The 271,053-nt window shown below is 44.2% G+C and overlaps 5 protein-coding genes across 16 annotated transcripts; 2 read left to right on the top strand and 3 right to left on the bottom strand.

The window, feature by feature from the left end:
• Positions 1-40,978: 40,978 nt before the first annotated feature.
• On the bottom strand, positions 40,979-45,140 carry WFIKKN2 (WAP, follistatin/kazal, immunoglobulin, kunitz and netrin domain containing 2). Its single transcript, XM_075014583.1, has 2 exons — positions 44,940-45,140; positions 40,979-42,490 (listed from the first exon to the last, which is right to left on the bottom strand). The coding sequence occupies exons 1-2, from the start codon at positions 45,138-45,140 to the stop codon at positions 40,979-40,981; spliced, it is 1,713 nt and encodes a 570-aa protein (XP_074870684.1).
• Positions 45,141-73,821: 28,681 nt separating this feature from the next.
• Positions 73,822-89,525, top strand: LOC142023586 (ankyrin repeat domain-containing protein 40-like). 2 transcript variants are annotated; one of them, XM_075014698.1, is made up of 5 exons: positions 73,822-74,074; positions 76,157-76,305; positions 78,584-79,075; positions 81,616-81,782; positions 86,155-89,525. In XM_075014698.1, exons 1-5 carry the CDS (start codon positions 73,941-73,943, stop codon positions 86,296-86,298), a joined length of 1,086 nt encoding a protein of 361 aa, XP_074870799.1. In that variant the 5' UTR covers positions 73,822-73,940; the 3' UTR covers positions 86,299-89,525. The 2 variants fall into 2 exon arrangements, with proteins under 2 accessions (XP_074870799.1, XP_074870798.1); XM_075014697.1 differs by having other exon boundaries at positions 73,830-74,074; positions 81,616-81,791.
• Positions 89,526-95,772: 6,247 nt separating this feature from the next.
• LUC7L3 (LUC7 like 3 pre-mRNA splicing factor) lies at positions 95,773-133,803 on the bottom strand. Of its 5 annotated transcripts, XM_075014357.1 has the most exons (13): positions 133,589-133,803; positions 119,158-119,224; positions 117,671-117,710; positions 117,109-117,253; positions 115,382-115,456; positions 115,198-115,302; positions 110,892-111,053; positions 107,306-107,589; positions 105,058-105,218; positions 98,713-98,853; positions 98,502-98,607; positions 98,015-98,080; positions 95,774-97,169 (listed from the first exon to the last, which is right to left on the bottom strand). In XM_075014357.1, the coding sequence occupies exons 1-12, from the start codon at positions 133,685-133,687 to the stop codon at positions 98,056-98,058; spliced, it is 1,410 nt and encodes a 469-aa protein (XP_074870458.1). In that variant the 5' UTR covers positions 133,688-133,803; the 3' UTR covers positions 95,774-97,169; positions 98,015-98,055. The 5 variants fall into 5 exon arrangements, with proteins under 5 accessions (XP_074870455.1, XP_074870458.1, XP_074870457.1 ...); XM_075014356.1 differs by having other exon boundaries at positions 95,774-98,080; XM_075014358.1 differs by lacking the exon at positions 98,015-98,080 and having other exon boundaries at positions 95,776-97,169.
• An 8,857-nt stretch (positions 133,804-142,660) lies between these two features.
• Positions 142,661-157,574, top strand: LOC142023436 (ankyrin repeat domain-containing protein 40-like). 3 transcript variants are annotated; one of them, XM_075014352.1, is made up of 5 exons: positions 142,661-143,067; positions 148,514-148,662; positions 150,617-150,853; positions 152,460-152,641; positions 155,106-157,574. In XM_075014352.1, exons 1-5 carry the CDS (start codon positions 142,934-142,936, stop codon positions 155,253-155,255), a joined length of 852 nt encoding a protein of 283 aa, XP_074870453.1. In that variant the 5' UTR covers positions 142,661-142,933; the 3' UTR covers positions 155,256-157,574. The 3 variants fall into 3 exon arrangements, with proteins under 3 accessions (XP_074870453.1, XP_074870452.1, XP_074870454.1); XM_075014351.1 differs by having other exon boundaries at positions 150,365-150,853; XM_075014353.1 differs by lacking the exon at positions 150,617-150,853.
• Positions 157,575-160,678: 3,104 nt separating this feature from the next.
• On the bottom strand, positions 160,679-257,996 carry ABCC3 (ATP binding cassette subfamily C member 3). 5 transcript variants are annotated; one of them, XM_075014150.1, is made up of 32 exons: positions 257,593-257,981; positions 236,066-236,242; positions 233,691-233,816; positions 232,085-232,222; positions 229,929-230,054; positions 228,811-228,872; positions 227,239-227,370; positions 220,959-221,174; positions 215,457-215,634; positions 214,786-214,947; positions 210,862-210,954; positions 207,037-207,240; positions 204,949-205,095; positions 204,468-204,555; positions 202,285-202,351; positions 200,135-200,261; positions 199,572-199,748; positions 198,173-198,340; positions 191,272-191,455; positions 189,699-189,804; positions 188,320-188,467; positions 184,606-184,813; positions 182,816-183,126; positions 177,195-177,394; positions 176,965-177,091; positions 175,968-176,069; positions 174,330-174,476; positions 173,085-173,243; positions 169,075-169,241; positions 166,972-167,166; positions 161,358-161,494; positions 160,679-160,954 (listed from the first exon to the last, which is right to left on the bottom strand). In XM_075014150.1, exons 1-31 carry the CDS (start codon positions 257,620-257,622, stop codon positions 161,386-161,388), a joined length of 4,581 nt encoding a protein of 1,526 aa, XP_074870251.1. In that variant the 5' UTR covers positions 257,623-257,981; the 3' UTR covers positions 160,679-160,954; positions 161,358-161,385. The 5 variants fall into 5 exon arrangements, 4 of the variants coding, with proteins under 4 accessions (XP_074870251.1, XP_074870250.1, XP_074870252.1 ...); XM_075014149.1 differs by lacking the exon at positions 160,679-160,954 and having other exon boundaries at positions 161,268-161,494; positions 257,593-257,980; XM_075014151.1 differs by lacking the exons at positions 160,679-160,954; positions 207,037-207,240 and having other exon boundaries at positions 161,268-161,494; positions 257,593-257,980.
• Between the last annotated feature and the right edge of the window lie 13,057 nt (positions 257,997-271,053).

The raw sequence follows: 271,053 nt of genomic DNA, 5'->3' as shown, positions 1-271,053 counted from the left end.
CTCTAGGGATGGCAATTCTACCACCTCTTTTGGTAATGCTTTCCAGTCTTTCACCACCCACCAGGTGAAATAGTTTTTCCTAATATCTAACCCCCACCTCTCTGTTACAGCAGAACAAGGAGGAATGGTCTGAAATCTGACACCACTGAGAACAGTCTCTCTCCATCCTCTTTAGAGGAAGCCCAAATCTCTCAGCCTCTCCTTATAGGTCATGTTCTCTAGATCCCTAATAAGTTTCGTTGCCTTTAGTACTGCTTTTGAATGGACTTTTGTTTTATTTGCACTCTTTTTGTCGATCTTACTTTTTAATCACTTATTCATTAAAAATATCTAGCATTTTTATTTTCCATTGCTTAACATGGTGTTTACAGGGTAAATATGTAGTTTAAATATAGTTTAGAGTTCAGAATAACAAAGTGCTGAACTACAACTATAGTTGCAGAACACACAACAGTGTTAAGCAAATCCAGTCCCAGCATCTGGTAGACCCAGACAGATTTTCCATGATTTCCTAGTGGATGGGTTTTGGGGATGGAGTAGGTTGTGGCTGTTATCAGAGGGTTTCCTCTTGTCCTAAAGTCTCTCCCAGCTCAGTTACTTGGTCTGGGCAGAGTATTTTCTCCTTGTAATGTGAACCCGTTCCTGTTAATCAGTTGCAAAACCTCACATTTTACTTGTTTGCACAATAACACAAAATGAGAAAAGGAGTGACACCTTCATTTTATTAAACGGATCTTGGTTAATAAGTTTTATCTGCATGTTTTTTAAACGAGATTCTGAGGAGAAACTTACTATTTCAAAGTTTATAGTGGAACTTCTGGAATAAACTTCAGCACTGTACAGAATTCCATAAAGAAACCACATTCTAGTGGGAAAATCATTTTCAGGACAGAATTTCACCCCAGTTGATAGTTCTGCAAAACAGAGAAATTTTGAGGGCATTTTAAGGGCTAATTATATAAAAAAAAAGTTGCACCATTTGTGCAACATTTTTGATTTTTATTAAATATTTTCTTATGTAACAAGTTAGATTCTAAAAATTGGAAAAGAGCATTACGATTTATTCTCATGTGCATAATATAAGCCCAAGAACCTCATCCTGTAATTACTCCATCTGTTGAATCTCTTGAGTATACAACTATCTTATTCAAGTGATTTTGCTTTTTTGCAAAATTGATACTTACTAGTATCTTTTCCTTTCACAATACAGTCAATATCAAGTGTATTCCTATTTTATTGGTATAGCATAGGATCAGATGATAATACGTATCAAACATCAGAAAACAGACTAAATTTGCAGTAAATGTGTCACAAAGCATTTGTATAACTTGAACTTGGACAGCTGCACGAGGGCAATGAACTGTTTTTGACTGAGATAGGGTAGTCTGACCAATACTGTAGCAAAATTTTAAAAATTAAATCAATGCATTTAAAGTCAGGTAAATGTGTAGCTAATATTTTAGGACCTGGTAATGGCAGACATAAGCTTTCATGTGCAAGTCTGTCTTGGTCTGGAATGATAGCATTTGAAAAGTCACATCTGGAGCATTTGTGAAATGAGTTGAGAGGCCTATTGCCCCAGCAGAGTGCATAAGATCTCACAGCTGATGCCTAGTTTATGCCACTTCTGTGGCTAAAGGTTCTTACTCTTTTTGCTTGAAATCCTGCATCTTTCACCAGCACAATTCTCCTGATTCTTAATTCTGCTAAGAAAATTTCAGCTCACTAGCTAATCATACAACTACTGTTCTGGAACAATTTTTATTGAGGGGGTGGGAGTGGGGTGCTGGAGGCAAAATATGTATTTGGGTTATTGATATTTCAAGCCGGGGGGTATGCTAGTACCCTTAGTTCCAGTATCCATGCAGCAACTTAGACAAGAAGCTACCAGGAGGTATATCACATGACTTCTTAGCACTCTAGCTATTGGTTCAGTATCTTCCAATCTATTCTACAATCAACAGTGTAAACCAAGGGAGTCGATGGCGGTCTGAATAAAGAGGGAATTGAGTGGCATAGTGGATACGGCAGACAAGAGCCTCAGCTACTGCAAATTTGTTGTAGCTCCACTGACGACAACAATAATTTACAAGTTGAGGATCAGTGTATGTTCCCTTTCAATTTATTTCACATAACAATCTTAGGCCACTGCCAAAAATAACTTTCACATGTGGCCAGATGGCCATGGTAGATGATTACCCCAGACTGCTAGAGGAAAGTCACATGGCTGGCAGTCTAGTACTTTGTCTGTGCCACTGCTTTGATTGAAATGTTTTTGAAAAACCTGTGACTAGCAAACCATCCAGTTGCATTTTTGAACTCTCAAATAACCAAACAACTAGTTGTTAAATCAGCTGTTTGCACCAACAGGGGATCAAATCGGAGTTCACTTTAACGCTCTGATACCCTAGACTGTTCTATTAATGTTTCAGTAATAAATACCTCAGAGTTTGTGTTCCTAGTTTTGAAGCAGATGTAGCAAACAGACAGTTCAGCACTCTTTTTGATACCATCAGCAAGTTGATTTAAATTGAGTATACAGTGTTGGCTGCGTTCCTCTCATGAGTAGTACAAAAAGTTTGTTAAATTGATGTGCTGGAACTGTAAAATCCTGCTGAAGCGATTGTTTCCAGAAAATGGTAATGGAAATAGTTAACATTGTTACTGTGGCAGTGTGTGTGGCTTTTGTCCTTCTGGCTTTATTTTAGTGCAGGTAGTAAGGAGATTTGCACTACAGAAAGGAAAAACAGTTAAGACTTTAATGGATAAACTGCATTCCTTTTGGCGTTTTGACTTTTTTCCCCCACTGATAAAATATGATCGATGTGCACAACTGCGAACAGGTGTAAAATATTTTTTGAAAAACCTTGGCATATAATGCAGGTAGCCAGTCCTTTTTCCCTGTAGTCTTTTTATTTAAAAATAATTCTTTGAATATTGTTGATGGTAGCTCTCATGCAACTGGCTATGTTTTTTGTGTATATTTGATATGTCACTTTGATGGAGTAACTGAGATGGGGGTGACCTCCTCCTCCTCCAGTGATTCACCATGGCTATGTTAAAGTGATCTTGTTTTCTACATGCCTTCATACTGTTTACGTAACTGCCTTTTCTTTCCTCCATTCCCAGGAAGAAAGCTAAAGGAGAACAGTGGCATCGTAGGTGGCAGCTAATTGTTGGTGCTAGCTGGGCATCCATGTTAGTGTCTGTGAGTGGGTTGTGATGTCAACAGATCTGGCCACTGCATTTAAATTCCTCAACCTCACAGATTTTGAGTCTAGAAGGGGCCTTTGTGATCATCTAGTTCTGATCTCTGGTACATGGTAGGCCACAGAACCTCTTACCTGCTCCTGTAATCATGGAATCACTAGAACTGGATGGGACCTCGAGTGGTCACCAAATCCAGTCTTCTACACTCACAGCAGGACCAAGGACCAAGCACCATCTAGATCTCCCTGACAGCTGTTTATCTAACCTGCTCTGAAATATCTCCAAAGATGGTGAGTCCACAACCTCTCTAGGCAATTTACTCCAGTGCTTTACCACCCTGACGGGAAGTTTTATTTCTAACGTCCAGCCTAGACCTGTGGAGGGAGTTACAGAAATCCTCAAATCATCATTTAAAGACCTCAAGTTACAGAAATTTCACCATTTAGTGTAGTGTAAGTGAGGACTGTTGATTAATTGCAGTTAACTCATGCAATTAACTTTAAAAATTGTTGCAGGTTCTAAGACTCTCTCAAAATCAGACATCTGAAGTGTCTCAGATTGGATATCCCAAAATCATGACATGAAAAATCAGAGGCTAGATTTTAAAATCTTACTTATCTGGAGGGGATGCCTGATTTGTGAATCTCATGCTACACAGTCAGAGAATTTAATGCCAAAATTAGACCAAAGTATTATAGTCCACAAGCAGAAAACAAGAGGGACAAAGTGCACCAATACCTAAGGCCTAGGCAAAGGCAGGAATTGATAGAAGTCCAATATATCCAGATGATCCTGGCAAGTGACCAGGATTGTACAACAGAGGAAGCTGAAAAAAATCCTAAGGTCATTGCCATTCTGACCCAGGAGAAAATGTCTTCTCAAACTCACACCAGTGAGCGAGATCCAGCCAATTAAACACCTCACAGAGAAACTAATTGAATGCCACTGCAGAGCCTTGGTTCACCCTTTCCAGTAACCCATCTCCAGCTGTGACCATATCTAATGCTTCAGAGGAAGAAGGGTAGGAAACCTCCTGACCTCCATTGGTGGCAAGCTGAAGCCCTGAAGCATAAGATTTGTAAAATGTCTTGAGCTTCTTGGATGAAAGGGGCTGTTTAGCTTAAGAACAATTTCTTTAGTGTGCAACACATGATGATTATGGCTGCATGTTTGTCAGGGCAGGGAAAAAGGCTTCAGACAGCCTGATTTTCCCATTAGTTCTGGCTTTTTTATGGGTCCCTGAGTCACCCGCAAAGCAGCAGCTCCTGAGATTCCTGTCATGGGCCTGCGCCTGGCTGCCTGTTCCAGGAGTTGCAACCATGCATGTGGGATTGCATGGCCACTCGAGTTTTGCCCATCTAACAAGGGGGGGAAGATCTTATGCAACAGTGCCACCTCACACCCAAGGTCTCAGTGGCCAAAATGGAGAACCAGCCCCACCCTGCGGTATGCAATGGCTATTGCTGTCCATGCTCAGAGTAAGTGGGGGGTGGGCTCACTCTCCATCTGTGGCCCCTCACACCAGCCAGGTTGGGATGCAGGTTGCAATGCTGTGGCAAAAGGGTGGGGTGGGGCTAAAGAAAAAGTCGTGGAGCTGTCTCTGAGCCTGTGACTTTTACAACATTTACTATGACTGCTCATGATAGTTAATAGATTTGTTACAAATCTGCCACCCTAGTGATATTCCCTGTCAGTTAATTATGCCTTTGTAGTGCTGCCCTTCAAGACTTATCATTTCAATATTGCCAACCAGAGCCAATCAAAAATCATGCTTCAGTCTCTGCAAAATCTTGAAATTTGTTTAAAAATTAAGACATTAAAAAAAAAACTTTGGCATATTTCAGAGTTCTAACCTTCAGGCCTTTCAGACCTTGTTTTTCTGATATTTTTACATGCTTAATGGTTTTGTCCTATCTGGTTATTCTTGTATGTTTCAGACAATCGGCGCACCCTCCCTTTACCACAAATACTTTCCTGTTTCTCACATCTTTTACTTGCATTTCCAAACTAAACCCCTCTTCCCTTACCACCTCAGTTACATGATTTGTGTCTGACATGGTTTATAGTTTGTACTGGTTTTTGTCTGAGCTGGACTGTAAACTCCTCAGAGCAGAGACCTTCCTCTTAGTTCCCAGAGTCCTGTGTACACCTCTGCTGGTCTGTTGGGGTAGCAATAGAGAAGTGAACAAACACTCCTCAAAAATCTCTGTTCTTGTAACATCATTCCAGGTGCAAATGTTGCAAGAATCACTGTTTTGAATTATACCTTTTTAATGATATAAGGAATCACACAACCATGCTCTTGTATTTATACAGCCCGTTCCATCCAAGAGCATCCCCAGGCACTTTACAAACTGATTCACAAGCTATATATATATATGGGGATTACGATTCTGGCAACTGAAATGTAGCTGTCCCATGGATGGAATGTACCAATATGCAGAAACATGATACGACAGATTCTGACAGGCCATGAAGCCAATAAACTGTGTCTACTTAAAACTTCCATGGTGAATTTAGAGAGTCAAAATATAGCTATTCAGTTTGGTATTTGTCCAGAACACTTCAGTTAATGTCTCTCCTCTTAAGATAAGGTGTGGTGCAATATTTTTTAATAAGAGGTCAGGGCCTTACTAGTGTGAGATCTCATCTGAATTTGGTATTTGGATTGGTGCACAAGCTGCTTTCTCGTGCTTTAACTTCTGACTGTGATTTCTGTGCTGAAATAGAAGATGAATTTTGCATGAGTGGAGTGGGAATGATATGTTGACTTGATTCTGGTGTTCCCCCAAATTCAGGGTGTTTGGATTTAATATCCTCATGTTGCCCCCTGTAGAGCTAGGGGTGAGCCATGTCTTTCTGATTCAAATCCAACATTCCTGGGCTTTGGCTCTGGAATCCCAGGCTGGACCATTCACTTTAGTGATATCTGCATTTGCTTGAACAAAAGGGTTCATTTTAGCAAGGAGGGGCTCTCTTTTCACTTTATTCTCAGTTGCTGTTCTGGAAACAGCTAGCTGTGTGAGAGTACTCAGCGTTGAATAACTTTGGAGAGGGTCCTTCTACAGGACAATGTGGTGTCAGGTGTTTTTGTCTTTTGATGGACGTAAATAGCTGTATTTGCTAGCAGCATGTCATCCAATGGTTGGAACAGAATTGTTTTTTGGAATGAGGTCAGAATCATATAACTCTTTTATAGACAGAGGGGAAATACCCATAGCTGTTTGCATTCATCATGTTACTGCTGTAATTATCTGTTGGAGCCATAGACTCTTTCACTCCCAACTTGTGCTCTGGGACCACTTCTTTCTTTACTTATATTTCATTTAGTCATGTAATTAATCTTTCTCTGAATTCAGGACTGCTACTTAGGGATGAAAGGCTATGGCCTATTGATAGGTATCAGCTACTCTCCTGGAGTACCTCACTCTGCCTCAGTTTCCCAATCATTACAACAATATTTACTAATATTTACCTCTGCTTCACAGAGATGTAGTGGGGTCCACTTAATGTCTGAGATTCTCAAGTGAATTCTATCTATATAAGCATTTATATAGCCTCCATCATCATACTATCTGAGCACCTCACAAGCATTAATGGATTTTATCTTTATGGCAACATCATGAAGTAGCATCAGTCTCCCCATTTAAAGATGAGATGCTGAGAAGCAGGGTAACGTGAGCCAAAGATCATCTAGGAAGTTGGAGACTTAGTTACGTGTTGAACCTTGGCATGGTGCGTCCCATCCCATGTCCTATAGTAAACATCTCATCGTTCCAAAAGTGGCTATAGAAATGACACTATTAATTTATTTTCAACTGCTCTGTATACTTCACTTAATCAGGAAGAGCTTAATTGGGACAGCTGCTTAATTGGGACAGCTTCAAGGGAACCCATGTAGCGCTTACTGGCAATGATTGCTGCTGAACTCAGACAATAATAACATAAATTCTTCTCAACGGGGACATATTTGGCTGCATGGTGCCAAGGACTGATGTAATATTTCATCGGGTGTTAAATTGGTATGTAATTCTAACCGCCAGCTTTACAATGTAAAGGTCTATAAGTAAAGATTAAATGAGGAAGAGATGAAAGAAAACCGGAATTCTGCTAATATTATTTTCAACTAGTTAAAGTCCTTTTCTGACAGCTTTTAAATGGTGTCTTATAAATGGCCATTCCATTAGTGCAGTCAGCTGTCTCAGTTAAAGGCATTCTCTTATGTATCTGGTTAGTTCTCATGTTGCCAGCCAGCACTGACCCTTTGCTGTTTGTGGCATAAGAGCTGTTTGTTTTTACGTACATCAGGCGCAGTGATGCTAAGCAAAGCACTAAGAGCAGTGCAAGCCTTGATGACCGTATGTCACTCAGATTTACATTTGCACAAACAGATTTTATTTTTAGACAAACTAGTATACCTTGCATGAAAACTAAGTGAACTGAAACTCCAAGCCAGTAGCAGTTTTGGGTGAATGCAGGTTCTGACCTGAATATATTATCTAAACAAACTGGCAGGTTTGAAAGCAAAACCAACAGAGTTTGTAAATTCATTTATTTTAGCCCATCTGCTACTACCAATAATGGATTCACAAACAGATTGTGTGCTACTCAGTCCACAGTCCGATGAGTTCTGCATAAACCACTATTCATGTAAATAAATACACAGCTCTCTCACACACACACACACACACACACACACACACACACACACACACACACACACACACACACACACACACACACACCAGTGTTAGGGGTTTGCATTTTCACCTGTTCTGCATCTCATGCTGTTTGGATTTTAGAGCAGATATAAAAAGGTTTTTTTAAGCCATGTGTTATTTTAATAGGCAGTGTATGTAGGCAGTCCCTCGTGTCCGATGATGACGTCTTGAGCTTGCACAGGGTCATCAGTTGTGGACTTGCGTGTGGCTGAGGAGTCCAAGCTTTGAACGGCATGGGCATTCACAGTGGGGGCAAGGGAATTGTCCTGGCTCTGTTAGTGCAGCTGCTGCTGCTGTTTTCTTCCTCTCACAAGCATCAATGAGGCGTACGTGTCATTGCTCTTCAAAGTTGTCATACTTTTTTAAGTACTGAAGGCAGTGTATAAAGCTATAACTATGCATACTTAGTTTCAGGGGGCTAGCCATGTTAATCTGTTGCAGCAATAACCAGGGAGTACCATGGCACCTTAAAAGCTAACAAATTTATTTGGGCATAAGCTTCCATGGAACCAGATTCTAGTCCATGAAAACTTATGCCCAAATAAATTGATTAATGAAAACTTAACCATTTTGTGCAACCCCTGAAGAATGGTGCTTCTGTCAGTCCCAGTCCTGGACCTACTTCCTAGTAAGCTACAACCTACAAGTGAAGGAAAACTCCAAGGCTACGTCTATATTACACACACAAGTTGACTACCGATACACAAGTTTAGCTATGACAATTATCTAGCTAAAATTGACTTATCAGCAATCGACTTCAATGTCTGTCTACACGGAGGAAGGTTGACAGGAGCATTTCTCCTGTTGACCTTCCTTAATCCTCGCCGCTCTTGAGGATTGACCCCCGAAAGCGCCATGTGAAACGAAACCCTGGAAGATTGCAGGGTCGATCTTCTGTAGTAGTGTGGCTCTAGCCCAAGTTTCAAATGAGCCTAGGCCAACTAAAACTCTGCGTGGCATAAAATGACTATAGATCAGAGACGGGCAACCACCCATTGTGATTGGACCCCAGGAGTGGCTTTCCTTCACCTCAGTGGCCGACAATGAATCAGGGCGAATCAGCCCTCTGGGGTTCCATCTGCTGCACTGTGGCTCCCCCATCTGCATATGTCTTTTGTGTAGCAGGCACCAGAGCTCCACACTTACCTTTCAGGTTGCACAGATCTCCTGATTCGCCCCCATCCGTGCTTCTCCTCTTCCCTCCCAGAACTGGAACAGCCGCAAACAGCTGATTCACAGCATTCCAGCTTTGGAAGGGAGAGGGAGGAGTGGGGACGGGGTGTGAATCAGGTAATTCGTGGCACTTGGAAAGTCCTGGGAGGGAGGGAGGCAGAGGAGCTGGAACTGCGGAACTCCAGAGCCCCAGTGTGCAAGAAGTGTGTGGGGGAGAGGAGCAGCCGGGAGGTCCATGGGCTGCAGGTGGGGCCCCAGGGGGGCACATGTGGCATGCAAGCTGTGGATTGCCCATCACTGTCATTGATGCCTTTCTTCTCTAGCTATGTATGGAGTGAAGGAGACGCTTTAGAGGGAAGGAGAGAATATTTGGCTACAATATGAGAGAAATAGCAAAACAAAAAGCAGTCAAGCAGCACTTTAAAGACTAGCAAAATAATTTATTAGTTGAGCTTTCATGGGACAGACCCACTGAAGAAGTGAGTCTGTCCCACAAAAACTCAACTAATAAATTATTTTGCTAGTCTTTAAAGCTCTACTTGACTGCTTTTTGTTTTGATAGTATATAGACTAGCATGGCTCCCTCTCTGTTACTATTCAACATAAGAAACATAGTGTGACTTAAATTACTTAGAGAGAACTTTTAGAGCCTAATCCAGCAATGAGCTGAGTGCACTGTCAGTGGGATTTGAACCAAAAAGTCACATTCTATGAAAGCACAGACCTGGCAAGTACTATACATGGCAGCTGCAGGAGACTTATCCAGCCACCAGATGGAACGTTTTGTCCCCTGCAGCGGTAACATCAGTTACTCTGAGGCCAGGTCTACATTAGGAGGTAAAATCAATTTCAGATATACAAATCCAGTGACGAGATTTGTGTAGCTAGAGTCGATGTACCTTAAATCAATTTTTGCCTCTGTCCACACAGTGGGAGACATTCTCCCATCTACTTCCCTTACTCCTCACGACTGCCCAGAGTACCAGGATCAACAGCGATGCCCACCACGAGCACTAAATGGAACCCCGGAATATTGACCATAAGCATGTCAATCTTCCTGTAAGGGTACACGTACCTAAGCTCGTGCCCCCTCAGCCTGAACTGGCTTAGAGCAAAGGGTGCAAAATAGTGTTTGCAGAGGTTTGGCTGGCTCTTTAAGCAAACTCACCTGCATCTCTTAGTGCTCTTCTGGCACTGGCTTTCCACAGATATTCTGGGAAACTCGTTTCCTGGCAGGACAGTTTGTAGAACCAACACATTTTTCTGTTTGTTTCAGCATGTTTCTGGAAATCAGATTTCAAATTCACAGTTGTGACCATTTGTGTGGAAATGTGGTTCAAAGAGCTATCTCATCCTGACTGCTGAAGCCAGTCTGGTCACAACTGCAGGTAAAGTGACTGTCAAACACTTGAAACAGTTTTCATACTGGATGTTATGATTATTTTATTCTTTACAATCTAGTAGTGTCCACAGGCTCAAATTAGGGATTAGAGTTTCATTGTGCTTGACACTGTAGGGGTCTATAATACAAGACAGTCTCTGTCACGGTGTGTGTCCAGTATAAACAGCCCAAGAGTGAGCTCATAGACGCAAATATATCTACAGAAAACATGCACAGTACTGTAAAATACATCAATACAAAATAAAACAAATAAATAAAAAAGCTTTAAAAAAAACAAACAAATCTCCCTTCCCCCCCCCCCCCGGCCAAATCCATGGACTCTGAATAAGAATACAGACTAAATTGGTCAAATACTGTATTTGTTACAAATCATTTGCTAGTGAGCAAATTTCAGAGCCCAACTGCAGTCATACCAGCAACCACTCCTGCACATTTCCACCCTTTGCCTGCTTAAAAAGTGGTAAAGCTAAACAAGAAAAATAAATAAGGAGCTGGTGTTCAGGTGCATTTTGGGATGAATAAATTACACTAGCCCATCAATGAATGACTCTGTGTGTGAGACAGGGTGTGTGTTTGTGTCAGCTGTCTAAATGTATGTGTGGGTTTGAGAATGTCATACAGGACTAGACCACATAAGCTTATAATTTTGCAGGATAAAAGCCAGATCAGGAAAACCCTGCCCAAAGGATGAAGAGGGGAAAAAAGGCACACAGGATCTTAAATTAAATCTTTTTTTAAAAAAATTAAAGTCCAGATGGATAGAGGAAAGCACGATGTTGCCAACCCTTGTGATTTTTATCAGGTGTCTTGTGATATTTGGTTGTGGGGGTTAAAATCTCTGGCTGCTAGAGTCATGTCTAGCTGAGAATCTCAGCTTTCATCGGAAAAAAAAAAAGTTTGTAGCACCTGTGGTTGCAAAGACAACCTTGAAAATGTGACACTCCCTGTCAGTGGTCCAGTTGTCTTAGCAGAACAGTGTTGACATCCTGTTTTGTGCCATAAAACAAATCACCAAATGAGATCTGATCAGTCAGACATTTGTTTGTCTGTGATCTCCATATGTGATAGCTGCATGAATATTCAAGTACTGGAGCTTTGCTTACATTAATAGCTTACCCTCTTACCTTGAGTGACAAAACAAAAGGGAGAGTTTTAACTTTGCTGTTTACCTGGTGCTATTAGGTACAACAGACACAAGATTAGAGGACTTTTTTAATGCACTAAAACACTAAAACAGTGCAAATTGTGCATTGTAAATATTACAAACTAATATAGGTTGAACCTCTCTTGTCCTGCATTCTCTGGTCCGCCAACATGGTAATCTGGCATGATTTTAGTTAGCTGGAGGAATACTTATTGTGGGTATAGCCACGTTTCCCATAAGCCCATAAAGTTTATTTATAGCCATCAGTCCTGGCTCTCAGTGTTCTATGTGTTATTTAGCTGTAAGTTACCCCTAAATGCCTCCAAGTTACCAGTAAGCCGTGGAAGTGTTGATAATGCTGCTAAACAATATTGACCTCCCATGATTCAGCAAATTTTCTGGTTCTGCACCGATCAGGCCCCAAGGGTGCCAGACCAGAGAGATTCAAACGACAAAATTTCAACAGTATGGTGTGAGGTAATTTACCTGAGTCAGACCCCTGTGTTAGCTACAGTGAGTGGCTGCAGGACTTGTGAATATGATGCAATATTCATCTTCCACAGAAGTGATCTGTGAATAATTAGACCAATACCAGTAGATATTTTGCTACTTGTTTGCAGAAAATTTAATAATTTTTCCTCCCTCTCTGTTCAAAAATAAATTACTCATTGAGTGTTTTCCTCAGCTCTAGAAATATTTGGCTCATTGTACTCTCTGAGTGTTTTCACAGCACACTCCAAATCTCCTCTTACATATCATAGAGCAGCTAAAAATAGTCAATGGAATGGAAGTTTTGTCAATGATTTCAGTGGGGTCAGGATTTTGCCCTGCATGTTTAAATAATTCAGAAGAGTGTCTAAATATCAGGTTGGTCCATTAGAGCAAGACAACTTTATTCATAATACAAAAGAATTCCTCACTTTAAAGGGTTAAATAAATAAAACAAAACAAAGTCAAGAATTTTAAAATCTGGCTAACAATGCATGTTGTGATGTCAAGCCCCACCTGGTGTTAGTTTTAGGGACAGCAACAGGATATTGCCTTTTCTGAGCACCATAGGGGTTTTCACTGGTGGTTTAATACCCCTACAGCCAGCTCCTCATAGGCCCAGTGTCTATCTCCAGAGCTGAAGAAGTGGGTCTGCCCCACGAAAGCTCATCACCTAATACATTATTTTGTTAGTCTTTAAAGTGCTACCTGACTGTATTTTTTTGTTTTGTTAGGGTGTCTACAGACAGCAGTGTGATGCTAGGGCCAGACTATCATGGGATTGAATCATCACTCTATCACCTCTCAGTGATCTCTGGGGATTACAATAAACTAAAACCCCAATCTGACCTCCCTCCCGAGCCCCAGGTTTGGGTTTTGTTTCGCCAAAAAGAGTTCAGCAGGGGAGATTTGTTGCAAAACTAAAACGATGGGTGACAGGTATAAGAGGCAAAGAGAGGTGATGGCTCCCTTGGGACTTAGTGCTCAACCACTCCCCTCTTCCTATCCCTATTTTGACAGTTCCCAAAGGCCCCCATAGCAAGTGGTTGCAGTTTGCAGACAGGTGCCTCTTCCCAGGAAATATATCAGTTAAATCAAAAGAGCCTTTCAGCTTGCCAGACCTATTAGCATAACAATGACTCTGTGAAAGAGCCATGAAGTAGTAATTAAAATAATTTAGCAGGCATTTGCCCACCCTGAATTTACTGACAAAACCAGTTGTGCATTACTATGTCTACAGCTTGAAATTTGCTTTAAATATTTCATTAGTTTGTGGTTGAATCTTATAAAATCACACCTCTAAAAATATTTGCCTATATATTGAGATGTATAATCTGAGTATTCAGCTTTAGCCTTAAATGTCTGGATGTTCAGACATAGTTTTTAATAAATTCTTCAAACGCCCATCCTTACATAAAATACACATTTTATTTTCAGTTACTATACCGGAAAAATCATGTTTCTCAAGTCTTCCTGTCCTTTCTATCCATTGCTACTCCCGTTCCACCCATCACCCTTTATTGAAGAGAGGTCTTAGACAACATTCCTTTTTTTCTAGCTGGACAAATGAATTTCCCTTTTACTTCTGACTATTTGATGTAGTGGATTTAAGAGAACCCTCCACCAAAAAGCAATACCTTGCTAAGGTATATAATCCTTTGATGTGCCTAAAACATTTCATCATCATCATCATCATCAACTTTGGAAACATATCAATATAAAGATATAGTGAATTTCATAAATGTCTTGTTATGAAAATCACACTAAATTTGTGCTGCTTTTTTTCTGAAAGCAATGAACTTTGTTATGAACATACTAAACAGCTCTGCCTGATTAGTTTAAAATAGTGTCTTTGTTTCAGTGAGTTTAAATATGCAGTAATCTGGAATGATTAATTTATGAAGGTTTAAGAGTATATTTAAACTATAAATTCATCTTGGAAATACTGATGAGGAAAACATAAAACAGAGAAGGGCTGCACCAAATATTCCATAATACTTAATGTTGTATTCTGCAGAACAACTGCCTTGTCCTTGCTACAAAGTTTTTGCAAATAAATCTCTGACTAACTTCAGGGTATATCAAAATCCTTGTGACTCATTTTTTTTTACTCCCATTATTATTTCCATTTCATTATTTAGTGCTTTCAATTAGATCCTCTCTGCATATCCAGTCTTCACAGTCTGGCCAACAGTGGAAATCATGCTCCATTTTCTTTAGAAAGACATTTTAGAAGAGTGTTTTTAATGTCATTTGCTACATTTGGGTTCAAGGGTTTGGTTGGAATGGGTGAACAGAAAGAAGAGACAGACAGTGGGGAAGGTGTGGGACAGTAGGGAGGGGGCAGAGCCAAGGAGGAGGAGGGTTGAACTATGTGCAGGGCCACAGGCTGGGGTTCTTTCCTCCCCAAGCAGCAGCTTCTCCCACTGCCCATGACCACAGCCTTCCCCCATTTTGCTCTTCTCAGGTCCCCTCCTGCACTGTTGTGAGCGACCCCTGCAATTCAGGTGGTATCTTTGTCCACAGGAGACCTGGTATTCCCTCCAACCTCCTTCCCAAGGTTTGAGTCACTGCTACTGATTTCACCTTTGGAGACACTTTCTCCCTGCAAGGAGAACCGGGCCTGGATGGCTTTTGGGAGGCTGGATTTCCAGACATTTGAGACTCAAAACCAGCAATGCCATCTGCATGCCCTGTGGTTTGGGAAGTGGACACAAGTGATGGTGATAGACAGGCAGCAGGAGCCAGAGGTTAAATAAAAATGTACAACTTTAGTGTGTTTCTGGTCTCCCTCCTTTTCTCATCCCCACCCCCAGCTGTGTGCTACTGATTCTGACTCTGCCCCCTCTTCGTTTTCCCAGAGCACCTGCAAGGGGATGTACAGACGCTACACTGAGTAACACAGGGTGAAGGAGCTCTTGGAAGCTGAACCAGAACTTCCCTGAGAGGGGCCCAGCCTGGAAAGAGGAGGGCACAGTACAGCTGGGGCTGGCTGGCGAGGAGAGCTGGCTTCTGGGCCCCAGCTCCCGGGAAAGGGCTGTCTGAAGGCAAGAGCTTCTTGGATGTCCACAGTACAATGGCTCCCTTGGGAGCAAGGGGCAGCTGATGCTGAATTCAATGCCAGCCTCTAAGCCTGGGCAGGGCACTCAGGAAGCAGTGGCTCCACCATGCCAATGGCACTGGTGCTTGGGGTTCACTGACCACCCCTTCCAGAGCTTCCAGTCTGAGGTGTGCCCAGAGGGGTTCTTACGACCACAGCAGCATGGCACAATGCTTGGACATGGCAGACCAAAGTCTCTGCCCTGGTCCCAAGGGACATCCTGGGAGAGGGCCATGGCAACAGTGCCTCTGTTCTTCCTGCATTCCCATGCCCTGGCGTGCCTGGCCATTTCCCCTCCATCCCTGGGGGCTGTGCACGTGGCTTGTCCCTCTTTGGGGATGGCAGGTGATTCTCTCCTGCTGGAGTGTGGGAAAAACACAGAGGACCAGGCTGGTGCTGGGAGTGGGAAGGGTAGTGTACCCAGGCAGAACTCCACGCTGCTGCATGGCTGGGAGCCTGGCCATGGTGGAGGGCCCCAGGGTGGGTCTGTAGAAAATGCAAAAGAAGAAAGGAAACAAGTCATTTTTACAGATTTTATTGTGCGTTTCTAAGTGGCCCAAAGGGCTGGTCCTTGCTCAATGCTCCAGAGGAAGGCGAAAAACCTCCAGAGTCTCTGGCCAATCTGCCCTGGAGGAAAATTCCTTCCTGACCCCAAATGTGGCGATCAGTTTCACCCTGTGCATTCGAGCAAGGACACAGTGGTTGCTATACTTACTTACCCTGTCCTAATCAGTCCCTGGAGACATTATTGTCTATGTTCTAGTATTAGCCAATCTCCAGAACTTGTCCCACACAGACCCCTTCTGCTTGCGTCCCAGCAGATGGAGCCAGCTGTTGTTCCTAGCCCAACAGGCAACTCTGCAAACTCTGAACATTGTTTCTTGAATACTGTTCACACTGGCTGTGTTTTCAAAACCACTGAATTGCACTCGAAAGTGGTGATAAGCAGGTTCCTCACCACCTGAAAAAGATGAATCCCTTCATGTCTGCCATCACTCTTGTCTCCTCCTAGACCTGGAGACGTGTGATTACCTGTAACAAACTCTGACACAACGTAAGTTAGCAATTTTAGTTAGATTGTAGGTTCATTTGTTAGACTTACCAAATGGTTCCCTTACCTCTCCTCACAGCCAATTCTGTTGGAGTGTCTATAGCTTCATATCTATCTAAAGAGAGCCAATTGTGACAGGCATTGCCTGGAAAGGAACCATTCAATTTGTACTCAGTAACTCTGGACATTTACAATCCCGACTTCCTGAAAAGGCAAATCAGTGTCATTAGTTGTTGAACACCACCGCCCTGCCTGTAGGGATCAAAGTATGACAAATAATTTGGTTGCTCGTCAATTTATAAATGTCACCAAAGGGAATAGGTTGTGGTTCTGTTGTACAAGATGCTCCACAAATGCTCACCTCCTATTCAGTCTGCTGCATTGTAGATTGAAAACTTGATAGCGATAGGTGACTGTTTTCAATGTCTTCCAATTCTAGTCAGGGTTGGCCACTTTTCTTTCCTTTCTTCAGGTTTGGCCATGTCTTACTTTATTCATAATGATGTAACTGCTTACACCTTTCAACCCCTGTGAGGTCAGATCAGCTGAATTTCTGTCACCTGAAAAGGAAACCAGATCTCTTAATTCCTTCTCCATTGTTCTGAGGTGAGTTTCTTACCTCTTGGCAGCCGTGAAAGATGTTTTAAGAACTTTCTGAAGTTTTCTCACCCTCAAAGTTCCGATCGGCTGCATTTCCCACATCTGCAAGTGAGAGGATCCATTAATTTCCACTTCAGTGCTTTAAAAAAGTGATTATTTTGTTTTTTGCTTACCAACTGAGATGCTCGGTTCAGCTAATCTCTTCTAGAACACAATGACCCTCTGGTCTCCTTCCATCTGGAGATGAGTGATCTGCTATAACAATCAGTGTGTGCCAGAATTCTTTGATTTTGTCTAACTGTTGCTTTATCACCAATTTCACCTGACAACCAGGGAAACTTGAATACTCACTTGTCTCTGATCTTCTGCTGAATTGCTTCAAATTTGGATTTGCACCTAGCAGAGCTATTTGAAGTAACTGTCCCTCATTTTCTAGATTCTGATTACAAGATACTGTTATTTCCTCACTGGATTGAGAGGCTGACAAATCCATGTTGCTTTGAGTTTTGCATCTGCCTTTACATTCTCCTCTTGGCTAGTAAGCTCAACAGCAGTTCTTCTACCTGAAAGTAAAATTGACACAGTTTGAGATGCACCTGGATATCAGGAGTCTGATATTTCTTACCTCTTGCCAAGGATGGCCACTTTCCCTCACTTCTTCCTGGTAGGAATGGCCACTTAGCCTATTCACATTTTGAATTAGGAAAACCTGCAATCGTCAATATTGGACAGAATTTTATTTATTATTATTACTCATTACCTGCTTTGAAGAGTTATTGATGGAGATGGTTCCTTAGCAGCCAGCTCAATAGGCTTCTAGAGACTTGTCTGTGTTCACCTTGTTCTGGTGTTCTACAGCCCAACTTGGATGCTTACAAGTATGGCCAGTGAAACAGGTTAAAACGTGAAGCACAAAATTGTCTGTCTGTTTTTCTTCTTCTGATCTAGAAGGAAAAGATGCTTCTCTTTCCTCTGGGCAGGTGTAGTTACCCGTCAGATTTTATACTTCAATTCCTCTCTTATCTTCCTCCCTTGAATGATAAGACCTTCATTTCCCCTGAAAATAGAAACGGAGACTTTTATTCTTGGCTCTGGGCTATGAGGAGGTGGATTCCTTACCTCTTGATGGAAATTATCAGCTCCACTTATTTCCTCTTGACCTTTGATAAAAAAGCAACAACGATCAGTCCTGCAAAACTACAATCGGTGGAGTAACTCATCTCTGGAAATGTAACAGAAGGTTAAAGTGCCTCTTCATGCTGTAATTAGTTTCACTTTTTCTTTGAAATAGCACCGCTGCTACCTCCTTATAGGAACAACCAACAGCATTATCTGGAAAGGAAAAATGAGGAGATATCATGATCACTGGTTAGAATTACCAGTTGCTTTTTCCTTATGTGCAAACATACAGCTCCCAATTTTTGTTGCTTTATTCAGTATCACAAATTCTTGTGCTCTTTGGAGAGATGCAGATTTCATCAGTTACCATTTCTTCCATCTGAGAATGTGACCAGAATCACAGAGTGTTCTGGGAATGTGTATTGTATTTCTTACTTCCTTAAAAGGATGGATCAGGTAGATCAGGTAATTCCTTCCTTCAAAGTGCAGCCAGCTGTCATCCTTGCCACTCAAAATATGACCTGCTGCAAAGATCTATATTTGACAGACAGTATTTCGTCGGGCAACAAATGTAAGCAATTTGTCACTGGATTAATTTTGTAACAGTGAGTAAAATGCATATTTGCTGTATGATGAACTACTGAGTTGGTTGATTTTTTTTTCTTACCATACAATCAGCTGTACTGTTTAAAACGAGTAGGTAGAAATCACTGTTTTCTTACCCTTGCCTAGAGCAAGTAGACAATTCTCTAACCTTCCAGCAGCTTTATTTATGTATCTTGCTGTATTCTTATGAAACTCGCTAGTAACCTTTGACTTGCTAGTAGCTACTTCCTTCACCTGAAAGTACAGTTAAATTTGTTAGTTTCCACTCAATTGCTTTGAGAAGGTGAATTCTTTCCCTCCTGACAGAAAAACTTCCCTTTCTTTTTTTACTCCTTAATTGGTATGAGCTTCTGACAGATGAGCTGCAATGATCAAATCAACAGAAATAGATCTTTGCAATGTAATTGATGAAAACAGATGCCACTCCTCAGCTCTGGCCAATTGTACAAATGCCTATGTTGTTAAACCCAAGTTACAATAGGCTGATTTCTTTATATCTTGACAAAGGCAATCAGGATTCTACCTGATGCTAAAGAAATTAGACAAGTTTCTCACCTCCCCATCCAGTCCTCTTGTTCTTCTCCTTTCTCTTTGGCTGAGGCTAGAGTTGCCCCCAACTTCGAAGGGGGCATGTTAATCAGGGCAGTGGGAGATTACTAATGAAGTGCTGCAGTGAATAGGCAGCAGCATTTCATTTGGCTAATTCTCCCCCATGACAACTTCAAAGCATCAAACTTCCAAGTGCCGGCATGTATGTCGCCAGGGGCACTTTACAGTGCCCGCGCTACTTTGACGCCCCTTTACTCCTCAAAATTCTGCGGGGAAGAATTAGCCTAATGAAGTGCTGCCTATTCACTGCAGCACTTCATTAGTAATCTCCCACTGCCCGATTAACATGCCCCTTCGAAGCTGGGGGCAAGTGTAGACAAGCCCTTTCTCTTGCAGCCTCCTTGCCCAGTCCTTTTTTCTTATCTCCCTCTTGCCTTGCCTCGCAGTCCCTTACTCAGTTCTCTAGTGTTTCTTTCTCACTCTCCCCCTTCCTCCCTTACTGATACCTCACTCTACCCACCAGCCTTTCCTTCCTCCTTACAAGAATTCTTCCCTTTATCCTCTGAGACTCACCTTCCCTTCTTTAGCATGGAAGCAGGTGGGTCCCAGAAGACCCTACTCCTTCACCCTGGTCACTGTCCTCAGACCCAGAGGCAGGAGCCGTGTGCAGTGCTGCAGCCCCCGGTGACTGACCCAACAATCACTGCATCACAGCTGAGTCGTGGGTCATTGTCACCATCTCCTCATTTGGGCAGAGTCAGCAGCCCCAAGGGGAGCTGTAGGGGGAGGGGTCTGTCTGGCTCTAACATGCTACCAAACGAGTCAAATTACACTTCAGATCTAGAATCGCCCATTGGGCTCTGTCTGTCCCAAGGTCATGGCTGGCTCCTTCCCTGTGACATGGATGCAGTGGGACTTCTGTAGCCCTCACCTGTGAGAGCTGACGTCAGGGCTCCCTCCCCGATCATCTCTGTCTCCGTTTGCCTCGGTCGCCGCCCTTCGGGCAGAACGTTCTGCTTCTGTCACAATGAGCCCATTCTGAGCACTGCTGGGTTCCAGCATCTCCCTCAGAAACCAGCAGGAGCTGCAGGGGCCCAGCCCCTCTCAGGGCTAATCACACTGGCTGTGTCTCACAGCTTTGTGCCATCAGTCCCATGCAGTACCCTCCCTCTCAGGTTATAGGCCAACCACTGCAGGATATGCCACCCACCAGGCGTTTCACTGTTAGCTGGAGATGGGTGGATGCCAGGACCATCACACCATCCTTCCGTGGCTGCCAGGGGCGCAGACACAATGACACCCGTGGTTGGGTGGTGTTGTCATGGCTCTGGCCAGGTCATTGCCCAGCTGATCAAATTGCTAGAAGGATGACAGCTTTGGTTACGTGGGCAAAGGCCCTTGGCCAGGTTGATTGCTGACAAGCACAGTTCTAGTGCACATAGACTGCAAGGACACTAAGACATACGCCCACGACAATGGACCAGCTCAGTCTGCAGCTGGACTCTGTCTGTCTGAGGGGGCAGTGGAAAGATGGACTTTCTGCGACCCCTCTTTTATACACCGATATGAGCAAGTTACATATTGCGCTAGGCCTTGCACCTGATGGTTGAAATAAAACATCTCCAGCCTTCTTCTGCTCTCCAGACCTTATCTCCAGGAGACAGTGTGCCCCTTTGCCCTTTCCAGGGAGTGTCTGTTTGTTTATACCAGAGCTCTGTATCAGCACATTCTTGTACCACTCTGCTGGGATTTGTTTAGTGAATACCTAGTGCCTAGGACTACTTAGAAGTGCCTTTGTTTTCAAAACTCAGGCCATATTCTTCCAAGTCTGCATCCTGGAGAGGGGAGTTGTAAGCTAGCATTTGCTTTGCAGCAGGGCCAAACTCTCTTTGTGGTTTTTTGGTTCCAGGCCAATGTTTCAGACTCTGTCCTACTGCTATCCCTTTCCCTGTGCGTTACTGCCTGAAGAAACAGTAATCAGTGAATCACATTTTGTGATCCCTCCAGGATGCTTTACTTTTGTTCTTTCTTTGTCGACTTTCTTAAAATGGATCACTCAGACAAACTCACCCTTTGAAAACATCATCCAGTGCATTGAGCAGACACTGGAGTGGTACAGAGCCTGGGCCTGTGCTCAAGGAACTGTTTCGGTAGCAATGTCTGTCTCCCTCCTACTCTCTCCCTGTTTGGCTGTGCCTTACTGTGGCACTGCAGGCACCTTCTGGAATAAGGGGGTTGGGGAAAGCTAATAATGTACTTGGTTTATCACCAACCCTTTGGAGCCACCCCTAGAGATTCTCTAGCTCCCCATGTCCTTATTTAAATTGGGATCCCCGGGGGGCCCCCAGTCAAAGAAAGGGATTTAGATAAATCACATGGATTTAAACTGGCTCAGGGCACTCTTCCAGCTAGTGAGCCTGGTCCCAGGCCCACAGAAGGCTTCAATCCTTAGGGAAGAGATGCAAGGACAGGATGAAAATGTGGTGAACAGGCAACCACAAGAACATCCCTGGGTTGGGGTATTGTAATGACCGCTCCTGCCAGAGCCTGTTAGAGTTGGGCTGGTCTCTGGGAAGCCCATTAGCATGTGCTGGTGCTGGTGCTGGTGCTGGTGCTGGTGGGGTTCTTACATTAAGTATATTGTTTTTTCTCCATGGTGCTCTCACACAGGAACAAAGTAGGTTTGCACCAGGTGACAGCCCCCAGGGTATACGCCAGACTGTGGCATCTGCTGAAGTGGGTTTCGGCCCATGCAAAGTTATGCCCAAATAAATGGGTTAGGCTATGAGGGAGCACAGGACTCTGCCTTGTTTTTAGTGAAGGCAAGAAACTGCCTGTACCTTTCTGCAAGCTTTGTAATAGTTGCTGTGTTCTCTATGGTTGTGCTTTGTGTCATGAGCTTTGATTTGTGGTAGCTGCTGTGTCTATATTAATGACTGCACTGCATGGGAAGGGTTGTTTAGGATAAGGGTCCATATTCCTCTACTTGTTGGTATTTCTCACACCCTCCTCAGGCAGCACTTTCTTCGCACAGTGATAATAATACATTGTGTTTCTAGAATGCCTTTCATCCAAGGATCTCCAGAAATGGACTAAAATTCAGACCCCCGCTTTCAGGAGGTAAGTAACTCCACTAATGGTGAAAAGGTGAAGTGACTTCACTTGCTGCGTGACTCCAGTCAGGGGCAGAACTGGAAGAAAACCTAAGTCTTCCAATGGCTAGTTCTAGCTCTAACCATTGTAACACATGTCCCCTGGTATGATCTGAGCAGGTTAGATATACTCATCCCTCATTTGACGAGTACTTGGCTTACAGTACGCCCTAAGACGAGGGGCGTACATACATACCTTTGTTCACTAAAAGATTGAACTTCCCCCACTTATACGAGCCAGCCACAGGGTCCCTGGCTGGGATGCAGGGAGACCCACAGCCCTGCCCAGCCTGCTCCCAACACCCCGGCCCGCAACTCCCCGTGCAGCCCTGCCCCAGCCCTGCCCACTCCCAACACCCACCCAGGCCCAGTCCCAAACCCTCCAGCCCACTGCACCCCCCACATGTACTGCTTCTGCAGCCCCAGAAACCAGCCGCCACTTCCTCCACCAGAGCCGCTGCCAGGTTTTAACCCTCCCTTCTGCTCATGGCCCCAAACTGGCCCCAGCCTTTAACCTTTTCCAACAGCCCGCCCCTCTCAGGGTTCGCTTACTTTTCAAAAGCAGCTGCGTGCTGCCACTCCTTCCCCCAGTTAGGAGCACTAGGAACCAATCAGAGACTTAAACATGTATTTAATGGTAATTTAGTGTCCCTCTTACAAGTTTTCGCCTACAAGCAGAAAGTGGGGAATCAATTGTGCTTGCATAGCGAGGGATGCGTATATTAGGCTCTGGCATTTGAAGCTTGTGTGATGGTAGCTATTTGTGACTCCTCAGTGGTTCTCAAACTTTTCACTAGTGTGGACCCCCATCAGCTCCACAAACCATATGTGGACCCCCTTCAAAGCCAATTCTAGGAACTATGTACACATCATTAAATGAAAAAGGAAGCCACAACATAGATTTCTGGGCAGCAATTAATAACACTATTGGAAACTATTTAATTTAAAAATAATTGTTGATTGAATTTTGTAATTTATTTAAAACTTATTTTCTGGGATGGTTTTTATTTATCTTTTAATTTTTTCATGGACCCCCTGCAATGCCTTCACAGACCCCCAGGGGTTCCTGGACCCCAAGCTGGGAACCACTGCTGTACTTGTATTGTGTGTACTCTATTTTGGAGGACAGGGAGGACAGCGTGGTGGGAGATTTCCTCTTTAGCAGGATTGAACTTTTGGGGGAATCTACCAGATAAAGCAGCCCCCAATTTTTAAGTAATCCCATGTGGCTGGACAGCCCTCAACTACCTGTGGGACTGAAGTCTCCAGCTGTCTGCTAAGGATGGTCTCCACGTATCACGATCCTCCTCCTGGATGGAACAGGAATCAGCCAATCCAGCTGTGCAGGAGATCTACCTACTGTAGCAGAGGAGAAAAGATTTGAGAAGGGAAAGAGAGCATGGAGATGAGCGGCATCACAAAAGTGACTTTATTGGGAGTGCCCACATTCCTAAAGCTGGGCCCGCTTTCATACATCTATAGTTGTTGTATCATTGTCTTCAGTCTGCATGGAGACCAGCTTTCCCACTGTTCCTGTGAATATCAGTGTTGGGCCAGCAGAGAGCATACAATCCGCATTCTTCTTCCTCTGCCACATGTTCCCCTTCAGTGTGATTTGACTCAGTCCATCCTTTCTGTGAAAAGTTTGGTCTTCATCAGGTACAACAGCGGTCATCCCTACTTCCTAGTCACTCTCATAGGAGGGCAGACTACCAGGAAGATTGGCCCGGTCAAGTTGGATCTTCTGGAGTTTGATTTTGCTCACCTGGTAGAGAGAGACAAAATTGAACTATCAGGAATCAGCAATTGACCCCTATAATCCTTGATATTGCACGGAGTAAGGGAGGTCAATGGGAGAGTTTCTTCTGTCAACCTCCCTCTGTGTGAACAGCCAGGGAAGTCGGTGGCAGATAAGTTGTTTCTAGTTATGAAATTGCCATAGCTAGAATTGCATATCTGTAATCAACGTAACTCTCTAGTGTAGACCAAGCCTTACTGTAGATTAACAGAGAATTGAAGAGCTGATAGTCCAATATCTTCCACTAGCTCTGAATTTGCTCTCTCACTCACTCACACACACACACACACACACACACACACAGAGTCTCACATTTTATTCTCAGAACACATGGATTGTATGTGTCGATATGTACATAGAGTTCTCAGTAAAGCTGGCATGAGATGCAGGATCAACTGTGCTTTTCCAAGAGAAGTTGCATGTATGGATGACATCAGAGAGTACAGCAGCTGGTAAAACTACCCAACAGCCTAGTGCAGCCAAAGCCTTGAGAGGGGAAGTTGAGGGATAAAGCAAAACCATATGAGACTGGTTTTTTTCTTCTTCTATGACAACGCGTCATCTCTGCAAATAGCCCAGCTACAGAAAAATGCACATGGACTCCACAGGCTGAACCATCTCTGACACAATAGGTTCCCCCCCTTTGCACGCCTGCACAGACTGTGTTGCAGCAGACATGCAGGGAAGCACTTACACTTTGCAAATTCATTTTCTGGTATGTAAGCTTGTAGGAAGTTTGTAGCTTCATTCTGTATGAAACTCCAGCAGACACTTTAATTTTCCTGAAGTGCAGGATAGTTGTTGCAAGTTATTTGCACATCGTCTCACCTTGTCTTTGTTCTCATGCTTTCTGAGAAATCCGGCTCCCAGCTGAAGTGTGCAAAGCATAACGTGGCTGTGTAAGTTTCACAGAGGGGTAAGAGAGGGAAAAGAAACAGCATCTGCCCTTAGGTTAAGCTATGATAAACAGCATGGGTCAGATTCAGCACTCATGAAACTTCTTAGACTGCAGTGGACCTACAGCAATGGATGGATTTAAATAATTTTGCCTTCTTAGATGATGCTAAAATGGTCTCAACATCCCTTCGCTTAGAGAGGCAGGACAATGAACTGCAATGTCTGACATGGGAGCCCTGAAGAGAAGTGCAGACAAAAGACTCCAGGGCAAGTTTTACAAAGATGTTTAGGTGCTGAAAGATGAAGATAAATGTCAAGTGAAAATCAATGGGAGCTGGGTATTTCATGGGCACATACGCTGCTGAAAATTCCACTAGGCACCTCTATGCACATTTAGATGTGTAAACACCTTTGAAAATCTGGACTCCGGTGACTTGAAAAACTTCAGAAAACATGAGTCCAATTCTGGTCTTGGTTATTCTGATGTTGATCTGGTCTGACTCCAAATTAGCCTATAGAATTCAGGCTTTGAGTAAGTCATGTATGAATCTAGGTGTGATCTTTGTGGCTCCCATCCATCTAAAAAAGATGGAGCCACACCAGAACTACAGTCCAGGGCTTTTTCTCTGTTGGAACACCAGGTAATCCCAGTCCACCACACCCCTGTAATTCAACCCGACTCACCGGAGCCGACACTGTTGCTGGGGATGAAGGCGTTGTTGTGCCAGGCTTCTGGGGCAGTTCTGGCACCTTTTTTCCCAGTGCCTCCTTTTTGGCAGGTGGCTGGGCTATGCTCTCCATTAAGGGTAGGTGTAAGGGGCGGGTGGCAAAATGTGGTTCAGTAGAGCCACACACATGCATGGGTCCAGCGGGGAACCACATGGCTCTCTGGTCCTCTCATGGCTACTGCGCTCCACCTGGGAGCCACATAGCTGCTGCCACCTGCTGCTGCCCCAGCAGCTGTGGCCTGACATGGTGAGTGCTACCTCAGTGCCTGTGACTGGGTGCAGCCTCAGGGCCTGGCAAAGCTTTGGTGTGTGGTGCGGCACCTGTGGCTTGGCCTGGCCCGGGGGGCCCAGTGCTGCCCCAGAGGCTGGCACAACGCCTTCATCCCTGGCTCCATTGGCGGCTCTGGTGAGTTGGGTTGAATTACAGGGGTGGGGTGGCCTGGGATTGCCCAGTTTTGGGGGAGTCTGGCCGAGGGGGAGGGCACTTGTTTAGAGCAGGGAGGGGAGCTGGGGGTTTATGGGGTGACATTTGAAGGCAGTCTGGGGCTGCAGGAGGGTTAAGCCACCTGAGGGTGAGAGGGGCGCAGATTGGAGCTGGGGGGGAGTAAGGCAGGGGGTGGGGTGAAGGTGTGGGACTTGAGTTCTGGTGGGGGTGGGCTGGGGCTTGAGTTCTGGTGTGGGGACAAGGGAGCGAGCAGTTTGGGCTTTGAGTTCAGCCACCTTTATTCTAGAAGAAGAAGAAAGAAAAGAAAAGCACTGCCCAGATCCAAACCAGAACAGACACTGTGGAAAGTCGGTTCGAGTCTAATTCAGATTTCATGGCTTAGGCAGGGTCTACACTAGGCAGGCAAGCCAATTGCAGATATGCAATTCTAGCTACAGCAATCACGCAGCTGGAATTGACTTCTCTGCAATCAACTTACCTGACCATTCTCATTAAGGAAGGTGGATGGGAGATATGCAAGGAGTATAGGGTCAGCTGCTGACACCTGATAGGTAGATTTTGTGTCCCTCTACCAGACATGCAAAATCTAAGGCCGGAAGATTGACTTTGAGCTGGTTGATCTTCCGGGTAAAGTGGACGTGGCCTCAGTGTCATCAACTACAGTCTTTGAAGCCACCAAACTCCAAAACCAAGCAACTGCTTTTTAGCGATCAAGAATGGTATGTTTGAGACTGTGTGGGTGATGCGCATGAGTTTTTATTTTTAACAAAGTAGCTAAATTTCTATGCATGCTAATTGCAACCTTTGAGCTCTCAGGCTGAATCTACTGAACACTGCTTGATTATATTCTATCTAGTAGAGGGTAGAAATGCACAGAGACAGCCCATTACGAACTGAATCCCACTGGAATATGGTAATCCAGTCAGCAGCTACTTTTTCATTCAGAGCACTGGGCCGTTTACGATTCAGGTCTTGTATGCTTGGGCTGAGAGAGAACAGGCCCGAAACTCTCTGTCCAAGTTCCTTTTCCTGCTGCACGTAGTCAGCTTAGCCTGACTAAAGCGCTTTGCCAAGTCTGTCCGCAATGAGTAACTGGAAAACCTGAGACTTCTCTCAGGATAGATCTCTTCCTCATTCTTTCCTGCTCCCAACCCTTTCCCCTTCCTCCTGCATTGCTTTGTGTTTTCAGTTAAATCAGGCACCAATAAGAGTATCAAAATTACTAGACCAGACCCATGGTCTTGACAGTCCCTGTAGGCTGTCTCTGACAGTGACCACCCCCTTATGCATCAGAGGAAGGTTGCAAGATGCCCAGCAAGGAAAATTATACAATAAACTGACCAACAGAGGAAGCTTCTTCCTACTCCCAAGCAGGGAGTGGCTGACCTATGCTCTGAAGCAAGAGAGGTTATGTCCATTCCCTTTCTGTCCCTTTTGCTGTGGCCCCTGCAGAAAGGAAACCATGAGTTTTGGAGGAAATCCTCCAAAATCCTGAGACTTGGGCCAAAGGACTGGTCGCTCAGCGTGCTTTTGTGACAAACAAAGTTCTTCTGTGGGATTAATGATCTAGGGGCAGGTTCAGGGTCCAGCTGAAGCCAGAAATTTTGCTTGATAAAGGACCCAGAGTCTCACCTACAGGGCAGCCTTCAATGACTTTCAACTGGTCCCTTAACTCTCAGGTTTGAATGACACATCATTTATCCAACCATAAATAGCTGTGAACCAAACAGGCAGCCCTGTAGCACTTTAAAGACTAACAAAATGATTTATTAGGGGATGAGCTTTCATGGGACAGACCCACTTCATCAGAGCTGAAAAATTCTGATCAGCAAATTTGCTGATCAGAATTTTTCAGCTCTGATGAAGTGGGTCTGTCCCATGAAAGCTCATCCCCTAATAAATCATTTTGTTAGTCTCTAAAGTGCTACAAGACTGCTCTTGTGTTTTGTGAAGATACAGACTAACATGGCGACCTGTCTGTGATCAAACTGGCTGTGCTGTTTTTGGCTAGCAGCTCTATATGCAGTAACATTGTGGTGTTATCTTCCTATCCCACTGCTGTTTGAATTCGTAAGTCAGGGGCCAGCGCTGATGTCTTGGATGGGATTTATAAAGTGGGCAGAACATTGACTCAGCTGTATCTTTTCCGTTCAGCCCTTTTCTCAGCAGCCAGCCCTGGGTCTCATTTTTTTCTCTGACAACGACAATAAATCAATAAGGCAGTTGGAGGTCAGGTGTAGCCAATCATTAACCACAACCTGCTCTGGGGGAAAATTAAATATTTGACTTTAAAACCCAGGGCCTAGCTCTGAAGTTCTCACCGATGGGGCCTTGTCTCCATTAGAAAAGCTGTGCTGGCTTAGCTATGCCAGTTTATTTATATTGGCAAATACAGTTTATACAGACATAAAAATGTTCTTGCCAGCAGAGCTTACAGCAGTTCCCTGAAGGTTTGCCGACACTACAGACCCTTGGCCAGCATTTTTACAGCATCAGAGCTGCTGTGTAGCCAACAGAAGTTCTTTGCAAACATCTGATGAAGTGAGCCTGTGCTCACGAAACCTCATGCTCAAAACTTTTCTGTTAGTCTATAAGGTGCCACAGGACCCTTCTTTGCTTTTGCAAACATAGCGAACCCACCGTCCCACAATAATTTTCGCTATGCCAACAGGAGCACTCTTCAGCTGTCATAACTGCATCTCCTCTGTGGCTTCTAATGGCACCATTCTTCCATGTAGTGTTCTGTTTTTGGCATTTTTTTTCCCCCACGCTCCTAGCCAACACAGGCATGTCAGCTGAGTTTGGTGATGTTAATCTGGCCCAAGAGACATACCAGATAAACCACTCTTTAAGATGGTGTAAGTGCGTTAATTCTCATGCTTGTGCCAGCATAGTATGTCACCTAAAAAAAAATCACACTGTACAGGCTTGTCTTCACTATGCTGTAGATCACAGAGTCACAGGGCTGGAAGGGACCTCCGGAGGTCGTCTAGTCCAGCCCCCTGCTTCAAGCAGGATCAACCCCCACTAAGTCATCCCAGCCAGGACCTTGTCCAGCCAGGACTTAAAAACCTCAAGGGATGGAGAATCCACCACATCTCTAGGCAGCACATTCCAATGCTTCACCAGCCTCCTGGTGAAGTAGTTTTTCCTAATATCTAATCTACACCTCTCCCTCTTCAACTTCAGACCATTACTCCTTGTTCTGCCATCTGACAGCACTGAGAACAGTTTCTCACCCTCCTTTTTAGAGCTCCTCTTCAGGAAGTTGAAGGCTGCTATTAAATCACCTCTGAGTCTTCTCTTCTGTAAACTAAACAAGCCCCTAACCCTCAGCCTATCCTCATAGGTCTTGTGCGCAAGACCCTTAATAATTTTTGTTGCCCTTCGCTGAACCTGCTCCAGCAAATCCACATCCTTTTTGTACTGGGGGGCCCAAAACTGGACACAATATTCCAGATGTGGCCTCACCAGTGCCGAACAGAGAGGAATAACTAGATCTGCAGCAGTCAATCCACGGCTGGTCAATCTATCGTGTCTGCTTAGACATGATAAATGAATCTCCGAGTGCTCTCCCATTGACTGTGGTACTCCACCAGGATGAGAAGAGGAGATGGAGTGGAAGGGAGAGTAGCCCCCTGCCAACCTTACCCCACAGAAGACACCGTGGTAACTATATCAGCTTCAGCTATGCTATTAATGTACACAAGGCCTTAGTAACGTAGCTAAGGCAGTATTTTAAGTGTGGACCAAACCTCGGGTCAGGTTCTCCCATTCACACTCAAACTGAATAGCGTGGTGCTCAGGGAGTAGACACGCGGAAAGCAATTCTTGACACTACTTGTAGAGTGAAATAGTTTAGTGTGACAGGCATCTTGGCCTCTGTTTTTACTCAAACACAGTCCCACTGAGCTCTCTGAAAGATTTGATCTGTATAATAACTCAAGATTTTAGAGGATTGGGTCCACAAATTTTCAAACTGGGACACCCAGAGATAGGCACCTAAGGTGGGATTTTCAAATTTATCTCAGGTAGTTAACTTCCCAAATCCCACTAAAAGTCCATGAGAATCTCACCCAAACTTCATCTTTAGGTGTCTGGTTAAGTGTCTCATTTTTAGAAACTGCTGTCATTTGACTTTGGAGGTAGATCTGGGATCTCTGTACCTTTGAAAATCATGCTGCATCAAGTCTGGCCTTAAGCAGCCGTCTAGAAATGCTGGACAAATTCACACTACATGTACTGCAAGCTCCAACGGCCCCATCAGCTCTGATGTGCTCATCCCAGTGTCACCTTGCGAGACCACCTCTTTCTGCAGATGTTTGTTCATGTACCCGCTGAATTCCTTCATGTTCTTTGTTTCAAACACCTTTCCTAAAACTTTATTTCGTAGGTCTAATGCATTCTGGGTGATGTATGCTCTTTATACCTACTTTAGATTGCATCCCCTTGAAATCCTTGCCCTGAGCTCACCTAAAAGTCCTTTTATAGGTTGGTGGGGCAGGGGTTGAAGCAGGCTGGAGGGAGCCTGTGCAGAGCCCCAAACAGTTGGAGTGAGGCTCATAAATAGTCAATGAGAGGGTGGGTTTCAGGGGCAGTCCTATATTTAAAGAGCTGCTCAGCAGAGCAGGGTAAGTTGGGGCCTGACCAGGAAAGGGGCAGGACCAGCTCCCAGTAAGAAGAAACATCTTGGACAGAGCAGTGCTGGGCACCCTAAAAGGAGCTAGAGAAAGGCATCTGCCAAACTGCTGGCCTTGATTGCAGGGCCAAAGAGGGTAAAGAGGTCACAGGGGAAGTGACCCAGTGAGTGAGACGTATCAGAGCAGCAGAGGAGGTGGAGAGCAGAACAACGCTGCCATGGGAGGGTCCCTAGGTCAGGACCCAGAGTAGTGTGTGGGCCTGGGTCCCTCCCCTTCCTCCTTGCACTGCGCCTTGCCACAATTAGGAGCGGCTGTTATGGATTTTAGGTTGCTCCGGAGGTGAGGGGCTAGACTGAAGCTACAGTTGACCACAGTGGTGGATGTACAGAAGCAGGACTGCTGACACCACACGCTCTCCCGAAAGGGAGCAAAAGGTTGTAGTGGGCACTGCTGGAGGACAGCGTCCAGAAGAGAACGCCATGATGCTGGAAGCCAGGTGAGTCAAGACCAGAGTGTGGTGTGGGCGTGGAGTGACAACGGGCAAGAAACCAGCCAGAACGGTGCACCCAGCTGACAAGTGAGCTAATTCCAGAGTGACCAGCAGGAGGCACTGAAGTAGTGAGTCGCGTGCCCCATTACATATCATGAGAATAATTCCAATCTGACTGTCCTTTGGACTTTAGCAATCTGACCTAGTCCCGTTGTTTGAGACGCTGCAATGCTCTATCCTTCTAAACAATTACGTATCTATTTATCCATCCCATGCTCATTCCCCAGTATCTCAGCACCTCTGTGTTGTCTACTGATCATACTGTACTCCATGGGTCTGGATAGAGTCTAACAATTACCATATAGACTAGCAGCAGGATTGTATTTTGTCCCCTGCTAATATAGCCACACTGTGCAGATGGTTTGCACAATAACTTGTGAATAATTTTTTGAGTCACAAACTGGATGACTTCCATTTAACTGTAGGCTCTTATGTGATATATAATGGATTGCCCTCCTTATCTTTGCAACAGAGTAGGAGCTGGGTAAATATCATTGGCTTTCATTCCTTGGCTTTTGGTTCTCCTACCTCTATAATTGTTCCTTCTCATATCTTCTGGAGAGTCCCCTTCAGGCCGCCTACCAACTGTCAGTAGAGATTCCACACAACCCTGCCCTTGGTCCTATTCTGTTCTCCCTCTGTACATACATAGGGTTGACACCTGGCCAGTTTTTGTACATGCTGGGGGCTTTGTTTCACTGGGGACACGTCATAGTGTTGTACAGTTCATACCCCCATTGTCCCAACTGTGGTGCCATAAGTAGTGAAATGTAAAAAAAATTATAAAATAACATGAGGACTCTCTCTGTCTCGCTCTCTGTGTGTGTGTGTGTGTGTAAAATAGCTACACTGTAGTAGTAATTAGCCATTACTGGCCGTAGGATCCTTTTTCTTGTGAGGGGGAGGGACTAGTGTGAGGCCAGTGAGTAGTTTTGGTTGGTGGAGGGTTGGCCAGTGAGTAGTTTTTCCTGCATCTTGGAAGTAGCAATCATATAGAAACTGCCAGCTCACTAGAGTTCTATGCTAGGTGTCCTGTTCTTTTGTACTTAGAGGTGGGAACCCTAACAATTGTGTGCATGCTTGGGGTTGTATCAGTTAAAAAAGATACACCTAACCAATGTAACTACACCAGAACAAAAACTGTGTGGTGTAGATGAAGCTTTAGCTGGGTGTGGTACTCCTCCTCATGACTTGGCCTAAACTGTTATCTAAGGGTATGTCTCCACTACAGGGTAGATCAATACTACAGCAATTGATCCACTAGGGGTTGATTTAGCAGGTCTAGTGAAGACCTGCTAAATCAACCTCCAATCACTCTCCTGTTGACTCCAGTACTCAAACAGAACAAGAAGAGTAAGGGAAGTCAATGGGAAAGTTTCTACTTTCAACCAGCGTGGTGTGGACTCTGTGGTAAGTAAATGTAAGTTACTTCAATTTGGGTTAAGCTACAACCATAACTCAAATTGCAAAACTTAGGTTGGCTTGTCCCCGTAGCACAGACCTGCCCAAATAGCAAATAGAAACATTAAACAGCTTCCAAATGTCCCCTCAGAGTGGTCAGCACTTTGTTGGCAGGAAATCTGATCTTGATCTATTCCTTATGTACGCACAGGGGACTGTTACGAAGTTCAGTTAACTAATGTTTGGGCTGGGCTTTGAGCTCCTCAGATGAGAGGCAATTGTTTATTCTAGTATGATGTATCTTTAATGGACTGCGGGGCAACTCTTATGGGATCCACAGGATGTCATAATGACATTCTCTTCATGCCCAAATATGGGATAGCCAGGAGACATCAACTTTTTTTTTTTTTTAAGTTGTCAGAAAGGGGCATAATCTTGAGAGAAAAAGTGGGTGTATTCCATTTGGTATATCTCCAGTTCTGCCCAGTGCCAGTAGGTTTGTAATTTTGTTTTTCAAATCTCCACAGATGAACGATAAAAAACCCTGCAGTGCAGCCTCCCTCATATTTTGGTCATGGTAGCTCCTGTTACTTTGTAATGAGAGGTTGATGTTGCTCTTGATTTCAATTTATTTTTTATCATCACCTGGGTCTTGTAGGGACTTGGTTTTAATTCTGTCTCATTCAGAATTTTGGCCACTCCTTTTGGCCTGGCGGGCCTGTGGGTGCACAGCTGGGGAAGCATTTCGAGAAGAATTTCCCTGTTTCACCTAGTGCAAGGGTTAGCATCTGTCACAGTCTCTGTGCAGGGGCAGAACAGGATCTTTGCTTGTTCTCTGCACCACCATCCCCGCCCCGCCTAAGTGGCACTTTGTCCCACGGTGTGACAGGAGGAGGTGAGCCACACCAAAGGTTCCTCTAATTTTTTCCATCCACGGTGGAATACATTTGGTTATGTTCACCAAGGCATGTGAGGCTGTGCACCGCTAATAGAAACACAGGCCGCCTGCTGTGGGCAGCTATGGACACTCTGCTAATCAGCTAGGTGGCACGTGAATCTCTCCTGGGTGGCTGCCCAAGTGCTCAGCTTACAGGGAGCACCAGCCACCACCCCGTCTCCACCCTGACCAGTAGAGGTAGTGGGTAGGCCATAGCATACCAAGGGATGGGTAAACCAGCACACTGCCACATGTTGGCATAGGGCCTGAGCCACCTACGCTCACACTGGTGCAATGCACCTTGACAATCGGATCTACTCACACAGTCTGGCCCTAAGCAACCAGAAACTGCATTTTCCCATGATACACATGTGTATAAGGAGGAGGGTTAGAAACAATTAGAATAGATACTGGATGGCGTGTTACTTTTAATACCAATGATTTTGCTCGATTTGATTTCAGTGGAGCTATTTGTGGCATAAGGTAATCATGGTTATCATTTTTATTATCCTGATTCATCAGTACACTGCTATCCAGCAGAGTACCCTTGGCATACATGCTTTTGTGCCTGTACTTAACTAGAGGCATGTGCTGAAGTCCCATTGACTTCACTGTGACCTAAAGTTAAGCACATATTAAAGTGCTTTCCTGAATACTGAGCCTGTGAATAAGGCGGGCACCAGATTTCAGAGTTTCAATTTACTACCCAAAGGCAGAAGCAATTGCCTGGTATTTGCTACTCTGTACATTTTCACCCTTCTGAGTATGTCTTCAGAATTATTTGATCACTCCCCTATTTGCAAAGCTATCCTGTAAACTCTTGGAGAACATAACTGTAGAAACCTGGCCTTTATTAAACATTCACACTTAGATTCCTTTATGTCAGAAAAGGAGACTCAGTCTGGGAGAAATATGTCAAACCTTATTTCCTGGCTGCCTGAAAAATGAAAAACGATTGCAATAGCGTTGATGAATGACACCTAGCAGAATTACCTACAGTAGGTGAAGACCTCCAGTGGAATGCAAAAAAAAAGTATGACCAGCACTGGCCCAGGCCCTTATGTGGGTATTGCAAGAATGTATGGCAATGTCATTAAGTTTTTATTTTCATTCTTCTTACAGACATTTCTGAAAGAGACAACAACAATCAAACAGTTACTGTGCTGCTGGGGAGACTAATAGCACACTTAGTCTTTTTAAAAAATTGGGACAGTAAGGTGACCACATTGCCGTGTGGCAAATACGGGACACCTCCCTCTGGGGATCGTAAAATTATAGAATCCTAAAGCTGGAAGGGACCTTAAGAGATCATCTTGTCCAGCCCCCTGCCCAAAGCAGGATCAACCCCAACTAAAGCATCCCATCCAGGACTTTGTCATGCTGGGACTTAAAAACCTCTAAGAATGGAGGTTCCACCACCTCTCTAGGTAATGCATTTCAGTGCTTCACCACCCTCCTGGTGAAATAGTTTTTCCTAATATCCAACCTCCACCTCTCCCTCTGTAACTTCAGACCATTGCTTCTTGCTCTGCCTTCCATCACTACAGAGAACAGCCTCTGTCCATCCTCTTTAGAGCCCCCTTTCAGGAAGTTGAAGGCTGCTATCAAATTGCCCCTCACGCTTCTCTTCTGCAAACTAAATAACCCCAAATCCCTCAGCCTCTCTTCATCGGTCATGTGCTCTAGCCCCCTAATCATTTTCATTGCCCTGTGCTGAATCTGTTCCATTGCATCCACATGGGATGGGGGCTGCTGTCCCAAGTCATGGCTCCTTGGTGATGGGGTCTGCTGCCCCATGGTGAGGCACCAGGGATGGGGGCTCTGCTGTCTGCTGATGCGGGGGGAGCAGAGGATGGTCCCTCCTCACAGCCCCAGGTTTACAGCCTCATGCTGCCTTTTAGAAACAGGCTCACTGATTTAGTGAAGCCACCGTGTCCTCAGGGCTGCTACCGAGAGCCACTGCTGGATTCCCCAGGCCCTGCACTATCCACTGCTGCCTCTGTCCCAAAGCCATCTGCATGCTCTAGGCTGCTTGGGGGCTCCCACCCAGGCCCAGCTCTGAAGCTTCTGTTTGCCTGTAGCTTCCAGCAGGGCTGAATTCCCCAGAGCTGCACTAGCTTCTCCAAAGCCCAGAACCTGCCCTTCACTCCCTGGCACCAACACACTGAAATTCCTGATGCTGCAACCTGGAGATAGCGCCCCTGTGCTGCTTGTTCTTTGCTCCGTGAGTTGTGCTGCTCAGATGATCCTATCCTCTTCGTCAGCCTCTGGGCCCATCTTCAAATACATTGGATAGGCTTGTCACCCGTGGGGTGGGGGCGACAAGTTCAGTCAGCGAGAGACCTCTTTGGGACTGTTATTTGGTGTGCTGAAATACCACTGAGCCCATCTTCCCACCCTCCTGGGGGCCCCTTAGCCCCTCTGGCCTTATCCTGCGCTGATAGAGCTGGGGTCACAGCCCTTAGCAGTGTAATACAGATGCTGAGATCAGCTCAGCTCTGGGAAGCCGCAGCTCAGCCCAAGGGACTTGACTCAGCACGTAAGTCCACAGCCCCAGTGAGACCTGAACCCAGATAGATCCATTTTATACTGTACAAAGTCTTATACAAGGCAAGCTCATAGTCTCAGACAGTAGCCATTAGTTGGCAGCTTCACAAACAGCAAGCAGTCCTGTGGCAGCTTAGCAAATAACAAATTTGTTAGGTCATGAGCTTTCGTGGGCAAAACAAAACTGCAGCAAGGGAGGTTTAGGTTGGACATTAGGAAGAACTTCCTATAACGTCCGGGTGGTTAAACACTGGGACAAATTGCCTAAGGAAGCTGTGGAGTCTCCATCACTGGAGATATTTAGAAGCAGGTTAGACAGACACCTATGAAGGATGGTCTAACAGTGCTGGGTCCTGCCACGAGGGCAGGGGACTGGACTCAATCACCTCTCGAGGTCCTGTCCAGTTCTAGTGTTCTGTGATTCTATGGGGGCTCTGAAACCTTCTGCCAGGGTGGGTGGGTGGGTGGGTGTGCGCATGCGCACATGCACCGAGAATAGAGGCTTTGCAGCCTTTAGGGAGGGAAGCTGAGGAACAGGGCAGCAGCCCTACAAAGGAGGTCCCTGCAGCAAGACCTGCCTCCCTGGCATCCCGTGCCTTTGGGAATGAGGCAGCTGCCCTGTGGAGGGACTTCCTACAAGTGGGAGCTGCATCCCCTAGGAGCGGGTGCCAGGAAACAAGGCAACCATCCCATGCTGGAGTTCACAGGCAGCAAGGGCTGCTGCTGTGGGATGCTGGGGAACAGGTCAGTTGCCCCATGAAGAGCTCCCCTGCAGCAGGCGGTCCTGCTCCGAGGCACAAGGCCCTCAGGAACTGGGCAGCTGCTCTGCAGCAGGGCTCCCCAGCAGCGAAGGCTGCCACCCTGAGGCACCACATGCCAGGGAACAGAAGCCCCACAAAATAAACAACAATTTGCCTATTTTCTTTTAAAAGGTGTGAGACAGCTTAAATGAGAGACTGGCCTGGTTAAAAACAGGACAGAAGGTCACCCTAAGCTAAGGCTACGTCTACACTAGCCCAGAAGATTGGCCTGCTCAGGGTCAGTCTTCTGGGGTTCAGTTGCATGCATCTGGTAGGAACCTGCTAAATCAATGTCTCAGGGGATGCAGTTAAACTCTCCTGTTGACCTTCTTCCGTAAGAACAGCCAAGTAAGCCGAGCACAGATACATCGATTCTATCTACACAATTGCCTAGTGTAGACAGAGCCTAAGAAAAGCTTTAATACTGACTTTGGGTTTTTTGAATCTCTTCTCTCAGGCTTTGCTTGAAATGGGCGAGTTTGTGAATTGTAGCCCAGACAAGGGATGAACAAAAGGACTTGATTCTCTACACTAAAGCCCCTAGCATAAAGGGGCCCTACTATAAATGAGTGAGGCCCTATATTTCAAAGTTGGCACAGGCCATACTTAAACCTTTCTAATTGTCCATTAAATTTCACCCCGGTCACTGCTTTTTTTGTGCTGGTACTGGCACCCCAGCAGCCGCAGACAGAATTTTTTTCCAAAAAAGACACTGGTTGGAATACATACCATATATGAGCCCCGTAGAGATTTGGAGTCTCCAGTGAAAGGTTAAGCCCTGTAGTTAGCCAGTTTACCTTTTTTCACAAATTTCCTCTTGTTTCATCATAATCAAACCACCTACGGAGCGAGCTGTCTCAGCATCTCTTACCATCTTCAATGCAAGGCTTTTGCTACTTCCTGCTAATGTTCGGATTAGCCAGTAGATGGCACCACACAGTAATATTAACAAGGCCTTCCTTACCTTTAAGCTACATCTTTCCACCCACTTGCATGTTTGAACTGCTCATTTGCACAACAGTCGACACTAATGTTGCAGAGCATTTAAACAGCTAAATATAGTAACAATGATCAGAACAGCGTATATAAGCACATACACTCATAATCACAGCACAGTGACATTCCTTAACAAAGGCCAGGTCATCCTTTTCCTTATTTAAAAATTGTGCATATGCAAATTTTACCTTTTAGTCACATAAATATTAGTAATGAGCAATAGTGTTTGTACACAGCAGGAGCGATTTCTTTCTCTTGCTGTGCATGTACATGTGTACGCACGCGTGCGCGCGCGCGTGTGTGTGTGTGTGTGTAAATATGTATAAATATATGTATGTACAGTGGCCACACTTAGGACATGTTTACACAGCAGCCTTATTTTGAAGTAAGCTGTCCTGGAAGAGCTATTTCAGAATAGCTTATTTCAAAATAACACTCCTACACATAAAATGTCTTTTGAAAGAGCACTTAGCTATTTTGAAACATAGCATCTACACACAATAGCACCTGTTTCGAAATAGAGCCTTTGGCTGCATTATGGCTTATTTTGAAATAGGGTCAATTGTCTGTGGCTGTGGCTACATATGCCCCCTCCTTTCAGAGGGGTCAAGTTAATGAAGCAGTTCAGAAGATGATAATGAGGTGGTGACATGAATATGCAGCACCTCATTAACATAATGGTGGCTGTGCACAATTTGAAAGTACAGCTTTTGGGATGCACGCTGCCCATATAGACGGGGGCCTTTCAAAAGGACCCCCCTGACTTCGAAAACCCCTTCTTCCTGTTTGGTTTTAGGAAGAAGGGGCTTTCGAAGTCAGGAGGGTCCAAACACCCAATAGAAAGAATGGGCTTTTGATGTCACAGGGGTCCTTTCACATCCCATCTAAACAGCCCATACACAACCATCTAAATTGCCCCTATTTTGAAATACTTTAACAGTTTGAAATAAGCCAACCGCTATTTGAAATTTCAAAATAGTGGCTATGGTGTGCAGACGCTAGGACAGTTATTTCGAAATAACTTTGCTATTTAGACCTACCCTTACAATATTTTAAGTGGTTTGAGAGCTATTTCCTATATTTATAAGGGGAGTAGTATTTAAAGTGAGGGGAGGTCAGATGAAGTGAAGCTTTTAAAGTGCATCCACTGTGTGTTTATACATGTGTGTATAACATGTGTACGCCACGCTATGTTTCTCTGCATGTGTATGTGTTTGTGTGTGTGTATCATATAATCGCTAGAATGTGTATTGCACTTTTCTATCTTTATTTTTATTCTGACTGCTATAGTTCTGCTCTATTATCTGGAAAATCAAGCAGATTAACAATTAAGCAATAGATCACCACACTCACTCAGCTGCAATGGCCTTCCAAAATCAAGATGGCAGATGTCCCTCTTCCAAAGACTCTTCACATTAGCTTTATATCATGTTTATTTGAAACAAAAATGGGAACATGCAATGACATGAGTGCTGTTAATACTAGGCTCCAAACATTGGGAAATTGTGGTTTTGGCTTTGGACATGTGTTTGTTTTCTTGGTTATTAGATCCCAGCTGACTGCCCAGTTTACTTCAATTTTTGATCCCTTGAGTAAGGAATTCAGGATTCATATTCATTGTATTAAAAACTGGCACAATCCAGAGAAAATTACTGTGTCTGTTGCTATGAAAAGGTGAGCAAATTCATAATGCATAGCTTGACTTGACGTGTAATTATAGACAATAATTTACAGTTTCTTCTCTTGTCCTTAGTATACTTAGTGTAACCATGAGGAAACAAAAAGAGTGTGGCTTACTTTTAATGATTTACTATAACATTTCCTTTCTGCAAGACAGATTAAATTGACAGTATATGCAATTTAGTTGTGTATCAATTAGCTACAGAAATGTTATGAACTGGGTCATTTATGTTGGAAACTAAACAAGAATTAGCTCATTACTGCCAGACATCTGCTAGTTAAATGGCAATTCTATACAAACAAGTTGATTTCCATGTAAGATTAATAGCCATTCATTGATATTTTATGTGCTTGCCAAACAGCATGCTACATTATTGCTAAGCATCATTAATGGATTAAAATAAGGGTTCTGCATATTAAAATACATTGTATCTTCAGACAGTAGCTTGTCTTTAGGTGCAGCACTAACCTTGCTTTTGTTAGCCCTATATGGCTACGTCTACACGTGAAGCCAACATCAAAATAGCTTATTTCGATGTAGCAACATCAAAATAGGCTATTTCGATGAATAACGTCTACACGTCCTCCAGGGCTGGCAACGTCGATGTTCAACTTCGATGTTGCGCGGCACCACATCGAAATAGGTGCTGCGAGGGTACGTCTACACGCCAAAGTAGCACACATCGAAATAAGGGTGCCAGGCACAGCTGCACACAGGGTCACAGGGCGGACTCAACAGCAAGCCGCTCCCTTAAAGGGCCCCTCCCAGACACAGTTGCACTAAACAACACAAGATACACAGAGCTGACAACTGGTTGCAGACCCTGTGCCTGCAGCATGGATCCCCAGCTGCCATAGAAGCAGCCAGAAGCCCTGGGCTAAGGGCTGCTGCCCATGGTGACCATAGAGCCCCGCAGGGGCTGGAGAGAGAGCATCTCTCAACCCCCCAGCTGATGGCCGCCATGGAGGACCCAGCAATTTCGACGTTGCGGGACGCGGATCGTCTACACGGTCCCTACTTCGACGTTGAACGTCGAAGTAGGGCGCTATTCCGATCCCCTCATGAGGTTAGCGACTTCGACGTCTCGCCGCCTAACGTCGAAGTTAACTTCGAAATAGCGCCCGATGCGTGTAGCCGCGACGGGCGCTATTTCGAAGTTAGTGCCGCTACTTCGAAGTAGCGTGCACGTGTAGACACAGCTTATAAGACACAGATCTGAAAGGCTGACATACATGAGTAAGGTTAGTGTAGTCCTAAGAACTCTTTCAAAAGCTCACAGGTTTTCTTGTGGACAACTTCTCGAAGCTTTCGGACACGTCGGACACTGGAGATGCCCACAAAGCTGTCTGGCTGCAGGACAGCCATCCCATTGTGGACGTCACCCATGATGATAAGCTGGCCATCCACCGTGGTCATATTGGGGCATGGGCAGCTCCAGTCCATATTTAAAAGGGTGATTTCTAGAGGTTCCTTCCCCAGGAATTTTAATCCCATTTTTTCATCCTTCAGAATTTCCTCCACCATCACCAACGCGTGCCCCGAGTCTTGATCTTCGGTTAGTTCCGTGATGCGGCCCAGGATGACAAAGTCGCTTTTGCAGAAGCTTGTCACCAGCTTTTGGCGTGGCTTGCAGGCTTTGCAGTGTGTATTCTTAGGGAATGGGCACATCTCGTCACAGGCCTCTTTGCTCTTAAAGTTATTCTCATTGCCCCCACAGCCCCCGTAGATGAAAGATTGGCATTGCTTGGTCAGACTGTTGTATGCCCATCTGGGCTCGTAAGCTTTGCAATGACCCTGCAGGGCTGGCAAGTTGCAGATGTTGATTGGGCCATTCATACATGTTAGCATACAGTTCTCGTAGGTCTCAAAGTGGTTCAGGTTGCTATTACAGTTCCCATAGATGAATGTAAAGCAGTTGTTTTTCTTTGCATCGTAATACCACCGCGTCTGCTCTTCCCCACAGTCTTCGCTGTCCGGCTGCTTCAGACACTCGTCGGTTGGGAAATGGGTTTTGTTTTGGGACGCTTCTTTTGAGACAGGTTCTCCTTTGACCACTGACAATGGGAAATCGATCCGGAGCAGGCCACCTATGTTTTTTGCAGTGCATGTGTAAATGCCCGCATCTTGCAGCTGGGTATTGTAGATGACCAGCTGGGCGATGTTGGTGACCACAACATTCCCCCTGACATGATTCGGCCTCATAATGATTTTTTCCTTACCCTCAGTTTGCTTCTCCCAAGTAATTTCTGGTTTGGGCCTGCCTGTGACGTCGCACAGAAAGCTAACGGTCTCTCCCACGTAGACGGACTGATGGACTGGATTGTTAACTAGAGCTGGTGGCAGAATATCAATAATGGTTGTCTCCGAATAGGCCGTAGTGGGGCGCACTGTAGTCTCCGGTGGGATAGGGCTGGTATTTGGCCAGGTGAGATGGTAACGACAAGTGACCACATTAAGAGTAATGCCTTTGGTACATGCTTCTGCATCCATATAGCACTTGTTGTAATAGGTGAGTCCATCAGAGGCACAGGTAAAGCTGGGCTCTTTTTCGCACCTATCTTTGCATTTGCAGACCGGTTGCCCATCCCAGATATCACACTCTGAGCCTTGCTGGGTACACATGAAACGGTCACAAGTTGCCTCTTTGGGCATCCCGATGGGCCCTTTCTTCCCCTTGGTGTCCATGTACCGAGCTGCCACGCAACTCTTTGTCCCACAGACGTTAGGACAGCACTTCTCGAAAGTCTCACATTCCTACAACCAAACAAAGCAACCAAACAGTTATTGGGGTGGCTCACCATTTGAGGAATGCAGACAGGTGGAGAGTTTCCTTCTTGTGGTTAAAACAAAGGCCTAGGCTTCAGGAGACAGGAGTTCTTGTATGACATAAGGTACGTCCCTCCACTTTTCTGAGGGTATGTCTACATTACTCTGGGGATCAGCGCTGCAGCAATCAATCCACTGGCCATCAATTTATCGTGTCTTCTTAAACACAATAAATCGATATCCCAGCACTCTCCCATCGACACTGATACTTCACCAATACAAGAAGAGAAGCCAGCATCGACGGGAAAGCAGCCCCCATCACCCTTACGACATGCAAGATGCTGAGGCAAGTACATTGACATCAGCTACCCAAATAGCATGTCTGAAATAGATTGACAGCACCACATAATGTAGACTAGGCCTAAATCTCAGCTAGCCCATCAGGATTATGGGATCACCTCACTTCCCTGTCTCAGAGGGGATGCAGTGAAGCTAAATTAATTGGGGTTGTCAAGTGTTTTGAGATCTTTGAATGTAAAGTGCTAGAAAAGGTCATCATTTCTTAGCACCAAAAGGCAGAGTAAATCTTTCACAAAACCATATCTAATATTTGGTCACAGAAGTAACAGCAGTCCCCACTCAAACCCATTGTCTTTCAGTACTAAAGGACAAGCTTCCTGAAGTAACAACAGGTGGAAAGTCTTATCAAATGATTACAGTCAGTAATCCCTTTTATTTTCCTCAGAGGAATGTGAAGTATTATTTGAATTCCCTGTGGAAACTGCCAAGGATATGTAATTGTACACGACGTATTATGAATAGAATAGCTCGGATTGAAGGTTTTTGCTCCAGAATTATTTTGTTTTCCATGGAGTTAAAAAGTATGGGCTAGCCATCATTTATGTGTCCGTGTCTTATTTTTAACTGCAGCATCAGTACCACACACACATAATGTTTTATCCAGTGTTGGTTTCAGTCATTTTCTAAACTGTGGTTAATTATAATAGTAGTTTGCCTTTCTAAACCGAAGGTCTTTTGTTGTTGGTTTGTAGAACTGTACACAATACATTGTTCAGGGACTATTTTAATGAAACATGAACACTATTAACATATACAGAATAGGCCAAATTTTGCTTTTAGTCACACAATTTTGATCTCGTTGAAGTGGGCATCTCTGTAAAATGTAGTCATGCTGCCATTTAATATCACCAAACTAAATGGTGGGGTGACCATTATTCCATACAATACCTTTTCATTAGCGGGAACTAGGGGATCTACTGTTGTAGCTCCTTTCCTATTTTTAACAACTAAGTACTATGGTCCAAAAGCAAGTCCAGAAACCATAATGGACTAAACGTAATGCCAATGTAGCTCTAATGAAGCCATCAAAGCTTCTCTGATTTATACCTGCTGAGGATCTGGCCCAAAGTCTCAGAATCTGAAAGGGACTCTGCTGCCACATTGCAAACCTGATTTTTTTCTCCCATGTGGCTTCTGGATTTTCATTTTTTAACTGGAAACCTACAAAAGAATTGCTCACAACCTAAAGTGGTATAATTCTTTTATGCCCCTGATGGCTGGATTTAAAGGCAGCTTAATATACCATTGTAATCAGAAGAGTAATAGAAAAATACCATCTTACTGTATCAGCTTATTTTTTGTCTTTAAACAACGTTGACTTAACTGCCTGCCAAATATAAGTTTTTCCTACTTTTAGTCCCTAAAATTGCATATCAACCATTGACTGCTGTATGTAGTGTAGATACAGCCTAAGTGTGGGTTTTCAGACGTCATGATGAGTTGGCTGTGCTGGAAGTTTTAAAAATGACCGACTGACTTGCAAGCTGTGTGCATCCTGCCCTGGAGGCTATGTGCATCCTGCCCTGGTGGCATCATACAAGATAGCCCCTACTATTATTATTTTACCACCTCGGTTTTTTTTCAAACTGCAGTCAAACTTTGCATTTAAAGGGTAGCAAAAGCTGGAGATCTGTGTACCAACCAATGGGCATCATAAAGAACTCTCTCTTGGGCAATGTAACACTTGATGATGGGAACAAAGAAAGACAAGATTGATGCAAACGCTAAAATTCAGTGAGCTGACCCAAAAACATGCAAAATTCCTAAGTCGTTAAGGTTCTCCTTGAGGCAGTGAGTGAGAAGGATGAACTACAAAAGCCAGGTAGTCAGAAAGTCATATGTTCAGTTAAAGAAATGAGTCCATTAAATTTCCTCTTGCTTAAAAAAAAATCATCAAATATTTGTATCTATACAATGTCAGTTAAACACATGAGTTTTCTGGATTGCATCATGTATATATTAGCAATAGAAATAGACTGCAACACAACGGATTAAATGAATTCAGAAACCAACGAAGCATCCAAAAAAAAAAAAACTATTACTCACGACAAAGCACATAAAAATGTTTAGCACTCACCAGGTCTGTATCACATTCTCTCTTGCAGGTGCTCTGGGCATCTACCCACAGGTTGGGGTTCATATCATTTGGACATATCCCAGCATGAGAATACCTTACGGGAGGTAAAGAATTACCCTCTAGAGGTACCTCCAGAAGCAACAGGACAGTGGTCTTCCCCAGCAAGATCCATATCCACCGAGTGAAAAACACCAATAACATCTCAGAGCTTCTCCAGAGAAACGTCAACACTTGGGTTGGATTGGATTTTGTCTTTCTTTTTTTTTTTTTTTTGCACGTCTAATATTTTCAAAGAAGTCTGAATCCACCTGCCCACTATCAAACTTCCACAGCCTTCCTTCCTATCTGGGTTGGTAAATGCAATCTGGTCTAGACCGCACTGGATTAAAGGCCTTAGGAAGTAACCCCCTTATTTTAAGAGAAGTGCTAATAGTCCACACAGAGTTAGTGGTATTTATACTCTGCCTCCGTTTAACAAGTCAGAAAAGGTAAACTTGATTTCTTTGACAGGCACACGCTTCCTATGTCCTGGTGGCAGTGAGACAGATTTGTTGCAAGAAAAAAAAAGCTGGAAAGAGTTTAAAAGGCTGGAACTGGCACGGTGGGACCCCTGCATGTTTCTGAATGCAAGGAGGCCTTCTTAACCCCTTTAGACCTAAAGTACTTCCCTACGCTAAGAATGGCATTTAGTACTGAAAGAGTGCTTGTCTAAATAATATGAAGCCACAATCAGAGGGATTTTTGTACACCAAAGGAATACACAATCACGTGTTTAAAAGAACAACTAATAGGATTGAGGCAATTAAAGCTAGACTATCACATTTTAACAATAGAAGCGCGGGGAAAAGAAATTTAAACTTAGGATCTGCAAAGCAATATGTCTATGCAAATTGCCCCGGACGCCTCGGCTTCTTTCTTCTCTGCAGCACTGGGATTTCCAACATACTTTTTATACTTCTCTGCAATCCCGCCATCTAGCCCTGAAAAGTTTCTCTGAATTCCTCCACATTTCATGAAAGCGAAATCCCATTATATAGAGCTTTGCTGATCTCTTTAACGAGAGAAAAAAAAAAGAGTAACAGTTCAACTCTATGGAAACCTATGTAAAGGAATGTACAGCATTATTGCATAGGGAAAAAAAATGCAATTCAGCTACGGTCATAGTTCTCCAGTTAGTACAGTAAAGGGCTGATCCTGCAAAGTGCTGAACACCTGCTGAGAACAAGTGGGAAGTCATAGTAATGCATGGAGGATGAAGTTGCTCAGCACTTTGCAGGATTAGACCCATTTGGAACAAGTTTCTTCTATCATTAAGGGCCTGATTCTGCAAGGTGCTGGGTACTTGGAAGGCCCTTAATTCTCATTTGATTTCAGTGGCTGAGTAGGGTTTTCAGGACTATGCAAGATTGTGCCTTTCTATCAGACTTATACTGGTGTACCCATTGCTTTCAGTCCAGTTACTCCTGTTTTATATTGCTACTAATAAGAGCCGGATAAGGTCCTGTGCCACATGTTTTTATTATCACTCTGATGGAGTTTTTCAGTGTACAGTTGTGTCTGATTCTCCACTTTCCAGACTTGCTTTCACACCAATTTACCATGATCTCTGTGGTGTTTCTCCCATACAGGTCCCGTTTGTCAGCTGTTGCACATCAGTTACAGTACAGTATATCTGTTGTCTTGAAGGGGGTCACTCGCTGAGGAGCTGGCTTAATTTTGTCTTCTTAAAAGGAGAGGGGAGAAAAAGCAAACTGGAAAAAATAAACCGGGACACTTCACACAGCTGTGAAAGGCTGGTTCTTCCCCACTCCAAATAAACAGTTCTATCTGCTAGGGATCATGCAAAAACCATTTGCTGATATGGGTAAGATTTTAATTTCAGGTACATATTTATAAAGGAATTTGTTTCTAAAATAGATCTTCACAAATAACTAAGTCAACTTCCATGCAATCTTTTATTCCTTATAAAACGTTATAAACCTAGTTGACACTTGTACAAAATGTGGCTGAGATCAAACTGTGTTATTCACTAGTTGTTTATAAAGACAAGTACCCTGTGGTGTCTAGAAAACCTAACTAAAAATGACACATTTCCAAGAGAGAAGTACAGAAGTATTTAAAATTCTTACTGCTCTATTAACAACAAAATCACATGTATTATTGCTTCTTGTGACTGAACAAAGGCACTTTATATTGTAAACCTGAGTCAGGAAGAAAACATTGTGAGCTTTGGGACTGACATTATATGCAGGACTAGGAAGAACTATAAGCATTATTATTTCTGTTACAGGACAGGGCTGCCTCGGTGAGCCAAATAAGATTGATGCTCTCTTCTAGCCCTACAACCACACAGCAGTGGGGACTTCAGAACAGTTTGAAGATAGAGCAATAGACTATAAAATTTGAGGCTTCTTGGCTATGCCCTGATGTGTTAACCTTTCGTAAGTTACCTCCCCTTTCTAGGCTCAGTTTTCTCTGTCACTCCTGGACTTTTGTCTGTTTAACCTGTAGCCTCTTTGGGGAATAAACTGTCTCTGGCAATGTGTCTTTACCATTCCGAGCATAACAGGGCTCTTGTAATACAGAGAATGACAGTAAATGCCTAGACCTAGCGTTGGCCTTTTGCACAGGAGTGAATTTCACCTTGTGTCTTCCAGATGCTATATGTAGCTTCTCTGGTGCCCAGCTGTTCCACTCCAAGGTACAAACTGATCATACTCTGGGAGTTGGAATAACACACACCAGGAAGGACTAAATTTCTCCCATATACAGTCCTTCCCTACCCTCAGGTTATACCCTTGGGTAATTGGGCAGAGGCAGAAAGTATAGTGTCCTCTGAAAAAGCAGAGGTTGGCTAGTGGATGGCAGACTTGGTTGATCAATAGGTTACTTTGTTGTGGTATATCCTAAACCTCCCACAGAGTTGCTGAAAACACCCTAATGTCATCATGAAATATAGCTATGGAAAATTTGTCATTCTTTGCAGAGGTGCCAACAAGTGTTAAAAGACTAAACCGAGTGAGCTATATCACGAGAAAGGTTAGGTGGAACTCCCTAACACAAAAAGAGTCCTATGGAATGTTTTGGGAGAGACTTGATAAAATTTCAAAAGATGGATGACTCCATTTGATGAGGCGATTGGATCCAATGTCTAACCCAGCTGACTGAGCTGATTGTCTTTTGCAAGTCTATTGAAATGTTCAAGAAAAGTCCATTAAAATGTCCACATCTGATGTATTTGTGCCCATGATCTTGTGGGCCACAGCACTGAGATTATAAATAAAGTACAGAAAACAGGCAGGGTTCTCAGCAAACATCTTTCTTTGAAAGCTTTTACACTGGGAACCTCTGAGAGAATCAGCTCCCAGCCCAGTCCTCTCAGAAATGTTGAGCAAACTCAGCTCCCACTAACTTCAGATGGAATTGCTCAGCACCTTGCAGGATCAATTGTTTGCCACAGGAGCTGAATTGGAAAGAGGTGGGTGGGTGAGTAACAGCACCATGAACTGATGTAGGCAGCTGCTGAGGTTCAGGGAGACAGTGGGAACTTTGAGTAACTTTCGACTTTTCAGGGGGCAGGGCAGGGGAAAGGAAGCAGAAGAACTCTCTATTATATCAATAACTGGCAAAGGTTCCATTGCTTGACATGTATATAGTAGAATGAAACGATGAAGTTGCTTATGGTCCAGAAACAATGACCATTTCATTGGTAGAAATGGAAAAAATATTTATAAAGTGCTTGGCAAAGACTGTGCCAAAGGAGCTTGAAAATCTGGGGACAAAATTCTTAATTAACCCAGGCTGGTAAAGATCGACTAAAGCCTTTGGAGTCCATTGAACTGTATGGAGCTACACCGATTTACATCAGCTGAGAAACTAGCCCTATTTAAAAAAAAAACAAAATAAACCCATTCAAGCCAGGGCAGTAGTTGGCTGGCACACAGGGAAAATACAATGCTTGAAAAGACGTTTGCGTCATGTCCTGTCTTACTAGATGTTTCCATTCAATCTGATAATGAAGGTTTCGTGATGGTGTGTCATGACGTGAATGAAGGCCAAATAACCCTTCTCATCCCAAAAACGTCCCTTCTGATCAATGCACTTGAGATCTGTTGGAGTGTAGAGGTCGGGGAGCTGGGGGTAGGGTTTACTCCACCACTTAGACTTACATAGCCAAGGGCTATCAGCTCATGTAGCTCAGCTGGAATGGTGCAATAACAGAAGGGCATTAACAGCATGAGCCAAAGCCCATTGACATCAATAGTATGTCTCCTGTTGTCTTTCTTGGGCTTTGGATCAAGCCCTTAGGCTCAGTGTCAGAGTAGTGTTGAGTTCTGTTGATCAAGTCTGCACTACTATAGCATCTATCCAGCACTGATTAACCCCCTCCCAGCCCAAGTCCCCATCCCAGCATGCCCCAGTCTTGTGTTAAAAAATGTGGAGGGTCATATGTGGCACACAGGCTCTTCTTTCGATGGTCAGGAATCTAGAAAGGGATTTACGCAAGACATTTCATGCTGGAGCATCAAAGCTCCCTACTCTTTATTTCCTCCATTGCTGTAGGGACCACCTTTCCTAGTGATGGTAGCTAGTCAACAGACGCGTTCTTCAATCAAACTAGCTGTGAGTACTCCGTGAATTTGATCAATGTAGTTAAGGTGCTCAGTGATGTGGGTTTTTCATATCTTTGTGTGCTGTAGCTATGTTGACATTAAACTTAAGGGTAGACTGGAACTGTAATGTAATGGCTGTCAAAGACAGGAAGGGGAAAAAAGCTGAGGAAGGAGAACAGGCCAATCCTCAGGGTCCCATCACAACAAAAATTATTTCTCTATGTTGTTTGGTAACAAGCTGCCACTCGTGACTCTGTTCCAGCCAGAAAAGCTGCTTTCAGGCTCCTGATGTAGCAACAGATTTATTCTGACCAAAATTCTAGGTTACTCCCAGTGCCACGGCTTCTTACATCACTCCATAATCCTCACCCGCCCCAGCTCCCTGGTATAACTCAGTCCTGGCCCCCCGAGCCAGCCCCCCCTCAGCCCCCCCCCTTGCGCTAACTCAGTGCCCTCCCCAAGAGCCAGGCACCTGCAGCTCCCTGGTATAACTCAATCCTGGCCCCCACAGCCAGGGTCCCCCAGCACCCCCCTGCTCTAACTCAGTGCTGTCCTCCTATCCCAGAGCTAGGAACCCCCAGCCCCTTTCAGCCCCCCTGCTCTGATTCAACGTCCTCCCCTCGAGCCATGCACCCCCACTCCCCGGCTCATACTTGATGCTGGCAACTCACCAGAGCTGCTACTGCCACCCCATGGGTCTCCCACCAAGCGCTGGGGCATGTGCGCAGAGCGGTGAATGGGACTCCTGGCAAGCAGCTCTGAGCAGGAGCTGCATTTAATTGCTCAAAGAGCCGCATACAGCTCGAGAGCTACAGTTTGGCCATCCCTGCTCTGGGGAGTAAGAGGGTGGAAGAAGACCCAGGTGAAGCCTCTCTCTCTATCCCATCTGGGCAAGACCAGGGGAAGGTGAGAAACTAGAATCTCCAAGACTGGTAGGTGAGATGAGCAATTGGTTGGATGGTCCCTGGGGATATAACCAGCCAGCACTGGGGTGTGACTGAGTCTTCCTGCACCTGCCTTCTCAGCAGGCACTTCTTGTTCTTGTGAGGAAGGCCTGAAACATTTCCCTCTTGGCTCTGGGGATCCACCTTCTCATTGCCCAAGCCAGAGACCCCAGGGACCCCTCAGGTCTCCACCACAGTGTGGGTGCCCTCCCCTCAAGATTTTGCCCTTCAGTGGTGGTCCAGTTTAGAGCACAGTGAGAATGAAGAGCAGAGAAAAGTGTAAGGCCTAAACAAACCCTGGAGAAAAAAACAAAACATTTCCAAAAAATCTCTTCGGCTCATTTAAAAATTAAACACTTTCTGTTTTATAGGTCGTTTGTTGCATGTTAATGTTGAATCTGATCGCTCAGAAGCTCACAGAAAATGACTCTGCTGCAGATCTCCTGGGGCACAGCACTGCTGAAGGTGCGACCAGTTGCTTATCTGTACATTAGAGATTAATCTGAGCAGCAACCTTGGATCCCAGAATGCCCTGCATTTGGCAGGAGCTGAACGTCAGAGCCAAACTCTGTGGGTTTGGTTTGTAATCCTTTTGTAGACCATCTGGGGCCAAATGCTCTCCTCGGAGGCATGTGCAGTTCCTCCTGACTTTGCTGGAAGATGCCCAGAGTCTAGGAAAGCTGGGATGTCAGGGAATACCTGTTGACGTGTGGTCAACACCCCATGAAAGCCTGGCTTCTGGCCTGCTCTGAGGTCCTGGCCACCATTTCACAGTGTGACAGCTCATGAACCCCAAGAGGTAGAATATCATGTTATAAACCAGTGGAGAGGCAGGAATCCTAGTTTCTGAATAAGGTGGACTGCTCTTGTGAAGCCTGGATCATGCACAGATCAGCTTGTCCACTCACTTGAAATGGATTATATTCTTGCCTGTCCACCACTGACAGACAGCTGCAAAGAGAGACCAAAGTTGGAATAACATATACCAGTCTCTGTCCTGCCCTCTCTGATACTCCACAGACAGTCATATAACTTGGAAGACCACATCTAGGCTATGCCTACACAGCCACGTTATCTTGAAATAACAGCAGGTTTTTTAAATAACTTACTCAGTGTCTAAATGACACTCACGCTATTTCAAAATACATTCAGAATAACGGGTGGGTCATTTCGATTCTGGTAAATCTCGTTTCCTGCGGAATAATGCCTATTTCGAAATAGCACCATGGACCCAGAAATGCCATTTCAAAATGCATTATGTGTCTGGTTGTGTTTCTTCAAAATAAGATGTTTTGAAATGGCAATTTTGAAATGCCTCATTTCAAAAGAGGGCTGCCATACAGATGTACCCTATTGTGCTTACAATGTGCTTGCAGATTAACTGAACAAACAAGATTCTCTATGCCACGAGAAGCACATTGAGTCAGATCAAATCCAGAGTCTTGACCTGATTCATGCATTGTTTATCTATATTTCTGTAGCTCCCAGAGCCCTTGTCATAGATCAGCATCCCATTGTTCTAAGCACTCAAAGGAAGAAAAAGATGGTCCTGGCTCCTTGGGGCTTTCTACTTAAAGAGAAGACAAGAGACAACAGATCAGTGATGGACAAGCTAGGCTGCAGGAATGGCCCTCCTTCAGTTCAGTGGGCTGCAGCATTGCTGTGACCAGGACGGTCTCCTGGGATAGGGTAATTTTGATAACTGTGCTTGTATACCTAGAATTTGCAGAAAATGCTGATTGAACCATGTCAGCGCTTTGATTGGCTGCAGAGGAGGTGCATAGCCTTCACAGTCTATGATGTGTGCAATCAACATAAACCTCACTTCGTGGGCCCTGGGTTTACCTGTGTGTCACTTTAGTAATACTGGTAGGAAAACAACTAAGCAGATGGAAACCAGAGGAATCTGTCATTCCTGCGCGTGGGTAACAGTAACCAAAACGGCGTCTGGGCCACACACAGAACCCTGGGGGGCCCCCACGTGGCCCATGGGCTGCAGGTTCTCCATCACCCCAACGGACGGATACAGACCAACAGGGGAGTACAAGTGAGCAATGAAACCGTACTGGCAGCGTGATGGTGGGTTTTGCAAGGCAACAACCTAACAATTGTCTCTTTGTTAGTAGGCCTCACAGCAAAGAAGAGTTTTGAGGAGGGAGTTGAAGATGGATAGCGAAGCAGCTTTTTAAGTGGTGCCAGGGCACCTTCTCCCACATGGGGGCAGCATGGGAGACACACACAGGTGCGTGACTGAAATGTCAGAAGTGGTTGCCAGGATAGGCTGATCAGAGGTGAGCATCAAAAGTTTGCGGATAAGCGAGAACTAGTAGGTACCATGGGGGTGTAACTATGAAGGGTCTTGAAAGTGAGTATAACCCCCTGAAATGGCACATTTGTAACTGAGGACAGATTGGGTCCCAACACATGCAATAGGAATAGTGTCTCTGGGCCATATTTCCAAGGCTATTTGAATGTGCAATGATCAACAGAAACATATTTCAAAATCCCCACTTTTCAGATTTTGCAAGTGTTCACTGTTAGTGCCCAGCGCTGCTAATAATTGTTTTCTGAATTTTAAAATAACTAATCGCAGCAGATAATGGTGTATGAGGACAACTGGGGAATGGGGATGTGTTTTATAGCAGCAATAACTCACTGAAATGAGGCTGATGTTTGTGCATGATCTGCCCCATGCAGATGCTAAGTAAGCAGAAGATAACAGAGTTAGACATCAGGGCTCAGTTTGGGGGAAAAATCAATAATGTCTGGGAATTTATCACAGGGTTATGGGCCACCTGCTAGAACTCAGTGTTAGGCCTGCATTATGTTACATTTCAGCAGGAGCTATTAATGTTGCAGTAAATCAAGGCTACTGCTAGAATTATTATTTTATGTTTCAGCAGATGGCTTCTGTTGGGGACACAGGGGTTATCTTTAAGTGCAGACATAGGACTAATCATCATTTGCTTTCTCTTTCTCTGCTAACACAAGTGGGGCAGGAAGCAGTTGCCACTCTGATGGTGGTTCATTATTGCTGGGTTTATTCTGTCTGAAACAGCACAGCAAAAGGTGAAGAGAATACAAACAAAGAAAATCAACCACTTTCCAGTGAGATAGGGGCAAGCTAGGCTCAGAAGAATGCCATCATCTCTTTGTTTTGTTTAGAGCTGGTCAAAAATGAATAATTTATTTCCTGAAAAGCCCACTTTTGGGTCAAATTCTGAGAATAGTTCCGACTGGGAAGATAATTCTGACAACAAAACATCTCATTTCAGTGTTTTCAAACCAAAAATGTTATGACCTTTTTGTTCAAAATGACCTTTCTTAAGAAAAGTAGCAAGAGTTCACTGAAGCAAAAGAAAAACGGTGCATGAAACAGTCCAAAAGAAGGGAATAAAAATGTTTTATTTGTTTGACTGCCATTTTGGACTGACCCACAATGAATTTTATTTTATTGTATGGTCACCGAACTGAAACTTCAGTTATTTGCCATAGGCTAGTACAAAATTAATCGTGAAGGGTCTCAGACTGGTTCCTCCCAGAGAAAGGCCTCCAGGAGATGGTATGAGGGATGTGGGTATTCCATAACGTTGGCTTGTCTTTGTAGCCTTTCTCCAGTGATTGTTGCTTCAGGTGGTGGGGGGGACACAGTTTCACCCTGTAGGAAATCAGCAGGAAAGGGAGGCAGAAGGTAGTGTTCCTTTCCGACACATCTTCCTCTCTTCTCCCTTTCCCGGCCCCAACAGCAGCAAACGTCTTTAAAGAAATTGTTGCACAGTGCGAACTATTAGCTGCACATTGGATTTGCAGAAGGAAATCTTTGAGGTGACCAGTGGACTATACCGTGGAGAATGTCTGGTCCCCTGACCCACTCCCTATCACCCTCACCCTTAAAAAATCCTACAGCCCTCAAATAGAGAATAGGAGCTTCTGTGGAGTTATCACTTTTCCCTTCTGCTTGTCCTCTGAGGAGGCTAAGGGAATAATCAATTGAATTTATAGTGTTTTAAATAACAGTAACCATCAGGAAATTGCTTTGTTCCTTGAGATGTCAAATGGCTTAACAAAGAAATCTTCATTTCACAGGTGGGAAGCTCAAATCAGGCATGCATGATATGACTTGCCAACATAGCTAGTGAAGGAGCCAAGGAGGGAATTGACATCTCCTATCTTTGGCCCAGTGTCCTAGTCTTCAAACCCTGCTGCCTTTGAAGAGGAAAGGGGCTTACTTTGCTTGGGTAAGGTGTTATCTAACTGCTAAGTTTTATTATTTGATTAACTGACAATTAATGCTGAGCAAATCATGGTAAATGTGTTACTTGAATGCCTGGTTTATGCCTTTACCCGAGTTGGTTTCAGTCTTGATCTTGCCCTGTCTGTGTTTCAAGTTTTCATGTGCGAGTATTCATGACAGCAATTTCCAACTAGCACAAACAGGTTTATGCTCCAGAGGCACTTTTTTACTTGCCCAGTCAGGAAACAGAGATGATATCATGTGCTGGATGTCACCAATTTTTACGAAACAACATGTTACAAATTTCAAAGACGAGATAAATTCAAATTTAAGGCAGTTAGCTCGATTGTACCAAGCGACTCTCTTCACTGTAAATACCATTAGCTCGATTTAGACAGCACTAATATCAATATCATATCGTCGGAACCGGGTGGGTGTAGCATCAAGGTCAAATGTAACAGTTCGAAGGAAGGCTGGTGTGGAAGCACCATGTCGTCAAATTAAATTCATTAGCCTCCAGAGGTGGACTGATGCTGCTGCACCTGGCCTCTGGCTCCCTGCCATTTGTGGGAGCCAGGAAACTGACCAGCGCAGCAGCCCTGGTCAGTTTCCTGACTCCTGCAAGTGGTGGGGAGCTGGGAAATGCATGGCACTGCTGCAGCTGGCTCCCAGCTGGCTCCCAGCTTCCAGCCCGTAGTGGAAGCTAGGAAACTGACCCATGGAGCACCTGGCTCCCTGCTGCACCTCGATCCTGGCTCCCGCAAGGCAGGCGCAGCAGTGCTGATCGGTTTCCTGGCTCTCCCAGACTGCGGGGATCCAGGAACCAGGCAGCAGGCCAGCACTGCCAGCAGTGAGGGTGCAGCAGGGCCTGCAGGGAGGGCACAGAATGCAGGGCTGAGGGAACTGTGGGATAGGTTCCCACAATGCACTGCTGCAACAGTTGATGTTTGGCCACTCTCGTGAGGCAGCACTAACTTGACTTTGTGTGGACTTTGTGGGAAATGCGGATACTCAAAATCGAATTTATAAAACCCAGAGTTATAAAACTGAATTTAATAAAACTGAATTTACCTGGTAGTGTAGACGTAGCCTCAAACTCCTGCCTTTCCTCCCTTTTCTCGTTAAAAACCCACAATGTCACCTCATTTTGCATTGTAACTGAGAATTTCATATAATTTAGATACAATAACCATAAATCATCCCAGATTCGCTCCAGATGGGGGCCCCTTGTTCCCCTGAAAGGTTTCTGGAGCTTTTAATGAATGTGGTCTGGGCGTATGTTGGTCATGAAAAACAACACTGGGAGATTTTTGCTTGGTTTTGTGTTTCACTGCAGCCTCAACTCCAGTGGGAACTAGAGACAGGCTTGAACCAAACCACTGGACCCAAACTCCCCTGGGCTTCAGAAGAGTTGAGAACCAGATTTGGATTGGGACGCTGCAGTTTGGGCACCGTATAGGCACCAATCATTCTGAGTGATTGGGCTTAGTCACAAAAGGCGAAGAGCGAGCACATATTTGTATGTAGCTAGGCTGAGGTTTTCAAAGCAGCTTGGGAGCTGGGTACCCTAGTACAAGCCTTAAACACTAACTAGTTTGTTTCAAAAGGAAATATTTCAGCTGCTGCAAATGTCATGGGATCCTTTTAGGTAATGTTCCATGCTCTTGGATTTAAATATAAATGTGGTCAAAACCTTTTTTCACTGAAGAGCTATTGCATTCCCTTAGGCTTTCCTGGTTGTTAGTATTTCTGTATCAGTTGCACAACAAACTCACCCCGCTCTCTGCTTCTGATCATGCTCACAGTATGTACACTGAGAGTAACGAGCCCCATGGCTGGTGAGTTGAACATGTTCACAGCCTTTCCAAGAGATGTCTTCATCCTCAAAGCTGTTTTGTTTCAGCTGCAAGAGCTCTGCACACCTTTTACCATCAGAACCAGGACTTCACATTCTCAGCATAGCACAAACACATAGGAAAGCTGTCAGAAACCGTTAGAAAAATCCGCTCAGGCTCTGCAAGTCCCGTAGAGCAATAATAAAGAATAAATTCAAATTTACTGTGTCTCCACTGATACCAGATCGGAATGCAGCCTGGGAGTTTAACATGGAGTGCCTGCCAGTCAGTTTTGATCTGTTTTGACTGACCACTACATTAGTGAGAGGATCCTAAATGCTCTGGTTAGAGGATCTTTATCAGCTGTCTAGCATTTAATGGCCCTTAACAAAGTTGCTGTTTTCAATTTTCAGCTAATTAAACTGACATTTTATTTTAATAGTGTATTATTTGGAGCATATCTAGGCAGTTTTCAGAGAGGATTGCAGCTGTTTTGAATGAGCTGTTGCTTTCAGCACTTTCTTCTAACCTGGTAAGTTCCAAGAAAACAGACCTTGACGTCATGAGGTCACAGTAAGTATAAGGAGAAGCCATTTTAGATCATATTTTAAAGGCTCTTACCCTTTATCAGTTATAATTTTGGTCTGTGTCCACAGCCTGTCCAGTGGGCTCCTGGTATTAATTAACTTAATCAATTGGTAGCCTTGTATTCTGATGATCCGAGCAGCAATTCTTTGGGAGTGGAGAGCAGTGTTCCCTCTGATGTCTTCCATCCATGTGCAGAGTAAGTTTTGTTATAGGCACCAAGGCATGTGCCAATGTGCACCACCAAGAGGAGCCCCTGCTGCCAGCTATGGGCACTGTGAGCACTCTGCTCTTTAGCCGGGTGGCCCAAATGCTCAGTTTGCAGGGACGCTGGTAGAGAGAGACAAAAACAGCATCATCAGAGAGTGGGTTTTGCAAGAAGCACCCTGTATTCACCTCAGTGAGGCTGACAGCTGTCACAGGGGCTGGACAGGCCAACGGCATTCAGCCCTCTGTGTTTTCTGGACTGCAACTCTGTCCTCCTCCCGACTGCCTCGCAGCCGGTCCCAAACAGGCCCAGATCTCAGAGCCCCTTTGAAAGGCCGGGTCTGGGGGCAACTCCCCCTGCCGCCTTCCCATCACCAGTGGGCCTATCAGCCCAATTCTGTCCCCATTTAAGTCAAATGATAAAACTCCCCTTGACATGAATGAGGGGGTGTTACACTCATGTTGAGCAGGCCTGAAAATCCCACACATACCACTTGATTCTCCTTTATACAAAGGCCACAGTACAGTAATCGAGGGCCTTAAATGTGTCCCATTACACTGCCATAGCGGTCTGGAGATAAAATGAAATTCAGGCTCAGAAGGTGTTAAAATCTCTACTTTTCTGACTCATATGGATTGCGCATGCTGTGGTGTGGTATAAACATTTCAGCTGCCCTCCATAAATCATTCCTGCGTTTCTCACACCTCCTGAACACAAGTCCATAAAACCCTACACGAGTCCATCATGGATTTGCTTTCTGTGTCTGACATGATTTGCCTTGTCATCCATCTTCCTTCCCCTTGTAAGCCTTGACTTCAAGCTAGGTCTATCTCTGTCAAAGACAAACACATAGAGTAATCAGAAGTTTGGGTATTTGAAGAACCACCCAATTTTATTCAGGGAAATTAGACCGATTTTACTCACTAAATGCTGTGTGTTAAAAAATGTGATGATATAAAAATACGAAAAAGAACAGTCCATGCTCCCCACAAAGTCATGAGCCCTGCAAACCACTATTAGAAAGAGAAGGGATGCAGATGGGACCAAAAGTAGCCTAGAGCTCAAAATCAGTGTGTTAGACTACCATCAATTTGTCCTTCGTTCTTAGCATGCCCTGCACCCCAGCCTCCTGAGTGATGTGTAATCTGGGCAGTCACTTGATATTAGTGGCATTGGTTATAGTGCCCAACTGGGTGACAGGACCCCAGAGTCCATTTCCATCTCTGCCATTGACTCAGTCTGTGACCTTAGACAGGCCACTTCTTCTCTGCGCTGCAGTTTTCTCCTCTGTAAAATGAAGATGGCGCATTCTCACACGATTTGTAAAGACGCAGTGATAAGATTTGGCATTTTAAATTCTTTCATATAGCATTTACATTCCACAGTTCCCAGCACCTTCACAACAATTAGCATCTGCATCACAACCCTCCCTTCTCATTCTGTTTTTTAACTCAAGCAATACTTGTCAAGCTCTGGGAAGCTAAGGAGGCAGCACTTTGACTCTAGGGGTACATCTACATTGTAATTCAACACTGGTGGCTGGCCTGTGTCAGCTGGAGCTAACTATGGGACTGTTTAATTACCATGTAGATGTTGGACTTGGGCTGAAGCAGGCTCCAGGCTCCCACAGTTTGGGTGGGGAGGCTCTGAATCCAGGCTCCAGCTTGCTCTTCAATATCTACACTGCCATTAAACAGTCCCTTAGTCCAAGCCAGCTGACATGGGCCAGCTGCCTGAGCACAACTGCAGTGTAGACATATGCTCAAGAATGTACACTTAGTTTCTTAGTTTCCTGATTTCTTTGAGGAATTTCTGCTGCACCAGTGGGGTGACACATAAAACCAGGTTAACACACAGTAGAAGCTTTCATGGCCTCTAATCTTGATGACAAAACTACTCAAACAAACATGTCTTGTGTCACCCATATACGTTATGTAAAACCTTGTGACTTTGATTATGGGTCTATAATACAGATTAGTCTGTTTGGTGCTGCCCTCTGATAAGCTCCTAAAGTATTAGCAAGAATTTGCAAGTGACAGGCAGGCAGAGGTGCTACTCTGTCTAATCCCGTCCTAGGAAAGCCACTCAGATTGTTCTAAACAGGTTGTTTCTCTCCTTACGGCATTGCATTATTTCTACTCACTTCCCTCCTTGCACACTGCAACCTTGAGGTGCAACAGGTATGGAAAGATTTTGCTAACGTTAGGGACTCAAGCCAGGGTGACAACAAAACCAAATTTGAAGTAGGACACAAAGACTGTACCAACAGAAAGGTACTATGGTCACTCACTAGGGCAAGTACAAGCTGCCTTTTTGTGCTCATCTACTCCAGGGCTTTTTTTCTAGAAAAAAAAAAAAAACTTTAAAAAAAATCAAAAAAACCAAAGCATTCACACAACCAAGCGGGATAATTTGAACTGAGAGGGCTTTTTCCTCCAAATAACTACTTCAGCTCTACAGACAACTTTTCCAACCCACCCTCTCCTTTCAAGGTCGGAAAAGGCATGCCTGTGAACAAAGCACAGATATGATCAGCTCACCTGAAGGCTCCTTTTGCAATGCCATGGCTGTGAACTATGGCTGTAAATAAGAACACTCCCTTTTGCAATCACGGTAGCTGTGTGAGTGCACTTTTCCAACATTACTTATTTAGACATTAGAATGTTGAAATAAATAACATTGAAAAAACCTTACAGTGGAGACATAGCCTTAGTTACAGCTCTGTGGATTAATGTTGAATGTTTGCTCCAAAGCCCATTCTCACCAATGGAAAGACTCCTCTTGAGTTCACCGGCCATGCATTGGGAACATGGAGAGGCATATCAGACGCAGAAACATATGCCAGAAATTTAAAACACTGTGATTCACATTAGTGCCAGTTGTGCACCCTCACCAGAAAAGGTTAAATGCTCTTTACTCTATGCAGGCAAATAAGCCAAGAGGTGCATGAATTCCACCCAACCTTCTCCACAGATGTCAATTTCCTGTACAGAAAATAAAGCAACTGAACCAATGTTAGGCCTCAGCTCAGCACAGTACTTAAGCAAGTGCTTAACGTTAGACTCATGCGGAAGTGCTTTGCTGAGTTGGGAGCCTGATCTTGTTATAAGCAGCTCCAATGCCCAGTGTGATCGGAAGGCAGGGATGGATTTAGCTCTTAGTTATTTGTTACCCCGATGGCTGTCATAGTTTGTTTGAGAGAGAGCAATCAGCAAAGGCACCCAGGGGTGGCAAGGGAGATAAAATAATAATAGGCTTAATGAGGGGACCGTGCCAATCTCTTCCCCCATCCATGAATTCATGGTCTCCCTTTTTATTGTGTGTGTGTATGTAATGTCAATGGACTCTGGACATCTGTGGCAGAACTGGGACCTCTGCAGCTTAGAATATGTCTCTAAAACCCAACTGCCTATAAAGCAGCTTCATTATTCTCTCCATAAGTGGTCTCAGTGCCACTAGACTGGACAGTGCACCACCCCCAGAAGGCATGTGGGCTACATGTACAGCACCTAGCATAAGGGGCTTCTGGTCCATCACTGGGGCTTCTGGGTGCTATTGCCATATTAATAAATAATAATCATAGAAACTCAGAGAGAGGAAGTTTGGATCTGTACGTTGCAGCTGAGGCTTGCCATGGGTCTGCGCCAGCCCAGTTTTAGCCATTAATCCACTAAACAATTTTCAGTTGTTATCCAGACTTGTTAGACTTCTTAACATGAGCCTCTGAGCTGATGTACCACTACCCCCGGGTTCCAAATTCCCTGCCTTGGCTGTTTGGCAATTATCTGTGCGCACTGCGCTAGGAGGAGCAGCGCTACACGACCCATTCCACCACGCTTAGCACAAACATTTCAGAGTTCAGGTGGAACACTGATGCACAGGAGACAATAATAAAATCACAGGGTCAACTGAGAATATGATTGAAGGACTGACTGAGACAAATTGGAAGACTGGGCTGCAAGAAATCTGATGAGGTTCAATAAGGGCAAGTGCTGAGTCCTGCACTTGGGCCAGAAGAATCCCAAGCACTGTTACAGGCTGGGATCCGACTGGCTCGGTGGTAGTTTTGCAGAAAAGGATCTGGGAGTTGTAGCAGACGAGAAGCTGGACATGAGTCAACAGTGTGCCATTGTAGCCAAGAAAGCTAATGGCATATTAGGTTGCATGAAGAGGAGCGTTGCCAGTAGATCCAGAGAAGTGATTATTCCTCTTTATATGGCTTTGGTGAGGCCGCATCTGGAATACTGTGTCCAGTTCTGGGCCCCCATTTATAGGAAGAATGTGGATACACTGGAGAGGGTCCAGCGGAGGGCGACCGAAATAATTAGGGGGCTGGAGCACATGACTTATGAAGAAAGGTTGAGGGAATTGGGACTGTTTAGTCTGCAGAAGAGAAGACTGAGGGGGTCTTGATAACAGCCTTCAGCTTACTGAAGGGAGGCTGCAAAGAGGCTGGAGAGAGGCTGTTCACAATGGTCACAGATGGCAGAACACAGAACAATGGTCTCAAGTTGTGGTTGGAAAGGTCCAGTTTGAACATTAGGAAAAACTCTTTCACTAGGAGGGTGGTAAAGCATTGGAATGGTCTACCCAGGGAAGTAGTGGAGTCTCCATCCCTGCAGGTGTTTAAGTCTCGCCTCAACAAAGCCCTGGTGGGGCTGATCTGATGGGTTTGGTCCTGCTTAGAGCAGGGGGCTGGACTCAATGGCTTTTTTAGGTCTCTTCCAGCTCTATTGTTCTGTGATTCTATGACATACACATATATTCATAGTAATTACTTGTGTGGTGATGTCCTTCTTGATATTACAGTCTTTAAATAAGCAAAAGTCCCATTAAAAATCAATGGAGATTTTATCTGTATAAAGACTATAGAACCTAGCTTCTGTTACATGGGCCAATGTGAGATATGTCAGTTTCATGAGAGTATCAGGTGACTGGCTGTGGCTGTGACAGCAGAGCTATGAAATAAGACAAGTTTGAATTGTAAGCAAAATCCCAAATGACTCTCACGTTTTAGTCCAAGTTCCATATACAAATGAACTGCGATCAATTGAGTGCTGATTGGCTGAGTCACATATGATGTTGCAATTCAACTAAACAAAACTTTGGAAAATAATACTGAAAAAAATTATACATATATACAGGAAAAAAATCAAATGGTTTTATTTAGAACACTTTGCAAGGAAAAAAAAAGACATCAAAATTTTGATTCCCCTTCTCACTCAAAACAGGTTTTTGACCAGTTTTATTCAAATTTCTGTAAGCAGGAACAACTTATACTGTGGTGATATTTAGGTTGAACATAAGAACATAAGAACATAAGAATGGCCATACTGGGTCAGACCAAAGGTCCATCAAGCCCAGCATCCCATCTGCCGACGGTGGCCAATGCCAGGTGCCCCAGAGAAGGAGAACAGAAGACAAGTGATTTATCTCCTGCCATCCATCTCCTGCCCTTGTTATGAAGGCTAGGGCACCATACTTTATCCCTGGCTAATAGCCATTTATGGACCTGACCTGCAAAAATTTATCAAGCTCTTTTTTAAACCCTAATAGAGTCCTGGCCTTCACAGCCTCCTCGGGCAAGGAGTTCCACAGGTTGACTGTGCGCTGTGTGAAGAAAAATTTCCTTTTATTAGTTTTGAACCTACTACCCATCAATTTCATTTGGTGTCCCCTAGTTCTTGTATTATGGGAAAAGGTAAATAATTTTTCTATATTCACTTTCTCCACACCATTCATGATTTTATATACCTCTATCATATCGCCCCTCAATCGCCTCTTTTCCAAACTGAAAAGTCCCAGTCTCTCTAGCCTCTCCCCATATGGGACCCTTTCCAAGCCCCTAATCATCTTAGTCGCCCTTTTCTGAACCTTTTCTAATGCCAATATATCTTTTTTGAGGTGAGGAGACCACATCTGCACGCAGTACTCGAGATGTGGGCGTACCATAGTTTTATATAGGGGAAGTATGATATCTTTTGTCTTATTATCGATCCCTTTTTTAATAATTCCTAACATCCTATTTGCCTTACTAACTGCCGCTGCACACTGCGTGGATGTCTTCAGAGAACTATCCACTATAACTCCAAGATCCCTTTCCTGATCTGTCGTAGCTAAATTTGACCCCATCATGTAGTACGTGTAATTTGGATTATTTTTTCCAACATGCATTACCTTACACTTACCCACATTAAATTTCATTTGCCATTTTGCTGCCCAATCACTCAGTTTGCTGAGATCTCCTTGTAGTTCTTCACAATCCCTTTTGCTTTTGACTGTCCTGAACAACTTGGTGTCATCTGCAAACTTTGCCACCTCACTGCTTACCTCATTTTCTAGATCATTGATGAACAAGTTGAACAGGATCGGTCCCAGGACTGAGCCCTGGGGAACACCACTAGTTACCCCCCTCCATTGTGAAAATTTACCATTTATTCCAACCCTTTGTTTTCTGTCTTTTAACCAATTTCCGATCCATGAAAGGACCTTTCCTCCTATCCCATGACCACCTAATTTACATAAAAGCCTTTGGTGTGGGACCGTGTCAAAGGCTTTCTGGAAATCTAGGTATATTATGTCCACTGGGTGCCCCTTGTCCGCATGTTTATTAACCCCTTCAAAGAATTCTAATAGATTAGACAGACACGACTTCCCTCTGCAGAAACCATGCTGACTTTTGCCCAACAATTCGTGCTCTTCTATGTGCCTTGCAATTTTACTCTTTACTAGTGTTTCTACTAATTTACCTGGTACTGATGTTAAACTTATCGGTCTATAATTGCCAGGATCTCCTCTAGAGCCTTTTTTAAATATTGGTGTTATATTGGCCATCTTCCAGTCATTTGGTACCAAAGTGGATTTAAAGGATAGGTTACAAACCACTGTTAATAACTCCGCAATTTCACATTTGAGTTCTTTCAGAACCCTTGGGTGAATGCCATCTGGTCCTGGAGACTTGTTACTATTCAGCTTATCAATTAATTCCAAAACCTCCTCTAATGTCACTTCAATCTGAGTGAGTTCCTCAGATTTGTCGCCTAAAAAGGCTGGCTCAGATTTAGGAACCTCTGTAACATCTTCAGCCGTGAAGACTGAAGCAAAGAAATCATTTAATCGCTCCGCAATGGCACTGTCTTCCTTGATCGCTCCTTTTATATCTTTATCATCCAAGGGCCCCACTGCTTTTTTAGCAGGCTTCCTGCTTCTAATGTATTTAAAAAACATTTTACTATTGTTTTTTGAATTTTTGGCTAGCTGTTCCTCAAACTCTTTTTTGGCTTTTCTTACTACATTATGACAGTTAATTTGGGAGTGTTTATGTTCCTTTCTATTTTCCTCACTAGGATTTGACTTCCACTTTTTAAAAGCTGCCCTTTTCTCTCTCACTGCCTTTTTAACATGGCTGTTTAGCCATGGTGGTTCTTTGTTAGGTCTCTTACTGTGTTTTTTTATTTGGGGTATACATTTAAGTTGGGCCTCTAGTATGGTGTCTTTAAACAGTTTCCATGCAGCTTCCAGGGATTTTAGTTTAATTACTCTACCTTTTAGTTTCTGTTTAACTAGCTTCCTCATTTTAGTGTAATTCCCCTTTTTGAAATTAAATGCCAGAGTGTTTGACCGCTGCGGTGTTCTTCCCAACACAGGAATATTAAAAGTTATTATATTGTGGTCACTATTTCCAAGCGGTCCAGTAACAGTTACCTCTTGGACCAGATCCTGCGTTCCAGTTAAGACTAGATCGAGAACCGACTCTCCCCTTGTGGGTTCCTGTACTAGCTGCTCCAAGAAGCAGTCATTTAAGGCATCAAGAAATTTAATCTCTGAATCCCGTCCTGAGGTGACATGCACCCAATCAATATGGGGATAATTGAAATCTCCTATTATTACTGTGTTTTTTATTTTGATAGCCTCTCTAATCTCCCTTAACATTTCAGCATCACTATCACTGTCCTGGTTAGGTGGTCGGTAATATATTCCTAATGCCATATTCATATTAGAGAAATGAATTGTTATCCATAATGATTCTATGGAACATTTTGATTCCTTTAGGATTTTTACTTCATTTGATTCTATATTATCCTTCACATATAGTACCACTCCGCCACCCGCACGACCTGTTCTGTCTTTCCGATATAATTTATATCCCGGTATGATAGTGTCCCACTGATTGTCCTCATTCCACCATGTTTCTGAGATGCCTATTATGTCAACTTCCTCCTTTGATATGAGGTACTCCAGTTCACCCATCTTATTAGACAGACTCCTAGCATTAGTGTAAAAGCATGTTAGAAAACTACCACTATTTATATGTCCGCCTTTCACAGACACGGTGGATTTTTTTATGCATGATTGTTTTACATCTGATCTTGCCCATATATTATTTCCCACGTTCCCTATCTGACTAACTTCTAGGGAATCCCTGTCTATGGAGCCTCGTGTAAGAGAAGTCTCCGTCCGATCCAGGTGCTCCCCCGCACCAATCGGCTTTCCCCCACCTCTTAGTTTAAAAACTGCTCTATGTCCTTTTTAATGTTTAATGCCAGCAGTCTGGATCCACCTTGATTTAGGTGGAGCCCATCCTTCCTAAGTCAGCAAACCATAGATAACATCATGAAACTTGGAGGACACTACTCAATGCCATTTTAGAGCCTCCCATCTGAGCTTGAGGAAGTGGGTCTTACCCACAAAAGCTCATTATCTACTAAATAAATGTGTTAGTCTTTAAGGTGCTGCAGTCCTGTTTGTTACTGATAAATACTGTATCACTTCCAAGGCAAACTTTGGGGATTTACGGGTTTATTTTAGACCTGATTGTACCGGCTAGAAGTCATGACAGGATTTTTTTTTCTTGGATTTGTTTGCGTGCATGGATTAAAAAAACAACATAAAAATGATGGTGAATGACCAGCATTTGTACCTCATGTTAGAAATGCTGCCTCAAGTCCAAGGCCCTCTGAGAACAAGCAAGGGAGTAGCAGTCATTAGTGGGAAATAGCATGTCACACATGGAAAGTGAGGGCATGAGAAGTGAGCTGGGTACTGATTGCACACATCATTGACTGTAAGAGCTGTGTGCTCCCTCTGCATGCAATGAAAGTGCTGCACACTTTTGGTGCACACTGCAAATTCCAGGTACACAAGCGCAGTTAACAAAACTGCCCTGTCCGGGGAACCATCTTGGTTACAATAATTGTGAGGCCCATTGAGCTGAAGGAGGGCCACTCACTTGCTTAGATTGCCCATCACTGCTATAAAGATTTACGTGCCTGACTGTACGCACTGAAGTTCCTGGGACTGTTCCCAGTATGCAAAGTTCAGCATACGTCTAATTCTTTGGCATTTACATTGGCTTTGTCACTTATTAAATTTTAACGAAGCTCCCCAACAGGGGTTTAGATTTTCATGCAGAACTCCACAAGAGTAATGGGGCTAGGGAAGTTTCTTGTCTTGCTCTGACCCCTCCTGATTCAAACCCTCCAGCTGGAAGCAGCGCTCGGGTTTATATGCATGCACATATATGCACCAATGTTTAGCTCCTCTCCCCACCAGACACTTCATCCCCCAGCCTTAAGCAGGGCAGCTGTCAGGATTGGCAATGTGTGCGTGGTGGGGGAGGTGGCTCTATGCTACTGGAAGGGATGGGGCCTCGGGTGTAAGAGGTGGGGCTGAGACAGCCAACCCTCACCACTGCCTGGATCTGGCCAGCCTTCAGAGCCAGCAGAAAGGGTGGCGTGCGGCTCCGGAGTGTGATGCCTGGCGCTCTGGCAGCAATTCAAATGGTCCTGGGAAGAGCAACGTGTGGGGGGGCACACCGGGGTTACATGCACCCCCCCCCTTGAGCTGCAGTACTCTGGGGGAGGGATGGGCTCACCTCTCACTCACCAGAAGCAGTGGGCAGGGGCAGGGCAGGGGCACAGCTAAGTCAGGGAGGGACTTGGGCAGAGCAGTGATCGGGGGCGGGGGGGGGGCGGGCCATATGGCCGGTGTCTCTCTGGAGCTCCCCTCACCAGTTGCCACTGAGTCCCAGGGCTCCAGCCACCACCACAGCCACAGCAGCTGTGGCAGTATCTAGAGCTCAGGCCCCTCAGAATCACTGGGTCCCAGGCAGCTGCCCTCTTTGCCCCCCGCAATCCCCTTTCTCCTGTCAGTAGGCCTGATTTTAAGGCCCCCCCACTCCACCCAAATCATATTTCTAATTGCCTTAGCCAAGCCTGGGGTGTGTTCAAAGTGTTACTTACAAATCTCATTTTGGATTATATGTGACAGCACTAAAGACGTTCACGGTGTAATCAGAAATAAAACTATTGTACTCCTCAAAAAGATGTTTAACAACAATTCTAAACCAGGGAGGTTTTGATTAAGGGTGCTGAAGAACTAGAACTGAGATGGGGGAAGGGAAAAGATTTCAAATGCCATTTTAAAAGCAATAGGCCATAGGTTCCCATGGAAGGCTTATACACGAGCAGCAAATGATTCTGTGAGGCTGCTTCATTTTTAAAGCAATTGATCCGGCGTGTGAGGTGTATGAAGTAATTCACACAGGACGTGAAAGTAAGAAACCACAAATCACAGCAGTCTTGAGCTCAGAGAAAGCACAAACTAGCATAGACCCGAATTCTGAACTCAGGCAGTTGGGTAACTGCTCTGTGCCACAACTTTCCCCGTTTTTTTTCAAATGTTGTGCAATGTGCTTGGCATTGTGAAATGTTTCGAAATCTGCTCTGGAAACGGCTAAGGTCATTGGATTTTTTTTGGTTTTTTGCATTAAAGGCATATGGCCGAGTATTACACCTGTGGTTCTCAACCAGGGGCCTGAGACCTCCCAGTGGGAGGGGGCCCTGAGCAGCTTTCAGGGGGTCTGGCAGCTGAAGCACTTCTGCATGAGCTAAAAGCTGGGCAGGACCTCTGATGGTTGCAGGGAGGGGACAAAAGTGGGGAGCTGCCCTGGGACACAGCAATTTAAAACAGCCCAGAGCTCCCGGCAGCCTTTAAGTTACTGCCAGAGCCCCACACAGTGAATTCTGGGCTCCCTTGAAGGGCTGCCTGGGGGAGGCTAGCTCTCACCCCAAGTGAGGCTCTGTCCCATCTGGGGTTACGGAGCCAGGCCCCCTCTCACCTTGCCAAGTCTCTTCGCAGCCCTGAGCCTGAGGCACCGAGCCCTGGGACCTGAAGCCTGAGTGCCATCGCTTTATGGAGCCCTCTCTGTAATGGGGCCCAGGGCAGTTGTCCTGCTTGTTACCCCTCAACACTGCCCCTAGATTTTATACACAGAAAAAACACCTGTGACACAAGCAGGCTGTGGAGTTTTTATAGCATGGTTGGAGGGGGAGAGGCTCACAAAGAAAAATTACACTCCTAAGTGCAAAACTGGGCTCTAAAATTCTTCCTGTTGTTCCATTGTGACCCCTAGTGGCACAATAAACTTTTACTAATAAAGCTGATTATTTGGGGCCCAATCCTGCAAGCCTTCCACACACTGAATGTTCCACAGGTCCTATTAATGACAGGTGACTTCCCCCAACCTTTTATCCTCCTTCTTCCTCCCCACCCTCCAGCTATATAAACCCTGGATCCTAATATATGCTCCAAAGCTGATGAAGTGGGTCTGTCCCACGAAAGAGGATTGCCTCATACGTAAAAGTCTTTGTGGTGCTACAGGGCTGCTGGTTTTTTTTTGTGAATCCCCCTTGACCAATAGGAATAACACAAACTTTTAGAATAGGGTCGGCTGTGTTTTTTTTCCTTTTTGTGTGGAGCAGTAATTCTCCCCTCGTCTTTATGGATTTTCCAGGATCCTATGTGTTCAGAGTTCTTACTCTTTTGATAAAGCCCGGGCAGGTATTTGATGTCAGGAATTAACACTAATTTCCACCATTGCCTTAAATTTTGATGTCATTTTGTGTATCTATTGTAGCGAATTATGTCAGAGACACTCAGGGTTTGACAAATTGTTGGAGTTGTGGAATTTAATCACTGGGGACATATGGAAGCCAAACTTTAGTCCACAAACCTTGGAGAAAGAATACAGATATTTGTGGTGATGAAGTCCGCTGCAAGGGGTACAGGAGTAGGTGATTTAGGTTCTGTTCCAGAACCGATCTGTTGCATAGCCTTGGGCAAGTCACTTAACAGTATGATAATAATACCCACTTTTGTAGAGTGCTTTGAGCTGGTTGGGTGTAAAGCACTCACTAAGTGCAAAGCACTATTAGTGTTACATTTGGCACCAACCAGTGTTCCCTGTAAGCTGCGTACTTGAGCAGCCACCCAAGAGAGAGTCAGATGCCACCCAGCTGATTAGCAGAGCTCCCACAGCTGGTAGCATGTGCATCTATTGGTGGTGCACATTTGCAAGTGCCTTGGTGCACATAAAAATGTATTCCACACATGGATGAAAAAATTAGAGTGAACACTGCCACCAACACTGTAATATACGTACAAACAAGAAAAAAATGTGTGAGAAGTGGGGCTTGGGCTTGAACTTGATACAAAGGACATCTGGCGATCTGATGTCTAGTGGCTGCCATTGAGTTTCTGTGTAACTTAGGAAAGTTGTTTAGGACAAAATTTTCAAAAGCAATTTCTGGTTTTGGGTGCTCAGTTTGAGATTCTATTAGCCTAATGTCAGAACAGATGAGCATCCACATTGCCCATAGGGCCTTATTGAGAAGCCCAGGGGCACAAATCACTTTTTAAAATGTTGACCCTGAACGCTCTCTGTCCGATTTCCCCCACTTGTAAAATAACACTTCACAGCCATGAATATTGGGAGGTTTAATTCATGTTTGCAGCCTGTTCTGAAATGTTTTGATGAAAGGAGCCAGAGCAGCACAAAGGATGCTAAGAACAGGTCATCTTAAATTACTTGAACATTTTAATTTCAGGATAAATGGGAACCAAACGCAATACCAACAAATCCCCAAGCAAATAAAAGTGTCTGAAATGAAGGAAGTAAGTCACAGACAATAGTTCTAGAAACTAGCGATGAAATGAAGAAGCCTAGTGACAGTATTTCAGAGCTGGCAGGAGCTAGCACAAGAATAGAAATCAGTTAAACAGTGTTCTCAGAGGAGAACTGCAGTGATTTAATTAAGAGAGAGCAATGCTTCAAAGAACCGACAACTGGAAATTAAAATGGCTGTCAGAATGGGATGGAGCCAGTGTTCCCTCTAATTTTCTCCATCCATGGGCAGAATAAATTTTGTTATGTGCACCAAGGGATGTAGGGATGTGCACTGCCAAGGACACATGCTGCTGGATATGAGTGCCCTGCTAATAAGTTAGGCAGCACCTGGATTTCTTCTGGGCAGCCGCCTAACTGCTTAGCTTACAGAGAATGCTGCAGGGAGCACATACGGAAGTACAAGAGAGTTTTTAATGGTGTAACTAAAATTCCCCAAGTAAATTTCTCTCTCCCAAGGAGGAGCTTTTACAAATTTCTGTGACTGCCTTATTCTGGCTAGGCTTTAGGGAAACCTTGAGTCTGATTTTTCAGCATTTTGCCCTCAATGGGCCTGGGTATAGATGACTATGTAGGGTGCAAGCTGTGGAGAAACAGGATTTGTGGTTAGCTAGTTCTCCTGTGCAAACAGTCAGATGCAGACAGACCCACCCCCCATGTCTGTGCGGAGCCTAAATAAACTCAATTTTCAGGGTTCTCTAGGAATGAGAGCCACTTCCTGTCTAAGTTTCCAACCCTCTTGGTTTGCCAGGACTCTCCCGGAATCAGGCTCTATCTTCTGAAGGCTACTGAAGCCAAACCCAGAGAGTATATGTGTCATGAACGAATGCCTGTAAAGGGTTTAACCCAGACAGAATGGGGTCTATGTTGGCAAGCAGCCCAGTGAGTCAATGGGAAAAGGGGGATCTTTTGAATTGAAGCAGTTAGCTGTTGGGGCGGGGGGGGGGCGGTTTCTTTTGTCTGGCTTCAGGAGAGGGATGTTTTAAGCCTAAGCAGGGCTTCAAGAATCCAGTAAATATTCAGGGCAAAATGCAAGCTGGGCATACGGATATGTAAGCAGAAGGAGAAGGTTTAGTCAGGCACAATCAGGCTGTTTTTTATTTAGGATTTGGTGTGGGACTGGCTCATGTACCCCTCTGTACACTGTAATTTTTAAATTGAACAAAAAAGCAGTCATATAGCACTTTAAAGACTAGCAAAATACTTTATTAGACGATGAGCTTTTATGGGGCAGACTCACTTCTTCAGATCTGGATAGTGCTGTACTGGAAATAGTACTGAAAGATTGGCATGACGATTATATAACAGAGACATAAAAATAATTGAAATGAAAACTAACAAATCAGGTACTTAGGACAGAAAAGAGGGTGAAGGGTAGGGAGGAGGGGAGAGAAAATTACTTACTGCAAGTGTCTGTTAAGTTAAGCAACTTGCCTGAGATCAATATCAGAGATGGGGAAGCTGTCTTTGTAATGTGTAAGGTATTTTCTATCTCTGCCAAGGCCAATGAGCAAAGTGTCAAATTTGATCATAAATGCCAGCTCAGATGTTTCCTTGAACTGGAATTTATGCTCACCTTTGATACGTTGCTCCTTGGCCTCAATAGAGATAGCAATTACCTTGCTTATGTACCTGATTTGTCAGTTTTCTTTTCAATTTTTTTGGTTCATATCTCTGTTATAGTCAGCACTATTTCCAGTGCAGCACAGTCTCCAGATCTGAAGAAGTGGGTCTGCTCCATGAAAGCTCATCGCCTAATAAATTATAGTGCTACATGACAGCTTTTTCGTTTTGTTAAGATACAGACTAACACGGCTGCCTCTCTGTTTGGTGTCGATACGTTGCAATTACGGGATTGTAGCTGGATACGTACTTGTTTATACCCATGTATAAAAGTGTGTATAACGGGGCTGTGTCGAGTGACCTAGGGGATGATGGAGCCCCCTTGTGGTCAACTGAGTCACGTCCATTGTCACGGTGTATGCCCATACCAGTGTAAACTGTTGAGTCCTATTGGAGACTCATGAGGTTGTTGGAGCCCATGTGCTATTGACAATAAATCTGGCTCCAGTGCCTTCGTACCTCACTTGATTTCCGGTTCTTGGGGGCTGTCCGAGGTCAGCAGTGTTGGCTAACTGCCGAGTTTGCACGGCTGTCCGAAGAGAGCACACACACGCAGCAAAGGTGATTAACATCAAAGGGAGCAGACTGGACATCCGAGCACCATTCCAGTAAAGATGCCTGGCTACACGGCCAATGGGAATGGCAAGAGCTGTTCCTGCAGGCAGGGGCAGTGTGCACAGCTACCTGGCCCCTCCAGGGGCCACAGGGACATGGCAGCCCCTTACAGGGGTGATGAGGGGCCAGGTCAGGCCACTGTCCAACTGGAACCCATATCCCTCACCCCCTCATGCACCTCAACCTCCTGTTCAAGCCCTGAGCCCCAGAGCCTGCACCACAAATCTCCTCCCACACCCGAAGCCCCACCCCAGCCCCAGCCCCAGCCCCGAGCCCCCTACCAGAGCCAACACCCTGCCCCAGCCCTGTGCAAGTGAGTGAGCGAGGGGAAAAGTGAACAATGGAGGCGGATGGGGACAGGGTTTGACAGGCCCTTGGAGAATGGGTGGAGCCTCAAGGTAATGGGGCTGGTGACGAGAGAAGTGTGTTTGTATGATTAGACAGCTGGGAACCCTAGTTCCTGTCAGGTCCAGTGACCTCACAAATGAGCCCCCTTTATAGCCCGTACAGTCCTGTTCCATTTCCTCTCTACCATGATGATTAACTAGACGCTCCAGATGAGATGTCCTGGGGTACTGTCTCCTATTGCATCTCCCAAGCCTCATGCATTTGGATGGTTTTCAACACAGCTTTAATGGCACCTCCTTCATAGAAGGAAGAGTGAAGTCCTCCGTAGAAGTGAGGTGCCCAAACGTCTTTGAGGTTCTGGGTAGGAATTTTTAAAACCTCCCTCCCTTTCAAATACCACGGCCCTGGGGGGAGATAAAGAGAGCTTTGGAGGGGCAGAGAGGGGTGTTTCCTCTAACATTTTCCACCCCTAAGTGGAAAAAAATGTATGTGCACCAAGGCAGATATGGATGTGCACCACCAGTAAAAACACAGGCTGCTGGCTGTGGGTGCTCATCAGGGCAGCATTTGAATCTCTCTTGGGCCCCCAGCTATTGGGGAACCCTGGCAGAGGCTCATTGCCATCTCAGGCCACGTGTGGTTTTCCTCCTCCAGCGCCTGAGGCTCTGGTCAGGCTGGGCACCTCTCGACCCTGCTGGTGGAAATGTGACTGCCGCTGGCTCCCCCACCCGGGCAGGAATACAAAGAGCCCAAAGCTTTTCTTGGCAATACATCGCAGGCTTGGAATAGCCGAGCTCAGGACTTCGGGGTGTGCCTGCGGCCGGCGAGTGACTTGTGAGAGCCGAAGGCTGGGCCCTGGCACGCTGGGGCATCGCACGCGGCAGACGCCGAGCCGGGCCCGGCCCGGAACCAAAGGGCCCGGCGCGGGTGTCTCGGAGAATAGGGCCCGGCGGAGGGAGCTGGGTTGGCTGCCGCCGGGCGGTGTGTGAGGGGCCCCGGCCCGGCCAGGCCTGGCCCGCCCCCCCGGAGGCGATGAGCGAGCCCGGGGAGGAGCGGGAGCTGGCGGAGAGGCTGCGGGAAGCGGCCGCTCTGGGGGACCTGGAGGAGGTGCGGAGCCTGCTGCGGCGCGGGGCGGACGTCAACTCCCCAAATGAGGTGAACGGCTGGTAAGTGCCGGCCCGGCCCCAACAGCCGGTCCCCGCCCCACCCTGGGCCAGGGACCTGCGGGCGGGGAGCGGCTGCCCCAGGCCGCGTCACGCTGCTGGGGTGTCCGGGTGTGGTGTGGGGCTGGCAGGGGTATCTGGGTGTGGTGTGGGCGTGATTGGGGGAGTGACTGTATTGGGTGTCTGAGGTGTACTGTCTGTGGGGAGTGTGTGTGCGCACGGGGCCTGGCTGGGGGTGTGTCAGGATGCCTCCTTTTTTTCATCCACGAGCAGAATAAATATTATTTGCACCACCCCATAGAAACCCATGCTGCTGACAGTGGGTGCTCTTGTAATCAGCTGGGTGGCACCTGAATCTCTTCTGGGTGGCTGTCCACATGTTCACCTTGCAGAGGTGTCTGTGTGTGTCTCGTGGGAGTGTGTTGTGTGTCAGTGTGTAGCCTGCATCCCTTTTGGTACAAAATTTATGCGGGTGCCCTTTTCAAAGTGTTCCCAGCCACCCTGCTCTTCCATCCCAAAAGGGGCTGCACAACTCCTGCCAGCATTTGTATAGTGTGTGGGAATCATCAGGGAGGAAAGGCTGGACACAGCGTATGTAGACTTACTCATTCTCCAGGCCTGGTCCAGAGTTTCCTGCAGTCGACATCAATCTCCCCGTGGCTGTTGAAAGCTATCCTGGAGGCTTTAATAGGATAATTTAAGAAAATGATATTGTCATGATGGGAAAAATTGCTTAATTGAGTTGGCAACCCTGTGTGTAAGGAGGCAAGCAGAGTCTAGTGGATAGAGCATTAAACTTGAACTAAGGAGACTTGATTTTGTTCCTAGCCCTGCTGGAGTGATCTGGGCACTTGACATCTGCGCACTGTACCTCAGTTTCCTGAACTGTAAAATGGGATAATTATATTCTCCTTTATGAAGTGTTTTGCAACCTATGCATGGAAAATGCTATTTAAGAGCTAAGCATTGTTAACAAAAGTGTGAATGCATGTAGACTGGAAGCTTGGCACCATACTTTATTTACTGTGATTGTATTAACTTGATAATACTCTGATTTGTAATATCGGAGCTTGAATTTGTCTATGTAGACGGGTCCAAACTGAGTTATAAGCCTGTTACTGATGCATGATAAATACCTGCGCCAAGATTTTTGAAAGTATATCTCTAAAATGGAGTCCCTGAATTCTTGTTTAGATGTTCAAATCAATAACTGGATTTTTCAAAAGTGCTCAGTACCCTGCATCTCCCATTGACTTTGTTGGGAGCTGCTTGATGCATGCTGGGTGGGTGTGTTGTGTTTTGTTTTTTTTTTGTGGTGGGGGCAAGGGGAAGGTGCAGCATAGTGAAGGGCATAAGAAGGCACAATAGTTGGGCACTGAAATACAATTATTTTTAACAGTGCAGGTGTTTAACAGCTGACACAGACTACTCAGGACAATAGTAGGTTCTCCATCTCTTGATGTCTTCAACTTTGAATGCCTTTTTGGAAGATTTGCATTAATCAAATTAATTTTGGGCTCTGTACCTGGCTGAAATTGAATGGCCTGTGAAACACCAAAGGTCAGACTTGGTTGTCAATGGTCTCTTCTAGTCTGAAAAAATCTATGAATATATAGATTTGGGTTTTTCATTTATAAATATGGACTTAGAAGTTTAACTTTAAATCCACATTTTTGAAGACTAATTTGGTGCAAGTCTTCACAGAAGCCTGGTAAGTCTCTTTTCCTCTTCAATTTCTGTTACACTTTATTGTGTACCAGTTAACATTGCTCAGGGACATAGGCTACCAACAGTGTTATTTTATTAACACTGCATAAAGCAGTGTTGTTATTTTTGTTTTTTTTAGCATTGACAATTTGCTCAATCAGTGTGCACTGACTGATCAAGGTAAAGTAGTATCTGTCCCAAGGAATTTAAATGTGGAATTAACTCCAGTGTCTCCCATGTCACTCTTATTTTTAATGAAACTTCAAGTAAATGGGTTATTGTTGTTGGCACATAATGGTTTAGAACTCTGAATTTTGTGGTCAGAGTATATAGTTCATTGGAACTATAAAGTCATTACTATATTTTCTTTACACACAGGACCTGCTTGCACTGGGCATGCAAACGGAACCATGCTGAAGTGGTCTCTTGTCTGATTGATGCTGGTGCTGATAAGGAGATTGTTACAGCTAAGGGAGAACTGGCAGCCCAGTTAACATCAAGGAAAGAAATCCACAAGATTATGGGAGGTACAGTTTATATATTTTGACATTTATTCTTAAATAACTGGTCTTAGTATTTAGTGGTTTTACTAATTCAATAGACTGACAGCATTACTATTATAAAGACAAGGTCCAGTCTGTAAATTACACCAATAATACACCAATAATCTACCCCCTACTCTCTGATGTGCTCACCTTGATCATTTTTTTCTGATTTGTCCTCCTTGATTACTGTTTTTGGTTCTCTGTGCCTTAAATATTGAGTCTGTTCTGGTATGTCTATGGTCTGAAGAAGTGGGTCTGTCCCACGAAAGCTCACCTAATAAATTATTTTGTTAGTCTTTAAAGTGCTACTTGACTGCTTTTTTGTTTTGATAGTATATAGACTAGCACGGCTCCCTCTCTGTTACTATTGAGTAATGCTTGCTCATTCAAGTAGTTTCATTGTCCTAGGTGCACAATTTGCGCAAGGAAGCATTGCGGGTTTATGTCTTGCTGTGAACATGTTTTGTGCCAAGATGAAATTTGTTGTGTTAGATATCACCTTGGTAGAGAATTTTGTGATTTTTTCATTTTTAGTCACTTTCAGAAAAGTTTTGCTCTTCCAATTCAGTTATCTGTTTCTAAACTTTTTTTAGATAGTGTGCCTTTCCATTACGAATAATTCCTTATCTATGTATGAGTTTAAATGATTATTATTTAACAACTTTTGATTTCCCATTTGCACGTACTTTGTACCATGTAGCTATTTGTAAATACATCTAATATGTTGTAATATAGTGTTGGGATCTGGACTCCTGAATTCTACTCCTGGTTCTGATACTGATTCACTCTGGGAAAGTTACTTAAGCCTTAGTCATGCTCTGTGGAAATCAGAAAAAATATATGTGCAAAAAAGATATGTCAAACAAAACCTGAGTGAAACAGATCAGGGTGAGATGAATCTTGCTATGGAGAGGAGACAGAAAGTAAGAGGGTGTATGCCATTTGACGCATTCAGGATTAAAGGCGATTGTTGCTTTATTTCCTCATTTGATCTTCAGATTTGTTTAGTGTGGTTATTATTCCACTAGTAGATAAACCTCTTTTACTTTTTTAATATATTATCAACTGAGGGTTGCCAACTGTAGTCCAAAAACTCCATTCTTATAAAGAAAATGAATTCTTAAGGTTTGTTTACATGGGAAAATTTACTGCACAAATTATACCACTTTAGTGAAAGTGACATGAGCAAAACTAGAAAAAGTATTCTGGAATAAAAAACATGTGCATGCAGGGAGTTATACAGGTATAATTATAGCAATATAATTATACTCGTATATCACTAAATTTTGCTATGTAGATAAGTTCAATCCACTTTTAGCTACAGAACTCAGAATGAAGCAGTTTTCCAACTCTCATTGAAGTGGTTCCATTCATTTAAAGGTAGCTGAATCAAGACTCAAGTGAAAGCCTTTTATGTGGATAAATAAATAGGTCTGGTCAAGCTGAACCAAAAGTCTTACGAACCCATTGCGTATAGCAACAACGGCTACATTATAGGAGTGTTGGCCTCTCGGAATTTCATAGCTTTCATGACTTCTGGGCAGTAAAACGTAGCTATCTGCATACACACTGCGAAATGCACTGGTATATTTAAAAAGGTTACATCACACACGTGCTGAGAAGCAAGCCAAAAATAGATTGGTGACAGTCTTAGAAATAGTGGAAATGGGTCCAATGTTTCTTTACCATAGAAGTTTCACCTTTTATCAGAGAGGTAGCCGAGTTAGTCTGTATCTTCAAAAACAGTAATTCCTCTGGCACCTTATAGACTAATATATTTTGGAGCATAAGCTTTCATGGGCAAAGACCCACTTAGTCAGATGTAACTCACTGAACATGCTTCTGTATGTTAATCATAGTTGTATGGGGAATGAGCCTCTTAGATTCAAGTTGGTAAATTTGACAATCCACAGAAAGCGTGTAATAGCTGTGTTACTGCTATGAAAATGCATGTGCAGCTAAGTACAGGCTACCATTACTATTTTCACAGTAATTTGTGTGAGGGGCATAACCTTGGAAAACTTCCCACACAGTCTGTACAAAAATTCCTTTCCCCTTTGATTTTTATTCTTCCTTTTCACATTCCCAGCATTTTGCCATGTTTTCAAGTGGCCATAAGCACCAGCTACATTGATGCCATTCTTGTGATTTTTCCAAGATGGTGTAACTTTGTGAGACATGGTAGGAAAACTCTAATTTTGTATTTGAATTGGAGAAGACAATACTATCTATCTAACAGGTTCTCTCTCTTTTCCTAAAGTGGAGGAAGATGAATTTCAAGAAGTGGAAGACTTAAATTTGCCAATTGTTGCAAACTATTTGGCCAATCCTGGCTTTGCTTATGGTTACACTAAAGAAAGCAACAGCATTCCAGCCAGCTCATCAGCATCCCAGAATGAAAGCACTCCCCTCTCTTCTGCTTCAGTGTGCGAAACCAGCCCTTGTTCTTCAGCAACTCAGGTTGAAAGCATATGTACACCAACATCGTCACAGAGCAAACATGGTTTTCCTGCAGTGCACTCTAAGGAAGGCCAGCCCTCCCCATCAGCGGCCATCACGGTGCCAGAATATCCAAATCTCAGAGACCATAGTGGCCCCATTTATCAGCCATCCATGTCTCATAACAGAGGCCTAATTTCTCCAGGAGCACCTACTCAGCCTGTACCTCAGCAGCAGAATGGCTCTCGTGCTGGGGCTGCAACAGCATTTCAGCCACTCTTCTTCACTGGAAATTTTCCATATAATATGCAAGGTAACTTGTAATTTTCCAAGATCATGCATCTTGCTGCTACACTGCTGGTGCTTGTATGCAACACTAGTTGGGAGCTAATCTGAGGGTGTGTTTTATGTTTCTCTCATTCTGCCTTTTTTCATCCCATCCTTCCCTTGGAGGAGAGGTAGAAATGTTAACGGACATGTCAAAGGGACAATATGGTAGCAGAGAGAGAGAGTGGCCTATCCCAGCTCTGCTTAAAATGCTTTCCACACCTTGCTAAAGAGAATCATTGTTGTATTGTTTATATAGTACCATAAGTGTGTTACAGACAACTGAATTTGCTTTTCTGCGGCTGGAAATATTCCAGTCTATAAACCTAAGCAATTAAAAAATTACAAACCCTACCTAATATGATACAAAGTGTAATAACTTTCTTGCAAACCAATACACCTTATAGGGCTGATCTTTAGAGGGAGTACATCTGAAATACCTGAAATAAGAGTTAATCCTTTTCAGATTCACACCCTGCTTTATTCTAGATTATTTTGTGTGTAGACAAGCCTTGAATTATAAAATATAGCTTCTTTTTCTGAGGTTCCTTTAGATTTCCTAATTTTTTTTTTATTTAATTGCTGTTGAAATGAAATCCTTTTTTAGTGAAACTGAGGCTATTCTGTTACACCAGAAAAATTTTCTTCAAATCAGTGGAGTTAATCTCAATTTCCTCTGGTGTAATTGACCAGAATGTGACAAATTGCATGCATGGAACAGATTTGATGTGATATTACAACATGCTTGTGAAGATGTACTGCTGTTTTTCAGTCTGAAAAATCTGTTTTAATTCTCTTTTCAGTCATATACTGAAGTATTATACCTCCCAAATAGAAATTGTATTCCGAACAAGTCATCTTGTCCTGTTTCCTTTCGCCATCTCTTTACAAGGTCCCACTGCTCACTGTACACCCAAATATACAACAAACTCCTAACATTGCGCTCTCATACAGCGCATGCACACTGAGCATTTCTGATAAGTATGAGGTCTCAGATAAAGGTATATACCTACCCATATTTTCTTCGTTTGAGTTGCTCAGTCAGATTCAGATTGAAGTGCTAATCCTGCAGGTACTCCACACTGGAGGACCCCTGGACCTGTGCACTGTGGTATCAGTGAAGCTCCAAGTTGCCACAGGTGTGAGAAACAGTCTGAGATTGCACTTTGTGGATGTTCTTCTGCTATTTACTATTCAGACTCATTCTTCTAAGGCTCTGCAAAATTCTGTCTGGTGGACAGGTGTCCATATCACAAAACTAGCATTATTGTCCCTCTTGGGCTGTGTCTACACTAGCCCCAAACTTCGAAATGGCCATTTCGAAGTTTACTAATGAAGCTCTGAAATACATATTCAGCGCTTCCTTAGCATGCGGGCAGCCGCAGCACTTTGAAATTGACGCGCCTCGCTGCCACGCAGCTCGTCCTGATGGAGCTCCTTTTCGAAAGGACCCTGCCTACTTCGAAGTCCACTTATTCCTATCTGCTCACGGGAATAAGGGGACTTCAAAGTAGGTGGGGTCCTCTTGAAAAGGAGCCCCGCTGGGACGAGCCGCGCGGTGGTGAGTCACGTCAATTTCGAAGTGCTGCGGCCGCCCGCATGCTAAGGAAGCGCTGAATATGTATTTCAGCGCTTCATTAGTAAACTTCGAAATGGCCATCTGCATGGCCATTTCGAGGTTTGGGGCTAGTGTAGACATGGCCTTGATGTCAGAAATGTTGGACTGACTAGGCCATGGATTCTCAATTGCAGGGTGAACCTCTCTAATCCAGAACTCTCTTCTTCAGCAAATTCCGTAAACTGGCATGATTTTAGTTTGCTGGATGACCACTTCTCATGGGTGTTGCCAAGTTTCCCATGGTCCCATAAAGATTTTTTTACAGCCACCAGCCCTGTCTCTGTGATCTGCAGTGTTATTTAGCTGTACTTAACCCCTAAATGTCTTCTAAGAGCCCAGTAAGCAATGGAAGTGTCATAATGTGCTAGCAAATATTCACCTCTCATCATCATGCAAATTCTTGTCTGGCATTGGTTGGGTCCTGAGGGTGCAGGACAAGAGAGGTTCAACCTGTACTTCCATGAGTACTAATAAGTTTGCATTGCACTTGTCTATGTTGTACCTGATCTGTGTGGAAGGAGTCCAGAAACTATGGTATTCATCCAGCCCCCATGACAGCAGTATCTCTGCAGATGTGTAATATCACAAGCCCTAAATTCACACAGGAAAAAAAAAGAGGAATCAATTCTTATAGAGGCTTTAGAATACTGCATGTTTTTTTTTTTAATATAGCCACATACTTTTACAGTTTCTTCTGCAGTTTTGGGCTGTTTGCTTTATTGTGGAGATGTTACTGGATTTTTCTATGGGTACCTCAGGTTTAAATCCTTGTAAGGTTTTATACGAACAAAATCTGTATTTAAATAATAAAATGTAAATTCTCCCTCAGTTTTGATCTATTATGCTGATTTATTTTTCTTTGTAAGATTATATTTCAGACCTCCTTCAACATTTTTTTTTTAAACTAGAACTGGTGCTTAAGGTGAGAATTCAGAACTTCAGGGAAAATGACTTCATTGAGATTGAATTAGACAGACAAGAACTGACCTATCAGGATCTGCTCAGAGTCAGTTGCTGTGAATTGGGAGTTAATCAAGAGCAAGTGGAGAAGATCAGAAAATTACCAAATACATTGGTAAGAAAGGTAAGGGGAACGTTCATATTTGTTAATCGATTTCTCTGTTATCTTGAACTCTGGAGTCCAGTGACCTTAGAACCAAAAGAGTTACACTATGTTCAAGAACTGACTACCATGTAATTTTTTTATTAAGTATTCAGGCACAAAGAAATATTGCATCGGTGGGAAATAATGTAGCTTTGTCTGATCTAGTAAAAATATTTTTTATCAAAGTAGATATATTATTTTTAAATTCCCCCAAAGCTGGTCAAGTCACAGGCACCTACAGTTGCCAAAAATTTGAAACATAAGAATCATATGACTGGAAGGAACCTCAAGAGGTCATTGTCTAATCCGTTGCACTTATGGCAGGACCAAGCATCATCTAGATCATCTCTAACAGGTGTTTCTCTAAGCTGCTCTGAAAATGTACAGTGTACCAATGTACCACAATCTCTCTACACATTTTATTCCAGGGCCTAACCACCTTGATAAATGAGGAAGCTTTTCTTAATGTCCATCCCAAACCTTCCCTTGCTCCAATTTAAGACCATTGCTACTTGTTTTATTAGCAAAGGTTAAAGAGAAAATGTTCTTTCTCCTTGTAACAATCTTGTAGGCATTTGAAATATGTTATCTGTCCTCAGTGTTTTCTCTTTTATCTGAAGAACGGATGTAGGGGATTTTTTTTGGGTCTGGGGCCACAGACAGCTCAGTTGGGGCCCACACAAGTGAGATGGGGAAAAAAGTGATCCCTTACTTAAAAGAAATAAAAAGACACTCACTTCATTCCCCTCACACAAGCCCCAGAGCCTCATGGGGCCAGAGCCAGATTTTGTTAGATCCCCTAAGCTGGGTGGTAAGGCTAAAAATGAGGTCAGTGTGGGAGGGGGCTGCCAAGAAGTGGGTTTGGTTTATTTGGTCTGGGCCAGTGGGGACTTACCTCATGCAGCTCCCTGGGGGGACACACATGGCTCCTGCTGCTCTCAGTTATTGCTCCTGTTGATCTGATTTGGCTCGCATTCCAGACCATCAGGGCAGTGGGGAAAAAGCCTCTCTAGGCTGTAGTTCTTAGTGCTGCCATTTTCCCAGCTGGGGGCAGCATTGGCAGCATGCGGAGCTGCTTCTTGCCCCTGCCAGGCACAGCATGTGAGCTAGATCCAACTCCAGCCTGCCTGACTCTGGCCCTCGAGGCATGTGGCACCACATCCCCCAACCTGCAGGCCATATGCTGGGGAGCAGTCCTGAGCCTCAGGACCAGATCCATGCCAAACGGGGGCTAGATCTGGACTGTGCACTGGGGGGGTGGGGGGTTACCCACTCCTGTTCCAAACTAAACAAACCCATTTCTTTTAAGTCTTCCCTCATATGTCATGCTTTTTAGACCGTTAATCGTACTTATTTCTTTTCTTTGGACTTTTTCCTTTTAATTTGTCCATATCTTTCCTGAAATGTCAGTACTCCAGTTGAGGCCTAGTTAGCATGGAGTAGAGTAGAAGAAATACTTCTAGTTTCTTACACCACTCCTGCTACCACATCCCAGAATGGCATTTACCCTTTTTTTTTTTTTTTTGGGGGGGGGGGGGGGGCGGCGCGGCAGTAATATCACACCCTTGCCTCATATTTTTACCTTGTGGTCCACTAGGGCTGCCAGGTCCCTTTCCTCAGTACTCCTTCCTAGACAGTCATTTTCCATTTTGTGTGAGTGCAACTGATTGTTCTTTCCTAAGTGGAGTATTTAGTATTTGTCCTCAGTAGATTTCATCCTGTTACCAAAGACTGTTTGTCCAGATCATTCTGAATTATAATTCCATCCTCTGAAGTACTTGCAACCCTTCCCAGCTTGCTATCATGTACAAATTGTAAAAAGCATACTCTCTACGCCACCATCTCTATCATCGATGAAAATATTGAGCAGAACCAAAACCAGAATTGATCCCTGGTCATTATGCCCTTATAGTATGACTGAATCATAGATAACTACCTCCTAGGAATGGTTATCCAACCATTTACACACATACCGTATAGTAGCTCCAGTTGGGTTGTATTTCCCAAATTTGTTCATGAGAAGATTGTGAGAGACTGTATCAAACACTTTACTAAAATCTAGCTCTACCACTTCTTTCCCCACACCATCCACAAATCTTGTTACCCTGTCAAAGAAAGCTATCAGGTTGATTTGACGTGATTTATTCTTGGAAAATATTGTGCCTTTTCTTATTACCTTATCTTCTAGCTGTTTTCAAATGGATTATATCAATTATTTTCTCCATTATCTTTCCTGGTACAGAAGTTAAGCTGACTAGTCTGTAGTTTCCCAGGTAATCCTTATTACCCTTTTTATGGATTGGCACTCTATTTACCTTTTTCTAATCTTTCAGAATCTCTCTCCTTTTCCATGGCTTTTTCAAAGATAATAGCTTATAGCTCAGCTATCGCCTTAGTGAGCTCTTTGAATATTCAAGGATGCCTTCCAGTAGAATTTTTAATTTTTTGTTTCCCTATTTTAATTTCTCTTACCTCATTTTCTCTGGTATTTGCTATATGTTCAGTCACCACTGACCTTCTTTGTGAAGACAAACTAGTCATGAAGCACCTGTCATTTACACTTTGTCACCTTTTTCCCCTCTTCCTTGAATAACAGGTCTATCCTGTCCTTGGTCTTCATCTTGCTTCTAATGTATCTGTAGCATGTTTTCTTGTTACCCTTTGTATCTCTAGCTTGTTTGACCTTGATTTGTGCCTTGGCTTCTTTGCATATGCAGGAGCAAAATTATCCTTTGTAATTAAGCCTGGTTTCCCCTTTTTTGTAGGACTCCTTTTTAAATGTTTTAGTTTTAAATCATTGAAGATCTGGTTATGCCATGGTGGTATCTTGCCATACTGCCTCTTTCCTCTATATTGGAATAGTTTGTGCTTGTGATCCTAATAATGTGTCTCTGAAAAACTGCCAACTGTCACCTTTTTCCTCTGAGACTTGCTTCCCGTGGGATCTTACCAACTCCCTGATTTTGCTTAAAATTCTGCTTTCTTGAAATCCATTGTCATTATTTTACTGTTCTTTCTTTTCCTATAATTCCGTAGAATCATGAACTCTACCATTTATGGTCCCAAGAGGCCTTCACCTTTCAAGTTGTCAACTAGTTACCCCCATTTGTCAAAATCAAACCTAGAATAGCCTCTCTCTCCTAGTAGCTTTCTGCACCTTCTGAATTTAAAAATCTAATACATTCCAAGAACTTGTTGCATAATCCTCCTATATTGTTTTCAGCTGACATCTTGGTACTTGAAGTCCCTCATCACCTAAGTCCTGTGATTTGGATGATTTTGTTAGTGTATTCAAAAAAAAAAAAAAAAGCCTAATCCACCTCTTCTTCCTGATTTGGTAGTTTGTAGTGGACACCTATCATGAAATCACCTTTGCTTTTCTCTTTTATCCTGACTCAGACTTTCAACAGATCTGACTGCTATTTCCATTGACCCTCAGCCCAAGTGTATAGATTTTTGTAAGGCAACATCTCCTGCCTTTTTTCCCCGTGCTTGTACTTTCTGAGCAAGATGTTACTTTCCTACATCAGTATTCCAGTGGTGTATTATCCCACCATGTTGCTGTGGTGTCAACTATGTCACAGTTTTGCATGAGGGTGGTGGTGTGGCGGGCAGGAAGAACGTACCGCACCTCAGCCTTGTTGATGTAAATACTGTACAATAAACTTTCATATCTGGCAGCCCTGGGACCAGGAGGCTGCCAGATATTCAAATATTCTGGATAATAGAGAGGTATACCTACCAATGCATAAACACTAAAAAAAAAAAAAAAATTAAAGAAACAAATGTATGCAGAGTACTTTATTTACAAACACCAGTAGTACTGTAAACTTATACTGTATTTATTTGTATTTACTTTCACTATACAGTATGCATAGAAAGCATAACTAAAATTTACTTATTTACTTAAAATGCTGGTTATTTGAGATTTCCAGATAATAAAATGCCAGATATGGAAGAGTTTCCTGTATATAGGTACTCCATCAGCTATGGAACTATTCCTTTGAGTTCAGGTAGCACACATATCATATTTCTATGTATAAAATCAACTGGCATTGTCTATGTGACTTCTAGTTAATCTGACACATGCACTACCCTCCACAGCATGTTTTAGTCAGAGCCTTTTACTGTTCAGTTCACTAAGTAAAAATAGTGGGTATTTGAAGAATGGAAAAGTAAACTATATTGGCAGATTCTGTCATAGAGCAAAACAAATTGTAACACATTAACTAGAAAAAGTAGTAGTTGGTGATGTTTGCTTTCACAGGCCTGGCTGTGTTTATATGTATTAATGGTAACTATGTTTATTGACATTTGCTTTTTTTTCCCCTCCACTCTTAAGGACAAAGATGTTGCAAGACTTCAGGATTTTCAAGAACTGGAGTTGGTTCTTGTGAAAACTGACAACTCTCCTTTTAGACATGCTGCATCAGCGTTGACAGAGAAGTCTTGCTACAACAGTAGAGCATCAAAGCTGACTTACTGAACATTCTAGCATGAGAGAAATGAATTATATGCTGCTGTTTTCTGAAGCAGTCGTTCATGTATGAAACCTTAAATTATTGTTAGGGCTAATATTTTAACTAATAATAGTATATCTTTGATACTTGCTACCCCCCATTACTTTTTCTTAATATTGTATTCAGATAAAGGGTACCTCATGTCTATTAAGCCCGTATGCTTCAGATACAAGTCCATGATGTTTACTGGTTGCATCTGGCATTAGAAGACTGTTGGTCATCTGTTGGCTAAAAAGTAAAAACTTCTTGAATGTGCTCTTATCACCCCATTTTCCTGGGGAAATCAGGCGGAGTTAAGTATCTATTTTTTAAATAAGTTATAAATGTGGGCTTCTGTGCTTTGTTGCCCTCTGAATTTCTCAGATCCTCAGGGTGCAGGCTCTCTGCTGTCACCAAAACTTTTAAATGACTTGATGAGGATAAGAGGATTTGTATCAAAGTCTTCAAGAATTTGGTTTTGTACTGCTTTTTCCTTCCTCAAACTATTCATTCTACCTTTGTCTACACATGCATTCATCTTTCAAGAGGAATGTAAATGAAGGTAATTGAAAATTTACGTATCTGGCACTTCATTTGCCATCTCCTTTTGAAAGAAAGAGATCAGTGTAGACAGGGCTCTTTGGAAAGTTAACCCCATCTTCTAAAGAACCTTTCTTCCTGAAACAAAAATAGGAAGACGGGTTCTTTTGAATAGGGGGTTTACTCTTTTTCTTTTGAAAGGAGAACATGCAAGTGAGGTGACAGACATGTAAAGCAGTGCCTCATTTGCATGCCCTCTTTTGAAAAAGGAATGTAAATGTAGACAATGCAAATGTAGACAACTTCTATTTCAGACAACTTCAGTTTTGGGAGTGGAGTTTAGCTGTCGGATTACTGTACACAGTATGAAGCCCTCTGAGTATCTTACAACTGCTTGAAGTAGTATGCTATGTCTGTTAGAGCAGTGGCATTTATTGCTCAAAACAATCTGCAGAAATCACCCATCATAACTACCACATAGGTAAAACATGCTAAAATCAGCTTAACATTTGGAAACCTGTCATTGATGTTTGTTAAACATCATTTCTCTTCCCCAAACTATGACCCAACTGAACAAAAAGGGATATCTTTTAATGTCACTCAAACAGATTTTTTTTAAATGTAAATCTTAGCTGCCCTGTTGATTAGATCAAAGCAAATGAAAAGTTACATATGCCATAGTGTTTAAAAATAAAATGCTATTTTTGGCATTTTTTGAGGGGGGGGTACCTATTTCTTTTAAAGCCTATATACTCATAATTCACTTTCTAACAATTGTTCACTTAGCTACCATTAATTATTCCCTTTGATTTTAATAGTTCTTTAATTTTAAAAAATTTCTTGTAGGAAGCACCCTTGATGTTAACAGTTCAGGGAAGCTGAGTTAAATTTGGCTACAGGGGGACAGTTGAGAAGTGAAAATATCTGAACTCCAGAGAAGTTCACCTGCTCTTGCTTAGCCAAACTAATTAAGGGACCATGCGAATGGAAGTAGATGCATCATCAGATCCAATTAACATCTGCACCTAGAGCTGTTTTTAAAATGATTCTGTCTGACACATTCTTCCTGCAACTTTCATTATATTATATGAGCAGGTGTTACTGTCAAAAGCTTCAGCCAACTGATTAACTCAAATAGCTTCATGTTCTTGGATGATTTATAGCAATGTGTTAAAAACTTGAATCTAACCCAGTTTTTAATCTCTCAATTTTTGTCAGAGCAAGATGGCTTATCCTGGATGGTGTTTAATTTGAAACATGTATCAAATTTACTATCAAATACCATAGTGCAAGTAGCTTTTTCCCCTAGACTAGCTGAGGCTAATGGACTTTTGTTGCTGGGTCTACTGATCTTCAGTAATTACCAAACTACTGGGCTACCCTGAGTATGATGAAGGCTGGGGACATGCGCAGAAAAACTAAAAGTGGCCAAGGCCAGCCTGAGTAGGCCTTTCTTATCTCTTAGGCTACAAAACCTGCAGAGCGTTCACATACTCAAGGGGTTCTGTTGACTTACTGTTAAGGCAGAAAGTCGATCTCGACGTTCCGCAACGCCCTCTTGACAGAGAGGGCTTCTGGGCGGCCATTCTGTTGAAAGTGCAGCCAGGAGGTCATACTTTCAATCCACTTGGCGTCTGATATCTTCCAAAAGAAACTTCTGTCAACAGATCACTCTAGTGTAGACAGAGCCTTAGATAAAACACCTCCTACCTGTTTTATAAGCACTCCAATATTGAGCCCATTTCTAACTCCATTTCTTTCTTGGGGTATACTAGACCAGCTGCCTTTAATTAGCTTCTTCCTGCACCCCTACTCCAGGAAAAGCTCGATTTGTATTACTTAAAAATCACATGTACGACAGTAGGGCTTTTTTTTTTTATGTGGCTTGCAATGTATATTGAAAATGATTTAGTTACACATTTTATAGGAGATAGCCACAGCTCTTACAAGGGGAAGCTTTTTTAGCCAGAATATTTTCACACACTGTACAGCATGTATTATGTTCAGTAGGCATTTCTGAATTTGACAAATTAGATTGTCCCATTTTCTGCAAAATGACATAAAATCCAAACCTAAAGAGAAGTTAAAACTCCTTTTCCTCACTGGGATTTTGCTTAACTGGTTCAGAATTGATTACTGCTTTCTAGATCCTTTCCTGCACCCTACAATGAAACCGGCTACAAACATGCAGCTGTGGTCTAATCCTTTTGTCCCCTGCCCTCCCGCCCCACATCCCCAAACCTGAGTCTGGATTTGGTTTACATATGTGGCACACTTACTACGGTAGTGGAGGGGTTATTTCAAGGTATAGGCTTTAACTGGGGGGAAAACAAACAGTTCCTATGTATCTCAAAATTAGGAGTATTTACAGCCAGTTTTGTATAGCCTGTAGTTAAGAGGTGTAGGAAAGTGTCCTAGTTACATAAAAAATTAATAGTGTTGCATAATTAATGGAAGCAATTCTATTTTAAAAAAACTTCAGTTCCTCTAATTCACAACTGTTAACTTGATAAGCAGCACCAACTTTGCTAAAAACACTACCGACAGCAAAAATACAGTGCTGGTAACTGAGCAAATCTATGCATTCAGAGAACTATTTTTGTATATTTTATGAAGCTTGATAAAATTTAAAGCACACTAACTCTTATTAGTGAATTTATTTCTGTTCATTCAATAAAGACCATCATTGTGAAAAGAGGTTAAACTTCTTCCATACACTTTGGGGGGGGGGGGGGCGGAAATGGATGGGGACACACAACGTTGACATGACAAGGCACCACCTTGTTTTTAACACTAAATGAGTACGGTTGCTGTCAATAGCTGAGGGATTGTGGCTGCTTAAAAACCCATTCAGCTTATCTTTTGTGTATGGTGTCAGCTAGTCAAGCACAGGCAGAGCCATCTTGCTTATTACAAGGTCAGGCTTGTGTACCGTTGGGGGTGGGGGCATGTAAAAAATGCAGCTTGCTAAACAAGTGTCATTTGCCTTTGTGCAAGAACACAATGCTACTATAGAAAAGGAATCTGGAGGCAGTAAATAAGGTGCTAAACGAATTAATCAAAAAGCCTTCAAAATCGGATTAAAAAGGCTACGCTCATTTCTTCCTACAGGCCCTAAGAATAGCTATGCTGGGTCAGAGCAATGGGCTCCGTAGCCCAAAGAATGAACAGACCAGGCACTTGGCTAGTGAGCCAGACCCTGGTCACTCAGCTTCTGGCAATCTAAAGCTAGAGACAGTCAGAGCATTGGGGACTGGATCTCTATCTTAGCTCTGATCCATCAATGGCTATATCTGCTATGAACACACCGAATTCTTTTTGGCCTTCACAACATCCCTTGGCCATGTGTTTCACTGTACAAAGATGTACAGTACAAGCTCTGGGACACTGATCTGTGGCTCCAGCCAGTCATGCTAGTTAACAACGTGCCCGTTAGAGTGCTACATAACCAGGCTTCTTCTGTACTTCCTTTGAAACTTGCTGCCTAGTAACTTCAATGAGGCACACCTCCAAGTCATGGGTTAGGTGAATTTAATAAAAACACTCTTCACCCCTGTTACAATTTTATAGACATCTGTCATCCAATCACAGTTTCCCACACTTTTTAATCTGTTATGGCAGCTGCTTCATGCCTTAACTTTTATTACTGGTCTCTCTTTTCTAATTCAAACTGACTCAAAGTGTGGGCATACCATGGACTTTCATAATGGAATACTGTTTATTCCTGTCCTAATAGTTGCTAACATTCAGCTTCATTGACTGCTACTGCACCCTGAGCAAATGCTTCCAGAGAATTAGGTTTGATTCCCCAATCTCCTTCTGACATGGTAACTGCTACATCAGTCCCATCATTTTGTTTGTTTTTCCCAGGTGCATTTCTCAACCTTGAATTTCCATCTGCCATTTTATTGCACTCAGTTTGGTGAAATCCCCTTTATAATTTTGCAGGCTGCTTTGGTCCTAAGTAATTCTGTATCATCTGAGAACTTTGTCAGCATTTTTTCTAGCTTCTTGTAAGTATGCTGAATGTCACCAGACTCAGAACACATAGGGGGTGGCAGGGCAGGGGAAAGAGCTTCACTACTCTTCTTTATGAAAATTTATTTATTCCTGCCCTTTGTTTGTGCTCTTTTATCTCGTGATTGATTATAAGGCTTAAAAGCTTTTGGTAAGAGACTTTATCAAAGGCATTCTGAACATCAAACATGGAGATATTACAGAGGGCACATCAACTCATCTAGCTTTATAATGGGCTACATAAAAAGCACAAGTGAAGTCACTACAAACTCAAATTTCGTCCACACAAAATAACATCAGCTATTTTTGAGTAATCATATGCAATGACACTTTTGTGTTTTTATAATTGTGTAAGCAAGAGTTAAATGAGGTGAAAGTTGGATGTAGATAAGATAAATCTGACTCCTGAAAGGGGCAGTATAGTCTGGAAGAATTGGAAACTACAGTACACCCTCAAAAGGCACAACTCAAAATCCCGCACCCCCTGGCCCAAATCTTCTGCAGCGCAGCTCACAAACCCCGCCCTGGTTCAAACCCCCATGGTCCAGCTCAACACCCCCATCCTGGTTCAACCTCCTCATCCCTGGTTGGAACCCTACTCCCTGCACAGCCCTGGTTCATCTCCACCTCTCCACCCCCTTCAGCTCTAACCCACCCTAGGTTTAACATCCCCTGCCCTCCTCCCACAGCTCCAACCTTTCAAAAGGAGCTCCAGGTGCTCCTGCTACTTCGCCAGGCACAGAACATGCTTTCCGCTGGGACAACAAGCCACCCCACAACATACGTGAAATTCGAGTTACAAGAGGGTGCATAGGAACGTAACCCTTGCATAACTCAAGAAACTACTGTATTATAAAACTGGAACCCCTCCCCCGCCCCCAGGAGGGGCATGGGAGTTCCACTCAGCGGTTAAAACAGGGCAGTGGGAGTGAGACTAGTGGTTAGAGTGGAGGGAGGCTAAGATCCAGGACTTCTGGATCTCCCCCCACCGGTTATCCTAGTGGTTAAACACGGACAATGGTTGTCACGCTCTATTACATTCTCTGAGACAAACAGATTGTAAAGAAAATCATGATTCACCAAACACCATCCTGACTCTTCTGCCGACAAATCTCATTCACCTATACATCTTAGTATCCTTTCAACCTATTTACCCAGTACCCAAATTAAGTTTCCACTTTGAAACTGGCAATATCTCCTTGGAGATTTTTTTTTAAAAAAGATGTAACACTAACTATACTCCAGTCATCTGACTCAAAAGAAAGGTTACATAGTCACAGAAGTGCAACAATTAACATCTGAGTTCCTTCCGAACTCCTGGGAAGACTATCCACTCCTTGACTCCTTCACAGCAACCGATAACTTTTCAATGAAGGTTTATACCTGCTAATGTAAGCCACTACTTCCATTCTACAACTGAAAAAATACCCAGCTTCTGCCTAGCTCTTTGGCCAACTGAACCTGTAGCATTTGGACTGCCTCTACTGACATTAATCAGAATCTAAAATAGGTGCTGACATGTTTTTACTGTGTATCTTTTCGATTAATGTTGGTTATCAGCTCTTCGTTGAACACACTGACTTTGAAAAGCTACCTCCCTTTTGTGGCAAAATCACAAAAGGTAGAAGGCAGGCACTCAGCAAATTTTACGCAATTTCTGGTAACATCTTGTAAAATATTGGTATGTGAGTATGCATACTGCAACAGAATTCTTCACCTTTTGCAAGAAAATAGTCCTAAATGAATTTTTTGTTCTACTCAGAAAAATGACCTGATTGTTTTAACTTACCACATCAAGCTGCTTAACCCGCCTTTTGTCGACTCATGTTTTAGAAGATATTAGATCAAGTTAGCAGGCACAATTTAACTCACACTTCAAATCTTAGGCAAGACAAGACCTAAGCTCAGCCAGGGCCTGAGACTCCACTGCTTTGCCTCCAAAGCTTATATATGGAGATACACATATCTCACAGAGCTGGAAGGGACCTTGAGAGGTCAGAGTGTCCAGTCCCCTGCATAGCCCCGCTATCACTGTCCATGACTTTTTTTTTTTTTTTTTTTTTAAATCTAACCTGCCCCAGACCCTTAAAAGGTCCCCCTCAAGGACTGAATCCACAACCCCGGGTTTACAAGGCCAGTGCACTAACCACTGAACTATCCCTTCCCCACTTATTTAGTCATTTATACCTATGCAAAATAAAACGTATAAAGAGCAAAATGTAAAATGTTATTACTTAACAGAGAAGTCATGTGCACTGACTAGGCAGGACAGAAAGACAGAAAAACGGGTAAAACAGTGAAGTGGCAAAATATTCTTATAGTAAACTGCTCAAGACAGTAAAGAACAAAGCAGACTGTGAAGAGCTTCAAAGGCATCTCACAAAACTAAATGATTGGGCAACAAAATGGCAAATGAATTCTAATGTTGATAAATGTATCAAATGGGAAAAAATAATCCCAGCCATACATAACAAAATGACGGGGACTACTTCAGCTATAACTACTCAAGAGAGACCTTGGAGTCATTGTGGATAATTCTATGAAAACATCAACTCAATATGCTGCTGCTGCAGCAGTCAGAAAGGCAAACAGAATACTCATTAAAAAAGGGATAGAGAATAAAACAGACTATCCTACTGACTTTATATGGATCCATGATATGCCCAAATCTGGATTATTCCATCAGATGTGGTCGCTTGATCTTAAAAAAAGAAATATTGGCATTGGAAAAGGTTTGGAAAGGAGAACAAAAGTGATTAAGGATTTGGAACAGGTGCCATATGAAGAAAGATTAAAAGACTGGGACTTTTCAGCTTAGGAAAAAAAGGAGACAAGGGGATACATTATAGAGGTCTATAGAATCATAGGGCTGGAAGGGATCTCAGGAGGTCATCCACTCCCGCCCCATGCTTCAAGCAGGATCGACCCTAACTAAGTTATCCCAGCCAGGACCTTGCCAAACTGGGACTTAAAAGCCTCTAGGGATGGAGAAGCCACCACCTCTCTAGGCAACACATTCCTGTACTTCACCAACCTCCTGATGAAGTAATTTTTCCTAATATCCAACCTACACCTCTCCCTCTAACTTCACTTTAACTTGCTCCTTGTTCTCCTATCTGACACCACTGAGAACAGTTTCTCACCATCCTCTTTAGAGCTCCCCTTCAGGAAATTGAAGGCTGATATTAAATTACCCCTCACTCTTCTCTTCTATAAACTAAATAACCCCAAATCCCTCAGCCTCTCATAGTTCATGTGCTCCAGCCCCTTAATAATTTTTGTTGCCCTCCGCTGAACCTGCTCCAGAACATCCACATCCTCTTTATACTGTGGGGCCCCAAACTGGACCCAGATGTGGCCTCACCAGTGCCAAATAATGGGAAACAACCACTTATCTAGACCTGCTTCAAATGCTCCCCTTAGTGCACCCTAATATGCCACTAGTCTTCTTGGCTACAAGGGCACACATTTACTCATATCTAGTCTTTCATACGCCATGACCCCTAGGCCCTTTTCCACTGTACTGCTTCTTAGGCAGTCGGTCCCTGGCCTATAACCATTATTTGGGATTCTTCCATCCCAAGTGCAGGACTCTACACTTCTCCTTGTTGAACCGCATCAGATTTCTTTTGGCCCAATCCTCCAATTTATCCAGGTCACTCTGGATCCTATCTACCTTTCCCCTTAGCTTTGTGTCATCTGCAAACTCACTGAAGGTGCAATCCAGTCCATCATCCAGGTCATTAATAAAGATGCTGAGCAACACATGCCCCAAAACCGAGCCTTGGGGCACTCTGCTTGAAACCAACCTCCATCGAGATATTGAGCCATTGACCACTACCCGTTGGTCCCACTTTCTATCCCTCTTATAGCCCATGGATCCAATCCATACTTCAATTTGTGAGCAAGAACGTTGTGGGAGACCGTATCAAAGGCTTTGCTGAAGTCAAGGTATATCACATCCACTGACTTCCCCATGTCCACAGAGCCGGTTACCTCATCATAGAAGCTAATCAGATTGGTCAGGCACAACTTGCCCTTGGTGAATCCATGCTGACTATTCTTGATCACTTCCCCCTCTTCCAAGTGCTCCAAAATGAATTCCTTGAGGATCCCCTCCATTATTTTCCCAGGGATTTAGGTAAGACTGACCAGTCTATAGTCCCCTGGATTGTCCTGCGTTCCTTTTTTAAAGATGGGCACTACATTTGCCTTCTTCCAATCATCTGGGATCTCTCCCGATCTCCAAGAGTCTTCAAAGATAATGGCCAAAGGCTCAGCAATGACATCTGCCAATTCCCTCAGTACCCTTGGGTGCATTAAATCCAGACCCAAAGTTATTTACTTGCTCCCATAACCAAAGAATTAGGGGGTCACCAAGTGAAATTAATGGGTAGCAGGTTTAAAACTAACAAAAGAAGTTTTTCAGACCAAGACTTTAAAAGTGTTCGAAAGAGAACTAGATAAATTCATGGAAGTTAGGTCCATCAATATATATTATCCAGGATAGGTAGGAATGGTGTGTCCCTAGCTTTTGTTTGTCAGAGGTTGGAAATGGATGTCAGGAGAGGGATAGTTTTTTGTGATTACCTGTTCTGTTCATTCCCTCTGTAGCATCAGGTATTGGCCTCTGTTTGAAGACAAGATTCCTGGCTAGATGGACCTCTGGTCTGATCCAGTATGGTCATTAAGATTTGATCCACAGACTCAAAATACAGTGCACAAATCACAATCAGCAATTAGAACTCTTTTGCTACCATTTCACACAAACCCCACCCACACACAGACAAACACACAAGCAGATTTGACATCATTTTTGTGAATTTTCCCTCTTAAAAAAGAGGTAGCATGTGCTTAAAATAGTATGAAATCAGCTGAAACTGTGAAAGGAAAAGGCAACCATATTAACAGCTTATCTTAAGCCAGAAGTTTTAATAAAAACATTTATCGTACCTTCATAATCTTTGTTCAAGTCCAGGTTATATACAGCTAACATGAAGGAAATCTTTGATAATAGCCACAGCCACCACATTACCTTCCTGTCACTTCATTTTGACGAGTGTAATGCTGCAAAATCTTTAATTTCAACACTGTTCTTTCAAAATGCACCCTCATTATTTAACCAGTTAAGTTACCCTTTAATACAATAAAAAGTATCGCAAGAAAACTTGAGGAGAGGGGAAATGAACATGTTTACAGTTGCTTTAATATACAAATTACATGCACTTGTTAGTTACAACCACTCCCAAATGAGCTATTTCAACTGCTATTAGGATACAAATCTGAAGTCAGCGTGGTGCCTTAGACTAGGACAAACATCTGCACCAACATCTCTACTTGACACTGCTCTAACAATTTAAAGAAATTCTAGGACTTAACTCTCCAAACAGGATGAAAGACAGATCCAGCCCGAGTTCTTCATTGATTCTATTCTCCAGTTTAGGTAACCCGTCCCCTCCCAGTTTGTATTCTCTATTATGAACGGCTGGTGCCAAGACTACGTACATTAAGATGAAAATTCGAAGACTTCCCAAAAATATTGGATATTAACTTTATTAGAGGGAGAACTGCAGCTGTATCTTTGTTCTGTTTGATTGTTATGAAATTTATTGTGGCAAAAATTATGCCACTTGTGATGATAATGTGCATCTGTTCAATAAAGGACAAGGAGTTTGATGAAGGTGGCTGGTTCAGTTTTAAAACATGAGAATAACTGGAGGAATCAAAAGCCAACAACATCTGAATAAACCAAACAAAATCCATAAAAGCGAAATTAATGGATTACGCCTAAAGATGAATGGATTTATTAGGAAAAAAGTGTATTTAATACTAAACGTTTAATGACAGACAATCAAATGTGTAACAGAAATTCAAAGATACTTTATTTCCATTTTTGATATATCAAGCAGCTATATATAGCCTAGTTGTAAAAATGGGATTCAATTTAGTTTAATTCACACAAATACTAAACATTTATTCTTGTGTTTCAAAGTCCAAAAATGAAACCTTGCAAATAAACACTGAGCAAGCCATGGTTTCAAGTTATGTTTGTTTCTTATCTTAAAAAGTCTTAAAGAAAAAAAATGATACAGGACTTATATTCTCAGTGGCATGGATGCTATTAACTCATACCCTCAGTACTCTGGGAGGTAACATCAGTTCTTATTTAATTTTATTAAAAAAAATCTAACTGAATGTTATATTTTTCTATGCCACTACAGCTTTCTTTCACCTCATTTTAAAGCAGATCTTCATTGCAAGCTGTCTTCCGAATTCTTCGCAGATTCTTCACATGGCAGTCCTATAATGCAAAATTTTGAAAAAGCAAACAATTAGACAATGTAAACCAAGGTTAGTTTGCCACTTCTAAACACTGGCCCAGTTCTTAGCTGTCATCTTATTCTACTAAAGCCTCATCATGGAAAATGAGAGGCTCCAGAAGCAATAATGCAATCTTGCAATAATGGTCTAATGATCAGACCTTAAGTGTTTAAGAGTTCATAGCATAAATACTGAAACTACACTAATACTTTAAATTGCACGTGGCAAATATATCAGCTGTCTTCTCCAATATTAGCTCCTTATATCAGGAATACATCAAAAACAATTTATGTATGCTTAGGTTAGGTCAAGAATGGAGAAACTTTTAAAGTTTTTAAAACAATATTTATATATCACAATGTTTAGCTTCCTCATAATAATGAGAATTGTCAGCATACATCCTTGCCATGTAGTATTAAAATTTTAGGTTCCTGCCATTGTATTTACATTTGCCTTACAAGTCTGGAATCAGCCATTATACTGCTCTGTACTATGGCTGACTGCAAATTCTCCTACACAGTAGGAAATATTAAACACATACCTCTTAAAGACTTGAATTGCATTGAATGTAACAAGGCGATTATTATGTAGTATTTATTGCATTTAAAACTCTTAAAGATATCTAATTCTGGGCAGCACTGCATCCCTACACACAGTTGAAAGAAAATCCATTCTGTTAACATCAGATTTATAGTTTACACACAATACACAAAAAATCCTTTTCACTTTTCTTGTAAATAAAAACACAACAGTAAGCTTAAAGATTACAGGAAACAGCATTCAAACATGGATGTGGGTAGAGAAAGGAGTACCTGGCATGAGTACCTGCTTAGTTTGACTGAATCCTTGATTTTTAATTTGGCTTTTCATGGGCCGCTCACAACACCAACGCTGTGTGAGGTATGGTAGTCAGCTGCAATAATTCATAAACCCTACACTTCCATCAATCCAATGCTACTGGCTCTCGAGTTACAGAACAAACTGCATTAGAATGCAAGGCAATAAAGCAAAAAAACTAGAAACATCCTTGACAAAGAAATACTAGCAGTTTATATAAAAACAAAGTAGTCCAACATGTGCCTCAGAAATATTAAGTATTAAAGCAAATGTCTCTGCTGATGTACCAACACAATATGGACTTAAATACAAAAACAATTCAAATTTCTTTTTAAAAAAACGACAAAATCCCTAAAAATTAAAAAAAAAAGGATAATTAAATTTTCTATGGAGACTATATTACAAATATGTTCCAAAGAGGCACACTAATGGGGGCACGAGTCTGCTACAAAATAGCTGATACAAAACAATGTACCTCAAAATGTTTTGCAGGACTACACTGTCTTTTCCTTCAGAAGGTGCTTTAGTAAATCTTCTTACTTGGCTTAGTTCCATCTTCATCTGTGCATACTTACGCTGCACTGTTAAACAGTAACAAAAAGCCCTAATCAAAGTTTGAAATAATGCACTTACCTCTGTCTGATCTGAGGTCATATCAGATCAGTTTTAATTGGACTGAGTGTCACCTTCAGATTTAATGTCTTCATTGGTTCCATTGACCTCATTCTTAGTATCACTGTCCTTCAAGTCTGTATTTCTGTCTTCACTCTGTTTTTCTCGACTACTGGACTTCATACTACTTTTTTTATCATCAGATGCCCTCTTTTCTGCCATGAAAGAAGACATTAACCATGGATTTCAAAGTAAAACACACTGCACTTGTGAGAAGTGGAAAGCAGGAGGAGGAACAAAGCACAAATTGGATACAGTAACAAAGTCACAGGCTTTAGAGTGACACACTGAATATACATGGAAAAAAGGGTAACAAAGTCAGTGATGCATGTGGATGCACTTCATGACTGCTTGGGCTTCCTTACTAACCCTTAGACTCAGTGTCACATTATGAATAGATTTTGCTTGTGTGTAATATGTGTATCAAGGGAAGCCACACACCTGTTATTAATCTTGGTTCCTGAAAAGGGAACCAAAAAAGGAACGAAGGCATAAGACGAGATTACTAATTAGTCTGCTATTAACTATTATTGCAGAGGGAAGAAAATAAATGAACATCCAGGAAAAACAAGCAACCATAGCTAGTTACTTTAAAACAAGGATCATGAGGAATACCAAAGTCATCTTTGATTAGATCAAATGCAATGGTGCTTGTCTGAAGTATGTGATTAATCCCTCATCTTTAAATGATAAAAGACGGGGAAGAATGACGGCTAGAGATATAAAGGCACTATTAACAAAACAAGTAAGCTACAGACTGACGGGACCCCAGCTTCTTCAAGAACTGAGTGGGCAAATAGTGAATATAAAATAGACTATATACGGCTGAAAAACTGATAAATGTAACAGAAGCAGCAAAATTTTCCAAGAAAAGTGGGGGGGGGAACATCACCCAGTTACAGCTGAGGGTTAAAATCTGTATTGTCTGTAAAACCGAATAATCATACATTTTAAAACAGAAAACACTAGTTTATCCTTTATCACTTCAAACCACGGGGCTAACCTTCTTTCCAGTAGGTGGAGACTGAAAAAACAAACTCTTGGAATCAGTATACAGACAAGAACACTGGCTCTCCCTCAGATGGATTAGTATGCCAATAGCTGAGAACCAAATATATAAAACAAGTTAAAACTTCCAAGAAATCTATTTGCAAGGTGGAGCATCTGAATTGGAATAACAATTCTACACTTTAAAAAACAGAAGGCAAAAAGTCAAGGTTTGAGAGAAAAGTAACATCTACATATAGAAAGCGTACACAACTGTTTTATTAGGACAGATCACCAAACAGCAAGGAAAAAAACAGCCAAAACCACACCCATAAGAGGAAAGACAAGTGCCTAAAAGCCACAGGAACTGACGAAGCACATCCTGCCTATAACAGCAACGAAGGGTCCTGTGGCACCTTATAGACTAACAGAAAAGTTTTGAGCATGAGCTTTCGTGAGCACGGACTCACTTCATCAGATGCTGGTCTTGGAAATCTGCAGGGCCAGGTATAAATAAGCCAGAGCAAGGGTGGGGATAACAAGGTTAGCTCAGTCAGCAAGTGTGAGGCTGACTACCAGTGGTTGACCTGGAGGTGTGAACACCAGGGGAAGGGAAGCTGCTTCTGTATTTACCCAGCCATTTGCAGTCTTTGTTTAAGCCTGAGCCGAGGGCGTCGAATTTGCAGATGAATTGTAGCTCAGAAATTTCTCTTCGGAGTCTGGTCCTGAAATTCCTTTGCTGTAGGATAGCTACTTTTAAGTCTGCTACTTTGTGGCCTGGGAGATTGAAGTGCTCTCCTACGGGTTTTTGTATATTGCCATTTCTGATATCTGATTTGTGTGCGTTTATTCTTTTATGTAGAGACTGTCCAGTTTGTCCGATGTATACAGCAGAGGGGCATTGCTGGCACACGATGGCATAAACTACATTGGTAGATGTGCAGCTATTTGTTTACATCTAGTTATTCTAGATGTGCAGCTGCACATCTACCAATGTAGTTTATGCCATCATGGGCCAGCAATGCCCCTCTGCTGTATACATCGGACAAACTGGACAGTCTCTACATAAAAGAATAAACGCACACAAATCAGATATCAGAAATGGCAATATACAAAAACCCGTAGGAGAGCACTTCAATCTCCCAGGCCACAAAGTAGCAGACTTAAAAGTAGCTATCCTACAGCAAAGGAATTTCAGGACCAGACTCCGAAGAGAAATTTCTGAGCTACAATTCATCTGCAAATTCGACGCCCTCGGCTCAGGCTTAAACAAAGACTGCAAATGGCTGGGTAAATACAGAAGCAGCTTCCCCTCCCCTGGTGTTCACACCTCCAGGTCAACCGCTGGTAGTCAGCCTCACACTTGCTGACTGAGCTAACCTTGTTATCCCCACCCTTGCTCTGGCTTATTTATACCTGGCCCTGCAGATTTCCAAGACCAGCATCTGATGAAGTGAGTCTGTGCTCACGAAAGCTCATGCTCAAAACGTTTCTGTTAGTTTATAAGATGCCACAGGACCCTTCGTCGCTGTTACAGATCCAGACTAACACGGCTACCCCTCCGATACTATCCTGCCTATAGTGCTTGAAAAAAAAAAACAAAAACCATTTACTCATGTCCAAATAGCTAACTGGAGAAGTCTTCTGATAGTGTGGCCTATCTGTCTGCCCTCAGTGTTGTGCTGCTCAGGTGGGTTGCACTCTACTGATCTTGTTGAAAAATCTTCTCTTTGTGCCTTAAAGGGATCTCCAGTGCACACATAGATCCACTGAGAAACAGAAGTCTATCTTCCCTGCAGAAGACTAGTATTCAGTACAATAATTTGATCTTCTAGGATATACAATAGACTATAATAGCCCTGTGGATGTGCTGAGTATGTGTTTTTTGGGCTTTGGACAGATAGGAAAGAACTTTTCTGGAAGATATAAACATTAACCTGTGACATGAAAGATGAAGCTATACAAAGAACTCCCATCTTCATAGACCTGAAGAACAAGATCATTACATCTTAGCTTCTCCAGTTTGCTAACCGGAACTGAGCAGATATTTGTAATAATGTGAAATGAATTTATCTTCCTTCTGCATCAGTGATACCTGCAAGCAGATGGCAAGTTCCTTCAATATAGTAATTCAAAATTATCTCAGAGTTGTATGTGTTATTGTGGATGGATGAAAAAGAGGTCTCTGTAGACATTTTATAGGCTATCTATATGATTTATGTTGATTAGTTGTGTTTCATCATTATCTAATATTGGTTGTTGCTTGACTCAATGGATGCACAAATATTTCTGGACGAATATCTGCAATGGCAACTGAACCATGCCTTCCAATGTAAATCTCACCATAACTCAAGTTACTTGATGTTCATGGAAAGCACACCCAATGAAATCTGCTCATTAGTAGAGGCCTGGAAAGACACAAAAATGGAATCTGCATCTGCAAAAATGATCCACAGATGTGGATATAAAATGGATATCCAAGTTTGCAGAGTTCTAAATACAAAATTTGTAGATATAGTTCCAAAAATGTGCTGTGGGTATCCGCATCCACATCTGAGGATTTGCAGGCCTCTTTTTACTCATTAGTCATTTTTAGCAGTAAGTAACTGAGCTCTGTTGCTAACTTTGAACATCAGACAAAAGAGTATCCTGGATGCAGTTTTTTTTTTTTTTAAGTGTGTGAACCAGACCAAAGTAAATAGTAGCAGGTGTTTCAATATCAATGCCTTCTGATGAAGGCTGAATTTGAAACAGAAGAACCTCAGAAAAACATGAACAACTTTGTGGAAACAAATTTCTAGATCAGCTCCATCTATCTCTATCAATTAGCTTAATTTCTTAAATGTAAGTCATAGTTTAAAGAAATCAATAGCTTAACCTAATTAATGTCACATATTTTAGAGGACCAAGGAAGGATGTAACTTGGATTTGTTGGACCACGAAGAACCAGTTATCTTAAATTAGTCTTAGTAACTAAATGGAACAGAAATTAAGGAAATGGAAGTCAGGAGTTCTGGATACTTGTCCAAACTCAGGCACTGACTCTCTGTAGAATGCTTGGTAAAAGTCTGTCAACTTGTGCCTCTTCATTCATCTTCAAAAACTATCATTGGTGTGGAGCTTAATTCATGTTTGCAAAGCTATTTGAGACTTCCAGAGTAAGGGCACCACCTAAGTATAATTTTCAGGCAACTTTTGCTGCTCACTTTAAAATCCTAACCCACCCTGACTACGAACGCTACTGCAAAGTCCCAAGACAGAGCACGAATTCAGACTGCAGGAGTCTTAGTGTGCACACGCACACACACAACTAAAGCCATGTCTGAACTAAATCCTTTGGTTGACAAAAGTTGCGCAGTGATCACACGTTAACAGTGTGTCTATTTCAGCACTGTTAGAGATTCAACGCTAACGACCCTACCCATAATGCCCAACTTAGTGCACGTCTTACAAAATTGGGAGTGGAGAGAAATTTAGAAATTTTTACCTTGAAGCAAAATAAACTTCCCTGCTCTCTGCAGAGGACACAGAATCCATTCTAGATTTCAGAGTTCATGTATGCCTCTACTTGAAAAACACACATCTCATTAGCATTATAGCCTTGTTCCACAACCCCATTCTGTTTAATACTACTATGATGATTTACTAAATAGACCTTTTATCTCCCCAGTCTGGTATTAAACCACTAAGATTAGCTGCAGCTGAAAAGACCTTGAGCTTAGTTTTGAGGGGAAGGAGATAATAAGTATCAAACGAAGAGCTGGCTAGGGAAAAAAAAAAAAAAAGAAAAAGAGTTCACTGAAATCATACACCCCTATTCATAAAACTAATCAAAAGAAATGGAAAGCTGTAAACCTATAAATCTCAATCGAGAAACCAATCTGAGCAACATGCATGAAGTTGTAAGTATGTCTGCACACGCACACGCGAACGAACACACACACACACACTCTCTCTCTCTAAGTGAAGGATGAAAGAGGACTCGCACAATTGAATACCAAATATCTGCTTCATAACCAAGATCAAAGAAGTAGCAAGCAGATTTATCACATGGTAAGAAAATTAAAGTGGGTATGCATAGGCCTAGCATTAGACCCGACCTTGAGCAACAGTGAGCAAGCAAGCAAGCAGTAAAGCATAAAGGCTTGCAGAGTGCTCACAACTAAGCAGAACAGACTGGAAAGGAAACCAAATATTGAAAAGCGTTTGAGTATAAATTTTAAAAAAAGTTTTATTGGCCTAGAAAAAGTCAAGTAAGAAAATATTTGAAGTGTTATCCAAATTTTGAGTAACAGTCCTCAGAGTTTACTGAAGAAATGGAAATATAAGAGCAGGGCAACCAGGCAATCATATAATCCACATTTATATGCAGCACCATTCATCCGTGAGGCACTCCAAGTACTTTACAGATATACAGATATCATTTTACCCATCTTTCATCATTGCCCACCATTTTACCCCCAACTGAAATGACACCACTCTACAGTGAAATGTGCCAGCTGTTTGAAAGCACACAGCAACCCAAAAGGGTTTATAAAAGGAAGTGTATGCAAATGAAGTATAAGAGAAATTTAAAAACAGGCATTCAGCCAGGATATGGGGATTAACACAGAAGTACCATGGGTCTTTCATATTCACAGGTGGCCATGACCACTTTTTTTACATCTTTTATGAATGATGGAATCTAGCAGCACAATTTGACAAGAGATTATGCTGGAGCATTGGAGCAATATTGATTCAAAGGGAAAAGAGCCACCTTCTGAACTTTAGCTTTATTATTAGACATTGCAGTGGTGGGCAACTTGCAGCCAATGGCCTGCATGCAGCCTATCGTGGTTATTCTATGTGTGGACTGTGCACCCCTCCTTTGCCATCTTGCTCTGAGCATCTTTCATGCTGGGGCCGTTAGACAGAGAAGACGAAAAGGGTATGATTGAAACATACAGAAAATAAAGATCTTGTAAGATTGCCCCTCTAAACCCCAATCAGGGAAGCTAATTAAAGGTCTTACTGAAGTGCCTAAAGGCAATAAGGATAACTCACGTCTAAGTACAACAGTAGAAGATGTAGTCAGATATACTGAGCAGCGTGCGGGGTTTTCCAAAGCCAAATATCCAGATGTCAATGGCCTAAAACCCTCATGAATGTTTTGAAAACTTACAGTAATGTGCTTGTTGTTGAGAAGTATTATACTGGGTAAAGTACATGAAACATATTTTACAAGGAGGAAATGAAAAGAAAAGTGCCTCAAAATTAAGCAATAATGACATACAGGGTGCTTAAAATCTCTGAAGGGATCCCTTGACTGAACAAATAGGACGTATCTGGGATAGTAACAGTTCTGCTCATCTTGAGATCTCACACAAACTAACCTTTTTCTTTAGATTTCCTGTCTTGTTCTCGATCTCTGCTTTTGCTTCTGTGCTTGTAGGATTTTCGATCCCGACTTTTTGATCGTCTCCTGTCCCGACTGCGAGACCTATGTTTTCTTTCTGATCTGTCATGGCTTCTGCTTCTTCGGCGATCTCGACTCCTTACATTTAGTAATTGAAAGAGACAGAAAATAAAAGCTATTGTTTACAACTTCATTAGTTTGTTACAAGATTATCATTCTGCTTTAATAATGTCAGCTTATAAGAAAAGTTTAAATATTTATCTGGAATATCAAGTGATTCTTATATACTCTTTTCTTACAGAAACATTTGTCAATATTTAACAAGTCCTCTGTCCACCCATCTCTGCCTTCAGTTACTCAACATTCATAGGTACACAAAATAATTCTCAGGTAGAGCTTAAATATTGATTAAAAATATTTAAAAATAATTAGTACATAAACTTTATGATGGAAGTGTATGTCAATCATCTTGCTTAAAATCATCAACATTTATAAAATCACAATGTTTTCATCCACTTCCAATACACAAGTGAGTTTTAATACTTGGCGGTTTCACTTTTCATTCATCCTTTGAAACAGAAAAAACTCCCCACCTCTGGAGAGATTATATCGGACCTGACAAGCAAGCAGTTTGACCCAGAGTAACAACTCCCACAGCTTCTGCTAACCGATTACATAATTTTAGATCAACTGTCCAAAGTCATGCTCTATTCTCCTGTTTGAATGCATCTCCAATTTTGGCTCTTTTAGTGCTTAATATTTAATGGCACAAAATAGGGTCTCTTTTTAGTAAAGTCTCTACTTGGTGTTGAACATGAATTGCAATAAAATATTTTCTGGTTCTCAATGAGACTGTATTGTTACAGTACAAAACCAGAACAGATATCAATGTAAAGAAATGTCATCAGGATTTACAGAATTCAGCCCATTATGTTACAGAGTTAACACTTTCTGATCAAATGAGAGGAACTGAAACGTACATGAGTGAAGAAGCATTCATCATCATCAACCATGGGTTCAGCATTGTTCAGTGATTATAGAGTAACTCATAACTGGGGAGGCCTCATGTTAAACATTCTACCCTACTACAAATTTCCTGCGTGACCAATGCGTTTCATAAATCAGGGCTACACATTCTGCAGTTACATACTACTACAGAACTATAAAACTTTAGACATATTTACTCTTATGTGGCGTTGCATGCACATGGTATAAACTGCAGTGTAGTTAGGTACAGCTGAGTTGAGCAGAGCACCCTACATACTCAAACCTGAGGGTATACATAACACATGGTGGTTCTCTGCATGCCCAAGTAGTGCCTCCTGTACCTAGACTTCTATTTTGGCAGTATAGATTTTCTCTGCCACAATAAAAATCTTTTTTGGGAGAGAAAGAGTGGAGAAAAGCTCCAGCAGCTACGTGCTGCTTGACATGTAGTGCCTATAACCTTCACACTGCCATAAAAGTGTACACCAGGACTTTGTTGGGTCAGTAGGTCAAATACATTATAAACACTGGGGCTCTCTGCATTCTGTCATTTTCCCCCACAAGCTCCCTTTATGATATCCTTTCAAATTCTCTTTCAGAAGCTCCACGGGACACCATGAAGGAGCCCAATACTCTCCTCCTCCTACCATCGTCACTCCCCTAATGCCTTTGTCCCACATTCTTCCCCCATACCAAGTGCTCTGGGTGCCCCCATTTTCCATACCAATCTTATTTCTTTTCTGTGAATATGGTAAATATCTAGAACACTCCCTGAATTTTTGATTGTTAACTAGATGCAGTATTTATTTATGATGATAGACTAAGACTCTGCTATAAGTTATGGAGGTTTGCCTAGGGGTTGGTTACTTACTAAGTATAAATCACATAACATATGTATCCAGAGCAAGGCGGGCTACAATGTATACTTGTTAACCATGTTCAGTGCGTGTTATTCCTATAACCCACCTCTGCGCCGTGGATGAATTATATGTGCTTTCTTTCTTATCCTGTGTAATTTGGCTTTGTTTGGTTTTGTTCAAAATTGTTACAAACAGCTAAACAGAGAAATGCAATTGAGTTAAGGTAAGGGTTCTTGTCCTAATCAGTCAACAAAACTCTTGACAGCAGCCACTCCTTTACAAGTCTGGAAGTTTGGAATCATACAGCTTAGAGGTCCTCACAAGCACAGAAGCACCTGTAAGTTCACTTGAAAAGTCAATGGCACCTAATTAAATTACCTGCTTCGCCTTCTCTCTCTGCTTCTTGATCTTTTGTGGTCCCGTGACCGGCTGCATCTTCTGTCAGATGTTCTGCTTGAATGTCTGCTACGGGAACGACTCCTCTTACGTCTTTCTCTGTCACGAGCCCTCTCTTTTTCCTTTTCTTCTTCCTCACGTCTTCTCTTCCTTTCCCTCTCTTCTCTTTCACGTTCCCTCTCTTTCTCTCTCTCTTCTCGCTCTTGTTTCTCTTTTTTTAACTTGTCTTCACGTTCAGGTTCTTCAGTTCTTTTCCTTAATTTTTCCTTACAAAAAGGAAATGCCCACAGCAAGTATTTAATGAAGATAAAATGTATTCAAAAGACACTACTGAGCATCGTTAAACCTAACTGATCATTTAAAAGGGTGAAGAGGCATGCTAGATTTAAACGAGCTACACAAGTGTCAAACCAAAGCATAACCCACTTAGCAGCTGTACAGCTAGGTCAGCTGTGCAAGTCATTTGATTATCAGGGTAACTAATTCACTTACACAGTATCTAAAATTTCAGATAAAAAAGATTTGGAGGCCCTTACAAAGCAATCCTTGTAGACAGAAAATCCCTATGATTTGTGGAGGAAATCCAAACTGGAAAATAAATCTATTTTGTAGTTCTGACAAGAGAAGACTTAAGATGTCACTATAAATTCATCTGAAATTAATTCTTAAAAGCTATTTTTATTAAAGCAGATATGTTTAATATATAAAGTATAATGATAGTACAAAAATTCACAAGTTAAAGGCAATCTACACGTAACACCATAGTAGTGCAGCTGCAAGGCTTCAGTAAAAATGCTGCCACAGTGATTTAAGAAACTTCTTGTCAGTGCAGTTAATTCAGACATATGAGAAGTGGTGGTCTCACTGAAGGGAGAAGCCCTCCGATTGACATAGTGCTGTCTATAAAGGGATTATGGGCAGTATAACAGCATCGCTCAAGGGTATGGATTTCTGCACAGGATGATGCTAAACTCTGTTCGAGTTCATAAACTCAGAGTTCTATTGCACTAGAACTTAGCTTCAGTTCTCAGTCCTACCATTTTGCGATGCAGCCCCAACTGCCTGGCATTACATCTCAAAACTGGGATTCTCTAGTCCGGTAACATTCTCTGGTCCCACTAATAAGCAACCAGGGAGCTCACTTAGTCAACAGCAGCAGCTAAAAGGGAGTTTTGTGTAGCAGTTTGAAGGAGGCTAGACACACTTGGCATTCTTTAAAATGTCTTTGAACTAAACTAAAAACAAAACTACCCAATTTAAATAAAAACCCTAACACGAATCTAATTATGTAATCTAATGTAGGAGGAAATGCAGGAAGAAGCCCACCAGCAGAGAGGGAATTATCTTGTTTATTGCACCTGATGCAGCATATATTATTACTTGCTCCGTACACAGGAGGCATATATGTGCATTTGCTGCAGGGAGCTTCTGGGTCCTCAGAGATACCATATGGGCTTTGGAAGCCACAGAGCAGAAAGGGAGGTAGATATGTACATGAAGCTTTCCGGGACACTGTATAACTGTCCCACCTCCATTCAGACATCCCCTGTGTTGTTGAGGAGGGTGAAAAACTTCAGGAAAGAGAAATTTCAGCTGGAGCAGAGGGAAAGTATTCCCCAGTTGGGACTCTGGTATCCTCTTGCAGCGATGATACATCTCTGGGGGAAGGAACTCCAGTCATGAGGAAAAGGCAGGTGTTAGTAATGGAGGATTCAACCATTAGAAACAGACAGGTGGGTTTATGATGACTGGGAGAACCATATTGTGATTTGCCTGCCTGGAGCAAAGGTTGTAGACCTCTTGAGACATCTAGGTAGACTAATGTGTAGTGCTCGGGAGAAGCCACTGGTCATGGTACAAAGGGAAGGGTAGGAGAGAGGTTCTGGAGGCCAAATTTAGGCTGCTAGGAAAGAGACTGAAATCCAAGACTTTCATTGTAGCGTTCTCTGAAATGCTTCCAGTTCAACATGCAGGGCCGGGTAGGCAGAGACTCAACGCATGGATAAGATAACAGTGTAGGGAGGAGAGGTTTGGATTCATTAGGAACTGGGGAAACTTTTGGGAAAGGGTGAGCTTATAAAGGATGGATAGGCTTCACCTAAACCAAAGGAGAACCAGATTGCTAACACTTAAAATTAAGAAGGTCATAGAGCAGTTTTTAAACTAAGGACTGGGGGAATGCTGATGGGCGCAAAGGAGCACATGGATCAGACACACACATCTCTTAGAGAAGGGTCTATTAATAGGGATTTTGCATGGTCTAGTAAGGAGGAGAGGATTGAAGATGATAAAATATGGGTAAGATCAGATGAGAAACATTCAAATGAAAAAGATTAACATCAGGAAATGGCAGACAGATAAATAGAGACAAATTTTTCAAGTGCTTATGCACAAATGCTAGAAATCTAAATAATAAGATGGGTGAACTAGAGTGACTCATATTAAAGGAAGATATTGACACAATGGCACCACAGAAACTTGATGGAATGTGGAAAATCAATGGAACAGTCATACCAGGTTACAAAATATACTTGAAGCACAGAACAGGTCATGCTGGTGGGGGAGTGGGACTGTACGTGAAAGAAAATGTAGACTCAAATGAAGTAAAAATCTTGAATGAACCAGAATGTTCTACAGAATCTCTATGGCTAGTAATTCCATGCTCTAATAAGAATATAGCAGTATGGATATATTATCGACTACCTGCCCAGAATAGTGATAGTGACTATGAAATGCTAAGGGAGATTAGAGAGGCTATTAAAATAACTCCCTCAGTTTGGCAAACTCCCTCATTTAGGACCAGTCAGGTCCTGAGGGTGCTGGAACAGTGAGGTGAAACCTTTGTATTGATTTCAAATTTAAGATAAAACCCTGATAATGTCAGAAGTTCTATATTTGTGTGACAGCATATTTCCATTAAACTGAAAACACACAAGCATGTCTCTTTTTAAACTGAATACTGTGCACAGAAGATTCATGAAAATTCCCTTATTATTTTATATCAATTCCAAATATGTCCTTATAGTGCTTCCCTGAGAAGATGTAAGATACTTGTACTTGTAAAGCATTTGCTGGTCACAATCTTGTCTATGGGGAAGTGTATGAAACTGTCCTGGGCTGTCAAATAAATACAGAATATTTTAATTAACTTATTGCTATGAATATTTTAATCAATGTATTTGTAATATTCAGGATGGTGCCCGTTTGGATATGCCCCTGTGAACCAGGAAAGAGCATTTCACCAGTGGAGGGATTCAGCACAAAAATCCAGGCATAATTTTATTGATTGGTATTTGAGTAAAATTTTCAAAAGCACATAAGTAATTTAGATGTCTGAGTCCCATTCACAACAGCGACATAGGACATTTTGGAATCTAAAGTTCAACTGCTAAAATTACTTTTCACGTTTTAATACCAAACAAGTCAAAGCTGTCAATGTCTGACTGCCAAAAGATGGATTTTGAGAACCTGAATTTATATACATAAGTGTTCTGCTGATGATCTGGTTCTGAAACAGTTTATACAGAAAGAATTTCAGTTTACCTTTAACTACAGAAGTTATACTCACTTTTAATTCTTCTACAGTAGCTTTAATTTTGGCATAACCCATGTGCTGTTTTCCCATCAAGTGATCATCTACCCTGGATTGTGCATCTCCTACTATTAAAAAGGCTCCACAGACTTCACAAACTTCCATTTGCTTTTCTTGAGCAGCAAAGCTTTCAATTGTCTGGGAAAGAAGATAGTGGTTATTAGAAAGAACAACAGAAAAGTTTAAACTTGAGCCAAACTTTATCAACTGCACTTCTACTGTTGTGAAATTATGAATTTCAGTTTCAAAAAGCTTACAATTACTTGCTTTAACTTTCGGAGGGGTAGCCGTGCTAGTCTGGATCTGTAACAGCAATGAAGGGTCCTGTGGCACCTTATAGACTAACAGAAGAGTTTTGAGCATGAGCTTTCGTGAGCACAGACTCACTTCATCAGATGCTGGTCTTGGAAATCTGCAGGGCCAGGTATAAATAAGCCAGAGCAAGGGTGGGGATAACAAGGTTAGCTCAGTCAGCAAGGGTGAGGGTTACTACCAGCAGTTGATCTGGAGATGTGAACACCAAGGGAGTTCTGAGCTACAATTCAGCTGCAAATTCGACGCCCTCGGCTCAGGCTTAAACAAAGACTGAGAACGGCTGGCTAAATACAAAAGCAGCTTCCCCTCCCTTGGTGTTCACACATCCAGATCAACTACTGGTAGTAAGCCTCACACTTGCTGACTGAGCTAACCTTGTTATCCCCACCCTTGCTCTGGCTTATTTATACCTGGCCCTGCAGGTTTCCAAGACCAGCATCTGATGAAGAGAGTCTGTGCTCACGAAAGCTCATGCTCAAAACTTTTCTGTTAGTCTATAAGGTGCCACAGGACCCTTCGTTGCTGTTGCTTTAACTTGGCACTACTGTGAAATAGCCTACATGTTTATGCTATTTTGAACAATAAGTCAAAAGAACACAAAACTCCCACGAGCTGCAAAATTAATCATGTTAATTCAATGATTTGAACGGATTAAAAGCAGTTTTCACCTTATAGTAAGTACTTAACCGTGGAACTTGGGAAATAAATGCTTCTTCACTATCAAGCATATAATGCCTATTATCTGCTGCTAGAGCTGGTTTCATAGCAATAGTCAATGTCTGTTCTACCCTGCAAAGGAAGAAACCAGACTATATGACAAAAGCTTTGGAGACTTCCAATGGAATACCCAAGAAGAAACATCTACAGTGACACAGAAAGAAAGGTGGGTTTGATGCTTTCATGGCGGACTTTCATTTTTAAGAGGATAATGGTGAAAATATAACTCAAAGTAGACATACGGCAATATAAACTTACCCAAATGTCACTACACTACATTTGCAGCCCAAATCCAAGAGATCATTCCCGTATAGCATTAATACATACTCCTGTGTACATTCTGGTTTGAGCACAGTTCCAGAGCAAGGGACTAGTGAGCTCTAATTTAACTTTGAACTTCACTGCTGCCAGACCACACAACAGAAATGTTCCCTGTAAGCTGAGCACCTGGGTGGCCAACCATGAGATTCAGATGCCACCTAGCTAATCTGCAGAAGTACCCAGAGCCAGCAGCATGTACTTCTGCTGGTGACACACATCTGCACATGACTCAGTACTAATAAAATTTATTCCACATACAGATGGAAAAAAATAAAGAGAACATTGCCTGGCAGTAGATGTTTAACCTTTTTATTTCAATTTTCCCCAACAGTAAAATCTATAGAGATGAATGTTTGCTTAGCTCTCAGGAACATGGCAAGGAGCTGTTAATATTTGCAAAACATTCTGAAGATGATGTCAAATTCAAGCCTGGTAAGCAGATGTACTGCCACTGATTGCAATGACATCACATTGACTCCACCACTTCTAAACATGAGCCATATCATTTAATTTCTTAAAAAGAGAAATTTATGAGAATATATCATCTTGATATGTTAATACTCAGTATGGCAAAGTTCAACACTGGAGGGTGCGAAATAGTAGAACAAGTCTAGGAAACAACTAGAGCTGGATGAGAGGTTTGGACAAACAAAAATGAAAACTATCAGGAAAAGTCTCAATACGTATTATGAATTTCAAGATCGATGTTTCATTTATAGATCTGGAAAATCATTAGTTAAGACTGCTGTTCCCTTTAATTTTTTCCATCCATGGGCAGAACAAAGTTTATTATGTGCACCAAGGCATGTGCTGATGTGTACCACCAGCAAAAACAAATGCTGCTTGCTGGCCGTGGGCACTCTGCTATTCAGCTGGGTGGCATACGAATCTCTACTGGGTGGTTACCCAAGTGCTCACCTTACAGAGAACACTGGTTAAGGCCCTAAAATATTCCAGGACATGCTACTTCCAAACCACAAGAACAGGACTTTCTGCAATATTCTCAGATTGTCTGATATATAAGAGAAATATATACTGTACATACATTTCTAAGGGTACTATCAATTCTTCTGGACAATGACCTCTAATGAGTAAAATTAATACCATATCCACTTTACAGTAATGAGTTTTTAGAATCACACTAGATTTTGAAGATTTCCATATCCTCCTAAATTAGCCTCACTGAACTATATTATGGTTTTACTTAAGAATGGCCATAATGGATCAGGAACAACAGTGACCAATGCAAGGTGCCCCAGAGGGAATGAACAGAACAGATAATCATCAAATGATCCATCCCCTGTCACCCATTCCCAGTTGCTGGCAAACAAACGCTAGAGCAGAGGTTGGCAAGATAAGGCCCATGGGCTGGATCCTGCCTCCCAAGCCTTTTAATCTGGCCTCTGGCCAGCCCATGTAGCTGCAAAAGCAAAAGGTGGAGTGTGTGCGAGAGAGAGAGAGAGAGAGAGAGAGAGAGAGAGAGAGAGAGTGTGTATGTGCGCGCGCACGCGCGTGAGAGAGATTGAGATCTAGATCTTTTCTTGAGTGATGGCAGCTCCTCTGACCTCTGCATACAAGAGCATTAGAATTAAAGAAAGTGATTTAGGAATTAGTGCGAATGCAACATCAAATAATAAAGACTTAATGAGGTCCAACTTTAAACATGTAACCTTCAAGGAATCAAGTAGGCTAGTAGTTTAGAAGAAAATTACAGAAAAGCAAGAGATTATCTACTATGATACACTCCGTGAGAAGTGACAGATGTGGGGGAGATTTAAAGAAGAGAAGCTGCTGACAGCCAGATTCTCGAACACACTCTGGTTTGTTAAACATTGCTAGAGTTAAGCGTCTATCACAATAAAATCTGTATTCACATTTCTATTTTTAGCTGTATTTCTGACTTTCCTCTAAAAATCTTTAAAATGATTTGCTTCACATTGGAGGGGTCCAAAGAACTAATGGGGCATGGAAGGGTGAGAGACAGCAACAGATAGATGTCAAACTTCAACTACTTTATGGTCTCCTTTTTCACTACAAAAAATAAAGTCTCTTAACCGTTACAAATCACGTGATGTCAGAATGACTTTTCAGAGTGCCACTACAACAGCTATGAGAGGGGACTTCCTCAATTCATTTCAGTGGGTGCAAAGCCAACTCAAATGTTTGTACTTTAAATTACTCTGTGCTCCTTGAGGCATGCAGGAAAGGTTACGTATCATATCAAGATCTCAACTAGCATTTCCCCACATGGGGGTACAGAAAAAAGATGACTAGCCTATCAACAATATGTGATCAAGCTGAAGACACATGCAACTGTTTATCTCTTTCAGAAGAATGCTTGATATTTTCAACTCTAAGACATTTTGGCCCAAGCAATGCTGAGAGAGAAAGGTAAAAGTTAAATATATTAGAAACTTGCAAAAAAGGGAACACTTCATTTTCTGTGGTTTTGAATTTTTTCAATTTCCAATTCAGTTTTTATTTCAGGTTTTTCCATTAACTTAGAATACATTTCCTTTCTAATTCTTTAGCTATGAAAATATCCTTGATGTTTCACCATCTGTAAATTATTAATACGTATTCAAATCTCCCAACTCCAACTTAGTTTTGGTAAGGAAAACGAACCTATATGAGTTTACAAATTAAATACAAGACTTAATTACCTAATGAAGTACAATATATTGAATAAACCTAACTGGAGTTTTAAATTAATAAATGTACTATATGAAATACAAGCTGGGTTTTCAGAAGGGGCAGTAATTCAGTCTGTTAATGAAAACCAGAAATTTGAAAAGAAAGTGATAACTGAAGTGTTGTAACTTTTCAAGCCTCAGATTACATGAAATGATAAACCTATTTGGTCATGTTCTGCTGTTGCACTGAGCTTTGAAATAAGCCTAATATGCCAACAGATACAACGTATACTCACTGAAGTTGTAGACCTCAGTAACTCCCTCTCTTCTTTCAACTGTTCAACAAGTTTCATCATTCCCTGGGCCTCTTCCACTTTTCCTTCAGAACCCAATTCTTCAATCTAATGGAGAATAAAAACCCCATCAGGCTCTTTTAATCTGAACATTTGATTAGAAGTTATTTTAGAAGGTGACATTTACCTGTTGTAGAAGTACATCAATTTTGTCAGTTAAGACCTGAATTTTCTCTTCATTTTTGCCCGTAGGTCCAGCTGCCTGTTAACCAAAAAAAAAAAAAAAAATCAGTTCCTACTCAAAGGATATTTTAAATATAGTTTCTTAAAAGAAACACACACACACACCCTATTAATATTTCTTCTCTTGAATTACATATCTGATATCAGATAAATAAGTAGATCCAACTACAAATTAGTTCAAGAGCTAGAACGTGCTGTATTATAACAGTGTTGGGGGAAAAAAAATTTACTCCCCTGTAAGCCTGCTTCTCTGAAGGAACCATACATGATTGTAACTCCCGAGTTTTAACTTGATAGCACAAAAATGGAAGAATACCCCAATTCTTAACAGTCAACCCTGAGAACAGCAACAACAGGGTAGAGTATGAACTAGGCCCCTGACAACCATGCATGATCTTCTGCAGAGGTCATTCAAATACTTCTTTGCTCTGCTTAGTTCTTTTTAGCACAACAGTTCCCAGAAGATAGACTGAGAAGTCTAATCAAACCATCACCCTCAAAAAATACGCATCACAACTAGATGTCAAGTTCACAGAACAGTGCTGTGTCAATACATGGCCTAAACTCCAATTAACAGCCTGACACCCCTCTAAGACAAAAATGCTAGAGGCATACCATTGACATTGCCTTGAGCCCAAGAGAAAATGTTGCAAGCCACTTAAGAGTACTATTAGCCTAGCTAACGTAATGTAAAACAGAGGGCAATACATTTAGACATAAGATGAATTACATTCCCTTTACACTGATTTGTCAACTCTATAAAAAAAACTAATAGTAAATCTATGGCACAGGGGCTGCAACAAGACAGCAGTAGTGCTCCGATATACCACCGCAGTATAGATATTTGCTGCAACAGACAAATATGAATTTTCTCTTGCGGTAGAAAATTCATCCCCAAAAGGCAGTGTCAGGTTGATGGAAGAATATCTAGGGTCATCCAGAGAGGGGGCTGGGTCAACCTAATGTTGCACAGCCCATGAAATTTTTCAAAGCCATAAGCAACGTAGTTAGGTCAAATAAGTTTTAGGTGTAGACTAGGCCTAATTGATTTTCTAAACTCTGTCCACGTGGGAATGCAAACATCCCCAGACCCCGTGTGCTGAATTCAGCTTCCCTTGGTTGAGAGTAGTTTGTGAAGAATATTACAAAATTAACAGTCTTATCAAAGCAGAACTCTAACTTCCCTTTTGGAATTAATTTGACAGGATGTAGGACGACACTCTGGAATACAGAGACAGGAAGTTCACCCATTAAAATCTGCATTTCACTCTTGTCCTTACAAATGCAATTAAAAATGCTATTTTTAACAGGAAGAGCCTTCCATCAGGCAAGTCCACCTTCATCAGGCAAGTCCATCATCCCTGTCAAATAACTTCCCTGCTAATTACTTATTTTGCTACATAATAAAACCAAAAGCTAAGTGGAAACTATGTGTGTTATTGGAGATTGCTCTGAACACAGAGGACAAAAAGCTGCAGCTATCTACAGAAAAGGGAAGCACAGTTGCTTGGGTCACAGTAGCCTTTTATACCATTGGCTCCTGATGGTCAGAGGTCATGTAAATCACAAGAGCCTCTGGAAAGCAGCAAATTCATCCTGTAGTGAACATTTCACATTCAGAGTCCACTTTGAAGAACAATTCTTTTCTCCAATACATGCTTTTGAACTTACACCTGATGACTGCTGGTTCTGGGACAGGGCCAAACGAGCATGGCCTCTTCGTATCCTCCGTTCTACCTCTGCAAGTAAGCTCTGTAAATACCGCAAGAAGTCTCTTTCATAGCCCACTTTCATAAAACGAGAGCTCTTCTCATACCTGATTAAAGATACACAAAAAAACATTTTTTAAAAACTGTATGATCCAGAGTCTTTCTGTAATATACACAGGTGTGACAAACATGTGAAACTACTATGTTTTAACAGCTCTGGCAAAGATTACAACTTTCTAAATTATACTGGGGCTGCCTCAGAGCAGGGGAATGGACTAAATGATCTCGAAGTCCTGTCAAGCCCCAGATTCCTAAGTTTTTTTAAAACTGTGTGATTTATTTACATTAATTTCCATAGAAAAATCAACAAGGAAAAATACAATCTCATATATGAAGCTACTCTTAATAATAAATTTTCCTCTTCTCTGATTGGTTTTATGTACTCTAACTTGACCAAATTAAAGCACCATTATTATTATTATTACTACTGTATTAACATATTCTAAAACAACTTAAACACTCACTGTTTACGCAGATTTTCATCATGAATTTTTTCACATGGACCTGAAAATAAAGTAAAGCAAGACTGAGCAAACACTATGGAAAAAGACACTAAAAAAACCCCAGAAAATTGTGTCAGCATGCTTTTGGAGCCAGGTTCACAAAAAGATATAGGCTCCCTAACTACCACTGTAGGCACATAATTTCCAGAATTGGGTTGCACTAGTAGTCACAAAACCCACAACTCATCTGTCACCTAAATTTGTGGGCACAGAATTACTGTACCAGAGAGAGAAAAAGCACATACAAGCATAAACATAATTTTGTAAAGTGCAGGCTACAGAATTCACCTGGGACGTGGGAAAGCCAGGATCTGTTTCCCTTGCACTTTAATGAATTTGTTTATCCAGCGGAACAATTTCACAGTACAGGCTCAGTTTTATTTGTATTTGAAAAATCTATAGTCTCCAAAAATCTGGCTACATGCCAAACTTTATCAAAGGGATAGAGATGGATCTGGGGTTGTGCAAATCATACTTTGCTATGGCAATGTTCTTTGCTGCAAGACCACTGGGCCAGTGGCAGCTCCCATGGACTCAAAGTAAGACTCGCTGCTGATTTCAATCTCTGCCCCTAAAACAGTCTCCCTGTCTGGCCTGGCTGCTCCCAGAAACTGTGGCCAATGGTAGTTGCATGGACAGTGCCAGCAGCAGACCCAATGCTCCTCAGCCCCAGGGCACATTTACTTCTTCTGGAAGCAGTGTGGGGCCCACGCTGGCTGAAGTAAATGTCACCTCCTCCTGTACCCCATCATTGTCTTCTGGAGCCAGCATCCAATGCCACCTCTTACACTCCAAAGCTCCAGACCAGTGAAGGGGAAGGGAGAAAGGAGAGAAGATGACTGCTCTAACATAGAAGTATTTTTTTTTTTCCTTTTCCCCCAAAGTGGCCCCCTCCTCAAAAATAGTGAAGAGCACTGTGCTATAGTGTGGCCATTACTGGAGGTTTGTAACAACAGAAAACCATTATGTAAGATCCTCTGCTAATCTCCTGGTGGATGGAATGTCCTTTTGATTCACCCAAGTTACCGTGTCGTCTATCCAAGATCATCTTTTTCTGCCTTGTATTCCTCTACCATCAGCTGTACTTTTCAGTGCCCATAAACATGCAATGTCCACAGAACATGCCCTGCAAACAAAATCTTTCTTTTCATAAGATCTCTAACTACTTTTTGCTGAATTAATCTCTGATATTTTATGCAGTCTAGGATATTGATATTATATCAAAGTTTCTGTTGCTGAAATCAAGTTACCAGCAGACTTGTTCTACAATGTATTGAGAGAATATACACTAGATAAAATGGATACCCCATAGGGAAGAGAAAAGATCTGTTTAACTACTAAACTGGAAGCAGAAATAATTATCTAATGACATACCTTATATTTAATTTTATTAAAAATGAATGACCCCGCTCTTGCAGATTCCCCCCCATATACAAATGAACACTTACCTAAGTCAGAACGGGTATTTGTAAATAATTCAGCTGGACAAAATCCACAAAGGTAGTATTTGCAAACCTAGGGGGGAGAGAGAGAGCGAGAGAGAGAGAGAAAAAAAGATTTTCCTTCTATTTGGAACTAATTTTAACTGATCGCATCATATATTCATACTAATGTAAGACGACAAACTTCCTTCTGTACATATTTCTGAGAAATCTACTAAGTTTCTGGAAAAACAGAAAACACATTTAGATGTGTGCTATTTGATTGCTGCATAGACAAGATAACATCCCTTTCTGACTACCCCATGTATTTTTCCATTGCAAAATATTGTGCACCCTTATACAGTTAAAAAAAATACAGGCACCCCCTGAGTTACAAACATCTGCATATAACATTCAACTGCAGCCAAGAGGCTGCAGGTGGTGGTGACAGACAGGAAGAAGGGACAGAAGTCTGTAGCCGGCCCAGTCCTTGGCCAACACCCCTCATCCCCTGCTCACCAGGAGGTGGCATGAGTGCAAGCCATAGAACTCTGGAGGACAGGAGGCAGCCCTGCAGACATTGGCTGGAAAGTGGCACTGGCTGCCCCCTGTCCTCCAGAGCCCCCTGGGTCCATGCCACATATTGCCTCCAGCTGAGTAGGGGCTAAGCACAGAGTCCATGGGTATGTGTACATGCATACTGCCAGGCGATGGGGCTGGGGGTTACCAGAGCTGTGCTGAGCCCATAGACGGGGCACTATTGGGGGAAGGGGAAGATGGTTGACCAAGTTGACAGTGAACCAGCAAGGGGCAGGGGGGTTTCCTGCCAGGCAGGGGTCTGGGCTAATAAGGGCCCCACAAGAAGATCTATGGGCCACTAGAAGTGCAGATCTTTTTGTGGGGTCCCCTTACGCCCAGAGACCTGACCTGCAGCCACTAAAGCTCCTATGTGTTGGCCCTGCTTGGCCAGGAGGGAAAGCTTTAGATTCTACTGTTCCCCCTCCCTTCTTGCTTGGAGCTCCAAGTGCTGGGAATTGCCCTTGCTTTCCTAACTTTCAAGCTCAGCCTTCTGCAGCTTCTCCTTGGAATTGGGAGCAATGAGTACTTGAAGGGGTGGAGCTTACAGGCGAGTGTAGGGAAGCAGGTAAAGCCATCTGCCCTCTCTCTCTGGGGTCTGTGCCACCAAAGGGGAGCTGCCCCAGGCAAGCACTCCACCCCCAACCCACTGAACCAGCCCTGAACCCCCCTCATACACTGATAACTCCTGCCCTGACCCCGCACACCCCTCACCTTCTCTGAGTCTCCTCCTCCACTCCAAACCCTGGTCCCCACCCTGGAGCTTCGCCCTGAACTCCAAATGCCAGACACCAATCCAGACATTTACCAGCAGACTGCAAGGAGGATGCAGAAGGCATATAAAAGGGACTAGCATCAGTGACAAGTGGAAGAACTGTGTCAGGTGTATAAGAATGTCAAAGAGGCAGTCAATCTGGTGCCAGTTTGCAGACCTAATGCTTTTGTACAGAGACCTCTGCCAGCCTCAAAGATGGATACCTCCTGAGAAACTGGAGTCACAAGGCCCCTGCATGAAAAGCAAGGATGAGGCGGAGAGAGAACATGTGACTGCTGTGCGTAAGGGGGTATGCTTATGCTGTGAGTTAGGGCCTCTTTGAGGCTTCACCACAGTCCACGCAATCAAAACACAGAGGAGCCTGATGCAGGGGAAACAACCTTGAGTAAGTGTAAATTTATTTTCCTTTTACAGTGATGATGCAACCAACAGGACACAGCTAGACTTTCAATTAATTTACTTATACTAGAATGGTGTTTCCCAAATGGCGTTCCGTGGAATCCTGGGGTTCCATGAAGTGAAAATTAGGGTTCCGGAAGAAAATTCCATTATAACATTTTATGATTGAATAAAATAATGGTATTTTAGCATTTATGAATTTTATTAAAAACAATTTTCATTTGTTTACCACGATACATGTCCCTGTGTAATGTCACCTTAGCCAGAGAGAGGGGACAATGATGTTGCCTACTGCTCAGCACTGCATGCAATCAGTGGTGCGATCACTTGTTATATACTGTCGTAAATCCCCATACTTGCTATTAAATTAAATGTGATTTTTTAAAATATGTGCAATTAAACTAAATGTTGATCTCATGACCTAGTTTATCATTTATTGTTATCCTTACTTATTTGAGGTCTATTTTTTCAGCTCTGTATGACTTATTAGGAATTCCACAAAATTCTTTCAAGTTTAAAAGAGTTTTTGGCCATATAAAATTTGGGAACACTACACTAGAAGAGGGATTGACCCATCAAAGGAAGAAGCATTATCAGGTGCTTTTCATTCCCCTTCAGAGTTACACAAGGATAGGGTATCACAATGAGTAGTTTATTTATATAGAAACTTGTATCAATCCTCATGAGATCCCTCTCTGAAACTTGCGGGGGGAAGAGAGCTGGGGGTTGCTCCGTAATCCTGTTCCAGAGGTTTGTAGTGATGGCAGCCTTACATCTTCCTCCACGGTACAATGTTTCCCATGTCAAGTCAATGATAACTTTGGCAGGAACTACTCCAGCATACAGGCCCAGCCAGCTTCAGGATGCGTTCTGCCTTTGTTATCCTCCCCAGTGAGTTATCAGCTAAAATAATCTTTGCTTGAAGAAAATGGTGCTAATATATTCAGTGTTTTTGCCCTATACTCAGTTTCATGCAACTGAGCAATTCCCTTTTCATTTCCCTCACCAATGGTAGGTCATACACAAAGATGCTGCTGTGACTGGCACAAAAAGCAGTCAAAAGCAGAAGAGTCAGTGTGCACATCTTGTCCAAAACTACAGGGAAGCATGGGAATGGTGTTCTGAACACTAAATTTCACTTTTTGTTGTGACTATGTGGACATGATACCTGTGTGTTTTATTTGTAGCTGCTGTGGCAGCAGACTTGAGGCATTTCCCTTTTACACCTGAGCCACGTGAGGAGAAAGATGACGACTCAGTATGACATATTCAATGAGATACTGAAAGCCAATGCTGCAAAGAGACCATGAGGAAAGGGCCTGGAACAGCAATGCTGCAGGCAGCCTGGAGAAGGAAAGAAGAGACAGGAGAAAGGCCCAAGATTCCCTAAAGGAAAAGGAAAGTCAGATGCACAGGACATAATGAAGCTTCTGCAGCAGCGAACACAGATGCTGCAAATCCTTGTGGAAGCTCAGTTCAAAATTAATTATCTTACTTCTCTTTGCAATCCATGGAGAACTGCATTACAGCACAATCTCCCCCCGCCCCCGGCAACATTCCACATGCCATCACAGAGACATAAGGACAACCACTGCTTCACAACCCTGGCTTTCACCAGTCAGTGAATGCATAGCTAAAATGCACATGAACATTCTTTCCTCTCATTAAGCTCTGTTCTGGCTATATATTAATGTTTAATGTGTTCACAGATGTTTTGCTTTTGTTTTGTTACTGAATAAAATTATATTTGGAAAACATTATTTTAGTTCATAATAGATGCTGTAGAGAGCCTAGCAGTTCTGAAAACACCCATTTACTAATTAATAAACTGTGATAATTTACAGGATCAGTGACACTAAGAATCAAAAAGCAAACAAGCACAGAAAAGTTATTAGGTGCACTGACAGCAGTACAGTCAGATGTACAAGCACCAGACAATTTCTTATAGGACCAAAAACAGCACAACAAAGTAGAGTACAGGACACTAGAATGCATTACTGTGACTTACTGTGAAAGTGCTCTTTCAAAGACTCCTTGAACCACGTAACTGTGCAATGAATTCTTGCAGTAGTCCTTGTGTCTGGCTGATCAAACTCAGCAGACAGTCAATCCACCATTTGCCCTCCACTTTCATAGCAAGTTTCCCCTTTGATACATAGATATGTAGGGCACAGTAGGCAGCTATATCCATTGGGATGTTTTTTCCCTGACATCCAATATATAGATCCATTCAAAGTCATTCTGCAGCTGCTTAGCTAGTAAGTAAATCTTTTCTTTGCACTTTTAAGGTTGCAGGTGTATACCTTCATGACCCAGGAGATACTGGGGTAGGCTGGTGAACAATATTAATTTGCTGATTGGGAAAGAAAGTCCTTAGCTGTAGCTTTCTGAAGCCTTGTATTCTTAAATATGCAAGGATCCCTGAGCAGTCAACACTAATGTTTGTGAAAGACACCTAACGATCCTTCAATGCTAGCATAACCATAGAAAAGCAGCCCTCACTCTCTTCTTCTTAATGTACTCTGTGAGATAAGGGGTCCATAGTATCACAACAGCGATAGGCATACCATCTAGCGCTACATCACAGTTCAACTACTCCACTGCTGCAAATCCTGCACACTGGTGAGAGTCATAATGCTGCACAGTAGATGATTAATGGACCTGCACACTTAGATACACAACAGCCCCCACAGTGGATGTTCCAACACCAACATGAAAGTGGCTTTATGTCGACGAAACTTGCATTGACCAAAATCTGTAGTATTGACACAGCTTAGGTGTAAACAATATATAAAAAATTAATATATTTTAATGGTTACCAACCAACCAGAATAATCTTTATCTAGGAAAATAAAAAGTACAACCGGAAAAAATATTTGAATCAAGAGTTCCTCTTTGATGATTTAAAGCATTTTAATCAACCCACCCTGACTGATACCCAACCTATTCCTTTGTGGTAGATGGATTTTGATATCTGTGTGGGGGCACTGATATTTAAAGTAACAGTTTATAGAACCATAGGGCTGGAAGACACCTCAGGAGGATCTACACCCTCCATAGCCATGACTGAGGGCTGGATTAAAAGGCTTGGCAGGCCAGATCTGGCCCACGATCCATATCTTGCCCACCCCTGCCGTAAGCGATGCTATTTCAAGTTTGTTCACTTATTGTGTAAAAAGTTTTCATGCTTGTAACTGGTAACCCTACAAACTTGACTTAGGATAGTCAAGTCAAGCCTGATGAATTCTTTCTGCCTTATCCTTCACTATCTGTTAAGATTCCTTGTTGAAAATTAAGTCAGAATGTAAGAGTCAGATAACAGTTCTTCTCTTGCTACTATACTAATAATATTAGTACCGTGCTATCAACAGTAGAAAGTAGTTTTGATTTCAGTCGCAAGACAGTAAGAAAGCATATTTGTTGAGTAAAATGCCATTTTTCCAACCACACTCCTACTTAGTAACAGGAAAAATGTCTTTCTCCAAAGAGAAAAAAGTATACATGGTTAGAAAAGGCAATTCTTTTGTAGCCAAACATAGGCCCTGTTCAAAAACCTACCGTAATCAGACTTCAGAGCTGACCCCACGTTAGCAATGAGCACTTTAGTGTCAGTATAATCATGCAAGATGCAATGGGATGAGGTTGGGGGTGGGGGAGGAGACAATGAAGAAATACACTTAAATAGTTGGGAGAGCAATTCATTCTTTTTTGCTTACAAGTAAATTTACGAGCACCATTTGCGTATTTATTTATTGCGTTATTTTGGGCACGATACCCCCAGAATTTAGGAAGGTTTGCCTTCATGAATGAGTTAGTTTGAGTTATTTACACTCAAGTTAACTCCACTCAATAAAGCTGAGTGCAACTGAAAGTAGCCACAACGAAAGGTAACACCTGAGCTAAAGAAATAACGTGGATACATTCCCAAAGCCAGCAGCACTCCATCGTCTTAATGAGCTGGCTAGCTAGGGTTTAAAGCAACCTTAAATTCCAGCTAGAGATTTTTGGGTGGACAAGAGAGTTAGGTTAGGTACCTTGAGCTAACAATGCAGCAAAAACAAGCCAACAGTTTGTCCAGCATGCAGTAATTATACATAATTTATCCCCATACGACTTTTAGCTGCCTTTAGCCACAATTATTCTCCCCTAGCCTGATGTTGGTTCTCTTGGACCATCTGTCCTCTATATTTTCTAGATGCATCTGCATGTATTCTATTGTAAATGAAGGACTAGTAAAAAGATAGGCACAGTATACTCATCTCTCTCAGTCTTCTGGACAAAATACCTTCAATAATTTAAACAGTTCCCTCCATTTTAAAAAATGACAATAGTAAGTGGAGGAACCACACACATAATTTTAAGTACAACAAATGTTCAGATTCACACTTGTTTACACAAAAACTGTAAAAGGGGGTTTTAAATGCAATTTATTAGGGGTTTTCCCTATTTTCATATATAGTAAGCCCACAAAATATGTGGCTTCAAGCCGCTCTGTGGCCCCTTCCTCCTGCCTTCCCTCAGCCACATGCATGGGTTTGGTCTTGCTTAGAGAAAGGGGCTGGACCTGATGGCTTTTTTTAGGTCTCTTCCAGCTCTATTATTCTATGATTCCATGATTCTATGTCTACCTGACAGCCACAGCATTGGGGAAGGGGCTTTTAGCTTGCCTCTAGCTGCCCCCAGCACTGGAGGCAGGCAGGGAGAAGCAGCCAGAAAACTGACCAGCCCTGGTCAGTTTCCCAGCTCCTGAAAACCCAGGAGAGGTGGGAACCAAACTCCAGCCTGGTTCCCTCTTCCTGCCAACTTGCGCAAAAATTTGAATAAAACAGGGGGTTTACTGTATTAAAAGTATCAGGACTTGAGTTCTGGTCTTATTCAATAATTCTTCTAAAAACTAGCATAGAATGACATCACAAAAGATTCAAACTGCAACTTCCGTAGGGAGAAGATGTTCAATCTGTTCAAAACTCTGCTTTTGAAACTTAAGTCTGTTCAATTCAATTTTAATGGGTATTTGATATAAAAAGGTATCTGACATAACATATCCTCCCACCTCAACTTGAAAGCCGGGAAAGCTTAGCTCAGGTTTGGAGGTTATTGTGGTGTCGCTAAACTAACTATAACGACGACCAAACATCAGTGAAATGAGCGCATACCTTACGCCTTTTATAGCTTTTGTATAAACTTTTATCCTGATCAAACAAACTGAGTACGAAAACGACGGGATTCTAAGGAACATGTCAAGATTTTTTTTTTAACGTAAACTAAAATGTGTGTGCAATATAATTAAATGAAGATGCTCTTTGAAAACAGCTTTTCAGCTTCCAGCACCATGAATTCCTGGGGAGAGTGCACAACGAACATAATACATAGGGACTTACACCAAGTCAACTATTGTACTGAGGTATGCCAAATTCGATGGCTTAATCCAGAGCCTTGAAAACTGCATGGACAAAATTAAGCAGGCTTCAGTACAATGAGATGCCACTGTGAACCAGCAGGCACAAAATCTTGTCTACGTTGCCTTGTCAATCAAGCTGTTAACGCAGGCGATGTAATTGTGCTTACAGGATTGGTCTTGGAATTGTTCTTACAAAGATCAAGGTCAACAATTTGTTGTGTTGCTTTCAAGCACCAAACCAACCAACATACCGACAATGAAAAGTGGAAAAAGTTTGCTAAAGGAAACTTCAAGATTCTAAGTGCTGTATTAGTTAAGAAATGCTGGAAACCCAAGGATATATTTATAGCACCCTTTTAAAAATGGTATGTTTGAGAAGTCCTATTTTTCCCCCCAACTGCATGTAGTCTTCCCTCATGTAATAAAGATGTGCACCATACTATAAAAAAAGGCAGGGAGGGTTTACAAACACATACCAGCAACTTATTTTTTTCCCTTTTGAGACTTGGGGGAGTGAACCAACTCCAGAAAGATCTCAGGCACGGAAAATGTGACTTGCATTTTTAAATCAGATGAGAGCTCCAAAATAGACAATTTGTTACACCTTATTATAAAGGTAACACTGGAAACTGATACAGAGGTGGGGCGGGGGGGGGGGGGGGGGGCGGGGGGAAAGGAAACATACAGGCTGAACCTCTCTAGCCCAGCACCCTTTACCTGACCAGTGCCAAACAAGAGAATTTGCTGGACCATAGAGGTCAACACAGTAAACCCATGAAATGCATGATTTCGAGTTGTACTTGACTCACATTAACATGAGTTAAGCACAATTCAAAATCCTGCACCCCCTCTGCCCTGTCTCAACCCCCATGGCCCTGCATGGCCCCAGTCACCACCCAAGCACAGCTCAGGCTCACCTCCACTCCCCCCCCACCTCCCCTGCAGCCCTAACACACTCCAGGCTTAACGCTCCCCCATCCCCTCCCATGGCTAGGGCAACCATATCCCCCTGTCTCAAATATGAGACAGGCAGATATGGGGGGTACAGCTCCCCCTGACTGCACCAAGCCCCAGGGAGCTGGCACCCCTCCCCCCAGCCCCAGGGGAAGGGCAGCTGTTCCCTGCCTGAAGCCCTGGGGAAGCGGAGCCTACAGGCACTCCCCATCCACAGCCCCAGAGAAGCAGTGGCTGAGGCCATTCCGCTGGGGAAAAAGCCACCCTTGATATAGGTGAAATTCGGGGTACGTGAAATTGCACGAGAACACAAACCTGGCATAAATTGAGGGTCTACTGTATTGTCTAGCAGTATTATCAACAATTCCACTGCCTACTGGGCTCTGAGAGGACATTTACAGATCAGTTAACAGCTAACCAACAGCACAGAACACTGGGAGCCATGGCTGGTGCCTGTAAACAAACTTTATGGGACACAGGTGTGACCAAGTTTTCTGTTAAGTGGTTGTCCAGCTAACTAAAATCATGCCGGACTACCGACGCTGTCAGACTAGAGAGGTTCAACCTGTACTTCAACTGATATCAAGACAGACTCCTTTAATTAACAGTTTGAAAAAACACTTGAGTAAAGAAAAATCATGCAGTATGCCTGAATCACAAGTCTGTTTAGAATCATCAATTCCCTCTGCCTGATTTATGACACTCTAGAGCCACCTCCTTACAAAAAAAACTTAATACATTAACCCAACTGGTTCTTTATCTTTCACTTCCAGAAAGCAAAACTGAGTGAAAAACCTTTTTCTGAACTAGCATGCCAAGTATAAAATCTGGTACTTGATTACCAGAACTGAGAGAGATTAGACATGGGTTCATACATTTTTAACAGTGACAGCAAACAAAACAGATGATTCACAAAACTTGAATGAATGTCTTAACCACTTTTATTTCCCCAAACAAAGATAAACAAATAATAGTCTGAAACTTCAGTGTTACCCTGAAGTTGAAGCAGTGGATCTATAGCCATCTGTATGCTATCATTAATTAATTTTTAATTCCTTGCCATTGATTAGGAGGCTATTGGACATAGTCCAGTTCCTGTTCCCTTTCTTTGCAGGAGAATGGAACATCTTCAGTTTTGATATAACATAGTGTTTGACACAAACTGAATGAGGCCCTGTTTTACTGGACAAACTCCTGCCAGCCAGAGAAACAAGCTTTCAAACTATGCAGAGCTCTTCTTCAGGTCTGGTTCTTGCAAGTTCTTCTTCCCAAAGACAAACATAACTTAAATATTACCTGTGATTGAGTGTAAAAGTCAATGGTTTCCAAACCAAAGTTTGCAAACTACCAGAGGTGTGGTTAAGCATACAGTGCAGACCATCCACAAACTGCATTAAAAAACTAAAATACACTTCTCCCCAATATTGGTTATTCACATAAGTAACTGATATACAGTAAGCTCTGTTATAACCATTATTCGAATAAGTGGATTTCTCAATTAACCGGCATGTGTGAGCAGCCGGCAGCCCCTCTGCTCTCCTACCCAGGTTCACTGCCCAGAGCAGCTCTTCACATTGCATGGCATCCCGTCCAGAGTGGCTTACCAGGCAGCCGTGTGCAGGCTGCTCAGACCGGCTTCCTGCACGGTGCCCCACCCGAGAGGTGCACAGCATGGCCGCGCATAAACTGCGCGAAACGACCCCCCATGTGGCAGTGCCCGTAGCCATGTGCGTACTGTCCAAAGTGGACCCCGCATGGCACCCCAACAGAGCATACCACAATATCTGGCATATTGGATATTGAAGAGCTTACTATAGTTGCCTCACAGTAGTGTTATTTAATTGCCACTGTAAGAATGGTTGGTCCATACAGTCATGAATGAAAGGAGAGCTGGTCCTCAACTTTTCTATTAAGTTGTGGTATACCAACCACACATGCCATATGCACCTGGAAGTAAGCAATAAGGCAGCAAATGTGACTAAAAGTATACAACACAGTAATGTTTTAAACAAGCTACTAAAATAAAGGGAAAGTTTAAAAAGATCTGATAATGTAAGGGACCTGTTAATGTGCCTGTTCATTTACAGTAAGATGGTTAAAACCTGCATTTTTCTTCTGCATAATAAAATTTCAAGGATGTATGAAGTCAATTTTCAGTTGCAAGTTTTTGAAAGAACCGTAATATTTTGTTCAGAATTACAAACTCCATTCCTGAGGTTCTACTACACATCTTACTGTTAATTCAGGAGTCGGCAACCTGCCCCTCTGAAGGAGTCATTTGCAGCTCCAGATGCTGTAAGGAACCAGCCCTGCTCCTGAAACAATAGCACGTATCTCCAGCCTGGCCAGCACTCACTTGACTGGGCAGGGAGGGGGTGGGTGGGGGCTGCTGTCCCTACTGCTGTGCCATCTGGGCTCGAGCAGAAGATACAGGGGCTGCAGTGAGCAGGATCCTGCTCCAGACAGGTGCAGAGCTATTGGGGTGTCTCTTCCCCACCCTCCCTTCTCTGGTTCCTTTTCCTGCCCCACAAGCTGGGCTCTTCCTGACTCCCCCTCCCCTTAGCCATGCTGCTCTGCCCCAGCAGCAGCCTGCTGACAACTACTCATGGCTCCGTGTGAGCTAGGCTAGCAGCATCTCTGCCACTCTGCTTTAGCCCCAGGCTCTGGGACTGCAGCAGCATCTTGTCCCCACCCAGCTCTTGGCACACTAAGTGCTGGTTCTGCAAAGCAGCGACTGTCCCCTGGGCGGGCTGCTCCTGCCCAGCCGAGGGAGGGTGCGGAGCTTAGAACCCCCTCCCTGGGAATGCCTGCAAGTATGCATGCAGAGCATAAATGTTAGTACATAAGGAAATGCAATCTGTGTTGTCTTGTTTTATCACAGTGTACCTCAATGGTCAGATGATGGACCAGTATTGATCACTGAAATCTCCCTGACACAATTTAAGAAGGCAGCAGGCCAGTCCCTGGTGACAAAAAGGCTTAGATAGGAGAACTGGCCATATGATGATGCAGCCATAACCCTGCCACCCAACAGCTCTTAATGATTTGAACCAGCTCCAAAAAAATAAGTTCTACTAGCTAACTGAATCTTCTACTGTTTGGGAAACACTATTTGCTACCACTTATTACATGAGTAGTAAGCATGATAACAGATGCAATTATGTTTAGAGCCCTAATTCTGCATATATCTCTAAAAGCACATGGAGTAGATGGGGTCTAGATCCGCTGTGCAAAAGCATCTTATTCTGGCATCCTGGGGGCAGACCTCCTCCTAAAATCAGTTTAAAACTTTAACATTATTTATTAAGGACTGTCTTGTATTCACATGTATTATAGTTCTTGAAGTATTGATTTTGTAACTGAATTTGGAAAAAAAAGGCTTTTTAGTTGCAGGCCTCTGGCATAGGAAAACAAACTACAGGACACCCTTGTATTGTAAAAGAAATATAGAGCAATGTTATGGGTAGGCAGCTTCCTGAAGGCACAGCTATGCTTTGGGTAAGTACACCACATTTGACTGCAAAGCGCCTACTCCTTTGACTGCGTTAATACGCACTTCAAGGAGCATACATTTAATAAAAACATTACCGTGGTGGTTACAGCTATTGCACAAATGCTTCTATGAAAGCCAGAAGGAAGATTTAATTTTATTAAATGCTAATGTTAAAAGTATATAATACACAAGTTAATTAAAGAGTCTGGATATAGTGCTGAAATTATGCAAAAGTACAAAGGTTGGTATCAAACTATTACAACAACATGTGTACTGTCCAAATGGTTCAAACAGAAGTCTATGAACTTCTCAGTGGCCAGGAGTGGCAGCAGATCGGCTCTCTAAACAAAGCATAACAAAAGCCTGAGTGCAGATCTCCAAGGTCTTGTCTATACAGGTAAGAGACAGATGCCTTTTGATATGTTTCCCCCCCACGCAAAGCAAAAAACACCCCCCATTCCCTCCAAATATCTCTTTTAGCTGCATAGATATAGCGTCAAATTTCTAGGATCTTGTAGCACCAGTATATTCTGAGCTCAAAACCAACGGGAAAAATCTGAACTGAATGCCTGGATGAATTACATGTTCAAATAAAATATGAATCTTAGTAGAAGAATGCATGGTTTTTGAATTGTGAATCCTTCTATAATACACACCTCTAGATTTAACATTCTGTATAACCAATTTGTAAATTTTTATAAATGTTTCTAAATCAAAACCAATTTTCTTAATTTGTTGTCAAGATATCCTTATCATCATATGTGGGGGGAGAGGTGGGAGGGGAGTTTGTAGCCTTTTGAGCCAGATCAAGGCAAACTGTGACCTGCATCTGGCCCAGGGGGCTCTGCCTGGCAAGGGGGAGAAAGCAGCTCTGCTAACAGCAGCACAGGCAAACTCCACCACTGTCGCTCCCACTGGCCGCAATTCCTGGCCAGTGGGAGCCACAGGTGGAGCCTGCAAGTGCAAGGCCATGTGGAGCAACCTATTCCTCCCCAAGACGAACTGTGCCAGGTGGGTGTCCCAATCTCCTGTCCAGACCTTCATCACCCCCCTCACCTCCTGCCCAAACCCTGCACTGCTTCCCATACCCCACTCCTGCCCCAACTCTGAACCTCTAGCCTGCTCCCAGGCACTCCCCTCGCGCAAACTGAACCGCTCACTTCTGGATCCACTGAAGACCCTAACAGCCCCCAGAAAACCTAGAAGCCATAAGCTCCTAGAAGTATTAATCTGGACCTGATGGTCAGCCCTTCACTTCAGCCACCATTTCCACTTATGGGGCTGGAGCTTAAGGAGAGAGAGATCGAGAGCCTCTTTTTCTGCTTCTCAATTGGGTGCCACATCTGAGAGAGTTTTGTCCTCTCTCCTACCCATTTGAAGACCAGATTAATGAGAGCTCATTTTTTTTGTTTGGGGCTTCTTGCTTATGTGTAGCCCCCACAACCCAAAAAACTTTTCCCACTTCTGATTTAGCAGGTCTTCAGCAAATTGCTCTCCTGTTGAATCCAGTACCACACCAGAACCAGGTACTTAAGAAAAGTTGAAGGGAGATTTTTCTCTTATTAACCCAACATGGTGCAGACACCACTAAAAGTTGACCTAAACTATAATCACACCAGAGGCTAGGTTGTTAACATTCACATAGCTGGAGTTGGGAAACTTGCATCTATTTAGCCCTGTTGGTAGACTTGGCCCATACGAACTGCTTTGTTTTCTAGGACATCAGTGCTGTGATCTACCCGTTAAATTCCAACCTATAACAGATGAAAATCCTATCCTAAGCCAAAATTTGACCCTCAAATTAGGAGATGTGCCACAGACTCCATGAAATCCACCTGCAACTTCGCTACTGATTTTAGGGGAAAGAGCTTAAATATAGTTGACTGTGATGGTAAATACCACTGAATAAATAAAGTAGTTGGGAAGGAAAAAAGCCCTCTCCTGAAGAGTTTATTGCAGGAAATTAACATGCCACAATCACGTACAAAGCAAAGACTGAAGTATACTGCTAAACAGTAATTGTAAATGGCAAAACGTTCCAAGTTAACAATTTGGGAAAACAAACCTTTTACATCAGCAACATCTTCATTTCCCAAGGCTCTCAATTTTTTCACTATCCTGGGTTCTTTAGCTCGTTAGCATATCCCTAGCCTATTCATCTTCCATCCCATCACAAGCAAAGAGCGGCGAAGCATACCTAAGACTTCCCCCTCCTCCAACTAATGAGCGACCCCTTACAGCACTCTACGTGCCAGACATTAAGAAAATTTTCCTTGCATCCGAGGCAAAACAACTCTCTTCCGCAAGAAAACGGGCTAAACTCAGTCTTCGCACCATCCTTCCCACCTCAACTGCCTCCGGATCCCAGCCCTGAAAAACCCTGTGATCCACTCATTTTTCTCACCTAGCTCATACCTGACCAGCATAAACCGCCTCGTAGTTAGGGGTCCATAGGTCACGCACCGAGTGGCCAGCGGAGGAACGGCGACCGCTCAACGACCACCAAGCCAAACCTTTCCAATCCTCACAATCAGGCGATTTCGGATCCAGGCCGCGCCTCACAGCGGCTCCCGCCTCCCTTCCAAGCCTAGCCAGGCTCCTCGTAACTCCCTTCCAAACCTCCCGCCTGCTCCTCGTCCCCAGCGCCATGAAGGTTCCCAGCCCGATCCAGAGCCTTGGCACGCGCTCCCCCAAGCGGGACCCCCCTCCAACCCTCTCTTCTCTACGACCACAGCCCCCGAGCTAGAGCAGGGCTTGGCCCGCAGGGCCCTTTAGGTTCACCGCGGCGCGTGCGTCCGACTACGACAAACCCAGGCCTCCGCGGCCTGGAGCGAGACGGACGCGGCCCCGTTTCACTCACGCTCTCGTGATCCCACCGCACGTTGCTGCGCTTCTCATCGGGGGCCAGGTTCCGGTCCCGGCCCATAAGCTCGTCGAGGAGCTGGGCGGCCGATATCATCGTGTCCTACTGCCGGGGAGGCTCCTCGCCAAACGCCGCCGCCGCCTTCGCTCCCCCCTCCCCCGCTCCTTCCGCGACCATCCACTCGCGCGGCCGCCGGCCTCACAGAGAGACAAAATGGCGGCGCGCTTCCGAGCTCTTCCCACAATGCAGCGCGCGCCGCCGACCGCGCGCTCGTTAACCGCCCTCGGGGCCTGTCAAGGCTGAAACTGCTCACGCGGGCCTCAGCCCCTACAGGCGGGGGGCTGTGAGACGAGGACTCCGCTGGGGTGGCTCTTTCCCCGGCACCCTGAGGGGGAGGCAGTAAACGTGCTCCGCGCCCACCTAGAGAACCTCTCGCGCCGCCGTGCCCCTGAGAGGGTGTTGTGCCAGCCGTCCGGCTCTGGGAAGACACTCCTCCGCCATGCCCGCGGGGCAGGCAGGCACGAGCCGCGTGCTCCGACGCTGGGATGGGGATAAGGCACAGCGTGTGTAGGCTTGGTAATGCTCACCGAGGCTAAGCCTCCACATCGCCCATTCCGACTAGCTGAATGGTGGCACAACGGCCTGCACCTTGTTTCCACCCGCACCTGGGCTACACCAGGAGCTTACCTGAGGATGGCTTTGTTGCTCCGGTGTGTCAAAATCTACCCCACGTCCCAGGGACACAGCTATCCCGACCTCATCCCTGTGTAGATGGTGCTAGGTGATAGCATCGACCTAGCCACTGCCTGTCAGGGCTGGTGCCCTGGGCTGCTGGAGACAAAGACATCATGTGCAGCCACTATGAGAGAGTGTCCCTTGCCAGAATTGGCCTACACAGTCATCAGTTATAGGCATTGAAAGGGAAATCTTACTTGGTGTGAGGGATCCCAGAGAGAGAGACGTTACAGACATTCATAAAACTACATCACTCAGGGGTGAAACCCCCCTTTCCCCAGTGACACAATTAAACTGACCTAGCAAGAAAGCTCCCGTTGAACCTAGCTACTACCTATCAGACTTGGTGTACACTGCAGATTGATATCAGTAAAACTGTATCACTCAGTGTTGTGAAAAAAACCCATACCACCAAGTGAAATGGTTACACTGACCTAGTGCTATGTTTGCAGGAAACCTCCCATTGAACCGAGCTACCACCTGTCAGATCTGGTCGAAACGACGGACTTAGAGTGTGGCATCCTTCAGTCTGCATAGACTATGGATTGCACCCTTTATAGTTTCAATTGAGGACTTCATTTACAGCGTCTATTGTGACTATAAAGACCCACACGAGAGTGACAGTCCTTGCTGCATCTCTTGCAGATGTGGTGGGTGTCTGGGAAGTCCTTAGTGTGCTTTCTGTGCGCTCGCTTCTCCTCTGCTAGCTGTCTGATCCTCATCTCGCCCTTCTGAAGGCCCTTGTGTAACCCCTGCCTCCATCTGCTGCGGTCATCTGCTAGTTCTTCCCAGTTGTCCAGCTCGATGTCTACCTCTCTGAGGTCTCTCTTGCAGACATCTTTGTAGTGAAAGTGGGGGCGTCAGGGAGGTCTTTTGCCAGAGGCTAGCTCTCCATACAGGATGTCTTTTGGAATCCTTCTATCATTCATCCTGTGGACGTGGCCAAGCCAGCGGAGCCAACGCTGCCTGAGGAGGGTGTGCATGGTTGGGATTCGAGCTTGCTCGAGGACGGCGATGTTGGTCACTCCGTCCTTCCATGATATTCCAAGGATGCGCCTGAGGCAGCGCAAGTGGAAGACGTTCAGCCTCTTTTCCTGGCGGGCATACAGGGTCCAAGTCTCACTGCCATAAAGGAGGATACTGAGGATGCAGGCTCTGTAGACTTGCATTTTGGTGTGAGTGTACAGCTTGTTGTTATTCCACACTCTCTTGCTGAGTCTGGACAGAGTTGTGGCCGCTTTTCTGATCCTCCTATTTAGCTCAGTGTCCAATGACAGGGTGTCAGTGATAGTGGACCCAAGGTAAACGAACTCGTGGACGACCTCTAACGTATAGTTGTCAATGCTGATTGATGGGGATTCAGTAACATCCTGACCGAGTACGTTTGTCTTCTTTAGGCTGATGGTAAGCCCAAAGTCCCTGCACACTTTGGAGGACTGATCCAGCAGTTTTTGAAGCTGGTCTTCTGTGTGAGACACTACAGCAGCATCGTCTGCGAACAGCATGTCTCTGATGAGGACTTCCTGCACCTTAGACTTAGGTTTCAGCCTTGCAAGATTAAACGGTTTCCCATCAGATCTTCTAACTCCCTTAGACAAAGGGTCAACGGGCACAAACAGACATCAAAACACTCCAGATCCACAAAGCAGTTAGTCAACATTTTAATGGAATGGGGCATTCTGTCAATGACCTCAAGGTATGTGTGTTACTGAAAAGAAATTATCGCTCCTTTGTAGAAAGGGAAGTGGACGAACTTATTCAAATTCGGAACATTAACACATGGTTTAAATTGTGATGTGAACTTTCTGAGTCACTATAGGGGCTCGTCTGCATACCTAACTCAATCTAATTCTTGATCTTCCCCACCACCCCTCCACTCTCTGATTTGCTCACCTTGATTATCTTTTTCTGATTTGTCCTCCTTGCTTACTCTTTTTGGTTCTCTGTGTCTTAAATATTGTCTGTTCTGGTCTGGATATGGTCTGAAGAAGTGGGTCTGTCCCACGAAAGCTCACCTAATAAACTACTTTGCTAGTCTTTAAAGTGCTACTTGACTGCTTTTTGTTTTGACAGTGTATAGACTAGCACGGCTTACTCTCTGTTACTGTCAGATCTTGTGTGCAACAAGATGCCCTCTGTTGAAGATCCAAAGGCATGCTTCAGGAGGAGTGCGAAGAAGATCCCACACAATGTCGGAGCAAGCACGCATCCTTGTTTGACGCCGCTCCTGATTCTGAAAGCATCCGATAATGCACCGTCATATTGGATGGTTCCTCTCATGTCTTCATGGAACGACTGGATCATCTTGAGTAACTATGGAGGACAGCCTATCTTGTGCAGCAGTTTCAACAGACCATCCCTGCTGACCAAGTCAAAGGCGTTGGTCAGGTCAATGAAGGCTATGTAGAGTGGCTTCCTCTGTTCCCTGCACTTCTCCTGCAGCTGCCTTAGAAGACCATGTCAATGGTAGACTTCTCTACACGGAATCCGCACTGCAATTCGGGGTACACCCTCTCAGCAATCTTCTGGAGTCTGCCAAGAATGACGTGAGCGAACAGTTTACCAGTGACGCTTAGGAGGGAGATTCCACGGTAGTTGTTGTAGTCGCTTCTGTCTCCTTTGTTCTTATACAATGTTACAATGTTAGCGTCGCGCATATCCTGTGGAACCTCACCATCTTTCCAGCACAGGCACAGTAGCTCATGTAGGGGTTCCAGGAGTGTGTCCGCGGCACACTTGATTACCTCTGGTGGTATACCATCCTGGCCAGGGGCCTTTCCTGCTGCAATGCTGTCGATGGCTCTCTTCAGTTCATCCACAGTTGGTTCCTGATCCAGTTCATCCATTACTGGTAGGAGCTCGACGGCATTGAGGGCTGCGTCAACCACAATGTTCTCGCGTGAGTACAGCTTGGAGTAGTGCTCAACCCAGTGCTCCATCTGTTTTGCTTTGTCAGAGATGACTTCACCAGATTTGGATTTCAGAGGTGCCATCTTGTTCTGGGTGGGTCCTAATGCCTTCTTCATACCCTCGTACATTCCTCTGAGATTACCAAAGTCAGCACTGGTCTGGATGCTGCTGCATAGCTGGAGCCAGTGGTTGTTGGCACAGCGCCTGGCTGTCTGCTGTACTGTTCTTCTGGCCACTCTAAGTGCTTGCTGAGTACTCTGGCTCGGTGAGCGTTTGTACTCCAGGAGTGCAGCGCGCTTCTTTTCAATGACTGGAATCATCTCATCAGAGTTAGCTTCGAACCAGTCGTTCGTGTTTCTAGCTCTTCTTCCAAACACCGACAAGGCCGTGTTGTAAACTGTATCCCTCAGATGTTGCCATTTGGATGTCACATCGGTGCCCCCAGGTCCGCAGCGCAGATTTTCCTGGAAGGTCTCTCTGAACTTTTCAGCTTTCTCCGAGTTTGCCGTCTTTCTGGCGTCAATGCGGGGCCTTCCAGCGGGTTTAGAGAGGCACAGCTTCTTGGGTCTCAGCTTGAGCTTGGAGCAAACTAGTGAGTGATCTGTATCACAGTCAGCACTATGATAGCTGCGTGTCAGAAGGACGTTTTTGAGGTTATTACGCCTAGTGATGACCACGTCTAGTTGATGCCAGTGCTTTGAGCGTGGGTGTCTCCACAACACGCTGTGCTGTGGCTTCATTTGGAAGAATGTGTTTGTGATGCACAGATTGTGGTACGTGCACAGTTCCAGGAGACGCTGTCCATTGTCATTCATTTTTCCCACACTGAAGTGTCCTAAGCAGGAAGGCCATGAGGCCCAATTAGCTCCAACTCTTGCATTGAAGTCACCCAAGATGTACAGTTGCTCACGAGTAGGTATTTGCACTACAGCAGCACTAAGCACGTCATAGAACTTGTCTTTTACTTCTGGTGTGGTGTACAGGGTTGGAGCATAAGCGCTGATCAGGTGGACGGGACCGGCGCAAGTTTGAAGCATGATCCGAGGAAGTCTTTCTGATCTGCCCATGACTAATTCTACCATTTGTAGAAGGGTGTTTCTGACAGCAAAGCCAACACCATGCTCTCTGGGTTCTTCTTGGGCTTTACCCTGCCAGAAGAAGATGTAGTCCTTTTCCTTCAGAGATCCTGAATCTGCGAGTCGCATCTCTTGCAGTGCAGCGATATCAACTCGGAGCCTCTTCAGTTCCTCGTTGATGACAGCAGTCTTTAGGGTGTCACTGATGGCCTGAAGATCTTCAGTCAAGCCGGCCAGCATGGTCTGCACATTCCAGCAAGCAAGCTTAAATTGTTGATGTTTCTCATTTCTTGTTGATTTTCTTATTGGTTTGCCTGGTGCCCAAATTTCAGTCACTTGTCAGGTTCAGGAACCTTAAGCCTCATGCACCCAGCGAGGCAGGTGAACTGTGGCGGGACAGTACCCTATTGGCTGGGGGCTGCCCAGCTTGAGGCGGGCAGTGAATGTCCAGTGAGATGCGAGGATCTCTCCCACCATCGAAGGCAACCCCTGGCGCTCGTTCTCTATGCCAATCAAGCAAGAGCTTATAACCGGTATCTGTTGCCTCCCGTGTTGATGCAACGCTGTTCAGCGATGCCAGAGTACCTCTCCGGGTGCGAGCCTGGGCACTTATTATGGAGACTCTGGGCTGCCCAGACACCAGTGTCCCCCTGTCAGCTTTACTGATATAGTCCAAAGGAGAGGATAACCTCCACGTCTGGTACCAGCTCAGCTGCAGGAGTTGCCGGGACAGTGCCAGAAGCTGACACTGAACCGACGGACTTACACTGGTATAATTACATGACACAAGTATGAAAAACACCCCCCCCAGAGTGACACGAGTATACTGACCTAACCCTTGTTTTAAACAGTGGGAGAGCTTCTCTTGTTGACATAGCAATTGCTTCTTGGGGAGATGGATTAACTGCACTGACAGGAGAGCTCGCTCCCATCAGCATAGAGCAGGGGTGGGCAATAAGACAGAGGTGGTTGAGCAGGTCACCGCTGTTTTATTTACCTGTTTCTCTGCAACTATGGCCACTGGAAGCTTCCGTTGACTGCAGATTGCCATTCCTTGCCAATGGGTGCTTCAGGAAGTGGTGCCCTGGTCTACACCGCTTCCTGCAGCTCCCAATGGCCGGGAATGGTGAGCCATGTCCAACAGGAGCTTCAAACAGCTCTACCTGTGGGATGCAGCTAAATAACCCTGGCAAAGCACATCGAGCCCAGAGGCTGGTTATTGCCCACCACTGGCAGAGTATCTTCATTAAAATGTGACAGTGGCTACCTGTGCCAATGCAACATTTAAATGTAGGCCTGCTCTCAGGAACATGAATTACTTATGGTGATGGGAGAACCTCTCCAGTCTGGGTAGTTAGTGTCTGCACGTAAGTGCCCTAGCCCTGGTGCACTTGCTCTACTGTAGCATTTTAAGTGTAGTGATACCAATGTTCCAGTTAACTGTCTTGATGTCAGGTCACAGGTGGTTTTATAGCAAAGGCATAGACCAACACAGCCACCTCTGACGTACATAAAAGCAGGATGTCCCTGAGGTGATTTGGGAAGGGGAAGCTCAGAATGAGGGGAAGAAGCTGATTCAAGGGAGGGAGCTGGGCCCCATAGCCTCCAGCGTAATATATGACTGCTGGAGAGCTGATGTGAGCTCTTTGCTCTAAGCAGCTTGTTGGTCTGGTAAAGTACAGCAGTTATGGCTTAAAGGCTCCTGTTGGTGAGCTAGTGAAGCAACCAGGCAGGAGGAGTGGCCTTCGCGTGGATGAGGAAAATGCAGCATCAGCTTGAGAGGTGACTCATGTTAAAATCCTGGACCTCACATTTCCCAGGAGGACTTACAGATTGCCATCTTTAAAAAAAGGGATGATCCTGGAAAAACCTGGACAGGTAGCAAACATAAACAGAATGCAGTGGAGAGGGGTGTCACTGCAGCACAGTGAGGTACCATGGACTTATGAGACTTCAATGGATCCCAGTGACATTGCACAACAGAGAAAGATGCCACTGGATTCAGATAGCATGTCTTAGACTTATCCATCACTAGGATGTTGATTATAATTATTACATTGTTTACTGAGCATCAATAAGATATTCATCATCAGCACATTATTTCTGATTAATGATTAAAATAGATCAAATGAGGAAGGTGCTTTCATCACCACAACTAAGGAGAAAGGTGGAAATATAGAGGGAATGGTGTGTACAATAACCAGGGGGGCAGGAACAGATGCTCTTTTATTGTTTTAGGAAAGAAAGGGGAGTTGTACCGTCCTTCATTTCTTCTTACTTTAACCCTTAGCACTGTCCCAGCCCTCAGAGCCACAGTATTGCTGCCTTATCCACCAGGGCTACCTCTACAAGAGAAGAATCTGTTGACAGAAGTGATCGAAGGAAGGGATGTCCCAGCAAAACTTCTGTCAACAGATTGCATCTACACATAAAAGCAGACCGAAAAAGTGATCTGTTCTGTTGACAGACAGCAGCCAGACTGCCTGGCCCTCTCTCAACAGACTGGAAGTTCTGCGAACAGGGCTGCCCGGTGAACTGGAAGCCCTGTCTGTTGACAAAAGGGCCCTGAAGCATCTATGCATCTGTTTTGTTGACAGGAAACTGTTGAGGAAGGCCTTTTACTTGAATGTGGAGAGAAATAATACTGTTGGCGGATGTGATGAGTTTTGTTGACAGACTGTTGACAAAGCACATTTTGGGTGCGTCTACATGGGCACAAATCTTTGAAACGGCCATGCTAATGGCCATTTCGAAGATTACTAATGGTGCTGAATTGAATATTCAGCACCTCGTTAGCATTAGGACACTTCCGGCCGCGGCGCTTCAACAGCCCCACTTTCGAAAGCGTGCGGCTTGGCGCAGCTACATAGGGGTCCTTTTCGAAAGGACCCCGCACCTTTTGAAATCTCCTTATCCTGATCACTGATTGGAATAAGGCTATTTTGAAAGGGGTGAGTTCCTTCGAAAAGGATCCCCGTGTAGCTGCGCCGAGCCACGCGCTTTTGAAAGCGGGGCTTTCGAAGCGCCGCAACCGGAAGCTTCTTAATGCTAATGAGGCGCTGAATATTCAATTCAGCTCCTCATTTGTAGTCTTCGAAATATGGCTATTTCGAAGATTTGTGCCTGTGTAGACACAGCCTTGTGTGAAGACACACCACAGGTTTTTCCAGCAAAAGCCCAGTTTTGCCAGAAAACCCCCCTCATGTAGATGTAGCCCAGGAGAATTGGAGCCATAGAGGCTTGGTAAAAACTTATTAAACTGTCTCATTGATTACAGAGGCCTGGCATAACTCTATAAATGTTGGACTGTATGATGTAGAGTGTAATAGAAAATTGCTCATGTATTTTTAAAACTTGTATTTTTTGTTTTGGTTTGCTTTTACAATTATCTTTCAGTATTGGCAATCTGCAATCTAACTGTTACAGTCTGATGTGAATGCAGGAGAACCAAACAGTGACATTGGAAACAAATATAAAAATAATATAGTTTATTTTAATGTTTCACATTGGATGAAATGCAAAAAGAAAATAATGACTTATGTAATATGAGCTAGTTAATTATTATTTAATTAAATCTAAGATTGGGTCTGATTCTGCTCTTGCACTAGTATAGGCCTAGAGCACATCCTCTGAAACCAGTGTAATTACCTGGTGTAAAATAAGAATTGGGTCCATTATGCAAAACAATGTTTTTAAAGACCCTGATTCTCTAAAGAAAATTACATCTCTGGACCTCCTGCACTTGCACAAAACTCTTCTGAAGTCTCTGAAGCTGTACACAGGCTCAGTAGTCTGCCTGTCCACTCGGTTCTTTCAGAATCAGGGCAAGAGATGCTTTATTACTATACTGTCAGACATAAACAAATAAATCAAAGCAGCAGAAATGTATCACTTTAAAGGCTAACAAAATTATTCATATGGCGATGAGCTTTTGTGGGACAGACCCACTTCTTCAGATCTGAAGTGCGTCTGTCTCACGAAATCTCATCACCGAATAAATCATTTTGTTAGTCTTTAAAGTGGTACATTTCTGCTGCTTTGTTTTGTTAGAGTACAGCCTAACATAGCTACCTCTCTATTACTATGAACAAATAAGTTATTTTAAATAGCTCTAAGTAATTGTTACAATGTTATCGTGGAACATATTGTACATTTGAAAATATTTGTTAAACAATAATTCCTTTTAGTTGAGTAAAAATAATGAAATAAGAACTTGAATAGAGCCGATGAATCAGGCAGTAAATAGAACAGCTACATCCAGGAATTTCATGCAATGCTGTTGGTAGGAACTAAATATCTAGGTCAGAGAGTTGTCACAGAAAATAGAGTCCCCCTGAGAAGAGTTTAGGAAACCGCAACAACCTAAGGATACAGTACAGTGCCGTTTTCTTTAATGTTCTTCTTCAGAAATGCATTGACTCTGTCTGATTTATATGTAACAGACAGAAAGTGAATACTATAGGAACTTAAAATACTAAGACATCCCTGTTATGCAGGGCAAATTTTATCTTACAAGTCTCTGACTTGCTGGGCATTTTGTTAACTTTATAAAATGTTAAATACTGTTCAGCTGGCAGGTGTTTAGCAATCCCACAGTTTAGAATAAAGTGACCTTAGAAAGATGGCAACGTTTATAGAGGAGAAAGAACTCCAGGAGAGACTAAGAGAAGCAGCTGCTTTGGGCGACATTGGGGAGGTCCAAAGACTGGTGGAATTCGGAGTGAATATCAACTCTCAAAACGAAATCAATGGCTGGTAAGCCCTTAACAAGAATGAAGTATATTTTTAAGGTCCATAAAACTGACAGTTTCAGATACTGAAAAGTACATTTTTAAGAACCTTGTTATTCTTAGTATGCTAATAGTATACTGGAAGTTATATAAGTCTTCCATACGAAATATAGTAATGCAAAGCTGCTTGTGTCAGTTTGAATTCTAAGTGTAGTTTAAATGTTCTGTTTAAACCTATTGCCTAGTCCTCCCTCACTAGAGATGCCTTAACGTTTTTTCTAAAAGGAGGACACAATAAAACTGTTTAAAATTGCTGTTGTGAGTTTACATTGTTGTGTTTGAGAAGATTTGAGCATTGGTCACTGATTCTTCTGTCAGTTCAACACGTTGCCACCTTCTGTTAAACTCATGGAAGTAGGAATGCTGGCACTATGCAAACACAGCATAGTAAACCTCATACCTGCCAATCTTGCTCATTTTAAGGTTGATTTTAAGGCAGTTTTTAAAATAATTTCCTGTTATGAGAAAGTATCTTGCAGTATGTTTCAGTGATATACATAAAGTCTCACAGTCTGTCTTATCCCGGGGTCTTTCCTTCTGCCCTGCCTCCTCCACGAACTTGCACGGCTTCCTCTCTGTTACTCGGGTTTTTTTTTGTTTTTTTGTTTTAACATTTTATTCGAATTCCACTTGACAGCCCTAAATCCTAAAAGTCTTCTATAATGAAACGTACCCATACCATTCAAAAGAAGGTTGTTTTTAAAACTATTTTAAAAATTCAGGCATTCTTGAAGATTGTTTTACCTGAATTAAATTCACTTTGTATCTTTGTGAGTTATCTCTCATAACATAAGTGAAAATACACAGGACAATAAACTAGAATTTTAAAAACAAAGATTCTGTCAACAAAAAAGCTGTGTGGGTGCTCTGGGGGGCCTTCTCTCAACAGACAGGGCATCCAGAACAATGGGCAGCCCTGTCTGCTCTGCTTCCAGGTGCCTGTTTTGTTGAGAGAGCAGCCGGGCAGTCCATCTACTCTGTCAACAGAGCAGAGCACTCTCCCGATTGGCTTTTGTGTGTGGCCACATTCTGTCGACTGAGTTTTTGTTGGGTAGTCTCTTCTGACAGCAATGTCTGTCGACAGATTGCTGTAGTGTGACCATAGCTTCATGTCCACTGAAGGCAATCGAGGAGATTTTAAGGAACAGTATGACAGTATGCAATGTGGGCAGGGGGCGTGGAAATCTGGGATAGCTTTAGTCAGAGTTGGCAACCCTACTTAAAAATACTGTCTTTTATCTCAAATGCATATTCCAGTTGTGGATTAGGAATGTAGTACTTTACTGTAATTTAGCATATTTTATGGCATTGTCTCCCCACTTGAAAGTAGATGATTTGCAGTTAAATGTCTATGAAAAGAAGAACATACCTTACTTTTATCTACTTACCTGGAAAACTTCTATCTATGCTGCTCTTATATTTTTTTGTTTTGTTTTGTACCCATTCAATACTAACCCCCCCCCCAGCCATCCTTAATATATTAATACATTATGGCTGTGTCTACACTAGCGCATTTCAAAGTTTACTGATGAAGCGCTGAAATACATATTCAGCACCTCATTAGAATGCCGGCAGCCGCGGCACTTCGAAATTGATGTGGCTCATCCAGACAGGGCTCCTTTTCTCAAGGACCCCGGCAACTTCAAAATCCCCTTATTCGTATCTGCTGTTAGGAATAAGGAGATTTCGAAGTTGCCGGGGTGCTTTCGAAAAGGAGCCCCATCTGGATGAGCTGCACGGCAACGAGCCGCATGAATTTCAAAGTGCTGCGGCTGCCGGCATTCTAATGAGGCGCTTAATCTGTATTTCAGCACTTCATTAGTAAACTTCGAAATGGCCATTTGCATGGCCATTTTGAAGTTTTGGGCTAGTTTAGACATAGCCTATGGGTGTCAAGTTACATACATATAATCAGGAAATTTTAAAATGATGGTCCTTGCATCATAATATACATATCGAAGTAACTTTTCTGATCCTTTACATTAAATATATATGGGAGACATACATCTAAAAACATATTCTTAATACAGACTGAACCTCTCCAATACAGCACCCTCAGGACCTGACCTGGGCTAAACCAGAGAATTTGCCAACTCACGGGAGGTCAATATTGTCTAGCAGCATTACCAACACTTCCACTGCATGCTGGACTCTTAGAAGACATTTAGGGGTAAATTAGAGCTAAATAACAGCACAGAACACTGAGAGCCAGGACTGGTGGCTGTAAACAAACTTTATGGGACAGCGGGAAATTTGGCCACACCCATGATACGTAGACATCCGACTGACTAAAATGATGCCAGACGGTGGATGTTGCTGGACCAGAGAGTGCCAGATTAGAGAGGTTCAACCTGTATTGGTGCTTATGGTATGCAAATAAATTAATAATGTAGTTACAAGGGAGCTGAGTCACAGGCACTTGTGCAATCTCTTACTGATTTACCCATTGGATTTTTGACTGGTTTTTTTTTTTTTTTTTTTTTTTTTCACCCAAAGCTCTGGCTCTGACACCTTGGCTACATCTACGCTAGAGTTTTGTTGACAAAACTCATGGAGTGTCTGCACACAAAATGCATTTTGTCGACAGTCTGACAAAAATTGGCACTTCTGCTAGTAGCATTCTGCGTGTCCACAATGAGGAATAATGCCTTTGTCAACAGTTTCTGTCAACAAAAAAGCCATGTAGATGCTCTGAGGGGGGCGGGGGGGTCCTCTGTTGATGGACAGGGTTTCCAGTTCACCAGGCAGCCCTATTTGCTTAGCTTCCAGTTGGCTGGTCTGTCGTCTGTCCGCTCTCTTTCGACAGAGCGGATCGCTCTATTGTTTTGCTTTTGCATGTGGACATGATCTGTCAACAGAAATTTTGCCAGGAGATCTCTTTCAACAGTAACTTCGGCTGACAGTTGACTGTAGTGTAGATGTAGCCCTTCAGTGCTTTGTGCTGGTACTTGCTGGTACTGAGTACTGGCACCTTGGCAGCCCCAGACTTGGGACTGGCTGTGGAGCAAGGGCAGGGAGCTGACTGAATACTGGCTCCTCTTTATTGTTTAAAAAAACAAAACAAAAAATAAGGCACTGGACACCTTATTGGGAAAACATCTGCTCTTCAGTGCAGAAGGGGTGAAGTGATTAAACTTAAAGGTCCAGATCCCCAAAACTGTGTTTGAAAACATGACTGCTTCTTTCTAGATCCCTGAAAGGGAGGTAGGCTCTTTCAAAAGTTTTTGTCCCAGTTTTATGAGTGTTTTTGAAAATTTTGCTCTTAACATTTTATATGGAGACATTCCTATTGCAAACAACTCTATAACATTTTGATTTTCACTTTTGGAATTTTTTCACAGGAACCACTCTCCGTAGCATAATGAGGAGTTTGTTATAGGATTTCCACTTCTAAGTAAAAGATTTACCCATCAATTAAATCTCATTTCTGTCTGAAATTTGTTCACTTTTCCAATATTATACAAACAGCTTCTACAATTACTTCAACTAAAAGATTTTAACGGAGGAAAATTCTCTTTTTTTCTTCAGTTTACACATTTAGTCATCTTTGACTTTTTTGTTTTTCTGGGACTTTGAAACAGTCGTAGGACAGAAAATTTTTAAAGATGAGAAAATGCCATAAAATTGCCAAAATTGGCAAGTGATTAGTGTAGAACTGTTATTCCTTTTAAACATCACAAAGCAAATCCGAATTATAAGTGATAATCGATGAATTCTAATCAAGAGATGTACAGGTTGTACCTCCCTTGTCCAGCACCCTTAGGATCTGAGCCATCCCAAGTGAGGGAGTTTGCCAGACAAGGGAAGGACCCCTGCCTCACACCCCTCCTCAAGGCCTAGTGACCCCTTACCTGCAGCTGACTTCTAGCCCCAGCTGGACTGATGCCCTCCGTCCCGATCCTGCACAGCTGTGGCTCCAACCCCAGCCAGGGACTTGGCAGAAGCCCTGGCTGGGGAGCCAGCTCCAGACCCAGGTAGGCTGCCGGCTCCAGTTCCAGCCAGGGAGCCGTCACAAGCCTCTGTCAGGTTGTCAACTCTGGCTGGGGTTGGAGAGCCCTCATGGGGCATCAGGGAGCTGGCTTTGGCCCTGGATGAGGAGCCAGGGAGCTTGCACAGGGAGCCGGCTCAAGCTGGCACAAGGCCCTACCAGCTCCAGCCCACCTGGGAGCCCACATGAGAATCTGGGCTGCTGGCTCCACCCCAACTGGGCTGCTGGCATAGGGAGCCGGGGGGCTGCTGGCTCCAGGCATGGAACCGGCACAGGGACCTGATAGATGCCCCTGCTGGGGAGCTGGCACCAGGAACACAAGTCCCTGGTCTCCCCTGCACAGGGCTACCTGCTCCTTTCACTGTGAGCTCCTACCCACCCTTCTTATAGCAGCCTCTCAGCCGAGGCTGTCTGATCCAGTATCATCTGTGGTACTATCGGACGACACATGTTGCCGCATGAGGGAATTCCCATTTTGAGAGATGCAGCTTTTAGTGTGGGCTAATTAATAGGCGGGGAGAAAAAAAATCAAAGTTTTTTCCCTGGCTTTACCACTGCTACTGACCTTGTGCAAGGAATTTCACCCTTCTGGGTTTTCATTTTTCTTTCCATCATTTGTCTTTACGGTTTAGATTATAAACCTTTTGGTGGAGGGGTCTTTAGTCTCTTACTATGTGTATGTGTATTGTCCTGCACAGTGGGGTCCCAATCGTATCTGGGGATGGTAGGCACTACTGTAATTATATATAGATATTATTTGTTACTGAAGTGTATTTTAATAGGATCCCAATCCTACACAACAGCACTTAAAACAGTGAGTAATCCTATTACCTTGTATTCTGTGGGGCTGTTCCACAAAGAAATAATAAACTCAGTGATAAGAATTTGCACTGTTAGGCCCTTTGTTTCTTGCAGGACTTAATCATTCTGGCACGTGAAACAATCAAGAGGCTTGCTTTAATTAGTCTTATTTTCACAGGCATGCATCAGGTTTTACAGCTCTTCTCCTTTTTCCTCGCATTAACTCTTTCTTTAGGAGTAAACAAAACTAACCCACCAACAAAACAATAGTTGCAAAACCCCTTGAGGTGTCATAGATTGTGCTGTTGAGCAGAACACACACACATCCTTTTAAATCAGACTTGTGTGACCACAACTTTTTCTTAACAAACACTTCTTGGAGCAGGACTTTAGACTGAAGTGAATATTTTTAACCAAGTAAGTTTTCTAAGAGATTGTACATGACTTTTTCTTTCTTACTTTTCTTGTATGTAATGCTAAACTCCTAAAATTCAGAATCTTTTCCTCTTCTTTTTGGGAAGAGCTAGATCTTTCTTGGCTTTTTTACACACAGCAGGTATAAATGAAATTCATCCCCTGTAGCCTGATTGTTTCATATAGTATCAATATTTTCCTTGTGCAGGACTTGTTTGCATTGGGCGTGCAAACGGAACCATGCTGAAGTGGTATCCTATCTGATAAAGGCTGGTGCTGATAAAGAGATTCCCACAAGTAAAGGAGAAATGCCAGCCCAATTAACTTCAAAGAGAGAGATTAGGAAAATATTGGGAGGTAAGTTGATTAGCTAATATAAAAATTTTGAAGAAAGAAATCACAAACTTAGGAATGTTGTTCTATGGGGCTTTTATGTTTACAGTTGTTTCTGTATGTGGGGGAGGAAAAAGCTAAATTTTGACAAATGAAGCTGTCTCAGAATTTGTTCATTATAAACATTTGCATCTTGATACATATTTTCAAATTGGGATAAGGAGAGGGAAGTCTTTGGAATATACATAAAACCTTTAGGCTACGTCTATGCTACAGAGCTCTTTCAAAAGAAGCCCTTATGGAAGAGCTCTTCTGAAAGAACTTACTTCAAAAGAGTGTGTCCTCACACAAAAAAGCAGATCAAAAGAGTGAGTTGCTCTTTTGAAAGAGAGCATCCCTACAGACTCCGCTCTTTCGGTAGAACAGGCCAGGGATCAAAAAATCAGGTGCCATGAGGACTGCTCTTTTGAAAGACGGGCCCTGTGGAGCATCTATACACATTTTCTTTTGAAAGGGGGTGGTATTACTGAAACTGAAGTGGAAGAGCGCTTTTGAAAGGAGCACTGCATTCTTTCGATTTACTTTCAAAAGAATGCTTTTTGTGTGTAGACACTCTGGCTGTTTCTACAGAGGCCACTTTCTTTGAAAGTGGCATGGTAATACAGGGCCCGAAATATGCTAATGAGGTGCGGATGCAAATTCTCCGTGCCTCATTAGCATATGGTCACGTGATTTGGAGTCCGGAAGACCGTTCTTCCGGAAGCTCCCCCGGGGCCACGCTTCTAAACGGCGCTTTGGAGTCTGGAAGAACAGTCTTCCAGACTCCAAATCACGTAACTGTATGCTAATGAGGCATGGGAAATTTGCATCTGCACCTCATTAGCATATTTCGGGCCTTGTATTACCATGCCACTTTCAAAGAAAGTGGCCTGTGTAGAAATGGCCTCTGTGAGATCTTTCGGAAGAACCTTCTTCTTTAGAAAGAACTTGCTAGTGTAGATGCAGCCATTGTGTGTATAACCAGTAATTCCACAAAATATCAGGAAACTTATTTAAAGGGTTAACTGCATTGATCTCAAATGAAGATTAGATATATCCCATAAAAAGATAGCCATAAAATAACAGAACCCAATGGATCCATTAGTATATTGTATTTATAATTATCATAGTAGCAATGGTGTTAATAAAAATGAATTTGTTTGAAGCCTGTTAAGAATTATTGAGTTTTCTTGCCTTTTGCACTCCTTTCTTTCTGATTTCTGCCTTTAACAACAGATAGATATTCCATCAATAGTTAAAGATATTTTTCACTATCCCCACTGTGTTGGTATCCACAGCAAACTTGAAAAATCCATTGACCTTCATGTATTCCACCGGGTTACGCCTATTGTGAAGACAAAGAGATTATGCCAGCTGAGAATACGGCACACAATATTGTCCACTGGACATTTTTCTTAGAAGATTGAGGATTCTACATCAGTCTGAGTGTTGTGGGGGGAAGTACAGGTGTTTTGTGGAGTATTCTAGTCACACAAGCTTTGTTATGGAACCCCTTTGCACAGTTATGGGTACTGTACATAGAGCACTTTGTTTTGTCTAGTGTCTTCTGTATGGGTGTGTGTAAATAATCTGAGTCTAGAAATCACAGTGTACCAGGACAATTTTATTTCTTCTTAAACAGCCAAACTAATTTTGTTCACTTGGCTTTTTTTTCTTTCCTGTATAGTAGAAGACGGTGAACTTACAGATTTGAAGAAGGACACAAACTTGCCAATTGTCCCGAATTATTTGGCTAATCCACCTTTTCCTTATGTTTATAACTCAATGAGTAACAGCATTCCAGCTCCCTGCAAGGGGTCCCTGAATGGAAGCTTCCCCATATCCTTAGACATGCAAGCTGTAGATTATCCCACTTCGTTATCTCAAGTCAAAACATGCACTTCTGCAACATCACAACATGAAAATACTGCTTTTGCAGTGGCTGATAATGAAGTTATGCCGACGTTACCTGCAGTCTGTACCATGCCAGAATCCCCAAAGCCAGTAATCCAAAATGGTCCCATTCAACAGGCATCTGTGCCTCAGAGCAGAAGTTATGCTTCTCCCGGTGCATCTAAACAGCCTGTATCTCAGCAACAGAACGGTTCTTGTATGGGGCCTATGCCAACATTTCAGCCATTTTTTTTTACTGGAGCTTTCCCATTTAATATGCAAGGTAACATTAAATTATTATTGCAGATTTTTAAAGAATGTACTTTTTTGCTCTGTTCTTCTGGATGCTGTATGCTGGAGAATGAAAATAGACTAGTCAATAATATTCACGTCTGTAGTACTTCTGTAGTCTTTCACTTTCATGCTCTCGTGTGAGGCATCATTCCATGTTTGTGTCTCAGACGTTTCAGAGAGGCTGCATCTACATGAGAAGCCTATGTTGACAGAAGTCACTGTCAGAAGGGATTTCCTGGCAAAACTTCTGTGGACAGATTGTGTCTATGCATAAAAGTAGATCGAAAGAGCAGTCTGCTCTGTCAGAGAGCAGCCAGACTGCCTGGCACTCTCTCGACAGAACAACTGACTGGAAGTTCTGCATACAGGGCTGCCTGGTGAACTGGAAGCCCTGACTGTCAACAAAAGGGTCCTAGAGCATCTGTTTTGTCAACAGAACACTGTCAAGAAAGGCATTGTACCTGAACAGGAGAGGTGTAAGGCTGCTGGCAGACATGCTGGGTTTTGTCGACAAACTGTCGACAAAGTACATTTTGCATGTAGACCCTCAGCAATTTTTGCTGACAAAAGCCCAGTTTTGCTGGGAAAAGCCCCTCATATAGCCATAGCAGAAATATTGAAAAAATTGTTTCTACTGGAATTTTTAATACAAATATCAATGAAAACATTTTTTACTTGCCTAAGGTTTTATGAAAATGTACAGAGGTGAGGGCAGTCTAACATCATAACTATGGTACAGAAGTCAAGACTCAAATATAAAACACAGGCCTATGTCCAATTAACTTGAGGCAGAAGCTTTGTTGGCTCAGCCTGTACAGGAAGTTGACCAATTTAAAGTACAGAGAGGAAATATTATTTATCATTCCTGGGAGTATGTATATTTAGTAAAGTCCTCTCATCAATTTAATGTAGTCAGTTCTGGAATTGCAATTAAAGGGCCAAACTTCTACTTGAATGGGAGCTGTGAGAGGATCCATGTGAATTTTAATATGAGATCACCAGTGACAGAGCAATGAGTAATACAGTATTAGATTGCTCAAAAAACTGGTAATAAAAGATAAATAGGTTGCCAGCTGAAATCCAATTCAGAGCAATAGTAACTCAATTAGCTTATAAATTTTAAATAGTACTCTCTCTCTATTAGATTCTCCTTATGGATATACATTGTTCTGTATAAAATAAACGTGAGTATCTCTGTCTAGTTCATAATGGGACTCCACTGAAATAGCTGCAAATGGTACCTTTAGCTTTTCTGTGAAGGAATGAGAAACATGGAGACAGAGATACTCCTTCACCTCTAGAAGTTGTCCTTTCAGTCCACGGTTGTAGGATATTGATGGGTTATATGGAAACTTACTTGGCCACTGCCTGTGCTGTTCCTGTCCTGAATAGTATTTCCATCTCCAGAGCTCCGAATGTAGCTCTTTCCAGCTAAATTCACAAATAAATGAAAAATAAATCAAAAGTAATGAATGACCTTAGGGGAGCATTTTGAGATTTATTAGTGTTATGGAGGTAATGGAATCATATTTTTTTTTCCACTTCTAAGTTGGATGATCATGCATACTTACATAGCTATATTAATATTTTACTAGAACTGGTGCTCAAGGTGAGAATTCAGAACCTTGCTCTTCGAGAGAATGACTTCATTGAAATAGAGCTGGACAGACAAGAACTAACCTATAAGGAACTGCTCAGAGTGAGTTGCTGTGAACTGGGTGTTAATCCAGAACATGTAGAGAAGATTAGAAAACTACCAAATACAGTACTGAGAAAGGTAAGCATTTCGGTTTTAAGCAAAAGTTAATTTATTCAATTGTGGGCCTCATTAAAAATTTGTCATATTCCTCAAGCCACCTGCAACATTCCTTAAATCTTTGAGTATGAGGCTTGGAGTACTGCTGTTGCAGCAAAGTGGCAAGTCTTGTATTTTTAGTGTGTTTCGATATCTTAAAGTAATATAGTACATCCATAACCAGTAATGAGCTTTCTTATAACCCTCTAGTCATGGAATAAGTGTGCTCGTATTAAATGTTTCAGGACCTGTAGAAAAAGACAAAACTTCTCAGTCAGCTGCATACGAGACTGATAAGAGTGTATCTGATGGTAACATCAGCCAGTCATGCACAGCTATGGCACAGTTTATGCCTGCAGCAGCGAAGAAAGATGCAGAGATTGGCTAGAGCAGTGTTTCTCAACCTTTCTTTTTAATAAAGTACCCCTTTTTTAAAAAGTACCCCCAGACTTCTCTCACATACCTCTGAGAGAACGCGTACCACTGGTTCAGAAACATGGCCCTAAGATAATCTGAGGTCTTGAAACAAGTGCCATTCAACCTTTCCAGATTATTGTACTCTTTTCACAAGTCAAATTTGTTTTACATACCCCCAAGTAACACCTCACTTAAAAACTACTGACTTATAAAAACACGCAAAAAATCACAGAAGACTACTACTGAAAACTTGCTGCCTTTCTACCATCTTATTATCAAATAAATGAACTGGAATAGAAATATTGTACTGACATTTCAGCATAAGGCATATGAAGCAGTAAAAACAAGTCACTGTCTGAATGAACTTTTAGACTGTGCTGACTTAACTAGTGTTTTTATGTAGCCCAGGCGTGTCCAGCCTGCGGGCCGCATGTGCCCTTGGACAGCTAGTAATGCAGCCCCACAAGATCGTAAACTTTTTAACATTATTATGTGATTTATATACATTAACTATATTATATATTTTGTACACGGCCCAAGACAATTCCTCTTCACTCAGTGTGGCCCAGGCAAGCCAAAATGTTGGACACCCATGATGTAGCCTGTTGTCAAATAAGGCAAATATCTAGAAGAAGTGGTGTACCCCAGAAGACCGTGGTGTACAAAAATTTACAAAAATTAATTCTTCATGCTGTCTTATGCCAAAGTATGGTCACTCAGGAGATCAAAACCTGATGACTCACTTAGGTGCTGTCTACACTACAAAAATAACTTCAAAGTTGCTTACTTTGACGTAGAGCATCTTCACACACCCTACTTCAAAGTAGGGCACTACCCCATTCCCGGGAATGGGGTAAGGACATAGAAGTAAGGGAAAAGTGTGTAGACTCTCTGCTGGGTGCTTCAATGTGGTGCCTAACTTCAAAGTTAACTTGATGATAACCTTGTTATCCCCAGCCTTACTCTGGCTTATTTATACCTGGCCCTGCAGATTTCCAAGACCGGCATCTGATGAAGTGAGTCTGTGCTCACGAAAGCTCATGCTCAAAACTTTTCTATTAGTCTATAAGGTGCCACAGGACCCTTCGTTGCTGTTACAGATCCAGACTAACACAGCTACCCCTCTGATACTTCCCTTCTTCTATGGTAACCTTAATTTATTTACCATTTGCTTGGCACATTAGTCTACAGTTGACGTTATGTGCTGGAAACAAAAAGAATTAGATACTCGTGAAGTTGTCTGAGGAGCTCAAGCCCAGTTATATACATTTAGTTAACTAAGACTTACGCTCCTGTGAGAAGCCAGTTCTGGGTCCCATCAGAACACAGAGGCAGAGATCAGTTAAATTACTTTCTGACGAGCAACAAAGTAGCCAATTCAGGAGTCTCCGGCTAAAAACTTTCTTCCAATTAAAATAACTACATTTGAAAAAAAATATGAAATGCAATGTAAATAGACTGCTAAAGTGATGCAATGTTCAATGACTTGTCTGGTAGATAAGCAAAACAAAGTCAAACTGTTGAGTAAATATTTGTTCCCTGACAGCATAGAGATGTTTTTTCCTCTTTGGCTGTGTCTCTGCTTTCACTCCTCTTTTGAAAGAGACATGCAAATGAGGGAAATCAAAAATGCAAATGAGGTACAGAATTACATATCTGGTGGCTCATTTGCATATTCTTTCAAAAGAAGAAAAGCGGTGTAGATGCAGCTCTTTTGAAAGTAAACCCCATCTTTGAAAGAACCCTTCTTCCCTCTTTTTGTGGGAAGAAGGGTTCTTTCAAAGATGGAGTTTACTTTCGAAAGAGCTTCATCTACGCAGCTTTTCTTCTTTTGAAAGAATATGCAAATGAGGCACGAGGTATGTAAATCTGAACCTCATTTGCTTTTCAATTTTCCTCATTTGCATGCCTCTTTTAAAAGAGGAATGCAAGTGTAGATGCAGCCTTTATGTCTGCAAAACTGAATTCCTGTGTAATAGTTATTGTGAATGGTACTAACATACTGCTTTTTAAAACTTCTTAATTTAAGGACAAAGATGTTGCAAGACTTCAGGATTTCCAAGAACTGGAGCTGGTTCTAATAATCAACAACACCAACTTTCTGTTTAGAAATACTGCATCTACAGCATTGACTGAAAGGCCTTGCTACAACAAGAAAGCATCAAAGCTGACCTATTAACGATAGATAGAGATACAGTAAACCCTCAACATACACCGCTTCAGGTTGCATGTAACTCACTTTAACGCAGGCAGCGAAAAGCCTTCCCCCAGCAGCGTGGACATCAGGCTGACAGCTGCGCTGCTGGGGGAAGGCAGGGAGAAGCAGCTAGGAAACTGATCAGCCCTGGTGGGCTGTTCAGTTTCCTGGTCCACAAGTGGAGGAGAGCCTGGAACCAAGCAGCAGTGGCAGCCCCCACAACTTGTGTGAAAACTTGAATTACGAAGGGGTTGCAGGAACACAACCCTTGCGTAACTTGAGGGTTTACTGTATTTGTCTCATGATTTTAAAGCAATGGATTCAATGTTTAAGCATTGAATTTAAGGGCTAATATGCTGAAAAATTTTATTTTATTACCTTTGGGATAAGTTGACATGTTAGTATGCACAATTATAGCTGACAGTTCATCTCAGAATAACTTGCTGTGATACAAAAATGTACTTATAAAAAGAAAGTGGTGGTAGAATTCTCAGTCTGTTCATGTAGCAGTCTGTTCTTTACATAATAATCCTGAATTCAAACACTGTAGAGTTAGACGCTATCAGAGAAAGGCTTAAATAGTTCTAATAATTGCTAGCTATAAAATAGCAGAAGCACTTATACTGAAGGACAGAACATTTAAACAAAATTAGTGTTTGTACCAGATTACTTAATGTGCACAGGCATCCTTCTGTCCTTAATGGGAGATACATGCATAATGTAACAAGTGAACAAACCAACCCCTTGTTTAGGAGGAAAATGGAATGATTTAAGTCTGAGAAAGAAGCACAAGACTTAATTTGTCTCACTGAAGTACTAAGTTACTAATCACATGTGGTTTCTCAAACTGCATTTATAAATATTTCTCAGGTTGAAGATAGTTACAGTTGTTACCCAAATTGTAAATATACTATTTAGCAAAATACAGCTTTTTAAATCCCATGGTTGTTTGCCCATGCACAGTATTGAAATGTTTGATAACAAAAGGCCCTTTCCTGTTTTCTTTGTTTGCTCCTATGATCAAGAAGAAGTTTCTCTACTGTTTCTTTAAAATGGCAGTTATTTTTCATTCCATGTACAAGTCAGTGAGATTTTCATATGAAAAAGGAGCACAGATATTGCAGTTCCATTTTCCTCCAACTCATCATTTCATGAATGAGATCATGCCTTGAACTTATAAATTTCTTATGTAAAAAGGAAACTAATCAAATGGTTAGTATTCTAAAAGCTGGGTGACACATGAACCTGGGGATTTCTAGGCTTTTTTTTTTATTTTTGAAAGCCAACTATTTGTTTCTTATCGACATGGTTGTTTTTCACTTTCCGGCTAACTTAAATTCAGTGTTATGCTTCTCTGTTACAAAAGCCTGGAGTACATAAAATAGAAAATATTAAAGTCATGTTGAGTAATCAATTAGCCAATAAACTGGATAAAAATCTTTATTTGAATTTACAAAATCATCCTCATTAGAGGAAAAAATCTTAGGTAGTAACCTAGCTACGGAAGTATGTACTGTGAATTAGATGGATGAAAGCTCTAGGTAAGAAAGAGACTATAATTGACTGCTGATTTGAACTTCCCACTATTAAGATTTTTTTCTTAGTGCCTTTTGTTTCCAAAGAATCTAACTTCCTAATTCTAATTGAACTTAAGCACTACATATTAGCCTAGGATTTATAAAATAGAAATCAGTAGAACAAACTAATAAAATAAGTCTCTTCTCATGGTATAAATATTAAAGAAGAGATGAGATTCATCCTCAGTCAGTGACAATCTATTTCTTATACCAGCTTACTGATGTTGATATAACCACTGCAATGGAAGCTTATGTAGAACAATTGCTCATCATACTGTTACTGACCTGCATTCTTACTACCAAAGAGAAGAGACCTATTTTAGGTTTTAGCCATTCAGGAGTCAGTTTATCTGTAAAAAGTACTGTACTTTTTATGAATAAACTGGAATGCTTTGCCAGTGAAAAGATCAGCCATTGGATTGACTGAATTCATTTTGTATATTGACTATATTACAGACTTGCCAGTAACTATCTATGCATTCAAAGGAATATTTTTATACTTTATACCCTATGCAGTTTATAACTGAGGATGTTAGCTTTGCTAAGTGAATTAATCCAATAACTGTATCAGGTAATCATTGTGTATGACCATCAAGGATTCATTACCTTTGTGCATTGCTACATGGAAATGTTTTAAGTATTAGAATGAGTTATTTGGCTCTAGATTCTTGTTCCTATTTAAGTTGTATTCTTTTTATAATTAATAAATTATTATTTTTGCTGTTCTGAAAGACAGACACAGTTTCTCTTTCATTCACAGGAAAAAATTACAACTGTTCTACTACAGAAACTCCTCTCTCTGGTGGTTGCTGTGGAAGACAAAACAAGTAGAAATCACTTTAGAGCCTGAGGACAATAATTGCAGCCAATTTTTTTCCCTTTATCATTATTCAGCCCAGTCATTATCAGAAGGGGGGGGGAGTACCCAAGAAGTTACTTGAGTAAAAGTACAGCTGGGGCTGGGGGAGGATGTACTTAAGTACAAGTCACTGGTGCCCCTCTGGAAATCTACTTGTGTGAAAGCACACACATACACAAACATACACATCACATTGTTACTGTAATCAACTGCACAGTGAAAACAGCTGCACTTTTACTCCAGTAATTTGTGGGTACTTTTCCACCTCTGAGCATCATCCAGCTGTTGTTACATCTAGGTATTCTTTGGAAAAAGAGAGTTACGTTTCTCAATCCATTTACAATTGACTAAGCAAAATATTGGATGAGATCATAGAATCCTAGGGCTGGAAGGGGCCTCAGGAGGTCATCTAGTCCAGCCCCCTGCTTCAAGCAGCATCAACCCCCACTAAGTCATCCCAGCCAGGACCTTGTCAAGGTGGGACTTAAAAACCTCTAGGGATGGAGAATTCACCACCTCTCTAGGTAACACATTCCAGTGCTTCACCACCCTCCTGGTGAAGTAATTTTTCCTAATATCCAACCTACACCTCTTCCTCTTCATGAAACTCCACGCTGGAGATATCAAGAGCTGAAATCAGAGTGTTCTGCCTCAGGGCTATCCCCCAGCAGACGATGGCAACCAGTGGGTGGCTGGTAGGAGGAGGGGTGGATAACAGTGACCAACGGGCAGCTGGTAGAAGTGGTGGACAATGGCTGGCAGCTGGTAGGAGCAGCGGATGGCGTGACTGGCAGGCGGTCAGTAGGAGGAGCAGCCAGAGGCCAGCAGGTGGCAGTCAGTGGGATGCTGCAGACAAGTGGACAGCTAGTACTGCCCTGGTGATGTATCTGTGGGCTCTGGGTCTGGGACTGCACCGCGAGAGGTACGCCCTGTAACTGTGTGCGGGGGAAAGGCCAAGAGCCCCAGCAAGAGACTTGGTTCTATAGCATATGGGGATGGTATCTTGTTAAAGGGGTTTATCTCTCCTTTGCTTAGATATACTGCATATGTCACTGTAAACTTGGGGTAGCTTATTGTTATTAAATAAGCTGTTTCTATCTTCGACTCTGTGCTTGCTGGGGTGTGGCGGAGGAAGAACTGCCTTACAGGCACCCAGCAAGTGGGGTGAGATTGTCCCAGGCCACTGGGTGGGGGCTTGAGCCGGTTGGTTGTATCCTTGACAGAAAACCCCCTAGGAGCTGAACCCAGCCCTTCTGGCAGGCACCTGGCATTAATAGAAGGGTTACATAAGTGGGGGCTGTCCGGGATTCTTTTGCTGGGTAGTACCCCTCGCAAGCACATCTATGTATACCATTGTAAGAAGCAGTTCTGTTATTGCAGGATAAGTTAGAGTTTATACCATGGCTTGCCATATGCTAGAAGACTGGTGTGAGGAGATGATGATTGATCCTAGGCATTGTCTATTAGTGTTAGGGATACCTGAGGGCATGGAAGATGGCCCAATTGAGGCCCTTCTAACAAAAGCCATTGATTCTCTAACAAGGTGTTGCATAGGGGGCGGTAGACCTCGAGTAGAGGACAAAGCCTTGGTGGTGCTATGTGAACTGCCGGTGGCTGTGGACTCTTTGCAGATCCCAAGTGAGATAAAGACTCCCACTGGCACATTAGAAGTTGTGATCGTCAAGGCCTTTGCAATGGGCCCTGCCTCACACTCCGGATTTGAGGAGAAGATGATAGCTTTCTTGGCACAGGAAGGAAAGACTATGGTAGACGTGTCAAGTCTACTGAGTGCTGAACCATCATCGGCCCCTGCCACTTCTACTGATGTATGGGCCAAAGCTTTGGGACAAGCATTGGAGAAGGTCATGCGACCTCATCATGAGTCTAGTTCATACTGTAAGTTATGCTTATTTTCTGGGGGTGCAGTCCCAGAGCCCACAGATACATCACCAGGGCAGTACTAGCTGTCCACTTGTCTGCAGCATCCCACTGACTACCACCTGCCAGCCGCTGGCAGCTACTCCTACCAGCCGCCTGCTGGTCACGCCATCCATCTGCTTGCTGCCTGACCAGCTGTCTGCCGGTCGCATCATCTGCCACTGCTCCCTTACCAGCTCCGGTCATCTGCTGCTCCTCCTACTGGCTGCCCACCATCATCTGCCCCTTCTCCTACCGGCTGCCCACTAGTTGCCATTGTCCACTGGACAATAGCCCTGAGACAGAATCCTGTGATTTCAGCTCTGCATGGCCTCAGCTGCCACTCTGTGGTTTCAGCTCTTAATATCTCCAGTGTGGAGTTTCATGAAAACCCTAGTACTCAGCTCTATTGTTCAACAGGTGGGGAGGCTTATATCTATATGGCAAAGACATAGACAGGATCAAGACACTCAGCAAGCCAGCTCAACTAGTACCCCTTCTCCTTTATAAGGCTTTGAACCAGGGAGCCCTGTGTAATCCATGTCTTATGCAGCTATGGTGACTGCCCTGTCCCCCACAACAACCCAGAGCATTGGTGAGATCCCACAACTCCCACACTGAGTGTCAGCATAAATTGTGATTTTACAACAATGTGTTTACAATAGACAAAATCTCATGGCTTCCTTGCTACCCATCAGGCTTTGCCTGAAAGGTATCACACGTGCACACCTTTGCATTCTCATGCAAATGATCTCTGGGAGACACATTCCTCCTAGCCTTCAGCAGCATTGCGTTCCTGCTGCCACATTCCTTACAATATCAAAACAAAAAGCAATCAAGTAGCACTTTAAAGACTAGCAAAATGGTTTATTAGGTGAGCTTTTGTGGGACAGAAGCTCACCTAATAAACCATTTTGCTAGTCTTTAAAGTGCTACTTGACTGCTTTTTGTTTTGATAGTGTATAGACTAGCACGGCTTCCTCTCTGTTATTATTCCTTACAATAGTTTGTGTTTCTGTACAGAAGACAGACACAGATGTATTTAATATCAATAGTTTTAATTTACTAATGATAAACCAGAATACATGTTGGCTTGCAATACATACATTTCCTTGGCAGGATATTTGGCATTCTTTTAAGAAAAAAATAAGCGCTGTTAATAAAATATGTATATATAAAATTTTTAAAAATATAAAATTAATTTTGTCATTGTGGGATGTAGAACAATTGACATGTCTTAACTTCAGTCTAGTACAAGGACTGTTCTATAAAATACAGTACATTCATGAGTCACAGCTGTGATGAGTCAGTCATTGGCCGTGGCTACACTAGCCCCCAATTTTGAAATAGCCATGCAAATGGCCATTTCGACGTTTACTAATGAAGTGCTGAAATACATATTCAGCACCTCATTAGCATGCGGGCGGCTGCGGCACTTCGAAATTGACATGGCTTGCCCCGATGGGGCTCCTTTTCTAAAGGACCGCCGCCTACTTCGAAGTCCCCTTATTCTCATCTGCTCATAGGAATAAGGGGACTTCGAAGTAGGCGGGGTGCTTTTGAAAAGGAGCCCCATCTGAACAAGCCGCGCGGCGGCGAGCCACGTCAATTTCAAAGTGCTGCGGCTGCCCGCATGCTAATGAGGCACTGAATATGTATTTCAGCGCTTCATTAGTAAACTTCGAAATGGCCATTTGCATGGCCATTTCGAAGCTGGGGGCTAGTGTAGACATAGCCATTCAGTGGTATAAAAGTCTTGCTATGCCAGTCCAGCATCTTTAGCCATACTGTAGAAAATACCCCTTGATGCTATAAGGTTTGAAGGTGTATCAAATTCAGCTATTGTTCCTTTGTCTAGAACAAGAATCCTGTAAAAAAAAACAAAAAACAAAAGTTGAAAATAGGTATTGCAGAAGCTGGAACTCAATTCCTTAAACCAGGAAATCAAGTATTATTCCTAATTTTCCCCACTTCTGTCACATCATTTTCACATGCTGTAAAGCCACAGGCTAGACATAACACCTGTGTGTGAGTCAATATTTATGTTATATAGGTTCAAATATCCACAGCCTCCAGAAAAGTTAGTCAGTCTGCCTTGAAAATTAAGGCCAGTAATTCCATGGCCTTATGGTGAAGAATGCCATCCTTCGAGCTGTAATAATCCATTTAAAAAACTTTGAATATGCAGTAATTTTAGCAAAGAATATTACACCCTTTGATGGTCAAAACAGATCTGTAGATGAGCTGAACATGCCTCAAAGAGGTTGTGAGACTTGTACAGTGTTGAAGTCAGGCCTACACAGTTTCAGTTTTACTTTCATAAACCAATCTGTAGGTTATCTAGAAGCATAACTCCAGGTGTGACCGAGAATTTCTCATATTTTGACGATTCCAATGCATGCCTCAGTTTCCCTCTGTACTTAGCACTATTATCCAGGGGTTACAGAAGGATTAAATCCGCATTGGAGCACATCTGGAGACATGCAGTTTCAGGTCATATCAGGGACGTAGCCATGAGTTGCTCACGGCTAACTCACTTAGCAACCGAGCCCACCCAGATCAAGTTTGGCACTCCCTGAATCTGCAGGCTGGAAGAGAGTAAATTGTTCCAGGCAGAACATGTGACTTGGCAGGGTGGGGTACTGTTGGAGTCAGAGACCAAGGCGGCAGTGTGTGACACTGTAAGAGCAGGATGTGGCCAGCTGGGTGTACACACACCAAGCCAGAGCTGGGAAAAGGCGGGGGCGCCCTCCGCCTCAGGGTGCACCTCATTACCTGGGGCCCCCAAAAGCTTCCACTTCTGCTGCGTGCTGAGCATTAAGAGTCAGCTGTGGAGGTCACGCTGTCACTGCCCATCAACAAGTCAAAGCCCACCCAATTTTCCAGTCCTATATATGACACTGAGTGACATAACTGCCTGGGATGAAATGAATGGCTCATTAAAGGATTGGCTGAAACAGATTCATATCAGTGGAGAAGCTAGGAAGACAATGGGGAACCTAGGTTCACATCCTAGCAATCCTAACCAACAAGAAGGTGTTTTTCCCCCACCTCTCCTTAGCTCAGCAGAGAAAATGCCTCAGGTCAAGAACAAAGGGGACAGACATCAGCCAGTTGGGATAAGAGTCACTTCAGCTCCTTTCAAATGACAAACAGCCAGAGGTATTCTACATTAACTTGGCTGGGTAGAAAAACAGGCTATGTCTTAATCATTATTTCTTTATGGCCGTGTCTACACGGGCCCCAAACTTCAAAATGGCCACGCAAATGGCCATTTCGAAGTTTACTAATGAAGCGCTGAAATGCATATTCAGCGCTTCATTAGCATGTGGGCGGCAGCGGTGCTTCGAAATTGACACGGCTTGCCACCACGCGTCTCGTCCAGACGGGGCTCCTTTTCGAAAGGACCCCGCCTACTTCGAAGTCCCCTTATTCCCATGAGCTGATAGGAATAAGAGGACTTCGAAGTAGGCGGGGTCCTTACAAAAAGGAGCCCCGTCTGGACGAGACGCGCGGTGGCGAGGCACGTCAATTTCGAAGTGCTGCTGCCGCCCGCATGCTAATGAAGCGCTGAATATGCATTTCAGCGCTTCATTAGTAAACTTCGAAATGGCCATTTGCGTGGCCATTTCGAAGTTTGGGGCACGTGTAGATGTAGCCTATATAACTTAAAGCAAAAGATAAGCTGTGTTCCAGTTGATTAGTAAATCTTGCTCTGTTTTTCAAAAGGCTGCCTAGCATCACTGCAAATTAAGTGTTAAGTCAACCTCTCTTGAGGGTGCATGGCCTACTCTTTAAGAAGAGTGAGATCCTTTGGGCATCTGGCATACTAAATGGGTTTAAAAACTGGCGCATAGCCAGAGCCTGTAGATTTTTGATAACAGGATCATACAAGTTCAGCCGGGGCAAAGTGTGGCCTTTCAAATGTTCCTTCCTCCTCCAATTATGTTAGCATTGGAACATCATGTTCCACTCTGCATCATCCGACAGGAACATGGAGTGTCCCCTGCAACTTCAGGCAAGCCTGCTTTTATTATCAAGAAGAGGACGAGAAGAGAAGTAGGAGACAGTTACAGAGAAGGGAAATACTACAGGGCTGGGTCTTCCTTTCGGAAGGGGCATGTTAATGAGCAGGTTCGAAATATGCTAATGAGGCACTGCAATGAATAGGCAGCACCTCATTAGCATAATGGCAGCCACAGCGATTCAAAAGTGCGGCTTTTCAAATCGCGCTCCGCCCATGGAGGCGGGACCTTCTGAAAGGACCCCCCCCAAGTTTTCGAAAGCCCTTCTTCCTATGTGGTGATCGGAAGAAGGGCTTTCAAAAACTTGGGGTGGGGGGTGTCCTTTCAGAAGGTCCTGTCTCCATGGGTGGAGCGCGATTCGAAAAGCCATATTTTTGAATCGCCACGGCCGCCATTATGCTAATGAGGTGCTGCATATTCATTGCAGCACCTCATTAGCATATTTTGAACCTGCTCACTAACATGCCCCTTTCGAAAGGAAGGGGCACGTGTAGACCCAGCCTAGGAGTTTCAGAGGCTTCCGAGCACTCACTCTTAACATTGCTATCTGCATGCAGCGTTACGTGGTCAAGGTAACTCTTCCAGCGAGATGGGGAGCCCTGAATTTGAATTTGGGCATGTGGCAGAACACGAAACTACTGTATCCCCTAGTAACACTTCTGCTGTGTGAAACAGTTCTGAGATAGGCCATCTGTTTATTCTGTTGAATACTGACTATGGAGTTCCTGACGATATTACAAGTTTAGTTGAGACAAGGAGTAGCAACTTGGGTGTTAATTTGCTGATAAAGGTGATAGTATTGATGTAATATATTTCTATAAAGGTACTCCACTGTACTGAAAACTGTCATCATTATATTTGAATGATACAAAAACCAACATGGCTAAACCTGATTGGTAGATCTCAAAATTTAATTGCAAAGGGGAAATCATCATTAAGTGGGTGTATTTCCCTTGAGGTCCCACATTAATCAGACCTTGACCCTACATTATTAAGTATTTTTATCAATGACCTAAAAGAAGACATAAAATAATTATTGATAACATTTGCAAATGACAAAAATATTTGAGGCATGATAAATGAAGAGAACAGGTCACTGGTACCGAGCAATCTGACTCTATTGCTAAGAGTTGCAAGCAAACACGTGGCCAAAGGTAAGGTTAACAAAGAACGTAGGACGATAGGATGGGAGACTTCAGCGTGGGAAGCAGTGTGTCTGAAAAGGACATAGAAGTGATGGTGGGTAATTAACTAAACAGTTTGACAATGTGGTTAAGAAGGTAATGCACTCTTTGGGCATACAAATGGGAATATTCAGTAGGACTAACAAAGTTCCATTCGCTCTGTATTTGTCACTGGTGCACCTGTTAGTGCAATGCTATGTCCAGTTCTGGTGTACACACTTCAAGAAGGATGCTGGCAAAGCGGAAAGGTTTCAGAGAAGAACAGTGAAAATGATTAAATGATCAGAAAACATCGTACAGCTGGACATTCAAGGAACTCCATCTAGTTTGCTTACTGAGGAGAAGGCTACAGAGTGTTTCGATCATAGCCTGTAAGTACTTACATATGGAACAGTTATTTGATAATACAGTAAATTCTTTCATATTTGGCATTCGATCATCTGGAACGGTCAAATAACTGGCATTTTAACCATAAGTAAATTTCCGGAGGTACAATATAATGAAAATACAAATAAATATATAGCAAATACAGTGTAACTTTACAGTGTACAATACTACTGGTGTTGGTAAATAAAGTACTCTGCATACATTTTTGTTTGTTTCTTAATATCTGATCTTGTTTTTCTTTAGTGTTGTGCATCGGTATGTATACCTCTCCATTATCTAGAATATCTGAATATCCAGCAACTGCCGAGTCCCAGGGCGGACGGATATGAAAGTGTTTACTGTATAGGGCTCTTCAGTTTAGCAGAGAAGGCACAACACAATCCAGTAACTGGAAGCTAATGCAAGACAAATTCTGAATAGAAATAAGACACTTTTTTTTAAAACAGTGGGCGTAGTTAATCACTGGAACAATTTACCAAGGGTTGTGGATTCTCCATCACTTTAATTTTTTGAATTAAAATTGATTGTTTTCCTAAATGATCAGTTCTAAGTCAGCCACAGTTATTGGACTTGACCCAGGAATTAATTCTACAGTCCGTTTTATATAGGAGGTCAGACTTGATGATCACAATGGTCCCTTCTGGCCTTGAAATCTACTGATCTACATAAAAATTTCCAGGGAAAGCTGGTATTGGTGGTGAATTGACTTGTTCAGCAATATGAATAGGAGAAATGAGTATTCTAGGTCAGCGATGGGCAGCCAAGACTAATGAATGGCGTGACAACATGGGGTGCATGAGGATTTTATTCCTCAGGCTAGGTAGCATGTGCTTACTACTTCCCTGTAGTAACATGAGGTGGATGCCTCAGTTTCCCGAGGTACAACATCAAAGCATAGTTGGTGATGGGAGTTTCAGTGTGATGAGTTCTCACGTGTACACAATAGGCCTATATGCAATTTGTAACCTAGATAACCAGATGACCTTTCTTCCCTTGGAAACAGGACAAAGGAGGGAGGATCTTGGGTGGTTTGAATTGGAAGTGGGCAGCTGAGTGGGGAAATCTTGGCTGACTGGAGAGGGAGGAAGGAAGGCCAGTGTCCCAGCTCAGGGACACCCTCTAGGCCCCTTCTCCCCAAGAAGGATTGTACAGACTGCTTTTAGTTTCTGTGCTGACAGGTCTGTTCTGTGCCCCTGTCTCCTAATCAACCTTTTGTTCTACCTGCTGAATGAGAATCACATCTGACTGTAGGTGCAGGGCCTGGTGAGCCCCCATAATCCAAGACAAGTGGGCTGCATGATGGGCAGTGGTGGACAACCTGCAGCCCAATGGGTCATCTACCTGCAAACAGCTGATTCTCAGCATTCAAGCTCAGAGAGGGAGCAGGAGGTGCAAGGATGGAGCACACATCAGCAGATTCATGGCACTCCAGAAATGCTGGGAAGGAGGAAGAGGAGCTAGGAAGAGCAGGATCCCAGTGGCGCTGTGTGCAAGAGGCACAGGGAGGAAGAGGGCAGACACAGGGTGTGTGGGGCACAGATGCAAGCCAGTGGGCTGCATGAAGCCCACCGGCTGCCACCACTGTTCTAGACACAGGTCAGAAGAGCATGGGACTCTTTTTTTGGATTTTAAAAAGGTGTTGATCAAAATCCCTCTTATATTTGTCAAAAAACTCCATAAGGTGATCAGAAAATACAGACATATTCATTCTATATCTTTACCATTAATAAGTTCTAATTTTAAATTTACCTTGTATAATCCATAATTGTGTTCAGCCTATGTGCTATCGTTAGTACAGTGCAACCATCAAACTGAGTTCTTATTGTCATCTGAATGAGATTGTCGGTCTCCAGGTCGATAGCGGCTGTGGCTTCATCCAGGACCAGGATTCTGGTTTTGCGAAGGAGGGCTCGTGCCAGACAGACAAGCTGCCTTTGACCTACACTGAAAGCAAAGACACAAGGGTTTTTCACAGACAGGCTCATTAACATGCATGCTGGAGCTGGCTGCTGTCCGGATAAAGTTATCAGACAAATAATTTATTTGTCAAGTATTATTCAACTGCCTGTACAAATAGTAAAAAAAAGGGAAAAATTAAGAAAATTCATCAGATCAATTAGGTGATGAATAAACATTTTTCAGCCACCTCTGCTGCACAATTACTTACCAAACACCCGGGCCAGCCAACCGGGTGTGAGGGGAGGAAGGGGGTGAAGAGTGAAGTTGTCCTGGGGCCTGGAATTTCAAAGGGACCCAAAGCTCTGACCACTGTCACTGCTGGAGCTCCAGACCCCTCTGACGTGCCACAGTAGTGCTGCTCTGCATAGCTAGGAGGCATGAGGGGTCCAATGCCATGGTCTGGGCAGTGCTAACAGCTGACTGCCCTAGGCCCTGCCCCTTCCACACATTGCCCCCCCTTCCCAGGACATGGAGCCAGGCTTCTCTCCCACCTGGCACCAGGGCCCACAGTGGCTGTGAGCCCAGCTGCAAACAGCACACTACAAATAATAATGAGCATCATTTCCTTCATGGCTCTGAATGACTATTGCTAGCATAAGCCTCTTATGCAAAGAGCTAATAGTGGGGCCCTTGCTGCTGATGCTACTGTACTGTACATTCCCAGAGGCACTTTCATCAAATCTGGCACTAGCAAAGCAGCACGTAAGCCAGAATAGACAATTAGCAGAACAGGTGAGAGTTGTGAGGTTTGTTACGGTGAATTGTGCGCTTAGAAGAGGGGCTAGGTTGACATCTCTGGAGACTGGAGTCTTACATATCCAGAAAACAGGTATAATGAGAGCACAAGCCTTCCCCCTGTACACCTCACCACTGGGCCTCAACCCTCCCCTGGAAACTATACCCTTGGGGATTCTAAGGGAGTGGAGTTTCCACCATTCGTTGGCTGCAACAGTGCATCATGAGCCAGTAGTTTATCTTCTATCTGACCAACACAAACCTTTACACTACTGAGCCCCCCCGTACACTTTCATTGAACAGAGCCCTGGTGATAAAGTCCTGACTCAGCAAAACACTTAATCCTGTGCTCGAGTGTGATCCTGAGTCAAGGGTTCAGCAGAGCTGCAGCAGAGAACAGATATATGTTATGACACCCACGCCGCAAGTGCAGGGGTGGACAATAATTTTGGATGGTTGGGGGGGCACTCCAAGAATTTCAGAAGTGATCAAGGGCTGCACTCTTTCAGGATAATGGAGGAGGTGCAGGGTCTGGGATGGAGGGGGTGTGCAGAAGGGAGCTTGGGGTAAGGCACTGGAATGCAGGAGGGGGTGTGAGATCTGTAAGGGAGTTTGTGTGAGAGTTCGTTGTGACTTGAGGCATGTGTGTGTGGGGAGGGATTGGGATGCAAAGTGTCGGGGAGGTTATGGTGTAGGAGCAGGGGTGCGGAGGATGTGGGTTACATGGGGCAGGAATGCAGGAGGACAGAAGGCTGGGGAGGAGGGACGCATTTGGGTGCCAGAGGCAGGCTCTTGCTGGGAGACACTTACGTAAGCAGTTCCCAGCCCACAACCCAGCTGGTTGCTCAAGCAGAGTTCTTGCCTTCCATGCCCCAGCACTGGCTGCAGGGACCATGCGTGGCTGATTCTGAGTGCTGTGAGCCTGGAGGGGGAAGGCGTACTTGATTTGCTGCCTGTTCTACATACAGGCTGCTTCCACTGGCCAGCTTCTGGCCAATGGAAGCTGCAAAAGTTTGCTGGGGTGGGGGCAGTATAGGGTGCCTGATGGAGATTCCTGCGGGCTAGATCTGGTGGCTTGGTGGGCTGGATTCAGCCCACAGGCTGTATTTTGCCTGCCTGTGCCCAAGAGGCATGCATCTTTTTCAGGAAACTCATTACCTGAGATTTTCTCCCCCTTCTGAGCACTCGTACTCCAGCATACCAGGCTGACTGCTGACGAACCGCTTCAAGTGTGACAGCTCAAGAGCTTTCCATATTTCATCCTCTGAATATTTATTAAATGGGTCCAAATTGATCCTCAGAGTTCCAGAGAAAAGAACAGGGTCCTGAAAAGATAACGCATTTTCTTTAGACAAGAACTTTAAATGTTTCAAACACATAAGTATTAAAATGTCAGCGTTGTCTGCTTTAGGGTTTCTCCATTCACTAGTAGCAGCATTTTGAGAGCACCTACAGGCTGCAGTGCAGGATCGGAGGCCCTGTACTCCCCGTTGATTGCATGAACACAGAACAAATTCCTTTCCCAAAGTCCTTGTCTCTCATCATAGGATAGATGATAATAAGTGGATAAAACTAACAAATGAAGAGAAGACAAGGTAGCTTTGAAGACGTTATGATTAACACACCCAGCAGTGGACTTAACACATGAAAACCTGATCCAAAGCCTATTGAAATCAATAGTTGTATTTTCATTGATTTCACTGGTGAGAGGACCACATCCCAAAGGCTTAGCAAGCTTTGCTGTAGCTTGTGCGGTAAAGAGCAGGGCTGTAGCCCTTAAGATCGCAGGTTCAGTCCCTCCAGCTGATGATCTGGGTCTGCCGGCTTTACACTAAGAAACTAGAAAGATAGCAAATGATGTAGCAGTGACAGGACTGGATTCCATTTCCAGTTCTGAGACATTTTTGAGGGAGGGGATAGCTCCATGGCTTGAGCATTGGCCTGCGAAACCCAGGGTTCTGAGCTCAAGCCTTGAGGGGGCCACTTTGGGAGCTGGGACAAATGCATTTAATGAAAAAATCTGTCAGGGATGGCAATAGGTCCTGCTGCGAGTGCTGGGGACTGGAGTCAATGATCTCTGAAGGTCCCTTTCAGTTCTATGACATAGGTATATCTCCATATTAAAATCCACTTTCAGCTCTGAAAGTATTTTAAATACAATTTGTTATGGATTTGGCTACAGTAAGCCAAACATCAAAATGAGTACAGTTAACTCTTTCATATTCAGCACCAGGAGAGCAGCTATTCAAATATTCTGGATAAGAGAGAGGTATAACTAGCAATGCATAACACTAAAGTAAAACAAGATTGGATATTAACAAACAAAGTATTCAGAGTACTTTATTTACCAACACCAGTAGTACTGTACACTGTAAAGTCACACTGTATTTGCTGTATTTATTTGTACTTACTTTCACTATACTGTACTTACAGACAACTTGACTAAAATTTATTTATGGCTAAAATGCTGGTTATTTGGGAGTTCCGAATGACAGCATGCTGGATATGAAAGAGTTTACTGTGTCAACATTTGTGCTCTCATAGTAAAAGAATGTGTTAGTTTAATTAGCATCCTGTCTGTATGCAATCTTACCATTAAGATGCATTGAAAGACAGTAGGGTCTCAATATTTGCGAATCTAAGGTTTGCAAATTCAATTATTCATGAGCGGCTGCTTCCCCAGGGCTCCAGGGCATGGAGCGACTGCAGCCACAGCTTCCCTGGGACTCCAGGCAGGAGTGCTAGCAAATCACCACCTCTGCGAGGCTCTGGGCAGCAACGCTGTCTGCCACCACTTCCCCAGAGCCCTGAGCAGGGACTACCAGCAGCCGCCACTTCCTCCAGGGCCCCAGCCAGGAGCGCCAGCAGCCACTGCTTCCCTGGGATCCCAGGGTGCCAGATTTGCAAAATTCAACATTTGTAAGGGTCCTCAACATGGAACCCTTGCAAATGTTGAGACCCGACTGTAAAAGGCCCCAGTTTAGTGACATGCTTTAGGCACAGCTGGGTTATTTTTCAATTTCCTCAAATAGTTTATTTGCCAAAAAAGCTAATTCAGGATGTTCAGAACTGTTCATTAACTTGGGTGGATACTGGCAAATAGTTCCCGCTGGGAAAAATAAATTCCTTTAAAAATAAAAGTCTAAATGTTTTATTTTGTGATATTTTAGAAAAAATGTGCTGGTATTTTGTTTTGAAATGTTTAAATATATTCAGCTACATTTAACTAAACACACACACACGCACACACACACACACAAGGATATGAAGTTTAGTTGTTGGTCAAGTGAAACATTTTGCGCAACCTGAAACGTTTTCGTTTGGTTTTGTTTTTCCCTTCAGTGACAAAAACAAAATCATCACTTTGGGTGGACCTGAAACAGTAGGCTTTTGGAAGGGGAAGTGGATTTTTTGGGTAGGCAACCGAATCAAAAATATCCATTATTTTCCCACCTCTGAACTGGAAGCTCTTTGGGGCAGGGACTGACTGATATTTATGGTACGTGTGTACTATGGCTTGTGCAATGGGGCACTGACCTGGTTGCAGCTTTAGAGGTCACCACAATGTCAGTCCTTAATAATAATAATAATAATAATAATAATAATAATAATAATAATAATTTCATGCTCACAAACACTCGCCATAGAAAGGATATTGTTTTTCAAAGCTATAGCACAGCTCTATTGGCCTGATGAGGAGTCCTTCAATTCACACTGATGCTGGAACAATACTGATTTCCTAACATGGCTGGCACCCAGTACACATGAGTATCTTAATTCCTGGGAGCTGTTCCAACTGATTGAGTCCAGTGGGACTTCTCTTCTGAGTCAAGCAACTCATTCAAGAAACTATTTGGTGGGTGAGGTTCACGCATTAACATTTTTGACACAAGGACTTTAGGACATGCCTTTGCAAGTTTCCCATTTTTCCCTGCTATATTTAGAAATCCAACAAAACATTTAAACTTTACTAAAATAAAGTAATCCAAATAATTACACAGTGTTCACGTAACTTTGAAACAATGTAGCTATCAGAAGGGTTAACTTATATGAGACACTGTTACCAATATCTTATCCATCCTATGTTCCTTCTGATGAGTTTATGAGTCCCATTTGTGGAGTGAGGTTAAGATCAATTGCTTTGCTTACTTCTGCAAAGTCCAATAGGGAGCACTTATGTACACAATGGTCCTCTTTCACAGCTTGATTAAATTCTTTACCTTGACTGTCAATTTGTATCTCAATCAAGTCTCAACTGGTAACCTTGTAAAACAGAATCACGTAGAATCAACTTGGTTCTACAGGAGATGTGAATATGCAAGTATCATTTACTGACTTTGTGGGTAGAGCAAGAGGCTTTCCTCTGTGGACACATTACACAATGATTTGTTGTTCACTCAGTTACTAGAGTCTACAGCCTTTACTATGAGATGCACAAAGAGACACACAGGCTACGTCTACACGTGAAGCCTACATCGAAGTAGCTTATTTCGATGTAGCAACATCGAAATAGGCTATTTCGATGAATAACGTCTACAAGTCCTCCAGGGCTGGCAACGTCAATGTTCAACTTCGACGTTGCGCAGCACCACATCGAAATAGGCGCTGCGAGGGAACGTCTACATGCCAAAGTAGCACACATCGAAATAAGGGTGCCAGGCACAGCTGCAGACAGAGTTACAGGGCAGACTCAACAGCAAGCCACTCCCTTAAAGGGCCCCTCCCAGACACAGTTGCACTAAACAACACAAGATACACAGAGCCGACAACTGGTTGCAGACCCTGTGCCTGCAGCATGGATCCCCAGCTGCGGCAGCAGCAGCCAGAAGCCCTGGGCTAAGGGCTGCTGCACACGGTGACCATAGAGCCCCACAGGGGCTGGAGAGAGAGCGTCTCTCAACCCCTCAGCTGATGGTCGCCACGGCAGACCCCGCTATTTCGAAGTTGCGGGACGCGCAACGACTACACGGTCCCTACTTCGATGTTGAACGTCGAAGTAGGGCGCTATCCCCATCTCCTGATGAGGATAGCGACTTCGACGTCTCGCTGCCTAACGTCAAAGTTAACTTCAAAATAGCGCCCGACGCGTGTAGCCGTGACGGGCGCTATTTCGAAGTTAGTGCCGCTACTTCGAAGTAGCGTGCACGTGTAGACACGGCTTTACTTACCTGAGGAATAATTGTTATCTTGGATCGTAGGTCATGAAGGCCAATTTCAGAGATTCTCACACCATCTATTCTAATTTCCCCGTTTGCAGCTTCCAAAATTCTAAACAGGGAGAGGGTCATGGAAGACTTCCCAGCTCCAGTTCTTCCAACAATTCCAATCTAAGACACACATTGAAGAATTAGGAACACAGCACATTTATACATGGGTATGGGTTGAACCTCTCTATTCTGACACTCTCCTCTGGCAACATCCGTAATCCAGCATGATTTTAGTCAGCTGGATGACCACTTGCTTTGGGTGTGGCCAAGTTTCCCTTGGTCCCATAAAATTTGTTTACAGCCACCAGTCCTGGCTCTCAGTGTTCTATGTTGTTATTTAGCTGCAATTTATCCCTAGATGTCTTCTAAGAGCCCAGGAAGCAGTGGAAGTGTTGGTAACGCTGGTAGACAATATTGACCTCCTATGGTCCAGCAAATTCTCTCGTTTGACACTGCTCAGGGCCCAAGGATGCTGGATGAGAGAGGTTCAACCTGTATTAACTTTACTGAAGGCACAATTATACAAGATCTGATGCTAAGAGAGACTAGAACCTCACTGTGACCTTCCTCACTCCCTAATGGTCCTTACATCAAGTCTCAAATTATTCCCAGAATATGAGCAACTTCAAGAATAAAGACGTACATCATGTATTTGAGTATGTCATTATTCACAATACACACTCTCTCATTTAAAGGGGTGCTCCACTCGCCCTCTTCATAACCACAGCTTCCTAAAGGGGGGAATCGCTCAGGAGAAACAAAGTAGATTCCTTGAAGAACATTCGGCAAAGCCCAGCACTTTCAAGCACATTGAGAAGGCACTAAGCCCACAGGAGAAAGCCTTTACTGGATGCTGGCATGAGAAAAACAGAGGCATCTGGGCAGCAGGATCACCTCCATCCATGTGAAGAGTTGCCCATGAAAAATTAGACACAAGAACTGACTGAAATATCTTTTCAGTGAAAGAGGGTGGTCAGTTCCTAACACTCACGCTTCCACAACAGAGACAGTGGAGAAAACAGCTTTAAAGGAAGTTTCTGAGGCACTGTGAACCTATCTGGCCAGATTATCAGAGAGTGTAATGGACACAGACCTCCACGAGCTGCACTCATTTAGCCCAAATGAGAATCCAGCCTGTCTACTTTAGTTATGGCAAATCCCATGTGTAACATCTGCAATGGATTCATATATGATAAATGACTGCACCTTTTCTCCACCTTTCACTCGGAGGTTGAGGTCTTCCAGCACCAGATCCAGGCCTTTCCTGTAACGTACTGAGTAGTCAACAAACTCAACCTCACCCTGCGTTGGCCAGTCTCCCGGTGGCCTCTTGTCTTCAATTATCCAGGGAGCCTACAGGAGACCAGTAGGGAGATATTAGTCCCCTATGGTTTTAAAAGCCACAGGCTGTGATTTTAAAGTGTTAAACTTCTTGGGTTACAAAAAACCTCACCAAGAGACTTAATTGCCTTCTGCTTATTATTTAAAAGGGTAAGCCAGAAAAACAGATTCCCTCACTTGCCTCCAGCCTGGTCCATGCAGTGGATGACTACAGAACTATCTCAACACACAGGACCAGGTCCACAGTAAGTCCATGTAACTTCACTGACTTCCACCAAGCTGTGTCATTTTACATGAGATGAGGATCTGGTCCATAGTGTACTCTTGTGTTCATGGGCCAGGGGTGAAGGCTGGGCTTGAGGAGAGAAGCCACAGCCCTGCCCCCACTCCATGCTCACTAGAGCCCAGCCCCTACTGTGATTGCTGGTTCTGGTCCTTGCACTCCTAGTCCCCTTTGTTATAGTCCTACCCCCACCCTCCACCCAAGACTATCACCCCCCACTCCTAGCCTAAGGCCGGGCAGCCCCACAGCCCCTGCTCCCCACCTCCTTAGCAGCTCCCAGAGTACCAAGAAGCCTTCACTTCCCCTGCCCCAGCCCCACAGTCCCAGCCACAGAAGAGTCAGGCAGCTGCACTACAGCTCCAGTCTTCCCAGGTGGCCAGAGCACTGGCTAGCCAGGCAGCTGCATCACAGCCTGACTCCCAGCTATCCCAACTGGCCAGAGTGTGGTGGGCAGAGCCACCCAGGTGTTTTTGGGATGGCAATGCCTTGCCTACATTACTCGCTGCCCATGTGTGCATGCCTTGTTTGGCTTCCTCCTACCTCCTACTGTATTAACTTTAAGCACATCATCTTCACGTCCTTCTCTTGCTCCGTATCTCCTAATCCTTACAGTCCTCTGAAACACAATGAATCAAACCTAATACGTACACAGAGCAGCCTGTTTCCAGGCATAACCATTTGTCTACCATGCTGCACAACTGTGTTAGCGTCAGTGTGTTTTGAGAAATGCTGGGGAGCAACTGTATACTGCCTTAGCTGTTAGCACTGGGGGCAGAGGACCAAGAAATGCTTCTGAACAAAACATGGGAGGCAAGAGAACTGGCCAACGTGATTAAAAAAAGAAACTGCATAGAGCCTGAGAACTATGTTACCATTGTGCTCACAAGCAAAGAACACTTGGTTAAGAACAACTCATTGACAATATTATATGTAGATGCAGCCCATGGGCCAACTCTTCTGTTGATGAAGAAAATTCCACTGGTTTCTGCAGAGTTTCTCCCACTTAAACTGCAGAGAATTTTCGCTTTGTTTTTGCAATCTGGTAAAGAAGGCAGTGAAACTCTGATAGTACAAATTATAACTAGCACCTAGAACATCATATTTGTCTAGGTTACATCATCAGGTCCTCAGAGCAGGGTCCTTCTCTGTTGAAAGAAACAAGTGGAAATTGATGGATTTCTGAGAATTACATGTTGATTGTGAACAGTTCAGTAGCTGACCTCTGTCTCAGTTTCTGAATACTCTTTCACTCTTTCAACAGCCACAATGTTGGTTTCTAGGTCCGAGGTCATCCGCACCATCCAATTTAGCGACATTGTTACCTGGATGATATAAAAAAAAAGAGTCAAATATTACTCCTTGCAGAACAGCAAACATATGCTTTATAAAAATGCTCTCCATAATCTGTTATATACCATTTCTTACACTACAATATAAATAGTCTTACACTAAGAATAATACAGACCACAAGGCAAGATGTTTAAAAAGGAATTATGGGACTTAGACATGGGATCAGTTCCCATCTCTGCCTCAGACTTGCTTTGTGACCTTGATTAAGTTCTCTCCTAAGGTAAAATCCATGAAGTTATTTTGGCTCCTAACTTTTATTTAGGCTCCTAACTTCAGTTGAAATCAATAATATTTAGAAGGCTTAGGAGCCGAAGTTGCTTCATAGATTCCACCCTTAGTCTCCCTGTCCTTCAATTCCCTGTGTCAACATAGGGCCAATACAACTTCATTTCCCTCCCCAATTATCTGTCTACTTAGACTGCATGCTTTTGGGGACAGGGACTATCTTTGACTGTGCATATCAACAGTGCCTAGCAGAATGGAGCCCTGAGATTGAGAACGCTAAGCGGTATGATAATGCAAGTACAGGTTGAACCTCCCTGATCCAGCTCCTTTGGGATCTGACCGGTGCCGGACGAGAGAATTTGCCAGACTACAGCAAGTCAATATTGTCTAGCACATTACCAACACTTGCACTCCTTACTCGCCTCTTAGAAAACATTTAGGGGTAAATGGCAGCTAAATAACAGCACAGAACATAGAATCAGGACTGATAGGTATAAACAAACTTTACAGGACTATGGTGAACTTAGCCAGATGTCCACTTATCATGGGTGTGGCCAGCTAAAATCATGCCAAATTAGAAAGGTTCAGCATGCCCTTCATAATTGGATATTCTGTGACATCGCACGGCAAGATTATACACACCTGTAATGCGTATGATACCGACAGTCCTACCAGGCCAGCATTCAGGTTGTTTCTACCTAACACAGCAAAGAGGGCAGCAAAGAAGACAACACAGTTTCCTATGAATTCAATTCGAACACCCAGCCACCTGTTAAATAAGCAAACAGGAGGGTAAATGATCCCTTGAAGGATTATGGAAAGATCCACTGGCTTCAGCAAAAATGAGATATTAAATTCTGTGAGGGCATTACCTGTTGGAAACAATGTTAAGATAATAACTTTTCTGGTTTTCATCCACTTTCGAGTCATTCACGCTTATAAATGAATTCCCTCTACCGTAGGCTCGGATGACACTGGTCCCTGTGATGGTTTCCGAAAAATGGGAATATATGGGGGATCTGCTGATAGATTCCAGGCGCTTTAACTGGCGAGAGGTACCCACATAGAACCGCTGCCATCAGGAAACACAAACACACAAAAGAAACTATAGTCATTTAGTCAAACAAAATAAAATTATATCTGCAATACTCCAAAATGTTAATACTAGTGGGAAAGAAGAAGAACAGTGATTGACCATGGCTACTTAATGTCTACACTACAGCATAAAGTCAATTTTAAGTCCGTTAGCTCGATTTTACAATGTCACTGTCTTCACTGCAAATATTATCAGGTTGATTTTAAGGAGCGCTAAGGTCATTCTTACATCAACCATCCAAGGCAGTGCAATGCCAAGTTCAAATTTAAAAGGTTAAAATAATGCTAGTGTAGATACAGCATTTCTTTAAATCAATTTTATTGGCCTCCAGAGGTGTTTCACGGATATCCCACATTGCCCCACAGTTGTCTTTTCTGGCTGTTTTCATCTCTGCTGATCTCCAGGTGCACAGGAAGTAAGTAACGGGAAGCCTGGGAATTTGAACAAGGCAACAAGAAGCATGGGAATTTGGATTCCTTTTCTTTCTGACCAGAGTGGATAGCATACCTCAGGAGCCATCCATCATATTGCATCTAGCCATTGCATCTCTAGCCATTTAATCTAGCCAGTTTGCCATCATGACTATTCAGGGTTCTTCTGATCTGAGTGCTTGGGTCACAAGAGAGCTCCAGCATGGACCCATAATGAGATCCTGGATCTCATTTCTGGCTGGAGAGAGGAGTCAGTGCTGAGCAGACAGCGAGTCAGAAAGTAAAATGCAGACATTTATGAAAAGATTTTGCAGGAGATGATTGCAAAAGGTTACACCTGGGATGCTCAGCAATGCCAGGTGAAAGAGAACGAGCTCCAGCAGTGCTATCATAAAGTCTGAGAAGCCAATGGGCAATCTAGGTCATCTCCCATGATGTGCCAGTACTACAAGCAGCTGGATGCCACTCTTGGGAAGGACCCAACCACAGTCCCCAATCTTAACTAGGACTCTTCAGGAAGCCGTACTCAGGACTCCAGTAGGAGCTGAGAGGAATTGAGCCCAGAGGGGGAGCAGGGGGAGCCTGTCCCCTCATCATCGATACCTGAACCTCCCGGATCTAGCAATGGCTCTTCTGGTGAGTTTTTCTTCAGAATGCTACAAATGGGTTGCAGCTGAGTTTAGATATAGGATTACTTCTGTGGTACAAGTGGGTTGCGGCAGCTGCAGTGGACCTATGCCCCTTGGAACAGCTTGTTAATATTTCTGGGGATGGAACACTTATCCTTTTTGGAGATCTCTGTGAAGGTCTCAGCCAGGTACTCTTATTTTTTGCCTCATTTATAGCACACCTTGCCATGCCAGGCAACCAGTAAGTAATCTGGTATCATGGCACCACCCAGCATTCTGACAAATTTTCCAGCTCTATGCTCACACAGCATGAGCATATTTTCTTTTTCACTGTTATTCTTAGGAGGCTGATGTCTCTTTTGGCAACCTAGAAGCAGCATAGGAATTTTTATTAGAGTTTTTCATGTTGTTCCCTGACATTTAAATTTACCAGGACTGCCCTGCCACACCACATGGCTGGTGGGCTCTTCATCTCCCGCCTCTTTGTGGCTGGAAGACTCTCCTGGCCTCCTCCCCTTTCACCACACTGCTGGCTTTTTCCCCTGCACAGGATTGATGAGGAGCTGCCAAGAACGTTTTCTTCCACACTTTACAGTTTACAGGGAACATCCCCCCACCTCAACCCGGCATGCGTCCAGAGGGCTCGAAACCTCCCCCATGCCATGTGGCTCCTGGACTCTGCAGACCCTGATCCTGAACACCAGTGTACTGAGCACAGGTTTTCCCTGCACAAGACTGATGAGGACTGATGAGGAGCTGCCAAGAAAACTTTTTTTCTGCACTTTACAGGGATCACCATCCCCAGCCCGCCATGTGTCTGATGGACTTGACCACCTCTCCCACGCCACACGCTTTACAGTTCACATGACTTTGTTTCAAACCTGTCCCTCCTTTTTAAACTGCCAAGATCTTATCATGTCCACAATGAAATGTTTTCTGTTCTGTAGAGATTGATTCACTGTCATCCTTAAGAAGCCAAAAGTGGCCTTGGAAAACAAAAGTTGTAGTGATTGGCTGTGTCTACACGTGCCCCAAACTTCGAAATGGCCACGCAAATGGCCATTTCGAAGTTTACTAATGAAGCGCTGAAATGCATATTCAGCGCTTCATTAGCATGCGGGCGGCAGCGGCGCTTCGAAATTGACAAGCCTTGCCGCCGCGCGGCGCGTCCAGACGGGGCTCCTTTTCGAAAGGGCCCCGCCTACTTCGAAGTTCCCTTATTCCCATGAGCTCATGAGAATAAGGGGACTTCGAAGTAGGCGGGGCCCTTTCGAAAAGGAGCCCCGTCTGGACGCGCCGCGCGGCGGCAAGGCGCGTCAATTTCGAAGCGCTGCTGCCGCCCGCATGCTAATGAAGCGCTGAATATGCATTTCAGCGCTTCATTAGTAAACTTCGAAATGGCCATTTGCGTGGCCATTTCGAAGTTTGGGGCACGTGTAGACGTAGCCATGGTGACAGGCTGCACTGGCTACCTGCATCACTGTGGGCCCCCACTGTAGATCTGCTCATACCAAATTGATTTGCCACTGACTGGTAGCTGTTGGGCGTTGCAAACTTCCACAGAGCGATTGCCAGTTGCTTGTGAACTGTCAAAGCAGGTCTCATTCTGGTATTGCTGCACTTCAGGTCAGGGGATAGCAAATCACAAAGTTCTATGAAAGTGGCCTTGTGCATGTGGAAGTTCTACACCCATTGCTGGTCATCCCAGACTTCCAAAATGATGTGGTCCCACCAGTGTGTGCTGGTTTCACTTCTCCAGAAACAGTGCTCCACTGCAAGCAATCCATCCAGAGCAGCTAGCAGCTTTGCATTCCTGGTCTCCAGTTCTTCAATTTCATCATCCGATTCATCCTTTTCCTCAGCCAATTCATCCTCCCATTGACTTTGTCTAAATAAGTACTTCATAATACTTCAGGAAGTGGCCATAGCACACTGTGCAAAGGCTAGAAGCAGTTGAGGATCCATGCTAGCACCTTGAGCCAGGGCAGGCTTTGGGAAAATGGCCCAAATAAATGGTGCAAAATCATTTGGGCTGGTCGTTTGTTTTACAGCAGGGGTTGTGGTGGATGCTTTGCATTCTGGGATGATGACATCAGACACCCACAAGCACTTGCAGCATATTTTTTCCCATAACCCACTGGCACAAAAACCTAGAATGCAACAGGCATTGTGGAATACGTACCCACAATGCACTGTTCACACAGTCGAACATAAGTAAAGCAATGGAGACATGGTAAATCAACTTTCTCAACATTTGTGGACACTCAACTTCAACTTAATATAATTTATCATTAAAAAGTCAACTTTATTAAATTTCACTTTATTTCTTAGCGTAGACATAGCCTAAATGATAAAGTGACATGTCCACTCAGAGGTTTTCCATTGGCTTCAGTTGCCTTTGGATCAGGCCCTATTTATATCCACATGAACTCATGGAAAATGGCATCTCATTTCTATGTGCTGTACACAGGGGACGGGGTGAGAGAGTAACAAACCTGCCAGGCTCCTGGGCAAGGTGGGGGATGGACCAACTGTGCCTGTGGAAAGGGTGGGGCTGAATACAGCCAACCCTCAGCACTACCTGTGGTATGCTGTAGCTCTTACCACCAGGCAGCACAGAACCATCCGGAATGCTCTGCTCAGGTGGCAGTTTGAAGGGACTGGTGCTCCAGTGGCTGCTGCGATAGCAACAGCCAGGAGACCTGGGCCCTTTTGAATTGCTGGGCACTGGGGCAGTTGTCCCCTTTGCCCTGCGCCCACTGTTGGTGGGCCTGCTTGTACATGTATTCAGAGGGAAAAAGTTCTGAACCAATCCACAAATTAGAAGTGTACCCCCGGAACAGAGATAGCTCACACAATGGCCTCCATACCCACCTAATGCGACTCTAGGGGTAAGAAGAGAATTCAGTCTCCATGACTCATTAGTACCTTTTATGGCCAGAAGGGACCATTATCATGATCTAGTCTGACTTCCTATATAACGCAGGCTACAGATTTCACCAAATACTCCTGAAATGAAGCCCACTACTCTGCAGCGTTGCTTTCCCCATGTTGGTCCCAGGAAGAGAGACAAGGTGGGTGAGGTAGCATTTGGTGTTGGACCAGCTTCTGGGGGTGAAAGATACATGTTTTCAAGCTTTCCCAAAGCTGCTTCAGTGATTTATGTTAGACTAAATCATCTCTTTTAGAAATGCATCCAGTCTGGCGCTGAAGACATCAAGGCTACGTCTACACGTGCACCCAACTTCGAAATAGCTTATTTCGATGTTGCGACATCGAAATAGGCTATTTCGATGAATAACGTCTACACGTCCTCCAGGGCTGGCAACGTCGATGTTCAACTTCGACGTTGCTCAGCCCAACATCGAAATAGGCACAGCGAGGGAACGTCTACACGCCAAAGTAGCACACATCGAAATAAGGGAGCCAGGCACAGCTGCAGACAGGGTCACGGGGCGGACTCAACAGCAAGTCGCTCCCTTAAAGGGCCCCTCCCAGACACACTTTCATTAAACAGTGCAAGATACACAGAGCCAACAACTAGTTGCAGACCCTGTATATGCAGCACGGACCCCCAGCTGCAGCAGCAGCAGCCAGAAGCCCTGGGCTAAGGGCTGCTGCCCACGGTGACCACAGAGCCCCGCAAGGGCTGCAGAGAGAGTATCTCTCAACCCCCCAGCTGATGGCTGCCATGGAGGACCCAGCAATTTCGACGTTGCGGGACGCAGATCGTCTACACGTCCCTACTTCGATGTTGAACGTCGAAGTAGGGCGCTATTCCCATCCGCTCATGGGGTTAGTGACTTCGACGTCTCGCCGCCGAACGTCGATTTCAACTTCGAAATAGCGCCCAACACGTGTAGACGTGACGGGCTCTATTTCGAAGTTACTGCCGCTACTTCGAAGTAGTGTGCACGTGTAGACGCAGCTCAAAAGACGCAAAACCCAGAACCTGCCTTGGCAGTTCATTTCAGAAGTTAACTGCTCTCAGTGCTAAAAACTTTTCACTTATTTCTCATTTGAATTCGTCTTCTTTCATTTCTAGCCATCGGTTCTGGTTACGTCTTTTCCCACTAGATTAGCTCTTTTAATGCCTGGTATTTAATCTACATGAAAATACTTAACACCATAATCAAGTCATCTCGATCTTTTTACAAGCGAAACAAAAGATTTTAAAAGATGGTTCCCTGACCACTGCCCAAATTCTTACCAGTAATATGAATGCAGAGGTAACATGTTCCAAGCTACTGTGAACTGATAAAATTATTAAGTGCTTTAAACTAAAGAGTAGGAACCATACTGTAATGATCACCTACTGCACATTCACACATACTTACCTGTACAAAGAAATAGACAACTGCTAGAGGTATTATAACCACAGCAAAGAGAGGAGTGCTTGCTATTATTACAATCACAGTTGACGCAGAGGTGAAGAAGGTCCCTAGGAACATCAGGATCGTGGGTGGTAGCACTTCATCAATCACGTAGATGTCCTTAGAGAAGCGGTTGATGATCCGGCCGGTGGGAGTTGTGTCGAAGAACGACTGCGGGGTGCGAAACTTGTTCTCCAGCAGCACAGCATGGAGCTTGCAGGCTGCGCCGATGCCACCCATCGCCAGGGTGAAGGAAGAGAGCAGCACTATCAGGCCTGTTACACGAAGAAGAAATTTGCAGAAGTTTCCCCTGGGTCCAGTGTTTCAAAACAGCCCGAAGCTCTGGCTGCTGCTGCTGCTGCTAGTTTGGCAGCAGTGGTGGCTGGAATGGCGGGCGTCTTGGAAATGCTGCAGCAGTGCTGCTCCAGCTGTGTGCAGCTGTGAGGGAGGGCAGAGGGACCTAGCCCTGCAGTCTAAGTGGCACGGAGAGCTGACTGCTCTTGGCCCTCCCCCTTCTGGGGCGTGGAGTCCACGGCCCACAGCTTGCTCCAGGCCCTGTGGCAGCTGCTGGCGCCGCTGGCTAGTCCTTATCTACTATATATTTCAGAGAGTTTGTTCGCGTGTCTGTTTATCCCCCAGCCAGAAGATATGCATTCCTCCCGCAGCTGTGCCATGGACAGGCCCTTCTCCCTTGGCCCCAAGCTGCTGTGGTGAGAGAGGGCTACGACAGTCCTCTTCCCCAGGGCAGCCTGCACACTGACCCCCTTATCCCCAACCACACCCCAGAGCCATGAAAAATGAAGAAAAACAAAGCTCATTTGAGTTAAAGATCTGTGCAATGCTGAGTGAATCTTCTAGTTGTCAATAAACAAACCATCTCCCTTCCCCTTGCTACAAGTCCTCCACACAGTGCAAGGAGTGCGCTGCTATCCTGACTTCTTCTTCACCTCTATCATCCAGCAATTCACACTGCCCTATATTTCTCCGCCCCTCTTCCCTTCTCTCTCCTCCTTCGCAGTTCCCATCATTCTCCAGCTCCCCTTCACTTCCACCCAGACATCTTTGAAGTGTGGATCTGGCAAAATTCTACCAGCTTTATGGTGTCCTACTGCTCTTGCTCAGGTTCGGAGCTGTCCCATCCATAGGATGGCTCCAGGGAACTGCCACTCAACCATCCTATGGACCAGACTCGGGGTGGCCCTGGGGGCCTGGCATGGGATAGCAGCAAGGGTTCCCATCTCCCACACTCACCATGGCGGTGGGAACAGGAGCAACTGGGAAGCCTGCTCCGCTCTGCCCCATCTCCCTCTCCCAGCCCACTGTGTTCTGCTTCACTGGTAGTGAGCTGGCAGAGGGAGGCAGGGCAGAACGGAGCAGGCTGTGGATTGATCTGGCTCCCATTTACATGGTGAGTGCAGGGAGGGAGAAGGGTGAGCCAGGCCCCCTGGTAATTCCCCAGCCTGTATTGCTCAGGAGAGGGGGTTTTGAGCAAGGAGACGGAGCAAGAGCAAGAAGCGGGCAGACTAGAGGCAGAGTGGAGCAGAGGTGTGGTGGGGGCGGGGGGTCACCTTGGGCCCTGCACCTATGGTATTTGGGGAGAGGGTGCCCCAGGCTCCTGTACCATCTTAGGAACAGCTCTGCTCAGGTTAGTGTGTTTTTAAAGCTCAGACCCCCAGGTTACTGTTATAACTTTCCCATAATGTGCCTCTTTGCTCAGCAACATTTAACCATATAAACCAGAGACGCATTCTTACCTTGCAAGAGTCCCAGAGCTGCATATACTCCAAGTCGCATGCTTGTGTTCTGCTGAGTGCCATTGATTACAGGTTCATTGGTCCAGTCACTGAGCCACACGTTGGCCCCAATTGCAGCAGCATTTTGACAGATATACAGGAAGCATATAACCAAAGAAGTCACGACGCCAACGGCCTTCATGTACTGCCAGAACACAGACAGCTTCACCTGTCAATGTGTAAAGCACAATATATTTACCAAGCGCATTCAGTTGCTGTCTGGAGTGCCTAGAAATAAGAAAAAGCAGTTAAGTAGCACTTTAAAGACTAGCAAAATAGTTTATTAGGTGAGCTTTCGTGGGACAGACCCACTTCTTCAGACCATAGCCAGACCAGAACAGACTCAATATTTAAGACACAGAGAACCAAAAACAGTAAGCAAGGAGGACAAATCAGAAACAGATAATCAAGGTGAGCAAATCAGAAGCTGTGTCTACACGTGCACCCTACTTCGAAGTAGCGGCACTAACTTCGAAATAGCGCCCGTCGCGGCTACACGCGTCGGGCGCTATTTCGAAGTTAACTTCAACGTTAGGCGGCGAGACGTCGAAGTCGCTAACCTCATGAGGGGATTGGAATAGCGCCCTACTTCGACGTTGAACGTCGAAGTAGGGACCGTGTAGACGATCCGCGTCCCGCAACGTCGAAATTGCTGGGTCCTCCATGGCGGCCATCAGCTGGGGGGTTGAGAGATGCTCTCTCTCCATTCCCTGCGGGGCTCTATGGTCACCGTGGGCAGCAGCCCTTAGCCCAGGGCTTCTGGCTGCTGCTGTGGCAGCTGGGGATCCATGCTGCAGGCACAGGGTCTGCAACCAGTTGTCGGCTCTGTGTATCTTGTGTTGTTTAGTGCAACTGTGTCTGGGAGGGGCCCTTTAAGGGAGCGGCTTGCTGTTGAGTCCGCCCTGTGACCCTGTCTGCAGCTGTGCCTGGCACCCTTATTTCGATGTGTGCTACTTTGGCATGTAGACGTACCCTCGCAGCGCCTATTTCGATGTGGTGCCGCGCAACGTCGAAGTTGAACATCGACGTTGCCAGCCCTGGAGGACGTGTAGACGTTATTCATCGAAATAGCCTATTTCGATGTTGGCTTCACGTGTAGACGTAGCCAGAGAGTGGAGGGGTGGGGGGGAAGATCAAGAATTAGATTGAGCCAAGTATGCAGACGAGCCCCTATAGTGACTCAGAAAGTTCCCATCACGATTTAAACCATGTGTTAATGTGCCGAATTTGAATATAAAAGTCAGCTCGTCCACTTCTCTTTGCAAAACGGTGCGATAATTCCTCTTCAGTAACACACATACCTTTAGGTCATTGACAGAATGCCCCATTCCATTAAAATGTTGACTAACTGATTTGTGGATCTGGAGTGTTTTGATGTCTGTTTTGTGCCCATCGACCCTTTGTCTAAGGGAGTTGGAAGTCTGTCCAATATACAAAGCATCTGGGCATTTTTGGCACATGATGGCATGTATGATGTTAGTAGAGGAGCATGAGAAAGTGTCTGTGATTCTGTGAGTAACCTGGTTAGGTCCAGTGATGGTATTTCCAGAGAAGATATGTGGACAAAGCTGGCAGCGGGCTTTGTTGCCGGGAAAGGTTCCAGGACTGGTGTTCCTGGGGTATAGACTGTGGCTGTTAGTGAGGATCCTCATGAGGTTGGGAGGTTGTCTGCAGGAGAGAACAGGCATGTCACCCAGGGCCTTCTGGAGTGTAGCATCCTGATTAAGAATAGGTTGTAGGTCTTTAATAATTCGTTGCAGTGGTTTGAGTTGGGGGCTGTAGGTGATGACCAGTGGTGTTCTGTTCTTGGCTTTTTTGGGCCGATCTTGGAGTAGCTGGTCTCTGGGTATTCGTCTGGCCCGGTCGATTTGTTTTTTTACTTCAAAAAAACTGCAAGGAGGACAAGGAGGACAAATCCTTGTTTTTTTACTTTGTCCACATATCTTCTCTGGAAATACCATCACTGGACCTAACCAGGTTACTCACAGAATCACAGACACTTTCTCATGCTCCTCTACTAACATCATATATGCCATCATGTGCCAAAAATGCCCAGATGCTTTGTATATTGGACAGACTTCCAACTCCCTTAGACAAAGGGTCGATGGGCACAAAACAGACATCAAAACACTCCAAATCCACAAATCAGTTAGTCAACATTTTAATGGAATGGGGCATTCTGTCAATGACCTAAAGGTATGTGTGTTACTGAAGAGGAATTATCACACCGTTTTGCAAAGAGAAGTGGACGAGCTGACTTTTATATTCAAATTCGGCACATTAACACATGGTTTAAATCGTGATGGGAACTTTCTGAGTCACTATAGGGGCTCGTCTGCATACTCGGCTCAATCTAGTTCTTGATCTTCCCCCCCACCCCTCCACTCTCTGATTTGCTCACCTTGATTATCTGTTTCTGATTTGTCCTCCTTGCTTACTGTTTTTGGTTCTCTGTGTCTTAAATATTGAGTCTGTTCTGGTCTGGCTATGGTCTGAAGAAGTGGGTCTGTTCCACGAAAGCTCACCTAATAAACTATTTTGCTAGTCTTTAAAGTGCTAGTTGACTGCTTTTTGTTTTGATAGTGTATAGACTAGCACGGCTTCCTCTCTGTTACTAGAAATAAGAAGAGTGAGCAGAGACAAAATCTCTCCAGTAGATGGCTCAGTAAATTGGAAATTGCCAAAAAATAAAATACAAGCGTTTTGGAGTGCATGGAGTGCATTTTGTCTGACTAAGCTCGACACCCAGGTCACCACTTTAAAACAGGTAGTTCTGTTTCATTCTTATTGGGAGTCAATGGTGATTGCTGTGAAATGTTCAGGCCTCTTTTCTCTTTTCCAACTAACTGTATTTTATTATGACACTTAAAGATATAAGTTGAAAGGTAGTGGAACAGGGTCGAGGGCTACAGAAGGTGAAGGCTGTGATTTTCAGGAGTGAGTAGTGATGGGTGGGGGAATTTACAGAAAGTGCTGAGTACCCCACATTCTGGGGGAAAAAAAAACCCAAAACGAATTGGGAATAAGGGAATTTCAAAGTCTGTGGTTTATTTCGAAGCGCCTGCGTCTACATGGCTGGTTTGTGTTTTGAAAGCAGCACTTTCAAAGTGCAAATGGCTGCCATCATGCTAATGAGGCACTGAATATTCATATCAGTGCCTCATTAACCAGTTCTGATCTGTATCATTACATGCCCCTTCCAAAAAGGAGGGGCATGTGTAGACATGGCCTTAATGTGTAGAATATACTGCCCATTTTGCGCAGTTATGCAATAGCCTAAGAATCTTCTTGGCTAACACAAACTCTCAGGTTATTTTCATTAAATTTTCTTTCCTCCTTTGCTCAGTCTTTTCAATCCCTTCCACTGCTCAGCTGAATCTATCACCCTTCAATATATATTAGCTACTCTTCCAAGGCAAAGCCCAATCCAATGTTGTACAGAAGCTTGCAATGGATACTTGTCCCAATGTTGGTGTGCAATGAAACAGCTCTCAGACAGTAACAGAAGGCAAAGCTGAAAGTAAAGACTGATTCATAGGGCCCATAGAATTTGCTGCTGCAGGTGGTCAAATCCTACAGCTGGACTTAACCAGGAACTGGATTGCTTTGAAACGACTGGATTAGATTGTTTTGGATTGCTTTGCACTAAAATATAAAGAAAAAGCAATTCCCTACCCTTCCTGTTTCAGCGGTTTCTGCCTGAATAAGTGTTGTGTTGAGATTTTTTTGCAGCGGCGGCTCCACAGCCTTCTTTTCACACACTCTTCTTCTCGTGGACATTTTGCTGGGACATTCTCTGTCTGAGGATATCACACTCAGTTGCCTAATTAAAATGATGGATTTGTTAGTGGGGAGGAGGCACAGCATGGAGGTTCAAACGCAGGTTTCAGCTCTGCCCCAGCTTCCTCTGAGACTTGTGGGCAAGTCACAGGTGTATGCATGTGTGCCCCAAGCTCAGATGTGTAAATGCATTGTTAGACACCGACTTATGTGGTCTGATTTTCAGAGGTATTGAGAAAACAATTTCTATTAAAGTCACTGGAAGTTGCAGGTGCTTAGCGTGTCTGAAAATCAGGTGGCATATTTAGGGGCGTAATCTTAAGGCCAGCGTTTTCAAACTCAGGTGCCTAACCCGCTTCCTCTTCCTTTTTCACGCATGTAAAATGGATCTAAAAAGAACCATGGACCACCTCAAGGGTGTCACCAGGCTCCGTCCATTAATGCTTTTAAAGCAATAGTGGGAAACCTGTGGGCCACATGCAGTCCATGGACCCTCAGTCTGTTCCCTTCCATCCACACACCTGTGATACACTTGGGCACTGGAACCTAACATATCCCAGTCCTTCCCCTCCCTTCCAGCACTTTTAGAGCACCACATATCTGCTGATTCACACTCTGGCCCCTCTCTTCCTCCTCCTTTCCAGAGCTGGATGCTGCTGGAGTGTGAATCAGGTGATTCATAGCACACCAAAAGTACTGGGAGGGAGGCGAGGTGTCGGACGTATGGGGCTCCAGGGGAGAGGGGGCAGACAGGGCGTCCATAGGCTGCAGATGGAACACAAGTGGGCCACAGGCTGCTGTGGAACACTCAGATGAAGGAGGGCCATTCATGCAGCCCACTCACTCTTCTTGTTCTCTCATCACTATTTTAAAGAACTCTGAGATACTCAGATGAAAGGCGATATTGAAAAGGCAAATTGCTAATCTGTTCAGCAGCAGGTCAAAGCTATTTGTATTAATATTCTCTACAGCACCCATCTGAAAACTACACAATTGCTCATGTTAATACACTTCTCATTAATGGGATCATAGGAGCACCGGTTTGGTCCCCTGTGCTATGTTGTACTTTTACATTATAAAAGTAGTGGTATAAAAGTGTATAAAAGTATACAGGAGGTTTTTAAATGCAAGGAGAAAACTAAAGTCTATGTTGAAAGATGCAGACTATGGTGGTAGCTAAAGAGCTACATTAGCTGTTTTTGCCAAAGACAGGCAACCTAAAACGTGTGTCACCCCAGATGAGGGCTTTGTTCACATGAGAACACTAGGCCTACCTAAGGAACTGCTTGCGGACCTCGTTTGTCACAGGCTCGTTATCAGCCAGATCAGTGTGGTTGCTGAGGGTATCTTCAGCAAGCAAGACCTCTTCATCCTCCAGCACTGCAAAAAAAAGGCTGCATTTTAGCTTTCTGCTGAGGACAGCTTACAGGAAACCGTGTCAAAACCCAGAGACAAATATGCTGGTTGAAGGACCAGCATTAGGACACTCACAGTGGCTTCAGAAGTTCATTTGAGACTGCAATGCTGCATAATTGCAGGGACCTGGTGTGTTTGTTAAGTTCTGCTGTTCTGGAGCAAAGTGTGATCTGAACACAGCACTGGCAGCAAGGAGCTCCTAAATTCAAAAGCCAACCCTGGACACCAGCTCCCTCTGCAAACAGGCTGGTGCACATCCTCTCTAGGCTTCAGTCTTCCCACAATGCCCCTAATTCACTGAGCCATTGTAAACATCCATGTTGGTTAAGGATTTTGGGATGTTTGCACGGTAAGTGCTAAACAGAAGTAATACCGTAGTTCAGGGGTCAGCAACCTCTGGCACGGGTGCCAAGAGTGGTACGTGAGCTGATTTTCATCGGCATGTGAGGTGGGAGCTCAGCCCTGCCGCTCCTCCCCCATGCAGCCAAGAGCTTGCTCAAAGCCAAGCCACCTGTGGATTAACACAAGACCAGCTAATGCCACCAACCACCAGCTCAACGATAAAACTCCGCATCTTAAGTGTTGTTGTAAGTAGGACTATTAGTGACTAAAAAGTCTCACCAGCACTCAAACCGTACATAGTGTTCTCAGGAGCCAACTGGTACTCTGCATGTGACTATATGGCTAATTTTCCAAATGAAATAACCCAGCTACATTTAATTTTACTAATGGGCACTACATTATCTTAGAAAACAATCACTTAACCTCAGGAAGACTGGTTAAGTCTTTTCATAAGAGGAAAGAAATGTTCAAGAATGTCACTGCATGAATGGGATGAGTTAACTTACACCAGTGGTTCCCAAACTTTTCGGCATCATGCTCCACTTTTGATTTTTGAGAAACCCTCATGCCCCGCCCCCCCACCGCTTTTTTACCAGGGGCCAGCCACTCCAGCCACCGGTGAGCTGCTTGCTTGAGCCCCTCACCTCCCTCAAAGCCAGGCACCGCCAGCCTCTCATCTAACCTCATCCTCCTCTTCCCCACAACCCACACTTGCTCACCTTTGCAGCAGGCAGCTAGCTCCACGTGGGCCTTCACTGGCTGCCTGCTTTTTATAGTGGCTGCACCGGGTCACCCATACGAAATGGCGGGGGCTGAGAGCCGGAAACAAGAGCCGGCTTTTTCTTCGGGTGTGGGAAATGACTGAGGGGGAGGGGGCTGGTTTGCCTCGTGCCTCCCCGGAATTTCTTCATGTCCCCCTCATGGTACATCACTTTTTTTTTTTTTTTACTAACTTCAAAAAATAATAGAATCTGAGGCTGGCCTATTAAATTCCCTACAGTGTGTATAGCAGGAGCAACATTTATGCCTAGGGACATTCATGACCTGACTGACACAAAAGCCATGCTTTAAGACAAAGAATTGCTGTACTTGTTAGCTCTTCCTCTTGCAGATCTTCATCAGGGGCATAAGTTCGAAGGAAGTCCGCAAAAGCCCCATTTTGCTTCAAAAGTTCTTGGTAGGATCCCGTTTCAGAGATTTTGCCGTCCACAAGGACGACTATTTGGTCGACCTGAGGCAGAAAGGTGATGCCATGGGTCACGAGCACGCGGGTCTGTACGGGAGAACAAACCAAATCAGTTACCATGCCACCGCTGGGGTGGAACGTTTCCGCTGTTTAACAACACGCATCAACCGCTAGGCAACATTTTTAGGTTAAAGAGTGAATATTGATACAGCCGACAATTTGCACAGGCAGAATGTAGGAGAATTTGGCTAAGACATTAACTGTTGTAAAGAGAAGGAGGGTGATAGGGCCTTGGCTTCAAAAACTGTATTTCATATAGCAAAGCAGCCCACAAACGCCACAGGGTGGAACTAGCTCAGTGACGACTCATGTGACAAATGTCAACTGCTGAATTATCAAGATCGCTTCCTCTAAGATATTTTTCCCTTGCGGTATCCCCTCTGAGCTGACACAGCTTGATGCTGCAAAGGAGATTACACAAGACCCTGAACCAGTGACCTTAGGCAACAGAATAGAGAAATGCTCCGCAGAAATGCTAAGAAATGTTTCGCCTTTCTTCCCCCAGGACAGTGATCAACAACACAAAGACTATGCTCACTCTTCAGGATTTTTCAGAAATAACTTTTTTTGGTGTTGTAACACTGAAGTTAGTTATTTCTGAAAAGAGTGCTCACACTGCAAGAACCTTTCAAAATTGAGCGTTCACACTAGAGAGCCCAGTTTCAAAATAAGAGTAGTGACGGGATGCCTCTCAGGAGGCCAATTGAGTCATAATTACCTCTGCTTAGTACACACTGATTCAGTTTTGAAATAATTGGGGGAAGGGGGTCGGCGAAAGTAATTCTTTTTGTAGAGTTATTTCGAGTTAAATGCCCTGTCACTCCAGAACAACAAGCTTTGCAGTGTGGATGCAAGTTCCCCCCAGCCCCCCACCCCCAGAAAAAGAGGAAGTTACTCACCCTGTGCAGTAATGATGGTTCTTTAAGATGTGTTTCCCTATGGGTGCTCCAGCATAGGTGTATGTGTCTGTCCCTGCGCCTCTACCCAGAGCTTTTTGGCAGCAGTGTCCTTTGAACTGATGCATGTGCTCTCCCTGCCACCTCGTCTGCCTCAAGGCTATCTAGCACTGCCCAGGTGAAAGCTCCTCACTTCCTTCTCCACCACAGAGCCCTACAGAGAACTCCAAAGTAGAGGGGAGGATGGTGGGTTGTGGAGCACCCCTAGGGACACACACTTCTTGAAGAACTCTCGTCACTGCACAAGGTGAGTAACTTCCTCTTCCTTGAGTAGCATCCCTATTGGTGCTCCATTGTAGGTGACTCCTAAGCAGTACTCAACAAAGGAGGCTGGGACTTCAGAGTGGAGTCTGTTACTACATAGAGTACTAAGGAGTCAAAGATGGTATTAGGAGCCAAATCTTCATTGATCCCACAATATTCTGCGAGTGTGTGGGCAGAGGTTTAAGTACTACCCTACAGATCACTGAGATAGGAGTATTTGTAAGGAATCAGACAACGTAGAAATTGACCTCATGGAGTGTGCATGGATGGGAACACATTGTGCCCTTGATAACTGTGATTAATGCAACCAGAGACGCATTTGGATCGTCTGAGCCAATATTACATCTTAGAAATCATTCCCTGGATGAAAGCAAAATTTTACAGGACTTCCTACCATCCTTAGTCCAGTGCAAGTAAAATGCTTGTGATCTTCTAATACATAGCATGTGCAGAATCACCTCCTAGTTGTCACAAAGTGCTTTTGGGAAAAACTAGGTGATGGATTTGTTGATTTGCCTGAAAAAGCAGAGAGTGGTGTGGAAAACTTGAGATACAGCCTTAGACTTTTTTTTTTGTTTTTTAATTGAAAAGGCCATGAATGGCAGGTGTACCAGCAGGGCTGCTACTTCTCTTGTGTGTCTCATTGAGGAAATGGCCATTACAAATTGACCATCTCTCTTACATGTATCTTCATAGACACATTTGTGAGAGAACAAGTTGCCCTGGACTCAAAGGAAGATCTAATGAAAGCCCTGAGAAGTAGGTTAACATCCCAGACTGAAGAGGATGGTGTCACACATGAGAAGAGATTCTCAATGCCCTTAAGGAATCCATGCATCTTGCAGGTGAGCAGAGTATTTGTCTAGCTGGTAGTGGAAGGACATTTTCACTGCAAGATGTGTCTTAATGGAGCCAAATGAAAGTTTTGACCCTTTGAGGTCTAAAATGCAGTGTAAAATCAGAGGGAGGGAAGATGAGGTTAGGTCCATCTGAATAGAATAGTTACGACTTGGAATAGTTTCCATTTTGTAGGTATGTCACATCTTGACTTTGGCTGTGTAGTGACATCTTTCATCTCCTCAGAGCTTTCTGCCTCTAGGTCTTGAGCTAAAAAGGAGCCAACACCTGCAGGCATGGGACTCACAGGCTGGGGTAAAGGAGTGATCGTTCTGAGTGAGCAAGTGAGGAATCAGCTGAGGAGAACAAGGTGGACACATTGCCATTTGTATCAGGTATGAGTCAGACTTGTTTTCGTCAAAAGGGGGCAATCAGAATAACTCTAACTTTGTCTTGTTGCATTTTAACAGGGTCTTGGATAGAAGAGAAAACTGGGAATAAGCATACAAAAGATCCCTGTCCCGTGGGTGGGTGAGGGCACCTCCGTGGGAATGTTTCCATAGGCCAGGCCTGAGACAGTAATGAGCATATTTATTTTTCCAATAAATAGTGAAGAGATCTGCAGTCATTTCTCACTAAAGGGGAAAATTCATGTCAAAATCAGTTCTGATTTAATTTCCCACTCGTTGTGCCAGAAATTCTGACTGAGGCTGCTGGCTGCCATAATCTGAACCCCTGGTAGACAGCTGAGATGAACACCTTCTAAAGGATGTACAATTTCTGAAGGCTGAGTGCTTCCTTGAAGGGGAGGAAGATCAAGGACACCTTAAGTGATTTATGTAGAACATAGAGGTCCACCATGATCTTCATGTGGGTATTCCTAATGAAAAGGCAGGAGTGTGTACAAGCATTCCTGCCAGCACTTAACTCCAAAGTGACATGGAGAGTCATTTCTGTGGAAGCCGTGTGCCCAGAACCTTTTGGTTGAGCAGGCGAGCTGCCCAGGCTATTAGCAAGGCATCTGTCACAGGGTGATGAATCTGTGTACTGTATTAAGTGTGCACCTGATAAACTCTGGTCACTGTAGCAGGGTTAGTGCTTCAGTTCAGTGAAAACACCCTCCTAGAATAATGTGGGTGGAGCAGTCTGGTCCTGTGCAAAGGTAGACTGTAGGAAATCTTGTCATTTTACAGCTGGAATGATGGTTGCTTCCAGGACCATCTTGCACATTCATGTCTTCCCATATTGTTTAATGTCATGAGATTTAGAATGGAACTCAAACTTCGCTTAGCTTTGAAGAGCAGAAATGATGAGAGAGAACCTCCTTATGTTCCTGAATTGCACCAGAAGTGGTTCAATTGCATAACAACGGATATATTTCCTGATGAAGTAGGTTCTCAGGAGAAGAGTCCCTGACGGGGCACAGGGAAGGAGAGTTGGAATGGGGAAGGGATGCAAATTGAATGGTGTAGCTCTTCGAAATGATCCTTGGACCCCTCTCTCAGAGGAGTAAAACAGAGCCAAGTGACTCTGAAGAGTCTGACAGGTGTGTAGCTGGCAACTCACTTTGGAACACATTGTTCAGGCCCCTGATCACCACATGAAAAGTGCTTAGAAGAGGTGGGTTGATAGGTAGTGGACTGGGATGCAGGCTGCTTTCGCTTTTGAGCCCTGCTCCTCTTACACTATGGCTTGTAACTGTGCTCAGAAGGTGAGTACTGAGTGGCTGAGATGCGAATCTGTTCTGCCCTGCAGTGTAGATTCCCAGGGAGCATGATGTGGTTCAGGAATCCAGGATTGGAGAGAAGGACCTGTCTTCTCTGTGGAGAGCTTGGGCTCTTCATTCTGGAAGTCTTCTCCACCTTTCTGGGCAAACCAGAAAGTTGTAGCCAAGAAGCCTGCATCAGCACCACCGTCATGAAGAGTGGGCAGGCTATTGTATCAGCTACATACAGTGTCTAGCCCAATCTGATTAATATTCAATCTTCTTTAAGAATATCCCGTAGAAGGGGACTTTTCTTGTAGAGATAAGGAGACACTTGCTGGAGGAGTAGCCTCCCCTTCAAATCTTTCATCCTGTTCTGAAAAGCTTCCTCCAGCTTTGGCTCAGGAGCACTGGCCAGCCAGGCTGTAGGGACCATCCGGAGGACTCTCTGTAGGAGACACTTGGTGGCTGTGACATGGCCTAATTGCCCAAGCATTGCTATAAGGCAATGGGTGTGTGTGTGTGTGTGTGTGTGTGCATGTGTGTGTGTGTGTGAGAGAGAGAGAGAGAGAGAGAGAGAGAGTGCGTGAAGGGGTTCCCCATCAGTCCAATATCATAATTATGAGCTGACTTGATGGAACAGGGGAGGATCCTTGTATTGTGACATAGGGTCATGAATTTCTCTGGTCAGACTTGTCGCTGGGTGGAGGCAGCACTGACTGGGGTACTGGCCATATATAGCTCAGTGCCAGGAGTGATTCTTGGTGCCTGGATGTGTTCGATACCGGGGCCCTGGTACCATGGAATGGGGATTGCCATTCTTCCCCAGCCTGCCAGTCTCCAGGGTATCAAGTTCATGTGGTACCCTGGATTCACTCTGTACCACAGAGGGCCCATACTTTATCAGTACCAATGTTTGAGAGGGTGCAGAGCACTCACTACGCTAACAGAGCTCATGCGTTACTAGGGGCTCACACGGTACCTCACAGGAGTGTTCCTAGTACATTGTCAGTGCTGACAGTTCAGAAGAACCAGAGCACTCCCTAACTGGGAGTTTTGTCACACCTGGTGCTAAGTTTTCTCAGTGCCACTCTTTTAGAGACACTACGGTTACTGCTTGTCTCTTTTATTACAGAGCCTGACTGCCTCTGGCTTCTCAGGTGATGTGCAGGTCCTGCTGAAGAACAGCTGGGGAGGGGCCAGGGTGCCTTTGGCACTGAGGGACACGGGTGAGCCAAACACTCCATAGCGTTTATTTTTCTTGGTGTGGAGGGTTTTATTTATTTTGGGGAGGGGGGGGGTCTTTTCCTCTTCTCTCTCTCTACGAGCTTTTCCTCCTGTGCTCATGGCTGAGTGTGTGTGTGGTGGGGGGGGACCCTCTGTCCAATCCCTGGGGATTTGCTTTCCTCCAGCGCCCCGTGCTGCAGAGGTAGGGGGTCCCCTCTGCTCGGCCAGTCCCTCGGAGTTTGCTTTCCCCTGGTGCCCATGTTCTGCAGTCGGTGCACAGGCTGGACTGGGGGAGTCTCCTCTGACTGGCCAATCACTCGGAGCCCCCACTTCTAGGAGTCCACCACTTTGAAGCTAAGGGCTCTGGGAGGGTCCTTCAGCAGGAGCCCCCTGCAGACTGACATGCCCCCTCCACACAGAGGTTTAACTTCAGCTCCCAGCTCCTGGGAGACTGCCGTTTTAGTTGTGGCGGGTGAGACACTTTTTGCGAGGGTTAACCAGGCAGCAGACAGTGAGAGTGTCTGGCTGTTACAGGAACTGCTTGTAGGAAAGCACTTCTCAAAGCTGAGTAGCTCCAGCTGTGACGAATGCAGGAGAAAGATTTTCTTCTCTTTTTTTTCTTTACCTGAAAAAGAAACAACTAATCTTCTAGATGCAAAAGGGGATCGGGTGCGGGGGGGAGGCCCACCCCCCCAGTCAGGAAAGGAAAGAAAGTGAAGTTCTCTGTCTATTTTGCTTGTCTCTTTTTTTAAAAAACTCCTAAGGGAGTTAAAAAAGGGAAACATTAACTAATCATCTTAAACTATTAAGGAGAACAAAGAAGAAAACCTCCCCACTGCAGTGCTAGATAGTCTGGAGGCAGACTTGTAGGAGGGAGAGCACCTGTGTGAGTTCAATAGACATTGTTACCAAAAATTTCCAATTAGAGGCACAGGTGCACACGTATACCTACAGTGGAGCACCCACAGGGATACACATCCTGAAGAAGAAAGGTTTCTTCTCTGGGGCAGGGGGAACAGGATAGTCAAGCACTAAGAACAGGATTGGTCTAAATTTCTCCATATATTTTTTTTCAGTAGTGTCAAGTGTCAGTTTCCATGGAAGAACAAGTTTTAGCAGGACTTGAGGAAAGAAACACTATCAGGTTGCGGCTATGCTACATTCCCCTTTTGGGAGGGGAATGCAAATGCAGCGCTGATTTACATATTGTGTGCCTCATTTGCATAATAGCCGCCTCTGGCTGTTCCGGAAGTGCTGTTTTAGGAAAAGAACCAAGCAGTGTAGATGGGGTTCCTTCGAAAACAAACCCCACTTTCAAAAACAGCCTTCTCCCTCCTATTTTTCAGGAAGAAGGGTTCTTTTGAAAACGGGATCTGTTTTCAAAGGAACTCCATCTGCACTACTTGTTTTTCTCTTGAAAACAGCACTTCCAGAAGAGTGAGTGGCTGGCAGCATGCAAATGATATGCAAATACGTATGCACATGATATTGGCTGCACTTGCATTACCCTTCTGAAAAGGGAATGTAGTGTAGCCATAGCCTCAAAGCTTAAGGGCTTTTCCTGTCACACCCTTGGGCAACAGCTCTAGACTGAGAGTCTGGCAATGGGCACCTTTTTCAAAAGTACAATGAAATGAAGAAATCAGGGAGCTATTCAGAACTCAGCTCATGTGTTAAACTAGAAGGCCAGTTAACCCCCAGTCATTCTGGATTGCATGTGTGTGTATAGAAAAGAGAATCTGAGCACAGGCTTACTTTTCCTTTAAGTGCCCCCTCTGGTCCAATAACATGGTCAAAGATGTGCTTAGCAACATGGGAATCCACAGCTGACAGAGGGTCATCTAACAGGTAGACATCAGCATTGCTGAACACAGCACGAGCAAGGCTCACTCTCTGCCTCTGGCCCCCAGAGAGGTTGATGCCCTGCAAGGTGGAAGGAAAAAAGACAAAAGTATGTCACCAACAAGACAACTTAATACAAGTAATAGCAGGGACAGCCTTCCGGCTCATGGACTCTCAGATGCTTTGGCAGTGGGCACAGTAGAAGGGCCAGAATAGCAGAGATATCATTCAAGGGGAAACGGAATTCTTCCAAGGCTGTGTGTGCATGCACTGCTATCTGAAAGGTGAGCATTTGGCAACTTACAAATGGAAAAGTCTTCTCAGAAACTTTCAAGAGCCCCTAGAATTCTTAGAATCATAGAATCCTAGGACTGGAACAGACATCAGGTCCTCAAGTCCAGCCCCCCGACCAAAGCAGGACCTAACTCTAACTAAATTCTTAAGTGAAGCTGCTAAAAGCCAAAATCAAATAACCCACCCAATGAGATGTAAAACACAACGCAAGGTTCAGCTGAAATGGCAGCTTTTGCCCACATTGTTCACACAACACTGACCAAGCTGGCACAAAACTTATGAGTCTCCCCAAAACCATATTTCATTTGGGAAACAGTTGCATAACAAGCTGAGTTCTATTTTTAATACAGAATTATGCGAGGATCATACGCCATGCTCAGTGTGAATTAGAGCACATTTCTCCGACATCACAGTGCACAGATTCTGAAGCCGCCACAGACAGAATTCCTTATCACACTGTTTCTCAATTTTTTAAAAAAAATACCCTTTTAAGAAAATCTATCTACCTCCATTACCTTCAATTTTCAGACACACAAAATTATCTACCATTGCAATGTATTTGTTTAAACAACTTAATTTTAACTTGTTGGTTGGAAGAAATTGCCTATACCTAATAAACTTACCATCGTACTTATGAATGTGCAAAAGGATAATTAAAAAATAGATGAACACAAAACAAGTCCAATTTTTGTTATTCATAAAAAGATTGAGAAACTGAGTTAATGAACCATCTGGAAGAGCTCCAAGTACCCCCAGGGGTACATGTACGCTTGGTTGAGAATCACTCTTATAACGCCCAAATTTCACTGGTAGTGGAAGATGCTCAGTATCGCACAAGATCAGGTCCTATGCTCCCTGGTCAGCAAAGCAGTTTAAACAAACATTAAGACCACGCTTACGAGCTTTGGTTACTATGATGGACTTAAATATGAGCTTAAAGTTAAGCATCTACTTAAAAGGTTTACTGGATCAAAGTCGAATTATAAAGCATATGCACATTTGCCATTAAGGCCCCTACCTTCTCTCCTATCTCAGTATAATCTCCCCCTGGAAGTACTTCAAGATCAGTTTTTAAAGCACAGGCCTCCAGGACACTTTGGTACTTTTGTTCATTATATTGTTGCCCAAACAAAATATTATCTTTCAGGGTGGCATTCTGAATCCATGCCTGTTGTGGAACATAAGCAACAGATCCCTAAAACAGAGGGGGAAAAAAGACTGTAATTTAGGACTCATTGTGGGACTGGATTTACCTTTAATGAACTGTGATTTACAATTACAGATCTAATTCAAATCTGTACGCAATAGGCACAGACACAGTCACACACTACAGTACATATGTATTGTACAGGCACATGCACTAATATGTACAGTGGAAGTCTCAAGACAAATCATTAAGGCTGAGTAAATTAAACAGTTCTGGGCAAAACCAAACAAGCATGCAGGGAAGCTGGTGAAAATACAGACAGCCCAAATTCTCTATCCAAGCGGATATGTATTAATACACTCTGTATATATACACAATTCATTACGTGCATGTATTTATTAGACTAGGTGTGTGAATACATTATTTTGAAATACCTTCACTGCCACTTGTCCTTCCAGCTTTTCCATTTCTCCAAGAAGAGCTGATACCAGTGAAGACTTCCCACAGCCAACATGGCCAACAATAGCAACCAAAGAACCACTGGGAACCATCAAATTTATACTGTGGAGGAAACAAGCTGAAAATTAATTAAGCATTAGTTTACTAAAGACAATTCAGATCCTTTAGTCAGTTCTGATGTACGCACTGATATTCCCCACCTACCCCAGCAAAGGGACATCAGATGATACAGTAAAAAAGTGGCCGGGTTGTTGGTTCTCCCCGCCACTTCTTTTTAACCATGCTTATTATAATTATTATTTATACTGTGGCGGCTCGTAGGAGCTCCAAGTATGAATTAGGACACTTCCCTTATTACCCGTGCAATATGCGCCAAATTCACTGAGAGCATCATACACTTTCCATTATAAGACCCAGTTCTCAAATTATACCAGTTTACTGGGTTGCAAAGGGTTAATAATCTTTTTGGAAGAAATAAGCTGACTTCCAGGGCCTTTCTCAGCAAGGACAATCTCTCAACATTTCCAGACAATTAAGTACCTTGTTTAAAGACATTTAAACCATTTAACTAAAATATTTACAGCACTACTAAACAGACTTGACAATGACATGACAGGGAAAAGAAAAACCCCTCCAAATATATATTTATTCTCATTGATCTAATGTCCTGACTCAGATCTCAACCCTCCAACAGATGTGCATGATCAAATTCTTGTAGCTTTGCATAGCTCCTCGGAAGTCAACACAAGCCCCATATGCAGTGAACCAGATGCAAAATCAGGACTGTAGCCATATTCCTTGGACTTGTTTCAATACCTGCTGGAGCCTTTTCATGTGCAGCCAGGCTTTCAAAAAAGCATTCCAGGCAGGACTGACCACCCAAATTCAAAGACTTTCCTCCTTATCTTCCATATCCAAAAGCATTTTTCCCTCATCTGCATTTCAAAGGACAGTGATTTTGGGAGCTCATAATTCTCATTACAGCTACATGAATCTTTCGGAATGAAACCCCAAAAACTGGGAAGTTAACCTGGCTTCAGATTCTATTACAACACAGAAGCTGGATCAGTTGAGCTTTGTTTGCTTCTTGCAGAATCTGAGCTGTTGAAGCAGATCTAAGCCACTTCGAAGTTTCTACTTAAACATTTATAATACATTCAAGCATGAATGTCTTTGCTTGGAAGCAATGGGAAATGTGTTTCCCCCTCATTTTGATCTGAAAGTAGGCAAAACATGCAAGTTTTTAGCTACGATTTGATTTGACTTTGCTCAGACAGGGGATCAAACCAAAACTGGGAGGGTGGGGGAAGAGGTTGCTAAAATTGGTTCTCAGAATGACCCAGACCTACCATGGTGATGAGTAGAAGGCAAAATCCTTAATGGAACAGAAAAAGTTCTCTCATATCCATGAACTAAAAAGTCTTTAAGTTGCAAACTGTACACCCCAACTTTCTTAATACCAGCAGCCCACTTGGCAACCTGATTTGACAGGTTGGGCCAGTAAATATATATTATCTACATCAGAAATAAATGTACAGTTTGAACCTCTCTAGTTCAATAGTCTCTCATCCAGCAACATTCGTAACCTGGAATGATTTTAGTTAGCTGGACAATCAATTATCATGGGCATGGCCAAGTTTCATGTTGTCCCATAAAGTTTGTTTACAGCCACCAGTCCTGACTCTCAGTGTTTTGTGCAGTTATTTAGCTGTAATTTACCCCTAAATATCTTCTAAGACTCCAGTACGCAGTGGAAGTTTTGGTAATGTACTATAAAACACTGATCTCCTGTGGTGCAGCAAATTCTCTCATCCGGTGCTGGTCAAGTCCTGAGGGTGCTGAACGAGAGAGGTTCAACTTCTACTCCATTTTCCCCTTAAACTACCTATGATATGCCAGTCACTACAGTGTCTATGCTCTACCGTATTTAAACTTTATACAGATTAATTACATGGGAGATGCAGATTGGTCTGATGATTAAAGGCAAAGATACGTGGAGAGTATGTGATGAAGTATTTTGTAACATTGACACTGAACACAACACTGGTTTGGAGTTAAACCAACTCAACAAACAGAAGGAAGCAGCAGGGAGATGCTGTGCTGTAAGTGAATAAAGAAATCTTACTTTTTCAGAGATGGCTTGAGTTCCTTTGCCCAGCTGAATGTCCCATTTGTTATACTGATGGCAGAGCCTGTACAACAGAACATAAGATTGTGGAAAAAGTGTTATACATAATGGTGCTGAGTGAGGCCTTTCTCTTAAGAAGGGAGAACAGTCAGAGGGTGTTTATTTATACAAGATCAGGATGTCTGGAGTTCACTGATGTTCCCTTTTCCGTTGGCATGGGAAGTAGCATTTGTGATCTTCTTAGTCACAAGGCAATACTGTTCGAAGTAAGTGAAATCCCAGAACTGTAGAACGGAGACATGAGATAACCGTTTATCTCCGCACCAGCAGGACTGGTCCCTAGAGCAGCTTATCAAGTGAATTGCCCGGTATAGTGTTTAACATCCCTCTATGAAAACAGCATCACATCAAGCAAGAAACTACTCGAGAGTCAGGAAAAGGCTAACAGTTTGCTGGGGAGGTCAGTGCACAAGTTAAAGTCTGTCTTCCTCTATGCAATGGGTGGCCAATCATTTTTGATTGCGGGGGACACGCCAAGATTTTGGTAAGTGATCAGGGTCACACTTTTCTGTGAAAGATAATGCGGGGTCTGGGATGGTGGTTGGGTGCAGAAGGGAGCTCAGGATATGGCACATGCAGGAGGGAATGGGAGGAGGTTGTGACCTGAAGCAAGATGTTGGGGTGCAGTGTCTTGCAGGGCATATGGGTGCTGGAAAGGATTCTGGCCTGGATGAGGGGTGTAGGAGGGGATGTAGGATCTTGAAGAATGATGGGATGTGGTGTGTGTGTGTGTGTGTGTGCGCGCGCGTGGTCATGCCCCTCTGGCTGAGAGGCATTTACCTAAGTAGCTCCCAGCCAGGAGCACTCTCAGCAAGCTGCCAGGCTTGCTAGCAGCCCTAGACCACGGCATGAGGCGCTCTCTGCTGCAGGAGAGTCTTCACGTGCTGTGCCCATCACTGGCAAAATCTCAGCTCCTATTGGCTGGAACCTGGCCAATGGAAGCTGAGAGATTTTGGTGGGGATGGGGCAGCCCCCGAAGTCTCTCTCCCAAATCTTTCCCAGGACAGAGAGCCACAGGAAGCAGCTAGCTGTTGAGCAGCGCTGCTCCATGCGCAGAGGCAGGCAGATCAAAAGGCTTGGCATGCCAGATCTGGCCCATGAGCCCCCCTGCCTGCCCCAGCTCTAAATGGCACTATATTGCTGACCTAACAAGTTAGAGATCTCTAAGGCTTTATTCACCTCCTGTGGAATGGTAAGCACGTATTAGTAATCACATGCAGTGTTGCTGACAGCTGATGTAGGCACCTGGGCAAGGTGGGAGATGGGCCCAGCTCTGCATCCCAGATGAGGAGGGGCCAAAGGCAGAAGAGGCGGGGCCTAGGGAACTCAGCCCTCAGCACCATGGCACAGCCCCCCACCCCTCCAATTCCCTGTCATGCATAGCAGCACTGCCGTGACCATTCAAAGAGGCCCGGGTGCAATTCCCCCTTTACCACTTCCCCAACCCACCCAGTAGTGGGCCTCATCACATGAGGAGCCAAACTGCACCTCTTGCACCCTTCTCCTGATTTAGTGTCTTGAAGAAAAAAAAAACAAACCTTCAAATCTTTAAATCAAAGAACAGGGTTGTTTTACAGGACAACACATTGTGAATCTGGGAGATCAGACTGTTTTCCCACTGAATATGGGTCCTGTGCCTCTAGCAGCAGCCAATACCCTGTGTTCCAAAAGAGAGTGAACCTCTTGTTCCATCCCACTCCCACACAAAAAAGAACCCCAAAAACCAAAAAACTACACACACACCCTCTCTATCACCCCTATGACTGGTGCACATGGCCCTGCCAGTCTCCTGATGATCAGCAGATGCCCCAAAGCGTGGTACGCTGCTAGTATCCATTACATTTCAAATATACATTCAAATACACAGCATTTTAAAGGAGCAGGGCAAGAGCACAGCCAGAAACTTTGGTAGTTTCCACATTGTCTCAAGGGCAACCAAGCGCTTTCCCAGAAAGGACTTCCTTTCTGAATTCACTGGAATTATTATGAATTGATTCTTTTGCAACCCAAGCAGTCTAAAAGTAAATAGGACAAGTTTGGGGTTTTCTGTGCACTTTCCCATTCCACACCCACCCAGACACTCACATGAACACTTCCATCATCCACCATCTCCTCTTTACCTGGAGTAACCACCTTCGTCTCCACACAATTTGGATCAAGTTCATCGTGACTCAGGAACTGCTGAATTCTCTTCAGGGAAACACTTGTCTAACAAAAAAAGGGAGACATTATTTCATGATCTCTAAAAGGAGAAACCATTCCCCTTCCTGTAGGAAGGGAAGCAAACAGGCACGTGCTTTTACCCTGTGGAGGTCATGAGCTATGATTCATTCTTTCCATGGGATGGGCTGTATCTCTAACATTATCTGAGCTGTCTCCTTTTTGTGAAAAAGTACATTTCCTAACATGAAACAAAACTCACTGGAAACACAAAACACAGGCTTGAGGTTGCTAATGAGGTTGCTAATAGCGTGTTAATGAAAGAGCATTAAAAAGGCTATGGGGTGACACTTAATTGTCATATTACACAGTCCAGTTTGAAATCAAGAGATGCCATTGTATTCTGCATTTGAAGTAAATAATGAACAAGACCATCTTTACCTGGGCAAGATTGCTAATGACCTGTGGAAGCATGTTGAGTGGAAACCTTAAGATATTAAACAAGGTGAGCGAGACAAAGGCTTTCTCTGCATCCAGGATATTGTGTTCATCCACATGGACGTATACTGCAAATGTGGTCAGTGCAACCTGAAAACCAGAAAAGCATGTTTGATTGAAACAAGATCTCGATCTGCTAAGAGCTCTCAGGCCTAACTAAAGTTAGAAATAAAAGCACTGGAATCAGAACAGGACAAACTCACTACTGCTTTTTGATTTTTTCATATATTAAATTCCAACATGCTCTAAAAGATAAGCTATCCTACCAAACAAAGCTAATGATTACCAAATACTACAGAATGCCACCTTTTGCTGATTATGCTGATTGTATTTAATTGAAAGTTTAGATTTCAAGGTGAACTGCCAGGCTCGTGTGAGTACAGATTTCTTAGGGTGTGGTGTGTACTCTGGGGAAAGTCCAATCCACTTTCTTGCTCCAAACAATCCAATTTGTCCTCTGCTACCTTTGTACCATTAGCCAGAGGCTAAACACAGAAACCTGAACCAGGGAGTTGTGGCAGGCAAGCACAGGAGAAACTCATTTTCTAGTTAGTCAAGAAGGAATTTCTTAGCATTTAGTACACAGGATATTTGTCTCTGAGTCCCACGTATCCCACTGACTCTGTATAACTTTGTGCACCCCTCCATATAATAGGGAGGATAATTTTTACAACTCACAAAATAACTGCAATCACACACAGCAAGAGAGCGGAGACTAGTGATGAGAATGCATGTTAAATCACCCCTAGGATCAAGTCACGTGAGCCCCAATCCTGCCCCCCGCATCCCCAGGCTTAACCCTTCTCAGCCCCAAACCTCCACCAATCCCCAGGATTAACCTCTCTCAGCCCCAAACCTGCCTCCCCATCCCCATGCTTAATCCGCTACAGCCAACTAGCTCCTCCAGCTGCATGCGCTGCCGCTGCTCCTCCAGAGCCACCACCTCTGTCTCAGTGGGGCTGTGCAGCTCCAGAAGGGGCAGACTGGGCTGTCCCTCCTCCCAGCTCTCCTGTGGGCTTAGCATTTCCCCCACCTGCAGCGCAGGCACCCAGTCCCTCCGCCACCCTGACGACCATTAAAACAATTAAATTTAGTTCTATTATTTCAGCACTGGCAGCAACCGGAGCTGCGACTGACTCCTTAAAGAACTGCATGCAGGTCCGGAGCTGTAGGTTGTCAACTGAACCCTGGTCTGGATGGTGCTTAGTCCCGCTGTGAGGGCAGGGCACTGGGCTTGATGACCTCTCAAGGTCCCTTCCAGTTCCAGTGTTCTATGATTTCCAAGATGAAAAATGTCAGCTTTTTAGGTCACAATGACTTCTCATTTAAAAATTAAAGTCCAAATAAAATAATGAAGTACATACCATGAGGCTGACATTTACAAAAATATTTTAATTAACCCAATGTAAAACTCACCCTCCCTGCGATTTTTAATCCACTACATGTTTCCAGATTTTGATGTTTTTTCTGGATATGGGACAGAAATATTTTTTAACTTCCAGTTTCCACAGGGTGGGAAAGCTATTTTCTGCCCAGCTCTAACTCTGAGACTTCACGGAAAAATACTTCGACACTTTTTATGGATGGTGTCATAAGACCGGCCATACTGTGCCAAGACAAAAAGGTCCTTCAAGCCCAGAACCCTGTCTTCTGATAGTGGCAAATGCCAGGTGTCCCAGAGAGAATGAACAGAACAGGTGATCATCCAGTGATCCCCTCCCGTCACCCATTCCCGGCTTCTGACAAACAAAGGCTAGGGACATCATCCATGCCCATCCTGGCGAACAGCCATTGATGAACCTATCCCCCACGAAATTATCTAGCTCTTTTCTGAACCCTGTTAAAGTCCTGGCAGTAAAGTCTGGAACAATAAAGTACTGAATTGTTTTAAAGTGTATGTTTGATTTTTAAATACACACATTTATTCAAATACTTATTTGATACGTAGACAGTCTATTTAAGGGCTTTGTCTTTCACCTTTTATTTTGTGCCCCAATACCTCTTTGAGAAAGCAAAACAAACTACGTTTACCAAAAATGGTGCACTGATCCATGCAAAAGTGGACAAAGAATTGAGATAGGCTGCTTTCTTCAGAACCCGGAGCTCATTCTTTCGTATTTCCAACACTTTTTCCTCAAAGGATGGTTCCCATGCGTAAAGCTTTAGTACCTTTATGCCATTCAGAATCTCATTCATCAGTTTAATGCGGGAATCTTTATACCGCATCTGTTCTACCTAAATTGTTTAGAGAAAGATTTTTTTCAACAAGCTATATTTTTAGGCAGATACAAAAGGCAGGCAGTGTATCACATGCATTGTTATAAACAGAAGTGTATTCAAATCAACATTAATGTCAAGGGGTAAAATTTTCAAAAAAGTCTCTCCCAGTGGGGCTTATGGACTTTTGATAACGTTAAACTTGTGCTTTCCTTTCTTTATTTAGATTTTTATAGACTGGCAATTTAAAATGTGCACATTTAAAGGGCTGAGTGTCCTTCATTTCTTTAAAATACACTGATAAATAAGAAAACAACAAGAAGTCTTGTGGCACCTTATAGACTAACAGATATTTTGGAGCATAAGCTTTCATGGGCAAAGACCCACTTCATCAGATGCATGAGTCAGGGGGGGTGGTTTCAGAGGGGTAGTTAAACAGTGGGGTCCCAGTATGAGGGAGGGCCAGAGCCGACAAGGTCTATTCAGCAAGGTGGAAATGGCCCAGTATCAATAGTACTTATCACAAGAGGAAAAAACAAGTCAGATCAGACGGGGGATGTGAGCCTTTGTCAGAGTCTAATGGGCAGCTATAAGCACCCAAAGCAAAGAAACTGCCTTTGTACACTGCGAGCCACTCCCATTCTCTGTTTAATTCATGATTAATGAAGTCAAATTTGCAAATAAATTGCAGCTCACTGATAAATAAGCTGTCTCCACTCAATTACTCTCAGATTAAATCCTGCGATAGAATATGCATAAAAGAAAAAATTAAATGCAACATCCATCCTGCCCTGAATTCAGAAATACTGCCACTCAGCCCTAATATTTATTTTGGCACTGATCAACTGGCAGAGCTGTTGGCTGTCCCAAGATTTTATGGAATGTAACTAACAGTGAGACTTCACTGCAAGTGTTCTACTACTAAAGGGGCAGCTATTGCCAATATTTATGTTTGCTTTCCAATTTTGATGCTATTTACTCTTAGGGACTGGGTTCCTTATCTCAAAAATCTCAAAAAAAAAAGTGCCCAGATGCTTTGTATATTGGACAGACTTCTAACTCCCTCAGACAGAGGGTCAATGGGCACAAAACAGACATCAAAACACTCCAGATCCACAAACCAGTTAGTCAACATTTTAATGGAATGGGGCATTCTGTCAATGACCTAAAGGTATGTGTGTTACTGACGAAGAATTATCGCACCGTTCTGGAAAGGGAAACAGCCGAGCTGGCTTTTATATTCAAATTCAGCACATTAACACATTGTTTAAATCGTAACAGAGGAAGCCGTGCTAGTCTATACACTATCAAAACAAAAAGCAGTCAAGTAGCACTTTAAAGACTAGCAAAATAGTTTATTAGGTGAGCTTTCGTGGGACAGACCCACTTCTTCAGACCATAGCCAGACCAGAACAGACTCAGTATTTAAATCGTGATGGGAACTTTCTGAGTCACTATAGGGGCTCATCTGCATACTTGGCTCAATCTAATTCTTGACCTTCCCCCCCACCCCTCCACTCTCTGATTTGCTCACCTTGATTATCTGTTTCTGATTTGTCCTCCTTGCTTACTGTTTTTGGTTCTCTGTGCCCTAAATATTGAGTCTGTTCTGGTCTGGCTATGGTCTGAAGAAGTGGGTCTGTCCCACGAAAGCTCACCTAATAAACTATTTGCTAGTCTTTAAAGTGCTACTTGACTGCTTTTTGTTTTGATAGTGTATAGACTAGCACGGCTTCCTCTCTGTTATTATCTCAAAAAGTACTTCAAACATTCACCAAGGGAGTACAACACCCCACTACTTATCACAATGAGTCAGTAAGGTTTTGTCATCCCCAAGGCAAAGGGTTTCATTGCATTAGTATTGCACAATTTGCAGAGTGTGGATGACTAAGGAGATTGCTAATGGAATAAAGATTCTCTTCATCCTAGAGTTATCAGTTGAACTTCAGTCTGACTTGGCAGTGATGAAAGCCATCATCATCTGTTGACTGTCCAGTGGCCTTTAAGACATGACTCAGCAATTTTGGTTTCTACCTTAGAGGATGGAAGTCAATAGCACAAGTACATCAATACATCCGACCTTTTCCTAGGCACTCATAATAGAGGCCACCAGATGAGTGGGCATGGGGAGGAGGGAATTATCCTCTTGTATCAGAAGAGGTCCCCATCAGACTCAGGCAGCTTGGGAAAGCACCTAGCATCATTCCACAAATTTGTTGCTTGAACAATGACTCATTCAATTCCTCAGTTTTCTTGCTCGCACTAGGGAAGACCTGGGAGGAGAACTGGCTATTTAAATGATTAGTCACAATTTCCATCAGTATTAAAATTTTGAGCGCTAACTAAAATAGAACTTGTTCTGTTTTAGTTCATGGACAACAGGCGAGGAAATTCTGTGGATAACATGTAACAATTTTACCTGGATTTTGTATGTCACTAAGAACAGCTTCTATATTTGTGCTTATGTAATCAAAGCAAACAAAATGATAGCCTTATGTGCTGTACACATTTGTCCTCCTGTGGCCCCGACTCTACACAGGGACCTACATTAGAGGCCTGTCTCATTAATTATTTGCCCAAGATTTCTTCAAGACCCCTTCCATTTAATCTATTGCTTTGATGTGAAATCAAATTAAAGGGCCTCTTGCAAGGGAGTCTCTCAAGACCTGGAACGCGGTTTTTGGTTGTTTAAAAAAGTGCTACAGGAAGGATTAAAAGAAAAAAAAGTGTTGTGGTTATGTTTCAATTCCTACTTTTTAAAATACCGCCCTGCAGTGCTTGCAACTCAAAACACGATAGCACTGGGTTTGTTCAGGGAATGTAATTAAAAAAGGACCCATCCAGCTTTAACAGTTAAGCCTAGTGAAGTACATAAGGGGATCCAAGCAACACTGAGAAAAAAAGTAATATCAGACTTGTGAATCATGGAGTTATTTGTAGTAACACAGGGAAGGAATTGTTAAAAAAAAATGGAGTGGGATTTTCAGAAGTGTTCTGTGATAGCATCTCTTTGGTCCTTTTGAAATCATCAGTAAAACTCCCACCTACTTCAAAGGGAGCAGCAGAGTTAAGCCAACGCTGAATGATACTGAAAAGTCCCATTCATGACTCTTTTGACTGACAGAACCTCATCCAGCTTACACTAAGGCTATGTCTACACCAGAGTGATCTGTCGACAAAAGCTTCTGTTGCAACATCTCTTCCGACAAAACTTCTGTCGACAGCTCATGGCCAGACTGCCAGGCAGACTGAAAGAGCAATCCGCTCTGTCGACAGAATGGCCAGCTGGAAGCACAGGAGACAGGGCTGCCTGGTATCCCGGAAGCCTTGTCAACAGAGGGCTCCCTTGAAAGTGCAGACCAGCTTTCTGTCAACAGAATCTGTCGACAGAAGCATTCTGCCTCACGGGGGAGCAGCAGAAGGCTGTCGACAGAAGTGCCATTTTCTGTTCATTTACCGTCTACAGAACGCCTTAGGAATGTGGAGGCTCCACGGGTTTTGTTGATGAAACTCTCTAGTGTAGACACAGCCTAAAAAATTACACTCTCAATTCAACAGACACTAAAAAGACTGATTTATTCCACTTTTCCAGAAGAGCCACTACCTTGGGTGACACGTTTATCCTTAACTTGTACCTACCTGTAATGCTCTGGTTTTTATAGCAATTGCAGCATTCAGTGGGATAAGTAAGATCATCACTGCAACCCCCGCCAACACAGAAGGCCCTAAAGTCTTGATTGGAAAAAAGAAAAAAAACATTGTTGCCCACCATGAAATGAGACTGTGTCACCGACAGAAGCTGGGTTTTGTAAAGAGGAAGGTATTTCTTCACTAACAAGTACTTAAAAAAAGAATCAAAAACTACTAGAACTGGAGCAGACTTTGAGAAGTCATCCAGTTCAGTCCCCTGCACTCATGGCAAGGCCAAGCACCATATAGAATATCGCTGTGAATTTCCACTGTTCTACTGGAGTGCTCTAACTTCCCTTCCCTTCCTTTTGTTATATAAAGTATATCATGGTACTAGTCCTATATTAGGATGGATGAAGCCTGAGAACACCTGTCATTTAATCTGTGAAACTGCTCAGAGTGGAAGGGGGCTATAGCGGGTCTAATGCACACAGCATCTCAAGAGATGTAGAAACCACCACCACATACCTCATAAAAAAGAAAAACATGGACCATATATGGAAATATACCAACTATTTACTGGCAGGGAATGGAGAATCTAGAGGGAAGGAATATCCTTTGACACCTCTGTGATACAGGGTAATGTACTTGACAAACTCCCAATCATCCTGATTGTCACTACCTGAGACAGGCCACTGTCAGCCTTAGTGTCAGGACCTGCCTCTGTATTTGGACATAAAATGCTATATGAGCCACTGGTGACTCTAATGTCACTATGAATCCTAGAAAACAGATTTTACAGCAGAAAGAAGAACACTACTAAAGGGCATAGCTATCCGAAGTGCACTCATCCAGGGCACAACTGTCCAATCAAATGCAGGAAAAGCAAATTTCTTTCAAAGCTGACATCTGCACGTACTCCATGCTGTCAAGTTACACATAACCAAGAGTCAAAAAACATCTGCTCTCCACACCCTGCCACTGGTTTTCATGAAGAACTCCTATTCATTTCAGTGGTGGTACACTGCAATTTTATGTGTACAGGACATGTAAAATTAGACATGATGGATTATCTTGTAGGTATGACTCAGAGCTGGGGTTCAGGGATCTTAGATTATATTCCTGTCTCAGCCCTATACTTCCCCTGTCAATCACAATTGCTGTGCCTCAGTTTCCCCATCTGTAACAATAATCCTTCTGTTTCCCTACCCTTTATGTGTCTTGTCTTTCTAGACTGTAACCCAGTGTTTGTCTAGCACCTGCACACAGGTTCCTGAGCTTAGATGGGACATTTGGCTTTGAGCCACCGGCTTATAAATCAGAAACATTCAATTAGTATTAATGAAATATTTCAAGTGGTTGGAAGTCAACGCTCCATGCCCATGCCGGGCTAGCTGCAGCCCACTGGGGTTCTATGTGTGGCCCATGAGACATTTTATGTACTGAGGCCTATATGCAGGGTTGCCAGATTCCACTGGTTTCCACCTGCATAGGTTTTTTCCTACTAGTGTTACTAAAGTGACAAGCATGTAAGGCAGAGAGGTGCATGCTGATTGCACACAGAATTGACTGAGAGCCACAAACTCCACCTGCATCCAATCAAAGTGCTTCTACGTTCAGTCAGCACATCCCATGAACTAGGTATGTAAGTGCAGTCAGCAAAACTACCCTACCGCAGGAGACCATCTTGCTCGCTGCTGGCCCCTGAGATGAAGGAAGACCACTCATACGGCCCATTCGTTAGCTTAGGTTGCCCAGCACTGCTTTATACATACTTAGGGTTAGTTTCCACATTGGCTGAAGTGGATACACAGTCACAGAATCACAGAATCCCTGGGCTGGAAGGGACCTCAGGAGGTCATCTAGTCCAGCCCCCCGCTTCAAGCAGAATCAACCCCCACTAAGTCATCCCAGCCAGGACCTTGTCCAGCCGAGACTTAAAAACCTCAAGGGATGGAGAATCCACCACCTCTCTAAGCAACGCATTCCAGTGCTTCACCACCTGCCCAGTGAAGTAGTTTTTCCTAATATCTAACCTACACCTCTCCCTCTTCAACTTCAGACCATTACTCCTTGTTCTGCCATCTGACAGCACTGAGAACAGTTTCTCACCCTCCGCTTTAGAGCTCCTCTTCAGGAAGTTGATGGCTGCTATTAAATCACCTCTAAGTCTTCTCTTCTGTAAACTAAACAAGCCCAAATCCCTCAGCCTTTCCTCATAGCTCTTGTGCTCCAGACCCTTAATCATTTTTGTTGCCCTTCGCTGAACCTGCTCCAACAAATCTACATCCTTTGTATACTGGGGGGCCCAAAACTGGACACAATATTCCAGATGTGGCCTCACCAGTGCTGAATAAAGAGGAATAACTGCTTCTCTAGAGCTGCTCGAAATGCTCCTCCTAATGCACCCCAGTATGCCGTTAGCCTTCTTGACTACAAAGGCGCACTGTTTAGTCATAGCCAGCCTTTCATCCACCATAACCCCCAGGTCCCTTTCCATTGTACTGCTGCCGAAGTTAGTGGCGTGGTATTTATACTATTTGTGCTAGGGTGGAATTTGGTCAAGATGACCATCCGTCCTGTTTTTCTCAGGACAGACCCTCATTTAAGCTGTCTCACAGGGTTTTTAAAGAAAATGGGCAAATTGTCCTGTATTTTGTGAGAATCCTGTTCCTTGGCATGCAGTGTCTCGAGGTGGCAGCCCCAACTCCTAGGGAGCTCCTCTGCTGGACAGCTGCCCTATTCCCTGGCACCCCACGGAGGCAGCTCCCATTGCCGGTGAGCTCTGCCACAGGGCAGCCTCTTTATTCCATGGTGCCCCCAGCTAGGAGGTTGTGGAGCCCCTGTACTCCAATCTCCCTCCTCAGGAGGCTGTGGAGCCCTCATCTCTGTTACCTCTCTGTGGGGCAGCTGCCCCCATCACTGAGGGGCCCTGACATGGAACAGCATCCTCCCATCGCTGGAGACCAGGGTCCTGTATTTGACAATGTGGTCACACTATCCATACTTAGAGTTTTATACATTTCATTATGAAGCAGGCTACATATCATCTACTGCAGGACAGCAGCAGGGATTTCACTTCCTCAAGACATGTTTTCACTGTCTATTCAGCTCTCGCTCATACAGGCTACGTCTACACTAGCCAAAAACTGCGAAATGGCCATGCAAATGGCCATTTTGAAGTTTACTAATGAAGCACTGAAATGCATATTCAGTGCCTCATTAGCATGTGGGTGGCTGCGGCACTTCGAAATTGACGCGGCTTGCCGCCGCACAGCTCGTCCATACAGGGCTCCTTTTCGAAAGGACTCCACCTACTTCAAAGTCCCCTTATTCCCATCTGCTCATAGGAATACGGGGACTTCGAAGTAGTCGGTGTCCTTTCGAAAAGGAGCCCCGCCTGGACGAGCCGCGCGGCGGCGAGCTGCATCAATTTCAAAGTGCCGCAGCCTCCCACATGCTAATGAGGCACTTTTGGCTAGTGTAGACACGGCCATAGAAAGTCATTTGCATCAGCTGATGGGAATGTTTATGAACCAGAGGTCCTACATGAGAAGCCAGTCGCAGTAATTAGGAGTAAAGGAGGGGTAGCCGTGTTAGTCTGGATCTGTAACAGCAACGAAGGGGCCTGTGGCACCTTATAGACCAACAGAAAAGTTTTGAGCATGAGCTTTCGTGAGCAAAGACTCACTTCATCAGATGAAGTGAGTCTGTGCTCACGAAAGCTCATGCTCAAAACTTTTCTGTTAGTCTATAAGGTGCCACAGGACCCTTTGTTGCTATTACAGTAATTAGGAGGTTAGTTAATTTGATAAACTGGCATCAACCATTCTATATCAAAACAAGGGAAGGTTTCTGGAAATAGTAGAGAATTCAATGAACAAAATACAATCTGTCTGTCACTGAAATTCTGACGTGGGATGGTTTCTGTACCTGCCAGAGGAAGTATAAAGCTAGACAAATCTGAAGTGGCGCTGACCATAGCATGTTCAGGAAAGTCATCAAATCCATGAACCGCTGGGCATCCACAGACATCAAATTGACAATTTCTCCAACAGTAGAGGAGCGCTTTGCTGAGTTTGTGATTACCAAGGACTGAAAAGCAAGAGATCTTGATGACTATCAACTTTAGACACAGGCAGAGCCCTGCAGACAACAAATCCTCAGGCACTGGAAAAATCAGATACCCTGCTAATGTAGATAAATGTCCAGTAGGTTTAAAACAACAAAGTCACTTGTAAATCATCTTGAATTCATCTGGAGAATAAAATTTCATGAGACACATTTTGCTTTTGTGTTCTTCCATCTTTACTAGTACTTGATGCCTCTTTACTAGATACAGTTGCTTTCTGAGAGTCTTAATAAAGCAAGGCTGCACCTCTTTATTTGAATATTTAAATAAAACCAATATTTGACTATGCCCTGTTTGGTGATTCAAAACACACACTCTCTCTCTCTCTCTCTCTGCCTCTGCCACTGCCACGGCATGTTAGAAAACTCCCCTTAATCCTGGAGCACCTTCTCTCCTTGTTGTCTAATGGTTAAGATCACTCTTACCTGGCTACACATAAAAGCATTAACCGATTACATACTCTCAGTCTTACCTTCCTGTATATCATCCCAGTGATGCCAGTTCTCAGCCTCATCCCAGTAACAAAGCAGTACTGGAAATGCTGGTGAAGTATAATAGTCTGCAGCACGGCAGAGAAAAACATCAAAGCTGCAATAGAAAATCCCCACCAGGATGGAGCGTCTTTATTCTTAACGAAGTCAATTAATACACTGTTTATAAGAAAAGTAAGAGAAGAAAAACAAAAACAAGGAGTGAGATCAATGGGACGTAACATAACCCACAGCTTCTCTTATCCATGGCAGATTGCTACATACGCTCTTTACCCATAAATGACAAAAAATTCTCCTGGTTACAAGGTAAGCTACGTCTTTATTCAAACAAACTTACAAAGATACAACAGTTTATCATTAGGGCAGAGATAAAGCACAATTGTTAGAAATGGAATACAAATGGACTCCAACTCTATAATGCACTGTTCCCCATGTGGCCTCCCAATTCGCCCCATGTAGCCATGAGCTGAACCACACAGCCAGTGGTACAGAAGCCTGTCTAATACATAAGGCAGGTGTAGGATACTGCACTTATCCTAAGCGCATCTGTTTGTATCAAGCTGAAGCATTACAGGGACACATGTCTAATGCCACCATTGGTGGTCACTCTCCTGGACCAAGAGCATCTAATCCTTGGGTGGCCTGGCACACTGGAGCTGTGTCTACACGTGCACGCTACTTCGAAGTAGCGGCACTAACTTCGAAATAGCTCCCGTCGTGGCTACACACGTCAGGCGCTATTTCGAAGTTAACTTCGACGTTAGGTGGCGAGACGTCGAAGTCGCTAACCTCATGAGGGGATCGGAATAGTGCCCTACTTCGACGTTCAACGTCGAAGTAGGGACCGTGTAGACGATCCGCGTCCCGCAACGTCGAAATTGCCGGGTCTTCCATGGCGGCCATCAGCTGGGGGGTTGAGAGATGCTCTCTCTCCAGCCCCTGCGGGGCTCTATGGTCACCGTGGGCAGCAGCCCTTAGCCCAGGGCTTCTGGCTGCTGCTGCTGCAGCTGGGGATCCATGCTGCATGCACAGGGTCTGCAACCAGTTGTCGGCTCTGTGGATCTTGTGTTGTTTAGTGCAACTGTGTCTGGGAGGGGCCCTTTAAGGGAGCGGCTTGCTGTTGAGTCCGCCCTGTGACCCTGTTTGCAACTGTGCCTGGCACCCTTATTTCGATGTGTGCTACTTTGGCGTGTAGACTTACCCTCGCAGCGCCTATTTCGATGTGGTGCCGCGCAACGTCGAAGTTGAACATCGACGTTGCCAGCCCTGGAGGACGTGTAGACGTTATTCATCGAAATAGACTATTTCGATGTTGCTACATCGAAATAAGCTATTTCGATGTTGGCTTCACGTGTAGACGTAGCCTGGAAGTGTGGTCCCCTTCTGAGGTTATAAAAGTCCAATTCAACTGTCAACACGGACATCCCAACACAAATCTGGCTTCTGACTTTCTTGAGCTAATTATGAGGCTCCCCACCACTTCTTCTCAGCATTTTCTCAAGGTATCTCCCTTCCACAGGGACCTCAGCAGCTTCCCCTCAGTGAGCTCCAGATTTCTTTCAAGTCCTGTTCCCAGCCTTCCCTGTACAAGATTGTATTCACTTACTGTGACTCTGTCATCGCTAGAGAGCCTCTGGTTCCCTTGCCCTTCTCTCCCCCACTGAGCAACTGCAGCTCACTTACAAATGCCAAGGAGCTAATGGATCCCCAGCTAACTTTGTCCCTGTGGCATTCAATGACTGCACAGGTCTTTTGCATGGGCCAAAGGTATTGTAGGCAGGGGAAGGCAATGCCATACCAGGCTGCCTCACCTGGTGCCATGCATGCTGTATCGGAGGCCTCCAGACTCCCTCTCCCAGCCTGCTTTTGTGGGTGGCAGAAGCTGGGGAAGGCAGGCTGGGCAGTCACGCCACCTGCCAGGTCCCCAGAGCTCCAGGGAGAGCTGCAGCCATGCCCCACTCCAGCTCCCCAGAGATCCAAGATGGGCAGCCACTCTACCCACTCAACTCCTCCGCTGGCTCCCAGGAGCTCTGTGGGCTGGGGGCAAGTGGCCCCAGTCTCTCTCTCTCTCTCTCTCTCTCTCTCTGTGTGTTCCTGTGGCCTCAGGCAGAAGGGGTGTAGCTGGGGGTAGGGGAGGCCTTGCTTCCCCCAGCCTATGGGGTCACATGCCTGGAGATACTTACTATTTTTTATTCCCTTTCTCCAAAAGGTGATGGGGGCAAAAACTCCATCACAGCAGGTCACTGTCAACCACTGCCTCATGCTAACCTTCAAACTCCTAAGCCCTCAGGTCCTGAACCATCAGTGCCTTGGGCTGGCTTTTCCCTTGGGGAAATAGGCTCCAAACCCCATTCGCCTAAACATATCCATAAACAACTGATGTTTGCATCGACCTTTTAGCTAAATTGTGGTGCTATTAAATTAGTCATTTATCTTCATTAATAATCCTGGACTTCTGCTACACACAACTGCCCTCCCAGTGAGTCCTGCATGGTAAATATATGACTAGCAGGCAGAAAATATCACGTAACGCACAATAATTCAGTAAAGGTATTTCCAATTTCCGGTTACTAGCCACATACAATGGATCTGGCAACAGTGTCCCCTGTAAGATAAAAGCTTGGGCAGCCACCCAGGAGAGATTCAGGTGCCGCCCAGCTGAGCAGCAGAGTGCCCACAGCCAGCAGCATGTGCCTCTGCTGGTGGTGCACATCCACAAATGCCTCGGCACACATAAAATTTATTCTGCACATGGAAAGGGAAAACAGAGGGAGCACTATGAATCTCCTGTTGCAAAAGTACAGAGGCCATGGTTAAATGTCCTCTTTGGCCCCAAACCCACTTTCACTGGACCCTGCATGCGACCTAGTGATTCTTTTTTAGAAATGCAAAGCTATTGTTTTCCATGCAACAACGCATTCTAGACAGCCCTGATTTTTCCAGCTGCTAAACAGGGTTGGATTAACACAGGGCTTTAGGGGATGCAGCCCAGTACCCCAAGCTAAAAGGGGCCCCAAAAGAGATCTCTGGGCCACTAACAGTCCAGCAGCACAGCAGGGCTCTTCCATACTGCTCCCGAAGGGAGCAGCTGCTGGCACATCTCTGCAGCACTTGAAAGAGGATGGGGGGAGGAGGGGATGTGCAGAGGTGGCTTCATGCCCTGCTCCCTTGCCTCTCCCCACCGCGGCCTGGAGCTGCAAGTGCCGGTTTGCAGCAATCAGGGAAGCTCCATCCTCTAGCCTCACAACTCCCATTGGCCAATGGGAACTGTAGGGGCGGGGTCTGTAAGCAAGGGCAGAATGCGGAGCCACCAGACTGCCAAGACTACAGCCAAGGACATGCCAGCAGTTTCTGGGAGTGGTGCACAGCCAAGACTGGCAGGGAACCTGCCTCAGCAACGCTGAACTACCAGACATGAGCTGCCTGGGGTAAGTGTCTGCTACCCCAACTCCCTGTCACATAACTCCCTCCAAGATGCCACATCCCAACACTCTGCCCCAGCCCTGGGTCTGCTCCAGTAGATCAGCTCCCAGCCAGACCCTGCAACCATGCTCAACCTCCTGCCCCAAGCCCCCATCCTGCCCTCCAAACCCCTTTGTCTTAGGTTGGTTCTTCATCCCCAATCCCATGCCAGAGCCTACACCCTTCATCCCCTCCTGCACTCCAGCCTGGAACACTCTCCTGAATTCTAAACACCTCATTTTTGGCCCCAGTCCTGAGCCTCCACCTCCCTCCCCATGTTCTCATTTTGTTTTAAATGAGGAGAGACCTGCATACCAGAGGGAAAAAAAAATGATTGCTTGAAGGAATGCAACTGCTGTTGCCTGGACCTCTGCTATTTCCATCACTATATTCTTCCAAATCAATGAGCTGGTGGACTTTGCACCGTGCGAACAAGTCAACACAGAAAGAGAAGTGAGATACCATTTTACAGCAACACACAGTCCTTGTATTGATTGGGTTGGCAGAGTAGGTCTCCCAGGGACATAAGAGAAAAGTATTTCTTTGAGACTCCATATAAAGTGCGTACGAGAGAAGGCAGGAAAGGTGCTACAGACCCCACTTCCCACCTTTGGCAGGACCTTCCTTCTTACCCGATCATTTCCTTTTCCTGGACAAGGTATTCACCCCACTTTCTCACCACTGCCACACCTTTGAGAACTTGCAAGGTCTTTCACTGACCAGAGTAACTCTACATATAAGGCAGGAACTCCCATATTTGTCCCAGACAGGAGCTACGCTGGCAACTTGCCAGGTAGGGCCACACCTTATGTGCACACAATGAGCTAGATTACAGCTCCCTTCATCATTCATATAGGCATCAGGCATGCAAAGACTCCTCGTCCCAGCATGCAGTATTCTGCCTTTGGTCTCAGATACCTGGCTGCAGATATTCCTCAGGGGTAGAGAATAACTACAGGTTGAACCGCTCTAATCCAGCATTCTCATCTGGCAATAAAATGGCGTGCTTTTAGTTACCTTATCAAGGGCATGGCCAAGTTTCCTGTGGTCCCATAAAGTTTATTTACAGCCACCAGTCCTGGCTCTCAGAGTTCTGAACTGTTATTTAGCTGTAATTTACCCCTAAATGTTTCCTAAGAGCCCAGTAGGAAGTGGAAGTGCTGGTAATTCCGACAGACAATATTGACTTCTCATGGTCAAATTCTCTTGTTCAGGTCCCAAGTGTGCTGGACTACACAGGTTCAACCTGTACTTTAGGCTGCCACACAGGCCACTTTTTAGCCCAACGCTGTCCTTGGCTATGTCCAATTTATGGGTCTTCCAATTTTAGGTGTTCTGGTTAGGCCTGTCTGATTTCGCTTTAAGCGCACAAGGAAGAATGGCCACCTTTTGCCATTCTCTGCGAAAATGGTAGGACCAGAGCACTCAACACTGTATGGGTAAATAACGCATTTCAAGACGCATGTTCATCTCTGAAGCTGACACTGCAAGAGGACTCTTAAGTCATTAACAGAATGGCCCACTCCATTAAAATGATTACCAGTCAGCCGACATTTTAATGGAGTGGGCCATTCTGTTAATGACTTAAGAGTCTGCGTGTTACTGAAGAGGAATTTTCACACTACTTTGGAAAGAGAGCCTGCTGAACTCTCTTTTGTATTCAAATTCAACACATTAACACGTGGTTTGAACCGGGATGCGAATTGTCTGGGTCATTATAGGGGCTCTTTTGCATACTTGGCTTAATCTAATTCTTGTCTCCCCTCCCCCCCCACCCCTCTACTGTTTGATTTGCTCACCTTGATAATTTTTTTTTCTGATTTGTCAACCTTGATTACTATTTTTGGTTCTCTGTGCCTTAAATATTGAGTCTGTTCTGGTACGGCTATGGTCTGAAGAAGTGGGTCTGTCCCATGAAAGCTCACCTAATAAATTATTTTGTTAGTCTTTAAAGTGCTACTTTACTGCTTTTTTGTTTTGCAAGAGGACTGTGGGTAAAATGACTGATACGAGAAACCAACCTTAACAACTGAGGGTTGACGAAAGAAAGCAGATCTTGGATCAGCTTGTAGAAAGAGCCAATCAAGAAGTATGGGCCAAAGGTTCTCAGCAATGCTTTCAGGAAGGAAGGTTCTTTACGCTGCCTCTTATCACGGATCAGAACTTCTACTCCTTTTGGGTCATCACCAACATGATTCAGCACATGGTTAGAGGTCTTCGTGTATGCCACTTCTTTCCTAACAGCATGAAACAAATGATTACGGTGAGAGCTCCAGAGCAAACTAGGAGGCAAGAGATGTGACTTACACAAGGCTACCCAGTAGGCCAGTGGCAAAGTCAGGAATACAACTCACTTCATCTGGCTGTGCTCAGTTTTCCCAGCAGTAAAAATAGGAATAATGACACTCCCTTTATAAAATACCAAGAATTACTGCTGAAGAGTGTGATACATTTATTATAATTTTATTAGACACTCTGGGTCGGATTTTCAGAACCCCCTCAGTCAGTCAGGTATCCGTCATTCCCTGACTTTCAATGAGTTGGGTGCCTACCCCACTAGGCAACTGTTGGAAACCCTATTTTCTGTGATACTCTCATTCACTCACCTCTCTCAAAATAGGCTGAGAGATTTCCTGCTGCCCACCTCTATCAACGGGTGTTGGAATCCTGCTGACTCACTGAGGCAGTTTTAGGTTATTAAACACCATCCTGAATGTAACAGTGGTGTGAAGCCTTTGAGAAGAAGTTAGGATCTGCTACAAGGAAGGACAGGAAAAGAACCCCAGGAACAACCGAGAGGTTAGTTTTGAATTAACCTCTTTTGTTAACAACATTAGGAGAGGCGCTTTTTGACTTTTTTCAGTGACTGTGCAGGGTTTTTGTGTTACGTTCTGTTTTTTGAGCTAGCTGAGCTCTCCACCAGCTTGAAATATGAACAGGACACAGAGGTGCCCAGTGATACTTGTAACAAGGAGCCCAGAGGCAGAAATGTGTCCACATATCCATCATTCCTGGAACAAAACTAGTAATTCTGGTCTGGTCACAGAGAACAATAAATCCTCAACTTTACGAACCTGAATTTAGAGGACTTTGGAAGCAACGGATAACCCCATTGCTCTTGAAGTCCGCTGGGGTCTGTAAAATCCTAACCCCCTCAACGCACCCTCCCCAAAAAAAGTTAAAGGACTTACTGCTGCCACCTGGAGGAGCCACCGCTGGAAGAGAACACCACTGGAGGCACCCCGCCACGCAGCTAGAGCTCCCTTGCCATGTGTGGCTGAAGGGACCTCACCGCGTGCAGCTGGAGGAGCTGCCATCAATGCCAGAGCTGCCACACACTCTGTGGTGCTCTGGGGTGCACACACAAGTGCTGTCTGCCCACGTACACACCCCAACCCTGGCGAGAGGTGCGCAAGGCAGCTCCAGCATCGATGGAGGTTCCTCCAGTTGCACGCAGCGGGGTCTCAGCCTTGGTCCCGCAGAGCCACCTGCACAGCAGACTCTGGCAGTTCCAGCTCCAGCAGCTGCAATCTGGTGAGTCCCTGGCTTTTTTTCAGAGAGGCAGGGAGGGGAGTGGGACTGGGACAGAGGGAGCCTAGCAGGGTGGGTAGTAAACCCTCAGATTTAACGGGCTTTCAGGATTAACGGACAACCTTCCCCCCATTAGTCTGTTAATTCGAGGGTTTACTGTATTTGAGAAGAGAAAATAAAGAATAAATCAGACCAATAAAACATTTGCTGAAAATAGTTCACTGAGTTTCACAGTTCATTCTTCATCTTGGTCTCTTCCAGATTAAACGTGCTCGGTGTGCAAGCTATGCACTCTTTGGGGATGGGGGGCGGCAAAGAGGGGGTTGTCAGCACTGTGATCTTAGGAAAAAAGGATCTGACAAACCATGATGAGTTCTTTCTTGCTTTCTCTTCATTGCCTGAAAAGGCAGAGGATGGGGTTTTACCACAGAATAAGCAAACAGGTGCAGTAGTTAACTTGCTGTAAAATATTAAGCTGAGACAATACACCTCCAGTGTTTATCAAGAAGTAAGTAGGTGAGGTCAGCAGTATTTCCCCATCTGGCACTTATTTAACCTTATTGTAAAACTCCCAGGCTTGCCTTGACTGTTTACACTACAGCAAGATAACTAATACTCAGCTGCTCCCTGGGAAAACACACACCTTTAACTGTCAGTTAAGACACGCCTGCTGTGCCTGACGACATCCCCAGTTGAAAAGATTCTGCAATTTGATCATAAGAACGAATGATTTTGCTGACACATGAGGCAGAGTAGATGCCAGGTGGGCTCTGTAGCTCAGACAGAAGCACAATGGCATGTTTTCAGTAGAGCAAGGAGGCAGGACTTGAAGAAGGCCCAGGGAACATATATGCAAATTAGAGTACCCCATTATTATTTAATTAAATACAATTTAAATCCGTATTCTTTTTTTACAGTCCACTTGCAGAGCTGATTAACAAGTAGACCCATTTAAAAGAGAGCAATGGTCCAACATGCAAAAGCTTCATAGCCAGCTGCATTAGGAACTACATGAATGTAAGAAACAAACACATTTCTCAGTGAAATTGAGGCTCTAACTGGTCTGGCCACACACAATTCATCTGATTTACAATGCAGCCCTGTGTATAGTACAGCAGGGTTGACAGACACCAAGGGCCTGGGGGTCCCAGCTCCACACCCCTGGAAGGGGCGGAGCCTACAGTAGTCAGTCCTTAGAGCCACCCAGAGCACAGTGCTGGGCTCCAGCCTAGGCCTCAGAAGCCACAGGGAGCAGCAGAGCAATGCTCCCAACTGCCATTGCTGCTACTGCAGTGATGGCCACATGTGTGATGGAGAGGGGGGTGGGTGTGCGAGAGTCAGGCTGGATGCAAGTGTGACAGGCAGAGCAGCTCACCCCCCACTCCATCACAGCATGCATTGGGCTGCTTTGAAACGCCAGGACCCTGTGCATTTGCTTCCTTCCCCTGACCCATTCATGGACTCGGTATGGTAGGGTCATTTCCTAAAACACGTCCACTCCTCCATCAGAGCAGGTCTAATTGGTAATCAGCAGAGCTAGACACAGAGCTGCCAGGAGTACTTGCGGATCCCTAGAAGGTAAGTATGGACACCTCACACTAGCTGTTTTAGACCTATGTGGCTCAGTGATTTGGGGCAGAGAGGTTCCTGGATGTTTACTTTTTACTTCAGTTTGCATCCCTTCAGCGGGTATTTCTGTAAAGCATCTCGGAAAACACACCTGCGTAGCAGCCTAAAATAGCTGCTGGCCATGGTGATGGAGAGGGCAGCTGTGGCTAACCACCTAAATATGTGCCCAGGGAGTCAAGCAGGGTTATATATCACGCAGCTAGTCTGTGCCACTGTGATGACCGTACCCTTAGATGCTAGCCTGAGTGGAACGAGCAGAGGTATGTTCATCCCTAATGGAGTTATACCTCCCCAGCTCCTGTGCAGACATATCCTGTATCTAAAAGGGTGTCATAAGGAGGGAGAAAACTTATTCTTCTTGGCCTCTGAGGCTAGAACAAGAGGCAATGGACTTAAACTGCAGCAAGGGAGGTTTAGGTTGGACATCAGGGTGATCAAACAGTGGAATAAATTGCCAAGGGAGGTTGTGGAATCTCCATCGATGGAGATATTTAAGAACAGGATAGATAGATGTCTATCAGGGATGGTTTAGATAGTACGTGGTCCTGCCATGAGGGCAGGGGGCTGGACTTGATGGCCTCTTGAGGTCCCTCCCAGTCCTAGTATTCGATGATTCTATGATTTCAGAATCACTTGTGCCTTCATCACCATGTATTACCAGTTGGTAACACAGATCACAAATTCCACCCAAGATCACAGCAAGCTGGCCTGGGTTTGTTTGACAGACTCTCAAAACTCTATGAACTGCCTGACAAAGCCCTAGGCATGGTTTCAGACTGGAGGTCCTGCTGAGCCATGTATGTCTCTGTAAAACGTCTGCCCTCATTACACAAATCTCATTAGGGAGAAGCTGGGCACATGTCCATGCACCAAAAGGAGGCTGATCATCCGTCCTGTACTGGGTGGGACGGTCCCGTATTTGGGATGCCAAAAAGGAGTCCCGACTTATTTCTTTAAAAGGGATGAATTGTCCTGTATTAGGCCGTCCCCACCGAGCCTCAGGGAAGTGTGGGCAGCTGCCAATTCCCCAGGGATCTGGGTGCACTGGGGGACTGCCACTTCCCTGGGGATGCAGGGGAGGGCTGGCAGCTGAGGCTTCCCTAGAGCTGCAGGGGAGGGCTGGCAGCTGTGGCTTTCCCAGGGCTGTGAGGGAGGGTGGGCAGCTGCGGTTTCCCCAGGGCTTCAAATTGCAGCTACAAAGCAGAAACTCCCCCAGCATGTGCCAAGTCCTGCCAAAAAAAAAAAAAACTACTATGAGAGAATGGCTATTCCAGAATGGGGGCTTTCCAATTTGGCATGATTGCAGGGGAGCAGGGAAACAGAGGAAGAACCTCTGACTGGAGAAGAAATATCTCCACAATTAGAGGAAATGGAAGTGAAGGACCCAGTTATTTAAATTCCTGCCTATAGAACACATCCTCAGTGAGATCGATTTAAAAATGCTTTGGACAGCAGTGAGCGGGTGGGAGAGACAGAGACAACAAATAACGTTCTTTAAATCAGCTTAGGACAGACTACGAGACTGAAAGGACATCTTGTCTAGTGTACTAACTATATGCAAAGGCCAAGCCTGATGCTGATGGCCCTTGAAAACACAGGGAATTCTGCCACTAACTTTTCTGGGAGCAGAACTGGGGCCTCCTTCTTAAGCCATGCTTGTCATTTTTTCAAAAACTTATTATTAGTTTGAAGTGAGAAGCCGAACTAGGCATCTCATCCCTAGTTCCTTATTCTGGATCCAGGAGATTATTCAAAGGCTGACATTGGTGTGATGTGGAAGCTCTCTGTGTGTATTCCTTTTATTTCTTAAGGCACACAAAAATTCCACTCTAAAATTAATTAAGAATGAGATTGCCAGGCTCCAGATCCATTATCCCTCATACTAGGTCTACACAACAGCCTAACCTCAAAATAAGCTATGCAACTTGTGCTATTCAAATTGCATAGCTTATTTTGAGTAGATTTTGAAATAGGTTATTTTGGCATGTGGCGCTGTCCAGAGAGCGCCATATGCCAAAATAATGTGCTATTTTGAAGCACCCCTGTACCGCCCTGGGGATGGGGTTTACTGGCATGCTGGAACAGTGCCCTTGTTATCTCAAAAACTGTTTTGAGACAACAGGCGCATTGCATAGGCACGAGCAGTTATTTTGGGATACCACAGTACTGTATCCTGAAATAGCTCTTGCCATGTAGACATAGCCTCAGAGATTCCAGATGAAGTCTGCTTCAGCTTCATGTAAGATCTTCTCCTGCCCACTTTACCACCCTTCAAAACTCAGCCTGATCCTGCCAGCAGTGGAGACTCTGCACTCAGAACATAATTAGCAATTCTATAGGGTGATGTCTGAACCAGGGAAGAGTCCGGCTCGCTTTCCCATAAGTGTGTTGGTTCTGCCATGCTAACAGGAATAAAAGTGTATTAAAGCAAGCATCCATCACTTACTATTCCTGGAAAACAGATTGAGTTAACAGGTAGCTGTTTTACTTCGGCCTTTTCTACAATACAGAATTAAGTCGATGTCAGTTAGACTGTAATTAGCACAGTGGCTCACATCCACACATGCCTCCTCATCTGTTCATGGTGCATGTCCTCACCATGAGGGCTTCCAACAACTTAACTCTGTGCAGCATTGTGAAACACTGACAGCTGCAGCCTGCCCCACCCAAGCTGTCAGCCTCCAGGCAGAGTGGTTCCAGCTGTGAGCTCCATGCAGGAGTGAGAGTCAAGAGGCAATGTATGTAATGCAGATTCTACACTGAAACAGAGTCATGCTCAGTTGTTAGAGCATTGACCTTATAAACCCAGGGTTGTAAATTCAATCCTTGAGAGGGCCTGTCTGGGGCAGGTTAGATTAAAAAAAAAAGTCAGAGATGGTGATAAATCCTACTGTGAAGCCAGGGGACTAGATTGCATGACCTCTCGAGGTCCCTTCCAGTTCTATGACACAATCACATCGACCAGAGTGCTGTGCCTCTCACAGAGGTGACATTTTCAGCTCTGTGTAGTGGGTATCTTACACCGGCGGGAGCAGTGTTCTCGAGTAGATCGTATTTTTGTCCTTTTTCAGAGCAGGACTAGTTTTTAACTCAAAAAATTCAGAAAACAATCTTTGTTTGCTGAAACCTGGAAGCACTTACTGTTTCCATTCTCGTTCTTGTCTATCCCATTCTTTCTGCAGTTGTTGTATAATCACATTGGAGGTATCAGCCTCATTCAGAGACCACAAGTCTTTATCTTCAAGAGGCTTCTTATAACCACGAATTGCCATGCTGTATGTATGAACATAAAAATAATAGTTCCAAACCCATTTGGCAGAGAGAATTAAATACACCTATCATCATCAGAAAAGTCAGTACCACTTAGGGCTTGTCTATACTTATTGGGAGCGCGACCCATTCAGCGATGATCTTCCAGAGTTCAATTTCATGTGTCTGGTAAAGATCATAAAACTGATCTCTCTGGGGTCAACTGTACTCCTCCTACGGAGAGGAATAAGGGAGGTCAGTGGGACAAATGCTCCCATTGACCTCCCTCAGTGAGGACAGACTTTACAGTTGACTGCAGATACGTCGATTCTAGCTACGCAATTGACTGTAAGGCCTAGTGTAGATCAAGCCTTAGCTAATAAAAGTAAGAGGGATATATCCCTAAACCAAGTGTGATAATCAGATCCTAAAGCAAAAAATGAGTTACAGATACACAGAAAGGAGGACAGGAAGTTTACATTCCATGTTTAGTAAATAAACATTTTAAAAACCTATTATAAAAATATTGTCTTTTAAAAAAAAAGACCAATGAAAACAACAATAAAGAAACCCCCTACAGAACTGTTTGAGTTGAATTGTACTACTTCATCAAAACAATGAAGTGTCAAGATGTTAAAATAATTAAACTAATCAAGAGTAACGGTTTGAACTAAATGAAATAAAAAACATCAAGAGACCATAAACAAAGGAAAACAGGATTTTTTCCCCCCGATATAACCAAAACCAATTATTTCTCCATGATACATCTAGGGAGAGATCGTCAAAGCTGGAGGGCTTGCGGGGGGGATATGGACAGCTAATGTCCATTAATTTCTAATAGGAGTTGAGCATTCAAATCCCTTAGAAGCTTTTCAAAAATGGCACACTTTATTACAAATGGAGATACTGGGTTTACACCCAAGATAATAAGATGATGTTGCTAATGTTGGTGTACAGAGGCTTTAGTAAAAACTACAGATGCCACCACCCTTGAAGAAAGGTTGAGTCTGGATGTGAATTTTGCTGTTGGCCCATCTCTCTGTCAGGAAAGGAACAAAATTTTGGATCCGAATCTTGATCTGAACTTTGTATCTTGAACTCACATGTAACACTAACAATTCTATTGACTGACACATTCTTGTAACTCACCAACTTTCTTTGTATATGTAGTACTTCAGTATATAGTAAGCAAATTGTATATACTGTTTATTAGGTCACTCTTTCATTTCTCCGTTACAGTTCTGAAAGGTATTAGGAATCTTGTTGACTCTGTATGAACCAATTTTTAAATCTTTCACTACTACCACTGAGATGCTGATACCTCTCAGGAGAAACAGCACATAAGAATGAACAGGAAGTGAAAAAGTTTATCCAATAAAAACTCCAAGGGAAGTCTCATGTTTTTGCCAACAAAAAATGGGGATTTTCCTGAGGGTTATAAAAGGTTTAAAAAGACAAGCTCACCTGGTAAACCACCAAAATGTCAACTTTGAAAGAAAGCCTGAATTCAACTCTGGACACGGATTCTGCAAAAAAGTTACACTACAAAAATTAATTTTAAAAAAACATTGCTTCAAAAAGAATAAAAACACATTTTAATATCATTTTTGGTCCATCACAGAGAATAACCTGTGTACTATGTTCTAATATGTCATAACATTGATTTTTCATACTCCATTTCAGTCCGTAACAAATCACAACTCACACTGATTTTTAATCACATTTCTACTAAATGAAATGTCATTCTTTGCTTTCAGAAATGTTCATTTCAGAAATTAATTCTATAATTCAGCATTCTCTCCCAGGTTGGTTCAAACAGAAATCGAACTGTGGAAACTGCTTAAAAAGATAAAGAAGCAATTTAACCTCTAGACAGCACTGCTGCCTCATCTTGAGGTTGGACAAGGAATAAGTCTTCAGTCCTGTAGGAATGGCTCATTCGTAAATTAAAACCACATAATGACTTCACATATTATTAAGAAGACATCCTTCAAACTGAATACATATCATATTTTCACGGTCATAAATACATTTGCTGCTGCATAACAATTTAAAGAATATGGAGATCACCACATTTCACTGACAAAAGTGAGCTCTGTCTTCAACCCCCAACTGCTCTGAGCTGGATTTGAACCAAAGATCTAGTGGTGAAAAGCTCCACATGCCAGCACCCAATCTTCTAAACCAGTGTTTCTCAACTGGGGGATGATGAGGTGTTAAAAACTGTGTTATAATATAAATGAAGAAACTCTTACTTCCCCTCTCAGGGCACACAATTCCCCTCCAATGTCAAACATTCTCTGTCAATCTCTTGGAATGTGCACGTGAACCAATGACACTGGATTATTATAGTTGTTAACTGATGCATTTTTAACTTTAGTACATATCATTGCAGAGGGGAGAGTGCTATAAGAATTTTTGACTTCTTATAACAGGTTGACACCCTGAAAGGTTGAGACACTGCGCTATGCCACCAAACACTCTGCATAATAAAGACTAATCACTGATATCTTCCCCCCCTTGCACATCATCCAACTAAGACATTCTATAAAATCCAGTCAGAGGAATATAGCAGTACTTACAGAATCAGAATTAACAGGGGAGAATAATGGAGGCTTTTCTTGATAACATGAAAGGATCAGCTCAATAAGAATCAGTGCAAAGTAGATGTAAAATGTGGTAAATCTGAATCTGTCTTTTATATGGCCCTAGGAGAAGAATTAAATTAAAAAAAAAAGCAAATGGTTGTTTTCATTAGATTTAATTCTTTCAGAATCTACTAATTATTGAGCTTTTTCTGGTAAAAGTTGAACCTCTCTAGTCTGGCATCCTCAGGACTTGAGAGAGTTTGCTAGACCACAGGAGGTCAATATTGCCTGGCAGCATTACCAACACTTCCACTGCTTACTGGGCTCCTAGAAGACATTAAGGGGTAAATTAGAGCTAAATAAAGCACAAACACTAAAAGCCAGGACTAGTGGCTGGAAACTTTATGGGACCATGGGAAACTAACTAACTAAAATCATGCCCCATCATGGATGTTGCCAGACAAGAGAGTACCAGACCAGAGAGATTCAACCTGTGGTGCATTTTCTCCCATAAGGCACTTTCCTGCTAACCCTTTACTATGCAGAATAATGCTTACCAGTGAGGGTTTCTATTCATTCCAGCATCTAACTATAAGCTTAAGTATTGTCAACTTCATTAGGACTTAAAGTATGTACTTAAACACATTTTCTGAACAAGGATACTTTTCTGAATCAGAGCCACAAGACATCTTTTTGGGAGATCCTGGTAATGTCTGAAGGATCACGTCTTTAATAGACAAACAGGAACTGTCAGGCCAGATCAGAAGAGAAATTAACTTAGGCCTAGTAGTAGCCTGTCTCCGACAGAGCCATTACCATATGTCTTAAGAAGAAGGTGCAAGAAACCTCACATTCGACAATTGTGGAACTCCCGTCCTTTTGGGGAAATTTCTTTCCGGTTCCTGTCAGTGTTTGACTTGCTCCTTGTAGCAAAATTGTATTATCTCTTATACAGCTGTAATTGTTTGTGCTCTCATTAACATACAAAATCTCTAATCCTTACAGCCACAGATAGGGTGTTTCTGGCTACTGGTAGTTGAAAAGCCAATAGAGGCAATGCTGTCTGTTTTGTTCTAAGGGTCCATGTCCATAGGCCATCCAACCTCTCAATTTAAATTTACTACAGAATGAGCCATTGATAATGTTTTCTCCAGTGGAAGAGGCTCTTGGTGTTCCATATTTTTTACTTATTTATATTCACAAGATGGAATTTTGATTATGTTTGAGTTTTAGCCTCACAATTAGACTGGGAGAGTAAGAGGGGGCATAAAAAGGAACTTCATTATTACAGTAGTTCTTAAGTTTGCAGCAGTTAATTCAAAAGGGTATACCCACTACAGTACATACTATTTTCTGAATGAATGTTGCACTGATGACCATTCATAGTTCAATTCACCCACACTGTTTTGTACAACCCAGTATATTAAGTTCTCTCCTACAGCAATGACAAAAACACTGTAATTATTATCACCACCCAGCAGCGCAGAACTCCCATTGAGTTTTACAGGACCCGGATTTTATGTTTAGTGTGCTTAACGAGGTGTTTTTGTCTCCAGTCCTCCAATTATCTAATCACTACTTCACACTTATTCAATATGCAAATGGTAATTTTTCTGATCAGAGATATATGAGTCCCTCTCTCATTCTGACAGAACTGGCTGCTTTTAAATATAGATCCTATCAGCACAGATTTTCTTCCTCTGCCTCCAAATTTCTGATCTTTGCTTACAACCATGGTAACAGTTGGGAGAGCAAGCCAGGGGGTTATGTGCTGCAGCCATACTGTATAAACCAAGAAGGAATACTGGACATAAGGACATACTGTCTCTATTACCACTGCTCATTATTTAAAGGTAAGGCTGGTTACAATCTGCTCCACTGCACATGGAACTGGAGCAGCTGTCAGATTCCTGCAAGATGTCCAATCTGATTGAACAGAGTCCAGGCATTCCCTTTTAAAGCAATGATACAGGAAGTCAGCAGTTTCCTCTAATTTAGAGACAGACTGACTCTCATCTTTGGAGCCAAACTTCTCCTTTGTCTGGTAAAGTTCAGGTTCATATCTGAAATCTAAACTGGGTGACTCATTCTCAACTGTCCTTCAAAGATGTGTCTGCCAGCTGTCCCCTCCACAAGCACAGTAAGTTTACCTGAGCCATTGCAGCAATGATCTTGGACCGGAAAGAACCCAAGGCACAGAGAACAGACACAAACCAGAATATTATGAGCACTCCAGAGGACCGAATCCCTTGCAGCCTCTCGTACTGAATGAGTATGGTGGCTAACACCTGCAAAATGTAAACACAGGAACATAGACACACACGATTCTGCTCTCCCCATCCATGCTTTCATTGGATACCTGCCACAATTCACCTGCCACGCCCTGCAACAGTAAAACCACTAACACTATAGGATTACACAGCTTCTTGTGTACGTCACGTTCAGTCCTGCTCCCATGGAAGTCAATTGCAAACTTCCATTTGCCTAATGAAAAGCTCTTAAAATAAAATTTCTCCCTGTTTTCATGGACCCTGATTCAAATTTGTTTTTCCTTTTGACTTGCATTTCTCTTGTTTGTGTCCAATTAACATTAAGGGAGTATGTATTTTTAAATTTTTTTGGTTCTTCACCAAAAAGTGCACTTCCTCCACCTAGATAGGTGAAATTATATCCTGACCATGAATGTTTTCATCCCACGTCTACAATTAAAAGCTTAACCAGAGGCACAATTTGAGACAGTGTAGAACAATGCATAAACACTGCTCCAAAACATCACTTTGCTCAGGAGAGGTCAAAAACAAACCTAACATAAAAGACACTTATCTCGACACAACAATCACAAATAAGGCAACATGGAGAATCTTACACAAGGAATTATAGGATGCAGAAGAAACTGCCATTAAACTGACATTACTAATCAGCTCTTCAATGGAAACTCTTTGCACTGGAGGCTTTTTTCAGTAAGCAGAGTTTTTCATAGTAAACTCAAAAATATTAATATTAGATTAATATTAGCCGTTTTAAAAAAAAATAGAGAACATTTAACAGTAGTGAAAAGTGTCAAATTGACATTCCTACCAAAGTTCTACTTGACCATCAGAGACACACAACAGGGTGAAGTTAGAAAATTTACTTCTCCCCACAGCACCCTGCATTCATGCCCCAACCAACAAAAGCATCAACTCAGGAGCTGGGAAGGTACAGGTTGAACCTTTCTCATCTGAAGCCTTTGGGACCTCACCAGCACCAAATGAGAGAATTTGCCAGACCACGGGAAGTCAATATTGTCTAGCAGCATTATAAACACTTGCACTACTTACTGGGCTCTTAGAAGACATTCTGGGGTAAATTACAGCTAAAGAACAGCACAGAACACAGAGTCAGGATGGGTGTCTGTAAACAAACTTTATGGGGCCACTGGAAACTTGGCTGTACCCATGACAAGTGGTCAACCAGCTACTGAAAGCATGTTGCATTATGGATGTTGCCAGACAAGAGAGTTCCAGATTAGAGAGGTTCAACCTGTAGTTCAGTTGCCATGGTCCATCCACCTCCTCAACCTCTCTGCTGCGGCTCTCAACGTAGAACCCTTTCAAGGGCTATTGATGACCAGTAGAATCAGACGGTTTACAGTAAACTGTATAGAAAGGTTTTACTACCCAAGATTTCTGCCCAAGGTTTTTCATCCACAAATGGCTACTTCACGGCCACAAAAGCTACTCCTATTAATCATCACTAATAGCAATGTATACTAACCATTGTGATGCCAACAACTAAAGGAGTTACAAAATAGACGGGGGGCGGGGTTCTGCTTTGTAGGAGTTCATGGAAGGAGAAGAATAGGTCTGCCCAGCACACACACCACAGCAAAACACCTAAAATCTAAAAGAAGAATAGTGTTAAAATGGGGAAGACAGCTGACAAATTTAGCTCCAGATGGGCATTTGCAAAGTAATTCTATTTTGATCAATAAGAAGCTGATTTAAAATAAAACAGTGCTATTACTTCCATCAGGAGAAAAACCCCATGATCTATGTCAATGGAGCGTATATGTTCTTCCCTACACTAATTGGGGAATCTGGCCTCATGTACTTTTGGGGGAATGAGATTTGGACACAGACATACATATCTGCCTAGTCTCCCTATATCAATCAATTTTAATTAGAAATCCAGGGGTAAAAATTAGAGAAAAAGAATCTTGTGACAAGCGCTCTGCACTGGGAACAAAAAGTTTATTCCTGAATTGACCGTGATTCTCTTTTGGCCTTGCACAAGCTACTGACACTTTTCTTATCCTTTCCTCTTTGGTGAGTTGCAGGTAAAGACACTGAACCACTGCACAGGGTTGTAATGGGGACTCTTTTATGTTTATAAAGTTCCTGAAATAGAATAAGATCTCTTTACAAATGCTAAATAAAGTGAAAACCTGGTTAGCTGGCACCCAGATAACCAGCACATTCGATTAACTGGCATGCTGAGGTACTGGTTACCTATGCAAGGCCAGCTGCCTGGCCAGGGGCAGGCAAGTGGGGCACAGCAAGGCCAAATGCAGCCCCAGCTCAAATATTTGGCACCGTTCCACAGGGTTGCTAGACAATAAAGCTTGAACTGTATTGTTGGGCATTTATAGCTGCTTGGAAAATCCTGGATTCTGTTTTATACGTAGATTCAAGTTCACTTCCAAGCAGAGGCCCAGCACAACAGCTATGAACCACTTTACCCTCAAAACCAAGAGTTAAGTAGGGTGGTCAACTGATAAAAAATGAATTGCAATCTATTGCATGATTTTAAAAATTTAATTGTGAGTAATCAGACTGTTAAACAATAATAGAATACTATTTACTTATTTTTGGACATGTTTTACATTTTCAAATATACTGATTTCAGTTACAGAACAGAACACAAACTGCACAAGGCTCAGTTAAATATATATTTCTACAAATATTTGCACTGTCAAAACAAAAACAACCCACTAGTTTTCAATCGTGTCATAGAAGTACTGTAGTGCAATCCCTTTCTCATAAACATTGCTCTTACAGAGGCAGAATTATGTACAAAAATAACCTCATTCAAAATAAAACAAATGTAAAACTTTACACTCTACAAGACCATTCAGCCCTATTACTTGTTCAGACAATTACCCAGACAAACAAGTTTGTTTACACTTGCTCCACATTTATTTATAATGTCACCTGAAAATGAGAACAGGGTTTGCATGGCACTGTCATAGTCAGCATTGCAAGACACTTACATGCCAGATGAGCTACAGTTTCATATGTACCTTCCTGCTTGAATCACCACAGGTGCTGACTTCTCCACTAGTTGAGGGGTGCCTGACCTCCTCTCTGCCCCACCCCAATTCCATCCCTTTCCCATCACCCCTGAGGTATTGTTTCAAACGTTACTATGGGACCTTTTCTGTGCAATACCACAGTCTACAATGACCAATTAAAGTATAGCAGATTTGTCACCTTCGGACATTACATGCCCATAATACAGATATAACCCCATGGTGCAGACAAGTCCTCAGTCTCTCACTGTGATTCAGCTGCCCTTCTGTGAAATTTGGAGTCCTATCTACCTCATAGAGATGTTGTGATGAGGATATGATGATGTGTTACTCAGACACTGGCATCATAAGTGTGACTGATCAGCCCACACGCAGGAGCGACAGACAGCCATTCTAAGGAGATCGTTGCAAGGCTAAGAAAACTGACACAGAAGGGCCAGCTCTCACACCACCAGCCAATTTATCCAAGCCAGAGAGAGAAGGGAAGCTGGCCACCTCTGGTGACAATGCCTACATATTTGGAGGCTCTCTGAGCCTCTTGTTACCTACCACGTGACCGATCCCGCAGCCCTTACATGCACCCAGACTTCACTGAAACCAACAAGAGTGCCACCAGCCTTATGCTTGCACCTGAATCTAGATTTGGGCAGTGCACTCATTATCAAACATTTGTAAAGCTATATTTGTTTGCTAACTTTAAACTAGAGAGAGATAAGGCCACTGATATTCCACATGCTACTGGGTTCACCTATTATGTGCTGTTGACCTCGCATTTGTATGTCCTTACTTCCACTCCGACACATGACCTCAAGGACGCACAGTTGTTACAGAAAGATCTTACCGTCTTGAACCGGCTCAGCATGGAGAGAATGATGTACCCTCTTTTGCAGCGTTTCAGGTAGAGGATATAAAAGGGTAAGACAGTCCAGAGGTAAATGCTAGGGATCCATGCTAGGACGGTATTCTGAAAACATGGAGTTAGGTCTGGATTCTCAGTATGCACGGAAATGTTGGGATCCTGGAGAAAAAATGCATAGACATGAATTAATTCGGAGCCTAGAGCCTTGCTGGCTACAACAGCTGTTGAATGGAGCTACTTCCAGTCTCTGCTTGAGTCCATCACTGATCTGAGGGAGGAGATGCAAACCCAAGACCCCAACTGCGATGGATTTGGAGATGCTCTGTAATAAGTTATGAACACAGCACATTGGCCTTGTTACTGGCTTTCCTGTATGAATATAAGATGTTAGTACAGTAGGGGGCTTTCCATATAAACAGGTGGCAAGGAAAAGAATGGCTCAAGATAACGAAGCTACAAAACTGGTGTGGGCCAGAAAGAGTCAAAAGAACAAAAACACCCTCCCTCAATGTATCACAGGGTTCAAAATGGGATTCTTGCTCAAGAGAGCACGGTCATTTGCAGGGGACCAGATAGAAACTCAGGGCTATGCTAGGAGCTTCTGGAGGCCTGAAGCCTCCCTAGGTCACTATCATAGCATGGTAGCCTTTTAGGCTAGAGGCACATCCATGTAGACCAGCGATGGGCCGCCTGCAGCCTACAGGCCCACGTGGCCCATACGGGATCTGTGAGTGGCCCATGACTTTGTTTACCATTGCCCGCATACAGAACTGCCAGATTCCACTGATTTCCATACTTGTAGGGTTTTTTCCCCCCTACTGGTATTACTGAAGTGACACACACATAAAACAAGGGCATGTGAAGTGAGGTGCCTCCTGACGGTACACATCATTGACTATAAGAGTTGTGTGCTCCCTCTGCATCCAATCAAAGTTCTGCTAGGGTTCAATCAGCACACCTCACAAATTCTATGTACCCAGCTGCAATTGGCACAACTACCCTTCCCAGGAGACCATCTTGGTTACGACAATCACGCGGCCTGCTGACACGAAGGAGGGCCACTCACGTGGCCCATTCCCTATCTGAGGTTGCCTGTCGCGGTTGTAGACAGTTTTGTTGTTTTAAACTGCTTTTTTGCTAAAAGCTCTGCTCCCAACAGTCAAAATAAACAATACTCGTGTTTTACAAAGGGCCGTCTGATCGTTGTACACCACCAGTCCCAAAATCCCAAAAGAAAGAACCACAGGTGCTCAAACTCAACTGCACAGACTGTCATCACCCAGCCCCCATATAAGATGGGGAGAACTGTGAAACTGCACCTCAGCAGAGGTAAACAGACCTGTGGGGGTGCACTCAGGGACCAGTGAAGGGCCAAAGGTTCAGAGAACCGTGTGACTGTGACATTGACCCTATCTGGCGTCATAGAAGATCTCATGACCTTCATTGCAACAGAAGGGCTGTGAGTAACCATCACAAACGTTGCATAATCCCACACAATAAATTCCTCCAGTAATGCCCCAACCTGTCTATTACAATGGTGACTTCTGGCTTTGTTATTAAGAACAAAGATTTACATATTGTATTTCACAAAAGTGTTACGTTTACCTGTATTTGTTAGAGCTTAGTTCTATTTAAAAAAAAAGGTCCCCATAATCTACAGTTAGTGACACTGAAGCGTTTGTTAAGATGTTCTGAGTCTAGGGGCAGTCCAGTGTGCATATCAGGGCAGTCTCAGTTTGCAGTGCAAATTTGAAATGACACTTTCCAGGTAAAATCTTGAACCTGAGCGCCCATCTGACATGAACATCTAGTATTAAGGGAGATCTTCAGGTTTAAACAAACTATTTGTTGAGAGTAATTGAGGATCTGGAAAAAGGCTGCCTTTACAGCCCAGATCTTGTCCTTCTTTCTAATACTGCTGAAACAATAAAGTAAAACTGTTCTGTAAACAGCACGCAATAAAATGAACATAACTGATGTGTAAGGAGGAAAATGTGCTTCTTCGCAAGCATATTGAGCTACACTTTCCACCTGCAATTTTAGATGTTCAGATTCTCATTCCCAGTTTGTAGCTATTGGTTGAAAAACATCTTCTGCAAATCCACAAGTTAAGACGATAAATAATTTAACTTGTCAAAAGTAAAAAATCAAACATGTTACTCTAGTTAGTGTTACTCTAGTTAGTTAGTTACTCTGACTTATCTAAACTAGTTGATAGCAGTTGTATATTAATTGCGATAAATAATTTTCAGTTTCCCGCAAAAATTTATCAAGCTTTGGGAGATTTCAACAGTGAGATTATAAAATTAAGACTTGTCTGATAAAAATAAAAATCACCTGTGTATAAAACTCTAGCTGTGTTTGACTCTGTTTTTGGACTTCCAGCTATGAATATAATTGCCAACTTCCAATTAATCCAACTACCCTTGTAAACTGGTAACTTCTCTAAATGGGAGATTCTTCAATTGGGCTTCCAGGTAACGTGACTTGTTTTATTTCCAAATTAAAGGAGGAGACTCTGAAAGTAACAGCTGCTGTTTAAGGTCATGTCTACACTAGCCCCAAACTTCAAAATGGTCATTTACACGGCCATTTCGAAGTTTACTAATGAAGCACTGAAATACATATTCAGCGCCTCATTAGCATGTGGGTGGCCACGGCACTTCGAAATTGACGCAGCTCACCGCTGCACGGCTTGTCCCTACGGGGCTCCTTTTTGAAAGGACCCCGCCTACTTCGAAGTCCCCTTATTCCCATCTGCTCACAAGAATAAGAGGACTTCGAAGTAGGTGGGGTCCTTCGAAAAGGAGCCCCGTCAGGACGAGCTGCGTCAATGTTGAAGTGCCGCGGCCGCCTGCATGCTAATGAGGCGCTGAATATGTATTTCAGCGCTTCATTAGTAAACTTTGAAATGGCCATTTACATGGTCATTTCAAAGTTTGGGGCTAGTGTAGACACGGCCTAAGTGAATTAAACAGCTGTAATCTGGTGATAAAGCTTGGAAAGGTTGGTAGTGTATAGTCAAACTGATGAACGGTTAGAGGAAACCAAGCAGAGCTGCAACAGTTTGTGTGATCTACAAGGTAGCTCCTTTGACAAACATAACTACATCAGACAGGCAAATTTCTAGCCGAGTGTCACACATATTGCAGCTTTGGCAAAGATGAAATGAAGACACTGGGCTACATTCCTAACTGGTGTAAGAAAGAGCATGTCCTTGGACTTCAAAGGAGCTGTACAGCAAAACCCCTATTTACATGATTTTGACTTGTGCATTACTTCGATTAATGTGATTTGAAACCGTGAGTGGCGGGGAGCCGGGAATCAGGCGGCTCCCGGCTCCCCTCCACTTGCGTGAGCCAGGAAACTGAACAGCGCTGCTGGAGTGGTGGGGAGCCAGGAATCTGGCTCCCAGCTCCTGCAAGGAGGTGAGCCGGGGGCCAGGCTGCCACCTGGTTCACAGCTCCCCACCAGTCTCAGGAGTCAGGAAACTGACCAGCGCTGCTGTGCTGGTCATTTTCCCAGAGCCCCCGACTTGCATGAAATTCAACTTACACGTGTTTACTCAGGGGTTTACTGTAATTGACAGCCCACTTCTTCAAAGGAGCTGCTGAGAAGGCCCTGGCACCTCTCCCTACCCCAAAAGGGACACAGCATCCCACAGCTTCTACATCCTGCAGAAGCAATTTCACAGAAACATTCCTCAAGTCTCATCATGCCTGCTGCTGTGCTAATGTGCAACCATCTGGACAGCTGTACTGCCAAGACACAGAATTCTCAGAGCACTAACTTGCCATAGTTTTATATTGTCCTGATAGTAACTTACTGGCCATGGAATTTATTTAACCCAGAATTATAAAGACAACAGAAAAGAGACTAGCAGTGTTTGTTATTGCAGAGAAGACCTCCCCTGGATGCTGCATGCAGGTTGCAGACTTGTGGTTCATCTGCTAACCAGCTAAGTACAGCTTCAACAATGCCCCTCACTGTGGACTTGTATGACCACTGTTAGTCCAGTCTTCATTGTTTGTGTTTAGCAAACCTCCGGTCAGGACTCCACTGTGTGTCAGGATCAGGATTTAGATTACCAAATTCATTCTATTTGATCTAGATTCAGGCCTGCTGGTGGGGGGCAGGGGTGTACGTAAAGGGAGCAGCTGCCCTAGGATCCAGGTTTCAAAGGGGTCCAGAACACCGGGGCCCTTTGAAATACTCCAGCAGTGCTGCTCCACCACCCTGTGCAGCCCTAGGGAAGTGGGAGGCACTGTGGCCTGATCAGTTCTAAGGGCTTACTGCCGTAAGCCTCACCCCTTCCACCTTTGGCCCCGTCCCTTCTCGGGTACAACACCAGGCCCTCCTCCCACTTGGCTTTGGGACCCACGGTGGCTGTTGACCCCACAGTCTACATTAAAATGGGAGCCAGATTTCAGGCAGGCCTTCAAAAGTTAGAAGCTGTGAGTAGCATTAATTGGCTGCAGTTCGCAGCAGTCTCCCATCATCCTTTCCCCTTTTTTTTGGGGTGGGGTGGGGGGAGGGAAAGGAAATTTCTCTTGAAAAAGGTCACCCTTGAATTGGAAATGCCCGTGATGCAAACTCAGATACATTTTCATCTAGCTGGAGCTACTCACACCAGGTCCCACAGCGCAATAGGACAGCGACAACAAACAGTGGGAGCAGAAGAATAAGCAGAAGAGTCAGCTCAAAGGTTGGCTGAAAATAAAAATTACGGGGGAAGGGATTGACCCCAACATGATGTTCTGGAGGAACTTTCCAGACCACAAATGGTCACAACCTCCATTTTAAATCTCACCTGCCCTCTGTGCTACGATCCACCTATCAGGCGAATGGATATTTAAAAGGAATCCCCTCATGCCAGCTTCACTTTCACAGACATTTCTGTAATGAATGTTTTGCCATACACCTACAAGGCGAGCTTCATTTCACTCAGAACTGGGAGGCACCAGCAACACCCTCTTCCCAAATGGCAGTGGGCCTAGCAGCCACAGTCACTGCTTCTATAATCACAGCCATTCTCCGATGAGAGCAGCCAGAGTCACTAGCAACTCCCCCTTCCTAAAGAATGGTGACGCTTCACAGCCACAGTCACAGGGTCTAACTACAGCACTGTGTTTGTTTGTTTTTTTCAATGGGAAAGTCAGGCCCAATGGCCAGTGCCCTTAGCAATGGATGTTGATCACCACAGGGGGGTAGTGGGGTAGGTGGACATGGCCCCCCTGTTCCACCAGATCCCAGCCCAGGGCCCTGTCAGTAGCGGAGTTGTCCACCACTCGGTCAGCCTGGAATCCCTCCAAGACTCCTGACCCTGGGCTACCCCCTACTAGTCTTTCCAGTACAGTTTTCATTAGCTCTTCCCTCTGGACTGGGGGGCTTCTCCCATCATTCCCCACTGACTGACTGACCACCACTACCACCACCTTCCTCCTCCTCCCACACTCCAGCAGCAATTCCTTTCCCATTAGTAGTCAGCCCCAGCTGAGTTGCCCCACAGCCTTTATATCTGGTCTCCAGCCTTTATATCTGGTCTCCAGCCTGAGCATCCCCAGTAGAGTGGTGGGGGCAGGGCCTCCTCAGCCAGATGAGCCAGGTTAACCCAGTGTGCTCCAGAGTGAGGTTGGTACTCCCCATCACAGACAGAAAATGTGACCTTGCAGTCAAAGCACTAGCCTGGGATTCAGGAGATCCAAGTTCAGTTTGTCTCTACCACAGATTTCCCCTCTCCCCTTCTTAATTCCTCGCCTGTAAAACAGGGACAGTAATGCTTCCTTTCCCCCACCTTCTATCTATTTTGCCAGTCAGTTCTTCAGGGCAGGGGCTCTTAATATTTATGCAGTACCTAACACAGGAGAAGTCAACTTCAAAACCTTATCATAACACAAAAGGATAATTCTGCTCAAGGTCTTTAGTGATTTGCTGAGTTCCAGAAGCCCTTTCACCTTTGCGAACGAACTTATTTGTATCCCTGAAGTTATTTCATTCCTATATACAGAAGCACAACATACTTCAAAATGAGTCTTGTCTTACTCACTTCCTCCCCTAATCCCACAAATGAAAGCTTTACTAGGGCAAGAGTAATGATATTATCTACTGTGTCTAACTGCATCCTAGCAACTTTGTTTATCCAAAGTGAGGTCAAAAGGAACTGAGTTTATAGTAGCACGTCTCATAGACTTGAGTTAACTTTTTCGCATGTGTGCACCTGGATCTTCGTTTATGGAGCACAATGCAAAGTTTGTTCTCTCTGCTAGTGAAGGACAAACATTGAAAATGTGAAGCTTTCATTTCAAGTGACTAAAAAATAAGGATTTCCTTAACAGTTAAGTTTACAGAGGCAAACTGACCTGAACAGAGGCTGCAATCTGGTATAGCAGAGGAGGGCAAACTATGGATTGTGGGCCGCTTCTGGCCCGCTGGATTCTTTACTCTGGGAGGATCCAGCCCAACTCCCAGGTGGTGCAGCAAACAGGGACACTACCCTTCAGGGCAGGTTAGCACCCGTCCCTTCCCCTTTGGCCAGTGGTCAGCAACCAAAGTAGCAAAAAGAACCTTTTTTTCAAATTTGGTTAAAAAAAAAACCTCAATAATTCAAGAGCCGCAATACATGTGAATACGAGATGGTCCCTAATAACTCATGTTAAACCATACTTTTTATAACCCTTATTTTAAGAATAGTGCACACATGGTAATGAGATGTATGTTTACTGCAGGACGTTCACAAACTTTTTATATACTCTATTTCTTCACACTTCACGTGTGTGTTTGTACCCTGTCTTCCTGACTTTCACTCCCAAACCTATTTTAATTATGCCAAATTTACTTCACATTTATTTTCAGTTTTCTTACTTAAGATGCGTGTTGCTCTTCACAGCAGGAATGCCACAAGCTTCCTTTTCCGTTTCAAAATCAAGATTTTATTAGAAACACAATCAACACAGATCGTCACATCCCACAATGCACTGCACATGTTAAACGGGGAGTTATCCAACGTTTCGAGATCACATATCATTTCTTATTTAGACGTTAGATGTTCACTGTTGGGCTTTTAGATGTTCACTGTTTATCAAAAACAATCAGGAGGTGGATTTTTTTTTTAAACTTTGGAATTATAGCATTGGGAGCCAAAAAGAAGTCCTTAAAGAGCCACATGCAGCTCCGGAGCCTCAGGCAGCAGACCCCTGCCTTTGGACCCACTCCCCTGCAGCCTCAGCTTCTCCAGCAAGTGAGCAGTGAGGTCACTGCACCATTGTTCTGGTGCTCTGGGTATCATGGCTGGGGGCAGGGAACTTTTTCGGGGCTTACCAGGTAATTCTTAACCCAGACTTACCCTCGTTGATTGGCTACATCCCCAGAACCAACCCTGCAGACCCCCCAGTACACCCCATAGACACCACGCCACACCCAATAGACACCCCATCCCCCACCTTAGTGACAACCCTTCCAGAGCCCCCTGCTACACCCCAGGAAGTCCCCTCCCTCACCTCAGGAACATCTGCATTCATGCCCCCATACAATTTCCATAACCAGATGTGGCCCTTGGACCAAAAAATTTGCCTGCCTCTGCACTAGAGATAGGACACAACACTGAACCAAAGGCTGGGTCTACACTTGCTCCCAACTTCGAAGGGGGCATGGTAATCAGGGTGATGGGAGATTACTAATGAAGTGCTGCGGTGAATACACAGCATTTCATTAGGCTAATTTTCCCCTACAGCAACTTTGAAGTGTCAGACTTTGAAGTGCCGGCAGGCATGTAGCCGTGGGCACTTCGAAATGCCCGCGCTACTTCAAAGTGCCTTTACTCCTCAAAATTAGCTGTTTTCAAAATAACACAGCTACACACAAGAATGCATTTCAAAATAGCATGTCCAGACACATAGCACCTATTTTGCAGTAGTGCCATTGGATGCTGTTATAGGTTATTTCAAAATAGCACTATTCTGTTTCTTAACAGCACCTGTTTTGAAATAGGCATTATTCCTCCTGCAAGGAGGTTTTCAAAATTCAAAATAACGTGCCCGCTATTTCAAATTTATTTCAAAATAGCGTATGCGTAGTGTAGCTGCTCGCAAAGTTATTTAGAAATAATAGCTGTTAACTCGAAATAACTTTGCTGTGTGGCCATAGCCTGAGACTCCCTGGTTGGATACAGTAATATTACACAACGCTCTAAGTGGGGTGGTATAAATAGGGCATTTGTCAAATGGCAGAGGCACGGATTAATTGGGGCAGTAGAGTGTTGTGCATTAAGTAAGTGTATCAAGAGAGGAACAGGCCCTGATCTGATGCCCAAAATGACGGATTAATGTTCTCTCATTTGAAGCATACCATTTGCCCATCTGTTTATAAAAACAGGCAGCTACTTACTCCTCAAGTCTCCTGGTACATTCTGCCTATTTTAAGTACTTATATGGCTCCCACCACTGTAGTACCTGAACGTTCCATGACGTGCCTATCACAAAATGGGACACTGGAAGCACAAACACCTGAACTGACTTATCCAAGATCACACAGGAAACTGAACCCTGGCCTACAACAGCCTAGGCTGTTGCTCCAACCCCTAGATCAGCGGATGGACAACCTAAGCTAGTGAATGGGCCATGGGAGTGGCCCTCCTTTGTCTCAGTGGACTGTAAGATTGTTGTAACTAAGACAGTCTCCCAGAATAGGGTATACCACAGTCTATACCACAGGAATACCAGTCCTGGAACCTTTCCTTGCAACAAAGCCCGCTGCCAGCTTTGTTCCCATATCTTCTCTGAAAATACCATCACTGGACCTAACCAGGTTACTCACAGAATCACGGGCACTTTCTCATGCTCCTCTACTAACATCATATATGCCATCATGTGCCAACAATGCCCAGATGCTTTGTATATTGGACAGACTTCTAACTCCCTTAGACAAAGGGTTAATGGGCACAAAAACAGCCATCAAAACACTCCAGATCCACAAACCGGTTAGTCAACATTTTAATGGAATGGGGCATTCTGTTAAACACTTAAGAGTATGCGTGTTTCTGGAAAAAAAAACTTTTGCACCTCTATTCAAAGGGAAGCGGCCGAGCTGGCTTTTATATTCAAATTCGGCACATTAACATGTGGTTAGAACCGGGATGGGAATTTTCTGAGTCACTATAGGGGTTTGTCTGCATAGTTGGCTTAATCTAATTCTTGACCTTCCCCCATCCCCTCCACTCTCTGATTTGCTCACCTTGATCATTTTTTTCTGATTTGTCCTCCTTGATTACTGTTTTTGGTTCTCTGTGCCTTAAATATTGAGTCTGTTCTGCTATGGCTATGGTCTGAAGAAGTGGGTCTGTCCCACGAAATCTCACCTAATAAATTATTTTGCTAGTCTTTAAAGTGCTACTTGACTGCTTTTTGTTTTGATAGGATAGGGTAGTTTTGTTAACTGCACTGGCATACCTAGAATTTGCAGGGAGCACCAACTGAACTGTAGCAGAGCTTTGACTGGTTGAAGAATGAGCACATGGCTCTCACCATCAGTGTTGCGTACAATCAGCACACACCTCACTTCACATGCCTTTGCTTACATGTGTGTCCTTTTTGTAATACCAGTGGAAGCTGGCAACCTTGTGTGTGGACAACAGTAAATAAAATGTCTCATGGACCACAAACAGATCTCCAAGGGGCCACAGGTTGCCCACCTCTGCCCTAAATACTTTCTCAACTAAGAGCAAACTACAGCATAAGAAGCAATGTGCTCTCTGTGATGGGCAGCATCCCTGAACACTTCTCCTCACACTCATTAAATCACCCTTGACCCACGTCAGTAAGGACACCACCTTTCCACTTACCCTCAAGCCAATGCTTGAATAAACAGAAGACCTGCTGTGCTTTGAAGGTTAAACCCTGTCAGACGAAAACAAACCAGCAGTCATGTAGCACTTTAAAGACTAACACAATAATTTATTAGATGATGAGCTTTCACGTAACAGACCCACTTCTTCAGGTCTATAGCATTTCCAGTCCAGACTCAATTATATAGTTCAGCGGTCCCCCCCCAAAAAAAAAAGGCAATTAAAACTGACGAATCAAATACATGTATTCATGCTCATCACCTGAAAAATTATTTTGTTAGTCTCTAAAGTGCTGCATGACAGCTGGTTTGTTTTGTTAGAATACAGACTAACACAGCCACGTCTCTGTTACTCTGTCAGAGCAGTAAGTCATGGCCATGGAGAGGTATGTCACAAGAGCTCTTAGGAAGGGTATGCAATGACCCCAGATTTACATCAAAATCTAGTCATGAATGGAAGCTTCTGTGTAACATGCCATTCCTAACTTGTACCATGAACGCAACAGGGCTCCCATGTTCTGCACAAGCTGAACCATCAGCATGTCTTCCAGGCAGAGCCAGGAGCCATTTCATACTTCCTTTCATTCCCCCCACAGCTTGTATCATGCTCCAATGAAAAAGCAAATGATTTCTATTTCAAAAGTCTTCTTGACATTTGGCCTCTCCTAGAGAAAGAGACAAGATTTCACTCCCATTCACTTTGAGCACCAAGAGATCTCAACATTATTTATCCCTGATTTCTGTGACAATACGAACTCACTCTTACTGGGGACTTGTGATCCATAGATCTCAAAGTGCTTTACAAAGGTCCATGTATTATCATTCTAATTTTATAAGCGAGGAACAGAGATGTGAAGTAACTTGCCCGAGGTTACCAGGTAGGCCTGTGGCAGAGACAAGAAAAAAACACTCACTTCTCCATCTACTAGGTCATGCTGCCGCCAATAAAATAATCTTTGCCAGTGCAGGATAATTCCCACAATACTTTCTAAGGCTTTACTGGAGGGAGGGACAGATGCAGCAAAGTAACAACTGCATCAACTTTATGGCCTACTCCTCTCCAACAAACATATTGCTTAATTTCCTGCACAGACTTAGAAACAGGCCACAGTTTTCAACTGGTACCATACAGTTGAGATAAGAAGGGAGCTGTAGAGATATAAGTTCCTCTATTATCAAGAGAGATGAGCAGTTTTCTTGTCTCCCATCCCTGAAGATATAGTCGTTGGCACACAGAAGTGTGGGGCACTCTGAGAATTAAGCACTGCTGCTTTGTAAGTAAACACGTACAAACATTAGTTCTTAATCATCAGATAAAATAGCTCTTACAGTCTCAAAACATTGGAGTTGTGGGTTTATTTAAAACCACTATTTTGAGAAATACTGTTTTTGTTACATACATACACAACATGCATGTGTTAGTGATTTCAGGACTGCATGGATAGTAGTCAGAGCAGATGGCTAAAAGCCAGGAGCTCCAGACTTTGTTGTTAACTCTGCCACTGACTTGTGTGCCCTAAGATAAGTTCCTTAATCAATCTATGCCTTAGTTTCTCCATCTGTAAAATGAGGATAATAATAATACCAGCTCACATTCATATAGCGCTTTGTCTGACATATTATTTTACATGCACGGCACAATTTTTGTCCTTCACCTCCAGAAGCAGCAAAGAGAACAGAAATCACAATCTCCCTTGGATGAAGCACCAAATGGAACAGTTAACTTGGCTTCTTCAAGAAAGCAAGTCATGTAAATTTACCAGCGTACCACCCTCAGCACTCTCCTCACTCCTTGGAAAGATTTAAGTCTTACTCATAAGAGCAGGGACCAAGCTCTGCAATGACAGACATATGCAACTCCTGCTGAACGGGTAAACATGGCAAGTCATTAGAGCACCATGTTACTAAAATTTCCTTACTACACACAATGCCACTGGTGGAAATACAAATTCCACCAACATAAAGACTGCCCTTACCTGGGCATTGGGCAGACACTGAACAGAATGACTGACAATCACTATGTATTTGTATTACAGAGGCAATCCAGGGCTTCAGTAAATATAAGAGATGCAAGTACAGTTAAAAAACAAAAATAAAACAAAAAACCATGAACACAAGGTCTTACCCATCAGGCTAATTAATCACAAGAACATCTTATCAAGAAGTCTTGTGGATTCTCCATCACATGAAGTCCTTAAATAAAGATCAGAAGGCTGATCAAAAGATACGCTCTAGTTCAACAAATTAGTGGCCTTGATGTAAGAATTATTGGTTGAAATTCTTAGTCTGTGTTGCGCAGGAAGTCAGGCGAGCTGATCCTAATGAATCCTTCTGGTTTTAAAATCCAGGGAAAAAAATGGTCTCTTGACCGTGATCTTTTAGTCTAAGCCCCTTTTCCTGCAAAGAAGTTTCACACAAAGCCTGCAGATACATGGGGCTCCTCACAGGAAGACGGCAAAAAGGGAGACGGCAGGGAAGATTTTTTTTAAAAAGGACATATATTTAAAAAAAAAAAAAAAGAATAGTGATTCTATTCCATCCTCTACAATTATACTATGCCACTGTCGGGCAACTGCAGGCTACACATGACCAGTGTTCCCTGTAACCTGAAAGCTCAGGCATCCGCCCAGAACAGATTCTGGTTTCACCCAGCTGATTTGCAGGGTGCCCACATGTGGCAGCACGTTTCTAGTGGTGGTGCAGGTCCACACATGCCCTGGTGCACATAACAAAATTTATTCTGTCCAGAGAACATTAAAGGGAATACTGCACGTGACCCATTAGGGCAATCGGCTGGCACTCTGAGAAACATTTTGTTTATATTATCCTGTGGCTCACCGCATCCTGCAGCTCCTAGCAACCTGGCATGGCAAACCACATCCACTGGGAGCTGCGGTGGGCCAGGCCTGAGGATGGTCAATGTCAGCAAAATGTCTTGCAGCCCACCAACAGATTACCATGATGGGCCACAGACTGTCCATGCTGAGATACTGGTCTATCCACCACTGTAAACAAAGAAGAAAACTCTAGTAAGCTTTGCAATAAACTCAAGGCAGCTACATTTATTCAGTGAAAAAGCATTCCTATCCAAACTAGCCACACTCTAGCTCTGAGGCAGAAATGACCCACTGTGCTTAAACATGTTTATGATGTATCTGGGGTGTGTTTTAAAAAGCATATTGAGAACTTTCCACAATTTGGGCTGGGGAGAAACTTCTGAGGATCACTTTCAAACATATAATTGCTTTCGGTAAATTTTATTTTTAAAAAAATCCCATGATTCATTTCACTGAATTTCAGGAAGAGGAGTGTGAAGGAAGCTGCATATCGGAAGCATAAAAAGGGAGATTTCCAGAAGCACCTCAGGGATCTAGTGTAAAATTCTGGAAAGCATCCAGGGCATTTAGGCTCCAAAGTGCCATTGGATTTCAATGAGAGTGGAGAACCTACATCAGTGCTGTTCAATAGGAATACAAAGATCGCCACACAGGTGGTTGTCGTCCTTCCATATTCACCATAGCCCCTCCCCCGGCTCTAAATAAATGCCCTCCCCCAAGCCAGGATCCCCCAACCCCACCCCCCATTCTTATTTAACGCTGGTGACTCATGAGAGCCACAGCTGGATCTGCTGCTGAAGCCACTGCTGGTGCTGCCGCCAGGGCTTCTGCCATGTGCTTCTCCCACGAAGCAGTGGGACGCGTGTCTGGAGCAGGCAGACTACACTCCCTGCACGCAGCTCTACGAAGAGCTGCATTTAAAGGCTCCAAGAGCTACATGTGAATCCAGAACCAGATTTGCCACACTGCAATGTCCACATCACACGTGGTGAGTGATGAAGGTATTGGACGCTGCGGACCTACATCATTTAGGTGCTTTTGAGAATGGGGCTTGTGTTTCTAAATCCCTTAGATGTTTTTGAAAAAGCGCACCCAATATGTTACCACATCCGGAATACACAAGAACAACTAGGAGGATGCTCTAGCTTATCGTACAGAATCCTTAACCATAACCCCTCTTGATGCCCAGAGATGTACCGAATATCAGATATAACTGATCACACCGGCATTTGGGCACTTTGTGCTAGGGTTCAGCATAAAGTAACTGCAGCACAACCAAGGATCAGGGCCATATCTGTCAAAGATGTGCATCAACCAAACAAAATAGAAATCGGACAGAGACAGACAAAACAATGTAACAGAACCAGGAAAATAATCCCCATGAATAAGAAAAGATTCATCGATTTTAAGACCAGAGGAATGCTCAATTCTGACCTCCAGATTAACGCAAGAGAGAATTCCGCCTAGTAATTTGCACATCAACTCAATGCTTGCTGAGCTGTAGCCTCTTTCAGAAAGCTGTCCAGATCATAATTTAAGGATTACAGGCAATAGAAAATTCATCCCTAGGTCAGCAGTTCCAATAGTTACTCTTGAAGGCTATGTCTATGCAGCAGCCTTATTTTGAAATAAACTATTCAGGAACAGCTGTTTTCAAAGCGGGCTGATACACACAAAACTGTACTTTGCACATGTGGCATTTATTTTGAAATAAGCACTATTCTGCATCTTAACAGCACCTAGTTCTCCTGCAATGAGGTTTACTGATTTCTAAATAAATTTAAAACAGTGAGTGCAAAGTGTAGACCAGCAGTTCCCAAACTATGTTCTGGCAGAACACTGGTGTTCTGCGAACTATGGCCAAGTGTTCCGCCATTGCAACTGAGTAATTTGGAATGGAATTTTCTTAATTTTACAGTTTTCTTCAAAGGACTGTACAGTAACCAATTTTATGTGTGTTTTGTTAATGTCTGGTGACATTATTTGTGGAGTTGAGTTTACTGTACAATAATTTAATTAATATGATTATTGAATATCTTCCATTAGTAATGTTCCTCACAGCATGATGATGTAAAAAAGACAAGGTGTTGATGTCCAAGTGTTCCACGACCGGAAGAAGTTTAGGAATCGCTGGTGTAGATGACAGCAAAATAGCAGATGCATAGGGCAGACAACAGCAAAGTCTTATCTCCACTATCTCTTATCTGTTATCTCAAAATAACTTGGCTGTGTGGCTGTACTTAAAATGACTAACTAGTCTCAAAAGCAAAACTCCATGTGATTCTAAAACTTCTACGCCATTTTTCATACCTCTGAGAACCCTTACATGTAACTATACCGCCACATCTTGAGCTTGCACCTATGCTGGTACATTTTACAAGTAAATATTGCCTTCCCCTAATTTTGCTCACAAACATTGCAATTGCACAGTACAGTGCGGCAGAAAATGTCTTCCCAGGTACTGTTAAACAAGAGAACATTTCTTTTACATGCAGTACTTTTTTTGTGTACTGTATACCAGCTCCTCTTTTTTCCCTCACTCCCCAAAAAAGCACTGTTTATGTGTAACAAACATTTTGGTCAGTGTGGTGAATAACTGCTCAGAGATAGTATACTGTTTTCCTTTGTATTTATTTATAAGGGATTACACTACAGGCTGACCCTTTCTAATTCAAAATTCTCATCCAGCAAATAGGTAATCTGGCATGATTTTAACTATCCAGATGACCACTTATCGTGTGTGTGATCAAATTTATCATGGTCCCATAAAGTGCCTTACAGCTGCCAGTCCTGGCTCTCAGTGTTCTGTGCTGTTATTTAATTGTAATTTACCCCCAAATGTCTTCTAAGAGCCCAGTAAACCATGGAAGTGTTGGCAATGCGCTAGGCAATATTGACCTCCCGTGGGTCTAGCAAATTCTCTCATCTGGCACCAGTAAGGCCCCAGGAGTGCTGAACTAGAGAGGTTCAACCTATAGTAATAAGAAATAGTGGAAACCTTGACTGAAAGTGTATTTTCTGTTATCAGCAGGACATAATCCCCAATAGCTATAGGTGATGTATTCGATAATTAACTGAACACAGACAAAAACATGCAAGTACCTTTTTTTAAAAGTGACTTAGGTTAGATTTTTAGCATGGATAGGCACCTAGGCTTTTCGAAAATCCCACTAAAATCCCACTGATTTGGGGGCAATTAGGTGCTTTTGAGAATTCCACTAGGCCTCAGATTTTTAAACATATTAGGTGTTGCTGCAGTCAGAAGGCACATCTACACTTACCCACGGATCAATGCTTTAGAGGTCGATTTTCTGGGGTTCGATTTAGTACATCTAACAGGGACACGCTAAATCAGACGTCGAAGGCTCTCCCGTCAACTCCAGTACAGACACGAGGAGTAAGGGAAGTCAACAGGAGTGTTTCTCCCGTTGACTTCCTGCAGCGGAAACAGCGCCAACATTTAATTTAGGGACATGAATGTTTAACCAGTTTACTGCTTACAATTAACTGGTATGGGCTTGAGCTGCAACCCGCTCCCAGTGTGCCTGGGCATGCACAGATGTGAAGTGGTCTGGCCCACCTGGCGCAACCTTGTCCTGCAGTGTGTCCAGGGCTGTTCTGGCCTGGCTCGACTGCCCCCCACCTGCAGTGGGGCTGTGGCCAGGAAGCCACCCCAGTACAGCTGGGCCAGAGCAGATCCAATCCCCAGCGCACCCCCAGCCAAGACAGAGGAGACCCTGTCTATGGCGGGGGGGTGCTCCAGCCCAGATGGGTTTGCGCTGTCTCCCCAGACATCTCCTGCAAGTGTTAAATCAGTTAACCAGTTAAAGCTAGTGTTTAACTCCGTGGAATTTTTACACAAGTTGTTTATTCAATGAAAAATGCAGCGTCAGTCAACCCAAAACTTTTTTCTGTATTTGACACAAATACTTTCGGATGTTTATAAACCAACCAGAAGGCAGAAAGAGGGCCCAGTGGATTAGGCACTCACTTAGGACACAAGACACCCAGGTTCAACTCCCTACCTCGAAATGCACTTTTTTAAAAAAAGTTTTGGAATTGCTACTGAACAGAAAAATCATTTATCTGGCAAACTCTGATCTTGGACCACTCTTTCTCCTTCCTGCTTGTTTTTTTCCTCATCAGCTCTTTATTAAACTAAGCAACACATTCACACAGTAAGCAACTGCATAACCAGATGCTCGTACAGTATTCATAAATTATTAAAGAAAGAGAAGCTCCAAATCTGTCCGACGCACTCAAGCCACAGCAACTTCATTGAACTTCATGTAATGTCTGAGTTTGCCTGCCTGGATTCAGTCATAGGACTGAGATCTAGAGCTCTGAGTATTATTAAAAGTGAGCAGACTGGCCAACAGGGAGCCGGGGACCAAGGGAGCAGTTGCCCTGGGGCTCAGAGCTTCTTTTGAAACACCACGAGTGCTGCCGCTCTATGCTCAACTCAGGGTGTGCGAGAAGGCCCCAGGGCTGACTGCGCTAAACTCCACCCCTTCTGCACTAGGTCCCGCTTCTTGGGGGGGGCTCTGGCCTGCAGCAGCCGCCACCACCACTGACAACTGGTTACTAGAGCTGAGGGAAGCACTGTGAAGAGTAATTTATGTTAACAATTCTTATAATTTATATGGTGCTGTAAAATGTCAAAGCACCTGGCAGTAATGACAACACAACCCCACAACCAATATTCTAGAAGGCTGCCTATGGTTTGACACATTCCCCAATGTTCCCCATAAGCTGAGTGCTTGGGTGGCCACCCAGGAGAAATTCAGGTGTCACCCAGCTGATTAGAAGAGCACCCAAAGCCACCCACAGTGGGCAGCATGTACATCCATTGACGGTACACAACTACACAAGCCTGGGTGCACAACAAAATTTATTATGCCCATGGATGTTAACAATTAGGGGGAACACTGCCCCAGACACCATGTAGCTAGCTAGAGGACTAGCCTTGCAAGCCAGACGTGATATGAAAGATGAGACTGAGGAGTGAGGTGGCCCACTTACAAAGTCCAGTGGCAAGCCCAGGTGAAAAGCCCAGAGCTCCATGTCATGCAACCACCACCAGGTTAATACTCCTTCACCCTGCTTAAGGACACTAACTTTTGATTATACCCTAACGATTTAGGTCTGCTATAAATGCACAGTTGCTAGGAAGAATGCACAGAGGCTAGTTCTGTTGTTTTCCCTGCTCCAGAGCTTCTCGGCTGTTGCATGTAAGGACAGCTTGCTTCTACTGTCCTCAGACAGCACTATGCAGCTGCTACGAGGACAGTGAGTCTCTGTTCCACCATCATCTCCCAGCTTTTCTGCCTCTCCAGCTGCTCAGAACTTCCTCAAACAGCCACAACATGAAACCGAACAGGTTCTTGAGAGTTTGACCAAAGTTGCAGACTCAGGAGAACAATACAGCATGAGCTGGCATTTTGATTGTGACCATCTCAACCCTAAGGGCTAGAAGTAATTTTGTAAAAAAGGGAAGCTTAAACTCGGCAGGAGTCAAGAGCCTCAGGAAAGCAGGAAATGGTCCAAACTTCCCAAACCTCATTTGGACAAAACAAAAAAGCAGTCCAGTAGCACTTTAAAGACTAACAAAATAAGCCTGTTCTGGTATGGCTATGATCTGAAGAAGTGGATCTGTCCCACGAAAGCTCATCACCTAATATATTATTTTGTTAGTTTTTAAAGCGCTACCGGACTGCTGTTTTGTTTTGATAGTATATAGACTAGCACGGCTATCTCTCTGTTACTGCTCATTTGGACAATTCCACTTCTGCAGCACTTCCCACCTGTTGACCTCAAATGGCAGCAATACCCAGATTCCAGGTAGCGCTTTTCATCAGATTTCAGCACGCTTTGAGTGTATTAATAATCACTTTACAGACAGTGAAAAGGAGGCACAAAGCAATGCAATGATTTGCCCCAGGTCACCCATCAGGGGAGCGGCCAGGACAGGAGCAGTATTCCCTGTCAGCTGAGCACTGAGCTACTGTCCCAGGAGATTCAGCTGCTGCCCAGCTGATTAGCAGAGCACCCACTGCACCCAGAGCCAGCAGCATATGCTTCTCCTGCTGGTGCACATCCACACATACTTTGGTGCACATAACAAAATGTATTCTGCACGTGGATGGAAAAAAATTGAAGGAGACATTGGCTAGGACTAGGACCTTCCGACTCTCTTGGCTTAGCTGCAGTTTCCAACACACACACACACACACACACATACACAGGTATCTTATTACAGGTTGAACCTCTCAAATCCAGCAACATTTGTAATCCAGCATGATTTTAGTTAGCCAGATATCCACTCAGCATGGGCTTGGCCAAGTTCCCATGGTCCCAAAAAGTTTGTTTCCCGCTATCAGTCCTGGCTCTCAGTGTTCTGTGCTGTTGTTAGTTCTAATTTACCCCTAAATATCTTCTAAGAAACCAGTAACAAAGAGGTGGCTGTGTTAGCCTGTACTCCAACAAAACAAGCAGAAATGTAGTACTTTAAAGACAAACAAAATGATTAATTTGGCGATGAGCTTTCATGGGACAGACCTATTTCATCAGATTCTAAGAGCCCAGTAAGCAGTGGAAGTGTTGATTATGCTGATAGCCAATGCTGACTTCCTGTGGCCTGACAAATTCTCTCGCTCAGCACAGGTCCCAAGAGTGCCAGACTAGAGAGGTTCAGTCTGTACTCCCGTATGTTCATGCAGGAAACCCAAGGCATAGAGAAGCTATGCAATTTGTCTAAGGTCAGGTCAGAGCTAGCGGGCGGTGGGAGGATGGTGGAGGGAGAAGGAATCCAGATCCTGATTTTCAAAGGACCAACAAGAGTTGAGTGCTGCAGGCACTCAGCACCTCTGAAAAAACCCATCCCAGGTTTGCCATCATCCCAACCTAAGAGCATCCCTGTAACAGGGCACCGAACCCAATTAACCCTGGTGAGTTCACTGCAGGTTGATAGTCTGGGGGTACCAATGAGAGGTAGTCTGTTCTCTCAGCTCCCCAAATGGGCCAAACCTCCCAAACCTCATTTGGCTTGCTCCAAAGACAACATGGTGTACGGGAAGAGTTTCAAAGCACCAAGGGGAGAGGGCCATTTAAATCCCCTTCACACAACCCTGCAGCCCCACTGGCCTAGAATAGCAGTGAGCAGACACTGTGGGGAGTAAGGGGGGGCCCTCTCCTTCCCTACTTCCAAACTCCCTGGGTTCCTTTAAACAGGTGGGGCTCAAGCTGAGATCCACGGAGCCAGGGGGCCCCACAGATTACATCTAAGACTGCAGGAGGTGGGGGAGGCAGAATCTGCACCACCATTTGAAATGCTGTAGGGCAGTAGTTCCCAAACTTTTTGGCATCACGCCCCGCCTTTTGATTTTTGAGAAACCCTCAACCCCCACCTCTTCTTTACCATCATCCAACCCCCCTTTTAACAAAAAATTCAATTAATAATTTAAAATAAACACAAAATATTTAAAATTAAAAATAAGCACAAATAGTTTTTCTTGGCCCAACAACATAATAAAAATGTAATGAAACAGCAGAAACAAATGAATTTAATGTGAAAGACGCTGCTGCATTCTCCATAAATTGGGAAACCCTAGGAAACCGACTATGGACCACTCAGTCCTATGGCACAGGCCCCACCTTGTGGGTGCCTGGTGCAGCCCAAGCTGGCCAGCTGCCTGAGCCCCGTGTTGCTGGGCCCACCAGCCCAAGCCCTGCACTGCTGGGGATGCCCACTCAAGCCACAGACCAGCCGCCTGAGCCCCTGTGCTACTGGGGCCAAATGCCCACGTGACTCCCCGCTCCGTTAGGGCCAGCCACCGAACCCATCTGCCTGAGCCCCGTGCTGCCAGGGCCAGCTGCCCACCCTCCCACCAGCTGCCCAAACCGACCACCTGACAGCCATGGGCCACCTGCCTGACACCCCTGTGCTCCTGGGGCCAGCCACTTACCCCAGCTGACCGTGAGCCACCCGCTCGAGCCCCTCCTCTTCCCCAAAGCCAGGCACCGACAGCCCCCCATTTAACCCCATCCTCCCCCCAACTCCCAGCCCACATTCACTAAGCTTTGCGGGAGGCACCTAACTCCGTGGGGCCTTTGCCAGCTGCCTGCTTTTTGTCGCAGCTGCAGCGGGCTGCCCATGTGAAACGGCAGGAGCTGAGAGCTGGTAGCAAGGGCCAGCTCTTTACTGGGGTTGGGAGAATGATGGGAGGGGGCTGGGTTGCCTCACGTCCCCCCCTGGAATTTCTTCATGTGCCCCTCGGGGGGCACACCCCCAGTTTGGGCAATCATGCCCTCGAGGTCTGCGAATGACTAAAACTAGGCTGAAAACTGCTGTTGTAAGGCCAAGGCACACGGGCTGGGACAGAGCCCAAGGGGCGTCCAGTATATCGGCCAGGGCGCTCCTTGCCGGGGGCTGGTTTTCGGGGTGCTGCCAGGTACCCCCGCACGACGCCAGTACTCCCTGCCGTCTGAGCACTTGGGCGGCTGCCCGGCAGAGATCGAGATGCTGCCGGAGGGATGAGCGGAGCGCTCACAGCCGGCAGCGTGTTTCCAGCGGCGGTGCGCAGCCGCGCTTGTCGCGGTGCACATCACAAAATTTATTCCGCGCGTGGATGGGAACCCATGGAAGGGAGCAGGCTCCCGCCTCGTCCCGGGAGCGCCCCTCTCCTCCGGCCCTGGAGCCTCCCTCCACGCCGACCTGCCCGGAGGGGCTGAAGAACCGGGCGGGGGGGGCTGCCCGCACCCGGGCGGTCGGCCTGGGACAGCAGCACCCGCCGCGCTGGGGATGGGGGGCCCCGGGGTCTGCGCGCCGCCGCTTACCCAGAAGCGGGAGCCGCAGAAAGCCTCCATGGCGCGGCGGGGACAGACCCGGCAGCGGCTTCCTCCGCCGCCAGCCGCGCGGCGAGTGCAGCCGCCTCCTTCAGCCCCGGCGGGGCGTCGCAGCGGGGGGGCCGGGCTTGGCGCGGGCGGGGCTTAGCGCTGCCGGGTCGCCGCGGCAGGGGGGACAGCCCGGAGAGGGGTAGGCGGAGGGGGCTCCGCATCCACCCGCCCCGCTGGAGGCCAGCAAGCCCCGGGCTGCCTGTGCGCTGCGCCCCTGGCACACGGACCCGGGCCCAGCCCCAGCCCCACGTGGGGCCCCTGTCCCGCGGGGTTTGTAGCGCTTCCTGACGCCACCGCTGGTGCGGGGCCACGCGCGGGGGCGATGCGGAGCCCTGCCCTGCCCTGCCCTGCCCTGGGGCGGCTGTTCACTTCATCCCAGCCGAGCGGGTTATGTAGCGAACCCGGATGCCAGTCCGGCCGGGCGTTTCCCGCCCCGCAAGGAGGAGCCAGGCGTGCCTGGGCTCTGCCTGCCTCTGCCGCTTCCCAGCAGCCTGTGGAGGTGTCTTTCCCCCTCCCCGCCGCCTTTTCCGGATCCGGGGGTGGCTCTTGGGGCCAGCCACGCTCCCCCCTCTGGCAAAGGGTTAGGGCAGAGGTGAGCAAACTTTTTACATCAGGCTCCGCTTTCCATCCCTGCAGTTAAGACCCCGGCAGCACCACACCCCTCTCTACTGTAATCCAAACGGCGGGAAATGTCAGTTATAGTCAGAGGAAAGAAGTGTAGAAAGTACCAACTTTATTAGTCGGTAGATAACTGTGACTACACAGACATAAAAGCGGTAACGTATTTCAGCATTTTCAGTGAGATGGATGAGCCTGAGACGCAGCAGCTGATTGTGCTGCGCCTCCTTATGAAATTTCCTGCACCCCCATTTTGTGGACCCCTGGGTTAGGGGATGCAAGTCTCCGTCTTGCAGCTGGGCTGGGCTCTCTGCCATTGCTGGGTGTGCAGTGTACGCCGGGAGGGGAGGCTGTTCTCAGGGGGGCTCATGCTGGAATGAAACACTAAAGCCCAGGAGGTCTTGCTGGGCCAGCTCTGACCCACCTGCTGGGACGGGCCAGCAACCTTTCCGAAGTGGAGTGTTGCTATTTGACCTCTCTGTACCCTGATACTTTTTAAAATCAGTGAGGCACAGGTCTGCAAACAAAACAGTGAGAAGAGCCTTTTTTTTTCAAATTTGGTGACAAAATCAATACTTTGAGAGCCGCAATGCATGTGAATATGAGGCAGTCTTTAATAAGCAATGTCAAACTATAATTTTTGTAAGACCTGTTTTAAAAACAGCCCACACACAATGGTTTCTGCCAGTTACAAATTTTAAGTTTCACCCGAGTTGGAAAGCAAATGAGGACAAGGTAAATGCTGCGCCTGGGGATAGGCTCTTAAGCCGGAGGAAAAAAAAAGCAACTTGGATATACACATCTCATAGAACTGGAAGGGACCCGGGGAGGTCATGGGGTCTAGGCACCCGCCTTTCCGGCAGGGCCAAGCACTATCCCTTTTTTAAAAAAAAATCTATTTGCCCCAGAACCCTAAATGGCCCCCTCAAAGACTGAGCTCACAATTGGTTGAGCAGGCCAATGATCAAACCGCTGACCTATCCCTCCAGAACAGGAAGGAGCCATCTTTACATCAACCCTCCACACCAGTGTTTCTCAACCTCTTTTTTTTAAATATACAATATACCCCTTTTAAAGAAAAATAAGTACCCGCAGCGCCCCCCCTCCATTTTAACCCAATCCTCCCTCCCCTTCTCCAGAGCTAGGCTCCCTCAGTGCCTTCCACCCATTCCTGCTGCAATCCAGTGCCGGCAACTCACCAGAGCCGCTGCCATTGCTGCTGCCATGTGCATCTCCCTCGAAGCACTGGGGAGGGAGGTATGCGCAGAGTGGTGCACAGCTCTCCTGCAGCTCAGAGCATTTGATTGGTCAAAGAGCTGCATGCAGCTTGGGCACACACACACACCCTGACTTCTCTTGCGTCCCAGGGTCAGAAACCTGCCAGTGGAGCAGACAGCCCACCTGAGGCAGCTCTGTGGCCAGGCCCTGCCCGGGGGGATCTTGTCGGGGGGCTGGTAGCGAGTCACAATGGAGTCAATAGTGGCAGCATCCTGAGCTGCAAATGACTCATTAAAGAGCCGCACGCTGCTCTGGAGCCATCGGTTGTTGACCCCTATGCTAAGGCTATGTCTACATTGCCGTGTCGGGAGCCTTCTGCCAACAGACCAGTCTTCCTTGTTCCATGAGGTAGGAGGCATCGTTAGAGGAGGGTTTTCCCAACATTTGGCCCTACTTAGATGGGCTAAATGTTGCGAAAGCCTCTCCCAACAGAAGTGTTGGCAGGAGATACTCAAATGTGTTGCCCAACGTGTATATCTTTTACTGACAATTCTTGGCAATCTAGATGTAAGGAATGTGGCAGCAGGAACACAATGCCACTGAAGGCTGGGAGGAATGTGTCTCCCAGAGACCATTTGCATGAGAATGCAAAGGTGTGCACATGTGATACCTTTCAGGCAAAGCCTGATGGGTAGCAAGTAAACCATGAGATTTTGTCTATTGTAAACACATTGTTGTAAAATCACAATTTATGCTGATACTCAGTGTGGGAGTTGTGGGATCTCACCAATGCTCTGGGTTGTTGTGGGGGACAGGGCAGTCTCCACAGCTGCGTAAGACGTTGATTACACAGGGCTCCCTGGTTTAAAGCATTGTAAGGCAGGAGAGGAGGGGTACTAGTTGAGCCAGTTTGCTGAGTGCTTTGGCCCTGCCTATGCCTTGGTTATATAGCTATAAGCCTGGTTTGACTAGCACTCCTCACCTGTTGAAAGATAGAGCTGGATACAAGGGTTTTCATGAAACTGCACATTGGCAATATTAAGAGCTGAAATCACAGAGTGGCAGCTGAGGCCATGCAGAGCTGAGATCACAGGGTTCTGCCTCAGGGTGATCCCCCAGCAGATGCTGGTGGGTGGGTGGTACGAGGAGGGTGGACAGTGACTGGCGGGTGGCCGGTAAGGGAGCAGCAGTGGCGGACAATGGCGTGCGGGCGGCAGGTAAGGGAGCAGCGGTGGATGAGGGCAACCAGTGGGTGGCCAGTAGGAGGAGCGGTGGATGACAGCGACTAGCGGGCAGCTGGTAGGAGGAGCGGTGGACCATGCGACCGGCAGGTGGCCAGTAAGGGAGCAGAGAGCAGATGGACGGAAGGTAGGAGGAGTAGCTAGCGGCCAGCAGGTGGCAGTCAGTGGGATGCTGCAGACAAGTGGACACCTAGTGCTGCCCTGGTGATGTATCTGTGGGCTCTGGGTCTGGGACTGCACCGCGAGAGGTACGCCCTGTAACTGCGTGTGGGGGAAAGGCCAAGAGCCCCAGCAAGAGACTTGGTTCTATAGCGTATGGGGATGGTATCTTGTTAAAGGGGTTTGTCTCTCCTTTGCTTAGATATACTGCATATGTCACTGTAAACTTGGGGTAGCTTATTGTTATTAAATAAGGTGTTTCTATCTTCGACTCTGTACCTGTGAGGAGGGCGGAGAACTGCCTTACAGGCACCCAGCAAGTGGGGTGAGATTGTCCCAGGCCACTGGGTGGAGACTCGAGCCAGTTGGTTGTATCCTTGACATGAAACCCCTAGAGCTGAACCCAGCCCTTCTGGCAGGCACCTGGCATTAATAGAAGGGTTACATAGATAAAGCCCAATAATAGTCCTACTTACAACAGTTTCATCAATAACTAAATTAGGAGGCAGAGCTTTACCGTTTGGGCATGGTTGGTAGCATTAGCTGGTCTTTGTTAACCCACAGGCAGCCTGGCTTCCAGCAAGCTCCTGGTTGCGAGAGGAAGGAGAGGCAGGTCTGAGCTCCCACCCTGGGTGCTAATGAATATCTGCTCACATGCCACTCTTGGCACCTGTGCCGGGGGTTGCTGACCCCTCCTCAGGGAAGAGCAGAATAACTTGTCAGCTAACTTTCCAATTGCATGTAGCAGGGCCAACAGCCACCACAGGCTCTGAGGCAAGCAGGTAGCAGGGCCCAGCTCCATGCATGGACAAGGGCAATCAGCTTTTAGCGCCACCCTGATCATGGTGCTGGGCCTTCCTCCCTCTGTTACAGCCCCATGGAGCAGTGTCAAGGCACTTCAAAAGCGGCTTCTGCTTGGGCAGCATTGGTGGCTGCAGCTCTGGGCCCCTTTGAAACAGGCCCCAGGGCAACTGCCCCCTTTGCCCCTCCTGTTGGCAGGCCTGATTCTAAAATGGGAGGAACATCCCCTTTCTGAGGCCACGCCCATTCTAGCTCCATCCTCCATCATTTGTCCCTGACCCTAATTCACTTTCACCAGCTAGGGCAGGGGTGTCGGTGTGGAGGGGGTAAAGGCTGCAGCTGGGGGTGTGACTATAGGGCGGGATCACAAATGAGTGGTTCAGGGTTCACAAAAAAGCTCTGGGCTGGTGCAGAAGATTGGGTGGGGGAGCCTAAGGGCTTCAGCTGACGGTGTGGGTGCAAGGCTGGGGCCAGGGATGACAGATTTGGAGATGCAGGAGGGGAAGCTCTAGGCTGAGTCAGGAGGTTGGGGCGTGGGGAACATGAGAGCTCCAGCAGGGCGTGCAGGTGTTCAGAGTGGCTGGGGGTTGGGATCCTGGTGGTACTTACTACATCTCCCAGAATGTGCACAGCCAATGACAGCAGTGAGCCTCCTGGGGGCTCCAGAGACCTGGCAGCTGCTTCCAGGAGCCTCCTGCCGCCAGGCAGGTGGGGGGCCTGCCTTAGTCCTGGGTCCCCGCTTTGTAATACCTGGACTCTGAACAGCCTGGCCAGTGGTACTAACCAGAACCACCAGGGTCTCTTTTTGGCCATGCATTCCCATTGAAAACTGGATTCCTGGCAACCCTAGGATAACCCCTGAGATCACTGGCATAGGTGGCGGGTTGTAAAGTCCAGTGGTGTCTGCAGGGCAATTCCTAGAGGGGCCCAGGGCATAAGAACATAAGAACAGCCATACTGGGTCAGACCAAAGGTCCATCTAGCCCAGTATCCTGTCTGCCGACAGTAGCCAATGCCTGGTGCCCCAGAGGAGGTGAACCGAAGACAATGATCAAGCGATTTGTCTCCTGCCATCCATCTCCCGCCTTCAACAAAAGGCACCATACCTTACCCCTTGCTAATAGCCATCTATGGACCTAACCTCCAAATATTTATTGAGCTCTTTTTTAAACTCTGTTAGAGTCCTGGCCTTCACAGCATCCTCTGGCAAGGAGTTCCACAGGTTGACTGTGTGCTGTGTGAAGAAACAGCAACGGAGAGTTCTGTGGCACCTTATGGACTAACAGAAAAGTTTTGAGCACGAGCTTTCGTGAGCACAGACTCACTTCATTAGATGTGTGAAGAAAAACTTTCTTTTATTAGTTTTGAACCTGCTACCCATTAATTTCATTTGGTGTCCTCTAGTTCTTATATTATGGGAACAATAAATAACTTTTCTGTATTCACTTTCTCCACACCATTCATGATTTTATATACCTCTATCATTGCCCCTCAGTCACCTCTTTTCTAGACTGAAGAGTCCCAGTCTCTCTAGCCTCTCCTCATACAGGACCCGTTCCAAACCCTTAATCATTTCAGTTGCCCTTTTCTGAACCTTTCCTAATGCCAATATATCTTTTTTGAGGGCAACCACCCTCAGTGCCCCAGGCCCCTGTCCCACCCTGCTTCCACACCCCCCTTCCCTCAAACTCTGCCCTGCCCTTCCATGCCTCTGCTCTGCTCCGCTCCCTCCCAACTCCCTAGCCCAGCGGTTTCCAAACTTTGCAGCATCACACCTCCTTTTTGATTTCTGAGAAACCCTCATGCACACCCCACCTCTTTTTTACCATGGGCCAACCACCCCAGCTGCCTGTGAGCCACCTGCCAGAGCCCCTCCCCTCCAAAGCCAGGCAGCACCAGCCCCTTATCTAACCCCGTCCTCCTCCTCCCCCACAACCCACACTCACTCACCTTTGCAGGAGGTGGCTAGCTCCACGTGGGCCTTCACCGGCTGCCTGCTTTGTAGTGGTTGTGTCAGGTCATCCATGTGAAATGGCAGGGGCTGAGAGCCAGAAGCAAGGGCCAGCTTTTTCTTGAGGTGGAGGGAATGACTATGGAGGGGCTGGGTTGCTTTGCGCCCTGCCTGGAATTTCTTCACGTCCCCCCAGGGGGGCAAGCCCCCAGTTTAAGAAACTGTGTCCTAGCCAAAAGCCCCTTCCCCTGAGCAAAGTGAGTGGGGGGAATTACTGGGAGGCCTTTCATGGGGCAAGTCCCCCTGCAATCTTTGTGGCCATTGGGGACAGAGCCACCATCCTGCTCTGCTGTGCTGTCCGTCTCCCAGCCTGCTGTGCTGAGGCCGGGTTGCTCCACTTACCACCAGTGCAGAGAGTGTGGGGGCCCCAATCCCTGCTGGAGAGGGTGGGGCACTCACCTTCTCTGCTCAACTTCCCTGGCTCCCAGCCACATTGTTCTGCTGTCTGCCACCAGTGAGTGTGGGAGGCAGTTCTGCCTCTTCCCCCAACTAGGCAGGCAGGCTTCCGGTTGCTGCTATTCCACCTCCTAGAAACTCAGTAGGTGCCTTTTGGAAATTGTAAATATGCTCCCTGGCACTGATCACAAAGGCACAGCTGTCTACCCACTCTGACCTGTGTCTTGGAATGGTAAATGTAGGGAAATTGTACAACTGGAGGAACTGAATTTCAGAGGCTTTTTATGTAATTATGTAAATAAAATACTGGAAATAATTATAGCAGCTGCTACCAGCCATGCTGCTTCTTCCTTCCTGGATGTCATATCTGGTTGGAAGACTGGAGATATGCTAAGAAGATAGTGGATAGCTGACTAGTTTAGTATGCATAGAACTTACCATCCTCGTCTTGCACAATCCTGGACACACTACTCCAGCTACACAGCTACCTCTCTGATACTTGTCACCATGCAAGGCACTATATTTAGCCGCAATGAGTGGAAATCCATCAACCTCATGAAAAAACTTGCACAGATACAGACAGACGTCATCTTCCTCTCCAAATGCAAACAGAATGACATCATGCCAAAAGGACTGAAGGTGAAAAACCCACTGAAATCAACATGCTACACAGATTACAGTGAGAGATTGTGCCACACACTCTCGAAGAAACTGAGGAACCACTTAATCATCATCCTGTACAACAAACAGGGCAACATCAAAAGAGAGCTCTCAAATCTGGAGACCCTCATAAATGAACAATCTTCCACGCAAACCTCCACATGGCTGGACTTTACTAGAACAAGACAGGAGATTTACAACACACATTTCTCTTCTCTACAGAAAAAAAGGACTGTAAACTATCTAAACTCTTACTTTCCACATGGGGCTACAATAGTGGTACCCCTAACTCACCCAGCAATATTGTCAATCTATCCAGCTACACACTCAGCCCAGCAGAAGAATCTGCCCTTTCTCGAGGACTCTCTTTCTGCCTCACCACCACCACAAACTTGATACAGTTCTGTGGTGATCTGGAAGCCTTCCTTCACTGTCTAGGACTCAAGGAATACTTCCAACATGACACAGGACAGCACACTAACCCACAGGTACCCTCCCACCTACGGTACAAGAAAAAGAATTCTTCATGGACTCCCCAGATGGTCGAAATGACAGGCTGGACCTATACATAGAATGCTTACGCTGGCATGCACAGACAGAAATTGTGGAATGGCAGCATCACTCACCCCATAACTTCAGCCATGCAGAACGCAACGCCATCAACAGCCTCAGAAACAACTCTGACATTGTCATCCAAGAGGCCGACAAGGGAGGCGCTGTTGTCATCATGAATAGGACAGACTACCAAAAGGAGGCTGCCAGGCAACTCTCCAATACCACATTCTACAGGCCTCTGTCCGAGGATCCCGCTGAGGAATACACAAAGAAACTACAGCATCTTCTCAAAACCTTCCCTATAAAAACACAGGAACAGATTTACACAGACATACCCCTTGCACCCAAACCAGGGTTATTCTACCTGCTACCCAAGATCCATAAACTTGGAAATCCCAGATGCCGCATCATCTCAGGCATTGGCACCCTCACCACAGGATGTCTGGATATGTGGACTCTCTACTTAGAGCCTATGCTACCAGCACCCCCATCTTTCTTCGAGATACCACCAACTTCTTCAGGAAACTACAGTCCATTGCTGACCTCCCTGAAAACCTTGGCCACCATGGATGTAGAGGCCGTTTACACCAATACCCCACATGAAGATGGACTCCAAGCTCTGAGGAACATTATTCCTGATGAGACTGAGGCACAAATGGTGGCGGAGCTTTGTGACTTTGTCCTCATCCACAACTATTTCAGATTTGGGGACAAATTATAGCTCCAAATCAGTGGCACTGCTATGGGCACCCACACGGCCTCACAGTATGCCAACATTTTTATGGCTGACCTGGAACAACGCTTTCTCAGTTCTTGTCCCCTAGTGCCCCACCTCTACTTGTGCTACATTGATGACATCATCATCATCTGGACCCATGGGAAGGAGGCTCTTGAAGAGTTCCACAGTGATTTCAACAGTTTCCACCGCACCATCAACCTTAGCCTGGACCGGTCCACACAAGAAATTCACTCCCTGGACAATACTGTGCAGATAAGCGATGGTCTCATAAATACCACCCTATACCGAAAACCCACAGACCTCTATGCTTATCTAGACACTTCCAGCTTCCATCCAGGGCATACTACATGATCCGTTGTTTACAGCCAGGCACTAAGGTACAACCGTATTTGCCCTGATCCATCAGACAGAGACAAACATCTACAAGACCTTTACCAAGCTTTCCTCAAACTACAATAACCACCTAAGGAAGTGAGGAAACGGACTGATAGAGCCAGACAGGTACCCAGAAGCCACCTGCTACAAGACAGGGCTTGCAAGTGTAACCCTTCTGTTAACGCCAGATGCCTGCCAGAAGGGCCGGGTTCAACTCTTGTGGGGTTTTCCTATCAAGGATACAACCAACCGGCTCGAGCCCCGACCCAGTGGCCTGGGACAATTACACCCCCGTGCTGGGTGCCTGTAAGGCGGTTCTCCCCCCCCTCGCAAGCACAGAGTCTGAGATAGAAATGGCTTGTTTAATGACTGTAACCTACCCCAAGGTTACAGCGACAGATGCAGTATATCTCAGCACAGAAGAGACAAAACCCCTTTTACCCAGATACCATCCCCATATGCAGTAGAACCCAGTCTCTTGCTGGGGCTCTTGGCCCTTTTCCACACACACACAGTTACAGGGTGTACCCTCTGCGGTGCAGTCCCAAACTCAAAGCCCACAGATACATCACCAGGGCAATACTAGCTGTCCACTTGTCTGTAGCCTCCCCTTGCTGTCACCAGCCGTCTGCCAGTCGCTGTCGTCTGCCGCCGCTCCTACCAGCCACCCGCTGGTCGCCATCGTCTACCCCCGCCGCCACTCCTACTGGCCACCCACCGTCATCTACCGCCGCTCCTACCAGCCGCCCGCCAGTCGCTGTCGTCTACCATTGCCACCGCTCCTACCAGCCGCCTGCTGTCATCTACCGCCACTCCTACAGGCCACCTGCTGGTCCTGCTGTTGTCTGCCGGTCCTAACCCCACTGCTTGGGACTGCCCTAAGGCACAACCCAGTGATTTCAGCTGCCACTCTGTGATTTCAGCTCTCAGTATCTCTAGTGTGGGGTTTCACAAACACCCTAATATCCAGCTCTATCTTTTAACAGGTGGGGAGGGTTAGTCAAGCCCGGCTTATAGCTATATGGCCAAAGCATAGGCAGGACCAAGGCACACAGCAAGCTGGCTCAACCAGTACCCCTCCCCCTCTCTCTTAGGATGCTTTAAACCAGGGAGCCCTGTGTAATCAATGTCTTACACAGCTAAGGCGACTGCCCTGTCCCCCACAACAACCCAGAGCATTGGTGAGATCTCACAACTCCCGCATTAAGTGTCAGCTTAAATTGTGATTTTACAACTACATGTTTACAATAGACCAAATCTCATGGCTTACTTGCTACCCATTAGGCTTTGCCTGAAAAGGTATCACACATGCACACCTTTTGCATTCTTATGCAGATGACCTCTGGGAGACTCATTCCTCCCAGCCTTCAGCAGCACTGCATTCCTTCTGCCACATTCCCTACACAAGGAAAGCAAGAGAACACCACTGACTATCACATACAGCCGCCACCTAAGGACTCTCCAATGCATCATCAGTGATCTGCAACCCATCCTGAACAATGATCTTTCACTCTCACAGACCTCGGGAGGCAGGCCTGTCCTCGCCTACAGACAGCCTGCCAACCTTAAACAAATCCTCACCAGCCACTACAAATCACAAACCAGTGATTCTAGGCCTGGAACCAGCCCCTGCAACAGTCCTTGCTGCTAACATATCTACATCAGTGACATCATCACAGGACCTAACATCAACCATACCATCATCAGGGACTCCTTTACCTGCACTTCTACTAATATAATATATGCCATCATGTTCCAGTAATGCCCCACTGCAATTTACATTGGCCATACTGGACAGTCTCTCCGTAAAAGAGTAAATGGACATAAATCAGACATCAGGAAAGGTAATGTATAGAAGCCAGTGGATAAACACTTCAATCTCCTTGGACACTCAGTGGCAGATTTAAGGGTGACAGTTCTGAAACAAATTTAAAAAAATCAAATGGAGAGAGAAATCTCTGAGCTGCAATTCGTTTGCAAATTTGACTCCACTAACCAAAGATTAAAGAGAGACTGGGAGTGGCTCACAGCTTACAAAACCAGCTTCTCTGCCCTGGGCATTAATATCTCCCCATTAGACTCTGACAAAGGCTCACATCCCCCTGTCTGATCTAATTTGTTTTTTCCTCTTTTGATAAGTACTATTGATACTGGGCCATTTCCACCTTGCTGAATAGACCTTGTCAGCTCTGGCCCTCCCTTTTACTGGGACCCCACTCTTTAACTATCCCTCTGAAACCACCACCCCACTCATGCATCTGATGAAGTGGGTCTTTGCCCACAAAAGCTTATGCTCCAAAATATCTGTTAGTCTGTAAGGTGCCACAAGACTTCTTGTTCTACTCCAGCTGTGTCTTATCAGCACAGTGGAAGAATTGCTTCTTGTGTCTTGTTCAGAACATGCCTGCTGATACATCCCAGAGCGATGTTTGCTTTTTTGCAAAAGTATTACACTGGTGACCCATATATATTGCTTGTGATCCATTATAACTCCCAGATTCCATTTTATTTTCACTGCTGTTCATTATTTTACATGTCTGATCATGACTAACCTTTCTGGTGAAAACTGAAACTAAAAAGGCATTTAGCAGCTCCCCCATTTCCCCATTTTCTGTCACTGTCTTTCTGTCCTCATTGAGTAATGGTCTACCCTGTCCTTGGTCTTCCTCCTACTTCTAATGCAGCCGTGTTCAATAGGAATTCAAAGACTGACACGCTTGTGGTTGTTCTCTTTCCGTATTCGCCACATTACATTATACAGAATTTTAGTGAGCCAGGCGCTCCCAGCCCCTCTGCAACAGAATGCCCTATCCCAGAGCCAGGCATCCCCAGCCCCCCGCCCCTCAACACAATGCCCTACCCAGACCCAGGCACTCCCACCCCCTTGTTCAAATTCAATGTTGGCAACTCACCAGCTCTGCTGGAACTGCCCCCAGAGCCACCTCCGCTGTCGCCATGTGCTTCTCCCAAGTAGCCGTGGGGCATGTGCATGGAGCGGGCAGATGGCACACCTCGGCTACGTCTACACGTGAAGCCAACATCGAAATAGCTTATTTCGATGTAGCAACATCGAAATAGGCTATTTCGATGAATAACGTCTACACGTCCTCCAGGGCCGGCATCGTCGATGTTCAACTTCGACGTTGCGCAGCACCACATCGAAATAGGCGCTGCGAGGGTACGTCTACATGCCAAAGTAGCACACATCGAAATAAGGGTGCCAGGCACAGCTGCAGACAGGGTCACAGGGCGGACTCAACAGCAAGCCGCTCCCTTAAAGGGCCCCTCCCAGACACAGTTGCACTAAACACCACAAGATCCACAGAGCCGACAACTGGTTGCAGACCCTGTGCCTGCAGCATGGATCCCCAGCTGCCGCAGCAGCAGCCAGAAGCCCTGGGCTAAGGGCTGCTGCCCACGGTGACCATAGAGCCCCGCAGGGGCTGGAGAGAGAGCATCTCTCAACCCCCCAGCTGATGGCCGCCATGGAGGACCCGGTAATTTCGACGTTGCGGGACGCGGATCGTCTACACGGTCCCTACTTCGACGTTGAACGTCGAAGTAGGGCGCTATTCCGATCCCCTCATGAGGTTAGCGACTTCGACGTCTCGCCGCCTAACGTCGAAGTTAACTTCGAAATAGCGCCCGACGTGTGTAGCCGCGACGGGCGCTATTTCGAAGTTAGTGCCGCTACTTCGAAGTAGCGTGCATGTGTAGACACAGCTCTCATGTGCAGCTCTCAAGAGGAGCCACATTTAAATGCTGCAAGAACTGTAGGTTGGCCACGCCCATATTCGCCACACTGCAGCGTCCTATTTGGCACATGTGGTGACTAGCAAATGTATTGGACACCCCTGTTCTAATTTGTTTGTAGAAGGTTGGTTTTTTTTTTCTCTTGCTAGTTTAATCTCATTCTGTGCCTTGGCCTGTCTAAGTTTTTCCCTACATATCTGTGGTTTTTCTTATATTCGTCCTTCATCATTTGACCCTGTTGCTACTTTTAATTTGTGGGATTCTTTTATGTTTCAGATCATTGAAGATCTTGACTCCTGCTTAATCCAGGGTGGGCTCTTGCTATATTTCTCACACAGTGGGATAGTTTGTTCTTGTGCCATTAATAATCTCTCTCTGAAAAAATCGCCAACCCTCTCAAACTGGGTTTTCCCCTAAGACTTGCTTCCCCTGGGATCATACCTACTAGTTCCTTGCATTTGCTAAATTCCACCTCCTTGAAATCCAAGGTATTTGCTAACAAGTTGCTAGCAGATGACATTCATTCGCCACCTGACTTTTTTCTTTTAAAGGGGAAAAATGAGGTTGACAGTTGAATTAATTTGCATCCTGCTTTCCAGGGCTGCCACAGGACAAAAGAGCTTTTCACTTATTACCTGCCAGACAGGTGTTTCATGTTAACATAGGTGTTAGGCAACCATATCTCCCTGTCACAAATACGGGACAGGAAGATATGGGGGGAGGGGTGGCTCCTCCCTCTTGCACCAAGCCCTGGGGAAGCGGCGTCCGCGGATGCTTCAGGCTCCGGAGCCCTGGGGAAGCGGTAGCCGTGGGTGCTCCTGCTCCCACCCCCAGCCCTTAAGGGCCTAAATACAGGACAATTCATCCCTTTTAAA

Source organism: Carettochelys insculpta, chromosome 20 (assembly GCF_033958435.1).
Source record: "Carettochelys insculpta isolate YL-2023 chromosome 20, ASM3395843v1, whole genome shotgun sequence".
Lineage (NCBI taxonomy): Eukaryota > Metazoa > Chordata > Testudines > Carettochelyidae > Carettochelys > Carettochelys insculpta.
This window is presented reverse-complemented; position numbering and strand designations above follow the sequence as displayed.

Excerpts from the sequence above, each read along its gene's own strand:
- WFIKKN2 (XM_075014583.1), bottom strand. The coding sequence starts at position 45,140 with ATGTTATTGGTGTTTTTCACTCGGTGGATATGGATCTTGCTGGGGAAG. Across the intron at positions 42,491-44,939 it reads GAGAATGTGATACAGACCTG|GAATGTGAGACTTTCGAGAA; the intron begins GTGAGTGCTAAA and ends GTTTGGTTGTAG.
- LOC142023436 (XM_075014351.1), top strand. The coding sequence starts at position 142,934 with ATGGCAACGTTTATAGAGGAGAAAGAACTCCAGGAGAGACTAAGAGAA. Across the intron at positions 148,663-150,364 it reads GATTAGGAAAATATTGGGAG|TAGAAGACGGTGAACTTACA; the intron begins GTAAGTTGATTA and ends TTTCCTGTATAG. Across the intron at positions 152,642-155,105 it reads CAAATACAGTACTGAGAAAG|GACAAAGATGTTGCAAGACT; the intron begins GTAAGCATTTCG and ends TCTTAATTTAAG.
- ABCC3 (XM_075014150.1), bottom strand. The coding sequence starts at position 257,622 with ATGGAGGCTTTCTGCGGCTCCCGCTTCTGG. Across the intron at positions 189,805-191,271 it reads GCAAGAGGAAGAGCTAACAA|TGCTGGAGGATGAAGAGGTC; the intron begins GTACAGCAATTC and ends TTTTTTTTGCAG. Across the intron at positions 167,167-169,074 it reads GAAGGGGGAGAAAATCTCAG|TGTAGGTCAAAGGCAGCTTG; the intron begins GTAATGAGTTTC and ends CTTTGCTTTCAG.
- LUC7L3 (XM_075014354.1), bottom strand. The coding sequence starts at position 133,687 with ATGATATCGGCCGCCCAGCTCCTCGACGAGCTTATGGGCCGGGACCGG. Across the intron at positions 115,303-115,381 it reads TTGATGTACTTCTACAACAG|ATTGAAGAATTGGGTTCTGA; the intron begins GTAAATGTCACC and ends ATTCTCCATTAG. Across the intron at positions 107,590-110,891 it reads CTACTGTAGAAGAATTAAAA|GAAAAATTAAGGAAAAGAAC; the intron begins GTGAGTATAACT and ends CCTTTTTGTAAG.
- LOC142023586 (XM_075014697.1), top strand. The coding sequence starts at position 73,941 with ATGAGCGAGCCCGGGGAGGAGCGGGAGCTGGCGGAGAGGCTGCGGGAA. Across the intron at positions 79,076-81,615 it reads TTTTCCATATAATATGCAAG|AACTGGTGCTTAAGGTGAGA; the intron begins GTAACTTGTAAT and ends TTTTTAAACTAG. Across the intron at positions 81,792-86,154 it reads CAAATACATTGGTAAGAAAG|GACAAAGATGTTGCAAGACT; the intron begins GTAAGGGGAACG and ends TCCACTCTTAAG.